General features: G+C 36.4%; 2 protein-coding genes and 1 pseudogene across 9 annotated transcripts; 2 read left to right on the top strand and 1 right to left on the bottom strand.

The window, feature by feature from the left end:
* Window positions 1-63,972: 63,972 nt before the first annotated feature.
* Window positions 63,973-125,633, top strand: G2E3 (G2/M-phase specific E3 ubiquitin protein ligase). 5 transcript variants are annotated; one of them, XM_055361352.2, is made up of 16 exons: window positions 64,259-64,404; window positions 85,932-86,015; window positions 86,144-86,184; window positions 91,794-91,891; window positions 94,453-94,554; window positions 97,395-97,519; window positions 98,551-98,716; window positions 102,502-102,608; window positions 103,559-103,675; window positions 106,980-107,104; window positions 107,209-107,341; window positions 110,693-111,000; window positions 113,092-113,273; window positions 118,320-118,492; window positions 121,458-121,648; window positions 122,381-125,633. In XM_055361352.2, the coding sequence occupies exons 3-16, from the start codon at window positions 86,148-86,150 to the stop codon at window positions 122,635-122,637; spliced, it is 2,121 nt and encodes a 706-aa protein (XP_055217327.1). In that variant the 5' UTR covers window positions 64,259-64,404; window positions 85,932-86,015; window positions 86,144-86,147; the 3' UTR covers window positions 122,638-125,633. The 5 variants fall into 5 exon arrangements, with proteins under 5 accessions (XP_004055092.2, XP_004055093.2, XP_055217327.1 ...); XM_063697718.1 differs by lacking the exon at window positions 64,259-64,404 and adding an exon at window positions 82,735-82,923; XM_004055044.5 differs by lacking the exon at window positions 85,932-86,015 and having other exon boundaries at window positions 63,973-64,404.
* A 2,789-nt stretch (window positions 125,634-128,422) lies between these two features.
* SCFD1 (sec1 family domain containing 1) lies at window positions 128,423-235,551 on the top strand. Of its 4 annotated transcripts, none has more exons than XM_019009843.4 (25): window positions 128,423-128,567; window positions 134,217-134,287; window positions 136,491-136,579; window positions 140,238-140,328; window positions 144,419-144,541; window positions 146,071-146,158; window positions 149,614-149,703; window positions 155,812-155,867; window positions 156,849-156,934; window positions 159,782-159,881; window positions 176,550-176,689; window positions 179,528-179,618; window positions 180,181-180,254; window positions 181,242-181,323; window positions 194,931-195,027; window positions 200,350-200,420; window positions 202,459-202,538; window positions 205,945-206,007; window positions 208,109-208,184; window positions 215,646-215,699; window positions 219,070-219,122; window positions 221,624-221,657; window positions 222,237-222,302; window positions 234,534-234,602; window positions 235,338-235,551. In XM_019009843.4, exons 1-25 carry the CDS (start codon window positions 128,510-128,512, stop codon window positions 235,359-235,361), a joined length of 1,926 nt encoding a protein of 641 aa, XP_018865388.1. In that variant the 5' UTR covers window positions 128,423-128,509; the 3' UTR covers window positions 235,362-235,551. The 4 variants fall into 4 exon arrangements, with proteins under 4 accessions (XP_018865388.1, XP_018865389.1, XP_055217328.1 ...); XM_063697719.1 differs by lacking the exon at window positions 128,423-128,567 and adding an exon at window positions 128,612-128,630; XM_019009844.2 differs by lacking the exon at window positions 134,217-134,287 and having other exon boundaries at window positions 128,424-128,567.
* On the bottom strand, window positions 189,265-189,862 carry LOC101141238 (ubiquitin-conjugating enzyme E2 C-like; annotated as a pseudogene).
* Window positions 235,552-236,687: the final 1,136 nt, after the last annotated feature.

Below are 236,687 nucleotides of genomic sequence, written 5' to 3'. Positions count from 1 at the left end.
TTCCCACCATCCCACTGTTAAGTTGGCATCCCTTTAGCTTAGTTAAATTGGCATGAAGAACTCAACTGTCATATCTTTTTCCCCATCCCTCCAGTGCAGGTAAGACTCTTTCATTACACACCTGCCAATAAAACTTGTGTCTATCCAGGAGGACATTTATCTCAATTTATTTGATTAGTAGGCTTAGTTAATTAATGTCTGTCTCCTCCCCTTGACTAAAAGCTACCTGACAACATGGACCGTATTTCCCTTTGCTCACCATTGTATCTTCGGGAACCTCCTAATGTGCCAAATAGAATAGTGCTCAAGGCCGGGCACAGTGGCTCGCATCTGTAATCCCAGCACTTTGGGAGGCCAAGGCGGGTGGATTACCTGAGGTCAGGAGTTCAAGAACAGCCTGGCCACCATGGTGAAACCCCATCTCTACAAAAATACAAAAATTAGCCAGGCATGATGGCAGGTGCCTAAAATCCCAGCTACTCAGGAGGCTGAGGCAAAGAGAATCACTTGAACCTGGAAGGCAGAGGTTGCAGTGAGCTGAGATTGTGCCACTGCACTCCATCCAGCCTGGGCAACAGAGAGAGACTCTGTCCCAAAAAAAAAAAAAAAAAAAGAATAGTGCTCAAAAAATATTTCTTGAACGAATGGTTGAATGAATAGCCTATGTTTACTAATGGGAGTTTGTGACTATAAAATATTTTTTAAAAAGGGAAATTTTATGAAAGTCTTAGTTTGCTCTGTTTTTCATAAAATTTAATTACAAAGGTATGAAGACATGATCTGTAGGTTTGGTAATATAGAAGAAGCAATGGAGAGAAGAAAAAAAAGACACAGAATCTTCCATTGTTTCCTGAAAGCTGTCATTAACTTGAGATTTTGAGAAGTCATTCTCGGACTATCCCATCAGCTATATTACCCGATGCCATCATTTTAAGTCTTCAGGCTCAGGTTATACTTAAATCCATAGTATGCACATAAATTCTTGGTTTCATTACTTTTTGCTAGTTGATTTCACAACTTTAATATTAATTAAATATAGCCATTTTTGTCCTTGTGCCTTTTGTTTCTAATAGCTTTAGCTTTTCTTTTTAACATGGTAAGCCTGTTCTCCAAAAAGTTTTATGTAAATATATTTTTATTGATTTAGCAATTATCTGATGCAAATGGACTTACAAAAAGGATGCCTGAAGAAACGTAAGGCATTAATAGCACTAAAAGAATTGTAAAATAATTGAAGCTCAAAATACTGTCTGAGTTTATGGAGTATTTCTTTACAATAAGAATTATGAAATTATAGGAGGAAATTAGATTATGTACTTTATTAAGCTATTATCTTCCAGTACTTAAAATCATTATAGTCAGGCACTTTTTAGAAATTGCATTACTATTATACATGACAGATTAAACACAAGTTTATTTCTACTCCCTCCTGAATGACAGTGAAGAAAGCCTGCAAAGACAAACAGAACAGAACACATCACTAGATACGAATTTGGAAGCTGAAAAGCATATATAGATGGATGATGGTACTGATTTGGCAGGCCAGAGAAAGCATAAACTTGAGTCTGGAGAATGAAGCCAATAGAAGTCAAGCCGGTTCATATGCTCTCAAGCCTGGGAATTAGAAGCACCTTGGAATGGTAGAGGGCAAGGCTACAGACTGAAGAATTTGTTGAAAGAAACTGTAAATAGCAATAAGAGTCCCAGACCCCCTCTTCCAACCAGCAAGTGAGTTCACTTTTCCCACCCTGGCAGAAATTATTCTCTGGTGAGATTAAATCTAAAGAACTCTGGTCTTGGGTCATCAGATACAGCTAAGGGCAGAGGTGCTATAATTAAAACAAAAGATGACTAAAAATCCACATATTGGATGGTAAAGCCCAGAGCTCTCTTCTCTCATATGACTCCCAAAACACTGGCAGCCAAGTTTATATCTTCCCTCAAGAGAAGAAATTGGAAGGAAGACCAGCCCAAAAGAAAAATCTATAGTTGCTGGAATTTAAGACACCCTCACAAAAAGGCCAATGCACCCCCTACAATCCTACAGCACTCAGTAAACACCAACTTCAAAAGTTAGAGCATCATATCAGCATTTTAGTGCATCATTCTTAAATGTAGAAAACCAAGGAGCATTTGTCAAAATTCTATCATTCTCTCAAGGCCCTCTCAAATGTCACCTTCTCCATGAGGTTTTTCATGAGTCATCAATTTAGTGTGGCATTAACTATAATCTGTCTTGTTGTGTAGTCATTATAAATATCTTAACATCTGTTAGGCGGGTGGCTCTCTCCTTGACAGCAGGAACATGTTTATATATAACCAGTTACCTTCTGAACAATCACTTGGCTATCATACTTTCCTCAAACATGTCCCAAACTGAACTCATTATCCTGCCTTCCAAACCTGTGTTCTCTGTCTCACCAAATGGCACATCTATCTACCTGGTTGCTCTTGTCAGAAATCTAGCACCTCCTCTATTTCTTCATATACATTCTTTCAACAAGTTCTGCTCATTCTACTTTCTATATGTATCTCAAATACATCTCAGCTCCATTCCCTTGCTGAAAACCCATCAATGGCTTCCCATCCCATTTGAAATAAAATCTGAACTCCTTAAAAAGGCTGATGGTGCCTTACACAATCCAACTTCTGCCTTCCTCTCCAGCTTCAAAGGCTCCACACTCTCTCTAGAAATGGAAACTTTGTAAGACTTCTTCCCTCTACTTGGAATATTTTCTTCCTACTCCTCCTCTAACTCCTACTTACTCCATAGGCCTCAGACAAGACTGCCCCACTTTCATCCCCAAAATATATCAGGTATCTATATTATCTTTCTGCTTGGCACTCTATAGCACCTATGCTTTCCCTTCATAGCATGTATATTCATTTATTAAATGAATACGGTTATTCATTTAATATCTGCCTCATCTATGACCCCACAAACTCTGTGAAAGCAGGATGACGGCAATTTTACTTACTACTATATCCACAGCACAGGACATAGTCTATAATAGGCATTGAAATATTTGTTGAATAAAGAAGCGAATGACCATGTTTAATTTGCTTGAAAGACCAATGCCTGGTGAGTGCAGGAATTGAAAAAAAATAATCAGACAGAAGAGACATTATCAAAATGGAATCTTTAATATGTGGAAAACAAAGGAATGAATGAAAGATGGATCTCAGGTCTGCTGTGACTGGGAAATGGACAGGGCCACTAAAATAAGTGGAAGAGTTAGAAAGACATGCTGTTTTGATAAGGAGATGATGAATTTGGATTTGGATAAGTTGAGTTATAGAAGCCAATTCCATTTAGGTTAAAAATGCAAGCATGTAATTGGGGATATAGGTCTATACCTCCGAAAAGAGGCTGAGATGAGAGATAAAGCTATTTTGGAGTCATCTTAGTAGTGCCAAATATTTCATCAGCAGCGACTTTCAAGTAAACATATACAATTAGTGAATCCTGGACTTCCTTTTATAAGATTTCGCACACTTAAAATGACTTATTCAATGCCTGTCTCCTCCCACTCAACTGTAAGTTTCATGAGGACGGTATTGCTCTGTCCTTAGGAAGGAAGCCACTACAGTGTAGGGAGTCTGGGAACAGGGTGGTATGGAAAGCCAAGTCTTAGGCTGTTAAGTGAAGAATTACTCCTTTTCTCCACTAGCAGTATTAGCAGCCATGCCAAAGAAATTCCCATTATATGGTGAGTCACCGTTGTTCCCCCAGTGGAATGAACAAATGATTTTAAATCACTCAATTGTCTAGTAGCATAGTTGTAATTAAAATGTGTGTTTCGCAGTTCAGTATCCTCTCCCTGGTGTACAACTATTATACAATGCACACTTCTACTAAATATCTACCTCAATTTACCCCACTGCGAAAAGAGATTATCCCACTATCTCAGGTACTTTTAAGATACAATTTGTTATTTAAAAGCCCAGAGAAGTCTAGACTTGGAAAGCGTATACCCAGAGACTCGCTGATATCTTCTCGCTCTACTCTTATACACAGAGATTTGTATCTTGCCAAGTTGGTTAAAATTGATTCTCAAGCTCAAGTTATGGCTATTTGATTATGTTATATAGGTGCAACTCAAAGTACTTCATCAGAAGTTTTGAACATCAGGGGCAACAGACAATCCCTATGATTAATCCGTCTTCTATCTACAGATAATATGGTAACAATGTGACTTATTTTAAAATAATTTTATTTGATAAAAATATATCACCACTCTCTCTCTTTGTTAATGTTTTTGCCCCTTGACTTCAATTAAATTCAACAAAACGTGCTTGAAGCATAAAGGCATTTAACAAATATTTCCTAAAATGAACTGAGAAGTACCGTTGTTACAACATTCCCCATTTCTAGAAGATAAAGTAATATGGAAACTACCTTCAAGCAAAAATCCAAGATTCCTACCATTAACATTAATCCAGTGCTGATCTACTTCTCAGTCTGTTTTACTTTTTGTGAACTGTGCTATATTATGAAACCTAAAATCAGTGTTGAGAAAACTAAATTATATGCCTACATTTATACAAATTATATAATTGTTCACATGGTGGATTATTACAGAATATTACCAATTCATTAGTTACAATAAACTTCTTTTCCAAAGAGTTATATAAGAATATAAGACACACACGGAATTGCTTCATCTTCAGCTTTTCCCCCACAGTACAAGTCATTTTTCTCTGTATAAGATGTCACTATCTCTCCAGCAGGTTAATCCCAGGAGGTTTAGCAACTGCAATTACTACATTTAAATATTCCACATATCTGTCAAGACTTCAAAGAATTCTGTGGTGTCAGTTTAAATATAAATATATATAATTCTAGTTAATCATCACTTAAGGCAGTTTTGAAAACCACATTACTTACTGCTGCAAATTTCAATGTTATATGGTGTATGTTGTATAGTTTTCTATATTGCAACTCTTTCTATTAATTTATTGGTTAAGAAAATGTCCATACTGATTCTGCCAAGCATAAGTAGTCTCTTTATATAGAAAATACATAGTTTCTCACTAAGGTAAACTTGTCAAGATCATTTCGCCTAATCATGGAAGAGAAAAGAACACCAGAAAAAAATCACTTTATGCTTTACATAGAGCTCAAAGTCAGGTTTGAAATCTCATATAAATACAGTATTTCAAGAAAATGCTAGCAAAACATATTACAAGCTTTTCATTTGTTTCCTCTGCTTCTAAAGGAAACCTTTATATTTACCAGTGACTACACTAACGGTCAATAGCTTTCATTCTTCTGCTGCTTTTTAATGTAAGTGTAGATTTTGTGCATTTTGTAAATTCATCTTATAAACAGCTTCTGTGACCCTCAATGAAAATCAAGCATTTTGACGGTGTAGTAACTACAGCTACATAATTTTGCACCAGGATGGTCATAGGGTTGCTATATTTACCTTTAAGTTAGATTTGTTCATGTGTCTGTATTTATTTATCCTACTTGAATAGCCCTTACAGTGAAGATAAAAGTGTAATTATTATTACAACAATGAAACATTCAGGGTGCCAGAACCTAATATCCTAGTGCCCAGCAACCATAACTAACACCAGTGAATAGCACTTCAAGGCTTTTAATCTCCATGACAACCTACCTTGCATTCTTCAATAAAATACCACTTTGCATGCATACAAACATATTCTTTATACACAGCCTACTTGTTAATAAATATCACCTGCACCGAACACCAAAAAAAAAAAAAAAACCCAAAGCCTTCTTTTTAAATAACTCTAAGTTCTCCCTATAAAACTAATTAATTGAACTCAGAAGGAACTTAATTTATATCTTTACATCCATAGCACACCTACACAACACGCCACCAAAAGACTTTCTGAAAGAGATATTGAAACTGATACCTTCTTCAATTTGAAATGCTATTCTACCCCTAAAGCCTTCGTGGGTATTGTATCAAAAACACTTTGTTGTCATGAGTAGGTCATTTCGTTTTAGACCTAGGCATTGCTGATGTTCTGCCATGGGGTGAACTACACTGCTACAGGCTTAAGACTTTGTTTATTCCCTCAACTGTTGAAGACAAGTCTCTCATTTTTAGGGTAAGACTCATAGGTTTGTTGATTGTTCTGGCTCTTGCCTTCTTCTTTGGGACCCAGCTTTTGTTCATTTTGCTCCTTATTAATTCTTACAATCAAGAACAGATCAGAAAGAACTGGGAGAGAAAGCCTGAAACTTTTAGGGGGTGGTTTTTCCCACACACTTTACTTAAAGTTACCAGGGTAGAAGAAAAGGAGTGAAGTAGAAGTAGTATCTAAAGCAAGATTTGAGAGTCTCTGTTGATCTGGTTTATTCGTATACCATTTTTCAAAAGGAATGAAACTGGCTTATTGCATAGAACCTTATCATCTTTTAAAATTGTCCATCTCAGGTGGCTTCTGTATAGATCAGGAAGCCATCAGAAGGAGTTCTTGGACATTCAAGAATCTCACAATGCAGGCCATTGAAGAATCTGATCAAGACAGATCACAATTTACTTTTTAGATGACATTTTGCTTTCTTTTGAAAATTATTTATCCTTTTGTGTCTCTGGTTCCTTTTTAAAATGGTTTCTTTACTCTGTTGCCTACTTAAGAGACTAAGGTTCTATTAATTACTATACTGATCACATAAAACTCCATAGAATTTGAAAAGAATATTTTGAATATAACAACCCATCTAAAGAAAACAGCTAAAAGGCCTTTTTCATAAATATGTCAAAAAATAAATTCATATTGTCTAAACTAGCATTTTCTTCCAGATAACAATTTAGGTGTACAGAAGCGGAATTCTTCTCATTACACCAATAATGTCCTCAATACTATAGTCTCACCTTCCTAAAACTAAAATAATGTGGAAGCAAAGCCTAGCCATGACTCCTCCTGTCTAGATAATTTCAAATTAGTTGTACTCATCACACCCATAAGCCACTATTTTCTTTTACCTGACAGGATGACAAGTCTATTTTGCTGTCTCCTTTTTCGTAGTTTCATAGTGGCAGTGTTTTCAGGACTCAGAGGTTTATTCTATTCATTACATCAAACAGCCGGTACAAAATCAAAAAAGCAATTATGCAAACACTGTAACGAATTATAACAAACATTTTATTAAAATAATTCATTGTTCTCTTTGAATTTTACAAAACAACCAATTTAAGTAATTTTTCTTTTTATTGTATGATATAACTGGATTGTTTTTCCTCAATTGACTGGCTATTTTGTCATGTAAAAATAGTTTTCAGTGTATTAATTATCACATGACTACAGCAGACAACAAGGCAAGGGGCTATTTTAGGGTTCTGAGAGCTTAGGCAACCAGGCATACTTTATAAAATCACATGGATCTAATGTTGTTGGGATTTGGGTCGGTCTAACAATGATGGTTTTTCTGTTTATGTGACAGCCCTTCCAACTATGCTTTGACCACTTTGAGGTCAACACTGAGAGCCAACACTGTGTGTCTTCCCAATATTCTCTAATTTCCAAAGCAGTGGCCACCATATTTTTTTTAAATGCGTCACAAATGTCTGTTTAATTGAGCCCAGTTGAACCCCAACTAAAATCACTTTTGAGCACAATATTCCAATTAGTTTCTAGCACATTTCTTGCTTGGTATTGGTTAGAAGTCTTTTGCATTTAAAAAATTTAAAACTGGCCCACTTAAGCAATTTCCAATTGCTTTGATTTGTGCATTAAAACAGAATATCAACATTTCTATTTTTGTGTCTTTAAATATTGCTGTGAATAGTAATAATGCATCCTCAGCAGTAGTCTCATTCCCTGACACTATCATGGTGAGAAAAGCACTATAGTAAGACCCAGTAACTCTGATTGAAAATAACACTTCCCCCACTATTTTTAGGTGAATGTAATTCTTACAAGAAATTTAAAAGAAATTATGAAAATACCATGTAATTTTCCTTCTGCCTTCAGGAAAAATAAAACCAACCCCCCGCCCCCAACCCCTGCCTCAAAAAAATTCTGGTCTCTGAAAAGTCACCAAAGAAGAAGACTTTATGTGACTAACTTTGTCACACATTCCGGTGATTCACAACACTTATATGTAACCCAAATTTCAAATGCAGCTAAAACATAAACTTAGCATTTCTTGGTTAGCCCTCGGTAAGGCTAGTAAGATGTCTTCCTATGTAAGGAATAAAATAATTCTCAGGCCCTTTGTGGCCTTGTTTACTGCAAGCCAAAGAATTGAGAGCTGCAATTGTTCTTCCCATCCCAGAATTCGCTTCCGACCAGCCAGCAATTTAATGTTTTCATTTTCCACAAGCCGTTCACCAAGCTCTCAAAGGCTGGGTTTTGCCAAAATTAGTGATGTATGAAGGCAGCCATGCCCCACCTTCTGTATTTATGTGTTTATAGTTGCTGTTTATAGAATCAACTGACTACTCTTTCAGGTTATGTAGAGATGCTGCTTGCCTGTAGATTGCTGGTAAGCAGATTCTCTAAAATCAAAACCCTGAATTTTAGCGTTGCCAGTTTCCATGGTGTAAATGTTCCCACCTTTGCTGATGTCATAATACCAACATGAGGTCACTGAACAGGAAGTTAGGAAAAGATGCACATCATCTGCTCTCCTGAACCAATAAGAGCCCGTTCCAAGACACCATAACTGATTGCTATATTTTAGGATTTTTTTCTGATTATAAAGGTAATTGGCATAGAAAATTGGAAATAATTAAAAGTAAAATGAAGTAGAAAACAATACCTAGAATTCTAAAAGCTAGAAATGCCAATGATGTCATTGTTAATGTGGGACATGGTACTACTGCCTACCACAAATAACCCTTATGTGGAATTCTAATAAATCTGGATTTCAGTGTATCTTTCTAGAAACCATAGAAATTTCAATATATGCTCAAACTGAAGCCATTCCTAATGGGAATATCAGAAAAAGAAGAACTTGGAATTCAGAAGGAAAAGTAAAGAAACTGGTGAAGAATTAATAAAGGATTTAGCAATGAAGTTTTAAGATAGCTAAAGCTGGAAGAAAATAAACTCCGAAGTTCGAATTGTGTTCCTGTATTTGTTAGCTCTCAAGGGAACTGAGGGTGAAGAAGGAGCTAAAGGCAGGAGCTTTGGCAAGATATCATCAAGCCAAATATCAGATAATCTCATATGTTTAACTAAGCTGAGTTAATTAAATAATGATTGCCCAAGATTTTTCCACCTCGAACATCCAAATAACGACAGATGTCTGACACCAAAAACACAACCCTAGAAGATGGAGTCAACAGTTCAGTTCCAAGTCCTATCACAAAGGTATTAAGCATGGAAATTATCTGCAATATAGCAAAACAAATTTAAAATTATTTTGTAAAAGAATGTAGAAGGAAGGAGACCTTGAAGCATGAGAATGGTAATAAAAATATTATTGCAAATTCAAGATATATAAAGTGATGTGGGTATCTCCTTATTTATGGTGCTATGCTTATTTTTTTAAATAAACTTCAAAAGCACTTACAAAGTATTCTAAAGAGTTATCATTAATTATGATTCACTATCCATAGCTCCAAACTGTTGAGGTTTTCAAAAACTTAAAATTTTTATAGATGAGTATTTCTTTTACGTATTTCCCTCAAAATATACTCTTTCTTTGCACTATGATTTTATTGGTGAGACAATTCATTAATTGTGTGGTATTTCTCTGGATTTTACATAGCCTAATTCAGCCCATCTTTTAAAACAAACATTCTTATTGAAGTAAAACATGGATAAAGTACACAAATCTTAAGTGTCCAGTTCAATTAATAACAAAGTAAGCACACTGATGTAAACAGTACCCACAGCAAGAAATAAGAACATTATTCAGTACTTTGAAGGTCTCCTTGTATACTTATCCAGCACCTACTGCCCAATCTTCCCCAAAGAAAACCACCACCCTGACAACAAACACCATAGATTAGTTTTGCTTTTTTGAACTTAATATAAATGAAATTATTCAATTGCATTTTTTTATATGTGACTGGGTTTTCATTCAGTATTATTTGTGAGGAGCATCCTTATTGTTGTGCATAGTTATTTATTCATTTTCATTGCTGCGTAATGTTTCATTCAACACTATTTCTGACACTTTTAATCTATTATACATTTTGTGCTTATTGTTTGCCTGGTATATACTTTTTACATCCTTTTCTTGCAACTTATTTGGTCCTTTTTAGAAAAAGCAAAAAAATGTATCTCTTGCAGACAGCATACAATTGGGTCTTATTTATTTTAAACAGTCTGACAATCTCCGCTTCTTACAGTATTCAGCATAATAATGATATTCAATGGTACACCTAAATCGAACTATATTTGGTGTAATCATATCTTTGGATTTAGATCTACCTCATTTTGCTATGTTTTCCATTTTTCTCATCTATTCTTGTGATTTATGGGGTTTTTTTTTTCAGTTTGTTTGTTTTTTGTTTTATTTTTGAGAAAGGGTCTCAGTCTGTCGCTCAGGCTGGAGTGCAGTGGTATGATCTTGGCCAACCACAACCTCTGCTTCCTGGGCCCAAGCAATTCTCCCACCTTAGCCTTCTAAGTAGCTGGGAGTTGTGCGTCCCCACACCTGGCTAATTTTTGCATATTTTTGTAGAGATGGGATTTCACCATGTCACCCAAGCTGGTCTCAAACTCCTGGGCTCAAGCAATCCTCCTGCCTCCGCCTCCCAAAGTGCTGGGATTAACAGGCGTGAGTCACCATTCCTGGACTATTCTTGTCATTTCTATTCCTCTGTTCCTCCTATTCTGACCTCTTTGGGGTTAAATATTTTTAATAATTTTATTTTAATTATTCTATTAGCTTTTCAGCTATACCTCTACTCCTAGTGGTTGATCTAGAGATATGCATCTTTAACTTGTCACAATACACTTAGAGTCAATATTATACCATTTCATTTAAAATGTGAGAATCTTGTAACCAAATAGCTCTGTTAACCCTCTCATTCTTTGTGCTGTTGTTGTTATTAAAGACTCCTAATACAGAAAACAGTACTATAATTTTTGCTTTTAATAATGTCTTTTAAAGAAATTAAGAGAGCCAGGCACAGTGGTGCATGCCTGTAGTCCCAGCTACTTGCAGGCTGAGGTAGGAGAATTGCTTGAACCCAGGAGTTCAAGTCCAGTCTGGGCAACACAGCAAGATCCTGTCTCTATTTAAATGTTTTCTGGAAGAGATAGATTAAGAGAAAATAGAAAAATATATGTAGCCTTTTATATTTACTCAAATATTTATCATTTTTAATGCTCTTTATCTGTTCCTGTATATACAAATTACAATTGTGTCATTTCTCTTCCATCTAAAGAATTTCCTTTAGTATTTCTATATTACAGTCTTGTAGCAACAAATTCTCTTGGTTTTTGTTTATTTTCAAAGGTCTTTGTTTCATCTTCATTTTTGATGGATAGTTTTTCTTGTTTTAGAATTCTTGACTGACTTTTTTTTCTTCTTTCAGTGGTCTAAAAATGTTCCACTGTCAACCGGTCTCAGTGATTTCAGAGGAGTAGGCAGTGGAAGCAGAATGCTTACTGTTATTTCCTTGTTTGTAATATATTGTCTTTCTCTGGCTGCTTTCAAGATTTTCTCTTTCAGATTTATGATTTTGACTATGATGTGCCTAGGTGTGGTGTTCCTTATAATAATTCTCTTTGGAGTTTGTTGTTTCTTGGATCTGTAAGTTTGTTTTTTATAAATTTTCAACCATTATGTTTCAGGATGTTTTATCCTTCCCTATTCTATCCCCTCACCTTTGGGAGATCAGTTTACACATATATGAGACCCCTTGATATTGTCCCATTTGCCTCTGAGACACTATTCATTTTCCTTCATTCTTTTCTTCTTTTTGTCTACTCTTCAGATTAATAACTTGTATTGATCCACCCTCAAGTTTACTGACTGTTGTTTTCTGCCATCTCTAATCTACTTTTAATCTCACCCATTTAATTTTTAAATTTAATTAATGTATTTTTCATTTCTATAATTTTTTGGCTCTTTTTTTAGTTTCTTGTTCTCTGCCAAAATTTTCAGTTAATTTGTTATTTTTCCTTTAAGTTTTTTTAATGCATTTATAATAGCAGCTTTTAAATATTTATGTTTTAATTGTAGCATCTGAATCATCTGGGGACTAGATCTTAATAATTGCATTTTCTCCTATAGATCACATTTTCCCACAAGTTTGCATACCTAGTTTTTTGTCGTATTCTAGACATTACAAAAGCTATATTATAGAGACTCTGGAATTTATATTCTTCTTAAGAGTGCTGATTTTTGTCCTAGGAGGTAGTTAACTTGGCTAATCTCACAATCCGAACTCTTATTTCTCTAGTAGTGGGCAGCAGCTAAAATTTCTGCCCAATTCTTTCATATTCCAGCTGCTGATTTTCACCAGGACACTGGAGTCTCTTGGGCATATATAGTAGTCAAGTGGGGGTTTGGATGGAATTTGTACACAAATTTTGAAGTTCCCTCCTTCCGCAGCTTCCTCCCTTCCAGGAATTTCCTCCTCAATCCTTCCAGCTTCTCTGCCAATCTAGAACTCACTCCTCTTTTACCTCAAGCCAGTAAAACTGCAACTTTCTGTTACCCAGAGCCCATGCAGTTTGGTACTATGGGGGCTCAGAAAACAACACTCCAAAATGAAGGCCACAGAAGCAGACTCACAGGCAAAAGTTTTTATTTGACCCCTCCTGCCCTTGTATCTCTCAGTCCCGTTCTTCCCAGAGGCCAGCCATAGAAACTAGAAACCGCATTCCCCAAGACAGTCATAGAAACCAGAAGAACCCCTTTACCCCAAAGCCAACCATAACACCTAAAATACTCTGTGTGAGAACTAGCCATAAAACCACAATGCCTAAAAATATTCTGTGTAAGAACTAGCCATAAAGAAATTAATCTGACCTACATTGTTTGCCTGTAGGTCATAAGACCCCCCATTCCAAAGAGGGTCCTGCCCCACACCCAGAAGGAAGGAATACTGCTCGGAGAGGCCAAGAATCCAGACAGACAGGCCATGCTGGGCTTCCCCACTCAGTCTATTACTATTATATTTTTGTCCAACCATATTTCTACATGGCTGTTTATAATTTGTTGAACCTAAGCATTGAAATGGACAGTTTCCTCTATATCTTTGGGTTTTCATTCTGAAGGCTCCTGTGTATACTCATTAAATACATTTGTATACCTTTTCTCCAATTAATCTGCCTTTGCCAAGTTGATTTTTCAGTGAACTTTCAGAGGACCAAGCTCTTGGTCCCTACAGGATGTACCCTCAGGCAAAAAGGTGCATACTCACAAATCTCACTGTTGCAATTCCTGTCTTTCAAAGGTAGACTCTCTCTGGTATCTGAGTGTTTTGTTGGTCTCCAGTACTTTCAAATGGGTGGTTAGGGTGTGGAGAGAGGTGTAGATACATCATATATAATAGTTATCTGTGTGAAGGTTATTCTGGTTAAATAACTCAGCCATTTCTAAAAGTCTGAGTAAATACATATTTTCACTTTCTGCTTTTTTTCACTTAACCTTATATCATCTGGCTTTTTGTGTGTTATTTACTGTGTGATATTGCTGTATGTGCTCTGATTAGCTGTATTCATTACATATGTTGTTCATCTGGATTCAGAGCCTTTAATTCTACCTTCACATTTGCTACGTGAAGTCCTAACATTATTTTGTACAGTCAAGTTCAGTCTGTAAAACCTGGCAAAGCAGTTAGAAAATGAAACACCAGTCATTTTACGTTATGAAGCCAAATTGAGCATTTTAATCAATTCAACTTTTAATAATATAATTTGATCCACAAAATAGTATATTTCTAATTACTGTCAACAAAACCATTTCCTTGCTTTTCTCATAGTAAAAAATATTTCATTTCTCTGATTTTAAAAAGTTGATTTTTGTTCTTCCATTATATAACTTTATGGGGAAGTGTTGTTTTTCTCTTTTATTTTTCTCAGCAAATTTTAGCATAAGAGTAATTTGAAGCGTTTTGGAGTTATCATGGCAAAAAGTTTACTTTTCTACAGATCACATGAAAGTTTATTTAAGAAAGACTCAGCTAAAGTTTCTTTATTCATTTATTCAGCAGATGTTTCATAAGGGTTTATTGCATATGAGACAGTGTGGGAGATACAAGGGATATTAGAATAAATAAGACACCATTCAGAGCCTCCAAAGGCTTATAATCTCTAAGGAAAAACAGAGAAGTCATTTAAAATAACAATAAATTTAAATAAGTACTATCAGTGATAAGGATAAGAAGAAGAAATGAAAAAATTCACAGGAAGGAAGTGTTTCCTTCTGCTTGGAGAGATCTAGAGTCTACTTAAGTGTCAACAGTTGTGCATAATCTTGAAAAATGACTGTGTTTGCCAGAAGCAAGAACTTGAGGAAAAATACCACACATCTGGTACACTGCAAGTACTTTGTCATAATAGGATATAGTAAGCAAGCGGAGAAATGGCAGAATATGAGACTAGAAAAGCAGGCAGGGGACAAATGAATAACAGCCCTGTGAATTATATTTGGTATAGAAGTATCTGAATTTTATTCTGTGGATGATAATAAGTTATTGCAAGATTTTAAGTAGGATTAACATAACGAGATTTGAGTTTTTGAAATATTACTCTGACTGCAGAGTGGAGAATGGATTACATCAAAGGCTGATACAGACGGGATTTGGCCCATAAGCCATATTGTTTGCCAACCCCTGGAATAGATTATTCCTCCCAAAGCAACGAGATTAGCTAGAAAGCTATTGCAATAGTCCAAGTGAGTTATAATGAGAGTTTGAATCAGAGCAGTGAAAATGAATGTGCAGAGGAGGAGAAAATTCTAGAAACATTAAGAAAGACTTGGAGACCAATTGGATTTTGTGGCTACTTGGGGAAGAAATTTAGGAGGACCTTCTTGAACAATACTCCACAAGCATAGGCAACAAAAGAAAAATGGACAAATGGGATCACATCAGGTTGAAAAGCTTTTGTGCAGCAAAGGATACAATCCACAAAGTGAAGAGATAACCCACAGAATGGGAGAAAATATTTGCAAACTCTTCATCTGACAAGGGATTAATAACTGGAATGTATAAGGAGCTCAAACAACTCTATAGGAAAAAGTCTAATAATCTGATCAAAAAATGGCCAAAAAAATTGAATAGATATTTCTCCAAAGAAGACATACAAATGGCAAGCAGGCATAGGAAAAGGTGCTCAAGATCATTGATCATCAGAGAAATGCAAATCAAAACTACAATGAGATATCATCTCACCCCAGATAAAATGGCTTATGTCCAAAAGACAGGCAATAACAAATGCTGGCGAAGATGTGGAGAAAAGGCAACACTGAACACTGTTGCAGGGAATGTAAATTAATACAGCCACTACAGAGAACAGTTTGGAGATTCCTCAAGAAACTAAAAATTGAGCTATCATATGATCCAGCAATCCCACTGCTGGGTATACACCCAAAAGAAAGGAAATCAATATATCGAAGAAATATCTGCACTCCTATGTTTGTTGCAGCAATGTTTACAATAGCTAGGGTTTGGAAGCAACCTAAGTGTTCATCAACAGATGAATAGATAAAGAAAATACGATACATATACACAATGGAGCACAATTCAGTCATAAAAAAGAATGAGATCCAGACATTTGCAGCAATATGATGGAACTGGAGATCATGATATTAAGTGAAATAAGCCAGGCATGGAAAGACAAACATTGCATGTTCTCACTTATTTGTAGAATCTAAAAATCAAAATGATTGAACTCATGGACATAGAGAGTAGAAGGGTAGTTATTAGAGGCTGGGAAGGGTAGTGGAGGCCTCGGGGCAGTTAATGGGTTCCAAAAAAAACTAGAAAGAATGAATAAAACCTATTATTTGATAGTGCAGTAGGGTGACTATAGTGAATAATAACTTAGTTGTACATTTTAAAATAAGTTAAAGAGTGTAATATGATTGTTTGCAACTCAAAGAATAAACGCTTGAAGGTCATGGATACCCCATTCCCCAAGATGTGCTTATTTCAGGTTGCATACCTGTATCAAAACATCTTATATACCCCATAAATATATACACATAGTATGTATCCATAAACATTTTTAAAAATAAAAACAAAATAAAATAATAAAAATATTTTAAAGAAATTTAAGAGGACACCAGGTTTGGGTGACTTGAACAATCAGGTTATGATCAATAAGAATGAAAAAAAAAAAGAGGATCAAGAGATCAGTGATCCAAAAACCTGACCAGGTCACAAATTACAGGTTTGTTAATTGAATCATTACAATACATTAAATATTTTAATCACTATATAACGAACATATTTTCAATAGAAAATTGTATTTGTCCACTTAATCCAAAGAATATGTTTGTTATAGAAAACTGAATTTGCTCAAGTAAACTGCAATGAACTAACTCACAAGTCTCATTTAGTTTCCCCTGAGGAACAGAAAATTTCAGATTCCCTTGGTTTAGCTTTTTCCTTGAGGATTTTTGAAATAAAGACTACTTCTAGCTGCTTCAAACCTACTACACCCAGTGTAAAAGCACTTTCTTCCACATCCTGGAAGCCCCATTTAAATACAATGCTGAGCCGATGGACCATAAATGCAACCCAATGTGGTAATTCCTAAATTCCTATTTAACACACTTGATCTCCAACATTTTAGTATGAATAACAATTAGATCCTGTGAGACGGGGTGTTTATAGTATAAAAACAGAAAGGATGAAACTCAGAAAGAAATAAAGCCCCAGAAAATCATCAGTCTATGTAGCTTAGTTATAGTAGCTGTACTTCATTAAATTCAGGTTCATTTTGGTTCATATACGTTAGTATTCTGCAAAGTTTATTGCCATCTTCTCTAGGCATTCATTTTCTCAGATTGGATAGTTTTGCTTTTTTTCTTTCCAAATCTTACATTAGTCCCTGTCTCTATAATTACTATTCTCTAGATTTATAATTGTTCCACTATGTCTTTCTTGAGTTGCAACAACCAGCTATGCACACAACCTTCCAGGTGTGGATTCACTATACTTCTATTAAAAGGTAGGATTTTATTTCCCCTGTTTTCTTTTCTTTTCTTTTTTTTTTTTTTTTTTTTGAGACGGAGTTTCGCTCTGTCGCCCAGGCTGGAGTGCAGTGGTGCGATCTCGACTCACTGCAAGCTCCGCCTCCCGGGTTCACGCCATTCTCCTGCCTCAGCCTCCCGTGTAGCTGGGACTACAGGCGCGCGCCACCATGCCCGGCTAATTTTTGTATTTTTAGTAGAGACGGGGTTTCACCGTGTTAGCCAGGATGGTCTCGATCTCCTGACCTCGTGCTCCACCCGTCTCGGCCTCCCAAAGTGCTGGGATTACAGGCGTGAGCCACCGCGCCCGGCCTATTTCCCCTGTTTTCTATTCTATGCCAGTTATGTGAAGCATTTTTATTGTTTTGGAGGCTCCAAGACAAATTAGATTCTCAAGGAAACTCTATTATTAATGTCATCAGCTAATGTCTTAGTCTGTTTTAGCTGCTACAACAAAATCAGAGGCTGGGTGGCTTATATACAACAGAAACTTATTTCCTGCAGTTCTGGAGGCTGGGAAGTCCAAAATCAAGGTGCTGACAGATTCAGTGTCTCTGAAATGGGCCCATTTCCTGGTTCGTAAGTGGTGCCTTCTCACTCATCCTCACAAGGTGGAAAGAGCAAGGCAGCTCTCTGGAGTCTCCTTTATAAGAGCACTAATCCCATTCTTGGGTGAAGAGCACTCATGATTTATTCACCTCCCAAAGGCTCCACCTCCTAATAGTATCACCTCTGGGTTAGGATTTCAACATATGATTTGGGGAGGGGGAGGAAATATGAACATTCAGACCATAGCAGCATACTGAAATTTTTCCTGTCTATATCCTGTTTCAAGTTATTATAAAAAGTATAAAAGCAGTCTGCTCCCATATACAAAGGACCAAGCAATAAGACCAAAGCAGCTAAAAACATAAAACTTAAACTAAAAAGAAACTCAGGAACCACTGCCCTTATACTTCCCAACCAATTAGTTTCAAATTTGAATTTGTGACCCTAATTATGTATATAAAAGAGACAAAATTGGAAACTAAACATTGTTTTGGCTTGCCAGGTGCCAAGTGAATAATGTTCAAAAAAGGTTTGCCTTGCCTTTTATTAACTACACCTAGGGGAAAAAAACAAAAACAAAAGCAAACTGTGCACTGATTACTAAGAGCTAGTATGAGTTCTTTGAGAAAGTATGCTGCTAGGAAGTGACTGAATAAGAATTACATGAAACTAATCTGATTTTTAATTTTCTCACCCTGCCCCACCCCCAGCTATATAATTACTGGCCTGGAAAAGTCAAAAAGGTGCTGTAAACTGAGTGTATCTATTTTCGGCCACAGACAAAGAAGATTGAATTAACCACACTCCTCCATTCCTAGCATAAGCCTTGTGTCTTGTTTATTGTTGTTTTATTTATTTTCTCTCATCCCCATACCTGTCTCCCAATCTCCTCAACCCCACAGCACCTATTTTAATTATTTGAATATATATCTTTTGTGTCTGTGTTCCTTCCAAATGGATATTTGTTTGCACATAATTATGCACACACAAGCACACACACATATATAAAACTCTGTAACTTTCTTCATTACACAGTATGTCTGTAAGATTCATCCGTGTTGCCATGCAGATAGCATGCACCTAATATGTTACTTTTAGCTGCTGTTAAAGCAGCATCAGAGATTTCCCTAAGATGTTTGGCAAAATATCTCATGTTATCTTTAAGAATAAGATGGATAGACTGAACCTGTGGCAGCAGAGTACAGGAAATTCAAAGTTGGAAAACAGTATTAAAAGTGTGTTGCTTTGACAGATATCCCAATTATGCAAACTATATGAATGTATTGAATTATTACATGCACCTCAAAAATATGTATGTCTATTATGTATCAATAAAAAAAGTAAGTGTGTTACTTAATGTAACAATGTCAACCTCTCTAAAGGAAGTTACCAAACCTGTCCTTCGGCCACATTTCAATACTCAATAGCTACACATCATTAATGGTCACTATATTATACAGCATAGATGTAACATTTCCATCATCATGGAAAATCCTACTGAAACACTGTTCTGGAGCTATGCCCAAATTTGCTCATCCACATTGTTACCAGCTAGTCAGGAAAGGAGTTATTGGTAATTCTGGAAGAAATAACTAATAAGATGAATTTAAATGTCAAGATTCAGAAAGATCACAATAGGTGATAATGTTAGCCATACACTGAAAAGCTTAAATTTAATAACAGTAACTCTAAACCCCTGCACTTAGATTCAAAGTTCAAAACACAGTTGCTCAAGTATAACATTCAAGGAAAAACCTACCCTGTTAGAAGTTCAAATTTAAAAATCCTAGCGGGTAGAAATGGGGTGGTGCTGTTAGATAATCATAAGCTTACTCTGGGCCAACAGTGTGCCAAAGTGGCTAAATTTAATTCAAACATAGCCTACTAAATGGGAGGACAGTGTGAAATAGTGCCTATGTAGGTCCATCTCTATGCAGAGAATCATGTTCATCTCTGACTGTAATGCTTTGAGAAAGAGCTATCCAAGTGTATTAGTCCATTTTCACGCTACCTGAGACTGGGCAATTTACAAAAGAAAGAGGTTTAAGGGGACTTACAGTTCCATGTGGCTGGGGAGGCCTCACAATCATGGTGGAAGGCAAGGAGGAGCAAGTCACGTCTTACATGGATGAGAGCAGGAAAAACAGAGAGTTGTACAAGGGAACTCCTCTTTTTAAAACCATCAGATCTCGTGAGACTTATTCATTATCATGAGAACAGCAGGGGAAAGATTTACCTCCATGATTTAATTACCTCACACTGGGTCCCTCCCACAACAGGTGGGAATTCAAGATGAGATTTGGGTGGGGACACAGCCAAACTATATCACCAAGATTATGCCCAGAGATGGGAAATCATGAGGGTAAAGCATGTCATACCAAGTGGAGGTGAGGTCTTTAAATATTTTAAGATCTGTTTAATTAAAATAGAGTGTTGTTACAAATAACAATACTGAGTACAGCCAGGCACGGTGGCTCATGCCTGTAATCCCAGTACTTTGGGAGGCCAAGGTGGGCAGATCACTTGAGGCCAGGACTTCAAAACCAGCCTGGCTAACATGGTGAAATCCTGTCTCTACCAAAAAATACAAAAATTAGCCAGGCGTAGTGCTACACACCTGTAGTCCAAGTTACTCAGGAGGCTGAGGCACGAGAATCTCTTGAACCTGGGAGGCACAGGTTGCAGTAAGCTGAGATCATGCCACTGCACTCCAGCCTGGGTGACAGGATGAGACTCTGATTCAAAAAACCAAACAAAGAAACAAAAACAAAAAACAATACTAAGTCCAGGGATTTGAAGTTACAGGAAAGTGTATTTCAGACTCAACAAGGAAGATATTTTTCTAACAAGTAGAACTGCCCCAAAATGAAATGGGTGTCTTATATAGAAACAAGCCTATAGTCTTTGCACCTGTTCATGCAAACGTTGAATACATTATTTTTCAGAATATTGTTCTTAAGAATAATTATTGTATGGAATGAAGATTGAGACAATCTCTAAACTTTTCCAAGAGATTATAACATAAACATGTATCTATCTAAACCCCATGTAATCTTGTATAATTTTAGTGATCTGCCTTCAGAAATCTATAGGACCACATTCTTTACCTGAGTTACTATGTTTAACACCTACTTTGGATTCATGGTGGTGAAGCAGCTAGCAGAACACTCTTTAGTTTTGCTGGGTCATTTCTAAAGAAAAGGTAGATATTCGCACCTGTCAATCAGCTTCAGTAAGGAGCCAAAAGTGAAATCAGTTGTCAGTAACCCTTACAAAGCCACCTGGTATTCTTCTCTTGCCTTTCTTTTTTCTGTTTTCTGTTCATTCCCTTATTTATGTTTCCATACTGCCTTATCTTTCTTTTCCTTTTCGAATTTCACTATACCTCTTTTAGTCTTTCCCTTGTCTTTCTGATTTCTAGACTTTTCTTATTTTTTAGCTCCTATTCTTCATCCAAATACATGCCTTTCTGAAGACCCACCACAATTATTTTAAGTTAACTCTCATCAACCAGAGATTTCCCTTTACAGAGAGAATCATTGTTTTCTGTTTTTACCTGAAGCATGCTAGATCAATATAACAGGAACTATACAAAAGAATACTACTTTAATTCATTTTATGACAATATATCAAGAGTAGATACAGGTTTTGTGGTACCTAAATCTTATATAATCTAGAGGTACTATCTTTAATTAAAATAGCAAACAGGTATGAAAGCAAGTATCAGTTTGTAATGAGTGCAATCAAAACAAAGCAAATTGAAAAATTCTTAAAGCTGATAAATGCTATAAATATCTTAATGCCACAAAAATTACTATTTTGTGAATTAACTGTCTGATACACTTCTATTATTTTTTCCCATGTTTTTTGTCTATTGTTTGAATCCCTCCTATGGCAATGATTTTGCAATATTCTCCACAGAAAGAATAACAGTACTGCTACAAATTTGTCCCTGACAAACAGGAATATGAGATGAGTCCTATCTCATGCAATTCCTATCAATAAAGAAAAAACTTAGTGGTGCATTTATTATCAACTCTGCTCTATTATCAAATATATGCCTGACAGGATAGAAATTCTACTTTAACTGGAGTCAGTGAGAATGAAATCCTACAATTTTCCATGTACAATGACTGGAAAAATTTTCCACAGGCTAGCTCTGGTTTAATGCATTTCTAAAGTGTTTTTCTCCTCCGCTACCCACATATTACTGGTGGCAGTTTCATAAGATACACTGATATCATGATAAGACTCTAGCCCTGAAACATTACGCTGTAACATGGAGTGAGTTGGCACAGTAGGTAGTAGAAGTATTCCTGACAGCCATCCCTACACCAGAATGGCTAGAAATGTAACTATACCTGGAGTGGTTGCAGACCATATAAATGAATCTCCTTACCCTAAGCTCAATGAATTCTCAGGCACTCTTACAAATAAAAATGCACCGGCTTCTAAATTAGGATGTTTGCCCTGATACATTGGGTAATTTCCTGGTTGTTCTAGTCTAGGGTATATTTTGAATATCAAATAACATGTTTAGTATATTTTCCCTTTTCAAAATGACAAAAATCACAGAGACTCTTATCAAAAACTTTCCTTTTATTCGCACTCATGTTACTTGCTGCAATTGTGCATCAGGTGGGAAGTAGAACATGGCACGGGTGCCAAAGGGTGCAGTAGTTAGACTCTTCAAGTGACTCCAACACAAATGAGATCATTCTTGAATCTCCTGATCAAATTTTAAATAACAGATCTGTAGCCAGTTAAAGGCATATGAGAACTATCAACACAAAAGCACGTATCCTCAATCTTCACTGCACGGAAAACCCCCTGGGAGACTTCAGCAATCTCAATGCTTTGACTAGTCTCAAATCAATTAAATCTGAATCTGTGAGCATACAACCCAGGCATCAGTGTTTGCATTTTGTTTTGTTTGTTTTTAATATTCCTTTTTGTAGCCAGGGTTGAGAACCACCCCCTGGTTTCAGCTTTGAAAGCTAGTAAGTCAATGCTGTCAGACGACCCAGCACCCAGTTTTACTTTAACTGACCCTTGGGGTGACATTTCTCTTGTACAATTGTATAGCTCCAAATATTTTTTACTCTCTGGCCCGCCAGGACAATCCCAAGCAGATAAAGAACACAACAGGTTTAAAGAGAAAGGGCGCCAAAGGATTTGAATGTGGCAGGAAATTGTACTGCCCCCAAGATTTACTGAGAATAGTTTACCAGGAGCAACACACTACTGAGAATCCACCCAACTTCTCAAAGAGCAAACTATTTTCCATTCTGAGGAAGATTTTATTTTTTAACAGTGTTGTGATGGCAGCAAAATTGTGGAAAAACCATTAGTCTCCAATAACTGTTGGTAACAGATTCTACCTACATTCCCCCTTTCCTTTGAAAATCCTGCTATCAGGTAATAATTAGCAATTAGCGAACACTCAACTCTACATGACTAAGAAGAGCATTTCTCAATCTGTGTTCCTGGGAACACTAGTTTCCTGCAATGTTAATATGTGTTATATAAAATGCTGCATATTCTGCCTTCTTTAAGAGTCAACAGACACATTTGAACATTAAAGGCTCTTCGAATTCCGCATAAATAAATCTGCTTAACATTACTTAACCAAATGTTTCCCAGATTTATGTAACCATGGAATCCCCACCTCAAACACACATAGACACATATACATTTCTAATATGTGGGGGTTTTTAGTGATTTGGGGATTTTGTTTTGGTTTTTAGAAGAACACCTATAAAACTAGTAGTTTTCTGTGAATCATGGTTTGGAAAACAACTTCTCCTGAGGAAATCAAAACCAAAGTTAAACAGTAATGCTTCAGGCCTGGAATTTCAAGCTTGTGGGGACAGTAGGCATTCTCATAGCTGCTAAAATCATATCGGGTAGGCAGTTATTTGTCACCATCCGGCATAAAGACCCTTATCAAGTCTATTGCTATGTCATTAATTCTAAAAAAGATATGTCCAGTAATTCAGTCCCTCTGATTTCTCCGGTTTTGGGAATGTCTGCTTCAATGTGGCACACAAGCTATAGCAGATTGGGCTCATTTTGAGCCACAGGCAAAATATTCTAAGTTCAAGTATTTACCGAATTTTACTTGCCAGTTTTCATGGCATGTGTGATATTTTTAGCTGACTAGTGATAGTCTTTAAATCCAACAACAGTACACATTTTATATGAAAAATGCAGGATATTGACAAAAACTGTCTCCTTGATCAAACTTGAATCAGTATCCTTTGAATCCTCTCCTCGCTAGGCCTCAACCTTTGCACTTCTATGTCCATCTTTGTATCACCCAGTTTCAGCAAAAATGCTGCCAAGTCAGTTTAGTGAGAATCTCTGCCCTCAATATCTGATCACCTGGATATCTGAGCAAATTCCTCATACCCAAACCGTCCCCCAAGTGATATCAGATCACTCTGGCCTGCCTTCAGGTCCATTGGTTTAGCCAGAATCCCCCCTTACCTCTGATGCTTCCTCTTAGTAATTTTCCATCCACTGAGCCCTATCCAACTGTAAGTCCCCACTTGTCCGTGCTGTGTTCAGAATTGAGTCCAGTTCTATACTGAGGTCTCTTTTCTCCTACTGCAATCATTCCCAAATAAAATCTGTTCTTACCACTTTACTGTCTAACTCTGTTTTTTCTTTAACAATATGCAAGCCTGCAATAATAAATTTACAGCAAAAATAAACACTTTCATCTGCTTAAGAGGGCCTTATTAAAAGTACTTCGATATATTGAAAAATTAGACTGACAGCTTTGAAACACAAAGTCCTCTGTTTATCCATAAAACATATATATGATTGCCACCAGCAATTCTAAGCTTCCTTTATGAGTTTACCTCTGTCTGCCCCTCTAGAGAGTGAGAAGAGGGTTCAGAATCCAGGCCCATTCAATTCTTGGCTCCTCTGCAAAGACTGCCAATTAGAGCATTTTGTGATATGGACATCTGTCCACTGGACTGAGACCAGCTCATTTCACAAAGCAGTTGTCAAGTGGTATCAACTTTCTGTGACAACCTGTGTTGGATTCAAACCCGTGCCCTTTGAGGTTACATGGCTTCCTCTTCTATCACTAAATCTTTTAAATGCCCAGAAGTTAGACACACTAATTTTCAAAACTAGCTAATTATAAAATCATAAAGTCATCTTTATTTCCCTTAATTCATGGAAATTTTTCTAATGCTTGCATTTATTGTCAAAAAATGATCCTCTATGTACACTTTTATTCTTGGAAATCTGGGCATTTTTCCAGTCACTTTGAAAGAAACGTATGTATTTAACATTATTTAAATGGGTGCTTTTTGGGCACCTACTACCTATTAGGCAGTGTGAAAATGCTACCAGTTTCCATTATTTTTTTTCTGAATGTATCTGCTGAAGAGCTGAACAAGTTTTCTCTCCACTATACCTAGTTTTTCTTTTTCTTTTTCTGTTTTTAACTCAGTACAGTACAAGGTAAGAAGAGCAAAAAGTTTTATAAGGGGAAAGGTAATGTTTGAAGTTACATTAGTTTGAATGTAGTTTAGTTTCTCAACTATATATAATTACTTTGAAGGGGAAAAATCATAAAAATAGCTTTATTGTTACATTTTTGCCAGTGGGTGTGTGAAGTAATTTAACTTACAGGTAATGATTATGTAATTGTATTGATACAGGGCATACAGCCTACCAAGCTTAGTGAATCATCCAGACTGACAAGAGGAGGTGTAAAAATTCTGCCTGCTTCTTTTCTGTCTCACATCCCTGCCTTTACAAAGGAGAGAAGTCTTTCTCACAAGTTGGGGAGGGTGGTGGTAAGTGAGGCATCAAAGCTCCAAGATCACGGATATAAATGCATCAAGACAATGTGTCAATTCCTTGTGGTATAATTTTAAAAATTAATTGGATGGTGGTGAAGCTACCCAGCCCAAATGATGACTGTGCCATAAGAGATACAATGCAAATGGCTGACAGCAGCTACTTACCATTCAGAAATGAAGCTCTAAACTTTCACAAAGCTCCATTAAGATACAAATTAATTTCACTGAACTGTTCCATGTTGTTTGTCCCTGTTTTACCTCTGTAGGATACATTTGTTGCATAAACCCAACCATTTATTTGGACAGGAAGAAACAACACAAAATATAAAGGTCTAGTTATAGCATGGTATGCTGAGGTAATTAAAATTTCTATTTTTGCAGCCAATGACCTCTGTAGCCATAGCTGATTAAAAGTACAAAAATTTTAGATCTGGAGAATATTTGTGCCAAGGACAATGCTTGACCAAATATAATTAACTGAATTTAGATAAATTCTCAATCTGGCTTTCTTTAACTTGAATAGAAAAATCACACACTTCGTTGAACATGAATGGATTTGAAAATGAACATTTGGATTATATGCGAGGATATTTTCCCAGAATAATAGACCCAAGATTTTTTGATGTGCTGCATAGAAGTTCTTTGTTGACCCAAAGAATATATCAGCCTTCTGTTTTTACTCTCTAGTTCTATTTGCTGATTTTTGTTAATATTTATAATAACAGAAATAGTAGGTGAGGGAAAGCAGGAGAATAACAGATCCATTTAAATCTTTACTCTTTGTTTTTTCAGTGCTTCTTGTTCTTTTTCTTAGGGATAATTAGAGATAAATGGTATGGTATTATATTTGCTTGGATAGCAATACAAAAATGCCTATTTCCATCATTTTCAGTAATAGACTTTCAAGCTATATTTTCCTCAAACTTGATCCTCATTATTCCAGTAATATTTAAGCTATTAATTTCTCCAGAGAGTGCTTTTTGAAAATGGTAAATTATAAGACAAATCCCAAAATTACATTTTCTTTAATTTACAGTATTGTTCAAGCTCTACTGTTAGCATAAATGAATAGTCTGAACTGCAGTCTGAAATAAAGCCTTGAGCATTAAACAGTTGGCTTGGAAACAGAAACATTAAGAATATGATTGAAATTTTTTTACAGGAGATGAAATAACAGCATGCGCAAAAGCTCATTTATGATAATTCTAACATTTCTGCTACAGTTACAGAAAAGTAACAACATTTACCAAAAAAAGAAAGAAAAGAACGAAAGAAAGGTGAAGGGTTTCACTTTCTAATCAACTGCAATGATATCAATTTTGCCCTTACTGAAAAGTGATTTTCACAGTTATAGAAATTTAATTTTTTTTCTGAGTTTCAAATTTGCCTTTTGGAAGGAACACAAAACAGGGCTTTTCAAAACAAAAGTCAATTGAAGCAAAAGTTTTTGTACTTGATGTAGGCATGTTGTAAACACGTAACAATAGCAATAAATACAGTCAAACAGAATGATACTCAGAAAGACAATGAAGTCTATAAAGGTCTACAAACATCATATTTATTTTATTATAAAAAGGCATTAATTATGCTAATATGTGATGAAATCATATGAAATTCAAGGTATATTTAAAATCACTTGTTTAATATGTTTTATTTCATACTAGTTATGTCTGTTCCTTTATTTTTGTTTTGCCTTTTTTGGGGGTGGGATTTGAAAAAGGAAGATAGAGAATACTTTTTATAAAATTATAAAGAAGAGTAATCTTCTTGAAAATATTGATAATCTGATAAATTGCCAACAATAACCATCTGAGGCCTAAGCAAGCGTTTGTGATTCTTCAAACGAAAAGCTTCAAATTCACTCCAACTAAGAAAATCACTTCCTCCATCTAGTGGTGACTGATTGTAATGCTACCGAATTCTAGAACACTTTTCAACTTTTTTAAAATGTCGTTTTGTTTTTATACCTATGCTTGGGTCGGATAATTATATTTATGTGGGAACTTAGGCTAAATTGTGTTAGTTTTCTTAAACATTTTACTACAATCTGAAGAAACATGGCATTACTATCTGCAATATTTTATCTCCGAGCCAAAATGCATAAAACATAGCCCTTACCATTGTAGGGCTTACAATTGAGTTAGGGAGACTTGACATATATGTATGAAAGGATAAACTAAAAAGAACACCCATGAACTCTCAAATGGGTGATAAAGGCAATGTCAGGGCTCAGAACGCAATGCTCTAAAACATGGCATCTTGGCGTACTGAGTATTTTAAGCTGAAGGAAATTGAGAAAACCACAAAGCGGAAGGTCTCTCTCACCTTCTCTCTTGAAGGCCTTCATGTGACAGGTGTCCTGGAGGGGAGAAATGTTTCACAGAGATGCTAAAAAGAATCTGAACAAGCAGGCCTTGCTAAGTTTCCTCCCAACTTCCCCCTCCCCGCCCCAGTTTATTACCAATAGATCATGACTTTTGATGGTCATCATTGCTTGAAAAAGATTTGGCAGAATATATGGAACTGAAATGGCCTTTATTAAAGAGACAGAAGGAATTACATAACCAGGGAAGACTAAGAAAGGCATTTCAGACAAAAGGAACAGTTACAAACTGTTACAAGAGACAAGATAGATGCCTCCAATTCTGAAATCTTTGGAAGACAATGGGTAAGTCGTGTTCTGCAAAAATGGGTCTACGTGTTTGGTCAAGAGGAGTGAGAAGGGAGTAGAAAGTAAAGTCGTTATAGCTATTGTAGATATAATACAGAGATTTTGTAGAGGGTCTTGAATGTCAAGATAAAAATGCTGGACTATATATTATTATTAGAATGAACCTCAGAAGTTCTAATGGTGGCATCAATGGACCATACGTGGTTTATAATGGGCTTTGATGTGTCCAATAATTTCTTGAAATAATAGAGAAAAATATCTTTACATGTGCATGTATGAATTTCTCTAGAAAGAATGTCCATAATTGTCATCAGATTCTCAATGGGGATCATTGCTCTGTTAACAGGTTTTGAATAGCAAACTGACATATTGAGTTTTGGAAAGATTCATCTGACATTGATGTGTAGGATAGTTTGATATGGGCAGATAACTTATTCTTCATATTTAGGCTGATCCATCCCACCAGCACAATATGCTGCCCTGGTTACTTGGTACTTTACTTCTCCCCTCTCTGGGCACTCAGTATTTCTTTATAAAATATTTTAAGTCTTTAACTAATTCTATGATAATCTATAGATCCATATACATGATCTCATCAAAAATAGCCATAAGCATGCGTAAAATTTAGATTTGGTGAGTACCGTGTATTTTTCTCAACACTGAGGTGCTTTCTGTCTGCACTTATATTTGTATTTGGGATTCAGGCCTTTAACGATAGCAGTCATCATAAAAGTTTCCATTTGTTGAAGACTATATGCTAGGCACAAAATTAAGTATATGTGTTCAACAAATACTTACTGAGTGCTTTTTATGTGCCAGGTAGGTCATAAATCTTACAATAATTAATGAGTTATATTCCCAATATATCCAATATGAGTTACAGTCCCCTGACTTTGTACATGAGGAACCTGAAGTTTAGGAGTTAGGCAACATTCACATCATCACCTTTTTCATAGCTAGTACAGCTTTGATTTCAACCTAGATATCTTTGATTCAATAAGCTGCGTCAAAGGTGGAACTAAAAAAGTATTTGGTCAGGATGCAAGATTTCTGAATGCCTGTATCTTGTCCTATCATTGCCTTACCTTTCCTTCCTTTCCCTTTCCTCCATCCAACCAACCTTTATCCTCCCTAGCCCCTTTCCATAACAAAAATGCCCAAGGGATACAAGCACAGGGCCCAAAGCCAGGTAAATGTACTTTTTTACTCTGATGCTTTTGTCCAAAGGTCCAGTGTCTGAACTAATCAGGAATCAGTGGCCAAGGCCCTTTTCACAGCTTGGCAGTCCCCAGACTGCTTTCCTAATAAACTATCTGAAAGATGTTCACTGGTATTGTACTAGAGAAAAAGTAGTATCTTTTCCTCACCCATTGCAAGGCTCATGGCTGAGGCCCCCATAAAAAAACACAGATTAACAAGAGAAAAGTTTACACATTTAAATTCATGTGACATAGGGAGCCTTCAAAAATAAAGACCCAAAGAAACAGAAAACGTGCATGTTTCCATGGTTAGGTTTGATGAAGAGTAGACAATTGTGTAGAAGTATGATTGGAGAAAGAGGGTAAGATCTAATGATGATAAACTCAGGGGAACTTAGCAAGGCCTGCCTGTTCAGATTCTTCTCAGTATCTCTGTATTTTCAAGGCTAAGGATGTTCCTTTTCTCCAGATAGAGGGAAGGTATGATCTGCTTCAGGGGAGAAGGACAAGAGGAAGATGAGAATGGCCTTTCTGCTTGTGCTATTTTTTCAAATGCCAAGGTGTCATATGTTGGGGTAGCATGTCCTAAACTCCACCAGTATGCAAAATTAAAGTATTCCATAACCAAAAACATCAGAGAAGTACTGCACTGCATAGTTCCCTCTTGGGGTTTAAATATGAATATTCACAGATTAAAAACTGAGAAGCCTCACAGGAAGATAAAGATGGGTAAATCTGCTCAAGACTGCTTTTCTCAAGAATTTTCTTATCTTAAAACTCCTAATAGGGAGCAGAATAATGTCCCATGTCTGGGAAACAGTGGCTATCACAACAATAGGCTACAATGCTAAAAACAGGCCTCCTCCAGTGTTCCATTGCAGGAAAGCCTTCAGCACTTACAAAATTGACTTTCTCTGACCCCCAAATATTTCATGTGTTCACTTGTCCTAAATGCCAGACATTCAGCATGAGGCATAAGAATATGAGTACAAGCCTCACACTCATGAAAAATTATAAAACACAAATTAAATGTGATCACTGCTTCAGCACTTTACAATGTAAGCATCAATTACTTGTTAACTATGATTTCCCAAACAAACCCAATGTAATCGAATCAGGAAATACCAATATCCAGACCCACATGATTCTTACTAGCCATAAACTATAACAAAAAAAAAAATCAAAGAGAAAAAGAAAAAAATCCTGGTTTCAGCTTCACTGGGGTGCTTGCCGATCTATGCCAGCTGTCATGAGTGCCCCACCTGTGAACGTAAATTTCACTTGGAAGATAGAGCATGTAAGGAGGTTAACTGTGACCTAGAATTTCAAATCTGAGGGGACGGGGGAGCAGATGTGGACTCCAACGCTTATCCACACTGCCTTTCTCCAGAGAGTACTTGAAACACTCCTGTTTTCTTTGGGATTTTAGAAATTGCATTTCTGGCACCTCCACTAGAAATTCTTTCCTGAAACCCCGTTCTCCACCTCACATCTATCCCATATATTTAAAACCTCAAGTTTTCTCTACCTTTCTTTGGTCTCTGCATTCCTGGCACCAAACTCTGAAGTGACCGAGAGTTCCCTCTGAGAAACTGCGAAACAGCGAAACAGCTCCCATGCCTAACTTTTGTATTTTTAGTAGAGACAGGGTTTCACTATGTTGTTTGGCCAGGCTGGTCTCAAACTCCTGACCTCAGGTGATCCGCCTGTGTCAGCCTCCCAAAGTGCTGGGATTATAGGCGTGAGCCACCACACCTGGACCATGCCTTCTTACGAGCAAGGAAAACCACATTAATATTAGGCAATTTGCATAGCCGTAATCTCATGCACTCTCTCTGTTTCTTCATCCCCAATGGTATTCCTGGTTGTGGGTAGCCTAGGGCTGTCAGAGAGCCCTTGTTCCCACATTGCTTCAGCTGGAAGGAATGACCCAGGCCAGTGAACTGGTCTGCTATTGGTGGTGTGGCTCAAGGGATCTAATGCCATGCATGTGCTAATAATACAACCCGGATCTGCACTGCTGCTTTCAGCTGAAGTCCACAACAGAGGCATCTGGAGAAAGCAGACCCAAAAAATGGGAGAGGAAAACAAGAAAAAGCCTCATGCTTTCAAGCTTGCTAGAGTGTTTGTTAAGTTCACATGGAGAAACAACAATCTTTGCAGTGAAAAACTGTAGAAGGAATTATCATAAGAGTATTTTTATCACCGTTACTTGCTAAGTTAATGGATTGTGCTTTAATTCTTGAATGGTAGAAAGTACTAAAAGAGCTGATGAAGTTCTCGGCCTTAAAAGACACAGTCTCCCAACTTCTCTAATTTTATTTTGATACTTATATGTGTCCCACAGTAAGTATTTGCTGCTAACACTACATAATGAGTGGCAATCTCAAAGTTACAATAAATTATGCATAATTTAGTCTCTTAGAAGGTCTATAAATACAGCATGAAGTGTTCAGCTTGTTATTTGATGCAACATCTGAAATCAGATTGCTCTGATGCAAATGTTTATCTCAATGTTATAATTGTGGCATGAATTCTTCTGAATTTATTTTGTTTGCAAAGAGCATTTTATTAATTAGTTACACCAGTCTCAAGGGTATTAGGTTTTTTAGAGCCATCAGTGTCAAAACTTCTGCAAATATAAAATTATAACTCATTTTTAAAAGAAAATAAGTTTTACGAAATGATTTTTAAAATACCATTTGAAGAGCATAATATATTCCTAGGGGATATATTTTCCAAACATTTTGAAGCATTGAAATATTTATTAATATTACTATTTATTGCTTATTATCATCCCATGTTGGTTTTTTTTGACAAAAATTAGAGTACACGGATCTTTGCATCCAGTTGTGATGAACTAAAATGTAAAACCAAGAAATTTTATCTTATTTTATGAAAAACTTGTCTATGATTCTTGCTTTTTTGTTTCATTTATATGTATTATCAAACTATCAATTGTGTTGAATTTTAATACAGGAATATATTGCCTCCATTTGTTCCTATTTATAGGCACAACCTCCATTATTGGAAAGCCTATTTTGTATGTTGTTAGGTTTTAGCCCAAGCTGAGGTTTGAGGGGAGTTGGTGGACAGGTGGCAGGTAGCTGGAAAAACACTTGAGGAGTTGTAGGCAGTTGCAACATGACTTTATTTTTGGTGGGGCGTTAGCCATATATACAACATTAGCTATATCTTTTACAAACAACAGCGGCTCCAAGCTAAGCACGAGCTATGTGAGTGGTTACCTAATGTGCCTTACATGGAGTGGTTGCATAATGTGTGGGGTTGTGCGCCTGTGCTCCAAACCCACCGAGTTTTTCTTCGCTGGAAGGCCGCCTCAGCCTAATCCTGACTAAAGTGCCGCCATCTCCCTTACACTCCACCACTTAGGCCAAGGGCATTTTTTGGGTAATGATACATGCTCATAGAGCAGAGTCCTGAATTTATAACCTACAACAACAATACAGAGAGCAACAGCTTACTCCTAGGATTTTAGCTATGCTACTTATGACTATTCGGGCCCAGCATAGGCTAGAGCACAGGAATGTTTACCATTTTTGCGGGGGGTTTGCAGTAAGGCTTTTCACCACCTTAATTTTTCATGGGACCCCTTGCAGGGCTGCTGTTATATTTTGCTGATTATTAGGTATAAAAGTACAACATTGTGTTTTTAAGAGGGCACAGGTGCCTTCTTGGGCAGCAGTTACTATGTTTAAGGCCATTTGGTTCCAAAAGGTAACACCACCTTTTGATTTAACTTTATTAACAGGATGAAGGCCACTTGCATGTAATTTAGAGCCTGAGCAGTCTGCTTTGCAAGAGAGGTAATTTGTGCTTTTACACTTATGATGCCTGCTTTAGGAACGATTAATGCCAAGGAGTAGAACCACCAGGGGCTTGTGGCCTTTGCAAAAACCAAGAGCGTAGTGCTTTTCAGTTATGTGGGTGTTTGGGCAATGTGGGGAGAACAGTAGCAGGTACAAAAGGCCACCCCCAGGTACAACGTTTAGTTCAGTTTGCTGTAGGTAAGGCTATCCTGTATTTTTACAAACCCATAAACTCCCAGGGGGCACAAAGTTTAGTGGGGCCTGATTTTGGCGGGGCCACTTGTCTCAACAAAGCTTTGGTGTAGTGACACGTGTTATGTTTGCAGAGGCCATGACGGGTACCCATTCCACAGTGGTGTTACCATAATGTTGCTTTGTGCACTTCGGCACCAGGGCCAGGGGTACTATATGTTCCCCCACTAGCCAGCCCCACCTATTATAAATGCTACGGGCCAGTTAGGGGTTGGGCATGCCGTGGGTTTTGCAGCTTTCTTTGTTTAAAGCTTGCTGTGTTGTGTTCCAGGTGTTAGCTATGGGACCCCAAGTTTTTAGCCATGTTTAGTTTTTGGCAGACACTGAATGTATATGCCAAGGCAAGCCATTTGCAGCTGCTGCAGGAAGGGCAGTGCAGATTTAAGAGTTGGAAACATTGATTATGTTAGCATTAAGTGTGGGCCCAGTTTACAAGGCAATTGGAGCATGGTAACCTATGGTTGAAATGACAGAGCAGGCACAGGTACTAACAGAGGTAAATTACATTTTTTAGGCAAAATACAGGCTAACTTTTTATTCCTGGATAAAAATGCAGCCGCCAAGGGCTTCTGCCCTGGGTGATGGTACTACACCTTTTTAGCAGCCCATGGTTTCCTTGGGTTTTGTATTTGTCCCAAAGTTACGAGGGAGCTTATAATAGGCCACACAGATAGTACATATGTTTACTGGAGAAGAGTTGTTTCCTGTCTGTTTTTCTACAAACAGTTGACCGCAGAGGCCATGTACTGAACACTTAAAGAGTGACATGCAAGTTATGCTGTAGGCCCTCCCCACAGGGAGCTTCAGTGGCCAACCACCCGTAGTTGGGGGCTTGGAGGGTTTATGGCCGTAGCCAGGTTGTTTCCCTGCCTTTGGGGGTGCTGCAGCAAGCAACAACAAATTACTGTTTGTTTTTATACCTGGTTGGAGAAGGTTATTTTTAGTGTGTATTTGCAACTGAATGGGGGGTGGTTGCTTGGTGTAACAATGCCTTTACAGGGGCGAGCTGCCTTTCTGTGGCCATTTATTTAAGGTTTGGAGCAACAGGTTTAGCCTGGAACTTTAGCCCTGCAAAGAAGGGGGTGTGACATGCAAGTGTAACTTATTTTTTAAGAGCCCTTTATGTTTTTAAATTATACCCACAGTTTGCGGGTTGTACGGCACATGGAATTCCCACTTTATGTTTATTTGTTGTGCCCAGTGTTGTACCTGTTGTTTAGTAAAATGTGTTTTCCTATTACTTTTAACAGCCGGGGGAACCATACAGGGCACATAAGTGTTGAAGGGCTGGGATGGTGTGCTGTTGGTCAGCCACCCTACAAGGGTAGGTGAACAACAGGCCTGTGGCCATGTTTACCGCTGTTAGTGCATGCTTATACCTTTGAGACGTTGGCAGTAGCCCTATGTAGTTTGCTTGCCACCTGGTTAAGAGCACTTGCTCTATTGTTACTTGTGTAACACTGGGCAGCTGCCTCCATTTAGGGTATGCCTGAGCACATGCCGGGCATTTTTGGCAAGCCTCCCAAATATTTCGTGTGAACAGGGACAGACCCCAACACTTATTGACTTGTGGTGTTAGTTTACCCCCTGCATGTTCCAGTTTTTGGTGTAGCCACAAGGCCACATTTTGTGTGGATGCCGACTTCAGCCACTGGACCTTAGTCAAGGCATCTGCCTTATTATTGCCAGGGGTGGCCAAAAGCACATGGCTTGACAAATGATAACTAGTTACATTTTTTTGATAACCCATTTTTCAGAGGTTTTGCCACATGGCTTGGCCCCAGATGGATTGGTGGCTGACTAGCCAATTTTGTATTTTTAAAGTCGTTAACCATAAGGTAGATCTTGATAGACTCCCCAGCTATTGGTACAGATTACCATAGGTGGTTTTTGTTTTTTTTGTTTTGTGATTACTATTTACACTGCTTTAAGTTTAGCCCATTGGCTACTTTGTTTACACCTGGCTTCAAACCACATGGTGTTGGTACTAGGTTGGACTGCAACAGCAGTTTAAGCAGCAGTAGCACCTTGGCTGGACCCATTTGTGTATCATGCCCCATTGGGAATCGGCAGATGCCCTTCCTTAAATACTGAAGGCTTGGCGTTTAAGGGTGCTTTAGGCTGACCCGTGGCCTTTTTTGTGTGTTAGAACTACAGGTTTGAAGACTTTTTGCAATGTTGCTGCTACGGGGCTTGTACTTAGAAGTTCAGCTTCTACCTTCATCACTATACTGAGAGCATAGTGGTTAGGACTACCTGGGTTGGAATCACGGTGCAGCCAGCTTACACCTGTAATGCTTTGCACAATGCTGTTAACCTCCGTGTACTCAGCCTCCTCATCGGTAAAGTGGAGATCATAATTATACATGCTTGCTGGGATTACTGTGGAAGTGAAATGAGTCAGCGCATATTCAGTATTTGGAACTTGCCTGGTACATAGTCAGTATATATACAGCATTCGGAACTTTCTCATACATGTCAGATAACATTGTTTCTAAAGTGTCTAGTGACTAATTTTCAGTTCTTACATTACTTAACTTTTCTGAGACATTTGCAACTTTAAATCAGTCCCTTCCTTGGAATTTATTCTCCCCTTTTATGTTTATGAGACCTTTTGTTCCTGATTGCCCCTTCTTCTCTAATCTCACTAACTCTTCTTAGCTGTCTCCTTGATTTCTACTGGCAGTGTTTCCTTGGATACTTTTTTCAGACCTCTTTTATTCTTACTAAATATCTTCTCTCTGAATGACAGCTTCCATTTTCATGACTACTACCTGTATACCAATGACTTTAAACTGCTTTCTTCATCCCTGAACTTTCTTGAGCTCCGGATCTTAAATGTTGACAACCCTAATGTCTTAGCAGTTTGGGGTCTACTCAAAGCCCAGTTATCATTGATGAGGTCTATAAAACATTTATAGAAGAATTAATGCCAATTCTAGAGAAACTCTTACATATAATCAATGAGAAAGGAATATTCCAAAATCACTCTCGAAGAGGCCAATGTAACCCTGATGCGAAAACCTAACAAAAACATTAAAGTGTTAGAGTGTTTGAGAAAAGTAAAAATTACCTTTCTGATAAAGACTATATGAAGATCTCTCGAAACTAAGCAACAGGAAAATTAACAACTCAATAAAAATGAATGAAGGATTTGAACACATATTTCATGCACATGGAAGAGGCCCAACGTCATTAATTATTAGGGAATTGCAATTTAAAACCACCATTAGATGCCACTACATACCTACTAGAGTGGCTGAATTTTAAAAATCATACTGATCATACTAAGTATTGGCAAGGATAAGGAAGAACAGGGACCCTCATACATTGCTAATGGAATGTAAAATGGTTGTACCATTTTGGAAAGCCTTTGAGTAGTACATACTCCTACAAGGTAATCCAGCCATTCCACTTTTAAGTATTTACCCAAAAGAAATCAAATCATATAGTTATACCTGTTACTTGCACTTAAATGTTATAGCAGCTTTATTTGTAGTAGCCCAAAACTGGAAACATCACAAACGCCTATTAATAAATAAACAAATTGTGTATTTATACAATGGAATACACAAAACAATATGGATGATGCATCTCCAAATAATTATGCTGTGTGAAAGAAGCCATACCCACTGATTCCATTCTTATAAAATTCCGGAAAATGTAAACAAATCTATAGTGGCAGGCAGCAGATCTGTGGTTGCCTTGAGACAGAAAAATAGGAAGGAAGGATTACAAAAGGATGTAAGAGGAAACTTTTGGGGATAACAGATGTGTTCATGCTATGTTCGTGTCTTGATTGCGGTGATGGTTTTACAGGTGTATTTATAATATGGGTAGTTTATTGTATGTCAATTATACCTAAGGAAATCTGCTAAAAATAGATTTAACAAGAGAGACAATAGCTTAGAGATTATTTTAAAAAAGATTCTTTTAAAGGGTTTTAAGTGACTGAAGATGAATTTCTGAAATGGAGGTAATTTTGTCGAATAAATATATAAATATAAATGCTTACTCTTTATTATAGAATGTATATAATATATGTATTTTTATTACATTGCCAGCTCATGAACAGCAAACTCAGTTACAATAATTAAATTCTCATCATTGATATATTCCTTTCAGTCATACAAAAATTATAGCTTTACACATTTTTTAAATGTTGTAAATGAAAGTATATTTGTCAAGTAGAAGGTCATAATATATTTTATTTAACAGCCCCAAATCATAAAACATTTCAGTTGGCAATATGCCAGAAAGACTTGCAAAACTGTTTGAGGTCAAGGGTCATGGTGTATTTCAGTTGTGCCTATCAGATAGATCGAGCCATGGCGAGAGTCACACTGTAATCCCATTATGCCATAGCTACACCTTCTTGTCGGATGCTCCCAGGGATTTATATGCATAAAGGACAAGGCCAGGTAAATGTATACTCTTTGTTACCATGAGGGTTTTTCTCCAAACTCAAGTCTTCTAGCAAGATGTGCATCACCCACTGTCTTTTTTTTTTTTTTTTTTTTTTTTTTGGCCTAGGCAAGAAACAGGCTATATTGGACATCCTTTACATCTAATGTTGCATCCTCTTGGCCCACTTCTTGGTCCCAGAACTGTTGTTACAACAAACTGTAGGAAGATGCAGCCTGGGAGCACCCCGTTTTAGACTTAGTAAGACTCTCTTGTTTTGTGCTAGACTTCTATCAGCATGTAGGATGGCTTTAGAAGCTGTCTGATCCATTCTGGTGTACTGAAACAAACCATTAATAAATGGGAGGTGCTATGGTTTTTGTGCCCACAAAGTCCATGTGTTGGAAACATAATCTATTGCAGTAGTGTTGAGAGATAGGACCTCTAAGAAATGATTAGGTCATGAGGGGTCTGCCCTTATGAATGGATTAATGCCATTATCACTGGAGTGGGTTAGTTATCCAGGAGTGGCTTCCTGATAGAAGAGTGAATTTGGCCCACTTTCCTGTTGCGTGCACTCACTCTCTCTTTCTCTTTCTCTTGCCCACTCTTTGCCCTACAGCCATAGGATGATGCAGCAGGAAGGCCCTTATCAGATGCTGGCCCCTCACTCTTGAGATTCTCAGCCTCCAGAACTGTAAGTGAATAAATTTTGTTCACTTTAAATTACCTAGTCTCAGATATTCTGTTATATCAGCACAAAACAGACTAAGACAGGACAGGAATTTGAGAATAAATACTCCCACCTTGTTGATTCAGCAGATAATTCTAAGGCACATTCTACACAGTTCTTATCCCACCTGCCCCATGGTGAAGAGAGAGAAAATCCCATAAGAAACTAGACCTCAAGAAAGAGACACCTAGATAGAGTCAGGAAGTTAGATGAGGGAGAAGAGGAGTCTGGCATTCTCTCTAGGCTGTGCCAGCATTTATGTATCTGTGTAGCCCTCTAATATTTAGCTAGTGTAGCTGTTTAATAAATGTTTTGAAAAAAATTAATATAGGGAGTACAGTAGGGTAAAAATAAAGGAAGTGTATTCCTAGAATATATTTAATTATAAATTATTATAGAACTAGGTGTGATGGCACATGCTTGTACTCCCAGCTACTCAGGAGGCTGAGGCAGGAGGATCGCTTGAGGCCATGAGTTTGGGCTGCAGTTCACTGTGATCATGCCTATGAACCACTGCACTCAAGCCTAGGCAACAAAGCAAAACCCTGTGTCTAGAAAAGAAACAATTATTAATGAACAGCTAATATATTAGCTGTCAAGAAGAATTTGCTAAAAAATTTTTCATTTAAAATTCAGACTAGAGAAACACCATGTGTAGTATTTGGCTTCTGATCAGAATTTTATTGAAATAAGCCTATTATTTCTTCTATAATGAAAATTTTTATTTACATCTTCTCTCTGCAAACAAAATGTTAGCAAGGGTTAGCAAGAGTTGATTGGAAGCAAGAGAAGGATAACAGGAGGGAACTTGAATAAATGCTGGCAAGGACTCCCCTCCTGCTGACTTTACTATTTTCAAAAAGCAAATGAAGAAGTATGGAAGTTATTTAGTGGAATGTTTAATAGTTTTTAAGGAGCTTAGTTTCAGTGTAAAAACATTGACAAGAGCTATTGACATTAATTTATGTGAATAGATGAAAACATAGTGAAACTTCTATTCAGGAATATTATAAACAATAAGTTTTATATATATTTATTGCAAAATCTACCAAATTCTAACTCTTTACAGTGCATTGTTCACTTAAATTTTACTGTCATAAAGTCACAGCACAGTCAGAGTCTGGAGTGCCTGGTATAAATGTTTAGTGAATGAATTATAATCAGAGGAGGTCTCCCCACCATGCTGACTCTCTCTGATACCATCAGGGCTTTCCCTTTGATATTGCCATAGCTAGGGGTAGTCTAGGAGGTCCCTAAAGGAGCACCCTCCCTAGGAAGACCCCATTTTCCCATAGGAGAAGGACCTTACTAGTGTTCTGTTAATAAGAGGAAAGTGTTCACATTTGCATTAAATTGAATGCTCAACAAAGTCTTGGACAGAATAGGTATCCTGAGGAGGCAGGTAGGGGCCTTGGAAGGGATCAGGTACATCTGCATCTATTTTAGTTTCTTATCTTTGTTTTAGTACTAATTATGTTCTTCTTTCTTTTCAGGACCTTAACATTTTATTATTCTTTTTTTTTTTTCCAGAGATAGGGTCTCGCTCTGTCACCCAGGCTGGGGTGTGGTGGTACAATCATAGCTCACGGCAGCCTCAAACTCCTAGGCTCAAGCAATCCTCCCAATTCAGCCTCCCACGTAGCTGGGACTACAAGCATGTGCCACCATGCCTGGCTAATATTTTTTTGTTTTTGTAGAAATGGAGTCTCACTGTGTTGCCCAGGCTGGTCTCAAACTTCTAGGTTCAAGCGATCCTCACGCCTTGGCCTACCAAAGTGCTGGGATTATAGGCATGAGCCACCTCACCCAGCCTATTTTATTCTTAAGAGACTTACCTGAAGTTTAAAAATGGTAAAATTTGTATTTATTTTTGCTATAACAATTTTAGTTTTCCCCGGGATAATGGAGATGACACCGTCAACTAAAGAACAAGTTAGGAAGTTCAGGAAAGAAAGAAAACCACAAAGAAAAAAATGAATAAGTTAGTGTTGGAAGACGCTCTTAAGTAGTTGTTCCCAGTTACTGGTCAGTGGGCCAACATAGAAAAGTGATAAAATTTTCACTTAACCATTGATTGGTGAGAGAGAGAGAGAGAGAAATAAAGGGAGAGCAACAAAAAGAGGAGTCGCATAATTTGCAAGGTTTCTTTTTGAAGTAATCAAAATGTTCTAAAATTATATCCTGGTCATTTTTGCACAAATCTGTAAATATACTAACTACCATTGTATTGCACACCTAACAGGTGAGTTTTACAGTATGCAAATTATAGCTCAAAGATGTTTCTTAAACGTTAAACAACTGGGCGCGGTAGCTCACACCTGTAATCCTAGCACTTTGAGAGGCCGAGGCAGGTGGATCACCTGGAGCTCGAGACCAGCATGGACAACATGGTGAAACCCTGTCTATAGTAAAAATACAAAAAAAAAAAAAAAAAAAGACATAGCTGGGCATGATGGTGGGCACCTGTAATCCCAGCTACTCAGGAGACTGAAGCAGGAGAATCACTTGAACCTGGGAGATGGAGTTTGCAATGAGCCTAGACTGCGCCATTGCACTCCAGCCTGGGCAACAACAGCAAAAACTCTGTCTCAAAAAAAAAAAAAAAAGTTAAAACAAAAAGGAACAAACATAGAATATGGTAAATTGAAGTTTGCTGAGCACTGGCAAAGTACAGAAATGTGTTGTTTTTATGTCTGGAGAAATGAATGGATATTGAAGAGTTAAATAAGAATCTTTGTTGTTGCCTAAGAGTTCCCACTTGTACCAGCTATTTTCTTTGTGGGAATGCTCTTCCCATTCCTCCACCCACTCCCACCCCCATATTAACAAGGCTAGCTTCTCTCTATCAGTCGTAACTCAGGTTCAATATCATCTTTTCATTAAAGTATTTCCTGAACACTTAATCTAGAATAGCCACCCATTTACTCTCTGTAACTTACCATATTTTAATACTTGCATTGCAGTTATCATGATCTGATGTGTTTATGATTAAAAATAAATATATACATATTTATTTTGAAAATTGAAACCATATATAACAAAATAAGTTACTGTCTATGTAAATATGACTTCACTATTCTACTGTCTCTATTAACAAGACTTTATTATTCCTCCATCTTCATCAATATGATTTACTTTTCCTGGAAACTCTTACCCAAATGGACAAAAGATGCAAACAATTTTTCAAAAGAAGTTTTATTGAGATGTAATTAACATACCATAAAACTCACCCATGTTGGATATAGAAGGCAATAATAGTTATTACAATTAAATATTTGTGCAAAAATTGCCACAGTATAATTTTAGAACATTTTGATCACCCCACAAAAAAATTTTGTGCCTATTTGCAGTCAATTCCCATCTCTCTCTAACAACGTGAGGCAACCATCAATCTCTTTTGGTCTCCATAGATTAGCCTATTCTAGACATTTCATATATGCAGAATCAGACAATATGTGATCGTTTGTGTCTTCTTTCACTGAATATACTGTTTTAGAGATTCATCCATGTTGAAGCATGTATCAGCACTTCATGCCTTTTCATTGTTAAATAGTATTCCACTTTATAGATATACTAAATTTTATTTATCCATTCATCAGTCGATGAACATTTGGGTTGTTTTCACTTTGAGATTATTATGACTAATACTGCTATGAACATTTGTGCACAAGTCTCTGTGTGAAGACACACTCTCATTTCTCTTGGGTAGATTCCTTGGATGGTTGGGTCGTGTGGTAACTCTTATGTTTAACACTTGAAGAAACTACCACACTGTTTCCCAACAAGTCTGAACCATTTTTACATTCCCAGTAGTTGATACATGAGGGTCCTCATTTCTCCACATCTTCATCAACGCTTGCTATTTTCTGGATTTAAAAATATACATCTATTGGTTATATGTCTTATGGTATCTCTTGTGGTTCTGATTTGCATTTGCCTACTGCCTAATGACATTGAGCATCCTTTCATGTGCTGACTGACAATCTGTGTATCTTCTTTAGATAAACGCCCATGTAAACCCCTTGTCTATTTTTAAATTGAATCATTTGTCTTTTCTTGTTGAGTTGTGAAGGATAGCAAAATTTGCCACCCCAAATTACACCATTTTGGCATAAGGATTATTTTGAGCTAAAGGCGATTGAGAAGAAACAGATACAAGGAAAGCTCTCTGCTCTTCCCCTAGTTACCGAAAAGCAGGACATAAATTTGTAATTTCCTCTGCCAGGAAATACAGAAGTTAATTGCTAGAACCAACTCTAGACCTTTATCTGCTTAGGGATGTCACCAATGGAATCTGCCTAACAAACCTTGCTAAAACTAGCCCTTATCTACCACTAGTTTCTCCATATATTTGCCTTCCCACAACTTGCCACCCCAGAAGCTGAAAGTCCTTTTGCTTTGTCTTGTCACTTCTCTAAAAATGTATGGTTCTTTCATTAAGATACTATGTAAGCCCAAGTTCTAACCACCCCTTTGAGTTACTCATCTTTAAATACTCCCACGTGTATGTGCAATGCACATATTAATAAACTCCTGTTTGTTTCTGTCTTGTTAATCTCTTTTGTCCATTTAATTTACAGGGCACCGCCAGAGAAGGGCAGAGGGAAAAAGACTTTCTTCCCCTAAAGTTGTAAGCTCTCAATATATTCTGGATACAAGTCCCTTATCAAATTATATGATTTGGAAATATTTTCTTCCAGCCTCTAGGTTTGTCTTTTGCCTTTCCTGATCGTGTCATTTGAAGCATGAATGTTTTTAATATTGATGAAGTCTAATTTACCAAATGTTTCTTTTATCACTATGATTTAGTATTGAATCTAAGAAATCATTACCTAACCCTGGGTCACAATTTACTCCTATGTTTACTTCTAAGAGCATTAAAATTTTAGCTCCTGTATTTAGGTCTATGATCCATTTTGAGTTAACTTTTGTGTGTGGTGTATGATATGAGTCCAAATTTTTGTGTGTAGTGTATGGTAGGCATCCAAATCACTTTAGCAAATGGATAGCCAACTGTTCTAGCACCAATTATTTAAATGACTCTTTTTTCCTCCATTGAATTGTCTTTGCACCTTTGTCAAAAGTCAATTGCCCATAACAGCTAACACAATCTTGTTAAACAAAAATTAAGTTGGAAGACTTATACTTCCTCACATCTAAACTTAACACAAAGCTATAATAATTGAACAGTATAGTGCTGGCATAAGGATAGACATATAGATCAATGGAATAGAACTGAGAGTCTAGAAATAAACCTATATATATGTAGCTAATTGATATTTGACAAGAGTAACAAAACCACTCAATAAAGAAAGAATAGTCTCTCCAACAAAGATATCAGGACAATTAAATAGCCACATGCAAAAGAATGAAGTTGGATCCCCACCTTGTTCCATCTACAAAAATTTACTCAAAATGAATAAACTCAAGACTTAAATGTAGGAGCTAAAACTATAAAACTGTTAAGAAAAAGAAATAGGGATAAATCCTTATCACCTTGAATTTGACAATGGATTCTGAGAAATTACATCAAAAGCACAAGCAATGAAAGAAAAAATAAATTGGACTTCAAAATTTTAAAGTTTTATGCATCAAAGCACATGATAAAGAGAAAAATAAACAATGAATGGGAGAAAACAGTTGCAAATCATATATTTGATATGAGTCTACGAGTATGCAGAATACGTAAAGAATTCTTACAACTCAACAGAAAAAAAATAAAAATGAGCAAAGGACTTTAATAGACATTTTTCTAAAGATATACAAATGGCCAATAAACACATGAAAAGATGCTAAACATGATTAGTCAATTAGGGAAATGCAAATCAAAACCATAATGAAGTACTGCTTCACACAATTAGGATAGCTATAATTGTTTTAAAAAAGAAAAACAAACAAAAACAAGTGTTAGTAAGGATGCAGAGAATATCAGAGCCCTCACACATTGCTGGTGAGAATGTAAAATGGGTCAGCCACTGTTTAAAACAATTTGGTGATTCCTTAATAAGGTAACATATCATTACCATATGATCAAGCAATTCCACTCCTAGGCATATATCCAAAAGAACTAAAAACAGGTATTCAAACAAATGCTTGTACACAAATGTTCACAGAAACACTATTAACAATTGCCAAAAGGTAGAAACCACCCAAGTGTCCATCGACTGAAGAATGGATAAACAAAATGTGATATGTCCATATGATAGAACATTATTCAGAGCTGGGCATGGTGGCACATGCCTGTAATCCCAGCTACTCAAGACGCTGAGGAGAAAGGATCATTCTTTTTTTTTGGGGGGGGGGAGGATTTAAAGATAGTAAACTTTATTTCTTAACATATGATCCGTCAAGTTTGAGACACATTTGCAAGCAATGGTACTAGCCTTTTAGTCCATCCCTAAAGAACAGAGGATCCTGGAAATGTAACCATATCAATGCAGTCCCTTTTACGTTATTAAATGAAGTAAAATGGGTACCCTTGAGTGATTTTTTTTTAATTTTTACAATCTTTCTTTAGAGATGGGGTCTCACTCTGTTGCCCAGACTAGAATGCTGTGGTGCCACCATAGCTCACTGCAGCCTCCAATTCCTTGGCTCAAGCAATCCTCCTGCCTTAGCCCTCAGAGTAGCTAGGACTACAGGTGTGTGGTACCATGCCCAGTTACAAACCTCTTTTTATATAGACATATTATAAGCATCTTTTCATGTCAATATAGATCTGCCTCATTCTATAATTGTATGAATGTATCATCATGTTATAATTTCTCTACTAATAGTACATTGAATATACATACCTTTATTAATATGCATTTCTATTACCATCTTTACTTAACAGTCCATTATTCACTAAATCAGAGCTTCCTTCTAGTATGCCTGACTTTTGCATCTCATTCATCCTAGTCATGCTTTTATTATATAACAGGGCACACAGTAGACACGAAAGATATTCTGTAAACTGGAGGGGATACAGGACATTTTTGAGAAGGTACAAAGTCCTCAGATGGGCTTAGAAAATTCACTGTGTAATCCATACATTATTCTACTCAATTTGCACATCTTTGGGTTCATGTATATACTGCTACGGTGTCCTCACCATCACCTAAATGTGACTCAGTCTGTTCTACTGTAATTATCTTGTGAATTTCCTTGTCCTGTACTTTTATTGTTGGTCTTCTTGCATTGATGATACAACAGCAACAACATTTTTAATTATTGTCAAAAGATTAACTTGCAATGTACAGAGTTTACTCAAAATTTTCTTCTTTAAGGAAAAACACTGCAAAAAGTCAAGAGGATACCAAATTGAAACACACAATGGCGCCTCTGAGTCGATATGAAATCATGATGAAGTAGAAATAAAGCCTTTCCGAGATCGCAAATTTAAAAAAAAAAGATGCAAGTAGAAAATCTCCTTCACTTTTAAGGCGTAGTCCTAACTTCAGGTTTTCTGTCCTATATTTCCCATAATTACTACACATGCCTCATGTTCTAATTTTTTTAGTTACAGTTGAAATAAGGTTTAAACTCCAATTAGGCTTTTTTCCTTGCCAAATTGTATTATATATATTTTAAATACTACTTCTACCAAATGTTTTAACCTACTTTCTTCCAAGGATATTTGCTTTTTGACATTTTACTGAAGGCTATTAGAGGATCAGCCTCCTATTCCCTATGTTTGCCCACATAAATGCACATGGGCTGTGGGGGTAGAGCATGGAACAGGCAAGCACCTGTAATTGTGACTATTTCTGTAGAAGAGGAGGGCCTAGGGTGAATTTCCAATAGCCATTGTTACTCTCCTTTCACCATCTACCATAGCTTGCAAGAAAAAATTAGTATCAGTTTAGCATCATACCCCTGAAGCTGCCAAGTTCAACTCCAGCTCAAATCAGATATATGACAAATTTCAGGACAACAATGACTCATATATTTGTAGCTAAGAATTTTAAGCCCAGGAGGTTTCACACATTAAACACATACTTTAAACACAGAAATAGAAGATAGTCTTTGCTAAAATAAGTGAATAATAAGAATATGTAAGCATGAAAATACATGGACATTCATAGAACATCTCTCTACAACTTATTAAAGGAGAGGTACAGACAGGGTCCTGGTTTACTGGTACAATTTGGCAATCAAAACAGTTCCTGAAGGAGATTAAGATGGCTGTTCCTCTTTCTAGATTTTGTTTAATTTCAGCTTTATACATTTTTCAGCTTTATATATTTTCCATAGAATCCTTCTACCTTTTTGCTGAATTTAGCATTCCTTTCATTAATGTAGTCAATATCTGCATCATTATTATAGGGACATCTTGGGTTATATTTTGTCTCATGCTTCAATTTGCTTTTCCCGGTCTATGAGCATCCTATCGATTTCCTCTGTGGAAGGCACATATTCCGTGAAGAAGGCTGCTGGATATTGGGTAGAACTCCTGTCCATAGTTTTCTCTTAGTTTTAGTTTCTATGTCAGGTTTGATCTGTTTGGTCGACCATGGCACTGGCATACCTGGGCAGCAGCATAATATGAAATTCCCAGATCAGGGTTTTTCCTCTTCTATTTCCTTCCCCATCTCAGAAGGATCACTTGAGCCCAGGGGTTCAAGACCAGCCTTGGCAACATAGTAAGATCCCATTTCAAAAAATAGAACATTATTCAGCAATAAAAAGGAATAAAGTACTGATCCATGCTACAATGCAGATGAGCCTCCAAAACATTATATGAAGTATAAGAAGTTAGGCACAAAAGATCACAGACTATATGACCCCATTTTTATGAAACTTCCAGAATAGGTAAATCTATAAAGACAAGAAGCTGACTAGTGGTTTTCAGTGGATAAGGATAAGTGGATGGAAGTAAATGCTTGATGGTTATGGGGTTTGCTTTGGGGATGATGAAAATATATTGGAAATAGATAGAGGTAATGCTTGCACAACATTATGAATGTACTAAGTGCCATTAAATTGTACACTTTGAAGTAGTTGATTTTTATGTTATGCGAAATTTACCTCAATTCAATTTTTAAAAATCTATTGATCATAAATATAGGGGCATTTCTGGACTCTCAGTTTGATTCTACTATCTATATGTCTATTCTTATGTTACACACAAAAAAATTTATTCTTCTCAAGAATTCCCTGAAAAACTTATTTAAATGAATGTCAAACTCTTCACCTATTTAATAAATAGCATCAAATGACTATTTACTCCCAGACTTCAAAGATTTGCTTCAAAATCCTTGCCTTTCTGGGTTCACAATTCCTAAACTATTGTATCATAATTTTTATCCAATCTTAATCAACCCTTTATATTAAAAGAAGTACCTTAAAACATCCTCCAAAACTTTATAAATATTGTGAATTTGTCTTCTCCACTATCAGGTGTTACTAAAAATATCTATCAAGGTAGTGCTCTCCCTCACCACAGTAAGAATAAACTCAGCCTTGTCTTACTAACAGATTATTTTGGTGAACTTTTCAGGGAGGCCGAATTCGATGATCTTTACCAAGAACCAATGAAGGGCTCCAAGGCTCTTCATGATGGCCCCAAGGCTCTGGACAGTACACTCTTCAGAAATCGTTTAAGCCTCCCATTTGGTGGGCAAAGGGTATCTCTGACCATAACAGGGAGGTAAATATTGCAATGGGCCAAGCTCTGAATACTTTTTGTTGAAAAAATCTCAGCTTTATTTTTGCCTCCCAGTACTTAGGAACTAGTTTTAGGAATCTTTTCATTATCTGATAAAGTAACTTTTCTCTTGGTAGAAATCTGCCTTTCTACTAATAATATTACTTGTCTTTGTCTGTCCTTGTCAAATATGTCTTTGTAACATGCCCTTAAGGAGAATGTTCCTAGGGAAAGAATGGGTACAGGCCCCAATAAATGTCTGTTTTCACAAGCTGGACCTGAGGACTGAAAAGTATATGCATTCTTTAGACAAACTCTTCCTCGTGTCACTTAAAACTTAATGTAAATTTTCCTGAGTCTTTTGTTTTGCTCTTTTGTCTGTAGATGCCTGGTTTGGTGAGAGCTTTTATTAAAACTTGTTATACAGAAGCTGAAAATTAGTGAGATTTACAGATAGAGATGGCATAGCCATTAGGCTGGGGAAATGATTCATGACATATATAAGCAATACTTTCAACTTTAGGGCTTTTTCTCAGTCTAAACCTATATTTGCAACAACTCTGGGTTGGCTCCTGGTTTTTACATGTATTTATGCTGTAACAAATTTGTGTGCTAAATTATCCGTATGGCATAATTTCACCGAGTATAATTTAGAATTAGGGTGGCCATTTGATGCAATTTGACATAAACAAAATTATTCAGTTGAGAGGCGATTTAAGGGCAAAAATGAAACAGAATCCCAAAGACCCAATGTTCTGCTGTTTTTTTGTTTGTTTGTTTTTGTTTTTTTACTGGTTTGAGGAAGGCTTAATTCCAAAAAGAATTAATATTCAAAAATATCTTTCTTAAGAGGAAGGCAGAGGAAGAATTGAAACAGAAGAGGAAAATTCCATGTAATAATGGAAACAGAATTTCGAAGGTGATAATGCTGCTGGCTTTAAAGATGAAAGAAGGGACCATAAGCCAAGGAATGCAGCTCTAGAAGCTGGAGAAGGCAAGGAAACTGATTCTCCCTTAAAGCTTCTAGGAGGAACAAGCCCTGCCAATACTTTGACTTGAGCCTAGGGAAACTGACTGGGGCTGGCCGGGCCTGGTGGTTCACGCCTGTAATCTCAGCACTTTGGGAGGCCGAGGTGGGTGGATCACCTGAGGTCAGGATTTGGAGACCAGCCTGGCCAACATGGTGAAACCCTGTCTCTACTAAAAATACAAAAATTAGCTGGGTGTGGTGGCACCCGCCTGTAGTCCCAGCTACTCGGGAGGCTGAGGCAGGAGAACCACTTGAACCTGGGAGGTGTAGGTTGCAGTGAGCTGAGATTGCGCCCCCTACACTCCAGCCTGGGCGACAGAGCGAGACTCCGTCTCAAACAAACAAACAAAAGAAACAAAGAAATTGATTGCCTTCTAGCCTCCAGACTATAAGAAAATAAATGTGTGGTGTTATGAGCTACCAAGTTTGTAACTAATAAGAGACAAATGTAGCTAGTTACCTAAAAATCTTATACTCTATTTTTTCTAGCAATGTTATTGATGTATAATTGACTTAAAATAAGTCATATATATTTAATAGTACAATTTGATGAGTTTTAACATACATAAGCACCTATGAAACCATCACCATGTATAATCAAGACACTGAATATATACATTACTCCCCCAAATTTCCTTGTGCTCCTTTGTAATTTCTCCCCATTCCCCACCCAATCCCCAGGCAACCACATATCTACTTTCTATCATCATAAATTAGTTTGTATTTTCTAGAATCTTACATAAGTGAAACTATACAGTATGTATTTTTTCTGACTTTCACTAAGCATAATTATTTTAAGATTCATTCTTGAAATATTGTGTATCAATAGTTAATTTATTGTAATATGTATTATATTGTTTATACATTTATCAGTTGTTAGGCATTTTCCATTTTTGGTTATTTACAAAGTTGCTATGAACATATGTATGCAAGTCTTTGTTGGAATGACAGGATTATAAGGTAAACATGTATTTAACAGTTTAAGAAACTAGTGAATTATTTTCAAAAGTGTTCATATCATTTTACATTCCCACACAATGTATGAGAATTCCAGCTCCTCTATATCCTTGCTAACATTTGATATAATCAGTCCGTTTAATTTTAGTCATTCTAATATTAGTTTAGATACTACCATTCTTCTTTTGTTACTATTTGCATAGAACAACCCTTTCCATCCTTTCACTGTTAACCTATTTGTGTCTTTGAATCTAAAGTGAGTCTTTTAGAGACAGTATATAGTTGGATCTTTTTTTTTTTTTTTGGTCCATTCTGCCTATCACTGTCTTTTGATTGGAGAATTTAATCCACTTACGTTTAGAATAATCATTGATAAGGAACGACTTATTCCTTTATTTTGCTATTTGTTTTCTATATGCCTTATAGCTTTTTTGTCCATTTCCTGCATTACTGTCTTTTGTATTGAGTTGATATTTTGTAGTGAAATGTTTAAATTTCTCATATCATTTTGTATACATTCTTCAGTTATTTTCTTGTGGTTACCATGGGATTACATAGCACCCTAAAGTTATAACACTCTAATTTGAATTTATAGCAGATTAACTTTAATAACATACACTACTTCTTTAACAGCTCTATCCCCAACCCTTTTGATTGTCAATGTCATAAACTTATATTTTTATACACTGTCCAAAAACATAAGCTAATAACTTTCTAACACTTTAGTGTCTTAAATTACATAGAGAATAAAGCATGGAGTTGCAAACCATGATTATCGTAACAGCTTTTAGACTAATAATTGTTTATTTTTAAACGTATCAGTCTTTTAAATCATTTAGAAAAAACAAAGTTACACATTATTTTTATAATACTAGGTTTTATAATGCAATTTTGATTTGACAATTTTTTTCTTTTAGTACTTAAAAAACATAAGTGCATTGTCTTCTGGCCTCCAAGGTATCTGACAATAAATCTGCTGTTAATCTTATTGTGTCCAAAATTGGTGGGTTCTTGGTCTCACTGACTTCAAGAATGAAGCCGTGGACCCTCGCAGTGAGTGTTACAGTTCTTAAAGATGGTGTGTCCGGAGTTTGTTCCTTCTGATGTTCGGACGTGTTCGGAGTTTCTTCCTTCTGGTGGGTTCATGGTCTCGCTGGCTTCAGGAGTGAAACTGCAGACCTTCGCAGTGAGTGTTACAGCTTTTAAGGCGGAGCATCTGGAGTTGTTCATTCCTCCCAGTGGCTTCATGATCTCGCTGGCCTCAGGAATGAAGTTGCAGACCTTCTCAGTAAATGTTACAGCCCATAAAGGCAGTGCGGACCCAAAGAGTGAGCATCAGCAAGATTTATTCCAAAGAGTGAAAGAACAAAGCCCCCACGGTGTGGAAGGCGACCCAAGCTGGTTGCCGCTGTTGGCTCAGGCAGCCTGCTTTTATTCCCTTCTCTGGCCCCACTCACATCCTGCTGATTGGTCCATTTTACAGAGAGCTGATTGGTCCATTTTACAGACAGCTTATTAGTCCGTTTTACAGAGAGCTGATTGTTCCGTTTTGACAGGGTGCTGATTGGTGCATTTACAATCCCTGAGCTAGACACAGAGTGCTGATTGGTGCATTTACAATCCTCTAGCTAGACATAAAAGTTCTCCAAGTCCTCACCAGATTAACTTGACACAGAGCACCGACTGGTGAGTTTACAAACCTTGAGCTAGACACAGGGTGCTGATTGGTGCGTTTACAAACCTTGAGCTAGACACAGAGTGCTGACTGGTGTGTTTACAATCGCTTAGCTAGACATAAAGGTTCTCCACGTCTCCACTAGAGTAGCTAGACACAGAGCACTGATTGGTGCATTTACAAACCTTGAGCTAGAGACAGGGTGCTGATGGGTGTGTTTACAAACCTTGAGCTAGACACAGAGTGCTGATTGGTGTATTCACAATCCTTTAGCTAGACACAGGTTCTCCAAGTCCCCACCAGATTAGCTAGATACAGAGTGCTGATTAGTGCATCCATGAGCCCCGAGCTAGACACAGAGTGCCGATTGGTGCATATACAATCCTCCAGCTAGACATAAAAGTTCTCCAAGTCACCACAGGACTCAGGAGCCCAGCTGGCTTCGCCTAGTGGATCCCGCCCCAGGGCTGAAGGCAGAACTGCCTACCAGTCCCGCACTGCACGCCTGCACTCCTCAGCCCTTGGGCGGTCAGTGGGACCGGGTGCGGCAGAGCAAGGGACGGCGCCCCTCTGGGAGGCTCGGGCCCCACGGGAGCCCACTACGGGGTGCGGGTGGCGGGGGGCTTAGGCATGGTGGGCTGCAGGTCTGAGCCCTGCCCTGCGGGGAGGCAGCTGAGACCCAGTGACAATTCGAGTGCAGCGCGGGTGGGCCATTAGTGCTGGGGTACCCGGCACCCCGTCTGCAGCTGCTGGCCCGGGTGCTAAGCCCCTCACTGCTCACGGCTGGCGGTGCCGGCCGGAGGCTCTGAGTGTGGGGCCTGCGGAGCCTACGCCCACCCGGAACTCGCACTGGTCCGCGAGAGCTGTGCGCAGCCCGGGTTCCCGCCCACACCTCTCCCTCCACACCTCCCTGCAAGCAGAGGGAGTCGGCTCCAGCCTCGGCCAGCCCAGAGAGGGGCTCCGACAGTGCAGCGGAGGACTAAAGGGCTCCTCAAGCGTGGCCAGAGCAGACGCGGAGGCTGAGGAGGCGCTGAGAGCGAGCGAGGGCCACCAGCACGTTGTCACCTCTCATTATGACCCCTTGTGACAAGTCACTTCTCTCTTGCAGCTTTCAAAATTCTCTTTGTGTTTGTCTTCCAATATTTTGATGATAATATCTTCGTGTGGGTCTCTGAGTTCATCACACATTGAGCTTGTTGAGCTTCTTGGATGTTTATATTCATATCGTCCATCAAATTTGGGAAGTTTTTAGCCACTACTTTTTCAGATATTCTCTCTTTTTCTTTCTCTTCTTTTTCTAGGAATACCATAATGCCTGTGTTGTTTAGCTTTATGGTGTCACATAGGTCTCTTGGGCTCAGTTCCGTTTTCTTCAATCTTTTTCTTTCTGTTTCTCAAACTCAGTAATTTTCATTGTTCTATTTTCAAGTTCACTGATTCTTTCTCCTGCCTGCCCAAATCTGCCTTTGAATACTTCTAGCGAATTTTTTCATTTCAGTTACTATAATTTTCAGCTCCACGATTTTTTTCTTTTTAGGCTTTTTATTTCTTTAATGATTTTTCCATTTTGTTCAGGCATCATTTTGTTGACTGTCATTTCTTCCTTTAGTTCTTTGAGCATCTTTAAGACAGTTGTTTCAAAGTCTTTGTCTGTCTAGTAGATCTGCCATCCAGTGTTTTTCAAAGATAGTTTATTGTTTTTTTCCCTTTGAAAAGACCAGACTTTCCTGTTTCTTTGTATGCTTTGTGATTTTTTTGTTGTTGAAAACTGTATATTTGCATCTAATAATGTCGTACCTTTGGAAATCAGGTTCTCTCCCTTCCCTAGGTTTTGCTGGTGTTTTGGGTTTTATTATTATTTTTGTTGCTGTTATTGTTATAGGTTGTGTCTGTGCTGAGGATCAGCCTGAGGTTTAAACTTAAGGCCTTCTCTGGTCTTTGCTGAGCCTGCACCTTCACCTGGGCGTGTGTGGTGACTTTCTAGTTTTCCTTACATATGCAGTTGCTTTTGAATGTCCTAGTCTTCAATGTCTCACTTCCATAAGGGGAGACAGAGAAAAATAACAGGAGAGAAAAGGCTCTGCCTCTTTAAATCTCCTGGATATTACTTTAGCCAGAGGAGTGGGAGGGTTTGCAACAATGGGGGTTAGTGCAACTGTAATGACCACCACCTCTTTTTCTATACCTCTGTGATCAGATGCAGCAATCAATGATCACAGCACAGATCCCCCATATTTGTAGGACATGGTCCTTTTTGCCTGTTCTGGTTCCTGCAAGCTGTGTGCAAGCTGCTCCAGAAATATATTCACAGCTGCCCACTATTGGGCTGAAGGGTGGGACTGTTATTTAAAATAACGTTATGAAACTACATGCTAACATAAATATTTGTGTTTTCTAAAACAAAAATAATTTAGTGAGAAGAATGGCATTGTTTTACCTTTATATAAATCTCTCTGGTGGATAATTTAATATAAAATCACTGGATTGGCTGGGCACAGTGGCTCATGCCTGTAATCCCAGCACTTTGAGAGGCCAAGGCAGGCAGATCACAAGGTCAGGAGATCAAGACCATCCTGGCTAACACGGTGAAACCCTGTCTCTACTAAAAATACAAAAAAATTAGTGGGGTGTGGTGGTGGGTACCTGTAGTCCCAACTACCAGGGAGGCTGAGGCAGGAGAATCACTCAAACCCGGGAGGCGGAGGTTGCAGTGAGCTCAGATCACGCCGCTGCACTCCAGCCTGGGTGGCAGAGCGAGACTCCATTTCAAAAAAAAAAAAGAAGAAAAAAAAAAGAAAATCACTGGATTTTCATATCAGTTTCTGCATTCAGTCTGTTGCAATATCACACCCCATGCAGCCTCTGGAAAACTCTATTGTACACTTGTGAGAGAATATAAGTGAAAAAGCAAACGGTCTTAGTATTATTTTGAAGATAGTTTGACCTCATGAACCACATTTTGAAAATTGTTGATCTAATTCATCCTTCAGTCTAGTACTAAAAAGTCATCTCTGTACTAATATTAACAAAGCTTCTACCTGAAACTAGATGATATCTGAGGTTCTTTATTAAACTAACGTCCTACAGTTCTATAGATGAACAAGCAAATTTCTCACAAAAAAAACTTTGCTATTAGCTAATTGTTTTAGATTAATATTAGGTTTCTTATCACTGCTCCTATCTCTGCTGGGTGTGTGAATTGAAATATTGTAATGGAAAATGAACAAGCTTTGTGTCCAACCAAATAAGCTATAGTTAAAATACCAGTTCTGCCTACTGTGGCCTTGGACAAATTATTTAATCTTATTAAGCCCTAGTTTCATCACCTACTTTGTCAAGATTAAGTAAATCAACATTTAGTTTTAGCAGTGTTTTGAATGTAGAAAGCATTAAACAAATGTTAGTTCCTTTTATGTTTTTCCAATCATATACCTTTTATTAGTTAACCTCACCTACAGGAAGACTCATTGCCCCATTATGACCACTGCGGGAAGGCTAAAGTTTAATATCTATTACTGTACAATACCTAAGAAGTGAGTCAACTTGGAGATACTAGACTTGCAAACCCAAACAATTTAAAAAATTGTACAGGGGTTAAATAGCAAACATTACATCAGACTGCCCTGAAATTCTCACTATTTCAACTACAAATATGACCTATTAGAGCTAGTTTATTAGCTCTTTCTATAAACATGGATTAACTCAAATCACTACCAAGGTGGAAAGTAGACAGCAGGTCACTAAGGAATGTATCATATGTTCTGAAGGGCAGAGAAAAGGAATATGAGGCTAAGATCCACCTGGGAGGAGAGTTCCTTTGTGCCTTTCAGTGGCTCACAAGCCTAAGGATACTGGGCATGGAATGCCAGATGCCATTGAAAGGAGAAGGAAGGGGATGTTAACTGTATGTCTTACCCATTTGCCTAATTATAATTACCATTAAATGTCCTCTCACTTAGAGTTCACAAGAAACCTGTCAGGTAGTTATTATTATTTACATCTGATTAATGTGTAGTGAAGCTCAAAGGATTGGGTACTTCATACTTAGCTAGTAAGTAAAACGGCTAGTATTTAAACCTCAGCCTGTTTTGCTTTCAGGTTCGCCTCTTAACATTGCACTACTTACTATCCTTGAAAAATGTTTCCTAAAGAATGGCCCTAAGAGTTGAAGCTAAACTTTGAGCAAGTGCCTGCTTCCTAAGTGATGATTCTGTGCCCTAGACCTTTGTGAGAATTGGAAGTTTTCTTTCACCCCCAACAAAACACTCAGGTAAGAATTGGGCTTATTATAACTGAGTCACTTTATCAATTCAGTTGCGGAGTCATTTTCCGCGAGTATTCTGGGAGGGACTAAAAAATCAAAGTACACAAACTGAAAACAGTTTTGATTGCCAGCAATTGTATCCAAGAATGTTAAAGATTCAGTTCAAGCATGTTGTTCATTACTTGATTTATTCTGGGTGGCATTACCAATGTGTGTTCCTGCATTTGGAGTTACTCTTAACTGTAAAGAGGCTCTGATTTCTATGTAAACACTTCAGGCCAAAAGACAGCAATTTTAAAAAGCAATCCAGACAATCATTTGTTTGAAACACCAACTTAGAGAGGAGTAATGTTAACATAAACATACCACATCTTTGACCTATATTAAAACACATGTCTCACATTGGCTACAAGCAAACTTTGAGTCCTTTGTAAAATCCATACAGTTACCCAACAGGCATGATGTCATTCCAAATCACTGTGGTTATTGTGTAGCTACTTATTATCCAAACAACCCTGAAACAAAAGACCTGAAATTCGCTGTTTTGGATGCTGCTTCCTGCTGCCAGGAGGAGGTGTGTTTAACTTACAAGAGACTGAACAGCAGTTAGATGAACACTTTAGATCAAAAGATCCAAGTAAACAGACAATGAAGGCCGGGCGCGGTGGCTCACGCCTGTAATCCCAGCACTTTGGGAGGCCGAGGCGGGCGGATCACGAGGTCAGGAGATCGAGACCATCCTGGCTAACATGGTGAAACCCCGTCTCTACTAAAAAAAAAAAAATACAAAAAATTAGCCGGGCGTGGTGGCGGGCGCCTGTAGTCCCAGCTACTCGGGAGGCTGAGGCAGGAGAATGGCGTGAATCCGGGAGGCGGAGCTTGCAGTGAGCTGAGATTGCGCCACTGCACTCCAGCCTGGGCGACAGAGCCAGACTCCGTCTCAAAAAAAAAAAAAAAACAGACAATGAAGAAAAGACTTCTGTTTGATAGCAGAGAACCTACTTTCCCAAAACTGTATTTTAATTCAAGTTCAAAAATTGATATAAAAAAGACTGGTCACGCAAATGAATGTAAGAAACATATTAGTAAACACATGAATGAAACTGTGCTCCAAAGAGTTAAAGAAACCAATAACTAACAGACATTCTTGAATTTGAAGGTTAGTCAATAATAAAAGGAAACAACTTGCCGAAAAGCTGAAACTCCCTCTACTTGAGGGATTTTAAAAAACTGGATGAAACAATGAACTGAACTGTTGGAAACAATGTGGCCAACTGGAGTTTGCGCAGAGCAATTTGTTGATGTCACAGCCTGAATTTCTACCACATTTCATATTAAGTCCCCCTAAATTTGCACCTGTGACCCATGAGGAGGCACAAAGGGATAACTGGGCGTGCCTGAGGACTTTCCAGACCTCCCCTTTTCTTCCACCAATCACCTACTAGTCTCAGAATCACCCCCTAAACCTTTTCTAATAAAAGTAAAGCCAACACAGAGAGACGGCTTTGAGCTGGACTCCTGTCTTCTTGTGAGTTGACATATAACAAAAAGCTTTTCTTTTCCCAAAAGCCCAGTGTATATTGGCTTTTAGTGCATCAGGCATCAAGCCCTTTTTGCTTGAGAAAATGAATACAACTCCATTCAGAAACATATTAGCACTGCTGACAGCATAGCAGAAGCTTGGCAAATTATTATTAATCATGGAGTCATACACTAATAATGGTCATGTACTTATTTCATATGATATTATCATTATGTCTTCTACACAAGAGGTGATCAACAATATGGGCTATGGCTGGGGGCAGTGGTTCACACCCGTAATCTCAGCACTTTTGAAGGCTGAGGCAGGAGGATCACTTGAACCCAGGAGTTCAAGACCAGCCTGGGCAAAATAGCGAGATTCCCCCATCTCTACAAAAATTTTTTAAAAAACAATTAGCTGGGCATAGCAGTGCGTGCCTGTGGCCCCAGCTACTTGAAAAGCTGAAATGAGAGGATCACTTGAGCCCAGGTGGTTGAGACTGCAGTGAGCCATGATCATATCCCTGCACTTGCAACCTGAGTGACAGAACATGATCCTGTCTCAACAATTAATAATAATAATAATGATAATATAAGCTAATTTATTTTGGAATCATGGGATGAAAATTTTTTAGCATTAATGCCATAATTAGAAATACTAAGTATATTCCAAAGTATTCAAATATTGCTGAGAATCATAGAGGAAGCCTAAGTAACAGATAAGGACAGTGAGCACAGAGAGGGGAAGAAGAAAAAAAGACCATTAAAGGAGGAAGTAAAAAACAAACCTGAGGTAAATACGGGAGCAGTAACAAGATCATGAGTACAGTAGGAATGATTAAGATATAAAGTCACCTGGAGAGAAGAGAATTACCTCTATTTCATGCTTTTACATTCTTGTTAGAGGTTAGTGAAGTAGAAGTTTGGGAATAGAGTCCTACAGTGGCCTGTATTCTGAGGAGTAGCTGATTGTGACATATTTTATGTGAGCCACATAAAATGCAGGTGTGAGCCACTGCACCCGGCCTCAAAGTACACTTCTTATAGTATGACTCTATTAGGGCTCTGAGTAGCAGAAAACTTAATTAAAAACTTTAATTCTAAGATCTCAGGGATGGTCTCTAATCAAGGCAACAGATAAGTGAGGGGTTATCAGATACCAGGCAGAATATTAATAGGTATTGCTGAGGAGACAGGCTACAGAGAAAGCTAGAAATTTATCCTCAAGGTGGAAGATAAAAGAAAAGTGAACAGACATTCAGGGATGGATCTGCCTTAAGTATGAGTCAAGTATTTGCTTCAAATGTGGGTAGTGGCTGAGGGTAAAAAAAAAATCTGATTCATCTGAAAGGCAGGAAGGGTTACCAGAAGTTAAAAATGGCTAACACAGAGAAGGAATGAGTTCCTGTAAAGGACAATTTAGTCCAAAAGTGTATACTAATTCTAGTGGGCGCTAATTTAAGAATGAGTGCCAGGTTTATTAGCTTTACAGTATAAGACAGCATTGTTATTTCTCTAATTAAAGAATACCATACCTTCTTATTTGCATGTCTTTGGGGGTTCAATAGCCCTAACTCTGGAGGCAATGGTTTAGGGGGCAAAGCAACACAACTTTGGATGGCCTCCTAACAGGATGGATGTACCCTAATTCATTCAATTATCTTCCTCTTTATAGTTGTTTCCAGTTAGCACCCACTGTAAGTAGTGCTTCAAAAAGCACTAGCATGCTTATTTCTATAGGAGAATCCCAAAGTTGAGAAAAGCCTGAGTTACTTTCCAAGAGTTGTAGCAATGTATGCTCCTGTGGATAAGAGTGTACATTTGGCCGGGTGCAGTGGCTCACGCCTGTAATCCTAGCACTTTGGGAGGCCGAGGCGGGCAGATTACGAGGTCAGGAGTTCGAGACCAGCCTGACCAATATGGGGAAACCCCCATCTCTACTAAAAAAATACAAAAATTAGCCGGGCATGGTGGCGCATGCCTGTAATCCCAGCTACTCAGGAGGCTGAGGCAGGAGAATTGCTTAAATCTGGGAGGTGGAGGTTGCAGTGATACGCCACTGCACTCCAGCTATATGGAAGATATAAAGTTAGGCCTGTACCTTTTATCATATACCAAATGCAAGCTCCAAGATCGCGCCACTGCACTCCAGCCTGGGTGACAGAGCAAGACTCTGTCTCAAAAAAAAAAAAAAAAAAAAAGAGTGTACATTTTACCACCACACCCTCCCAGTGTGGGATATTGTGAATTGTTTTAATTTTTGCTAATCCAATAAAGTTGGTATTTGGTTGGTTGATTTGTATTCCCAAAAGTGAGGTAGTACAGTTGAGTATTTTTTGTGTCTTGTCCTCCTCTTTCATTTCCTTTTCAATGAATTACTTGTTCATTTCTTCTGCCCATTTTTATTGCTTTTTGAAAAAAATTATAAAAGTTTTTACATTAGAATTGTTAACCTAGTGTCCTATGTTTTATAAATATTTTATCATTGTCACTCATTTATCTTTCAATGTGTCATGGTGACTTTTACTGTTCAAATATTTTAAACTTTAACATAATGAAACGTACTCATCTTTTATTTTATGGCTTCTAGGATTCCTGTCTTGCTCTGTCACCCAGGCTGGAGTGCAGTGGTGCACAGCTCACTGCAACCTCCAACTCTTGGGCTCAAGGGATCCTCCCACCTCAGCCTCCTGAGTAGCTGGGACTACAGGTGCACAACACCACACCCAGCTAAATTTTTTAAAAAATTGTTTTTCGTAGAGCCAGCAGTCTCACTATGTTGCCCAGGCTGGTCTCAAACTCCTGGCTTGAAGTGCTCTTCCCGCCTTGGCTTTCTCAAAGTGCGAGGATTACAGGCAAGAGCTACTGCACCTGGCCCTGCCTTGTTTAAGAAGTCTCTTCTACCCTAAAGTCACAGTTACCATTCTAAACTTCTCCCCAATATACTTTTATTTTTTAAAATTTCAATCTTTAATGCTTCCAGAATTTATTTTGGTATATGATAAAAGGTACAGGCCTAACTTTATATCTTCCATATAGCTAGCCAGTTATTTCCAGTTCTTGTTCATTTATGAATGAACCCATCCTTTTCCTGAAAAGGAAATATCACCTTTATATTAATATTCTCTATATAGTTTCATTTTTCTGGATTCTCTTTTTCTTTTTTGTGCTAATACTATATTTTTTGTCTGTTTTTTTTTTTTTGGCTACTCTTTGTAGCAGCTTTGTGGTAAGTTTTTACTCTCTAGTAAGACAAATTGTCTACTCCTGACCTCTGTTTTCTTTTTCTAATATGTCTTAACAATTCTTACATATTAATTTTCCTATATGAACATTGAAATCACTTACGTTCTCAAATTATATTTTAAAGTAGCAGGTTCTATATCTTTCTTTAAAGAAAATTTCTTTAAAACTGTATTTAAAATTTAAAAATTATTTTAAATTAAATTGAATTCTAATTTGATTTTGTGAATTTTCTTTAAAATTTATTTCTACGCATTTGATCATTTTTGTTACTCATGTTGGTTGTGGTAAAAACCTTTTAGAGTAGATTATAGGAATTCTTCTGCCAAAGCAGTTTATGTTGTTTCTTCCATGTAAAATTGATGACCCTTGGTCCCAGGAGTGTTTTTGTTTTGTTTTCTGCTGTATGTGGATTGAATAGGAAGAGGAAAGCAGGAAAGAGAGGTTACATTAGCTACAACTAAAATTTTCTAAGAATTCAGTTCTCAGCTAGTTCACATTACTGAGGGATTATCAGAGACTGAATAAAATTCTTAATTTTATTCTTCATTTTTTGCAGCATGTATTAAGTGGAATACTTATATCAATTTCACTCAATTTAAAATGTTTATAAGCTCTCAGAATGCCTGGTCTGATGGCCAGGTTTGTTAGATTTAAGTACGTCCTGCAATGAATATTTTCTTTCAAAAGTCCTTAAATTGTGGCCAGGCGCGGTGGCTCACGCCTGTAATCCCAGCACTTTGGGAGGCTGAGGCAGGAGAATGGCATAAACTCAGGAGGCGGAGCTTGCAGTGAGCGGAGATTGCGCCACTGCATTCCAGCCTGGGCGACAGAGCGAGACTCCGTCTCAAAAAAAGAAGTCCTTAAGTTGTATTTACTCAGGCTCTTTGATTTAGTCAGTGGGTATTTATTGAAGATCTTTTTTGTTCACAAAATGCTGTAACATTACTTGAATATTGTTTGTATTCAAAATCACCTATACTCACTCTGGGTGAAAAAAAAAGAACAACATTTTAATTAGTACAAATAACCAGATAGTCCATTCAGTGAACACCAGCCCTAGACAATTAATACAATTAAGCCTGGCTAATCTTATGGAAAAAAATGTGAATGACTTTACAGGGCTCTCCACCACTGATGAGAACTGAATCTCATTATTCCAAGTGATGGCCAGGCTGCGGGGTGATAATGACTTTGACAACATTTTAGCGGAAGAAATTGAAGAATTAATTAAGGGTTGTAGAGAAGGACTGACCAAGGAGAACTCAGGGGACAAACTGAAAAAAAAAAAAAAAACCTTGCTCATAGAGTTGTATAAAGAAAATCATATATATATAATCTTTTGGGTGGATTTTCCAGGGCATTTTTAACTTTTGTATACAGGTCAACTTGAGAATTTAATTCCTGTGAAGGATAAGAATGGTGGGAAGGTGCCAAGAATTATGAAAGACATAGGAAAATATATAACATAGTTTCTGCCTTCAAGAAACTTCAAGGAGCAATATATTTAACGGGGTCATATTAGATATGTGGAACATAAAATAATACACTATATCATGAATGACAAAATGTGTGGTCAAATCATTATATGTAATTGTAGAAAGAACTGCTGAATGAATGAATGGACATAGACTATCCAAACATTAGAAATTTATACGCTCATTAAACCTGATTTTGTATCTAGAATGTATTCAATTTCTAGCAATCTTCCTTAAAGAACAAAATTGCAAAATTAAAACAAAAAGTTTATTATCTTAAAAATTCAACTGGTGATAAAGTGAAAGGTAAAAGTTCTCCATCTCTTCCTACTCTTATTTACCAGCCCGCTCCCAGAGATGTTTACAGCTTAGGTATCCATCCCAAAACTTTGTATACCATATACACACACATACTTTCAAACAAGGATACTACAGTCCTTCTTAAACTTTTTCAGTATTTCATTTCAGTACCTGCTGATCTACTTCATTACTTTTAGTGCCCGCAGTGTCAGTATATCAGATGCTAAAGTATCATAACTTACATGTATTTAACCCCTTCCTTATTTGTAGACACAGATTATTTTCTATCTTCCACTGTTAAAAACAGTACATCAGTTAATAGCTTTACACACCCCCTGTGTCAGATTACCTGTAGCATAGGTTCCCAGAAATCTAGTAAACCTTTCACACTGTATTTTTTTTTTTTTTTTGAGACGGAGCCTCGCTCTGTCGCCGAGGCTGGAGTGCAGTGGCGCGATTTCTGCTCACTGCAAGCTCCGCCTCCCGGGTTCACACCATTCTCCTGCCTCAGCCTCCCGAGTAGCTGGGACTACAGGCGCCCGCCATCACGCCCAGCTAATTTTTTGTACATTTAGTAGAGACGGGGTTTCACCATGTTAGCCAGGATGGTCTCGATCTCTTGACCTCGTGATCCACCCGCCTGGGCCTACCAAAGTGCTGGGATTACAGGCGTGAGCCACCGCGCCCGGCCCTCAAACTGTATTTTTGACAAAGGCTAAAGGTATGCTGTCATGGTTTGGTATGTACTAATCCGTTTAGGTAATTCAATGTTATTAGATGTGAGGATGATCTGGTGGCAACATCAATCACAGCCATAAAGGTCAGAGTTATTTAGCGCCCCTCACCCCCTAGCATTTCCAGTCCTTCCTTTAGTTTCTGGAAGCTCCCAGATGTCTCTTCAGAAGCTTAAGACGTTTTGGATCAAAGATATACTGTGGTCCTCGATAAAGGAAAAGATACTGTTGTTTCAATAATCTCACGGGACAATACTTAATAATCTCGTAAAGTGAGCCCTTATCTGAGGGGGGAAATAAAATTTATTGCCTTCTAACACCATCAAATAGTGTATTTGAGACCAGGTATTGGTCCGACCACTTATTTTCAACTTTTGGCTGAATACGGGTGAACTTGGCTTTTTGTTTTCCCCAAACCCAGGACGGAAATAAATTAAAAGCCCTGACCGTGCCGGGATAGGACTGAGAGGCCCAGGAAAGGCTGCACTAAGTACTTGGAGGGTTTGTTTTTTTCCTTCTTGCTGCTGCTGCTGTTTCCTCGAGGATGAAGGGAAAGATAAAACCCTCCTGCCTCCGTTTGTGCTTTCATTCGCCCCATTCCTCGAAGGTGACGAAACTTCGGCACATCTCTGTCCATTTTGGAAAAAAGAGGATCCCCTCAAGAGCAAATAGGCGGAAACAATGACCCCGCGCCCGGAGTTTTTCTGAGCTCCTAAATAGGGAGAGAGACCCGACAAAACAAACAAGCGAAGGCAACACAGCCAGGTTAGCACCGAGCAGCAGCGCAGGAGCGCCAGAAGGGCGGGAGCACACGGGCCCTTCCCCACAGCCAGCGCCTCCGCGGGTCCCACCCCTCGAGGGCGGGGCCGACCGCTCTTTCCGGGTTTGCGAGCGGAAGTGGGCGAATTTGAATCCTGTGGGCCGTTGAATGTGGCTGCTCGCGGTCGGCGTGCCCCGACGTACAGCGGGCCGGGAAAAGTGGCACTGAGGCTCTGGAACTTCTGCCCAGCTCTCCTTGGTGAGTAAATGGGGAACGGGAAGACGCAGAGCGTTCCAGAGAGAGAAGCAGGACCGTGGGGTGGGAGAGGGTGTCAGGAGGCCGGACGTCGCAGCCGGGGCCTTGCAGTGCTTTTGGGGACGTCTGGTGCTGGGGCCCGGCCTGGAGACTAAGGAAATTCGGGGCACTGGGGGCGTTTGCTGGACCAGCGCTCTCGACGGTTGCGCACGCCAGCCAGCTCTCAGTGTTGAGGATTCGGAGGCCCTGCCGGTCCCCGGCGAGTAAACCTTGTTTATACGCATCCTCCGTGGCTTTTTTTTAACCCGTAGTTTATTATTTCCACCAATTCGGCTCGAATGCTGAAACTTTAACAGTAGTTAAATCTCATTGTGAAAGCGTTGCCACGTTTAAACAAATCTCTTTTAATGAAAGATGGAAGGTTGGGGCAGGTTTAGAATGAAAAGATGCTCTACGTGGCTCCGCCTTCCTCCTGAGAGAGATACCCGGGCAACCTTGATTAACTCTGGACTGCAGGGAGGTGACAGTCTTTGGAATGCCTGAGTGGGATTTAAACTGAAATTCGAGTGTCCTTTGTATTTAAAACCCGGATATTTTTCTTTCACGGTTGACATTTTTCATGTACCGCAAAAGTCCGAGACTCCTATTTAAACCGGCTGTGGTAACAGCGGTGGTGATTCACTAGGGTCTTAGTTTGCAAACAATAGGAATAAGGTTTAGTTCCACCGCCCTGCCTTTTCGCCTCCCTCATTCATTGGCCAACTGGGTTGTTATGGAGTCTTTTTGGAAGTAATCCACTAATGCTTTGAGCATCTGTTTTCTTTGGGTTTTATTGTTTTGGGCTTTTTAAAAAAAATTTTTAATGATGAACTATCTGAAATATGGAACTCTGTCTAACCCAGTAGTAAAGTCATGCCTTCTGGAATGGTTTAAAAGTGTGCCATAAATGTAAACTATAAATGGGAACTTTAAATGTGTACAAGTTTTACATCTTTATTAAAAATCGTCAGTTTTGTGTAGCCTAATACGAAAAGATATTTTAAGTTCGTTTTAAGGTTTTAACACCAGGATATTGTACCATTTAAATGTATAAATATATTTTTAAAAGTAGGACTTCATAATAATCAGAATAAAAACATTCCTTCATCCAGTGCTGGTTATTCCAGCACCCCCATTCTTCCTGCTATTGAACTTTTAAGTGTTGGCCAGGAAGAATAGACTTAAATACTCGGTGTTTAGGATAGTTAAAATATGAGCATTTTTCATATAGTGTCTTTGTAACAAAGACATTGGCTATACTTCTCTAAGCCTTTCTGCTTATTTCATATGTGCTGTCAACAAATGGTAATTTTTAAAAATTGATCGCTATATCCTAATCTCTTTATTTTTTTCTACCTGAATTATTTTCATTGGATTTTTGCTCTTTCTTAAATCAGTGAGTTTCAGAATTTATTGTGTATACATTAGCTTGAAGGATTTGTTCAACAGTGCTGATTCCTGCACTTCAGATCTCAGATTCTGAATCAGTAGGTCTGGAGGATGGCATTGAACAGTCTGCATATTTAACTGAAAGGTTAGAAAATACTGTGAGTTTTAAAAACACTGATTTGATCTTTCCTAGAGAGGCATTATAATGTGTTGATTAAAGACATGGAACTGGGGCCAGATTGCCTTGGTTTGAAGCCCATCTCCACCACTTGATAGCTAGGTGACCCGGGGCAAGCTGTTTAACCTCTCTGCTTCATTTCCCTCTACCATATGATGAGGTAGATTTTGTAGGATTATTGTGAGGGTTGAATGAGTTAATATATACAAAGACCTTAAAATAGTGTGTGCCACATAGCAAATGATACATAAGTCTCCAATTACATTGAGTTACTAAACTGTAAAAACCGCATCACATACATTCTCTCATTAATCTTTAGAATATCGCTGAGGTAGTTACTATCTTCAAATAAGAAAACAGGCTAAGAGGGGCTCGGTAATTTGTTCTCACACACGTTGGAACTGAAGTCGGAAATTTAACTCAAAAGTTTATGCTTTTTTAAAAAAGTAATATTTCTTGCCTCTCTTCAGTCTCCCTCCAGATGTTGCTCCATAAGTATCTCTGATGGCTTCCCATTATCTACCATATATAATTCAAATTTCTTAGCTTTGCTTTTTATTTACAGAGCCCTTCAGAGTCTGGTACCAACTTCTCTTCCCAAGGACCATCTTCATAATATTACGCCAGTCTCTTCCAACCTGCTGATGTTCTATCAATACTGCTAGAATTCTCCGAATCTATCTTTTATTACATTTTATGCATATTTAGCCATTGGCCTTTTTATTTCCCCTTAAGATTTTACTCAAATGGGTTTAAAGACTTCTCCAGGCCGTGCTTTTTGCTTATAAATATATAGTGCAAGACTGCCCTTGTCCTTTTAATTTTTATGTCTGCAGTGCACAGTGCAGAATAGTGAGTGTCATGATACTCTGAAACTGTGTATGTTCAGTGAGTACTTATTATTTTAACAATTTAACACATTTTGTCTTGGGTTAATGACTCAAAAAGTTGTTGCTTTTTTTTTTAAGGCTTGGCTTTTTTCTGAGATGATAGCATATAATTCTGTGTAGTTTAGTAGAGATTTTAGTGATAGCGTATGGTTTATAAACAATATGGAAGAATAAGTATTGTAATTATAGGCTCAGAGGACATTTCAAGTGGCAAAAAATAAGGAGCAATGTTTGTTAATATTCATGAATTTAAAATGCTTTATACATATTTTCTCACTTAATCCTCACAACCATTTTATTATCTCTATATTAAGATGAAGAAACTGAGGCACCAAAAGATTTAGTAGCTTTTAAAATGTATTTTTAAAATATTTAATTTCCTCTTGTGTGGGCGGCAAGCCACCCAGGTGCCGAGGCAAGAGACTGGGGGCACGAGCTGTTCCAGTATAATAAAATAATAAAATAAGAATAGTTATACTAGATATAGATCTTAGATATGATTATATATGAATATCATTAATCATTAGTTTGTAGCAATTACTCTTTATTCCAATATTATAATAATCCTCGCTCTACAATCATAACCTAGGAAAAACCAGGCCATACAGAGATAGGAGCTGAGAGGACATAGTGAGAAGTGACCAGAAGACAAGTGTGAGCCTTCTGTTATGCCCGGACAGGGCCACCAGAGGGCTCCTTGTTCTAGCGGTAACACCAGCGTCTGGGAAGACGCCCGTTGCCAAGAGGACCATGGTCTAGCGATAGCGTCAGTGTCAAGGAAAAACACCCGCTACTTAGCAGACCGGGAAAGGGAGTCTCCCTTTCCCCGGGGGAGTTTAGAGAAGACTCTACTCCTCCACCTCTTGTGGAGGGCCTGACACCAGTCAGGCCCACCCGCAGTTATCTGGAGGCCTAACCGTCTCCCTGTGGTGCTGTGCTTCAGTGGTCACACTCCTCGTCTGCCTTCATGTTCCATCCTGTACACCTGGCTCTGCCTTTTAGATAGCAGTAGCAAATTAGTGAAAGTACTAAAAGTCTTTGATATGCAGAAATAATGGTGTAAGCTGTCTCTCTCTCTGTCTCGGCTGCCAGGCAGGGAAGGGCCCCCTGTCCAGTGGACACGTGACCCACGTGAACTTACCTATCATTGGAGATGGCTCACTGCCCCTTTGTCTTGTATCCAATAAATATCAGCACAGCCTGGCATTTGGGGCCACTACCAGTCTCCGTGTCTTGGTGATAGTGGTCCCCCGGGCCCAGCTGTCTTTTCTTTTATCTCTTTGTCTTGTGTCTTTATTTCTACAATCTCTCGTCTCCGCACACGGGGAGAAAAACCCACCGATCCTGTGGGGCTGGTCCTTACACTCTTGGTACAGTTTTTTTTTTTTTTTTAATTATAAGAGTGGTATGTTAGATGTAATAAAAAGTATCTTAATTCAGAATGTTAGGGAATTTAAAAACAAAACTTTTCCTTTTCAGTTTGAACACTTAAGACAGTTGCCTAATCTCCTTGTCCACAGCTTTTCTTTAAAAACCTGCCCAACAATGTAGGGACATCATTCTCATGACCAGTAGGTAGGGTTGGTCTAAGGGACATAAAGCCCCATACCACTTAAAGTCACATACCACTTCCCCAACAAAACTGGTACAGGTATTTATATCAGAGCTGCATATCTGATGCAGGCTAGACCATTCATGTGATTTCTTGATTTTGGAGTTGGGATATCATAAGACCATTGGAAGCCAAGCTGGAAAGGTCTTATGTGTTGCTATGACAGTGGAATCATGAAGAAACATGAAAATGGACATATGGAGCCAATGGGTGGTAGGGTGGGGTGGGGTAGGGGAGGATGACATCTGTTTCCTGAGGACTAGTTATATATTGATAACTTAATGTAAACTTGTAACTTTGTTACTTTTGTGTGTGTGTGTGTGTGTGTGTGTGTGATATGGAGTCTCACTCTGTTGCCCAGGCTGAATGCAGTGGTGCGATCTTGACTCACTGCAACCTCCGCCTCCCCAGTTCCAGTGATTCTCCTGCCTCAACCTCCTGAGTAGCTGGATTACAGGCACCTGCCACCACGCCCGGCTAATTTTTGTGATTTTAGTAGAGACAGGGTTTCGCCATGTTGGTCAGGCTTGTCTCAAATTCCTGACCTCAAGGGATCTGCCTGCTTCAGCCTCCCAAAGTCCTGGGATTACAGGCGTGAGCCACCGTGCCCAGCCATTGCTTTTTGTCTTAAACTTATCCTTTTGTTTTAAATAAAAATTGTTAACTTTTAAACAAGTATCTGGTATACAATTTGTATGCAATAAAAGTCACCCATTTTAGGGGTATAGTTCAATGAGTTTTAGTAAATGTATTCTCTTGTATGAATATACCACAGTTTGTTTTATCCATATACATTGTTACAGTTTTTAGTTATCACAAATAAAGTTTCTGTTGACCTTTGTGTACAATGGACATATGCCTTATTTCTCTTGGCTGCATCATATGATAGGTGTACATTTGACCTTTTTTTGAGGTAAAATTCCCATTTATAAAATTAGCCATTTTATTTGAGACAAGATCTCTGTCACCCAAAGCTGTAGCTCTGGCACAATCATAGTTCACTGCAGCCTCCAACTCTTGGACTCCAGCAGTCCTCCCACCTCAGCTTCCCAGGCAGCTAGGACTACAGGCATTTGCCACCAAGACTGGCTAATTAAAAATTTTTTTTGTAGAGACAGGATATCACCATGTTGTCCAGGCTGGTTGCAAACTCCTAGCCTCAAGCGATCCTTCCACCTCAGCCTCCCAAAGTGCTGGAATTACAGGTGTGAGCCACCATGCCCAGTCAAAAATTAGCCATTTTAAAGTAGACATTTCAGTGACAGTACATTCACGATGTTGTGCAACCATCACCTCTACCTAGTTCCAAAACATGTAACCTTTTATGTCTGACTTCCCTCATTTAATATAATGTTTTCAACGTTATCTATGTTGTAGCATGTTTCAGTACTTTATTCCTTTTTATTGCCACATAATCATTCTATGGATATACCACATTTTGTATATCCATTCATCAATTGTTGTATAATTAGGTTGTTTCTTTGTAATGTATTGATTTAGTGATCTCTTTTGTGAATAGTGCTGCTGTGAACATATGTATGCAAGTTTTTGTTTGAATTGAAATATTTCAATTGTTTTGGTTACATAGCTAGTGGAATTGCTGGATGATATGGTAGTCTTGTTTCACGTGTTGTGGAATTGCCAAACTGTTTTCCACCCTTGCTGCATCATTTTACTTTCCCACTAGCAATATGTAAGGGTTCTAATTTCTCCATATCATCATTAACACTTACTATTTTAGTTTGTAAAAATTATTATTATAGCTATTATAGTGGACATGAAGTGGTATCTCATTGTGGCTTTGATTTACTTATCACTAATATAATGAGCATTTTTTCATGTGCTGTTGGCCATTTGAATATTTTCTTTGGAGAAATGTCTTCAGATATTTTGTTCATTTTTAAGTTGGATTACTTGTCTTTTTGTTGTTGCATTGTAAGAGTTTCTAATGTATTCTAGATACTAGACCCTTTTCAGGTTATATGATTTCTTAATATTTTTTCCCATTCTGTAGATTGTCATTAGATGCACAAGTTTTATACTTTGGTAAAGTTCAATTTATTTTTTTCTTGTTGCTTGTGCTTTTGGTGTCATATCTCAGAAACCATTGCCAAATACAAGGTCATGAAAATTTACCCCTAGATTTTCATTTAAGAGATTTATAGTTCTGTCTTTTACATTTAGGTCTTGATCCATTTCGAGTTGATTTTTTTTAATGCGTGTGAGGTAGGGGTTCAACTTCATTCCTTTTTTTTTTTTTTTTTTTTTTTTTGAGATGGAGTCTCGCTTTGTTGCCGAGGCTGGAGTGCAGTGGCACAATCTCGGCTCACTGCAAGCTCCACTTCCTGGGTTCATGCCATTCTCCTGCCTCAGCCTCCCAAGTAGCTGGGACTATAGGCACCCACCACCACACCCGGCTAATTTTTTTGTATTTTTAGTAGAGACTGGGTTTCACCATGTTATCCAGGATGGTCTTGATCTCCTGACCTCGTGATCTGTCGCCTCGGCCTCCCAAAGTGCTGGATTACAGACGTGAGCCACCACACCTGGCCAACTTCATTCTTATTTACATGGCTGTCTGGTCGTCCCAGGACCATTTGTCGAAGAGACTGTTTTCTTCCCATTTAATGGTCTTGGCACCCTTATTGAAAATTAGTTTACTATAAAACATGTGAGTTTATTTATTGACTCTTTCTTCTTTTCCATTGATGTGTATGTCTGTCCTTGTGCCAGTACCACATTGTCTTGATTACAGTGGATTTGTAGTAAGTTTGGAATTGGAAAATTTGAATCCTCCAACTTTTTCTTCTTGGGGATCCTTTTGACTATTCAGGATCCCTTGCAGTTTAGGCTTAGCTTTTCCATTCCTGCAAAAAAAAAAGGCCATCGGGATTTTGACAGGAATTGTATCAAATCTATAAATTGCTTTGGGGAGTATAACCATCTTGATATAGTTTTTCAACCTATGGATGCAAAATGTCTTTTCATTTATTTACAGTTCTTTAATTTCTTTCAGCACTGTTTTGTAGTTTTCAGTGCAAAAATCTTGCACCACCATGGTTAAATTTATTACTAAGTAGTTTTTATGCTATTGTAAATGGAATTGTTTACTTAATTTCCTTTTTGGATTGTTCATTGTTATATAGAAATACAACTGATATTTGTGTGTTGATCTTGCATCCTGTAACTTAGCTGAATTCGTTTAGTAGCTCTAACAGTTTTTTGTGAATTCTCTAGGAAATTCTACATATAAGATCATGCCTTCTTTGAATAGAGTTACTTCTTGCTTTCTTGCTTTATTATTCTGAGTAGACCTTCTGGTTCAGTGTTGACTACAAGTGGTGGAAGTCTGTATCTTTGTTTTGTTCCAGATCTTAGGTGGAAAGTGTGCAGTCTTTCACTGATAGTTATGTTAATTACAGGTTTTTCCATAGATGCTGAGGAAGTTCCCTTATATTCCTAAATGTTTGAGTGTTTTTATCATCAATGAGTATTGTATTTTGTCAAATGCTTTTTCTGCATCTATTGAGATGAGCATGTGACCTTTTCCTTTTTCTCTATTAGTATGGTATATTATATTGGTTGATTTCCATAAGCTGAACCACCTTTGCATTTCTGGGATAAATCCCACTTGGTTATGGTACAAAATTTTCTTTATCAGAATTCAGTTTGCTGGTAGTTTGTTAAGGATATTTGCATCTATGTTCATAAGAGATAATTGGCTTGCAGTTTTATTTTCTGTGATGTCTTTTTCTGGCTTTGGTATCGGGGTATTGGTGGCTTCATAAAATGAGTTAGGAAGTGTCATCATATCTTTTGGAGGGGTTTGAGAAAGATTGGTGCCAATTTTTCTTCAAAGGTTTAATAGGGTTCACCAGTGAACCCATCTGGGCTAGGACTTTATTCGTTGGGAGGTTCTTCATTAGTGATTCAATCTCTTGTTTGTAGATTTGTTGAAATTTTCTATTTCTTCTTGTCACTTTTGTTATTTGTTTAACCTATTGTTTAATTTGTTAACTTTTAACTTCTTAGAGTATAATTGTTCATAATAGTCTCATTTAATTCTTTTTATTTCTATTAGGTCTGTAGCAGTGTCCCACTTTCATTTCTTCTGATTTAGTAATTTGAGTCTTCTCTTTTTTTTCTCTGGGTCATCTAACTAAACGTTTTCAATTTTGTCGATCTTCTCAAGCAATTTTTATTTTATTGATTCTCAATTTAAAAATTTTTTAATTACATTATCTGGACTCTAAATTATTTCCTTCCTTCTGCTAGCTTTGGGTTTAGTTTGGTCTTTTTCTAGTTTCTTTGGGCATATAGTTGGGTCATTGTTTTGGGGGCTTGATTTTATTTGTCTCTAAGTATTTTCTAATTTCCCTTGTGATTTCTTTTTTGACTTTTTGTCTATTTAAAGTTGTTATTTAATCTCCATATGTTTCTCAGTTTTCCAGTTTTCCTTTTATTGATTTCTAGTTTCATTCCATAGTCATTGGAGAGGATATTTTGTGTGATTTCAGTCTTGTAAAATGTATTATTTTGTGGTCTAACACGGTATATCCATGGATATTGTTCCACGTGCATTTGAGAAGAATGTTTCATTCTGTTGTTGTAGGGTGGAGTGTTCTGTATATGTTAAGTCTAAACTATTTCTCCTTTCATTTCTGTCAAATTTTGCCTCGTATATTTTGGGGCTCTTATTAGGTGGGTTTGTGTATAATTGTCATGTCTTCTTGATGGATTGAACTTTTTAGTCAGTCTTTAATGTCCTTTGAGTCCTGTAACAATCTTCAACTTAAAGCCTGTTTTGTCTGACATTAGTATAAACACCCAAGCTTACTTTCGATTACTGTTTGTATGAAGTATCTTATTCTGTCCTTTTACTTTCCATCTATTTGTGTTTTGATATCTATAGCTTGACCCTAGTAGATAGTGTATGTATGGATTTTAAAAAAATTCATTCTGTCAACCTTTGCCTTTTAATTGGAGAGTGTAATTCATTTACATTTAATTACTGTTAAGGAAGGATTTCTGACATTTTAGTATTTGTTTTCTAAATACTATCTTTCTGTTCCTCATTTCCTTCATTATTTCCTTTTGTTTAATTGATTTGTATAGTGTACCATTTTGATTCCCTTCTCATTACCTTTTCTGCACATATTTTTTAGTTATATTCTTAGTGGCTATCTTGGGGATTACAATTAATATCTTAAACTTATAACAACCTAGTTTGAATTAATACCCACTGAGCTTTCATAGTATACAAAAATTACACTTCTGTATATCTCATCCTTCTTCCTAAATGTTGTGTCAAATTACATTTTATATTTTTTGCTTATTTTACATTTATACATAATGTGCCCAATAACATTGATTTATATTTATTTTACATGTTTTTCTTTTAAATCATAAAGGAAAAAGAGAATTACCAAAAGTGCAATAATACTACTGGCTTTTATATTTACTTCTGTAATTACCTTTACTGGTGTTTTTATTTCCTTGTATGGCTTTGAGTTACTGTCTGGTGTCCCATTAGCATCTCTAGTAGGACAGATCTACTAAAAGTTTCCCTTTCACCCTAGACCCCAGGTCTACCAGACCTTCTGAGAAACAGCCATTCTTATCTGTCTCCTGGATGATTTTCCAGAGAATATAGGCTTTTAAGAAACTTTTTATTGAGGTATAATATATATGCCAAATATATTTTAAGTACATAATTATGTTCATTGTAAAAAGTCAAACAATGCCAAAATTTATAAGAAATTAAAAGAAAAAGCCCCTACCCCTTCTCTCTCCCCAGGGATAACCACCATTAACAGTTAGGGACCTAGAAACTTTGTGGTCTTTCTTGATCTCAGAAACTTCTGATCTTTCTGAATTCCTTTCACCCTTCCTTCTCTTCATCGAATTACTTCTCCTACTTTGCATATAAGAACCCTAATAGGTAGGTATTATCATCTCCATTGGACACAAGGCAGAGCAAGGAGTTCAAACACAGAAAATGTATAATTCAAGTGTAATGTTCTTTCTGCCATGTTCCTCTGCCTGGGTCCTGCCTGGAATCTTAAAAGTTTAATTGCTCTGTCACATAAGGTAGCAGATACATTGTCCTGTTAAAATATAATTAAGGCCTTATTTTTTAGACAGGAGAAGACCTGGTTCTGTGGGAGTTGTGACAGAATAGCCTTTATTGCCTGAACTGTAGTAAAAAAGATGCCACCTGCTTTAAGAAGGGTAGTTTGGATTGGGCTGGTTATTTAGAGCCTGACTTGGTCAGTGGAAGGGGCTAGGACTGGAATAAGACCTGCCCACGAAGTCAGGGTTAGGACCAGCTGGTGAAGGGGGGGGATTATATTACTTACTATCTGATAATCCAATCCAAGGAGATTTATATAATCCAACCAAATGGCAGAATTGGCAACAGCAACTTCCAGAAGAAATTCCTGACATTCCCCAAACATCCCAGGCTTTCACACACTGTTGTACCTTTACACACACTCTACTTAGAATGCTTTTTCTGCCTTGTCTGCTCAGAATATTTATTTTTCACAATTACGTTATAATATCACCACCTCTGTAAGGCTACACTGCATGTGTGAAATATTTGTTTACTTGCCTGCCTCCCATGTGAGTATGTGTACTCATCTTCACTTTTGAAACATAGTTTTGCTGCAGATAGGATTCTTTGCTGACAGGTTTGGGTTTTTTTCCTGTCTTTCAGCACTTTAAATATGTCATCTCACTGCCTTCTGGAACTCTATGGTTTCTAATGAGAATTTGGCTCTTAATCTTATTGGGGATATTTTGTATGTGTTAATCACTTCTCTCTTGCTGCTTTCAAGATTCTTTGTCTTTGTTTTTGTCAGTTTGACTATACTGTGTCTCAATGTGGATCTCCTAGAATTTGTCCTGATTAAAGATCTTGAGCTTCTTAAAAATGTGTAGATTGAAGTCTTACATGTATAGATTTCAGTCTTACATGAAATTTGGGAAGTTTTTGGCTATTATTTCTTCAAACATTCTTTCTGTTCCACTTTCTCCGGTCCCTCTTGGACTCCTATTAAGCATATATTGGTATACTTGATGGTGTCTCATAGTCTCTTGGGCTCTGTTTATTTTTCATTTTTTTTCTTTCTGCTCTTCAGACCGGATAATTTCAACTAACCTGTCTTCAAGTTCGCTGATTCTTTCTCCTGCCTGCTCAAACGTGCTGTTAAACCTCTGTAATGAATTTATTATTTCAGTTATTGTACTTTTCAGCTGCAGAATTTCTATTTCCTTTTTATCATTTCTACTTCTTTATTGGTATTCTCTATTTGTTGAGACATTGTTGATTGTGAGTTTTTTGCCAGGTTTTTCTGTGTTTCTAGGGAGGTACAGGCCTGCAGAGCCCCTTGCTCCACCATTTTCGTGGATGTGTTCTGTATTACTAAGTTTGAAGAGTTTTTTCAGAAAATATATTGTGGATCTAACTAAGTCCTTTATTAGATTATGATTTGCAAATACTTTCTCAGTCTGAGGCTTGTCTTATTCTCTTAACAGTGTCTTTTGATGAGCAGAAGATACTAACTTTAAGTACAGTTTATCTTTTTTTGTCTTGTGCTTTCAGTATTGTATCTAAGAAATCTTACATAACATAAGGTCACAGAAATTTTCTCCTCTGTGTTTTTTCTAGAAATTTTATAGTTTTACATTTTGTATTTAGAGCTGTAATTCATTTTGAGTTCATTTTTTGTGAGACAAGTATTCTTGTGGGTGCTGTAGTGGGTTTGCTTTTTTTTTTTTTGCTATTTTAATGTGCATTTCCTTTATGACCAGTGATGTTCATATTTTCTTTTGCTTGTTGGCTATGTTGTGTTTTTTTTAAATGTCTGGTCAAATCTTTTCTCCATTTTGTTCATTTTATTTTGATGTCTATTTGAGTTGTAAGCATTCTTTATGCATTGTGGATATAAATCCTTTGTCAGGTATATGTTTTGCCAGTGTTTATTCCCAATCTGTGTTTTGCCTTTTTCTTTGCTTAACTATGTTTTTTTGATTAGAAAGTTCTTAATTTTGATGTTTAATTCATCAGTGTTTTTTATGATTCAGTTTCCTAAGAAATCTTTGCCAAACCCCAAGATCATGAAGATTCTTCACTATGTTTTCTTCTAGAAGTTTTTTTTTCTTGTGATCCAATTTGAATTAAGTTTTAATATATGAGGTCAATGTTCTTCCCCCCACCCTCTGCCCAAAACATTCAGTTATTTCAATACTATTTATTGAATAGACTACCATTTGAATACAGTGAATTACCTTGGTATCTTTGTTGAAAAGCAATTGTCTGGGTCTGTTTCTGGCCTTTCCCTTGTGTTCTATTGAGCTATATATCTGACTTTTCCCTTATGTTCTATTGAGCTACACATCTGTCTTGATTAACATAGCTCTATAAGAAGTCATGAAATCACATAGTTGGAGACCACTGACTTTTTCTTTTTAAAAATGTTTTTGCTATTACAAGGCTTTTGCATTTTTATATAGGTTTTAGAATCAGCATGCCAGTATCTTAAAAAAAAAAAACCTGCTGGGGATTTTGGTTGGGATTGTGTTAAATTGACATCTTAACAATATTACGCCCACGAGCATTGTCTATCTCTTCATTTATTTAGGTCTTTCATTTCTCTCAGCAGTGTTTTGTAGCTTTTCAGAGTGTAGTCTTTTTCCACATCTTTTACTAAGTTTTTACCTATTGTGAATAGAATTGTTCTCTAATTTTCTGATTAATTCTTGCTGTTATACAGATTTGCCTTGTTTCATTAGAACTTGTTAAAGTCACTTATTCTTATAAATATGTTGGTAGGATTTTCTATGTAGATGATCGTATGTGAAAACAGTTTTACTTCATCCTTCACAGTTTTGTCTTCTTTTCCCTTGGAGTACACTGTTGAATCAGAGACTAAGGTGAACATTTGTAGAGTCCCTTCGCTAGGTTGAAAAAATTTATTTTACCCACAGTTTGCTTTACAGTTTTGTTATGATTGGATATTGACATTTGTCAGATGCCCTTTTGTATCTGTTGAGATTGCGTCACAGTACAGTGTGGAAATTAATGCACATTTGTAGATGCCTTTTATTAGGTTGAGAAAATTCCCGTCTGTTTCTGGTTTGTCCTACAGTTTTATCATGATTGGTTGTTGAATTTTATCAAATGCTGTTTCTGCATCTATTGAGATGGTCATACTTTTTTCACCCCTTATTGTATTAACATGGTGTATTACTTTACTTTTCAGATGATATCTAATCTTATATTTCTAAGATAAATCCAGTTAAGATATATTATCCTTTTTTTTTTAATTAAAAGAAAAACTACCAATGATTGACTAAATTTGCCAGGTACTCTCGTGGCATTTATGTGTTGTTTCTAATTCTTACAATAACCTGTAATTAGCTTCTAGTTTGAGGGATGATAAAATTGAGGCTGAGGTCTCAGGAAAAAACATATAGAACATGAAGGAAAGTCTAAACTTCATACCTTCAATGCCCCTAGTACTCTTTCTACTATACGATGCTACTTTTTGTAATAATTTATGGTTAAAAAATATTGAAGATCATATTGATGTTTTATGTACTTTTTTTTTGGATGGAGGTCTCACTATGTTGCTCAAGGTGGACTCAAATTCCTGGGCTCAAGCAATCCTCCTGCTTCAGCCTTTCAAGTAGCTGGGACTACAGGTGCATAACACTGTGCCTGCCTTTTATGTACATTTTTTAGATATGTTTATTATTTCCTAGAATGTAAATAATTGATTAATGAAAAAAAAATTCTAATAGCTTTTGACCTCTGCCATTGAATGTCTTTCTTCTAATTTTATCTTCGCTGTTACTGTGAACCAAAGTAACTAACAAGTCTTTAAGAATATTTCTTTCTGTCTCCAAATTTGTAGGAGCACATAAAGTGTATTAACTATCTATCCCGAGGTAACAGGGGTGTATTAGTCACAGTTCTCCAGAGAAACAGAAACAACAGGATATATGTGTGTGTGTCTGTGTGTGTAGAGAAGGAGAGGGAAGGATTGATTAATTTATTATAAGGTATTGACTCACATGATTATGTAGTGTGAACAGTCCTATTATCTGTTTGCAAACTGGAGACTCAGGAAAGTCCCGCAGTGTAGTTTGAATGTCTGGAGCCAAACAGCTGATGGTATAGGTTCCAGTCCCGATCTGAAGGCCTGAGAACCAGGAACACCAAGGACAGAAGATTGGTGTCCTACCTCAAGCAGTCAGACAGCAAATTTAACCTTTTTCTGCCTTCTGGTTTTATTCAGGCCCTCAGTGGACTAGCTAACGTCTACCCACACTGGGGATGGCCATCTGCTTTGCTCAGTTCACCAGTAAACTGAGTAAAGTTTACTAATCTTTTCCAGAAACACTCTCACAGACACATCCAGACATAAGTTTAACCAGGTATCTGGGCATCCTGTGGCCTGGTAAAGGTAGCACATAAAATTAACCATCACACTGTATTAGTCTTGATCTTGAATTTTTTGGGAATGTTTTATATTACTTTTAATTCAATTATTTTTAAACCTTTTTTTATTTTGAAATTATTCTAAAGTTACAGGAAAGTTGCAAGAAAAGTACAAAGAACTACATATGCCCTTACCTAGATTAACCACTCTTTATTATTTTCCACATTCACTTTATCATCCTGCAGTATTGTACATTTGCATGTAACTTCCCTTTTCTGAACCGTTGGAGAGTGGGTTGCATATATCTGGTCCCCCTACCCCTTAATGCTTCAGTATTTCCTAAGAACAGTGATAGTCTACTAAATAACCTAAATATGGATACCAATTTCAGGAAACTTAGCATAAATACAATACTTTCAACTAAATATTGTTTTGGTCAATTGCCTCAGTGATGTCCTTTGGAGCAGTTTTTTTCCCCAGTGCAGGATACAGTCCAGGATCCTTCATGCATTTGTAGTAAATAAAATACAGTTCATCTTTTTTTTTTTTTTAACTTTTTTTTTTTTAGGTTTGGGGGTACATGTGAAGGTTTGTTACATAGGTAAACAACATGTCATGGGGGTTTGTTGCACATATTATTTCATCACCCAGGTATTAAGCCCAATAGCCAATAGTTATCTTTTCTGCTCCTCTCCCTCCTCCCACCCTCCTGCGTCAGGTAGACCCCAGTGTCTCTTGTTTCCTTCTTTGTGTTCATGAGTTCTTATCATTTAGCTCCCACTTACAAGTGAGAACATGCGGTATTTGGTTTTTTGTTCCTGTATTACTGTGCTAAGGATAATAGCCTCCGGCTCCATCCATGTTCCTGCAAAAGACATGATCTTACTCTTTTTTATGGCTGCACAATATTTTATGGTGTATTTGTACCCTGTTTTCTTTATCCATTCTGTCACTGATGGGCATTTAGGCTGATTCCATGTCTTTGCTATTGTGAATAGTGCTGCAGTGAACATTCGTGTGCATGTGTCTTTATGGTAGAATGATTATAGTCCTCTGGCTATATACCCAGTAATGAGATTGCTGGGTAAAATGGTAGTTCTGCTTTTTGCTCTTTGTGGATTGCCATACTGCTTTCCACAGTGGTTGGACTAATTTACACTACCACCAATAGGGTATAAGTGTTTCCTTTTCTCCACAACCTTACCTGCATCTGTTATTTTTTGACTTTGTGATAATAGCCATTCTGACTGGTGTGAGATGGTATCTCATTGTAGTTTTGATTTGCATTTCTCTGATGATTAGTGATGCTGAGCTTTTTTTCATATGCCTGTTGGTCGCGTATATGTCTTCTTTTGAGAAGTATCTGCTTATGTCCTTTGGCCACTTTTTAATGGGGTTGTTTTTTTCTTGTAAATTAAAGTTCCTTATAAATGCTTTTGATAAAATTCAGCAGCCCTTCATGTTAAAAACTCTCAATAAACTAGATATTGAGGGAACATACCTCAAAATAATAAGAGCCATCTATGACAAACCCACAGCCAACATTATACTGAATGGGCAAAAGCTAGAAGCATTCCTCTTGAGAACCGACACAAGACAAGGATACTCTCTCACCACTTCAACCATAGTTTTGGGAGTCCTTGCCAGAGCAGTCAGGCAACAGAAGGAAATAAAGGGCATCCAAACAGGAAGAGAGGAAGTCAAACTGTCTCTTTGCAGATTACATGATTCTGTATCTAGAAAACCCCTTAGTCTTGGCCCAAAAGCTTCTCCAGCTGATCAACAACTTCAGCAAAGTTGCAGGATGCAAAATCAACATACAAAATTCACTAGCATTCCTATACACCAAAAACAGCCAAACCTAGAGCCAAATCAGAAAGGCAATCCCATTCACAGTGGCTACAAAAAGAATGAAATACCTAGGAATACAGCTAACAAGGGAGGTGAAAGATCTCTACAATGAGAATTACAAAGGACTGCTCAAAGAAATCAGAGAAAATACGAACAAATGGAAAAACATCCCATGCTCATGGATAGGAAGAATCAATATCATTAAAATGGCTATACTGCCCAAAACAATTTACAGATTGACTGCTATTCCTATCAAACTACCAACAACATTCTTCACAAAACTAGAAAAAGCTATTTTAAAATTCATGTGGAACAAAAAAAGAGCACAAATAGCCAAGGCAATCCTAAGCAAAAAGAACAAAGCTGGAGGCATCACATTACCCATCTTCAAACTATACTACAAGGCTACAGTAACCAAAACAGCATAGTACTGGTACAAAAACAGGCACATAGACCAGTGGAACAGAATACAGAGCCCAGAAATGAGGCCACACATCTACAACCATCTGATCTTTGACAAAGATGACAAAAAACAAGCAATAGGGAAAAGACTCTCTGTTTATTAAATGGTGCTGGGATATCTGGCTAGCCATATGCAGAAGATTGAAGCTGGACCCCTTCCTAACACCATACACAAAAACCACCTCAAGATGGATTAAAGAGTTAAATGTAAAACCCAAAACTATAAAAACCCTGGAAGACAACCTAGGCAGTATCATCCTGGACATAAGAATGGGCAAAGATTTCATGACAAGGACTCCAAAACCAATCGCAACAAAAGCAAAAATTGACAAGTGGGATCTAGTTAAACTTAAGGGTTTCCGCACAGCAAAAGAAACTACCAACAGAGTAGACAGACAACCTACAGAATAGGAGAAAATATTTGCAAACTATGCATCTGACAAACATCATGTTTTATTATGCAGTGCTGAATCAGAGAAATTAATTCTTTGCTATGTATAGGACATCCAAAGACAACACTTCTGAGTTGTAAAAAGAATTTAGAGTACATCGAATAATGCAATGCATAGACTAAGTTGAACCTTTCTGATTAGTGATTTAAATCAAGTCATTTCTATAGCAAGAATGTTCATTTCTTAAAAATGCTAGATTAAAAAAATCAATTTCTCTTTCAAGTGCCTGATTCCAGCATGTTTTCTGTATGTTCAATGTCACCTTTTTCGGTAAGATTAGGCACTTTAGAAAATGTTGGATGGGGCCAGGCACGATGGCTCACACCTGTAATCCAGCACTTTGGGAGGCAGAGGCAGGCGGATCATGAGGTCAAGAGATTGAGACCATCCTGGCCAACATGGTGAAACCCCGTCTCTACTAAAAATACAAAAATTAGCTAGGCATGGTGGCGTATGCCTGTAGTCCCAGCTACTCGGGAGGCTGAGGCAGGAGAATCACTTGAACCCAGGAGGCAGAGGTTGCAGTGAGCCGAGATCGCGTCACTGCAATCCAGCCTAGCAACAGAGCAAGACTCTGTCTCAAAAAAAAAAAAAAGAAAAAGAAAAAGAAAATGTTGGGTGGTTAGGATCTGTTTATTTATTCAGATGTTAGCCATCAGCTGGAATGAGAAGGAATTTGACTTCCTTTTTTTGTGTTAGTTATCTGTTGTCGTGTAACAGATAACTCCAGAACTTGCTGGTTTTAAACAATAAACATTTAATTACTGATAGTTTCTGTTGATCAGGGATTTGGGAGCTGCTTAGCTATGTGGTTCTGGCTTGGGGTCTTGTATGAAGTTGCTCTCAGGCTGTTAGCCAAATTGCAGTCGTATGAAGGCTTGATTGGGGCTGGAGGATTCACTTCTAACATGGCTTATTCACATAACAGAAGGTAGAATGGCCTCCATTCCTTACCAACTGGGTGTCTCCATGGTGTATGTTGAAAATTTTTATGACATGGCAGCTGGCTTCCTCCATAGCATGTGATCCATGATAGTGAGGAGGAAGTCACAATGCCTTTTATGACATTGTCATTTCTGCCACAGTCTTTTTTGTTGAAGCGAGTTAGCAAGCACTAAGCACATCTACAATCAAGGAGGGGGCAGGCTTTACCTTTTGAAGGAAGAAGTATGAAAGTGTATCACTGACTGATCAAGTAGAGGTAAGCAGTGGAGGACACTCAGAATACCTTTTGACAGAAGGTATTAATTAAATTGTTTATTTTCCAGGGAAGGGAATGGTTTTATTTTGTTTCTAAAGTCCAGTCTGTTATTAAGACTTGGACTGTTATTGAACTATACACTTAGATATTATTTTTTTTAATTCTACTTGGGAAGTCTTAAAATTCATATTCTTGAAGGAAAACATCTAAAAGAAATTATGAAATTCAACTGAAATATGTGAATAGTACTTATTTTTTTACTAAGGTTTTGTTTTGGAGACTTGTTTGAAATAAAGTGATCCTCATTCAGGATTTAGAAACAAAAGTTATACTCCACATGCTAGGGATTAGGAAGAAGGCTAATGTGAACTGATCAAAAGTATGAATTATGGAATGCCTTTAGAATATTCAACTTTTAGGTAATTTGATACTGTTATAATTTCAAGCTTAGAGAAAAGTTGTAAGAATGGCATAAGGAACTCCTATATATCCTTTATCTAGATTCACTAAATGTTCATTTTGTGCCATTTGTGTTATTCTTTGTCTCATCCTAGCCCAGTCAGCCTAACACCACCAGGGATAAACCAGTAGTCTGATAAAATTAAGTTTATTGACCCACGCCAGTGAGAGAGTATGCAAACAAAAGGGACCACAGGGCTTCTTACCAAATGGAGTTACAGTAGATTTTATACAGGATTTTGGAGAAGGATAGCATTTAGGTAAAATTTAAATGCACTACATTTTGTGGTGTCTAGGTTGGATGACAGTGTAGATGTAAATCTGTGTTGTCGAATGACTAAAACATCCTTTATAAATTAAACTTTTTATGTTTAAGCGAAGTACTATTTATCATGTGTTTATGGAATTTTCTGCAATAAATTCATGTGTATGGATGGATTTATGATATGTTGAATTCATCACCAGAGGTTGAACTGTAGAGAAGTCCTTTAAGAGGAGGCATTTTATCTTCCTATTATATTTTATCAATTTTAAGATGGACTCAACCCTTGTACACACATGCTTCTTTCCATGTGGATATTCAGTTTTTCTAGTACCATTTGTTTAAAAGATTTTATTTTCCCTCGTTGAATTGCTTTGGTGTCTTTGTTGAAAATGACTGGAAAAATATGGATCTGTTTCTGAGTTTTACTGAGAACTGGTCTTAGATGTATCAGCATGTTTAAAATGATGTTCTATAGATTGTGATCCTCAATCAATTTGTTCACTTAAGGCAGTTCTGTAGTTATTGTTTGAGAATGTATAAACATCAAAAGCGCCATCGTATACCTGTAGAGAATTACTAGTGCCTCTAAAAGAAAGAAAAGAAAGAAAAAAATCCAAGAGACAATAAAGGAGTGCTCCTTTAACCCTACATTAATAGTTGTGGAGAGGAGCTAGGAAAAATAGTACTCTAGACCTACTTAACTCTAAAGCCCCCTTAAAACTGGGCTCTTAGTTGTTTTATACATTCTTTTAAGAATACCAATCTTGATGGCATAGAATATTATTTTGTAAGGAATAAACAAAATATTGAAAGCTTAGAGTCAAAGCCATTTAAGAGATTTGGACTATGACTTTTTAGGAAAGCACAGAAATGTATATGAGCAAAACTATGTTTAAATCCAAAACACTTTTTACAGTCAGTATGAAATATAAATTCTAATTGTAAGGAAGCATTGTATAAGTTTAATTTGGTTAATCAGTCTTCATAAAATAATCTGTGTCCTACATTTTGTGGTGTCTTAGATTTGATGAAATCTGATAGCAATTTGTATTTGTGGTTTTCACTCTTTGATATATAATATTCTGTATTATTTTTTGTTCTCTTTCATTATTTTCACATGAAGTGCCATGGTGTAACCTGCAGTCACTCAGTTATGGGTTAGTGTATTCCCACTAACTAACTCCTTGACCTTGGACAGGTGTTTAACCTTTCTGAGAACTGGTTTTTGCAACTATAAATGAGATTATATTTACCTAGTGGCATTATTATGTTTTATTCTTTTCCACTTAAATACCAAGAGATTGCACATACATTGTACTTTAAATCTCATTAACATTTCTAGTAGGCTGTTCATATACCCTTGGTGAAGTGAAACTTTAATGTTATTAAGATGTTGGTCTTCCTTTCTTTGATCTTTTAGAGAAAAGTTATATTTCAGTAATGATTGTAAGTATTTTTATTTGTTTAACTAGTGGAGAGTGAGGAGATAGGGACAGACCAATGTCTTTCAGTATGTAAATGGTTGAGCACTACTGTACTAGAAGAGGTAACAAGACAGTCAGGTGCCTGCAGCCCTGTATAGAATCCTGGCAAATGCAACAGCCACAAATACGGTATAGACTAATAAAGGATTGTTTTTGGGTTTTTTTGTTGTTGTTTTTGGGATGGAGTTTCGCTGTTGTTGCCCAAGCTAGAGTGCAATGGTGCGATCTTGGCTCACTGCAACCTCCACCTCCCGAGTTCAAGCAATTCTCTTGCCTCAGCCTCCCGAGTAGCTGGGATTACAGGCGTGCACCACCACGCCCTGCTAACTTTGTATTTTTGGTAGAAACAGGGTTTCACCATTGAACTCCTGACCTCAGGTGATCCACCCACCTCAGCCTCCCAAAGCGCTGGGATTACAGGTGTGAGCCACCAAGCCCAGCCAAAGGATTGTTTTATAGGCTGCACAAATATGAATGGCATGGCTATTGATGATGTGATTTTTCTTTTTTCCTAAATGATGAACAATTCTGGGTAAAGCTTTGAAGAAAAATTAAATAGAAATTTCCTTGATTGACATAGGAGTTGTAGTTCTGCAAATATAATTTGTTAATATGTAAAATGGGCTTAGGTTCTAGGTTAATTACAAGTAGATTTTTTTAACCTACTTGAATGTCCAGATGGAAATTTGAAAGTCTAGACTATTGTTTGTTGTGTAGGACTGTTTGGAGCATTGCAAGATGTCCTATAATCCTGGCCTCTTTCCACTAAATACCAGTGGTCATCTTAATTGTTTTGACAGCTAAAAAACATTCCCTTCAATTTAAAAAGTGTTCCCGACTCTTAACACCCCAGTTGAGAACTACTGATCTTAGATGTATTAAAGGTAAGAAAAATTTAAATACTAGAGTATTAGATGACTTATTTGTCATTATGCATTGACTGCATTTAATAAAAGTTGTTAATTTGAGACTTTTACAATTAAGATGACTGTATTAATGTTATTTTTCCTAGTAAAATGAATGAAAGTAAACCTGGTGACTCACAGAACCTTGGTAAGTAACTGTATTTAAAATAATTTTATTACAATGAGTGTTTTAAATATGTTACTTAAACATTAGGACTGAAGAGGAATGAATTCTCTGGCACAAGCTTAGTTTGTATGTCCACGTACTAAAGTATAATATTGCATATATTTATTTCAACAAAAACCTATCAGAAGGCAATTTATTTGCCAAATTTTATATTTATTTTATGTATATAAGATATGGTTCGTATCTCAATAAAACAGTTATTTAAAGGAAAAAAATGCAGATGAGAACAATTTAAACAGTGTGTAAAAGTTTAACATGAAAAGGAAAACTGGCCAAGTGCAGTGGCTCACGCCTGCAATTCCAGCACTTTAGGAGGCCGAAGCGGGCAAATCACTTGAGGTCAAGAGTTCAAGACCAGCCTGGCCAACATGACAAAACCTCATCTCTGCTAAAAATACAAAAATTAGCCAGGAGGCGCATGCCTGTAATCCCAGCTACTCGCTAGGCCGAGGCAGGAGAATCGCTTGAACCCGGGAGGCAGAAGTTGCAGTGAGCAGAGATCGCACCACTACACTTCAGCCTAAGTGACAGAGCGAGACCCTGTCTCAAAAAAAAGAAGAAAAGTTAAAGAAAATAAAAGGAAAACTTACCTCTACGTGCTCACAGCAATCTTCCCAAATAGATGCGGTCCGTTTTGACCTTTGCTTTTAATTGTTGTTTTCTTCATTTATTATAAACAGTATCTGTTGTCTTGCTACAATGAAATATGAGGAATTTAAATGATTACACTCTTCTGCCACTTCTACCTCATCCACTGTATTTTAGATCCTTTTAAATTCCCTCTAAAATTAAAATATTATTCTTACAACTCTATATCTTGATCATTACTTTTAAAGTATCTTTTGACACCACATTATGTTGGATAAGGAAATTTATGCTCCTAAACCTCTACTACTTTCTTTCCCTGCTTCTACCTCCAGCCTTCTGTCAGTTATGCTAATAGTTCTGAAACTTTTAGTACTTCATGGACTACCGCTATGCATTTGCCAAATGCAAATACACATCTACTATTGATACTTTTTCCTAAGATGGACTGTTTCTTTATTTACATGAATGTATTTAAGGTAGAAACTTTACTTCATTATTGTAATAGAAACCAGTATCATTTACTACACTAGACACCAATCTTAATAATAAATACAATGAAATCAGGACAATTTTACCAAATTTTAAACATTAAAAGCAGGAAGGTACAAATGAATATAAAAATAATCTACTTATAAAAATACATGCCTGAAACCTAGTCTGTTCTGCATTCAAGGCCCTCCATACTGGGTAGAGGGAGACAGGGGGAGAGAGGAACAAATGGAAAACCACAGGTCCACAGCATACAGCAGATGTACCTCCATCCAGGGTTCATGGCAAGAATTTCCCCTCTTCTATAGTTTCAGCCAGTTCACAAGGACTCCTCTTTTGTAGACTCAGCTAATTCTACATAATCCTCTTTCTCTTGAGCTTTATGCACACTTGCGGGTAAAAGTGTAGGTATTGGGGATGGAGTTAAGGTGGAGCTTACTGGTGTAGAATGTCCAATATGAACAAATGGCAGTTTGCTGGAGTTAATGTGAACAGCTCCCTTGTATGGAAGGGAAGGAAGAGGAGCTGAAATCTTTTAAAGGGTTAGGAGAGATACTTTGAGTTATGACTTATCCCTTTAAACCAGAGTGAGGGAGGGCAGAGTAGTTAGGCTATTTCACTATATTAAATACGAGCTCATCTTATTTCTTTTCAGTTCTAGAATCTATTTGGTGAGCAGCCTATTAACAAATATAATACCTTTTAACATGTGACATCTATTCTTGATTACATGTATTATTCAAGGTAAATAATACTAGTTTCCATAACTGGTAAACCCTGACATCTTACTGGTTTAAAACAAGAGAAGTTTATTGCTTGGTCAGGTTACAGTCCAGTGTGCATGGTTTAAGGAAGATGGAGCAGTTAGGGAGTTTCTGCGGTATGCAATCATTTAGAGATGCAAACACCCTTCATCTTGTAGGGATCTACTTCTTAGGGATCCTGTCTTTTCAGCTAGTGATTTTCAACTTGTTTCATTAGCATCTTAATAAAATTTTCTGTATAAATATGTAACAGAAAAGATTAGTTATTATACTAACATTCGGTTCTATGTATATGTCATATCCTGTTAATTATTTTAATATACACTGTCTTACTTAGTCCTCACTAAGGCATAGTTTGAGGTAGGTACTATTATCCTCATTTTTATGATGAGGAAATGGAGTCATAAAGCACTAGTGAAATAAGCTAGTCATGGAAAGACAATACTGCATAATCTCCCTTATGTGTGGAATATAAAAAAGTCAAACTCATAGAAACAGTGTAGTGCTGGTTACCAGTGGTTGGGAGGATTGGGAGATGTTGGTGAAGGGATACAAAATTTTATAATAGACTGGTGGAATAAGTTCAAGAGATCTATTGTACAACATGGTGACTATAGTTGATAACAATGTATTGTATACTTGAAAATTAGTAAATTTTAAGTATTCTCACCACAAGTGGTAAATATGTGAAGTAATGCATATGATAATTAGCTCCATTTACCTGTTCCACAATATGTACATATATCAAAACATCGTGCTAAACATTGTAAGTATATACAGTTTTCTAAAAAAGCATTAGTTGAGTCTTAACTCAGGTCTCTCTGACTCTTCAAGTTGTATTTTTGTGTGTGTTGGGAGGGGTGGATAAAATAGGCATAAAATTCATACTTTAACTATTTTGAGATATACAATTTGGTGGCATTTAGTACATTTACAATGTTGTGAAACCATCACCACTATCTAGTTCTAAAACATTTTAATCGCCCTCAAAGGAAACCCTGTACCTATTAAGTAGTCATCCCTCATTTTCCGTGTCCCCAGCCCCTGGTAACCACTAATCTGCTTTTTGTGTGTCCCTGTGGATTTACTTATGTTGGATAAAGTAATCCATAAGTAAATTGAGTAATATTGTGACCCTTTGTGTGTGTTTGACTTCTTTCACTTAGCATAATATTTCTAGGTTTATTCATGCTGTAGCATGTATTACTACTTTCATCCTTTTTATTGCTGAATAATATTCCATCATATGGGCATACCATATTTTGTTTATCCACTTATCCATCCTTTGATGGACATTTGGCTTGTTTCTACTTAGCTTTTGTGAACAGTGCTGCTATGAACATTAGTTTACAAGTATTTGTGTGAGCATCTGTTTTCAGTTCTTTGGTATGTATATCCAGGAATAGAATTACTGTGTCATATGGTAACTCTTTGTTTAAATTTTGAAGAACTCCTGGACTATTTCCCAAAGCTCTACATCATTTTATAGTTCTACCAGCAGTGTGTGATGGTTTTGATTTTTCCAGTCCTTTGTCAATACTTGTTATTGTCAGACATTTTGATTATAGCTATCCTTGTGAGTGTGAAGTGGTATCTCACTGTGGTTATTATTTATATTTCTCTGTTGACTGCTGACCAGTGATATTAAGCATCTTTTAATGTGTTTAATGGCTCTTTGTATATCTTCTTTGGAGAAATGTCTATTCAAATCTAGTGCCTATTTTTAAATTGGATTGTTGGTGATTTTGTTGTTATCAGAGTTTTTTTAATGCATTCTGGCTACTAGACCTTTAGATGTGTAGAGTGTCTTTCACTCTCTTGATAGTGTCCTTTTTTTTTTTTTTTTTTTTTGAGACGGAGTCTTGCTCTGTCGCCCAGGCTGGAGTGCAGTCACGCAATCTTGGCTCACCACTGCAGCCTCCACCTCCCAGGTTCAAGCAATTCTTCTTCCTCAGCCTCCCGAGTAGCTGGGATTACAGGCACACACCACCATGCCCAGCTAATTTTTGTATTTTTTTTAGTAGAGATGGGGTTTCACCATGTTGGCCAGGCTGGTCTCGAACTCCTGACCTTGTGATCTGCCCGCCTGGGCCTCCCAAAGTGCTAGGATTATAGGCATGAGCCACTGTACCCAGATAATAGTGTCCTTTGAGTCACAAAAGTTTTACATTTTAATGAAGTCCAATTATCATTTTTTTTCTTTTGTTACCTGTGCTTTTAGTATCATGTGAACTCTGAGAAGCCATTGCCAAATCCAAAGTCGCACAGATTTACCCTTATTCTTTCTGCTAAGAATTTTATTGTTAGATCCTTGGCTGGTTTTTAATTAATTTGTATATATGGTGTGAGGTAGGGGTTCATCTATGTTCTTTTGCATGTAAGGAACTAATTGTCCCAGCACTATTTGTTGAAGAGACTATTCTTTCACCATTGAATGGTCTTGGCACTCTTGTTGAAAATCATTTGACCATAGATGTATATATTTATTTCTGGACTCTTCTTTTTCATTGATCTATATGTTTATCCTTATGTCACTACCACACTGTTTTGCTTACTATAGTTTTGTTGTAAGTTTTTAATCTTCTCCCCCCCTTTTTTTTTTTTTGGTTAGTCTAGTTAAAGGTTTATCAGTTTTGTTGATCTTTAAAAAGAATTAACTTTTTTTTTTTTACTCCCTCTATTGTTTTTCCATTCTCTATTTTGATTATATCTACTCTAATCTTTATTTTTTTGTTTCTTCTGCTAGCTTTGGGTTTAGTTTCTTCTTTTTTCTAGTTCTTTAAATTGTAAAAGTAGGTTATTGATTTGGGATTTTCTTTTTTAACATAGGCTTGCATGAGCCTAAACATCAGCCAGAGGTGAGAGCTTAGGATTTCTTGGGTCATTTCTGAGTATGTGTACATCTCTGGGCATGCATGTGGGCTTCTAGATTCTCCAGTTATTATGCAGAAGGTTTTCCAAATTTTTATTCCCTCATGTACCCTCTTTTCCCAGTTTCTTCTTTCCTATGCCTTTCAGTCTATCTGCTGCTTTCCCTATCTGTTATCCCTTGTCCTAGGCTGCTACAGCTAGTATATTTGTTTCAAATGTTTTTTGACAAACAGCAGAGTCTCCAGCCCTGAGAAAGTTCTGAGGCAGGTGAAAGAAAGGCAAGCATCTGAGCTCATCCCTCAGGGAGCCATCATACAGGTCAAAACAATCACATTTTTTAAAGAACAAGGTCCATTTTACCCCCTCTTGGACCAGTAATCTGCACCAGGAACATGGGCCACCCCAAGACCACTGCCCAGCTGGGCAGTGGGGAATGGTAGGTGGGTAAGTTAAGATGTTCTCATCAAAATTAGTAGTTTGTTTCTTCATTAAGCATTCTCCTAATTTTTGTAAGTTTTTATTTAGATTGTACAGCTTCTAAAAAGTTAATTCTAACAGTTTTTGGCAGTTTAATCAGAGTTTTGTAGTTCCCCAGTGTGTCATTTTCAGTGATGTTACTTCATAAATTGCCATTTTAACTACACACTGAAATTCAACATTAAAGACTGGTGAAGAACATAAAGTTACATTAATGTTTCAGAAGTTGGTATTGGAAATTTTAAGTTACTGATATCAATATTATATGATTTGCTCTCTCAGAAAGAATTTAACACAGAAATTTAGAGAAGCACCAATTCCATAGGGTTTTTTTGAAATATTTAAATATATTTTTATATCTATTTACTTTTTCACTGTTAGCTTGTGTTTTCTGTCGAAAAAATGATGACTGTCCTAATAAATACGGAGAAAAGAAAACTAAGGAGAAATGGAATCTCACTGTACATTACTACTGTTTGGTGAGTATAATTTATAATTAAATTCTAGAAATTTGGTGTTCTAAAGAAGATAGTAAGATTCTGACACTGATTTCTGAGAATTGGATAAGTCATTTAACTTCTCCAGATCTCATTTTGTCTATCTCTAAAAATAGACATTTTGTTTTTTGATATTGAATTCTAAGATTCTGAAGTTACTTAGTACATATAAAGACCTATCATTATTTCTTGTTTGTTTGTTTGTTTGTTTTTCTTTCTTTCTGTTTAAGGCCTAAGTGAAAAAAGGAAAAAATGATTAGGTCTATAAAGGAGGTATTTCTTTTACCACTTTCTTATTTCATTTGTTGCTAGTGATAAATCTGAGAAAAGACTTGTTTGAGGGTTCAGGGAGTAGAATAAAAGTATTTTATTTCACACAGAACCTGAAAAGAAACGTTTTGGCTAAAGGTAATAAATATTTTTGGAAAAGGAAACCAGTTACTTTATGTATCACTCAGAAGAAAGCAAACGAGTGATTTCATACTCAGAATTAGTCTCCCTTTGTTCCCCCTCCCCGCTACCAATTTCTCACCTCACTGAATTCGTGCCTTAAGTTATTAGTGGCACATTACTACCTTAGCATGCCAGGCTTGCATTAGTACATACAGTGTTTCTTGATACTATATAGTTATCTGCTGCTTAAAAAATTATTCTGAAATTTAGCAGATAAAAGGTTTGTCATCTCACATAGTATCTGAGGGTCAGGAATTTGGCTGAGCTGGATAGTTCAGGCTCAGAGTCTCATGAGATTATCGTTGAGATGTCAGATTACAGCTGAAGACTTTACTAGGTTGCAGGATCCATTCACCTCTGATGGCTCTGTCATGTGGCTTTTGGCCTTAATTTCTCCTAGCTAGCGTCAGGAAACCTCAGCTCCTTACCTCCTGGGCCTCTTAGTAATTAAGGCTACTCGTGGCATGGCATCTGGCTTCTCCCAAAGCAAGTGATGAGAGAGAGAGACAGAGAGAGAGAAATCAAGATGGAACCATATGACCTAGTCATCACAGCCACACACTAATGTCACTTTTGCTTTATTCTATTAGAAACAAATCATTAAGTCTAGTAGCCCACACTCAAGAGGAATTAAGCCCCACTTCTTGAAGTATCAACAAATTGTGGACATATTTTCAAATCTACCACCATCCATGTTAAAATTATTTCAGTGCTTCTTTGAGAAACCACCTGAAGTATTCCTTGGTCCTCTAAGACTACAGTCTTGTGCCTCAGTACCTCATAGGTTAAATAGAGTAGTAGACTGGCCTGGGAGCTTATTTATAAGAGAACATGAAGTTGTCATTCCAAATATGTTTATAAGTTACAGACGATTATGTTTTGCAGTAAAAAGAAAATCTTTTCATTTTTGTAAGTTTATTTTACTTTTTTTTCAGTCAGGAAAGGATTATTTTACTTTTCTGTAAAGTAAAAGGATTATTTTATTTTTTTCTATAAAAAGTATTATTTTACTTTTTATGCAGTAGAATTAGGAGAGCCATTTTATCTGTCTGCAGGTTATGTTTTCATAACAAATTCTTAGTGTGTATCACTTGTTATCACTTGTTTTTCTTTACGATATACTGGTTAAAATTCTAATCACAAATTTGCTCTACATGGTGTTTTCGAATTATGTAATACATTTAAGTTGATCAGATCAAAATTTCTCTTATGTTCTGTCTTATTCAATGAATATAATACTTTAAAAAAAAAAGTACTGACCCCAGACTTAACCCTTTTAATATTCTATTTCATTATGAACAGAAAAGTATAGTGATGTTACAAATGGTAATAGAATGCTAGAGCGGAAAGAGACTTAGATATAGTCTAATCCAATGTTTTTATTTTCATGTTTAAGGTTTGAGACATTAATACTTGCCTAGGGTTCCAGAAGTTTCAGCAGAGCCTGGCTTGCAAGCCAGGATTTCTTATTCACATTCTACACTTTTTCTGATTCAGGCTTTCTTAACATGTATAAACAATGAAGCTTAAGTCAAATTTTTAAAAAGTCAAACATTTATTACTGTCACATTGGGGGTTAAGGAAACTTTTTAAAATCAAACATTTATGTTAACTAGGGTTCAATAGGTTTTCTTGTAAATAATGCCTTAATGATTCAGAATTCAGCTAGATTTAGAGTTAGCCTGAAATGTCAGTGAATTAATCTGAATTGTCTCCATCTGTATTCACCACTCCTTTTTGTTAAGCTTAATTGTAGGTGTTCTTTCTTTCTTTTTTTTCTTCCTCTAACCCACCTAACCACTCACTGCCTTCTTTCCTATCTTTTCTTTTTCTTTCTTTTTCTGTTACTTCCTGGAATACTTTTAGAAACTAATTAGGATATACAAACTGATAATATACAGTGCCTTCTAAATCAAACAATGTAAGTAGCCTCTTACTTTGACCATGAAAAATAACTACTATAGATAACTACTTGAAATTTGAGCCATTTTATGTCTGTTTTTTATTAGACTGAATAGTATGGATATATATTTTTTTAATGCCCAACTAGTTTCTTAGAGTTTATTTTCTAATTGAGAATATATTCATAGTTGATGTCAAGTGGAATTTGGCAGAGAGGCAAAGAAGAAGAAGGAGTTTATGGTTTTCTAATAGAAGATATCAGGAAGGAAGTGAATAGAGCTTCTAAACTGGTAAGTAAATTATTTTACTAGTAAGTAATGTCATAAATATTGTCAATACTTGGGAAGTCTTTTCTATCGGTTTCTGTACTAGAAATTTATGACTTTGATTATAGGTTTCAATGCATATTTTGTCATTTAAATATGGTAAGTTTTAGGAGGACAGTTTATATTTTTGCCCATTAAAGAAAGCTTAATTGACCCTGGATAATACATGTGGCAATACTGACTTCACTTCCTTATCTTATTCCAACATGTCCATCAGAATTGACCATCAGAATTATGATCTGATGGTCAGTCTTCTCTGACCATCAGAATTATGATCATAACTCCACTCTGCTGTTCTCTAAACCTTTGATCCTGAGTCAACCCAACCATTTACTTTTTTATTCTTATACCTCAGTTTCTGAGATTGGAATGTTGGGTTGAGTTAGAAATTACACAGCTTTCCAGACTGGCAATTCATGATCTCCATATCTCCTGACCCTTCTCTAACATTGTGTGATTATATTCAGTACCCTTTTCTATTCTCTAGGATAGGCATTCTAAACTTTAACTCCTTGCTCATTCAGTTATCATTTGTGCATCTTCTATATAACAGCCACTATGCTGTATGCAGGGAAACGTCTCCATATTGTCTAAGTAAAAATAATGAGAAAGAATGAGAAGATTTGAAGTACAGGAAGTTCTGTTTAGAGAATGTGATACTGGCATTAATGATTTTCACGGGGGAGCATTTTGGGTGATGAAGGGATTCATCATTACGCTGGAGGGGAAATGAAGGACACTGACACATTATAGTTGAAGAAGTCAAAGAAAGATTATCCCATAAATGCTGAAGTTGTTTAGACTTTGTTTTGACAGATGCCAAAGTCTTGAGGTGGAGGAGTGACTAGGAAGTTAGCAGATAACAGAAGGGTAAATGTCATTAGGCTCAAAGGTCCAAATTTTTCAAAGTGTGAAAATCAAGTAGTGGCCTATAATATTCAACAGAGAACTAAAATAATGTTCTCTTTGTCCCCTTTCCTGCCCCTGTCCATGTCCCACCCCATGTCAAGTCTGGAAATTAAGGAGGATGGAAAAATAAGCAGCTTTATTCAAGAAGGTCTACAAGGGAAGCACATAGAAACATTTATTATTTTAGTTGAGGCAAAGAAGTGGAGGCAATTATTTTTGAAGATATCAAGAAGGTAGGAGAGTTAATGGTAAAAACAGAGGTTCTAGGGCACAAGGAAAAACCTTGGGAGAAAGGTGAGCATGAATCTAAGGACTACGTGAGATGTTAAACGTGAGATATTAGTATCATAATTCCTAAACTTCCTGGTGATAGTGAGCTTGTGGTAAAAGGTGGTCTCTAAAGGTCCCCTTATGGTTTGGAACTACAGATTGAATATCCCTTATCCAAAATGCTTAGAACCAGAATTTTAGATTTGAAATTTTTTTCAGATTTAGGAATATTTGCTTACAAGTTGAGCACCTCTAATCTGAAAATCCAAAACCCAAAATGTTCCAATGAGCATTTCCTTTGAGCATCATGTTGGCACTCAAAAAGTTTCCTATTTTGAAGCATTTTGGATTTTAGATTTTTGGATTAGGGATATTCAACCTGTACTTATTTTCTTGAAACATCTGAATCCTCTCCAAGTATATTGTGAACCCTTGAAAAGAAGAGTCTCATTTGTGAACTCAAACTAGAATTCCTTGTTGTCAGTTCATTTTGGGAGAGTTTCAGGTTGGCAGGTATTCTCCAGTGACCTAGGTGGTGCTCAAAGGGGTCAGCAGTAACTCTGTAATCCCTGAATCAGTGACCATTTTAATTGCCGTCTTAAGGGTTCCAAGGTGTTTTAGGTACTGTTCTGTATTTTGCTAATGATTGATTCATTTAATAATTTTTCTATTTATGTACCACTGTTACATTTCAGTTAGCGGCACTGGTAGTATATTCATTTCCTAGGGCTGCCGTAGCAAATTGGCTGCTTAAAACAAATTTATTCTCTCACCATTCTGGAGGCCAGAATTGTAAATCAAAGTGTCAAAAGGGTTCCTTCTAGAGGCACTAAGGGAGAATTGATTCCATGCTTCTCCCCTAGCTTCACATGGCTGCTGGCAACCTTTGGAGTACCTTGGCTTGTGGCAGCATAACTCCAATCTGTTTCTATCTTCACAGGCCTTTCTCTGTATATGCCTGTGTCTTAAATCTCCCTCTCCTTTCTCTTGTAAAGACATCAGTTATTTGATTTAAGGACTACCCTAAATCCAGGATGATCTCAAGATCCTTAGCTTAATTACATCTGCAAAGACCGTATTTCCAAGTAAGTTCACATTCACAGGTACTGGGAGTCGGGACCTGAGCATAACTTTTTGGAGACCACTCTAAATCCACTGTAGGTGTCTCAACACTTTTTCGTTTGGTCAGAATAGAGTGATCTTAGCCATTTTTTTACAAATTGGTTTATAGTATTTTCCTATTCTTCTTGGTGAGTATTGCCTAATTTATGTGCTTTCTCTTGAGATTTCAATGAGGTGTTTATGTATATAGCTTTTATGTTTATAAACCCTTCAGTTTAAAATATTTTAGTAGGAAGGAAAAGGGGCTTCTCTGTCTTATCCACATGTTAGGCTAGAGATGTTTTCTTTATCGAAATTGTTATAGGAGTGAATCTTTGGTGTCTTTAGATTGTTTCTGGGTAGAACAGTTTTTTCAGGAAATTTATTTAATATACCCTTACCACAGCTGTTACATGATGAAATAATTTTCAGATTCCTGACCAGGAGTATTTATTTATGTCTTGATCATATTATAATACTCAGATTTTTTATGTTGTGACCCCTATTTTCACATACTCTTCTAGAAATGCTGTGTTTGCAAGAAAAATGGTGCTTCAATTGGATGTGTTGCACCCCGATGTAAACGAAGTTATCATTTCCCATGTGGACTTCAGAGAGAATGTATTTTCCAGTTTACTGGCAATTTTGCGTGAGTTATTTAACTGTTAAATATGAAAGTTCAATGTTAAAGAATAGTGGAAAATACATATCCCAATGATATAATACTACAATAAATTTTCTGTTTAGAGCATCAGAGTTTAGATATAACATTATATATATTACCCTCCCGCCCACCCTTATGGGGTCATTTCTATGTGCCAAGTCTTGAGAATTACCATGTCTAGGATGGACCTAATGATTAGCTTTCATTTTCAATTTTCAGCTTTTGGATATAACATGAAATTGTTAATTTATCCATAATTCAGTGAAAATCTCCACCTTTACATAATTCTAGATTTCTGTGTCACTCTTTAGAATTATTGTCGACTTATTCTTCACAGGGCTGTATGCATTTCTCACTGAGTAAATCAAAGGCATGTAAATTTGATTGAGTACACAAAGTAAATATTATGCACTAGGATACCCCTGAAAATATTTGCTTCCTGAGTACAACTTTAAACATCAAGGTTTTATGAATTTTGACTTTTGGTATCATAAGTATTCTATTTCTTTTAGTAGTTGTGTTTTTGACCTATTGAATGGATTGTTATCATGTAAGAAAACTACAGTTTAGAAAATACAAATGGAAATAAAGTGAATTGGGAATAGGTTATTAATTGCATTTTATGTGTTATATGACTAAACTATTTTTTAGGCGTAAGTTCCTGCCTCCCTTAATTTTATACGATTTTGAGCACAACGTATGCACCCATTTGTTGAATACAATAATGTATATACTGTATTGCTGACAATATTACACAGGATTCTCAACATAATTATTAGTTTCTGAAATTCTGTATAAGTAAGTCTCACTACCAGAAAAGTTCAGATTTCGAAGGTCCAGCTCTCTCCTTAGTCATAGATTGTGAGACTTAATTTTTAGTGCCAAGGCTCCAGTCTGTTGTAGGTGAATTATGAGACAGACACAAATGAATTTCATTTTATATATGTGAATTACAGTGTTTTCCAAGTTTTGCTTTGCAGTTCATGAGATTTTTTAAAAATAACTTACATTTTTAGGTCATTTTGTTGGGACCATCGACCTGTTCAAATAATTACATCTAATAATTATAGAGAGTCCTTACCATGCACCATTTGCTTGGAATTTATTGAGCCTATTCCAAGTTATAACGTATTACGAAGTCCTTGTTGTAAGAACGCTTGGTTTCATAGAGACTGTTTACAGGTAAGATACATATTTTGTAAGCTTTCTCTGATTGATATAAAATTATGGCTTGCTGATTTAAATTTTAAATTAGAAAGAATTGACGTGTATATTACCTCTTACTACTTGTTACTTTTAAAACAGCTTTAAAGCACTTAATTTGAAGCACATTTTACATACAAAATTCACCCTATTTAAGTATACAATTAACATTCAATAAATACTTCAGATGAAACTTTTTAATGTATATTTATACTTAAAGAATTTTGTTGTTTTTACCTAAGGATTTTGTTTGATTTCACAATGAATAAACTAGATTTTAATTCCTAAGTTTCATTTACATATTTATGCTGGAAAACCAGGATATTTGAAATAAGAAGCTTGATAGCAAGTTAAGATATTTAAACATTAGTAGGCTTTTCTTCCCTATGGTAAACACTTTATCATAACTTCTTAACAGGGAGCTGATTACTGTCAATTAATTAAAAATATTGGTTCTTTGAGAGTCATCTTATGTATCAAACCTTATTACTACTTTTCAAGTAAATAGAATATGATAAGACACAACATTAGACAATTTAATAATTCTTTGATTCTGAAAATACTTGAAAACTTGAAAAAGATTCCAGTTATTAGTAACATCAAATATGTAATATGTACATGTGAAAGTGCCAGCTGATGAACTTAAGTTTAATACTGTTTTTTAAAGTTTATTATTGTTTGTTAAAATGAAAGGTTATTATTACTAATTGTCCACAGACATATTTTTAAAAGTTAAAAGATGTAGGCCGGGCGTGGTGGCTCACGCCTGTAATCCCAGCACTTTGGGAGGCCGAGGAGGGTGGATCACGAGGTCAGGAGATCAAGACCATCCTGGCTAACACGGTGAAACCCCGTCTCTACTAAAAATACAAAAAAAAAATTAGCCGGGCATGGTGGTGGGTGCCCGTAGTCCCAGCTACTAGGGAGGCTGAGGCAGGAGAATGGCATGAACCCGGAAGACGGAGCTTGCACTGAGCCAAGATGGCACCACTGCATTCCAGCCTGGGCCACAGAGCGAGACTCCATCTCAAAAAAAAAAAAATGTAAATTCTCTTATTTCAATAAAGTCTTAAAAATACTAACAGTACTAAAAGTAGTAAAGTTTGACTGTTACCTTTTTTTTTTTTTTGTATGGACCTTGAACTTTTATACTTAGGATTATTCAGTTAAAAGTGCAGGATGAAGGCAGGGCACAGTGGCTGATGCCTGTAATCCCAGCATTCTGGGAGGCCGAGGAGGGCGGATCACCTGAGGTCAGGAGTTCGAGACCAGCATGGCCAACATGGTGAAACCCTTTCTCTACTAAAAATACAAAAAAAAAAATTAGCTGGGCGTGGTGGTGCACACCTGTGATCCCAGCTACTCAGGAGGCTGAGGCAGGAGAATCGCTTGAACCCAGGAGGTAGAGGTTGCGGTGTGCTGAGATAGCACCACTGCACTCCTGTCTGGGCAACAGAGCAAGATTGTGTCTTAAAAAAAAAAATGCAGGATGAAGCCTGTTTTGTTGGGGAAATATTAGAAATTCGGTTAATACTTGTAAAGAGGTGTTTATAAAAGGATCCTAGAGAGTGCAGTTAATAAACAACATTGTGAAGTGTTATCCTTACCTGTTCATATTATATGAGAATCTTTAAAAAGTAATTTGTTTTAATTAAGGGTTTGTATTTGGATGGATATAATTGCTGCCAAATGTGTCATCTTGTTAATTTTGTAGCAGTATGTTATTTTTCATAAGATTTTTCTCATTTATTTGTTAATAATTAAGCAAAGAAAGGTTCTCATACTTGACCTAGTATCATTAAGGCCTTTTGTGAACACTCTGAAAATACTGAGTTTTAATTTTGTCGTTAAAAAAGTAGAAATAATATTACTAACAAAAAAGACTAGGTCTACTTTATGCAAATATGACTGAAGATCACAGCCACATGGACACCTGTCTATGATGTAAGAAATATCACTAAGCAATTATTATTATACTCGATTAGAGCATACTAAGGATGGGGCTAATTCTTGATTCACTCTCTCTAAAGGAGTTCCAATAACTTTTGTACTCTGGTATCGGTCTTAACTGAAATAACATATGGAGTCTTATCCAATCTAGATAGCTGTATGTGGTTAAACAAATGTCATTATTTGTAACCACTACAAATAATATACATTGGGATTTTGGGAGAAGAGACTAGAGATAGATTGCTATCAAAGAAACTGGTAAAAACTTTCCAGTCTGTGTCTACAGAATTGTCACTATTTTTGTTCAGCTTGGATTTTTCCATCATTGCACTAGTCTTGTTGGTGTCTTCCATGTGTCTTATCCTGTTTTTTCTCCTCTATACCAGATACTTCCTTTTATCGTATACCATATTTAGTTAAAGATCTTGGCATCTGTCTGCAATTGCTCAAATATCCTTTAGGTTCAGAGATTTCAATAACCTGTTGTTTCCCTCCCTTATATGGGTGGGTGGGTGGGTGTGTGTGTGTGTGTGTGTGTGTGTGTGTGTGTGTGTGTCACTTGCTAATTGTCTGAACCTGGAATCCTCTTTATTAGCTTCTCTCTTCACCATCCGTAAATCATTCCCCAAGTGTAATCAAGTCTACTTAGTATATTCTGTGTATCCTTTTTATTGTAATCCTACTCTCACTGCTTTAATTTCAGACACTCTTTTTGGTAGGAGACCACTAGTTGGTCTTTCTCTGGGGCCTTAGTCCCTATCAGTTTATTCTTCATACTACTGGCTTTAACTTACCTACCTAGCCTCTACTTAGTTCAGTTTGGCAAGAATGTAATCCTTAACTATATTATTAATTGTATTTTCCTAATTACACATTCTCTCTCTTGCCAGGGAAACTTCATATATATTATTCCCCATCCTTGGAATGTCTTTTGTCCTATTTTCCTGGCAAACCTCTATTTCTTCTTCTAAACTTAGCTTTTGCTTTACTAACCCTCTGACATAATTATCAGTATAGACTTAGGTACTCCTTCTTGTTTCTTTCATGTGTATACTTAAAATACTCACATACTTTTACACAGTATTGTAGTTTTATACCTGTATACCTACTCACTAGAATTCCTTGAAGTCGAATCTGTCATGTTTTTTGGTACATAATACCAAATATTGTTTGTATTTTTGGTACATAGCATGGTGTTTGGCATCTATAAAGCAGGAGTTAACTATCTGTTAAATAAATGCATGCTACTAGTTTTTACTGGGGACTGGCTCCTCTTTCCAGTAGGCTTACAGTTTCCTGTTTCCTTCTGAGTACCCTCTGTCTGGTGCTTCTGTATCTGTATTTGCTATAGCAATGAGGATAGGTTTTATACTTCTCCCGTTTTGGGAAGAAAGCTATCTTAGAGATTGAGTTAAAAACAGAACCAGTGATGATTTTTATGTAACATTTAAACCCCATTTCTAGATGAGGTAACTCAGGAGTTTCATTTTTTTCTCACATTTTAAAGGGCAACACAACATTTAGTAACATTACACAGTAAGTAAAATGACATTGCACAATAAGATTGAAAAAAATATATGGGTGATGTAAAGCTAAGTATTAATTAGCTTTTTTTTTTAACCATTGGGGGAAAAAAGAATTATAGATTTTAGCAGTGGGATAACTTAGTTTATAAGGACAAAGTTTGAGAACCCACTAGCATAGAAAATGTTTTCATAATATATTGTTAAAAATAGCACATGTTCTGTTACATAATACATCACCTGATAACAGACTTAAATCATTAACAGTAGACTTTTTATTTTCCACTGTAGGTTCAAGCAATAAATGCGGGAGTGTTTTTCTTTAGGTGTACAATATGCAATAATAGTGACATCTTTCAGAAAGAGATGTTGAGAATGGGAATTCATATTCCTGAAAAGTGAGTAACATTTAGCCTTATGATAAAAAAAAGATATTTTAAATGTAGGATTTAATAGCAATGGAAATGATCACTTATGTCTGATTCAGTGAGCATGGACAGGTAGCCATTTCAAATGGTGAAATGCAAAACCTCCTCCTCCCCCAGATGGCCAGTTCTTGGAAAGCAGGGACTGTGTCATAAATGTCTCATTCATTGATTTATAATCTCTTTATAAGTAGCTCAGCTATGTCCAATTTTAATTGATTGTACACTTATAATAGGCTTCAAAATGTATAAATTAAGAGAATCAAGATGTGATTTAAAATATGTAAGAATTTTTTTAATACTTAAACATGAAGAATCCAGAAATAATGATAGTGAACTTAAAATTAAAAATCGAAAGTGAAATATTTGGAAAAATGTGTTATAAAAAATTTCTTGTTAACTTTTCATTTAGCATGTGAAAATTCATTGAGACTAATTAACTGTATGATAAAATAACACTAATGGATTTATATCTTAAAGAGAATCCTGAAAAGGACAAGTTTTATTATTCTCCTAAGTATATAAAAGTTTTTATTTTAGGCCAGGCATGGTGGCTCACGCCTGTAATCCCTCCCCTCACTTTGGGAGGCCGAGGCGGGCGGATCACCCAAGGTCAGGAGTTCAAGACCAGCCTGGCCAACATGGCGAAACCCTGTCTCTACTAAAAAATACAAAAACTAGCCGGGCATGGTGGCAGGCCCCTGTAATCCCAGCTACTTGGGAGGCTGAGGCAGGGAGAATTGCTTGAACCCAGCAGGCGGAGGTTGCAGTGACCTGAGATTGCACCACTGTACTCCAGCCTGGGCGAAAGAGCAAGACTGCGTCTCAAGAAAAAAAAAAGGTTTTTATTTTTAGATTCATTCCTGATCCTCTTATGTAACATTATTTATAGGTCAAAGCATATTTTATATCTTCTTTTATAGAGATGCTTCCTGGGAATTAGAGGAAAACGCTTATCAAGAGCTTCTGCAGCACTATGAGCGTTGTGATGTTCGAAGATGTCGTTGCAAAGAAGGGCGAGACTATAATGCACCTGATAGGTATTTCTGAAAGTTCAGTTGTGCTTAGTGGTTCCTTGTTTAAACCTTCTGCTGAGAAAGTAGGTTTTATAGTTAGTGAAACGTTTTTCTCTTAGGATGTTAGAAGTTTAAATTGAGATGAGGGATATTTTCTAATGCACATTTACATCTGTTTACAGAGCAATTTTTGCAGTTAGTATAGTTGTAACCTATTTCTCTGTTGTCTTATCACGAGACTCTATTTTCTAGAGCCACACTGTCCTATCTGGTGGCCACTAGCCACATGTGGCTGTTGAGCACTTGAAATTTCCCTTTTCCAAATTGCAAGGGTGCTATAAATACATACCAAAGACTTAGTTCACTAGGGCTGCCATTAACAAAATGCCACAGACTGGGTGGCTTAAATAAATTTATTTTCTCATAATTTTAGAGGCTGGAAGTTTAAGATCGAGGTATTGACAGGTTTGGTTTTTTCTGAGGCCTCCCTCCTTGGCTTGCAGATGGCTGTGTTCTAGCTATGTCCTCACACGAGTTGTCCCTCTGTCAGTGTGTTGTCTATGTCCTAATCTCTTTTATTTTTATAAGAACACCAGTCATTTGGTTTAGGGCCCACCTATCTGACCTTATTTTACTGTAATTACCTCTTTTTTTTGTTTGTTTGTTTTGAGATGGAGTCTTGCTCTGTTGCCCAGACTGGAGTACAGTGGCATGATCTCAGCTCACTGCAAACTCCACCTCCCGGGTTCAAGCAGTTCTCCTGCCTCAGCCTCCCGAGTAGCTGGGATTACAGGGGCCTGCCACCATGCCCGGCTAGTTTTTGTATTTTTTAGTAGAGACAGGGCTTCGCCATGTTGGCCAGGCTGGTCTTGAACTCCTGACCTTGGGTGATCCGCCCGCCTCGGCCTCCCAAAGTGAGGGGAGGGATTACAGGCGCATGCCACCATGCCTGGCTTATTTTTGTATTTTTTAGTAGAGATCGGGTTTCACCATGTTGGTCAGCCTGGTCTGAGCCTGACCTCGTGATCTGCCCGCCTCGGCCTCCCAAAGTGCTGGGATTACAGGCATGAGCCACTGCGCTCGGCCATAATTACCTCTTAAAAGGCCTTATCTCCATATATAGTCACCTTCTGATGTACTAGGACTTAGGATTTACTTCAACATATGAAGTGGGGAGAGACACATTTCAGCCCGTAGTCATATTATTTTAATATGACTTAAAGAACTTACATGACCAAATAACTTAAAATTTGTTGTTAATAATTTTTATGTAGATTACATATTGAACAAAATTATAACATTTTGGAAATAAAAATATATGTTATTTAACTTTTTTATATTTTTTAATGTGGCTACTGGAAAATTTTAAATTACATATATGGTTTACATTGTATTTCTGTTGGACAGCACTGTTCTAGAGGGTAATTTAACTAGATTCATCTAGCACTGTTCCTTTTGGACCACCATAAAAAGGGTTTGGCATTTGAAATTTATTGATTACTCTTTTGTAATGTCAGTGGATACGGCTCTTTTCTACAACAGTCATTTTGTGCATTTTAGGTACAGTGTACTGTGTTGCATAGTAGGAACCAAGAATATCTTCAGTTTTTAAGATGTAGGATAAGTAACAAATCCAGTTTACAAAATTCATATAGGAAATTTCAATAATTTGTTATCACTGTTATGTAGTCTTACTTAACATAGTAAGCTCAGTGTATAGAGCAGAATACTGGGAGCCTTGTTTCATGAAACAAGGTTGAGTCAGCTACTACTTAATTGTGAAGATCAGCTGAGGTCTAGCCTGCTCTGGAAAGTTTCCTGTAAGCAGCTCTCCTCATTCCTGATTCCCTACTCTGGGCTGGGGGTTCCCTTCATTGTGCTTGTTACAATATAGTTGGCGTTATTTAAATTTAATGCTATTAAACCAAAAATTCTTAGAAGGCAGAGATCTCATTGAAGGTGTCAAGTAACATGTATTCTTGCCTGTGTTACTTGATCTAGTGACCCTGATTATTCATTCGTTAACACCAATAATATCTCCCTCAAGAGTTTTGCTGAGGCACAGATGAGATAATGTATATAGAATTTTAAGAAGCAATACATTCATAATATTGATATTTTTCAAATATATTTTAGGCTGTTCTTAACCTATATGTATTTCTTGTATACCACTGGTCTCTCAATCAGTAGCTACAACTCTTCTTTCCAGGACAAAGATATTGTCTATCTGAATGACTGCTTTATAATCTCACTCCCTCTCATCCTAGTGAGAAGAAGGCAGTTTTAGTGAAAGGCAGCATGGTTAGTGCTTAAGAGCATGTCTGAAGCTAGATAAACTGAAATGGAATCCTCACTCTGAGACTTGGCTAGTGTGAACTTGAGTGGACAAGTTATTGACCCCTCTGTGCCTTGATTTCCTCTTTAAAATGGAAGTGACAGTGGTTCTCTCTACCTTCTACAATTGTGAAGATTAAACTTTTCATGTGAACACAGCAAGAACTGGACCTGGAGCATAATAAGCACTTAGGTTAGCTGTTTCTTCCTCCTCACTGTTGTCACTGGGCAGAGACACACACATACACAGGACAGAAATTAACATATGCACACCCACACAGAGGGATGATATGCCCCCACCTCTGGGGTAGGGATGATATCTAGTTACCTCTCTTGCCACTCACACACACGGGGAGCTAAACCTGTTTCTAAACAGAGAAGGCGTAGTCATACCCAACAAAAAGGCTGGAGCCCTATACTACAGCCCACACTTGTAGTCATGGAGAAAATATGAATATGGACTGGCATACACCACATAACATAGTGGGGAAACATGGAGCTGGGAACAGATGACAGAGAATATAAATATGAGCCAGGTAGATCTGGATTCTGTTGAACTGCACAATACCTGAGGTGTTTGAGCAAGCTTATTTTAGGAAATATTCCTCACCTTGAAATTTACTGAATGTTTCTTCCATATCAGACACACTGACACAGCAATCTCCCTATAAGCATAGTCATCTCTAAGTAGAAAGGAAATTTTATTTTCTCCCTCTTAATCATATTATGTCTGATGTTTATTTTCTTTGTATGTGCATATACATACAAAATATTTGTTTATATTCTTTGTATGTGCATATGAGTGTGATAAGTTAGTTTTGGTTTTTACATTAGAGATATTTAGAGAAGCAGATAATCTTTTTCCTCCTTTAATAAATCGATTGGATGGGTGGGTGCGTGTTTGTGTGTAAGAAGGCAGGCCCTGTGGACATTGCTAGTGGTTGAAACTAGAATAATAACAAAATGTAAGTTCTGCTTTTCTTTGTGTCCTCAGCAAATGGGAAATAAAGCGCTGTCAGTGTTGTGGTTCCAGTGGCACACATTTAGCCTGCTCCTCATTACGGTCATGTGAGCAAAATTGGGAGTGTTTGGAATGTAGGGGTATTATCTACAATTCAGGTAATTTTTTTGTAATTTTGAATAAAGTTTTTATTCAAATGTATATGATTTAAAAGTTTTTACCTATATCTCTATTATGCTAACATGGAAATTTAAATCTGTAGGAGAGTTCCAAAAAGCCAAAAAACATGTACTACCCAACTCTAATAATGTGGGGATTACAGATTGTTTGTTGGAAGAGTCATCACCTAAATTACCCAGACAGTCACCTGGATCCCAGAGTAAAGATCTACTGAGGTATGTATTTTGAATTGGAGAAATACATAAAAATCTATTTGGAGAAAATTATGATAGGAAATGCCATATACATTTAGAATATTAGGTGATCATACAGTAGTCTAGAAGAATGTTTTTCAACCTTCAGGACCCAACATTTGATCATGAAATCAATGCAACCAGCATTTTAAAGAAAATGAAATGGGATAGAATAGAATACAAAATACCAAAATGCATCATATGTGGGAAAAGTGTATCTATCCTAATTATTTTTTTGTGTACTGAGTAATGATGTAAAATATATTTTTTATTATAGATCACTTTCAAGATAGTTTGAAAAACACTGATCTGGAAAATGTACTTAAAATGTTATTTGATTATAGAGTAAGACAGGAAAGTAAAATATCAAGCATACCGTGTCACCTTATTAAAAGGAAAGAATCCTATTTAATATAGAAATTTTTTTTTCTTTTTTCTTTTTTTTTAGAAATAAAGTCTCGCTCTGTTACCCAGGCTGCAGTACAGTGGCATGATCATGGCTCACTGCAGCCCCGACCTCCTGGGCACAAGTGATCTTCCCACCTGAGCCTACCAAGTGGCTGGAACTACAGATGCACGCCACCATGCTTGGCTAATTTTTAAATTTTTGTAGAGATGGACATCTTGCTATGTTGCCCAGGCTGGTCTTGAACTCCTGGTCTCAAGTAGTCCTCCCACCTTTGCCTCCCAAAATGTTGGGATTACAGGTGTGAGCCACTATGCCCTGCCATTTTTTGATGTTATAATCATTGTTTGCCTGTTTACTGTCAATGTCAGGAGTCTAAATGTCAGCTCTTCCCTTTAGAAAGTTTAAGGCATACATACTATTCTCAAATTAATTTCTGTTCCCATAAGACAAAATAGGCCGGGCATCGTGGCTCACGCCTGTAATCCCAGCACTTTGGGAAACCTAGGCGGGCGGATCCCGAGGTCAAGAGATCGAGAACATCCTGGCCAACATGGTGAAACCCCGTCTCTATTAAAAATACAAAAATTAGCTGGGCATAGTGTTGTGCATCTGTAGTCCCAGCTACTTGGGAGGCTGAGGCAGGAGAATTGCTTGAACCCAGGAGGCGGAGGTTGCAGTGAACCAAGGTCGCGCCACTGTACTCCAGCCTGGTGACAGAGCCGAGACTCTGTCTCAAAAAAAAAAAAAAAAAAGGTAGCAAAATAATAAGTTACTTTCAAAATCTTAAACATTTAAATAAGACTGGAATTACATCTTTATAATGTTGGGTATTTGTTCAGCTGTAGTTAAGATTTTTAAGTTTATATAGATTTGCAAAAGAGTTTTTAGAGCCTTGCTTTACCCGATAGGAAAGAAGTAGAAAATTAGTCGCTAAGCATGATGAAATACTTTCTTGTTAAAAATAATTTCAGGCTGGGCATGCTGACTCATACCTGTAATCCCAACAGTTTGGGAGGCTCAGGTGGGAGGATCATTTGAACCCTGGAGTTCGAAACCAGTCTGGGCAATATTACGAAACTCTGTCTCAACAAAAATATTTTAAGAAAATAGCCAGGTATGGTGGTGTGCACCTGTAGTCCTAGCTAGGCAAGAGGCTGTGGTGGGAGGATCATTTGAGCCCAGGAGTTCAAGCTGCAATGAGCTATGATCATATCACTATACTCTCACCTGAGTGACACAGCAAGACCTTGTCTCTAAAAAGTTTCAAGTTTAAAACCTTAGAAGATAGTAAAGAGAATTTTTGTGAAAACATTTGATAACTGGATTTGCAGACAGGTAGAATATTAAGTACTCTTCAAAATGTGAAGAATATCTGTTTTACTATGCCACTTGTGTTAGCTCTACTGAAAAATCTGTTACAAATATTGTTATAATACTTTTAGTATCAAAATAGATGTTCACATTATTTTAAAATAATTTTAATATTTAGATTTCCAAAGATGTTACACCAGGGAAGCTTGACTCCTTGCTCCTGCTTTAACATGCAGTCATATTTAGAAGAATAGCATCAGCATTCCCCTGATCCAGGCAGGAGCAAGGAATCAACCTGCTATAAAAAAGGTATGTTTCTGAAGAATTATCTTACTTCCAAAGGACTTTGGCTTTTATTCAACATGAGTTAATGAAGAGAGGATCATAAGAAAAAAGAAAAAGCAAAACCTGGCCCACACTAGGGCACTGTAACGTCTTGGGGTGGGACAGATTCATACTTGGTATGGAAAATGATCCATGGGCATTGCCCAAAACAAGATTATTTTTGAGAACATTAATTCCAGTTACAGATGGAGAAACTGAGGGAAGGAGTGATTGAGCTGGTTTATATCGTCACTTGGATTGTTAAAACAGATTGCTGGGCTTCATGCCGACAGGTTCTGATTCTATAGATAGGCTGTAGGGCTCAGTAATTTGCATTTCTAACAAGTTCTGGGGTAATGCTGCTGCTGCTGCTGCTGCTGGTCTGGGAGCACACTTTGTGACTTACTGATCTAGACTAAAAGGTACTATTTTAGGAATTGTGAATTCTGTTTATAATATTAATATTAGCTCTACTGTTAATTATGACTTTATGATTTAAAATATATTGTGTAATCTCTCAAAGACATTTTCTTATATAGTAAGGAGAGATTACATTTGCTTTTTTTTAAAAAGGACATAGTAAATGTGAAGTAAACTACAATTAAAAAAGTTAATTATAGCCATTAGCCAGGAAGGTGAGAGTTTGAGCTTGCTTCATTCATTCATTCTATTCATTCATTCATTCATTCATTCATTCATTTATGAGACGGAGTTTCGCTCTTGTTGCCCAGGCTGGAGTGCAATGGCGCGATCTTGGCTCAACACAACCTCCGCTTCCTGGGTTCAAGTGATTCTCCTGCCTCAGCCTCCTGAGTAGCTGGGATTATAGGCATACGCCACCACGCCCAGCTTATTTTATATTTTTAGTAGAGACAGGGTTTCTCCCTGTGGGTCACGCTGGTCTCGAACTCATGACCTCAGGTGATCCGCCTGCCTCTGCCTCCCAAAGTGCTGGGATTACAGGTGTGAGCCACTGCGCCCGGCCTGAGATTCTGATTCTTAAACTGGAATTCACTGGTTGGTCAAATTTGAGATAATTATCTATCAACTTTCTTGTACATGATTCTAATTTGGTAAAAGATTGGGGTGAGGAATCAAGAATTTAAAACTAAGATTATCTAACTTTTTGGTTCTAGTAGCAGCCGTTGTTACAATTTTGGGTGGGAATTGGGGAAGAATATCCTATTAATCTTTTTTTCCCCTCGTCTTGTTTTATTGGCTATATAACTGCTGTTTCACATAAAGTACTTTAAAGTACTTATCTCTATGTTTAAATTCATGTTTTATAGGCAAGGCAGCAAATTTAGAAGAAATGTATCAACACTATTAATAGAGTTAGGATTCCAAATTAAAAAAAAAACTAAAAGATTATATATCAACAAAGCCAATATCTGGAATAGTGCCTTAGATGCATTCAGAAATCGAAACTTTAATCCTTCATATGCAATTGAAGTAGCATATGTTATTGAAAATGATAATTTTGGAAGTGAGCATCCTGGATCAAAGCAAGAATTTCTGAGTCTCTTAATGCAACATCTTGAGAACTCATCATTGTTTGAAGGGTCCTTGTCAAAGAACTTGTCTCTAAATTCTCAAGGTAATTATTTTATTTATTGTTGTATATACCAAATATCACATGTATAGAAAAAGAGATAGATAGCTGGTTAGAATTGATATTTAATACCTGTGCTCTAAATATACTGTTCACTTTGTTAATAAACTACTGATAGAATCACAGGAAAGTGAGAAGGGGGAGTGATAGTTTAAAAAGTAAATTTTGTGGTGAAACATTTTTTATTTAAGAATATACATTCTTTATAGCAATATTCTCCTTAAAATAATCCATAATTAAGTGTAACTTCATCTTAACTCTAATTTCATTTTAATAGAGTGGCCAAATGGGGATGATTATTTGAATTCTTCCTGTTTGTATATTTGGAATTTGCGGTTAACATAGAGTTTTTATAACATAGTTTCCTGGTCCACATGTAACCAATTTTTCAGTATACTTTTGTTTGCAATATTTTTTTTTTGCACAATTATGTATATGATAGTTTTCTGTCTTTACTATTGGTGAGAACTTAAGGTAATTATAACAGGCATCTCAAAACAGTGGGTAATTCTGGCATTCTCTTTTAGGGGCTTTTATACTACTTTTGCTGCAATAGGAAATTCGAAAGAAAATGAGAAGGCATTTCATTTCATTTGAATTTCCTACTATATTTTCTGTAAACATCCTAACCATTGCCTAAAGCATCATTTTTACTCTGTATAGTTCACACAGTTTAATTATAAACTCCCTTTAAAATAAAATATAAAAATAAAGAAAAAACTTTCCAAATAGTAATGTTAACTCAAGGCAGCTTTGGTATGGTGGAGAGTACGTGAATTTAAATCACAGAATCTGAATTCAAGTTTGTACACATCTAGTTCTTTACATCCTTAATTACTTACTCTCTCTGGATCTCAGTTTCTTCATCTGTAAAATGTGACTATGAATATGTAGCTTGTAAGGTTATTACACAGGTATTGTTAATGTCACTTATTAATAAGTTGCTTTCAACAATTTAAAAATTAAGGAAAAATTTACTTGTTTTGGCACATCAAAGTTGCTAATACATTTGAAATGACAATTTTAATTCAAGCTCTGACAGTAAGGTAAGACAGCATATACTGTTGGGAAGCATAACATAACAAGCATAAACTTGTGCCTTTGGGAAAGATTATTTAGTGATACAGATCAAGAACCTTAAAAATGTTCCTATCCTTTGATCTACTAATACCATCTGTAGGAATCCTAATCAAATAAATATAAACAAGAATATGCGAGTATGTTGACTGTAACATTATGTCTCATAAAGTTAGAAATATCACTTAGCCAGGATAGCCAGGGGGATGGTTTGCATTATAGTACATCTCTAAGTTAGTCTAAATGCATTTATTAACTGTAGATTTGAGTAATTTTGAGTAGTATGATAAAAAGTTAACAATATAATAAGTGGATAAAGCATAAGTCAAACTTTTTATATTTATATACACAAAGAGGTACAAATACAGTCATTTGTCACTTAGTAACAGGGATATGTTCTGAGAAATGTGTCAGTAGGCAATTTCATTGTGCAAAGATCATGAAGTGTACTTACGCAAACCTAGTTGGTGTACCCTACTACACACCGAGGCTCTATGGTAAAGCCTATTGGTTCTAGACTGCAAACCTGTATAACATGTTACTGTACTGAATACTGTAGACAATTGTAACACAATGGTAAGTATATGTATATCTAAATATACAAAAGGTAATGCATTGTGCTATGACAGTATAACATCACTAGGTCATAGGAGTTTTTCAGCTTCATTATAATCTTAGGGACCACCTTAGTGTATTTGGTCATTCTTGACCACAACATCCTTATATGGTGCATGACTGTACACCAAAGTGTTTACAGTGGTTATTATGGTGGTAGGTTTATTGTGTTTTATGTTTTCTACAATAGATTTTTACTTTATATTCAGAAAAATGTGTCTTTTTTTATATTTTAGGTGAGATCTATATTTTCTACATAATGATAGCTTCTAAGAATTATATTTATCTAATGCTTAGATTTTTGGACTAATTTTTAATATAAAAAATGATGGTTATCTTATAATAATAGAAGTGTATTTGATATATTTTCATCTGTATTTACAGCTCTGAAAGAGAATCTTTACTATGAAGCTGGCAAAATGCTTGCCATTTCTTTAGTTCACGGTGGTCCTTCACCTGGTTTCTTTTCTAAAACCTTGTTTAACTGCCTTGTTTATGGACCAGAAAATACCCAGCCAATTTTAGATGATGTTTCAGACTTTGATGTGGCACAGATTATAATCAGGGTAAGCAATGTATCTGTTTATTAAAATGCACACTACATTCTAGGTGTCTTTTAATGTAAATGACTGATCTGCAATAAAATAATAGTATCATCTATGAAGGAGTTAGGGATTGTAAACATATATTTCTGTTTACCAGTGGAGTTCTGAACCAGTTAAAAGATAGTTTTAAAAGTCAGATGGCTGGAGATTAAAGTGCCAGGTTTAATGTTGGTAAAACCAGTTGGATAATGTGATTTTGGTCTGTGTTCACCATGGCTTGTGAATACTTCTCAGAAATACATGGATTTGCCTGCCTTGCTAGAGACAACGTGAGGCAGATTCCCTATTGCAAGCTAGAAAGCAGATGAAAGTGCACTTTGATGCAGGCTGATGGATCTGAAGAGAGGAAGGATTTGGCTTACCAGTTAGAATGCTTTTCCTTCCTTCTATAGGGAGGTATGAATGATAGATGGAGAGAAAGACTAGGCTGAATTTCTTCCAAAGGGAAACAAGTGGTAGGGATCGGGGAGGACTTAATGCGTCCACCTAAAAATAGTTCATTTATTCAGCACTTATAATGGGTCCTGTACTAAACATGTCGCATATACAAACACTCATTTAACATAATGCCATATAAGTGTCATTGCCAACATGTTACTGCTTTAAAAACTGAGACAATGCAAGCCATTTAACTTTTCTTCTTAACCTCGCTCCTACTTAAGCATACTCTATCCATTGTCTCAATTAACAGGCAGTGTTGTTTAATGATTAAAAGCATAGGCCTTAGCCAGGCGTGGTGGCATGTGCCTGTAATCCCAGCTACTCTGGAGGCTGAGTCACAAGAATAATTTGAACCCAGCAGATGGAGGTTACAGTGAGCTGAGCTCACACCACTGCACTCCAACCTGGGCAACAGAGGGAGACACTGTCTCAAAAAAAAAAAAAAAAAAAGCACAGGCTCGGAAGTCAGATTTTACTTTGAATGCCAGCTCTTATAACTACTATATGCTGTGTCACTTTGGGCATATTAATCTTACTAAACCTCAGTTTCTAAATCACAGAGTAAGCACTATTGAAGTGTGAGTTGCTACAGTGTATTACAACAATTCTGTTTATTTGCCCTAAGACTGCTTATCCTAACATCATGTTTTAAATTGACCCTTTAATTCTTCGTTTTTCTTTTTGTGCCCTCTTTACTAAAAAAAAGTATATTTAAGCTTCATTGTCTCTACTTCGTATTTCCTATTTATTTCTTGTAATCAGGCTTCTGTCCCTACCACCAGTCTCAAGTTAGCTAGTTCATAGTTTATATCCAGGGATCTAAATATCCATGTCCAAAGGCCTTTTCTAATTTTTCATCTGCTGTGACTTCTGCAATTACCACTTAGAATTTCTCTGCAATATTTTATCTAATATTGTACTTCCTCCTACTTCTGATGATTCTCTCTTCTTTAATGCTTCTTACTTCTTCTTACCCCTGAAACTTAGCATTTTTCAGTGTTGTCTTAACAGTCCTCATTCTTTATTATTTGGAGAGCTTCTTCTCTCCTGTAATCTTTCTGAATGATTTACAGACCTGTATTTTTGAGCCCCCGGACTTTTATATACAGATAAGACCTGGGTCTTGCTAGCACATTGAGTCCAACATGTTTAAGATAAAAATAGTATTTTTCCCAGAATTTTTTGTTTGATTGTTTTTTGTGGGGCTTTTTTGTGTTTTTACCTGTTTGCCTTTTCTTTCCAAGAGATTTCTTACTTCCAAGCTGTCTTGGAGAGTCATTTTCATACTCCTCCATTTTCCAGTTATATGTCAAGTCACCTGCCTCTAAGACTGACTTATCGTCAACCTTTCCTTCCTGTTTCTAGTGTGCCTATTTTACCAAACTCAAATTTTCCCTAGGCTTAGACAATTAGAATGTTGTCCTAATATTCTTATTTGGGATGATTCTTCCAAAAGTACAGTTTTGACCATATTGCTTTCTTCCTCAGGAATCCCCCAATGGCTTCTCATTGCCTGTTGAACGAAGTTGAAGCTCTTCATTAGGGCATTTAAGACCTTCACCTCTCTTCATGGCTTTATCTACTCCAGTTTCTGTACTTTTTATCCAGTGTTTGTTCATTTATTTAAGAAATACTATGTATTCTGTCCTGTTTTGTTACTAAAGATAGAGTAGTGAAGCAAAGTATCTACCTTCTTGGAATTTACATTAAGAGAGAACACAGAAGATAAACAACAAATGTAATATGCCATCACGTAGTAAAATGTATTATAATGCTAAATAAAACAGAATATGGCCGGGCGCAGTGGGTCACACCTGTAATCCCAACACTTTGGGAGAACAGGCGGGCGGATCACCGGGGTCAGGAGTTCGAGACCAGCCTGGCCAACATGGTGAAACCCCATCTTTACTAAAAATACAAAAAAATTAGCCGGGTGTGGTGGCGTGTGCCTGTAGTCCCAGCTGCTTGAAAGGCTCGCTTGAGCCTGGGAGGCGGAGGTTGCAGTGAGCCGGGATCATGCCACTGCACTCCAGCATGGGCAACAGAGTGAGACTCCATCCCAAATAAATAAATATATACATAAATACATACATACAACAGAATAAAAGGAGATAGATAAGGGTTGGAGTATATATAAGTTAGGTTTTAGGCTAAACTTCTGTATCTCATAGACCCAGAAAGACAGTGGCTCAAACAAGGCAGATGTTTACTGTTCTGTAAAATCCATTGTCTAGATTTTAGGGTAAGAGTTGGCAAAAAATGGCCTGTAAGTCACGTTCTGGCCTGTTGCCTGTTTGGTAAATAGTTACATTGGAATGCAGCCATGCCTATTTGCTACTGATCTGACTGCTTTCACACTATAGTGGCAGAGTTGAGTAGCTGCAACAGATACCATATAGTTTGAAAAGCATAAAATGCTATCTGGCCCTTTATACAGATGGCCCTCTATTTTCGAGATAGAGTTGTGATTTACAAAACCGTCTAAGGACTTGAGTTCCTTCCTCTCATTATCGTGTAACACTTAGCATTATTGTTTTCATCCACGTGGTTGAAGCTTGCTCTTAAAGGAGAAAAGTGGAAGTTGAGAGCAGGGAAGTTTGACATGTTGTTTTTACTTACATCCCATTGAACAGTCATGTAGCCCCACCTAGCTGCAGCAAAAGTTTGGCTATGTGCCCAGCTGAAACTCAGGGTTGAGGGTTTGCAGGGATGAGGCAACATATACCCAATTATTACTCCGACAGGGTGTAAAGATAGTATTTTGAGCAGAATAGTCATGAGAAACTTAGGAGATTTCAGCAGAGATTTTGAATGAATGAGAAGAAGTCATGTAAATCTCTAAGAATGTTTTAGGAAAAGGAAATTGCAAGTAAATTTTCTGTTAATGGATTGTTTCCTATTTTTAACTGTTTCCATCTGTACCTTTAAGAGCTAACCTGTATGAAAGTGTCTTGCACATAAATGGCCAAGTATTTCTTTGTTTATGCTGTTCACTAAAATATTCTTGATAAAATTCTGTCCATCTTTTAATTCTCAGCTGATATTCTTTTTCATAAATTCTCAGGTCATCTTTCTTGCCTATCTAGTGCTAGGTAACTTTTCTCTTTTTTTTTCTTTTCTTTTTAAGAGATAAGGTCTCAGTCTGTCACCCAGGCTGGAGTACATTGGTGTGATAATAGCTCACTGAACCTCCAACTCCTAGGCTCAAAATCCTTCTACCTCATCTTTCCGAGTAGCTAGGACTACAGGTGTATACCACCCACACCAGGCCTTTTTTTTTTTTTCTTTAGAGAGGGGGACTAGCTGTGTTGCCCAGGATGTTCTTGAACTTCTGGCCTCAAGCAAGCCTCCCACCTCAGCCTCCCTAGTAGCTAGTCTTACCTAGTGCTATATAATTTTTCAATGTCAGTTATTTCCTTTTTTATAAATAGTTTCACGTAGTAAAGTGGCATTATGCTCTGGATTTCTTGAAGGCAGAAATAGACAAATTTGTTGAACTGGATGATCAGACATTTATTCTAGAAGAATATTTCTTGGTTTACTTTCTTTTTTTATTTTATTTTTTTGTTGATCATTCTTGGGTGTTTCTCACAGAGGGGGATTTGGCAGGGTCATAGGACAATAGTGGCGGGAAGGTCAGCAAATAAACAAGTGAACAAAGGTCTCTGGTTTTCCTAGGCAGAGGACCCTGCGGCCTTCGGCAGTGTTTGTGTCCCTGGGTACTTGCGATTAGGGAGTGGTGATGACTCTTAACGAGCATGCTGCCTTCAAGCATCTGTTTAACAAAGCACATCTTGCACCGCCCTTAATCCATTTAACCCTGAGTGGACACAGCACATGTTTCAGAGAGCACAGGGTTGGGGGTAAGGTCACAGATCAACAGCATCCCAAGGCAGAAGAATTTTTCTTAGTACAGAACAAAATGAAAAGTCTCCCATGTCTGCTTCTTTCTACACAGACACGGCAACCATCTGATTTCTCAATCTTTTCCCCACCTTTCCCCCCCTCTCTATTCCACAAAACCGCCATTGTCATCCTGGCCCGTTCTCAATGAGCTGTTGGGTACACCTCCCAGACGGGGTGGTGGCCGGGCAGAGGGGCTCCTCACCTCCCAGTAGGGGCGGCCAGGCAGAGGTGCCCCTCACCTCCCGGACGGGGCGGCTGGCCGGGCGGGGGGCTGACCCCCCCACGTCCCTCCCGGACGGGGCGGCTGGCTGGGCGTGGGGCTGACCCCCCCACCTCCCTCCCGGACGGGGCGGCTGGCCGGGCGGGGGGCTGACCCCCCAACCTCCCTCCCAGACGGGGCAGCTGGCCGGGCAGAGGGGCTCCTCACTTCCCAGTAGGGGCGGCTGGGCAGAGGCGTCCCCCACCTCCCGGACGGGGCGGATGGTCGGGCGGGGGGCTGATCCCCCCACCTCCCTCCCGGACGGGGCGGCTTCTTGGTTTACTTTCACTGCACCCATATGTACTAAGAAATTTGAGTATAAATTAACAAGTATCATTTGAAATGTGCATGTCACTCAAAAGTAAATGGGTAAAGTGGCAGTATTTTCTCCTTCATTACAGTTAAATACTGCAACAACTGTAGCTGACTTAAAGTCAATAATAAATGAATGCTATAACTACCTTGAGTTAATTGGATGTCTCAGACTTATAACGACATTAAGTGATAAATATATGTTAGTAAAAGATATACTTGGCTACCATGTAATTCAGAGAGTCCACACACCCTTTGAAAGGTAAGTTGTTTCTATTAATATATGGCTCTTTCAAATTACATGTTTAAAGTGGTTAATTATCTTGTAATGTGAGATATATTTGGTAATAAGTGAGATGTTTTTCTCAGAAAAAAATTTAAATGCTATTTTTAAATAATAACTTAAGCCTTTTTAGGATGATTACTGTTCTGATCATTTAATAAGCATTGTGTAGGTCGGGCATGGTGGCTCATTCACACCTGTAATCCCAGCACTTCAGGAGGCTGGGGCAGGCAGATCATTTGAGGTCGGGAGTTTGAGACCAGCCTGACCAACATGGTGAAACCCCGTCTTTACTAAAATACAAAAATTAGCCGGGTGTGGTGGTGGGTGCCTGTAATCTCAGCTACTTGGAAGGCTGAGGCAGGAGAATTGCTTGAACCCAAGAGGCAGAGGTTGCAGTGAGCTAAGATCATGCCACTGCACTCCAGCCTGGGTGACAGAGCAAGATTACCTCTCAAAAAAATGAAAAAATAATTGTGTAAATGTATGATGCTTTCATAGAAATAACCACTGCTTCAGATTATAATTTTTTTCTAAAAAATATTCTTTTTAAAACTCTTACCACATGAGCAACTATTCTGTCTCTGTGCATTCATTTAATAACTATGTATTGAGTACCTTTTATCTGCTGGGTAATACATATATTGACCATTCTTTGATTAACAAGGTATGTATGATTCCTGCTATCCTTTAGTTTAGAACACTGGTCTAAGTTAGACAACTTATGTATCTACTTACACTCTTACAATTTTTTTAAACAATGGAAATACACATATGAAAGTCTGTAATCACCATCCAGATCTAACACTTATTAACTTGTGCCTGTCTTGTTCATCTTTATCCTACCCTTGTTATTGACTCCAGTATTATTTTAAAGCCAATACCAGATATCATCTCAAACCTGATAAATTCATTTAAAAAAAAGTAGAATCATTAATCCATAGATTTAAATATATTTGATGTGTTTAAAATCTTTATAGTTACTATTATTACTGAAGTTTATATGTCTTGGACCAGTATAAGTCTCTTTATATTATTGTTCTTTTTAATTCTTTCGATGTGAGCCTTAATGGTCTTTGTAAGCTTTTTTGCTATATGGTATCACAAGGTGTTTCAGGCTCATTTTGTACATTTTAGCCTAAGGAACCTTTGTTATTTTTAATGGGAAATGGGTAATTCACAACCACAGTCTGGATGCTAGAGATTCTTACTTTTGGTGGGTTGGTCATGGTATCTAGACTTTTTCATTGAACCCAAATTAGAAAATCAAGGGTTTTTAAATCTATTTTAATCTATTTTGTTTTTTTTTAAAAATCAAACTTTTTTTCAAAGATACATTATGAGCGTGTCCTGATAATTCTAATTCAGATTCTCTATTGCATGATTTTTACTTAATATTTTCTTCGTCCTGTGTTGAGAATTCCAGTTCTTAATGACACTGGAGAATTTAAGTATGAAGCAACTATTTCATGTGATTTATTCCACATTTCATAACCAATAGTCTCAGAATAACAATACTACCATTATCAAATTGTTGTGCTTATAAGTCATTGGAATATTTTCTGTGTGGCTAAAAATTGAGCATAAATTGCATTTTCATTTTTTATTTTTAGTGATTAATTTTTATTAACATTTCATTTTATTTTAAAATTATATAAAATGTTTTGTATAGTTCCAAAGTCAAATATAATAAGAATATATTGAAAGTATATTCAAAGAAGTATAGGTTTCATCCTTACTATGTCCACCATTCAACCCTTTATGAAGTAACCATTTTGGCAACTTTTTTGTGGTTTATTCTTTTATTATTTGTTTTTCTTTTTAATGATAACAGATAAACATATGTGTGTTCTTAGCTCATTTTATGCTGCTATAACAATACCTGAGACTTGGTAATTTATAAAGAAAAGAAATTTATTTCTCACAGTTCTGGAGGCTGGGAAGTCCAAAGGCATAGTGCCAGTATCTGCTCAGCATCTGGTGAGAGCTGTCTTGCTGTGTCATAGCATTGTGGAAGAGCAAGTGAGCACTCAACCCATAGATGTGCCCTCGAAATCAGGCTGAACTTACCCTTTTTATCAGGAGCTCACTCCCACAATAATGATATTAATCCATTTATGAGGGTGGAGCCCTTGTGACCTAATCACCTCTTAAGGACCCTATCTCCCATTGCTGTTATACTGGCCATTAAATTTCAACATGAGTTTCGAAGGAACTCATTTGAAACCATAACATTCTGCTCCTGGCACTCTAAAACTCATGTCCCACTCACATACAAAAGAGTATCTGAGGAGGTGAATAGGAAATTTAGAAAGTCAGGCAAAAATGATATGTTTGTTCTTTGCTTATTAATGAAAATGTGCATTTTAAAATATTCAGTTGTTACTTGCATTTCTTTTGTTAATCATATATTTTTGTTCATTTTCCCTATTGATCTTTCAGAAGAATTTGTATTCTTTGCATAAAATTAATTTTCTGTCATATAAAATATCTGTCATTTGCTTTATCTTAATTTCTTTTTAGCAATACATGGGTTTTAAATTTTTATGTAATGAAGATTTATCACTCGGTAATATCTGGGAAACTTTATTTTTATAATAATTAGCTTTGAAGTGTAAAACACTTCAGATTTTGATGTCTTTCTTACTAATAAAAACTTGTTAGTTTTGAAACTATAAAGCCAAATAATGTAGGTACATAAAATATTCATTTGATATTAATGTACTTGCTTGTTATGGATTTGAAAGTATCATGTGTAGTATATCCATATCTTCTCTTTTTCCTCACATATGAAAATATGATTGTCTTGTGGGGGTTTTTTGGTTGTTTTTTAAAAATCATTAGCTGTTTTGAAAAAATGCCAGATAAAATGCTGGAAATATTCCCTAATATAATACCAAACACATATGTATGAATGTTGGCTCATTATTTTTCTTCTCTTAAGTTTTAAGCAGGGTCTGAAAACCCTTGGTGTTTTGGAGAAAATTCAGGCTTATCCAGAAGCATTTTGTAGCATCCTGTGTCATAAACCTGAGAGTCTTTCTGCAAAAATCCTTAGTGAGCTTTTTACAGTACACACATTACCTGATGTAAAAGCTTTGGGGTTTTGGAACAGTTACTTACAGGCTGTTGAAGGTATGTGGATATTTTATTTTACTTTTAACGATCTCAGAATATTTGTTTCAGCATATTTGTTGGGGGTTTTATTTGTGTATGTTTTGCCTTTGGGTATTAAGATGCTAACTCCGTATTTACAAAAGAAAGTTATTTCAAAGCAAGTTTATATGACTGAGTTAAAAATAATGAGAAAAGATTACGGAGTAAATTTATGTTTTGTAATTTTTTTCTCTAGATAAGTTCAGGTGAAAGGCATTCTTTCTAGAAAACATTATTGTCACCGCATAGAACAGTTTTAATCCTAATAATCTGTTTCATCATTTTCAATTTGAAGTTAAACTAAATTATTCTTCATCCACTGGTCAGGGCTATAACAATGATATTTATCATTGAGCATTAGCAGTGTAAAATCATTCTGCCTGATAGAGTGGAGAAGAATTTAACTTATAGTTGAAATTTTGTTTAGCTAGATTTTTGGTTTTTTACCGTTTAGTTTTTCTGTCTGTATTTGTTATATACAATAAGTAGTTGTACTAAATGATTGTATTAGTCCTTCTACTTTGAGATTCATTTATGTACTGTTTGCCTGTTACTACATCTGACTTTGTGATTTAGTTTGCCCAAAACAAATGTGGGAGTCTGTGCCTTTCAGTATTCCAAGTCTATTTGGAGAAGAATCTATGATGATAGCAATATATAACATGGATATACTTTTGTTTCTTTTACTCTTTTATTGGTAAATTTTTTCAGATGGTAAATCTACAACAACAATGGAAGACATTCTTATTTTTGCAACTGGTTGCAGTTCCATTCCTCCAGCTGGATTTAAACCCACTCCTTCAATTGAGTGTCTGCATGTGGATTTTCCTGTTGGAAACAAGTGTAATAACTGTTTAGCAATTCCCATCACCAATACATATAAAGAGTTTCAAGAAAATATGGACTTCACCATAAGAAACACTCTAAGACTAGAAAAGGAAGAAAGTTCTCATTACATTGGACATTAAAATGTTTCCTTGAACAAAGAGAAGCTTCTTTAAAAGCTGCTATTGATAACTCTTTTATTTCACTAACCTTTTCATCATCACTTTGAACAAACTAGTTAGCTTCTTGACCTAATAAAATGTATGATATGAATATAAAGGAATATTATAGCCACTTAGGCTAAAAAAAGGTTTTTTTTGTTAAAGCATACTAGTCAAAATTGGTGATAATTTCTCATTTTCTTGATATACATACTTCATAAACCTCAATATAAATACTCTCAAAATGGTTGTATGGATTTTATTTAGGTATGGTAGCATGGTTAATAAAAGTAAAAACTGTTTTACTCACATTTTTTGTAAATTAGGATTACATATAGAATGCCACAATTTTTCTAGGTTTATTCAATTTTCAAATTATTCCTCATTTTATTTTAAAGCATTAAATAGAAAAGCTAATTGGTTAAATTTTGTTATATAAATCAGAGTCATATATTCTGGGATTTGTGTTACTATGCATACTTTTCTAGGATGTCACCAAATTAGTTGTTTAAAATGTTTTTAGATTACTGATTTATATTAAGATGACCCACACTGCAATTAGATTATGCCTAGTGGGAAGTATTATATAAAAAGCAGAATTAAGCTGGGCACATGTGCCTGTAATCTCAGTTATAAGGGAGGCTGAGGTGGGAGAATCGAGATACTCAGCCAGCCTGGCAGTGTAGCAAAGACTCCATCTCAAAAAAAAAAAAAACAGAATTGCACAAATTTTCTGGAATCTATGGACATTCCATGAGCTTAAACACTTTTGAGGTGGATAACATTTAGTTGAAAATACCTAAGAAAGTGTGTCTTCTTTAAAGCCTTGGCTTTAATCGTGGGAAATTTTTGTTGTTGTTGTTGTTGTTTGTATCCTATGTTTGGTATTCTGTATGTCTGATCCATAATCATTTTAGATATTTGAATGATCTCTGTGGATTGGTAGGTTTGGCCTTTTGACCATTATTTATTATCAAGTTGGTTGTATGCTAAGGTAAGTTGACGCCATAGCATTATACAGTTATCTTCATTGCTCTTGAATGATATCTGTTATATAAGCAATGTATAAATAAAGTAAAAAGGATAGAATGAAAAACCCATTCTAATGTCACCACTCAGAGATAAGTACCGTATTTCTGTGTATCCTTCTATAAACTCTTTACTTCTGTTTCCTTTATTTTTTAACTTTAATAATGCTACTAAAAGACAATACCTAAAAGTAACTGTACTAACAAAGTGCTAACAATGTGAAAATATATAGTTCCATAGTCATGTCCCCATATTTATACTCCCACAAAAGAAAAAATTGGAAAACAAAGTCTGATGTCCTTAATCTATTATCATATTTAAATGATATAATGGTTCAGTTTTCCATGAAAGTAAATCATTATGATAGGTAAATCATTATGGGAAGTAAAATGTTTTAACCATATTTTTCTTAATACACAAAACAGGTGTCAGCTGTTGTATTCTCACCCTTCTTAAGAAAAATCATTAAATTATTGATATTTTTTAAGTAACAGAATAGATTTGAAAGAGATAATATATCTCTTAATACCAAAGGAAAACTAAAACATAATTCTAGTGTACTTTTCTTTGTTCCCTCATGTCTTTTTCAATCTGTACACTAACATACCTAGCAAATTTGTTTTACTTTAACTTGAAATATTTAAGAACATTAAACAAGACGTTTCTTTGGCTTTGGTTGAATTTTTTTGTCTTACCAATAGTAATTGAAAGATCAATTATCAAAGAGTTTGAATAGCTAATATAAACCCCAGAGTCACCATACAGTTTTTATTCCAAATATGTTGATAAAAAGATATTTGTTTCTTTATCCACCTTATTTTTATTACAGCTAAAAACCAATACAAACCAATAAAACCTAGTTAAAGCTATTTTCTGGTTTTTAGTTGCAATTAATTTCCCCTAGGGTAGAAATTAAAGCTGATTAAGTCACACACACATACTTTGTTGGGGTGGGGGTGGCAGGTGGAGAGGCAGTGTACTTGGGTTAGCTACAATTAAAAACAGTATTTCAATTCCTCATTTGACTTATTTTATATATAGACGGGGCCTTAGTGATAAGATGGTGTAAATAATTTAGGATATTCATGTTTTAAAGTGAAGCATAAATATTTATTTTGCAAAATGTTTTCTAGTTTGAAGGATGTTCCATTATTAGCATTTTTAGATTAATCTGTATGGTCAAGGAATATCAGAGAAACCTGTAGGTTATTTATTTTCTGCAGTGTCATTTTGTCAAATGGTTGGTATTATAATTGTTCTTTTCTTATTAATTTTATAACCAGTGCATAATTCTTACATTAGATTTTTAAAAAGAATTATGCTATAAATCTTTATAAATGTGTATATATATTTCTTAAATATTGCAATTGCCTAAATGTTGTATATTTTAAGGCTGTTTTCTCTTGCTCTTAATGTTGAGGAAAACTATAAATTGATCTATAATGCATCTACTGTTAATGGTTTTGGTTAGTTTGATATTCATTGTTTTTAAACACTTTCCAATATGGAAACTTTAACACCTTTTATACAATTCTCTACTATTCAAGATATTCTTTAAAATATCTCACCAGAAACTTACAATTTTATACTTTGTAATTTTTAGTTTCTGTAATTTGAGGAAGTGACTTTTTTTGTTTGGGTTAAGTAAAAAGCCTTTGATTGATTACCAGCATGAGAATTCACCTTGGTTTCTATTTTATGCATTTGTAAATTTTTCCCCTAATTATATGGAAGCTATTGGAACTTTTGTATTCAGTGCTAAATACTAAGTCAAGGGGAGTATATTAGGTAAGTTTTTTCAGTGACTGTGCCTTTAGCATTCAGTCATTATAAGAAAATGATCAGAACAAAATCATTACATTATAAACATGTAATTCTTTTATATAGTGATTATCATGTACTGCATTGTTACTTTAAAATAAGCTATTAAACTAGTTTTTATGGTTCAAGTAATGCAATACAAAGTTTCATGCTTCAAGTAATGCAATACAAAACATAACACATTTAATGATGAATTACTTGAATGTATATTATCTGTGGTTTAGGAAAATTTGGATTGTCTTGAAGAGACTCAGTTTTCAAGTTCTGATTTTGACCGTTATCTCTTCTAATTCATAAACATATCCCAGTACCTACACTATGCCAGGTATTATGCTAGGTGATCGTTTATATGTCAGCCTATTTCCCCCCCTTTTTAAATACTGCCAGATTAACCAAAAAGCGTGACATTTATAACAATGTTTTATAAATAAATAAATGTGTTTATGCCACTAAAGGTAAACTGCCTATTTAAACTAAGTAATTTTTTGGGATTTAACAAGATTAAGATTCTGACGAAACTGAAAGATACAAGATTCCTTTACTCTCCACATTTGAGAGATCCTATAAGCAAGCAGTGTCTGACACCCAGGAACCTATAGAAATGAGGGAATCTGTGTTAAAACTATGTATCCTCTAACGTAAAATAGCTTACCAGAATAAATTATTTAAGCCAAAAATCCGGACTCAGATAAATGGCTATAGTAAATTAGGTTAATGAACAATCTGTAGCCATAGATTATTTTCAGTCTTTCTGATTCTAATAAAACAAATACCTTATTCAGTCTCAGCCTTACAAGGGCTATTTGTCTATGGTTGCTGTTCTTCTGTGAGGTGTATTTTTCTATAAATTTATTGCCCACATTCTGTGCACTCAGGAGTTTTTATCATTTCATATATATGCAGCGTACATCAATTTTAAAATTGTCTTAGTGGTTTTAACACGACTCATAGTCTTGGGAGGGAATCTGTGATGGAACTGAAGTGGCTCAATGATGGATTTGCATTTGAAAATGGAAGTACCCAAATGAGCAAAATTGGGCTCTCAGACATTTTATATTTCATAGAGACTGCAGAATGCAGTAGAACTTTCCCATAGGGCAGAAATAATTTGTTTAGTTGGAACACACCTAGATCATTGAAGATTCCTTCAAAATATTAGTAATAGTACTGAAGAAACACATGTATTCCAGTTAATTTCTTAATGAATGTGCCAATTAGCTATAAAAATGAGATTACATAATTTTTATTTTCTTTTTTGAGACAGAATCTCAGACACCCAGGCTGGAGTGCAGTGGCGTGATCTCTGCTCACTGCATCCTCTGCCTCCCAGGTTCAAGCAGTTCTCCCTGCCTCAGCCTCCCCAGTAGCTGGGATTAAAGGCGCCCACCACCACACCCGGCTAATTTTGTATTTTCAGTAGAGACCGGGTTTCACCATGTTGGCCAGGCTGGTCTCGAACTCTTGACGTCAGGTGATCTGCCCACCTCTACCTCCCAAAGTGCTGGGATTACAGGCGTGAGCCACCGCACCCGGCAGAGATTATGTAATTCTTAAAAGGTGAAGACTGTAGGTTCAATGCTAGGATGTTTCCTAATAGAATTAAAAATAAGATAACCTGTTTTAAATGTCACAAAAGTAAAGTTTTTATTAATGAAAAAAGCCAGTGTTTCACACTATAAAACAATATATAATCGTTAGGCTAACCATTTCATTTATATAATTTTGAAAGTTAAGCTTTTGAGGCACAGAGTGATTTCATTTCAGAATTTGGTGCAACTTCATAATGAAGCGTCATCAATGAACTCGGGAAATGAGCTGCCATTGTGTATCCATTTTGGTCATACAGTAAAATCTATGGATTAAGTTAGAAATCATCTATCCCATATATTTTGCGGTCACGTGGCTTCAAGTGTACATTAAACCGCCAGCACAAGACCAGCCTGGCCAACATGGTGAATCCCCGTCTCTACAAAAAAAAAAAAAAAAAAAAAAATTAGCCGGGCGTGGTGACCCCTGCCTATAGTCCCAACTAGTGGGCAGTCTGAGGTGGAAGGATAGTTTGGGAGGATCGCTTGAGTCCGGGAGGTCGAGACTACAGTGAGCCGAGATTCTGCCACTGCACTCCAGCCTGAGCGACAGACAGTGAGATACTATCTCAAAAACAAAACAACAAAAAACCAGCACATCAGCCTGGCCTGATGGTTTGCCCCTGTAGTCCCTAGCTACTTGGGAGACTGAAGCAGGAGGATCGTTTGACCGTCAGAATTTGAGGCTGCAGTGATCCCTGATTGCGCGCTCCAGCCTAGGCAACACCCCCCCCACTGCTTGACTTCCTTCCCACGGCAAGGTGATTTTGCAATTACTACAAGGAAAGAGGAGAAATGCTAATTTCTCATTTTGTACCTCCCTGGATCCCGTGTCCATGCCGGCAGAACGCCACCATAAAGCTAGACCTTTTTTTTAAAGAGATGAGACTGAGAAATATGCCAGATCAGAGTAATGCTCCAATGCTTTCCGTTTCTCTGGAGAAAGGAGCAAAGGGAAGACTCCTGCTGCACTGAGAAACGAAAGCTAACGTTAAAATGTTGCCTGTGTTTCAGGAGCTTCATTTACTTCAGTCCTGTGGTCCTTATCCTCCTAGAGTATTATCACCCTTTAAGTGCCCTGTAAGTCACCAAACCAACAGTTCAGTAATTAAGTTCTTAGCACTACACGCTCCTACCCTAACAGCTCCATTTAATGTTGCTACCATTTGAGAGAGTGTGGCTTGATTCGGTAGGATAAAAACTCTTAGTATTCGCCTAACATTACGGGCCACTGAGTTAACCTGCACCGGGTCTCCCAGTTCTACCGAGAGTGGAGGTCTTCCTGGAGGAGGTGGGGTCCGGCCCTCAGGCACACCCTTTGGCCCCGCCCTTCCGGGCTTTGCTTCCGGGGCGGTAAGGGCAGCCACGTCATCCCCCCGCTCCGCTCCCCAGCCGGGCAGTGGCTCGTGGGAGCCAAGATGGCGGCGGCAGCGACAGCAGCAGCAGCAGCAGCCAGTATTCGGGAAAGGCAGACAGGTACTGACTTATTCTCTTCTCCTTGAAGCTTCGTGACTGCCCCGACGACATCCTTCTCGTCTGGTGCGTGCAGCTCAGAGACCGATCTCCGGGAGTTTAATCCAGTCCCTAGAACATCAAGAGCCCCTCCCCTTTGAGTTTTTGGGGAGAAGATGCCATTAGCTTGAGGACTCGGTTCCTCCTGTGGTGCAGGAGAAGGAGCTTCAGCGGTGGGCGGATTGCTACGGCCCTGCTCTTGTCTCCTTCCTAGTGGGCATCAGAAGGCCATCACAACAAGATCTAGCAGCTGATAGCTTCTTATCTATGTTGCCACCTATGAGGTCTCCGAGTTTCTGTGCGCGGTTCATTTCTCCTGGTTTTGATTTTTAAGAGAACTTCCATTTTCTGACACTCAGAATTAGAGAATTTAGGTATTTTCACAGCGGCTTGCTTTGCGCCACTTCTCTACTTCGGACCAGTCTTTTGCGGGTACCTGCAGAAAAATGCCTGGTGATAAACATTTTCTCCTTCAGCTTGCTGGAAGGCATTGAAGAATGGCAAAACAAATGAATTAATAGCTTTCTCATTTTAATTGTTTGACACATTGTTTTAAAATAATATTTTATCTTCAATAGAGCATGTTTATATAGCTTCTATTTATGCAGAGAAATGTAAAAAGGCACATATTCTTCTCTTGAGTTTTGGGTTTTTTTCCGTCTTAGAAATTAGTTTTGCCTTATTTGAAAACTTCTCATGACAACTTGGTTTATACCTGTTAGCTACAAACTAAAGGTTTATACTTGTTAACTAGTTGTCTTAAAAGTTTTCAAGCAGTTTATTCTGAGGAGCTAATAGAAATAAGGCATCAAGAATGTGCGTACTTGGAATTCTGTTTCCTGAAATTATGCTCTGTTGGATATAAATATGAATAGGAAAATAAATTTATAATTTATATGACCTACAGAAGGGATTTGGGCTGTACTTGATTCCTTCCTTTGGCATTTAAAGAAAAAGTGATAGACTTCAATTTAGTAATGACACACAAAAGATACTGAGTTGCGTTCTGCTTTTCCCAGTAAATAATTTAGTATAACCTATCAGGTGAAGTCAGGCATAACTAAATATAGGGAAGTTCAAATAAGATTTGGGGCATACCTGCCATTCATTGTATATGTTTAAACAAATGGAAGCTCCATTTGTTTTAATACTGTGTTTCTGATGACTATACTACATATTAAAATAACGTGTCAGTAAAACTGTACCAGTACAAGAGAGCTTTTTGAAAAATAAATTTGCACGGCCGTAAACTTGTATGCAGAAATTTTGTAGATCATTAAAATCTAATCGTTTGTATTTCTGCAGAAATAAACATAGTAAGATTTTACAGAATTACTAGGTAGTGCTAGATCTATTTTTTATCAAATTTTTACTGTCATTGAATTCTGCCTTATTTTCAGAGGAAGGTAAATCCTTGTATATATATTATAATGCAGAATTAGCTATTTCCCTCATGCCTATGGAAAATGTTTTGGGAGATAACTCACAATCCTTAAATATTCTAGATACTAGAATATTTGGGTGGATGAGATAATAGTTGGCATTTATTGAGCATTTACTATTGTTAGGCATTGCATTAGGTGATTATGTATTATCTCCATTTTACAGGTGAGGAAAGTAAGATAGAGGTAAACTAACATGCCTGTTTCTTGCTTTGCCTGCCTGAAAAATCTTTATTGGTCTCCTGAAAAATCTTTATTGATCTTTTGAAGGTCATCCCACAAGCCATCTCCTTTCTTCCTGGTTCACTGTCCCCTCTATCCATACCTTCAGTTCAATAGGTAGAATCAGTTGCCTCCTGCTCCATGTTACTGTTGTTCTTCATTGAATGCGTCTTCGTTACAGGTTCTCGCACATCTTCCCTGCTTCTCAACATTGCAGGGTCCCATTAGTGTTAGCATCTAGCGCCTTAGCTTTCAGTATTATCTGTATGTTGATGATTCCCAGGTTTATATCCCTAGTCTGGCCCTCCCATCTGAACTCAGTCTGCTCCATATCAGTTAATGGCAGTTCCGTCCTTTTAGTTGTTCAGGTCAAAAACCTTGAAGTTTTCTTGACTTGTCTCTTTCATGTCTCATGTGAGATCTTTCAGTAAATCTTGTCAGTTCTACTCTGAAAATACATCCAGAATCTGACTGTTGTCATTGCTATTCCGAGGTCCTATCCACCATGAATTTCTGCAGTAACCTATTTGGTCTCCTTGCTTTTACAATCCTGTTCTCCTTCATTATTTTTCACACAGTACCCAAACTGATCATGCCATATGTTTGCTCAAAATCTTCCAGCATCTTCCCATTTCAACCATGATAAAAGCCAAAGTGATCTTACAGTGTTCTACAAGGCCTTATACGATCTGGTTTCCATGTAGCTTTTGGACCTCACTCCCTATTTGTCTTCCCTCTCCTTGAACCCACCAGGAATGCTCCCACCTTCGAGCCTTTGTATTTGTTTCTTCTTTGTGGAGTACTGTTTCAGAGATAATCTCCATGGCTCACTCCCTCACTTCCTTTAGGTCTTTACTCAAATGTTACCTTCTCAGGAGGCTTTCCCCAATTACTCTGTTTAAAATTACACCTCAACTCCATCTTCCCCTTTCCCAATCTTACCTTTCTTCAAAGCACTTACCATGATCTACATACCATATGTTTTACTTTTTTTTAATTTTATTTTATTTATCCCTCAATTAGAATGAAAGCTACTTGAGGACAGGCGATTTTATTCACTGTTTTGTTCAGTTGCTAGATCCCCAATAACTACAGTGCCTGTGGTGAGCACTCATTAAACGTGTTGAATGAATGAATAGTAAGTGTGTATGTAAGTAACGACATTAACCAAGTCTAGGAATATGGATACAGGTTGAGTATCCCTTATCCAAAATGCTTGGGACCAGGAGTGTTTTGGATTTTGGAATATTTGCATTATTACTGGTTGAGCATCCCAAATTTCAAAATCCGAGCACCAGCTTAAAAAATTTTGATTTTGGAGCATTTCAGGTTTCAGATATTAAGAGTTGGGATGCTCAACCTGTAGTATGTTTAGAGCCAATAAGAAAAATGGTTTGTCATTTCAGATAAAGTCATGGTTTAAGCCTTGGGTAAACTCTGATAAAAGTAAAATTACGTTCTTGTAAACTCTGAACACAGGCCGTGTACTCCATTAACAAATCCACTCTATCAAAATGCCTTTTAATAAGTTAGCCAAGGCTCAAAGTTGGAGAAAATCTCAGACTGGGCTGAGAAGGCGAATGTAGGATTATCTTATTTGCTGCTGCTGGCCTCTTTCAGTTAGCTAAGGTCCAACTGTGCAGCATACTAAACACCTGAGGCTCACATGGCAGCTCAGGCTTTCGTTCTTCCAAGTTGTCAGGCTTCAAGAGTGTGAACAGCTGTTCCCAGAAACAGGGTTTCCTCCCTCTTGGGCGTGATTGCCAGGGTGGTGGTGTCTTTATTGCCTGGAGGTGGAGGAAGAGCTCTGCAAATGCACAGTGGGAGAGTTAATCCTGAACCCCCCTCCGTGCCTCCTGTGTTATTTCAGTTTTAAATGTTAAACTGTTTTTTTGTTTATATTAAATATATTTAATATTATAAATACATTAAATAAAATACATTTTTATTTAATATAAAACCTGTGGGCCTCTGAAGTAGGTAATATTGGTAATGTGTATTATTGGCTGGACATTAGGTAATAACATTTTACCAAAAATTATATCTGTAGGTGTATGGTAAATACACCTGATAGCAATAACTTAAGCGTGCCCTGAGAATGACCCTGTATTGCAGACACACCTGGATATGTGTTTCAAGCTAGGGAATCAAAATGGCCCACCTGGAGATTGATTCCTTGTCTGTGAGGAACATCTGAGCCCCCAGCCCATCCAGTGAAACATAGGCCATGCAGTGGATCAAGGCCCCGAGTTTTGGGTTGAATGAAGGTTGCCAGGTGGAGGTTGTTAGGGAAATGTTAAGTGAAAATGCTGTATAAACCACATTTTTGCTATATAAACCACTTTTTGCTGCGGTTATGGTTCTCCTGCCCAGCGCATTGCCACTGAGTATACAGTTCTCCTGTCCAGCCCACTGTCACTGGACTCTCCTATGTGTGTTGCCCCCAATAAAACCCTGTGTCTCATTTCCTGGCTCCGGGTCTCTTCTTAGGCCTCTCAAACATGGGTATCTTCCCCACTGGAGGCAATAAGGGTTTGGGCACAACAGTATGTACACACACATAAGTATGCAAATGTATCACTGAAGTACAATCTGTTCAGTAATAGCAGTTTTAACAGCATTATACCTACCTCAGCAAGCAAGCATTTAATAGAAGTTTTTCTTGTGAGTGAATGAATATGCTGTAAGTTGATATTCAGGTGATTTTAGTATTACATAGTTCTCTCGTAGGACTTTGGAGTATAGGTTATTCTGTATTACTTAAAGCCTGATGCAAATGTTTTTAACAATCAACCAAGTGGATTTTAAGGCTGTCAATTTTATAAAAATTAAATCAAGAAATTACAATTAGTATACTCTCTTGAATATTTGGCCATCTCAGTTTCACGAAGAAGTATATTAAGGGATTTTCATTTTCTGTAACACTGTTACAGATGAGTGATAAATAACACAAAATACTGTAACAGACCATAACTGTGATTTTTGATGTTGTATATTTGCTTAGCTGGAATTATCAGTTATCTACTATATGGGAAAGTCTGTTTTCCCAAGGGACATAGAATTTTAAGCAACTTTTCGGTGAATCTGACAGGATAAATTGGTTGTAAAATATACTCTTACATAACTATAGACAGATCTGTATGAAGGTTTTGTATATGAACCAATTGAATATGCCATGGATAATTTTGTTTTTAGAAAGACTGATCCAGGCCGGGCGTGGTGGCTTACGCCTGTAATCCCAGCACTTTGGGAGGCCAAGGCGGGTGGATAACCTGAGGTCGGGAGTTCTAGACCAGCCTGACCAACACGGAGAAACGTCATCTCTACTAAAAATACAAAATTAGCCGGGCATGGCAGCGCATGCCTGTAATCCCAGCTACTCAGGAGGCTGAAGCAGAACTGCTTGAACCTGGGAGGCAGAGGTTGTGGTGAGCCGAGATCACGCCATTGCACTCCAGCCTGGGCAACAAGAGCAAAACTCTGTCTCAGAAAAAAAAAAAAAAAAAGAATGATCCTTCTCACTGGACCACTCACACTTAAAAAAAAAAAAAAAGACAGACAGACAGACTGATCCTTCTCACTAGACCACTCAGACTTAAAAAAAAAAAAAAAAAAGACTTACCTTAATCTATGCTTTCAGCCAGACAGTACACAGGCAACAGCATCAGTATATTGAGGCCATTGCAAGTTCTTCCTGAACATTTCCCATGATTTCATCTGTGGACAGATGCTTATTGTGTTTTGGGAAATCTCCCAAATACATGTCAATTAGCTGTCGATGGAATAGTCTTACAAGATCTGACCCCTAGTTCTACACATATAGTCATTTGGTTAATCAGTTTTACTAGAGTTGATTAGTATATTTTGCTTTGGGGTAGTAAATAATGATGGAGGAAAAATAAAATCCTAAAAAACAATGACAATATTTGATAAAACTTTTTATTTTCAGTGGCTTTGAAGCGTATGTTGAATTTCAATGTGCCTCATATTAAAAACAGCACAGGAGAACCAGTATGGAAGGTAAGAGTTTATCTTAATGGGAACTGATTTCTGTTTTTCTCAGCCCTTATTAGTGGTAATTGGAGGGAATTTATTGTAATATGGAAGAAGTAACACATATTAGTTATCATGAATGTTTTATCCTTATTTAACATGATCTCTTAATATGAATTGTTTTGACAGACATTCTATGGAGTGAGACAGGTGATAAAATAGTAATTTTCATCTAGGGAGTCCAGTTGATCTCTTTGGTAGGATGTTACTGATAGGTCTTTTTCCTGGTTGATATTTTGTTCCTTAGCTTTTCAAGTCCAGACTTTGGATTTTATAAGCTTGCTCGGAGTTAGTCACATTCAGAGGGCCTGGATTATTTTAACAAACTCATGAGAAAATGATCTGTAAACTGTAATACCACTTTATTAATTTATGAGATATAAAACTTAATTGAACCAGAAAGCAATCTACAACCTTTTCCTTTGAGAAATACTGGAGAGCCTTTAAAAATTCCAATTCTTTAGGCTTCTTCATTTTAAACTTCATGCAGACTCTCTTTCTTCAGATGTTATAATACAGTTGATTGGGTTTAAACTTACTGGTTAACAGTCTCTTTATATTTCTCTCTTGCTAAAAATTAAGAACAAATCAACATGTTTAGAATTTAGGGTGTTTTGAAAACTCTCTTGAGTCTTTATAAGTCCTTTGGGTTAACTCTAAAAGTAGTTAAAGTTGTCTGTATTGATTTCATAGTTTAAGCTCCAGAGTATCCCCTAATTTTCTCCTTCTTGTTCCTTTGTGGGCATCTTCCTATTGCCTCTTGCATAAACTATACTTGTTTGTTTCTAATACCAATATTGAGCTTTTGGTTGAAATAGTTTGAGAATTTCTTGGGTACAAATTTTTGTCAGATACTTTTCCTACCCATCACTTTTTATATCATTAAAATTAATAATACACATGTATTGAGATTAAAAGAGGGAAGATTTTTGAAAGATGCAACGTGAACCTTTTATAACTAGAGCAGAAAGATTTTTAGCCTCTCTAAAGGAAATCCTGGCATTTAAGAAAATGTGTTTTCATAACAACATGTTTCATTCTCTCAGCAATTTCTTACTCCATAAATAATTATTGAGGTAGTTGTGAAAAATGCTTACCAGTTGAGGATCTCTTTTATTTGTCTTAACCATGAAACTAATTTTGAGTTAAAAAGCCCATTTGGAGTTCTTACCACACCTCAAAGCTGTCTGTTTTAATACTTTGAGAATGTGAGATTTGATATTTGATATTTGATAGACTAAGTCTATCAAATACTCTTTAGGGACTTAATTTTTTTTTTTTTTTTTTTGAGATGGAATCTCGCTCTGTCACCAGGCTGGAATATAGTGGCGCAATCTCAGCTCACTGCAGCCTCCGCCTCCCAGGTTCGAGTGATTCTCCTTCCTCAGCCTTCAGAGTGGCTGGGATTACAGGCACGTGCCACCATGCCCAGCTAATTTTTGTATTTTTAGTAGAGAAAGGGTTTCACCATGTTGGCCAGGATGGTCTCTATCTCTTGACCTAGTGATCCGCCCACCTCGGCCTCCAAAAGTGCTGAGATTACAGGCGTGAGCCACTGTGCCACAGCCAGGGACTTAATTTTTTTAAATGAGTATCTTTTTAACCTGAGATGCTTAAAATACTAAATTTTTTATTGTAGTCCTGGAACTTGTTATATATTAGTTTTGAAAATGGCTAATTTTTACATATCTGTTTTTAGAAAAGATATATGTGAACTGGAAAAAAATAAGGGTATGAACATGAATTGGCTTTAAGTTCAGAGTTGTTTATGATAGCTTAAGGATTTTATAGTCTCTATTTTTTTAAAACCTAGAAAAAAGAATTTCATAAGAAGAAATTGATATAATTATTTATTTTAGCCTGAGTAGTAATGCTTTAAGAACGTATTACTGCCTGGATGAACATTTGGGTAAATAATGATGGAAAATATTAAATTGAGGCAAGGATAACAATTCAGTATATATGATGTATTAAAATTTACTTCAACATTTTCTTAATATAGGTTCACTATTGGTTGTTCACTGATAATGATGGAAAATGTTAAATTGAGGCAAGGATAACAATTCAGTATATATGATGTATTAAAATAAAATTTACTTCAACATTGTCTTAATATAGGTTCACTATTGGTTGTTCACTGATAATGATGACACATGGTTTTTTTTGATAGGTACTCATTTATGACAGATTTGGCCAAGATATAATCTCTCCTCTGCTATCTGTGAAGGAGCTAAGAGACATGGGAATCACTCTGCATCTGTGAGTTTTTACATATTTCTAACAGTGGTATTCATTTAAAGAACATTTATAGAGAAAAATAGTGTTAGGTTACAGTATTTATGTAGTATTGAACATTTTTTCCCTATATCTTCTTTATTCAACCCCTTATTTCTGGGATTTAAAAAAATCCTCAGTCTGAGGCTTTATAATTTCAGAATTTAAATTTTCTGCCTTGTGGCTTTTCCTTAGATTTGGTTTACCCTCTGTGTAAAGGAAAAGAACTAGTAATCTTAAGGTCTCTTCCAGCTCTAAAAGTGTTTTGTTCCTTTAATTTAAATACACAGATTCTCCTTGACCTACAATGGGGTTACATACTTATAAACCCATCATAAGTTGGAATTTTGTAAGTCAAAAAAATGCATTTAATACACCTAACCTACCAAACATCATAGCTTAGCCTCTCCTACCCTCAGCATGTTCAGAATACTTACATTGGCCTACAGTTGGGCAGAGTCAGATCTAACACATAGCCTCCTTTATAATAAAACTGGGCACGGTGGCTCATGCCTGTAATCCCAGCACTTTGGGAGGCCAAGGCGGGCAAATCACAAGGTCAGGAGTTCGAGACCAGCCTGGTCACGTGGTGAAACACCGTCTTCACTAAAAAAAATACAGAAAATTAGCCGGGCATGGTGGCAGGCACCTGTAATCCCAGCTACTCAGGAGGCTGAGGCAGGAGAATCACTTGAACCCGGGAGGCAGAGGTTGCAGTGAGCCGAGACTGCGCCACTGCACTCCAGCCTGGGCAAAAGAGCAAGACTCTGTCTCAAAATTTAAAAAAAATTAATTAATTAAAATAAAAATAAACTGTTGAATATCTCATGTAATTTATTGACTGCAGTGCTGAAAGTTGAAAACAGAATGTTTTTATAGGTGCTTAAAGTATGATTTCTACTGAATATGCACTGCTTTTGCACCATCATAAAGTCAAAAAATCCTAAGTTGAAGCATTGTAAGTCAGGGAGTGTCTATATTTTTTTTAAAAAAAGGAATATCTAATTAATCATTAATATGAAAAATTTAAGTGACTATGAAGTAATGACTGTTAATCACCATAGTGGGCTGTCTGTGTTGTCTTAACTGTTAAGTTTGTGTGATTATATTGCTTCTGATATGTTTAATAAAAATAAAACAAATGTAGTACTTTATGGGCTTGCCTAGTAGAACATTTGGAGGAGGGGCCAGGCACAGTGGCTCATGCCAGTAATCCCAGCACTTCTGGAGGCCCGGGTGGGCGGATCACTTGAGGTCAGGAGTTCGAGACCAGCCTGGCCAACATGGTGAAACCCCGTCTCTACTAAAAATACAAAAATTAGCTAGGCATGGTGGCGTACCCACCTGTAATCCTAGCTACTTGGGAGGCTGAGGAAGGACAATTGCTTGAACCCAGGAGGCAGAGGTTGTAGTGAACCGAGATCGTGACCCTACACTCTGGCCTGGGCAGCAGAGCAAGATTCTGTAAAAAAAAAAAAAAAGAACGTTTGGAGAAGGACTGTGTTCATGGATAGATACTAATACTTCTGTATACTAAAAGAGTCCAATTTTATGGTGTTCTAAGCTATTTGCATTTCGTTCTATTTATGATGTTTTAACCAATTTTTTTTTTTTTTTTTTTTTTTTTGAGATGGAGTCTTGCTTTGTCGCCCAGGCTGGAGTGCAGTGGCGTGATCTCTGCTCACTGCAAGTTCCACCTCCCGGGTTCACGCCATTCTCCTGCCTCAGCCTCCCGAGTAGCTGGGACTACAGGCGCCCACTACCACGCCCGACTAATTTTTTTTTGTATTTTTAGTAGAGACGGGGTTTCACCGTGTTAGCCAGGATGGTCTCGATCTCCTGACCTCGTGATCCGCCCGCCTCGGCCTCCCAAATGTTTTAACCAATTTTTATGATATCATATATTGAATTGAAATGTACTCTTACTGGGAATATAGTTTTAGATTTTCGATAAGTAACTTGACAGAATCTGGTTTAATCAGCTCAAATTCTTCAGTTGTATAATGAGCATTTGTTAATAGACTGTTATAGTTTGTCAATTCCAAATGTCCTTTTTTACATTTCTGAAATTAGGATCTATCTTATCACTGATGATATGTCATAACTGGCAGCATTTTTATTTCTCAGTAGTATATAAAATATATTTTAAAAATTATGTTTTAAAATTGTTACCATCTTGGGTTTCATGAAATACGGTATTTGATGAGTTTTCCTTTCATTTTTATGTCAGACTGAAATAAGCAGATTTGCTTTGATAATGTGTTAATTCTTATGGACTGAAGTAAAGTTTAACTTCATGCTATCCTTGGAAATTGTGGTTTATTAATAAACATTGAGTGCCATTGTCTCTGTACTAAGTGTTTAACTCCTTTATTTACTAATGGAAGGACTGAAGTTTAGAAGGTTTAAGTGATTGTCTCACATTTGTACAACCAGTTAATAACAGAGCCATGGCCACATTGCTTGACCACTAATTCTGTGCTGTTTATCTACTGAACTGTAATGACTCAGTAACAGTAACTAACAGAAGTGAGGCCTTACTCAGTACTTCATTCAGGGGTAATAGGATAGTCTACCAGTTTGAGAGTCTCGTAATCTCTGCCTAACTTGCTACTTGCCACCAGAGCATGGAAATATTACACAGCTACCATGGTGAACTCTTGTGTACTTTGCCTCCAACCATTCTCCTCTATTTGCTGGAGAATACTGTATCAGTTACTTTATACCCTGCAAGCTGGTTTAGGCTAATTTGTAGGAAACAGTAATTACAAGTTTCCACAGTATGAAATGGTGGTTGTAGCCCGTTAGACAGTTGGACAAGCAGTGTGAAAAAGACCACAACCTATGGCAGCCATCACATTATCATTCTTGATATCAGTGGCAACAGTTATTAAACACAGACTCACTGGCAGCATGTGCCTCTTTCCTCTCTCTCCTTGATTATAGAAGGATGACTAGAGAGAGGTGAATATTCCTCATATAAGCGTGGTTTGATGTTGGGATATTTGTATGGAAATTGTTCCTAAATTGTAAAAGGAGAAAACTGTAAAATGACTTAATCTATAAGATGCTTACATTCTCTTATGAAACAATAAATAGACAAAAATAGATTGTCTTTAATTTTTAAGGAAACATTTATATACCTTTCATTTAAAAAATATATTTGATTTCATGTTTGGTTAAATTTTTTTATAGCTTCTAAAGAATTGCTTCTAAAATTTTTTTCATTGCATCCCCTGGCTTTCTGATTTTCCCCTCAGAGAGCCACACTTTCCTCACATTCACCCTTCCCCTCTGACCACCACATTTCTATGAAAAGTGGGAATAAGATTGATTTTGAATATGTTTTAGTTCTCATTCAAGGAGAGTGTTGGTAGAAAAGAATGTCTGACCATAAGCAGTGCTAAAAGTGTGAGCAGAATAGAACAAATGAAGACTAACAAGAAATTAGGGTCTTACTAATGCTAATAAATAATAACAACACTGACATGGGAGAAAGCTAGGTTAACTCACTGATTAATTGCAACAAGAGCTTTTAGAGCACTGGTTACTGTCCTTGAGCTAGTGAACTCCCGTTTTGAGGAATATTGTGTTTTAAATAAGTGAATAAAAAAAATAAGTTTTAGTTCCTTATGTCTTCTAGGCTTTTACACTCTGATCGAGATCCTATTCCAGATGTTCCTGCAGTATACTTTGTAATGCCAACTGAAGAAAATATTGACAGAATGTGCCAGGTAATATGGGTTCTTATTTTCTGGACTCCTGAATTTGGAAATGGATTTTTTTTCAAGAAAAATTCCTAGATGTCCAGGGTGAAAAATCAGAAATTCCTATGCCTACTTTCTCACTCTGATTTTTGAGACTATCTTTGAATTCCAAATAGCCTGAAAGACTTAAAACTTTTGGCTGAAGAAGTATTATACAGTAGTCCTCTCATGTCCACAGTTTCACTTTCCACAGTTTCAGTTATCCACAGTTAACCAGGTACTGAATATATTACAGTATTTTGAGAGACCACATTCATATAACTTTCATTACAGAATATATTTTCTGTAATATATTTCATTACAGAATATATTTTATAATTGCTCTATTTTATTTCTAGCTATTGTTGCTAATCATTTACTGTGCCCAATTTATAAATTATAAATTAAGTTTTATCATAAATATGTATGTATAGGAAAAAACATATACGGTTCAGTACTACCTGGTTTCAGGCATCCACTGGAGTCTTGGAAAATATCCCCTGCAAATAAGGGGGACCACTGTACTGGTAAAGTCTGAGTCTGGCTTTAACAAACAGAAAGCCTAGGTATATTGCCTTTCTAACTTATATAGGGTTTTCGTTTTCTAAAATAAGGGTGAGATTAGGAAGTCCGCGCTGGTGCAGAAGTACTATAAGGTAATCAAAGACCCAGGCTCCTTCTGTCGCTGATCATTCATCTTTAGTTTGTTGGTTTTCCTTGTCTTGCTTGTTGCTGCACCTGTAGGCATCAAATCTATGTTCACATCAAGAAGAAGAGGGACATGGACTGTGCCAGCCCTGACTGTTGATTTTGATCAGGAATTTAAGCCTTTCCAGAAACTCCCAGAAGACCTTTATTTATTTCTCACTAGGTAGAATCAGTTACAAGGGTGGCTGCAAAAGTCAATATTTAGATGAGTATAGTCACCCCAAAGAAAATCTAGCAAGATTCTTTTAGCAAGGAAAAGGAGAAAAGTAGATATTGGATAGGTAAGTAACAGTGTCTTCCACAAGTCACAGCATCTTTGTTATTGACTGTTGAATCAAATTGCTATTTAAATTGTTAGTGAAGTTTGCAAATTTTGTGTCCTGTGTAGCTTTATGATGCCCAGCTTTCTCTTTTACCCTGCGTAAACTCAAGTATGCTATTCATGAAAGAGGTACCACTTGCAATCTCTTCTTCTTTCATTTTTTAAATAACACCTTTATTGAAATTATAATTTACATACCATACAATTCACCTATTTAAGGAGCACAAGTGTATGGTTCATTGGTTTTTAATATAGTCACAGAGTTTTGCAACCATCACCACAGTCAATTTTAGAACATTGTCATTACCTCAGAAAGAAACCTGGTACCATTTATCACATCCTCAACCCTCCCCCATCCTCTTCCATCCCTAAGCTACCTTCTGTTTCTGTATATTTGCCTACTCTGACCATTACATATGAATGAAATCCTATAATATGTGGTCTTTTTGTATATGGCTGATTTCTCTTAGCATAATGTTTCCAAGGTTCATCCATATTGTAGCATGAATTGGTACCTTATTCCTTTTCGTGGCTGAATATATTCCATTGTATGGATGTACCAAATTTTATTCATCCATTTACCACTTGGTGGACATTTGGATTGTTTCTACCTTTTGGCTATTAATAATGGTGCCATAAATATTCATGTGCAGGTTTCTCTGTGGACATGTTTTCAATTCTCTTGTGGCCATAAACACATAGGAATAAAATTGCATGGTCAAGTGATAACTCTATGTTTACCTTTTTAGTAATAGACTGTTTTGCAAAGTGTGGTTGCACCATTTTATAGTCCCACCAGTAGTGTGTGAGGGTTCTGATTTCTCCAGATCCTTGCTGAACACTTACTATCCGATATTTTTATTGTAGCCATCCTAATAGGTTTGAAGTGGCATCTCATTATAGTTTTGATTTGCATTTCTATAATTAATGATATTAAGCATCTTTTAACATGCTTATTGGCCATTTGTATGTCTTTCTAGAAATATCTATTCAGATCATTCACCCAGTTTTTAATTGGGTTGTCTTTTTATTGTTGAGTTGATAGAATTCTTTTTCTGTTTTGGATACTAGACACTCACAAGTTTATGACTTGTAAATATTTTCTCCCAGTCTATGGGTTATCTTTTCATTCTCTGGATAATGTCCTTTGAAGCACAAACATTTTTGATTTTGATGAAGCCCAGTTTATCGGTTTTTTTTTTCTTGAGTTGCTTATGCTTTTGGTGTCATATTTAGGAAACCATTCCAGATTCTTGTGTTTTCTTCTAAGAATTTTATAGTTTCGGCTCTTACCTGTAGGTCTTGATTCCCCTTTGCATTATTTTTGTATATGGTGGGATGTAGGTGTCCAACTTTATTCTTTTGCATGTGGCTATCCAGTTGTCCCAGCATAATTTATTAAAGAGACTATTCTTTCCCTAGTGAATGGTCTTGGCAGCCTTGTCAAAAATCAGCTGACCACAGATATCTTGTTTGATTTCTGAACTCTCAGTTCTATTGCATTGATATCTATGTCTTTCTTTATGCCTGTACCACACAGTGTTGATATCTCTTGCTTGATAGCAAGTTTTGAAATTGAGAAGTTGTGTCCTCCAACTTTGTACTTTTTTTCAGACTGTTTTGGCTTTTCTTGAATTTCCAAATTACAATTAGCTTGTCATAAGTTTTGTGCTTCTTTTGTTAAATTTATTCTTTCATGTGTTTAATGCTTATTATGAATGGAATTCTTAATTCCATTTTTAGGATTCTTCATTGCAATTGTATAAAAATTCAATTGATTTTTATGTATTTATCTTGTATCCTGCAATCTTGCTGAACTTATATGTCCTTTTGAAATGTATGCATCATTCTTTGACCACTTCCTTACTGTCTGGCACAATAAGATGTTCCAATATAGCCTAGGATTTTACTTTCTCTGTCTCAGCCCAGGATTCAGACATTTTTCTAAGGAGCTCTGGTTGCTTTCTATAAAGAATGGTATTTAGGAATCAGGATCTAGGCATTAGGTATATTCATTGTGACTAGAGTGTCACTGTTCTTAGGTCCTCTCAATGGAAAAAGTTAGGAAATTATGTATTTATACATACACTTTTATATCTATATTTATTTCTACAATTCTCCCTCTCTTCTCCTCACGTATCCAGATAAACAGATAACCTCCAAAACTGTTTCAGCTCAGCAACACAGGATTCACTCTAGCGTTTCCCTTTTCTCTTTACAAATTTGTAACTCCTTTCTCAGAGTGAAAAACATGGTTCCCAGTATCGTGAACATATTACGTATTTCTCAATCCTCATACATAAATAATCTCTTGACCTTGATTGAACCACTACCCTGATCACCTTCCTCACAAAGCTCCAACCCCTCAATGTTTCACATTTTAACATCGCTGAAATCAGGTGCATCTTAAAATTGATCATGTCACAAAATTTTATTGGCATCATTAATTCTTAGTGTTACATAAAATGATGGTTCTTGTTACAGTCAGTGACATCTTAGATTTGAGGAAGTATGGTTATTTCGATATCTATTTGCTAAAAGTATAAGAAGATAAGTAAATTTGACTTAAGAATTTGCATAACTTAAATTGCACTACTTTTGAGCAGTTGAAAAGAAATACCTCTAGAATTGGTAATTGGATTTACAACTTGTCTGTGTGCAATGAAGGATTTGTTGTGTCATCACATGTCCAGAACAGTTGAAGATCGTGTCTGCCAAATATAACAAGCATTTTACTATATTAGTGGACCATATCTGGATATTTTAAGAAGAATGCAGATAGGCTGTGTGAAAGCAGTTTGTACTGTATTGTAATTAATAAGATTTTGTTGATAATATAATTTTATTACTTTATTAAGAAACATTTTAGTTACATCTGATAACCAGATAACCAGTACTACTTCAAAGGTTTTTTCTCTTGGGATACTTTTTTTGATTGTCATTTAAATATCCTGTCTTTTAGATATAACTTTGCCTTATAGTAGTTGAAACATATGTATTCATGGTCTTCTTTATCCTATAAGAATAAAGTTTTCATTGTATTGATAGGATCTTCGAAATCAACTATATGAATCATATTATTTAAATTTTATTTCTGCTATTTCAAGAAGTAAACTGGAAGATATTGCAAATGCAGCGTTAGCAGCTAGTGCAGTAACACAAGTAGCCAAGGTAAGAGAGTTTGGTGGGTTGATGACATTTTGTCAATGTAAAATTTAACACTGTTCTGAAACCCGTAGTTGGCGTAGATATCTATTTGACAGATGACCAGAACGACAGAAGTGTTTAGGCTCAATACTCTTATAAAGAGTTCTGATAATATAAATTATCTTCAAGTTGAACTAGGCAAAATAAGCCAAACTAAAGGAACCTATTATTTAATGAATTTGAAAGACAGAAATAAAAAGCAGAATGAGTTTTGCTTTAGTCTGTGATTTGTATAATATTTTTAGGTCAACCCAGAAATCATTTGACAGTTGTATTGTCATAAACTGTATTGAAAGTATGTTGACATTGTTTTATCTGTAATCATTATAATCATCATACTATTTCCAGATCTTTTTTTTACTTAGGAAAGAGGATCCAAAGTGCCCGTGTTGCATATTGAGATCCAAAGTGCCTCTGTTGCATATTAAGAGAAAAAGAACCCATGACAGGCCCACAATTCTACATCATAGTGACTTTTTAGTCAGGTTCAGCTTCAGTTATAAATCAATTTGTAAAATATATTTCAGGTTATAATCCTGTAATGCTCTGTGTTTCTTGAATTTGGACAAGATATGCATTGAAGTTCCAGACAACTATCTAGGACAAATAAAAGACTAAACAACCATGCATATACTTTCTATTCTTTTTCTACTGATAGATTTTTCATTCTTAGATTTAAATAGACCACTAATATTTCTGATTAGTTTTTGAGGCTTATGCCTTTAATCTTTGTGCTCAAAATTTATTAACTTCACATTAAATAATGGGAACAACTTTTGTTTTCTTTCTTGTTTTGTTTTGGGACAGTGTCTCGCTCGCCCAGGCTGGAATGCAGTGGTGCAATCACTGCTTGCTGCAGTCTTCAGCTCCTGGGCTCGTACCACCCCACCCAGCTAATTTTTTTAATATGTTGCCCAGGTCTCAAACTTCTGGCCTCAAACAGTCCTCCCACCTCAGCCTCCCAAAGCTCTGGGATTACAGGTGCAAGCCACCTCGCTCAGCCTTAATTTGGTTAACTAAATTCAGTGTATTTCAAATAGTTCTCTTAATTTTTCTCCTACTCTGCACTTCCAAAGAACTGGCATAATTTTTTCCCACTTTATTAGAAAAGTTCTTGGTGTAAAACAATTACTGTGACTTTTTTAGGAAAATGTGATGAAAATGATTGTTAAAATTGTATGTTTTCTTCAAAATTGATATCCATTCCCATCACAACCACAATTTAAGTTCTTGTATCTGCTTAAATTTTGTTTTCTGAAAATGTTACTCTCCTCCTTCATATTTATTGCCCAAAGGCTTGTTTTTATTGCCTTAACTTACTCTTTACTCCTCATTCTTGTTCAATTAGGCTGTTACACAGTACAATTTTTAGTTATTGAATGTAATTAGGATTTTTTTTCATTTCTACCATTGGTAGGTTAGAGCAAACTAAATTTACTTTCAATATGGCTATATTGTAAGATTGATTTGTAAACCTTTTCTTTTGTTTCTAGGTTTTTGACCAATATCTCAATTTTATTACTTTGGAAGATGATATGTTTGTATTATGTAATCAAAATAAGGAGCTTGTTTCATATCGTGGTATGTAAAAATAGAAATGTTGCAATTCTTTGTTAACAAAATGAATGGTATACTGTAAGAAAAAAAGTGAATATGTTTAATGGACTTCAAAACCAGCTGGTTTACAGCAGTAGAGCTATAGAAGCTTTTTAAAAGCACACAGAGAAAACAAGGCTCAGACTGAATTTTATTACATTTAAACGTTTAATAAACCTGTTTTGTAAACTCAAAGAAGTACCAGTTCTCTGACCTTTTCTATACCCCCACAGCAACTTGCATGAATGGTTCACTCATGGCAAGTAAGACAATATTTTAGTAGCAGATTTCAAATTTATCATCTAGTGCTTTGATCTTGGACAAGAACAAGTTAGCTTGCTTCTCTGTGCTTATAAAACACTGGAACCAGATGATAAGCTCCCTGAGAGAAAAGAATGAATCTTTTGGTTTCATTGAGCTCTAGAGCATCTGTTCTTGTGGAAATTCCTAAAAGGATATAAGTATTTGCTCAATTGTTCATGTGAGAGATTTTTGACAATGGTTATTATTCACAGAAATCTATTTACAGTTGCATTTTAAATGAATTAGCAACTTATTTAGGTTACATATTTTAAAACCTAGTTTTCCTTAAGCCTTTAAATTGAATATGAATTGTGTTATATTGTTTATAAATCTGGTAAAGTAAAAACAAGCATCTTTACTTTATTCTTGATGGATTAACTCATATTGAACAGATTAAATTCTCCTAATCAGTCCCCTTTAACAAGTTTAATCAGAAAAATTGGTGTGTTGAATTCGCTTAAACATTTTAAATTTTATTAATAAATTCAGAATATTAAGTGGTTTTTTTTTAGGTACTGTACTTCATATACCAGACCAGACAAGTTTATAATTCTAACAAGCAAAATCTGCCCAAGTGTTTAAATAATTCTGTAAAAATAATTAAATTTGTAATGAGTGTAAAATTTGCTAAATATTCGTATACTTATAAGTTTAATTACATTTTTTGTACCTGCCAGCTTTTTTGAAAGATCACATGTTTGAGATTAATTACAAATTTCAAAGTGTAATCACATGGCTAATCACCCAGATTCTCAATAATGATAATAGTAATAGCTTGCTCTATGCCAATCAGTGTTTTAAGCATGTTACAATATGAGCTAATTTACTCCTTAGAGTAACTTTATGAAGTAGAAATTATTTCCATTTTCAAGATGAGAAAACAGACATAGCTGTAAGTAACTTGATGAGGAAATGGTAGAGCCAGCTTACTAAACACAGGCAGTCTCACTCCAGAGATAACATTCCTTATCATTATGTAATCATATACCTAATTGTCTCAAATGGTACAATGCTTTAAAAAATTTTAAACAAATATTCCTAAATATGACTATATTAATAGCATGGTATTGATTTGCAAATATTTTTCATTCTAAACTTTCCATGGATTGGGAGCAAGGAGATTTATTATCTCAGTCAAACTAAGGCTGCTATCTTAGACAAAGCAACTGTTATCTCAAGTTGAGGTTATTGATTAGCAGTTTATGACTGTTAGGTCATAAACATAAAAGTTAGGGTTACTTTTCATTCAGAGATGTGGAACTAGGATATAGGACCCAAGGGCTGGATGCTTCCATGTAGATTTTTCTAGTGCCAGTAATTAACAAAAATGTACAAGTGATTTAACTAAAAGGTTTGAAGTGTCTACAGATCACTTGTGCCACTGATTAATAAAATGAATTGGGTATGTTTCCTTGAATTGATATTCCCTGAATTCACATAATGCAAATTGTATTCTTTATGATATTGATTTCATCTGATTGAAATAGATGGTATTTGCAACACCTGAGTAATGGCCCATTTCCTTCTTTTAGATTCTGTGTTGCCTGATTGAATTCTTTTATTATGTGTTCTCTGGGTGGGCCACGCTTTCTGTAGATACTTGGAGATATCCAGTTGAATTCTGCTTTCCTCTTATAGTAACCACAAGTGGTATTAAATTTTATATGTGTTTTCACTTTCAGGATATTGGGACATTAAAAATACTTTGTAGATAATAGTTTAGACACTGATCTTTCAACATATAGTTATTGATCTACTTCATCAGACACTGGGCCTTGATATTGTGAGAGGAAGATAAGTAAGTCAAGGTCTTTGTCAAAGACAGTCTACTCAACAATGTTTCTTAAAGTGTAGCCCCAAGGCCTATTTGCATTAGAATTGCCTGAGGTGCTTGTCAAAATTATAGGTTGTTCCCCGCCGCCCCGAGACAGAGTCTCTCTCTGTCGCCCAGGCTGGAGTGCAGTGGTATGATCTCAGCTCACTGCAACCTCTGTCTCCCAGTTTCAAGCAATCCTCCTGCCTCAGCCTCCCAAGTAGCTGGGATTACAGGTGTGTGCCACCACACCTGGCTAGTTTTTGTATTTTTAGTAGAGATGGGGTTTCACCGTGTTAGCCAGGCTAGTCTCAAACTCCTAACCTTAGGTGATCTGCCCCCTCAGCCTCCCAGAGTGCTGAGATTACAGGTGTGAGCCACTACACCCAGCCTCAAAATTATAGGTTTTTTAGAATTATTCATATCCATACAGAATCCCTAAAGGAAAGGGATAAGAATCTTTAATTTTTAAAAACGTCCAGAGAATTTTTCCCCATATTCCCTGGGTGATTCTTATACTCAGTAAAGTTTGGGAACTACTTATATACACTCTTGTAGATTAGAAGAGAAATTTATATAACTTAATATAAAGAAAATGATATGCAATGTTGGTTGTGCTGTAATTTATTTGCATTTCCTTTTCTGGCTGTAGCTGGGTAACAGAATCAGTAGTTTCTTGAGGCCATCTAGTGTTTATGAATAAAACTATGGAATATGATATTTATTTTCCTTCTTGGCAAAAATTTTGTAAGTTTACATCGTGGGGTTGTTTTTCTTAGTAGTAGTCTCCTAATGTCTGATATTAAGGTAGTTTGTTGTGGTTATTTATTTATTTTTCTCTTTGAGGTGGTATAATTTTTAACAGATATTTATTCATTTAAAAGAAGTTTAAAGCAGGCAGGGTGTGGTGGCTCATGCCTATAATTCCAGCCCTTTGGGAGGCCAAGGTAGGAGGATCGCTTGAGCCCAGGAGTTCAAGACCAGCCTGGGCAACATAGGGAGACCCATCTCTACAAAAAAAATTGTTTAATTAGCAGGGCGTGGTGGCATGTGCCTGTGGTCCCAGCTATTCTGAAGGCTGAGATGGGAGGATCACTTGAGCCCAGGAGGTTGAGGCTGCAGTAAGCCGTGATCATGTCTCTGCACTTCCTCCTGGGTGACAGAGCAAGATCCTGTCTGAAAAAAAAAAAAATTAAAACCAAAAAATTTCACTTGCTGAGTTTTATTATATGTCAATTAAGAATTTAGTAATAATTTTAGGAGTTTTAGAAAGATGAGGCATAAGTTTGGGTCAACTTTTTCTCCTTTTCCTATGTCATTTTAGCCATTAACAGGCCAGATATCACAGACACGGAAATGGAAACTGTTATGGACACTATAGTTGACAGCCTCTTTTGCTTTTTTGTTACTCTGGGTAAGTTTTCCAGTCTTTCAGGTTATTCTTCAAAGTAAATTATTTAACAAGTAATTTTAATGTATTACACTGTAATGTGATTCGTTCTCACTTACCTGGATCTCTAGAGGTTCTCGAGTGGAGTAAAATATATATTCAATAGTATATAAAAACAATTCTTCCAATAACTTGATGTGGTTCTCTTAACATTTAACAGATCTATTGAGTTGTCATTTTAGATGTCTTTGGTAGTTATAATTTTCTACCATATTATTTGAATGGCTTGGTGGTGACTTCACCTATGTGCCTGTTAATTTTCTTTTAATATTTCATTATGAAAAATTTCAAACACATTTCTAAATAGAGAAATAAATGTTTGGTAACTATTAAGTTCAGATGCCCAAGGCTCCAGAAAACATTATGTATGTAATACTAATCTACCTATACCTTCAAATTTTATTTTTAATTTTTTTTTATTTTCAACTTTTATTTTAGGTTTGGGGGATACATGTGCAAGTTTGTTACATGGGTAAATTGCGTGTCACTGGGGTTTGGTGTACAAATGAATTCGTCACCCAGGCCATGGGCATGGTACCTGATAGGGAGTTTTTTGACCCTCATCCTCTATGCTCAGGTAGACCCCAATATCTATTATTCTCATCTTTGTGTCTTTTCTTTTTGTTTAGCTCCCACTTACAAGTGAGAACATAGGGTGTTTTGTTTTGTTTCTGTTAATTCCCTTAGAATAATGACCTCCAGCTATATCTATGTTGCTGCAAAGCATATGATTTCACTCTTTTTTTATGGCTCTATAAGTATTCCATGATGTATGTGTATCACAAATTGTTTATCCAGTCCACCCTTGATAGGCATCTAGGTTGATTCCATGTCTTTGCTATTGTGAATATTACAGCAATGAACATATGGGTAGATGTGTCTTTTTCGTAGAATGAGTTATATTCTTTTGGCTGTATACCCAGTAATGGGATTGCTGAGTCGAATGGTAGTTCTGTTTTAAGTTCTTTGAGAAGCCTCCAAATTGCTTTCCATAGTGGCTGGACTAATTTACATTCCCACCAACAGCACAGCGTATAAGTGTTCCCTTTCCTCTGCAACCTCACCAACATCTGTTATTTTTTGACTTTTTAATAATAGACATTCTGACTGGTGTGAGATGGTATCTCATTGTGGTTTTGATTTGCATTTCTCTAATGATTAGTGATGTTGAGCATTTTTTCATATGCTTGCTGGCCACGTATGTCCTTTTGTTTTTCTTGAGAAGTGTCTCTTCATGTCCTTTGCCCATTTTTAATGGGGTTGTTTTTGCTTGTCAATTTGTTTAAGTTCCTTATAAATTCTGTTGGATGCATAGTTCGCAAATATTTTTTCCCATTCTGTAGGTTGTCCATTCACTTTGCTGATTGTTTTGCTGTGCAGAAGCTCTTTAGTTTAATTAGGTCCAATTTGTCTGTTTTTGTTTTTCTGGTGGTTGTTTTTGGAGACTTCAGCATGAAATCTTTGCCAAGGCCTGTGTTCAGAATGTTGTCTAGGTTTTCTTCTAGGATTTTTATAGTTTGAGGTCTTACATTTAAGTCTTTAATCCATTTTGAGTTTATTTTTGTATATGGTGAAAGAAAGGGGTTCAGTTTTAATCTCCTGCATATAGCTAGCCAGTTATCCCAGCACCACTTACTGAATAGGGAGTTCTTTCCCTATTGCTTGTTATTATCAACATTGTCGAAGATCAGATGGTTGTAGGTATGTGGCTTTATTTCTGGGTTCTCTAACCTGTTCCATTGGTCCATGTGTCTGTTTTTGTACCATGCTGTTTTGGTTACTACAGTAAAAGCCGTGTAGTAGTATACTTCGAAGTCAGGTTGTGTAATGCTCCCAGCTTTGTTATTTTTGCTTAGATTTGCTTTGGCTATTCAGGCTCTTTTTTGGTTCTGTATGACTTTTAGAAAAGTTTTTTCTAATTCTGTGAAAACTGGCATTGGTAGTTTGGTAGGAATAGCACTGAATTTGTAAATTGCTTTGGCAGTGTGGCCATTTTAATATTGAGTCTTCTTATCCATGAACGTGGAACGTTTTTCCATTTGTTTGTGTCATCTCTGATTTCTTTTTGTTTCGTAATTCTTGTTGTAGAGCTCTCTCACCTCCCTAATTAGCTGTATTCCTAGGTATTTTCTTCTTTTTGTGGCTATTGTGAATGGGATTGCATTTTTGATTTGGCTCTCAGCTTGGATATTATTGGTGTATAGAAATGCTCCTGGTTTTTGTACATTGACTTTTGCATCCTGAAACTTTACTGAAGCTGCTTATTAGTTCTGGGAGCCTTTGGGCAGAGAGTATGGAATTTGTGAGGTATAAGATCATATAACCTGCAAAGAGATAGTATGACTTCCTCTCTTCCTATTAGGATGCCTTTTATTTCTTTCTCTTGCCTGATTGCTTTGGCTACGACTTCCAGTACTATGTTAAATGGGAATGGGTGTCCGTGTCTTATTCAAGTTCTCAGGGGGAATGCATACAGCTTTTGCCCATTTATTATGACATTGGCTGTGTGTTTGTCATAGATTACTCTTATTATTTTGAGGTATGTTTCTTCATTGCCTAATTTGTTGAGGGTTTTTTTTTGTTTTTGTTTTAGATGAAGTCTTGCTCTGTCGCTAGGCTGGAGTGCAGTGGCACAACCTCAGCTCACTGCAACCTCCACCTCCTGGATTCAAGCAATTCTGCCTCAGCCTCCCGAGTAGCTGGGACTACAGGCACATGCCACCATGCCCAGCTAATTTTTCTATTTTTACTAGAGATGGGGTTTCACCATGTTGGTCAGGATGGTCTCAATCTCTTGACCTCGTGATCCACCTGCCTCGGCCTCCCAAAGTGCTGGAATTACAGGCGTGAGCCACCACGCCCAGCTGAGGGTTTTTTAAATGAAGTGATGGTGAATTTTTTCAAAAGCCTTTTCTGTGTCTGTTGAGATGATCATATGGTTTTTGTTTTTAGTTCTTTTTATGTAATGAATCACATTTTCTGATTTACATGTGTTGAATCAACCTTGCATCCTGGGAATAAAGCATACTGGATCGTGGTGGATTCATTTTTTTGGATTCAGTTTGCTAATATTCTGTTGAAGATTTTTGCACCTGTATTCATCAGGGGTATCAGACTGAAGTTTTATTTTTTTGTTGTGTCTCTGCTAGGTTTTGGCATGAGAATGATACTGGCCTCATTGAATGAGTTAGGGAAGAGTCCCTCCTCCTCAATTTTTTGGAATAATATTAGTAGTATTGGTGCCAGCTCTTCTTTGTATATCTGTTAGAATTTGGCTGTGAATCCATCTGGTCCAGGGCTTTTTTTGGTTCATAGGTTTTTTATTACTGATTCAGTTTTGGAATTTGTTATTCCAGAACTTCAGTTTCTTCCTTGTTAAACCTTGGCAGGTTCTATGTTTCCAGAAATTTACTCATTTCTGTTAGGTTTTCTAGTTTGTGTTCATAGGGGTGTTTGTAATAGTCTCTGAGGGTTTTTTATATTTCTGTGAGGTCGATAATAATGTTACCCTTGTCATTTCTCATTGTGTTTATTTGGATCGTCTCTTTTTTTCTTTGTTGACCTAACTAGTGGTCTACCTATCTTGTTTATTCTTTCAAAGAAACAACTTCTGGTTTCCTTGATTCAAAATGTAAAGCACTGATGTAGATTGTCTAAAATTGTGTTTAGTATCTAATATGTGACTTTGTGCTGTACTATCACTAATGGATCAGTTTAAAAGCCTAATTGCAATTTTAATTTTTTAGACACTTAAAACCTTTTTGTTAAAATGATTCTCACACTAGATTAATAAAATATGTCACACAAAAAAAGAGCTACCATGTATAGTCTTAAGATTTAGACAAATGTTTAGACATGTAGAGAATTTATATGCAAATTGTATGGCTCCCTCCTTTCAGGGATTTTTTTTTTCCCTTAATTTCCAGCCCTGAGCTCCAATGTTTGATTCTTCAGCTTAGTAATTTTCCTGTTTTCTGCTTGAGTTCTTTCTCCTGTGTGCCATGTAATGTGTCAGGTACCCTCAGGAGAAAAGCTGGTTAAAAATATATATTACCTTATGTGATTCTCTTCTTTCAAGAGTTAACCCCTCCAGTTTCTGCCTGCCTTGAACTGCTTTCATTGCCCTCATATGGTTCGTTGTTGTTGTTGTTGTTGTTTTATATATAAAGAAAGTACACGTATACAACTTTTAGTGTTAAACAGACATAATTTTCTTTCTATTTTGTCACCCCACACGGTCTGTAAAATTTTGCCAAATGCTAGGGAGGTTGCACTGCAACCTCTGCCTCCCAGGTTCAAGCGATTCTCCTGCCTCAGCCTCCTGAGTAGCTGGGATTATAGGCATGCTCTACCACGCCTGGCTAATTTTTGTATTTTTAGCAGAGACGGGGTTTCACCATGTTGGCCAGGCTGGTCTCGAACTCCTGACCTCAGGTGATCCGCCCGCCTCAGCCTCCCAAAGTGCTGGGATTACAGGCATGAGCCACCATGCCCGGCCAGTGATTTATTTTTCAAAGGAGAAATTGAAATTATTGCCAATCTGACATAGAAGGATGTCAACACTAAATTGTTACATGGGGAAAAACAAGTTTTAGAACAGTATATATACTATCGTATTTTTGTTTTTTTACATATACACACAGACTTAGTAGATTATATGTAGAAAACAACATGGAAGCATCCATTTCTAATTCTAATGGGGGTTGTGAGGGCTGGAATCAAGAGGGTTAAGTTTATCCATTTCTAATGTTAATTTAAATTTTTTATTACAAACATTTATAACTTTTGCCATCAAAAGAAAACACAGGTTTGAAAAATTTGCTATTTTGTGTTTTTACTTTTGCAATTGATTGAGTATATTCATATTTCCTATAGAATCTAAAAAGTGACAATTTGAGCATATAAATATTACAGTGTTCTCAGTTTGTCTTATGAGACTTTCAGTGCAGTTGGACTTTTTTTCTATTTAGGATTTCAACCTATATGAATAATGTGTTTTCTATTATTTAAATTGGTATTTTAAAAAAACTACAATTTTTTATTGTCAATTTGTAAAATAAACAAAAACTAGCAGTCCCCAAACTGCTAAATTAGCTAAGCTCTTTTCGTTCTTTTCTTTTAAGTCAAATTAATGTGAATCCTGTGAGTAGAGTAAGCTTATGTATTGAAACTGCCTAGACCAGGTGCAGAGGCTCACACTTGTTATCCCAGCACTTTAGGTGGTTGAGGTAGCAGGATCACTTGAGCTCAGACCAGCCTGGACAGCATAGTGAAACTTTGTCTACAACCTTTCGAGTAGCTGGGAGCACAGGCACACACCACCATGCCCAGCAAATTTTTTGCAATTTTTGTAGAGACAGAGTTTTGCCAAATTAGCCAGGCTTGGTGGCCTGTGCCTGCAGTCCCAGCTACTCAGGAGGCTGAGGTGGGAGGATGGTTTGAGCCCAGCAGGTCAAGGCTAGCCATGACTGCACCACTACACTCCAGCCTCCTAGCCTGGGTGACAGAGTGACACCCCGTCTCAAAAAAAAAAAAAGGAAAGAAAAACTGCCCATAGGGGATCAAAATACTGATTTAGTCAATCCTTTGGAAAAAATGCAGTCACACTGATTGGTCAGCTCCATATAAAAATAGTTTTCTTCTGACTCCCTGTTGTTTTCTTTATTAATGGGAAGGTTCATTTCTGAAACTTGTTTTTACCCTTGAAATTATAAATCCTTTCATGTGAGCTTGTGAGGGAAATTATAAATCCTTTTATGTGTGCTTGTCGGGCGAGGGTTGAAAAATTACCTTTTGAGTACAGTGTTCACTGTTCGGGTGATGGGTGCACTAAAAGCCCAGACGTCACCACTATGCAATATATGCATGTAAGAAGGCTGTACTTGTACCCCCTAAATATATTTTTTAATTTTTTAAAAATTAAAAAAATATGGAAAAATAAATACGTAAAATCGTGTATAACGTGAAATTGTATGTATCTATCACATGTGTTATTTTTGATGCTGATGTATTTTATAAGTATCTATTTTAATTAAGAGCCAAGATCATTTCTAACATTTATTGTTAAAATAGGTGCTGTTCCTATAATCAGATGTTCAAGAGGAACAGCAGCAGAAATGGTAGCAGTGGTAAGTTCATGCGGATATCACGTGGAGATAAATAACATTGTGTGAATTGTTTTCCCACAAGTAACGCAACTGTTTTGTTAATATTTAAATATATGATTGCTTGGTTGTAGGTACCAATAGCAAATATTTTTATTTTATTACATTGAGATTGCACCAAAGATAAAAAGTAATCATTTACTTCCACACGAGAAAGTAAAATTATTTACTCCAGTGTGCTATTCCAGTCCTATTTCTTTTTTTAAAACTAAAATGTACATTCCTCATTCAACCTTGTCTCTCCAAGCAGTATTTTACACTTATTTGATCCCCCAGATTACTTAATATTTAACTTCATTTAGCAAATATTACTAATCATAACCATTTTTAAAATGAAGTGCTTTTTGCTATCCCACTATATTGAAGTAAAATATTAAGTATAAAGTAGGTGTTCATAAATTTGCTTTAAAGATTAAGAAATGAGTAAGGGATTAGAGAAATTATAGAATTACTGAAAAAGAAGGAGGTATTTTGGAACTTTATTAGCCCAAGTGAATTACTGACTGGTGGAAGACTGCCTTCTTTCATATATTCCATTTCTCTTCTGAGGCTTCTTGTACCCACCACTACTTTGTTCACTCCTACCCACCCAAGTCAACGTTTTCTCCATATAGACACCTTCCTTGATAAAACAGTCATGCTTAGGAAAAGAGTGTGCATCATTACTGCAAAGCGTTTCCCATAGCCAAAGTAAAATTAGTCAATGAAAGGTTCTTCTTAGTGACATCAGGCCCGACTCACAGTGGAAAAGGCACTGATCTTTGTTAAGTCCAAGTTATGATGATATGGAAGTGGTAAGACGGAGCTAAAATATTTAGGTATTAGATTTGCTATTTGTAAAGAAATTCCAGGTTTCTTGGTTATGAAACTAAAAACACATTTTGAATTAACCTCCATAAAGTTATATGAAACTGTTAAGAGTTAATCTAAAATTTTATTTTTCAGAAACTTGACAAGAAACTTCGAGAAAATCTAAGAGATGCAAGAAACAGTCTTTTTACAGGTGATACACTTGGAGCTGGCCAATTCAGGTATTACTGTTATTAAATACACTTGTAAGACTTTAAAATATTTGTAGAGTTTTTTTGTTACTTTTCTTGGCTGATAGAATATCCTTGTAATTGAAATTTGTTTCTTTTTAATGAGCTAATCAGGATCAAGGTTTTGACTCATATTGTTCTTAAAATACAAGTGGAATATTTTATTCAATTTACCTTTTGGTAAAAATTTCTAAGCATTTTATCATCTATAAGAAAAATTTTTCTGTGTATAAGGCTTTGAAGGTCAGAAGCCATTTTCTTTCAATTATCATTAAACCGCTTGGTTATTTTTCAGAGTGAAAAACTTGTGATACTTATATCTGTTTCTACCTTTATTAATCTGATTTCCATTTTATACTTAAATATTAATAGCCTAAACTTGAAAAACATTTTATTATTGTTAGCATTTCTAGCATAAATAATGCCAATGTTTTTGGCTGCTTATTATTGAATAGAAATACTAAAAAACCCTATACATTATAGTATATTTAACTTTTGATTGTTAATAGTAATGGAGTAAAGAAGTAAAGAAACCCACTCAAATGGCTGAGAATTGTTTAAAGAAGAGATTATATTCTGGAAAATTAATTCTTAACCGCAGTTTAGATGAATTAATAAATAAAGCCCAAAATAAACAGATGCCCAGAGAAATAACTGCCCACTAGAAATAATAGTTTCATAATAACTTTCTATAGACTTCATCTCAAGTCAATTTGGTGTCTCCTACAGCCTTATAAACTGCCTGTATAATTGGGAGTTCACACTAACACTGTGTTTCAATTGTTTGGTTAACTGTCTCAGTTTCCACATTATTTTAAATGGTTCTATGATTTCATTTCTGGTCTTAAGTATTCTTCAAAATGTTTCTCATTAGGTAGAAGAAAAACATCAAATTCTCACCTGATCTTTTTTTTTGTTTTTTAACAGAACCAACCACTGTGTCATATCTTACTTAATAGTTCCCTTTTTATAGCTCTCTGGGATAGGCCTTAGAAACCAGTATAAAGGCACTGTTTTATTTGGATAATTTTTTTAAATTTATTCACATTATCATAATATGGGCGTCTTGTTTCTCAACTTGTTGGATGTATTTCTTAATCATTTTCCTTAGTGGTCACAACCTTGCTGGACTATTGTTAAATAAATTTGAATCCAACCATAGGCTGGTGATTTTCAACTAAGGGCAGTTTTTGCCTCCCATAGCCATTTGGTAATGTCTGGAGACGTGTTTGGTTGTCATAACTGGTAGGTGTTACTAGAATCTTGTAGTATACATTGTAGGATGCTGCTAAACATCCTATAATGCACACCACAACCCCCTATAACAAGAAATTATCCAGCCCCAAATGTCAGTAGTTCTAGGGTTAAGAAACCCTGCGGTAGGCCATCCTCCCTTACCTTCCATCTAGCTCTGGTATAATAAATCATAGTAGATCACAAGGGTGCCACTCTGACTTTTTATCCCAGAGTCAATGCAGTTAGGAAATCCACTGTCCTATACCCAGAAGAGTGTAATGAGTTAATTCTATTGCGAAAGGAAATATGTAAACAGATAGTGATGCCTTTTGAAAAGTGGTGCGTACTCCTGATATGATAGTGCCTCTAAAGCAGATCTCTAAAACTTCTGTAGACACATGATAACCAAATGACTGTGCCTCAATTTGCTTTCGGTGGTACTTTATTTCACATCTAAATTGTAATAATGGAGCAACAGTACATGAGGTATCATATGCCTTCTCTGTTAAGGGGATAATAATATAATTAGGTACCATTATGGCATTATGTTTTCATTTTGTATATTATAGTGGTATAGCGTTTTTTGAGGCTCTTCTCCAGAGTCTGCTTTTTTGAGTTTGTGTTTATAGGAAAAAAATTATAATTTATGAAACTGTCAAACATTTGTGTAAATTTATAAGCTCCTACTCTTTGTTTTCCCTGAAGCTGACAATAACTATTCCTTATTGCCTTTTTTTACAGAAACATCAAAAACTTCTGAGTAGAAGCAGCTTATTATTTTGCTAACCACAAAAAGTATTCTATAGAAATATTTATATAGATTTTTTTCCTAAAAGTTTCCTGGCAGGGCATGATAGTTCACACCTGTAATCCTAGTACTTTGGGAGGCCAAGGTGGGAGGATCACTTGAGCCTAGGAGTTCAAGACCAGCCTGGGCAATGTGGTTAGTCGCCCCCGTCTCTAAAAAAAATTTAAAAGTTAGCCAAGAGTGGTGGTGGACACCTGGAGTCTCAGCTAATTGGGAGACTGAGGTGGGAGGATTACTTGAGCCTGGGAAGTCAAGGCTGCAGTGACCTGTGATTGTGCCACTACACTCCAACCTGGGTGACAGAGTCTCAAAAAAAAAAAATTTCCTAAGTAAAATTTATAATCTGGCATCATACACAAGCTCTAACTAGTCCAAAGCATTACTGTAATTTTGTGACCATGTTAAATTTGTTTTTTAAAAGCCAGCCTCCCCCATCTCTATAAAAATGTTTAAAAATTAGCCAGGTGTGTGATGGTGCATGCCTGTAGTCCCAGCTACTCCAGAAACCAAGGCAGAAGGATTGCTTGAGCCCAGGAGTTCAAGGCTGCAGTTAGCTATGATCGCGCCACTGCACTCCAGCCTGGGTGACAGAGCAAGACCCTGTCTCAACAAAAAGCAAAGTATTGTGGTGCTTGCTTCAGCAGCACATATACTAAAAAACAAAGTATTAGGAATTGTCAATACTAGCATACTATTATTCATATCAAAATGGCATATACTGGAAAGTAGTAGAATGTTTTAGATGTATACACTGGTATCAAGAGTTATGTAATTTTTTATATGTATATTTACAGCTTCCAGAGGCCCTTATTAGTCCTTGTTGACAGAAACATAGATTTGGCAACTCCTTTACATCATACTTGGACATATCAAGCATTGGTGCATGATGTACTGGTAAGAGACTAAATACAGCACTTATTACTGAAATATAGTAACATGCAGTGTTCCCTTTAATTTAAAATTAACATCATGGCTACAGAAACAAAAATGAGAAGGATGGAACTGAGACCTATGAACAAAACAAGTGATGGGATTTGGTATTACTGGGTGTGGATGCTGGAAAATGTGAAGCATTGAAGTTTAGTTTCAAATTTATGATCTTTATAGGGTAAAGTAGTGGTTTTGTTGGCCATGGAAAAGAAGGAAAAGAAAACAATTGAAGAAAATGGATTATCTTGTTTTATTTTTAATTTTCCAACTGAATAAGTAAATAAATGTGTTCTCCCTTAGGAGAAAAGCTGTAATTTCTCTCTTTTCTCTGGGAATCAGTTAAACCTCATTTTACATTAAAAAAAAATAGTATTTTTTATGTTACACCATATGTTTTCTGAAGTAATTCCACATATCTGATTTTATGCTTATAGCAAAAATTTGTATTTATGCATATGTAAATTTAGCTGCTAAGTGTTGTGTTTAGCATGTGACATACACAGGTGATAAAACACGGCTTGTCTTCAAAGACAATGGAAAGAAAATAGGTACACAAATAATTTCTCTATGAGACACTATGTAATCAGGCCAGAATAGTCTCTATTTGATAGACAGACATTAAAGAATTTGAACTCAAATCATTGGCTTTGTTAAAACTAACACTGTAGTTTACTAACTCCTAGCTCAGGACTCTAGGGATTACACTATATAATCGTATCATGATAGTAAAGATTGCCCAACATGTCATATAAACAGGAAATGAAAGCTGAGTGTAGTGGCTCATGCCTATAATCCCAGCACTTTGGGAGGCCAAGGCAGGCGGATCACATGAGGCCAGGAGCTAAAGACCAGCCTGGCCAACGTGGCAAAATCCTGTCTCTATTGAAAATACAAAAATTAGCCAAGCGTGGTGGCACACGCCTGTAATCCTAACTATTTGGGTGGCTGAGGCTTGAGAATTGCTTGAACCCAGGAGGCGGAGGTTGCAGTGGGCCAAGATTGTGCCACTGCACTCCAGCCTGGGTGACAGAGCTAGACCTAGTCTCAAAAAAAAAAAAAAAAGGAAATGAAAGACATGCAATAGATGATTTGGTTTATTTCTTTAAAACCTGGATATTGGCTCTAAAGTATTTATTTAAATAAATCAGATTTAGAATTACTGATGGAAATTGGTCATTCTTCTATGCCATGACTCTAGGATGAGTGTCGAAGAAATAGCAGTCAACTTTAATTCAGTAGAGAGGGCAAGAAGAATCAAAGGGACTCTTAAATTAAACCCTAAGTAGTAGAACATGGAATCAGGCTTTAGGAGGTCAAGTAAGAGGTGGGAGAGGAGGAATTCAGTTCTACCAATATTTGAGTGCCTACTCTTTAACACACTTTCTAAACCCTGGCTTCAATAGTAACAAAAACAATAGCTTTCCTGTCTTTCTAGAGCTTACATTCTAGTAGGGGAAACAGGCAATAAAGAAAATAAAACTTGCAGCATTTCAGAAGGTGGAAGGTACCCTGAAAGACAGTAAAGTAGATAATGGTGAACAGGAGTGAAATTTTAAAACAGGGAAGACCTCACTGATAAAGTGACATTTGAGTAAAGATCTAAAGGAGGTAAGGTAGTGAATTATATAGCTATGTGGGAAAAGAACATAAGCAGAAGGATGACTAATATGTTTGGAAAATGGCAGGGCAGCCAGATGGCTACAATGAAGAGAGGCAGGGGAAGAGAAGCAGGAGAAAAGGTTAAATAAATAGGACCCAGGAAGCAATATAATACAGGACTCTAGGGATTATAGTATATGATCGTATTGTGATTGTAAAGGCCATTGACTTTAACTTGATGGAAATGGGGAACCACATGGGATTCTAGTATACATTTGAAGACTGTCACTCTAGCTGTTATACTGAAAATGGACTCCTTGGGGGCACAGGAAGAGCAAGATCGGTTAGGAGGCTGTTGCAGTTATCTTAGCTGAGATGATAGCAGCTTATAGCAGGACAGAAATGGTAAGGGCTGTGTTTTTTATACTGACTGTAGAGTATAGGATTTGCTGATAAGTTAGATGTGGGAGTTAGATGTAGAGAGAGAGAGAACTCAAAGATGACTCCAAGGTTTTAGCCTTTGCAAATGGCAAGACGTTGTTGTTTAGTGGGATGGAAAAGGCAGTTTCCCCAGGGAAGATCAGATGTTTAGTTTTGGGTATGTTAAATGTGAGATGCCAGCCAGGCATGGTGGCTCATACCTATAATCTCAGCACTTTGGGAGGCCAAGGCAGGAGGATCACTTGGGCCCAGGAGTTCAAGACCAGCCTGGCAACATAAGGAAGCACCATCTTTACAAAAAATAAAAATTAGAGACTTGTGGTGGCACACCTACTCAGGAGGCTTAGGTGGGAGGATCAGTTGATCCCCAACAGGTTGTGGCTACTACAGTGAACTGTGATCACATCACTGTCCTCCAGCCTGGGTAACAGAGTAAAGACCCTGTCTCAAAAAAAAAAAAATGAGATGCCCATTAAGATATCAAAATGTAAATGTTGAGTAGGTAGTTACATGAGTCTGGAGTTCAGGAAAAAAGTCTGGTCCTCAGCCTCCCAAAGTGCTGAGATTACAAGCATGAGCCACTGCACCCGAACAGAAAATATTTTTAAATGGCGGAAATTACAACATGTTTGTGTACTAATGGGAATGATCCAAACAGCGAAGTTAATGATGCAGGAGATAAGAGCGTCCTGCAGGTGGCATTAGTGAGCACTGTAGACCAGGATTTCTCAACCTTGGCATTATTGACGTTTTGGACCTGATCATTCTTTGTTGGGGGGCAGGGGGAGCTGTCCTGTGCATTGTAGGATGTTTAGCATCATTCCTGGCCTTGACTCTCTAGGTGCCAGTGGAACTCCCTCAGTTGTGACAACCAAAACATCTTACACATGCCAATTATACCCCAGGTGGCAGAAAGGGGCAAAATTGCCCAATTGAGAACCATGGTTACAGGCTGACAACATGAGTTTCAAAGCTAGTTTTAGGAAAGAGGGCAAGTAAAGAGTCTGGGAGTAGCAAGGAAGACACCTAATTCCAGTCTCAGATCCAGTGGTATGAGCTGTGAGAGGTTAAAGAAAAAAAAAAATCAGGTTCCCATTTGAGAAGGCTGCAGGGGTTAGCCAGTTGGAGTTCAATTACAGCAAGAAAGAACAGGGAAAGTTTAGAGAGGATGTTCAGAATAGGAGATTTTGCTGATGACTGAGTATGGGTTCCAGAAGTGATGACAGGATTTCTAGAGTAGGGTAAGAATAGGAGATGGGGTCTCAGTGGGATTGGAGGTTAAAGAGTTGTACAGGGATTAATGGGCATAATAAGATAGTATTGGTAGTCTCAAATCATATTTGGTTGGTGGGGCCCTTACTGTTGGGTAGGAGCAAGGGGCAAGTGTCTTAATAAGAGCATAGCATACCGATCACAGGTGCCTCATCACACCTGCCAGTGGTGGTGTTAAGGCAGTCTAAAACACCGAGATGTCTAGGGATCCTTTCCAATTCTTGAACTTTAAGAGTCCCTGGGCTCCCTCTTCATTCCCCTGGATGGAGGAAATTAAAGTACAGGGTGCTTTGAGTACAGGAGATAAGACACATGTACAAATAATTGCAACATAAAAAGGGTAGACTCAGTCTCCATTGTCAGAAGAGGAAATTGGGAAATATAACTTAGGGCAGAGATTCCCTAAAACCAAACAAGGATAATACTGGTCCTTGATGAGGTTTTCACTGTTTCAGAATGAGATGAGAATAAAAAGGACTATGAAATGTGCTTTTATACTGGCCTTTATACTAATTTTTATTTCCTACTATTTGAAGTGAAAATATCCTTTTAAAAATAAAAGATGGTGAAAGTAGATGGTAGAGTTTTTTTGTTTAATCTTCACATAAAAAGTTGGGAATCTTTGAAGAGGTTGGTTATAATTAACTATGCAACTTAAAATGACTTAATTCTGTTTATTAATCTTAATGCAGTTTCTGGATGTGAACAAACTATAACTGAGATGTCATAAATTATAATCACAAAAATTTTTGTTGATTGCTAAACCTGCTACTTTTGAAGGTCTTCAGAGCTTTTAAAACACTTAATAATTATACCCTTTGCCTCCACAAGATGGAGTAAGTAAATAGTAAATGTTAACTTAAAATTGCAGTTTACTTTTTATATTAAATGTCTTTGCCTGAAAATCTGCACCATTGATAATTGTTTATATATTAGAACTTACAAACAACTATGGAAATTCACACAGCTTCCCTCTGTGTCAGAAAGATGATTTTTCTCATTTTAAACGGGAAATACACTCTTCTGGTTAAAAAAAAAAAAAAAAAGCAACTTTGCAGTGCCCATCTCCTTTTATTGGGATTTAAGAAGCAAAATTAGTAATTAGAAGCCCTGATTCTTTTTTATTATATCTTGGTTGCAGGAGAGGTGGATTTGATTGTTCAGCTGCAGAGCTGTTGACTTCAGTCAAAGGGATGGACATTATTTTATCTCTGTTTTTTTACTTGGCCTTTATTTTTTCAAATCTTAGGTTCTCTTTTTGTACCTTGCACCCTCTGCTACTGACTCCTATTATTTGAAACATTAAATCGGAAGTTATACTAATAGACATAGGGACTTTAATTAAAGTTTACCTTTTTTTCCAGTCAAGAATAAAAAAAAAAGTGGTTTCCAAATAAATATGTATTTTTTAAAAGGTTGTAAGAGAAGCATTTTTTTTATTTTTTATTTTATTTATTTATTTTTTTTTTTGAGATGGAGTCTTGCCCTGTCGCCCCGGCTGGAGTGCAGGAGTGCGATCTCGGCTCACTGCAACCTCTGCCTACCAGGTTCGAGCGATTCTCCTGCCTCAACCTCCTGAGTAGCTGGGACTACAGGCATGTGCAACCATGCCTGGCTAATTTTTGTATGTTTAATAGAGATGGGGTTTCGCCATGTTAGCCAGACTGCTCTAGAATTCCTGACCTCAGGTGATCCACCTGCCTCAGCCTCCCAAAGTGCTGGGATTACAGGCGTGAGCTAATGCACCTAGCTAAGATGATAGCTAATGCACCTAGCTAAGGTTATAAGAGAAGCACTTCAGGAACACCTATTTCCTTAAAGACATGTGATTGCAATGTAACAGGTGCCTAGATATAGTTCAAGATTGATGCTTTGGGTCCAAGGTTGACATTCTTTGATCCTCTAATCTTTATTAACACAAAACCTCTTGGTCAGCACTATGTAGCCTAATTTCAAGCATTTGCCTAAAAGTCAAAAGTGTAATGTAAACTTTTACTCATTTAATCCAAGCAAATACATATTTTACTGTACTTGATAGGAAGTGTCTACTGAAGGTCTGTAGGCTATGTAAAAGCCCAAAAGATATCCCTAATTTCATTCACTTTTTAAAAATAGCAGTGTTTCAGTATATCTCCATATTTGTTGTTGTGTCTGAACTTGGATTGAATTTTTATTTAATCTAAGGGAGAAAAAGAGTATGTACTATTTACTGATCTAACTGTAGCTGCTATAGTTTTTTTTTTTTTTTGCCTTATACTCTAGTTGTATAACATTTGTCTATATTTATGATGGAACATTTTACAAAGTTTTAATAATATATTTTATAATCAAATATATTCAAAATATTTGCATTTCAACATAATATAGGATCATGTAATCAATTAATAATTTAAGATATTAGATGTTTTTTCTTTTCATATTTAAGACATATATTTTACATTTACATCACATCTCAATTTGGACTAATCACATTGAAGGTACTCAGTAGCCACCTGTGACTATTGGCAACTGTATTGGACATTGCAATTCTAAATCATAAGACCCAAATTCTTTACTACTTTTAGAGATTGAATGAATTACTTATGAGTTGAAATTATCACATGAAGACTGGTAGAAATGTTTGCATATTGCCGGCAGTGTATCTGGTGGGTGGGAGGGTTCCAGCTCATGAGTCCTAGGGTTGTAAACAGCTCTGCTTTAATAAAAATGAACAAGCTTCCCAAATATATTGCTGATGCTGTAAAGAATACCTTGGCTTCTGAATTAAGATAGGTTAGGTTGTGCTACTTAGTCTAACCCTCTAACCTCAGTGGCATAAAATAATAAAGATTTTTTTTTCTTGGTCATAGTATTTATTGTTCCTTGTCCAGTATGGATGAGCAAAACAATTGTGGGTTGTACTTCATTTTTTTAGGTTCTGTTATGAATAAAATTTTTTAAACTTTTACTAGGGAATATTTCAAATAACACAAATACAGAGAATACTGTAATGAACTCATATTTACATTGTTCAGCTTCCCTGGTATTATATGATCTAAGCATGAATACTTCAGCATGTATCTATTTTTTAAAGTTATAATTTTACGCAACAAAATTAATGTTAATTTCCTGGTGATATACCCGCTCTGTATTGATTGTTTCAAAGATGCTTCTTTACAGTTGGCTTGTTCAAATAAGGATCCAGAAATACATCTGTACATGGCATTAGTTGATATAGCTCTTAAATCTCTCAGTTCCTCCCTCCTCACTTCTTTTTAATTGCCATTTTTTGATTGAAAGAATTAGGTTATTTTTCTATAGAATTTCCTACATTTTGGCATTTGGCTGATTGTATCCTTTTGTATTCCCGATACTTTGTGTAAACTCATTGATTGTGGAAATTGATTAGATCTCATTCAATTCTTTGTCAAGGCCACTTTAACTAGCAGTGTTCTTTAGTTTCTGTTTTATTATATCAGGAGGTACATAATGTCTGTTTGTCCTAATGTTAGTGAACAGATTGATCAGTAGTTTCAGGTATTGTCAGCATGATCCATCCATTAAGGGTTCTCCATAAATCTTTTACCTAAAGGTTTAAATGTCACTGATAATTATTCCCTCTTTATTTTAATTACTGATGGCAAATGGTGATTTTCTGATACTGTTATCCCTCCTTCATCTTTTTAGCCAATATGCTTATATAAATAACTTTTTTTATCACCTACTTAGGACAAATGCTTGTCTTCCTTTGTCAATTTTCAGAATTAGTGAGTACCCTAGTAATTTGCAGAGACAATCAATAAAGTCATTTGTTTAAGTATCATTTTATGAACTAACAGATTTTTATATTTGAGATGTTTTTACAGTATTACAGTTGTTCATTTTGATGCTTGAATTATCTCATTTTTGGCCTGTCATGTTGGCCTTGATAGCTTCTTGACATAACCCCATCAGTCTTTGATAGTTTCTTTGCTTCCTGGTATGAAAAATATCCTAAGCTAATCATATTCATTTTCTGCCTCAGACCTGGCTGCATCCATTTCTCAAAAAGCCTCTGGTTCCTTTGAGTAGCAAATAGTGGATACCACAGTCTGGACTATTAGCGCTGTTTATTTCTACTGGGATACTTTTGCTTCCAGACATTTTCCGTGGCGAAAAAGACAGCATCTTCCAGTTTTCTCATTCTCTGAGATTAAAGAACCCATTTTTTTTTTATAACAAGTAGTATTGTGAAATTGTAAAATTACATTAGTGACTGTTGACTTTGCACACAATTTGAAAGCATCAATGGAAGGCTGAGTCTTCCTGTTTCTTCCTAACAAACATGTTTTAATCCTTGCTCTACTCGAGTTTCGTTTGAGAGACTGATTTGTGTGAACCAAAGAAACCAGATGACTGTTATGTAAAGCAGAAAATATTTGGATTTAAATTGTTAGATGGATTAAAACCACATATCATCACCATGACTGGGAGTTTTGTTTCTTCAGCCACTCAGGACAGTTGTGCCATTATAAATATACATTTATATCATTTTAGCTAGAAGCCCATCTTAATATATATGTATCTGTTGTAGAGTGATGGATGTCAAATAACATCTGATGTGTAACTCGTTCTCTAGAGTAAAGCTTCTGATCTCTTCTCATTGAGTTCCATAGTTATCCATGCTCTTTGAGGGTAGGAAATTGTTTATTGGTTGTGTATAGTTGATGTCTCGGTAAGAAATATAATTACAGTCTCTAGGGGCTTCTGTAAATTCTGTCGTTAGAGGCATTATCACCACTTTATCAAATGTTGAACAGAAACTGGTTTTGAAGCATTTAGGAAGAGTAGAAATAAGTTTTAAACTCCCTTTTGCTTAGGTGTCTAGTCTTTAACATTTTCTCTTATGGAAATTAGTTTTAGGGATGAGCTTTGAAAAATAAATTTTTCACATAATGCTTTAATTTTCCCTAAATCCAATTGAAACTGTTATAGGTATCGAAACCCTGATATATTAGTCTGTTGATTTATCTTATGAAGACAATGATCCTTATTCCTGTCTTAAAATTCTATCTTCTGTTTAATATATTAAAGATCATATTTTGTCTTTTACCGACCTTTGGCAAAAAGTGATGAAACTCACAGCTTTTATTTTACAATTAAAATCTTAAGTATGAAAGAAATAATTGTGATTTACAGGAGGATTATTTGCCTGCTTTAGAGAAAATACACACAAATGTATTTGTGTGCATTAAACATTTTCTTTATCATTTCTTCTCTCATTGGTGTCAACCCTATTCCCCAAACTATTTAACTCCTAAGATGAAGATTTTCTCCAGAGAAAATGCTTCTTTTTGGAGATGAGAATTCTCCCTAGGTTTGTGTGCAAGGATGAGACAATATAGATGTGCTCATCTTCAAATGACTGATGGGACATTTCTTTAATGTAGGCGAGGATGGAAGCCAAAGCTGTGGAAGATGTTGGTGGAGCCAATGGGTAGTTTCCTTTCCTCTTCCTCACATCCCTTAGTTCTGTTCACTTCCATCGTTATCAAGAAGTATTTATATGTGTTCCCTAGTTTTAAATAGATTCTCCCTTGTATTTTATTTCTCTTGTTGGTTAATTTGATAGTAGAAGTTGAGGACTCACCTTAGTGTGTCACCTCAATATGAAAATTCTGGCGTTGTGTTTATGACTCCAAAGTACATCTGTTGAAACAATAGATGTTTAATGATTGCTGTAATAGCATTTAGAGTTGAGATAGTAAATTCTTGCCAAAATAAAAGATATTTTTATTTTACTTTCCTTTTCTTTGCCTGTGAACTGCAAGTCTGCATAAATAGGTATTGCCTATATTATCCAGAGATTATTTTGTTAACATTAACTCTCTCTGGCTCTACTGATTGCTCTAACTTGGGAAAAGAAAACAAGACTGCTGAAGGCTTCTACATGTTTTTAGCATTTCCTGATGGGATTTATTTATAGGTAGTGATTTGGGGCACCTTTGTCCTATCTTCTAAGTTAGGAAAATGTGACTGTCAATGGAAACAGATTAGACTCTATCATGTTAAAACTAATTCTGTTGTCTTTTATTTGTGTATAAACGTTCAGTTGCTTTAACATGATTGAGTACAGCACAGGATGTTTTAATTTCCTAACTTGGAAGATTGAAATTACCTTTATTTGCCTTACTGTTATGCAAACAATGGAAATATCCTTGCTATTAAATTATTTCTCAGAATTCTTAACATCTTTTATTCCTTTATTATTTTGTGTTTTAAGGATTCCATCAATACTTCAGTAATAACATGCTTTCCTACTTTTAGAGCAGTAATTTTGCTAGCAAGTTAACTTTATTTTGAATGAGCTGTGTCATCACCATGGAAATAGTACTTCACTAGAAATTCTACTTAATAAAACTTAACTGTTTAAAGATGTTTCTCTTCAATATCTTTTATTTTGTTAGATAGTTTTTTAAATCTAGGGTTCTTTCCAGATGTAGCTGTTACTGTTTAAAATAGTTTTCCACAATTGTGCTATTTTTACTTTCTCTCTATATGGATGATTTTTGTGCTAAGTGAAGTTTAGATACGAGGATGGGAAACTGAGAGGATTAAGTAAAGTCACTTTCTTGCCCTATGATAATATGAGGGGTCTATAGGAAAAACAGTAATAGAGTGAAATATACTAAACTTTTGTCATTCCAACCATTTATTGTGACTCTCTAGTCTTTAAATTGCCTATTTATCACCTGAGGCTACCCATGTTCTGCACTACAGGGAATTTCAAGTGATAGAATCTAATTCCACTCACTCTGTTCACACTGTGATACAACTAAAACATAATGCTTAAAAGCACTGCCTCTGAAGTCAGACTGCCTAATCTTGACTCTGCCACATATTTATGTATAACTTTGGACAGTTAACTTCTTTATGCCTCAGTTTTTTCATCTTGAATGGGAATTTTATTACTGCTTCTACAGGTTATTGTAAGGATCAAATGACTTAATATAAGGTGCTAAGAATAGTGCCTTGCAAATGAAAGATAGCCATGCTTCTGAACAAAAGGCAGCAGAAACTTCTGCAGACTTAAACGTCCCTGTCTGACAGCTCTGAAGAGAGCAGTGGTTCTCCTAGCATGGTGTTTGAGCTCTGAGAATGGACAGACTGCCTCCTCAAGTGGATCCCTGACCCCTGTGTAGCCTAACATGGAGACATCTCCCAGTAGGGGCTGACTGACACCTCATACACCCGGGCGCCCCTCTGAGATGAAGCTTCCAGAGGAAGGATCAGGCAGCAATATTTGTTGTTCTGCAACATTTGCTGTTCTGCAGCCTCCGCTGGTGATTACCCAGGCAAACAGGGTCTGGAGTGGACCTCCAGCAAACTCCAACAGACCTGCAGCTGAAGGACCTGTTAGAAGGAAAACTAACAAGCAGAAAGGAATAGCATCAACCTCAACAAAAAGGACATCCACACCAAAACTGCATCTGTAGGTCACCATCATCAAAGACCAAAGGTAGATAAAACCACAAAGATTGGGAGAAAACAGAGCAGAAAAGCTGAAAATTCTAAAAACCAGAGCGCCCTTTCTTCTCCAAAGGATTGCAGCTCCTCGCCAGCAACGGAACAAAGCTGGACGGAGAATGACGAGTTGACAGAAGTAGGCTTCAGAAAGTCGATAATAACAAGTTTCTCCAAGCTGAAGGAGGATGTTTGAACCCGTCACAAGGAAGCTAAAAACCTTGAAAAAAGATTAAAAGAATGGCTAACTAGAATAAACAGTGTAAAGAAGACCTTAAATGACCTGATGGAGCTGAAAACCATGGCACGAGAACTACATGATGCATGCACAAGCTTCAGTAGCCAATTCGATCAAGTGGAAGAAAGGGTATCAATGATTGAAGATCAAATTAACGAAATGAAACAAGAAGAGAAGTTTAGAGAAAAAAAGAGTAAAAAGAAATGAACAAAGCCTCCAAGAAATATGGGACTATGTGAAAAGACCAAATCTGCATTTGATTGGTGTACCTGAAAGTGACAGGGAGAATGGAACCAAGTTGGAAAACACTCTTCAGGATATTATCCAGGAGAACTTCCCCAACCTAGCAAGACGGGCCAACATTCAAATTCAGGAAATACAGAGAACACCACAAAGATACTCGAGAAGAGCAACCCCAAGACACATAATTGTCGGATTCACCAAGATGAAATGAAGGAAAAAATGTTAAGGGCAGCCAGAGAGAAAGGTCGGGTTACCCACAGAGGGAAGCCCATCAGACTAACAGTGGATCTCTCAGCAGAAACTACAAGCAGGAAGAGAGTGGGGGCCAATATTCAACATTCTTAAAGAAAAGAATTTTCAACTCAGAATTTCATATACAGCCAAACTAAGCTTCAGAAGTGAAGGAGAAATAAAATCCTTTACAGACAAGCAAATGCTGAGAGATTTTGTCACTACCAGGCCTGCCTTACAAGAGCTCCTAAAGGAAGCACTAAACATGGAAAGGAACAACCAGTACCAGCCACTGCAAAAACATGCCAAATTGTAAAGACCATAGATGCTAGGAAGAAACTGCATCAGCTAATGGGCAGAATAACCAGCAAACATCATAATGACAGGATCAAATTCACACATAATAATATTAACCTTAAACATAAATGGGCTAAATGCCCCAATTAAAAGACACAGACTGGCAAATTGGATAAAGAGTCAAGACCCATCAGTGTGCTGTATTCAGGAGACCCATCTCATGTGCAGAGACACACAAAGGCTCAAAATCAAGGGATGGAGGAAGATCTACCAAGCAAATGGAAAGCAAAAAAAAGCAGGGGTTGCAATCCTAGTCTATGATAAAAGAGACTTTAAACCAACAAAGATCAAAAGAGACAAAGAAGGCCATTACATAATGGTAAAGGGATCAATTCAACAAGAAGAGCTAACTATCGTAAATATATATGCACCTAATACAGGAGCAAAACAAGATTCATAAAACAAATCCCAGATTCACAAAACAAGTCCTTAGAGACCTACAAAGAGACTTAGACTCCCACACAATAATAATGGGAGACTTTAACACCCCACTGTCAATATTAGACAGATCAACGAGACAGAAGGTTAACAAGGATATCCAGGACTTGAACTCAGCTCTGCACTAATAGACATCTACATAACTCTCCACCCCAAATCAACAGAATATACATTCTTCTCAACACCACATCACACTTATTCCAAAACTGACCACATAGTTGGTAGTAAAGCACTCCTCAGCAAATGTAAAAGAACAGAAATCACAACAAACTGTCTCTCAGACCACAGTGCAATCAAACTAGAACTCAGGATTAAGAAACTTACTCAAAACCACACAACTACATGGAAACTGAACAACCTGCTTCTGAATGACTAATGGGTAAATAACGAAATGAAGGCAGAAATAAAGATGTTCTTTGAAACCAATGAGAACAAAGACACAACATACCAGAATCTCTGGGACACATTTAAAGCAGTGTGTAGAGGGAAATTTATAGCACTAAATGCCCACAAGAGAAAGCAGGAAAGACCTAAAACTGACACCCTGACATCACAGTTAAAAGAACTAGAGAAGCAAGAGCAAACACATTCAAAAGCTAGCGGAAGGCAAGAAATAACTAAGATCAGAGCAGAAATGAAGGAGATAGAGACACAAAAAACCCTTCAAAAAAATCAATGAATCCAGGAGCTGGTTTTTTGAAAAGATCAACAAAATTGATAGACTGCTAGCAAGACTAATGAAGAAAAGAGAGAAGAATCAAATAGACGCAATAAAAAATGATAAAGGGGATATCATCACTGATCCCACAGAAATACAAACTACCATCAGAGAATACTATAAACACCTCTATGCAAATAAACTAGAAAATCTAGAAGAAATGGATAAATTCCTGGACACATACAACCTCCCAAGACTAAACTGGGAAGAATTTGAATTGCTGAATAGACCAATAACAGGCTCTGAAATTGAGGCAGTAATCAATAGCCTACCAACCCAAACAAAAAGTCCAGGACCAGGCGAATTCACAGCTGAATTCTACCAGAGATACAAAGAGAAGCTGGTACCATTCCTTCTGAAACTATTCCAATCAATAGAAGAAGAGGGAATCCTCCCTAACTCATTTTATGAGGCCAGCATCATCCTGATACCAAAGCCTGGCAGAGACACAACAAAAAACGAGAATTTTAGACCAATATCCCTGATGAACATCAATGCGAAAATCCTCAATAAAATACTGGCAAAGCAAATCCAACAGTACATCAAAAAGCTTATCCACCACAAACAAGTTGGCTTCATCCCTGGGATGCAAGGCTGGTTCAACATATGCAAATCAATAAACATAATCTATCATATAAACAGAACCAAAGACAAAAACCACATGATTATCTCAATAGATGCAGAAAAACCCTTCGACAAAATTCAACAGCCCTTCATGCTAAAACCTCTCAATAAATTAGGTATTGATGGAACGTATCTCAAAATAATAAGACCTATTTATGACAAACCTACAGCCATATCATACTGAATGGGCAAAAACTGGAAGCATTCCATTTGAAAACTGGTACAAGACAGGGATGCCCTCTCTCACCACTCTTATTCAACATAGTGTTGGAAGTTCTGGCCAGGGCAATCAGGCAAGAGAAAGAAATAAAGGGTATTCAATTAGGAAAAGAGGAAGTCAAATTGTCCCTGTTGGTAGATGACATGATTGTATATTTAGAAAACCCCATTGTCTCAGCCCAGAATCTCCTTAAGCTGATAAGCAACTTTAGCAAAGTCTCAGGATACAAAATCAATGTGCAAAAATCACAAGCATTCTTATACGCAAATAACAGACGAACAGCCAAATCCTGAGTGAATTCCCATTCACAATTGCTACAAAGAGAATAAAATACCTAGGAATTCAACTTACAAGGGATGTGAAGGACCTCTTCAAGGAGAACTACAAACCACTGCTCAACAAAATAAAAGAGGACACAAACAAATGGAAGAACATTCCATGCTCATGGATAGGAAGAATCAATATCATGAAAACGGCCATACTGCCCAAGGTAATTTATAGATTCAATGCCATCCCCATCAAGCTACCAATGACTTTCTTCACAGAATTGGAAAAAAACTACTTTAAAGTTCATATGGAACCAAAAAAGAGCCCGCATCGCCAAGTCAATCCTAAGCAAAAAGAACAAAGCTGGAGGCATCACACTACCTGACTTCAAACTATACTACAAGGCTACAGTAACCAAAACAGCATGGTACTGGTACCAAAACAGAGATATAGACCAGTGGAACAGAACAGAGGCCTCAGAAATAACACCACACATCTGCAACCATCTGATCTTTGACAAACCTGACAAAAACAAGAAATGGGGAATGGGTTCCCTATTTAATAAGTGGTGCTGGGAAAACTGGCTAGCCATATGTAGAAAGCTGAAACTGGATCCCTTCCTTGAACCTGATACAAAAATTAATTCAAGGTGGATTAAAGACTTAAATGTTAGACCTAAAACCATAAAAACCCTAGAAGAAAACCTAGGCAATTCCATTCAGGACATAGGCATGGGCAAGGACTTCATGACTAAAACACCAAAAGCAATGGCAACAAAAGCCAAAATAGACAAATGGGATCTAATTAAACTAAAGAGCTTCTGCACAGCAAAAGAAACTACCATCGGAGTGAACAGGCAGCCTACAGAATGGGAGAAAATTTTTACAATCTACCCATCTGACAAAGGGCTAATAACCAGAATCTACAAAGAACGTAAACAAATTTACAAGAAAAAAATCAAACAACCCCATCAAAAAGTGAGCAAAGGATATGAACAGACACTTTTCAAAAGAAGACATTTATGCAGCCAAAAGACACATGAAAAAATGCTCATCGTCACTGGTCATCAGAGAAATGCAAATGAAAACCACAATGAGATACCATCTCACACCAGTTAGAATGGTGATCAGTAAAAATTCAGGAAACAACAGGTGCTGGAGAGTCTGTGGAGAAATAGGAACGCTTTTACACTGTTGGTGGGAGTGTAGACTAGTTCAACCATTGTGGAAGACAGTGTGGTGATTCCTTAAGGATCTAGAACTAGAAATACCATTTGACCCAGCAATCCCATTACTGGGTATGTAGACATCTGTAATTTTTCAAATCCTGCTTTTTATGTCAAAGAGAAAAATGGCAAGGAAATAAACTATTATAAAAGATTTATTTGAGAAAGTTACAAGGTTTATGTTAAGGACCTAGAGTCAGTATTGATAACCTTGTTTTATCTAAAGGAGATTGAATTGCATTCAGTGTATTTAATTTGCTAAGACCTAGAATAATCATTAATTCAAAATATAAGCAGATACCTTAGAACTAAGATAATTATATTTCAGTCATGCTGGATAATTTCTCCATACTGTGTCTTCCTTCTTCATCAATCATTTACTTGTTGATAGCCATGTTTTATCTTTCACTATTCTTTAGTTGGCATTGAACCATAAAATGCGGCTATTTGTGAGGGAACCCATAGATGTAATGCAAGAAGTTGGGGGAAAGAAAAAAGATACTTACTTTTATTTTTGCCTAATGGTTTTTGTGGGTTTTGTTTGGTTTGGTTTTGGGTTTTGGGGGGTTTTTTGTTTTTTTTTACAGAAAAGGTACAAAAATCAAGCCTCATGTGAATAAAATTAGTCCTAGGCAAGAAAGTTTAGCCACTACTGGCCTGACTCTTAAAGTTTGTGTGAAAGAGGGGCATCGCTTATTATTATAGCATCTATTGTAATTTTTAAAATTGCAGTTCATCACTCAAGTGACACTTCAGAATGTTGACTCTGTAAGAGTTTAAAAATATTTAAGATAACATTTGTTACTGGAAATGACCAAGCATCAGGAGGCCTGGTTGCATAAGTTGATTTAGCCAAACATTGGACTACTGTGTAGTTATGATAAAGATGAAGTAAATGTATGTATACAGATACAGAAAGAGCTGTAAAATGTATTATTAGATGAAAAAAGATATAACATGTACACTGTAATCCCATTTTAAAAAATAAAATTAAGAGGATGTGTATGTGCTATTATATGCATCAGTGTTTTTCTAGAAGGATATACAAGCATATTGACATGTGTTTCTCTTTTTCTTGTTTGAAATTTTAATATACATTTAATACTTTCATTAAAATACAGAAACAAAATTACATTTGTATGTAACAAAAGATTGGGAGGAGATCTTTTAAATTTCAAATCTATATTTTGTCCTTGGAAACATTAGAAAGGGCAACAAGATTCTATTTTTATTAGACTTAGAAAACAGTTGTTCAACACAAGATTACTTTTTCCTAGGATTTCCATTTAAACAGGGTTAATTTGGAAGAATCTTCAGGAGTGGAAAACTCTCCAGCTGGTGCTAGACCAAAGAGAAAAAACAAGAAGTCTTATGATTTAACTCCGGTTGATAAATTTTGGCAAAAACATAAAGGAAGGTAAGCAAAATATCAATAAGTAAAAGATTCATTTTTTTAAAGAGAAATTAAGGTGTCATCCACCTTAATGAATTTGAGAAAAAAAGGGTCATGTAGGTTCATTCACCCAATGAGTGGGGGCTGTAATTAGATAGTCCGTAGATATTTGTCTTTATTTCTCCATTTCTCACTGATTCCTAAGTTGTTTTTTGTTCATTGTTGTTTTATAGGGACTGCTTCTCCTTTCAATGAGATCATCCTATACAGATAGTCTTTTTCAATTTTGTTGCTGTCTCCACTGACTCTATAAGACCATCTCTGCCTTTCATTTAAATTGGCTTTTGTGATTTTGGGGGTGATTTTTTCCTTTTTGTTACATGTTGCCCTCATGTAAACCTTGTTTTAGATACTTGTGGAGAGAGTACCTAAGCCTAAAAGCCTAGAAATTTATTCAAAGTACATTAGAAATAATGAGTGATAAAACTGCATTTATTTGGCATGTGATTTACTGTGGGCAGATGATATACATATCCCATGTGATGCTATGCCCCCTTAAAGTTTAGGGTACTTCATGGGCTCAGTTACTGCTATAAAAGTTATCTAGTGATCATTATGGCTAGAGCAATCATTCTAAACAAACAAAAATATTATTCCTCAGAGAAAAAGAATACTGTTCATCAACAATTATGAAAATATGATTTTTTAAAAATATTTCAAAATGTATGTGTGTCCTTGATATAGCTGTTCTTTTTGGGCTTATATTTATTGTTTAAAGAGAAGTAGAATATAGACTTGGTTCAACATGCTGGGTTTTTAATATGTTTTATCTTTTTTTTACTTACAACTTTTTTTTAAGCTGGAAAATCAAATTGCCATAACAAAGATTTGACTTTCTCTGCAGAGAAAAGTCACTGTCTTTCTCTTTCTCACTATGGCAGTTTTAGGTACTATTTTAATTAATTTTAATAAATTTGATTTTAAATAATACTCCTCCCTTTGGAATTCCATAATCTACATTTCCCTCCAGAATGGTGAAGTACAAGAAATTACTTTTATTAGAGAGGCATTATTTATAGAGAATACAGAATATTTTGAAGTTGGCATTCCCTAATAGAGAAAAGCTTAAGAAAAAAATCTCAGTATTCAAATATGGAAATTTTGAATTTTTTTTAGAACATATGTTTAAGAACAATTTAAGAGGTCAGTTGAATAGTAAGAATTTTAACCTCATATTCATTAAGTAGGAATAGCTCTTTTGCTCTGCATCTTACATACAATAGTAACATGGGCACAAAGACACTTGGAGATAGCATAAACAAGTGACTTAAACCTCTCTGAGCTTCAGTTTCCTCATCAGTAAAATAGGGAGATAATAATTCTACCTATTGCCCTATTTCAGAAGGTTGTTAAGAAGATTGAGATAATGAATTTAAAGGAGTAATTTGCCCAAGTCATCCAGCTTTCGTTGGCAAAGCCAGGGATGAAACCCAGGTCTTGCAGACCATAAAGCACCCAGTCTTAACCTTGAATAGTTAAGTTATGATAGTTACCTCAACAGATTCATCAGGATTAAATGAGGTTGCAGTGAGCCGAGATCACGCCATTGCATTCCAGCCTGGGCAACAAGAGCAAAACTCCATCTTAAAAAAAAAAAAAAGAAAAGATAAATTCTTAGCATGGTGTTTGATGTATAGTAAAATCACTTAATAAATGTGAGCAATTATTCTCTGTTAACTCTGAGACCTAAAGATATCAGAGATTTTGAGGATTATCCAGTTCAACCCACACATTTTACATATAAAGCTAGGGCCCTGAGAGGGTAAGAGCTTGCCTGTAAACGAAGTTTCCATTATAATTAGATGGAACAAGGGTTTCTGACTCCCCAGTGCAATGCTGAGGCCTCAGTGCTATTTTTTGCCAACATAGACTCAACTGGAGCTGGTGTAAATGCCTGTGCTTGTGAGTTAAAATTGGACTGTGTTCCTCAGAATCCTTTCTGAGCTCCTGTCTTTTCTGCTAGTCTCCATTGGATAAAATGTGCTCGTTATTAGAGAGGTATTTTCAGATGTCAGAGCTGAGGAAGGGGGGAAAGGTTTTTGTTCACTCTTTCTTAAAGGAGAAAAGGCTTCTGGCCTCCCCCTAGGCTGTAGATGAAAAATACTCATTTTAAGAAACATTTCATGATCAACATGTATTCATCTAGAGTTTGTCAAGATTAGTACAGTGTTTTCTACCTGAGCGCTCATGATTGCAGATCACTTCTGCCTAAAGTCTATGTAAGTTACTGCTAAGCCACAATGTCCTGGTAGAAGACATCAGGTATTAGGCCACCAAAACTGTGGCCCAAGTGCTATTTTTACCGGTAGTGTTCTGGGATATTATGAGTTCTGAGTTACAAGAATTTTTTCACAGTTACTTGCAGGTGATATTTTTAAATGCTGTCTTTGTAGTTGCATGGACCCTTTGACATGACGTGTTAATTTGGATAGGAATATTTAATTGATATTTGATATGACTTGTCTTCCATTGATTTTCAGTCATGTAAATATTTTACCTTTTCTTCTAAAAACATATAAGTGAAGAGAATGTATGATACTGTTAATGAAAAATAGAAATGAAATTTAAATTTTAGATGTATAAGTATTATATGCATTTTAAAGAAATAGTATTATATAGATATCAGAAAGATATGTAGTTGTATTTGTGCTGAATCTTTTCTGCCTTTGTTATATATAACATATATTCAAATCCAAATAAGTATATTTAAAATAATAAATGTTCATTGTATATATTTTAGAATTTACACAAAAATCGGTCTTTTAATGTCATCCTCATAGTTCTTGTGCAATACTGTTTTAGTCCATTCCCAGAAGTTGCAGAATCAGTTCAGCAAGAACTAGAATCTTACAGAGCACAGGAAGATGAGGTCAAACGACTTAAAAGCATTATGGTAAGATTCTATTTGCTTTCTAAGAATTATAGGAAAGAGAAGGATTATCTGTTAGATAAAGAGATTTGGGTTTTTTTCCTTATAAAAATTGAAGGCCATTTAATGCTTTTATAACAAAAATATTTTCAACTTGCGTAAGTGATCAAAAAGAAATCTAAATATTGAGAAGAGAAAAAATAATATGAATATGATTTGAAAAAATATATAATGTAGCATCATTTTAGAGATGTATGTTCCAATGCTGCTCATTCTACCATACTTCGATGTAACTTCAGATTTCAGCTCTACTATTTATTGCTATGTGACCTATGGCACGTCTCTGGGCCTGTCTCCTTATCCAAAAATGCCAGCTGATCATTTAGACATCTAACCATTAGACTGGCGATTACTAGAACTTTTACGTAACTGTTAAAATATATATGCTTGCACCTCAGAGGAGGAGAATTACTATTCTAGGTGACTTAAAAATCTTACGGTATATCAATAATCTTAGGGATGTGTTGATTTTTATGCTTGTGCCTGGGATTTTTGAGTAGCTATTGAGACCTTTTTTCTTTACAAGGGACTAGAAGGGGAGGATGAAGGAGCCATAAGTATGCTTTCTGACAATACCGCTAAGCTAACATCAGCTGTTAGGTAAGTGAGCAGTATATCCTCTTTGAAGTCTTTCTGTTGATAGGATTTTTTTTTTTATTTAACTAAAAAATTGTTAATGTTTTTAACTAGTAGGAAACTGTAGGCAATAGCAAATATAACTTTGAATTTAAAGAACTAAATTGTATTTAACTAAATGTTTAAGCTGATTTTAGTTCCCTCTTAGATATAGGAGATTATTCATTCTTTCACCAGTTAGAACTGTGTAATAGGGGTAATTTTATGAGGAAAATACTATTAATGATAAAGTAAGGCAAGCGATTATTAATTTTATTATAGATACTGTTTTCTTAACTAAAAGTTAAACAGTTTTTTCTGTACTTTGAATGCCATTAAGGAGGGAGGAGGCTGGGCGCGGTAGCTCACGCCTGTAATCCCAACACTTTGGGAGGCTGAGGCGGGCAGATCACAAGGTCAAGAGATTGAGACCATCCTGGCCAACATGGTGAAACTCCATCTCTACTTTAAAAAATAAATAAATAAATTAGCTGAGAGTGGTGATGCACGCCTGTAGTCCCAGCTACTTGGGAGGCTAAGGCAGGAGAATCACTTGAACCTGGGTGGCAGAGGTTGCAGTGAGCCGAGGTAGCACCATTGCACTCCAGCCCAGGCGACAGAGACTCTGTCTCAAAAAAAAGAAGGAGGGAGGAAATGTGTTTTAGAAATACAGATAAAGCATGTTTCCATTAATTTGATTTTATTTAAACCTCCAAAATTTGGAATCAGAAAGTAAAATGATCGAAATAATGATATTTGGGAGCCAGATTATTTTAAAATAAGCATTTCACCTGTATTAATAAATACTGTAGGTGTTCAAGTCTAGAGATTAAATTAGTTGATAGTTTAATTTGTCATCTTGTTACTGTTTCACTGTTCTGAGTTTCCACAGGGGAAACACCAGGCATGAGATAAAGTCTATATCATTTTAGAAAATTTATTGGTTAATATTTAATTTTTTGATACTTGCAGTTCTTTGCCAGAACTCCTTGAGAAAAAAAGACTTATTGATCTCCATACAAATGTTGCCACTGCTGTTTTAGAACATATAAAGGTAAATTTAACTTTTTCCCCCCCACAATATGACTTGCATTTACATAGGGTTTTATACTTTGTAAGATGCTTTAGTATTCATTATCTTATTGAGTCCCCACTGTAACATGAAGTATAATTATGGAAGACAGCAGTATTATAGTTATTTTTTTGCAAATAAAGAAACCTAGGAATCCAGAAAGATAAGTGATTTCCAAGGTCACATGTTTAGTAAATAGAAGTGGGAATCTATGATATTTCTATTATATTGCACTGCCTCAATATCACTGCTGTACATACTACTGTATTAATAGTAGACTTGTATCTCAGCATCAGTAATAGATTTGGAAATCTCTTTTACCAGAGTTCTATCTAAAATATCCATTAATAACATCACTTTTATTTATGTGACTTTGTTCTGAACTTTTTAAATTTAGAGAATCTGTTAACATTGAGGCTTCTTACTGTGTATCATTGAACTGTGATTTTGAAACAAGTATGTTGGGAGTTCTATATATTGTTATAGTTCTTTTTCTCATTACCGTGTTCATGATTGCCCCATTGTCAGCTTACTTAATCAGTCCTTCAGTATTCTGCTGTTATTTGTTCTCCACACTTGGAGCTGAATTTCTGTGGCAGATTGACCATAAGCTAAAACTTGGCTAATATTGACCCCTCCTTTCCATTTTATATGATGCATTTGAAACTGTTTAAAAAGCTGAATATAATTGCTGGCTGTCAGAGAAGTTGATAACACCTGGGATTTATTGAGAAGGTACTTAAAGGTATTATTTAAATAATTTTAAAAGCCACAAAAGCATTAGAAAGGCACTAACATAGATAATGGGCAGCATGCAGTTTAAACCTGCATAATTACTATTACGCCAACAACCTAATTTTTTTTCTTTGTTTCACCTCTTGGTACTTGATATTTTTCAGGTTCATAGAGGAATAGAAACAGAACTGCAGTCTGTAGGTGATTCTGCTGATGTTTTCACTTCTATATGTAGTGTCTCTGTGAAATGGCAAAAGGCTGTTCAGATCTGTTTACCTGAGGTCATTGTCTCTTGTGGAGGTGATACAGATACAGATATAGATGTATAGATATATCACCAGGAGAAATACAACAGAGAGCTATATTGAGAATTTCGTTCAGGTCGGAGACTAGAACTTATAGTTTGAGAAAATTTTGGTTAATTTACTTATTCAATCATGTTTATTGAGTGGCTCTATGTATATTGTACTAGGCCCTGAAGATACTGTAGTAAACAAGACAGACAAGTTCTCTGTTCTCTTGAAGCTTATATTGTAGTGACGGTAAACAGAGTAAGCAAATTAGAAAACAAGTTAACTTCAGGCATTTTAGTGACATGAGAACAACAGAAACAGCAGGGTGATGTGAGGCAATGGGATATGAGAATGGCTGAGAGGCCTACTCTGGAGTAAGTCTGCGAGTGAAATCACCTTTGATGAGGTGATGTTTGAGTTGAGACAGAAATCACAGGAAGGAGCCAATTAGTGAAGATCTCAGGGCCAACCATGCCAGGCAGAGGGAATAAGAAGTGCAAAGGCCCTACGACAAACAAATTTGGTATGTTTGAGAACCTAGAGAAAGACAAATGTGCTTTATTGAGGAGGGAAAGAGTGATGGTAGGATATGGAATCAAAAAAAGTAGAAATTTAAGTATGATAACTCATTAGAGGTTAATGACATGATCTGATTTATGTTTTAAAATAAAGAGGACTGTGGAGGATAAGGGGCGATGAGTTCTGGAAATAAAAGTGGAACTGGAAGACAACTATTATAGATGTCTAGGTGAAAAATGATTTATAAGACGTAATTTACTTATGAAATTTCTATGGTGCTTATTATAATTTTACACTAATGATTTTAGGTGAGTTTTTCAGATCAGTTTTTGCTAACAGAGGCCATCTGTCTGAGATAGTTTAATATGCTACCATGCCCAACCTAAACAATTCTACTTGAAGACCTCTTGGTCTTATAAAAGAAAGTGTTCCCTTTAGGGTTGCTAATTCTCTGGCAGAGCATCTTATGCCAAGAAACTAATCTGTCATTCAAGATATTGAGTGATTTTATGTAAAAGATAGATTTTATTTATTCACTTATTTATTTATTTTGACAGGGTCTCTCCCTGTCACCCAGGCTGAAGTACAGTGGCACAATCATAGCTCAATACAGCCTTAACCTCCTGGGCTCAAGGATCCTCCTGCCTTACCTCCCTAGTAACTAAGACTATTGGTGCGTTCCACCACACCCAGCCAAAAAAATAGATATTATTGAATCATTATCTTGCTAATGATCCTTTTTCATCATAAGATCTGATTTAAACAAAGTGTGCTATTGAGGACATTCACTTTACAGAGGGAAAATAATGTCATCTGTAGAACACACTACTCCTAGTTGGGTCATTCTAAGAAGCCCAATTAAAAATCAGAAGTTTTTTTATATCCTAGATAAAGAAGCATATTTATTTTAAATATTTTAAGTTCTTCCTTGTCAAAAGTAGCAGATAAACTGTATTGTTCTCATTATTTCTCATTATTCCTAGTTACAGAATTTCTTCTTATAACTTTTCATAACTCTTAAATTTCCATCCTTATAATATTTACTTTTAAGCGGCATGTTTATTTATACCATTACTATGTTAAACCACCTACTGCTGGCTATGTTAATGTTAATTAAAGAAATATTTTGCTCCGTAATCTCTTCTCTTTTCACCAGAATTTCTTGACCATCTGAGCTTTACTTATTTGTGAACATATATTCACCTAAGCACCATTTTTTTTTTTTTTTTTTGAGACAGTCTCACTCTGTCACCAGGCCAGAGTGCAGTGGCACACTCTCAGCTCACTGCAACCTCCACCTCCTGGGTTCAAGCGATTCTTCTGCCTTAGCCTCCTGAGTAGCTGAGACTACAGGCACGGACCACCATGCCCAGCTAATTTTTGTATTTTTAGTAGAGACAGGATTTCACCATGTTGGGCAGGATGGTCGCCACCTCTTGACCTCATGATCCACCCGCCTCGGCCCCGCGAAGTGCTGGGATTACAGGCGTGAGCCACTGCGCCTGGCTGTAAATATTTTTTACTAGTTAGAAGATTGTGTCATGTAGAGGTCTCAGCATTTCTCTTAGTATTTGACTGTATTAGTTTTACATATTTCTTCTTTTGTTTAGAGTATAACCGCTTCTTACATTTCCTTCAATCGTTTTCTAAAGAAGAAATTAATCTTTTTAGAAGTCCTGGCAGTTACCCCGCAATTGATGTTTTGGTGGAAAATTAGAGCACACCAGTTTGTCATAACTTTAAGAAACATTTTCACTTTATTGATATTCTGAGGATTTTAGTGATTTGGGTAATTTGGGTGTAATAAAGAGTAAATTGTTGAATACTCATTTGTTTTGAGTCATCTATATTTTTAAACCCTTTCTTTAGTTGTTTTTTCATCCCTAATACATAGAATGCAACTTTTCCACTTGCTGGTTGTTAGAGAATGGCTTCTGGGATTACTTACATAATTTGTAGACAGCCTGTTTTAATTATTCTTAGCTCACCTATGTAGCAAACCTGAATAAAGTACTCTTTAGCTCCAGATACCTAAAGAAAAGAAGCCTACTTGTAAAGCATAGTTGATGAGATGAGAGAGAGAAATGGTATCATGTGTTCTTTCCCCCAGTGTTCCCACCTTAGAGGAAAAGCACCCACATCTGAATGCTCCAACCAACCAGATATAGCTGGTAAAAAATAAGCTATCAATAAACTTTGTGAGGCAAGGCTTAATTGTTACTGGATCCTCATTTTTGTTTTACTTGTTCTTATAGACAGTCTTATAGGGACTGAATTAGATCTAAAGACATCATCTGATTAGGTGATGATGTCTGTACTCTAAAGAAGGCTTAACCCTTGTTGGTAATGCTAGCTTTTTACTAGTGTTCCTTCTGAGGACTGACTTTTTATTTTTATTTTTTGGTTCAACTGCCTTATATTTTTATGGGGAAGATAAGCTTTCAAAATAAAGTGGAAACTCTCTTAACTGATCTCCACTTAGTTAACACACCAAATTAACTGATGCCCTCTGTAAACCATAGTGGCCAGTAGCCACATTATTAACATGTCATAACAGTTTCCTTATTATCTTGTGCCTTTTTCTGCTCTCTCGATTGGCTTTTTTTTTTTTTTTTGCTTACTAATGAGTTATTTGTGTTTTATTGCATTTATGTCAATTGTATGAGTATGAAAAGATTGTTTCTATAAAACTAAGTTGCACATCTTAGAAAGACTCAGTGAACATGATGGTTTAAATAAATATTGTTTGAATTAGGTGTAGGTAAAAAATCTTAACCATAAAAGATTGGAAAGCCTCAGAAAATACTGTATTTTACGGAAATTGCTTTGCAATGTCTCTAAAATTTTTTATTCCACTCCCAAAGAACTGAACCTGGAAATCATAGGTGATTTCTGATAGGTGGGCTTTATGCAAGAAAGAAAAAAAATGTCAGTCACTGAATCTCTGTACTCAAAGAAGTCTTGGACATAGATCAGTGATTGACAGACTGCGTATTTTAGGTCTTAAGTTAAACATACAACATAGATCCTGTTTTATTCTTCACATAAACTGACTTTTTTTTTTTTAACATTAACTGACTTTGATTAACTGATCACTATTGCTCCTGATCACATTAGAGGTCTTTTACTGAACTAGAAGTCAGAACATTTCTCTGGCTGGATTTTGTGCTGATTTGTTTAAAATGATCTCTTGTCCAGTATGCATATCAAGTGAAAGTTCTTATTACCTTGGTGTCTTTTCTTTAAGACAGAGGAAAAATATATTCTGTATCAGAAAGTTCACAGTGGATGAGCTATCACTTGTCTTTTATCTCTTCTCATCTCAAAATAAGATTAGTTACTATGAGAATCTGAAGTATTTTGTTTTGTTTTGTTTTGTTTTTTATTGCAAGTATGACAAAAGATAGCTCTTCAGTGAGTGGAATATCCTTCAACTCCTTACTGTGAATTTCTGGAACTACTTCTACATCTCAAAAAAAAATATGTATGAAATCAACTTTCTCTTGCTCTTGGCTCTCACTTCCCTAATACCTACTTTTATGAGGATGAAGCATTGTCATTTAGCAAGACCCAGTTTAATAGATTCATAAAGATTAAATTCAAAGGAATAAAGACATCTCAAAACTCAATAATGAGAAAGCAAACAACCTGTGTTAGCCAGGGTTCCCCAGAGAAACAGAACTAATCCTTGGCTGAAAATACAAACATAGGATGTGGGGATTTTTTTTCTTTTAAAGGGAGAATGAACTTTTTTTTTCACTGTTACATAAGATATTTAACATAGTAGGTATATTCCCACATTCTACAGAGGAGTTGAATCTCAGAAATACTGAATACTTGCCTTAAGACCATCTACCAAAGCCTGAATTTTAACTTGGGTTTTTAAGTCCCATGTTCTCTCTACCATGCTGTAGTTCCGTAAAACATATCTACTAAAATTCAGTGAGAATGGTTTGCTCTTTTGTAATCCCTTTGGAGTAACCATAGGATTAGGAATAATTTAAACTGAAAAATAACAACTAAGCAAGGTTTGGTGGCATGCACCTATAATCCTGGCCACTCGGAGGCTGAGGTGGGAGGATCTCTTGAGCCTAGGAGTTCAAGTCCAGTTGACCAACATAGCAAGACCCCCATCTCATAAAAAATAAAAATAACAAAAAATAGAGAGTAGAAGGGAACCTCTATAGTCTGTGATTTTTCTTTGTTGATTTCCTGTTTTTAATTTCACTGGTTCTGCTCTAATTTTTATTATTTATTTTCTTCTGCCTATTTTGGATTTAACTTGCTGTTCTTTTTCTAAGTATATCTTTTAAGAGTTCAACATTCAGCTGGGCGCAGTGGCTCACACCTGTCATCCCAGCACTTTGGGAGGCCAAGGCAGGCAGATCACTTCAGGCCAGGAGACCGGCCTGGCCAACATGGCAAAACCTCATCTCTACTAAAAATACAAAACTTAGCTGAACATGGTGGCGCACACCTGTAGTCACTCTGGAGGCTGAGGCATGAGAATTGCTTGAACCTAGGAGGCAAAGGTTGCAGTGAGCCGAGATCGTGCTATTGCACTCCAGCCTGACAGAGTGAGACTCTGTCTCAAAAAAAAAAAAAAAGCGCTCAACATACTGGTTGAATAAATTAAAACTAAGTGATTTCTGAGAGCCATAAAAAACAAGACAACAGTTTACAAATACCGCAGAAATATCATAAAGCAGTTTTCAGTATTTCGTGATAATAAGGTCACTTCTGTTTATATTTTTTATACTTGCCATCTATAAAGATCACTTTGTGTACATTTTAAATTTTTTATATAGATCATTTTAGTCTGAATTTAAATATTTTTAGCACAAGTCAATACATAGGATAAATTTACAGATTAAATATTGTGTTCATATTCTAAAACAGATTTAAGGCAGCTCCCTCAAATAGCACATAGAATGAAAACAATCTGATAAAAGCTCACAAATAATTCAGTAAAAGCTCAATAGTTATAATGTTAATTCTCAAATTTGGCTTTGAATTTTCTCGCAACCAAGATAAAAAAGAGAGAGATGATTAAGATAAAAAAACCTCTGTCAGAAAGATTTTCTGTTTTTTATTCTAAGCAAACCATTTCTTAGCATCACATTACAAAAGACATTGCTCATATTGGGCATTATCTAGAATAAATTAAGTGATGTAATGAGGTAGTATTTAATATCAGTTACCCTTATAGATTTCATGTGACTGTTTTGTATAGCAACTTTCATGAAAGCCAGGGATATAATATTAAATACAGTTCAATGAGAGCAGTTCTATGAGTTACCAAGGTAGCCAAGTCTATCGCCCTCTAATGGTTCTCTGTATATGTCCTGTTCTTAAACTAAGAATAGAATTTTTATCATCTAGAGTGGAAAGATTGCATATTCTTTGAATAATCTATAATATCATTTTTTCATTTTGGCTTTGATAGGATTTAGATAACAAGTTGAGGTTATACATTCTGATTTGGGCCTGGAATGCTAGAAATTCAATGTTTTTGGTTGAGAGAAAAAATGCATATGTTTGGAAATGAGATAACCAACTAGTAAGATTGATAATCTGTTGTAGAAATTGAAGAAATAACCTGGTCTCTCACCTTGATAGTATACTGTCCCATCTGTGTACAGAAGAGAGGTAGAAGTAAAATGAATTTTGTTCAAGATTCCTAAGTCACTATAGCACATGAGCTAAGTTCATTGTAGCTTGGAAACCCAACAAGTAAATATTTTCTGTCACTTGTATCATAGAACACCTTTAAATACAATTTTATGGTTCATCTTGATTTTTTGTAACATAATTTTTCACACTGACAAACCCATGCATATAGTGGGAAACCCACCAGTATGAATTGCAACAAAATGCACACCTGAATAACTGAAAATAAATTAACCAGCTATTTTGTTATATTATACAAAGCAATTGAGTTTTGGAGAATTCCAGTTATCTTGCAGGGCACTATACATACAATAATGAACAAGCAGTCTCAAGGAGTTTTTACTGTAGTGACATATACCAACCATAGATGATTATAATGCAGCATTACTGGTGCTACCCACCTGGATATCCAAATACAGCCCTGAAAGATGCCAGGAATTAAACATGTGAAGAAGTAAGAAAAAACAGGAATGGCTAGAATATAAACAGTCTTCAGCTTAGGTGTAGGTGATATTCTAAAAGTCTGATTCTAAGTTCGTTGTAGCTTGAGATATACTTTTTTTTTTAATGACCAGAATGTATTTATTTAATATACATCACAAGGGCTCAACTGAGGCTTAATTTAAAAGACAAAAACAAAAATAATACCACAGTTCATGATACAGAGTCTATACAGAAATCACAAAAAAAGACAGACCATCTAAGGAAAAGTTAAAAAGACGACACAAGGACGGGCTGGGCAGCCTGGGTCAGGGCTCCTGACTGGTGACCTGTTTTGAGTAGGTTTCTTGCAGATACTTCTTAAAAGCTGTGGGGTTTTTCCAGGGTTTGGCAGCATGCATGTTCAAGGGGCTATCAATGTTGGGTTCTCCTAGTAGGCTGGAGATGGAGAGTGTTCTGGATGGAGAGCAGAATGGTCCTGATGTCATACAGGGCAGACCACTTGTCCTTCAGGATGTCCAGGCATATGTTACCCTGGGTGTCCACACTGGGATAGTAGCAGGGTGTGAGGAATTTCACCATGGGTGCATTGTAAGGGTAGTCACTGGGGAACTCTAATGAGAGCTTATGCTTATACCTCAGGTCTTCATATACTGTGGCAGCTGCTCCATGGATGGCCCCTACCCATGTGAAAAGGTGGTCTGATTCAGGGAAGGCAGAAATGCCCTTGTTGCCACACATTATGAGTCATGAGCTCCTGTTGTTTTGCCCATGGGACCCCCAGCGGCACTCCAGCTTGGCTCTGCTCCTTTGTGGGAGGCTGCGATGCTAGTGGTGGCTGGGTCGCAATTTTGGGAGGCCATCCAGGCGGTGCTGGCAGAGAGACGGGAACTCGGAGAGCTCACGACTGCAACTGTGGGGGTATACTTTCCTATAGATATTACGTCGTAGGTAGGTTTCTGTCTCACAAACCCTATCTAATTCATAATCTGGAATATTCCTAACATAGCATTGCAACATAGAAAGGTTTATCATTCCCTGTACCTTCTGAGAAGTAGGGAGAAAGGAATATTGAGTTCTTACTGGTAGAAAGGAGGTATAACTCTTTATTCCCTTCTTGTCTTTCTTTTCACTGCTGAATGGTTATTGGGGATAGAATTGGGGTCTGAAGCAGAGGGAAAGCCAAGAAGTATCACTCTAGACTTGGTCATCAACCCAGTCATTAGACTGAGGTAAGAAATGGGAATTATCGCTAGCAGCGAATGGAGTTCTGGAACAGTAGTGTCTATAGCTAGACTGGGGAGAGAAACAGTAAAAAGAAGGAAAAATCCCTGCAATTACTTATAGGAAGGAAAAGGGAATTTCTTTTGTGTCCTTTCTTGGTCGTCTGGCAAATGTCCCAGGTTATGGATTTTCAAAAAGCAAACGATATGTACTTACCTGTACTTCTCAGATAAGTCTTTTTTAGAGACAAGTCTATGTTACCCAGGCTGCTGTTGAACTCCTGGGCTCAAGTGATCCTCATGCCTCAATTTCCTGAATAGCTGGGATTACAGGTGCATGCCACAGTGTCCAACTTTAGCGCCAGATAGGTTTTAAGATTATTCCCTTTTGGTGACAGAAGGGACAAACTAGTTTTAGAAAGTGCTCCCTTTGTTCTTTCCAAACCCTGTTGGCTGTAGCCAGTCAAATGTCTTACACAATCTGTATATGTGTGTATGTGCGCACAGCATGTTAATGTTAATTTGATATAATATAAATTGAGGCAGTGTACTGAAAAATGAATGTAAAATCAGTCTGATTGTTTACCTGATGACTGAAATTTGGAGAAAAGCACTAGAATTTTTTTTAATGAGATTCCTCCCATAGAATGTCCTTCTAAAACGATTTTTGAGAAATGCATGGCTCTCAGAGTTTATGTTCATTATATATAATCTATATTCCACGCATAGCGCTTTTGATTGTCTAGAATGTTCCCCTTCTACTCACTTATTCTTAATATTTATTGAAGCTACTGAAGAATCTCAGTTTATTATCTTGACCTTGTTATTTTGTTATATATTTTTAATTTGTTCATTTTTTATGTCACTCTTATTACCCAAACTGTATTCTCTTTTGAGCCCATGTTGTAGAAGAAGATTAATCTTTGGAATTACAGAAGTTGCTTCTCTTAGTGTTTTCTCTCATTTCAAGAATTTGAGAAAAGGCCTATAGAAGGAAGCCATAAAATCGTTCTTGAGGGTAGTGTAATTTTCCCTATTTTCTGTGGTATACATTAGAGTATGACCAGCATTTGAATCTCAACTCTGTACTACTTCTACTCTGGTAGTCTTGAACAAAAATATGTTTCTGTATGTCTGTTTCTTCATCTTTAAAATGAGATTAATAATTCCTAGCTCATAGTGTTATTTGGAGAATTAAATGAGATGATGTAAGTTAGTAATTTTTGAACACTGTTCTCTGGTACCCTAGAGCTGTATGGAGACATTTAATGGATCACTTGTATCTATTTTATGTTGAGGGTTCTGTAGAAGATTTGGTTTGAGAAAGAGGGTCCTGAGGCTCTCTCTTTAAAAACTCTTGAAAGCCATAGTTGTAAGTAAAGTGCCTTACACATGATAGGTGCCTTGAAGAGATACTAGTTCTCTTATGCAGGTTAGAAAATCTGTATAGCACTTCACTCCTTTTCCTCTTGGATGATGCTCCCTCATAATCAGTATATTAAAGGGCTGTTACTTTTAACAACTTTGTTGAGATGTAACTCATGTACTTTGCAATTCATCAATTTAAAACATATCATTCAGTGGACTTTAGGATATTTACAGAGTTGTTGCAACCACAATCTAATTTTAAAGCATTTTTGTCACCTCAAAAAGAAACCCCCTACCTAGTACCAATCACATTAAGTTGTTTTTGGACCCTATTTCCATTGTTCATTAGAAGTTGATGTTAATAAGTAAATTACTACATCAAAAAGAGCAAAATGAACCAAATGCCTGTACTTACATAAATCAGTGAGCCATGTTTTTTTACTGATTTATATAGTTCCAGAAATTAGATTCTGCTATGGCATTTAGCATACTTAAATTATTTATTTATTTATTTATTTATTTATTTATTTATTTATTTATAGACAGGGTCTCACTATGTTTCCCAGGCTAGTCTCAAACTCCCAAGGCTCAAGCGATCCTCTCACCTCAGCCTCCCAAGTACCTGGGACTACAGGAATGTGCCACTGCACCTTAGCATACTGAGTTTTACATATGCAGTCACAAAAGACTAGATTCTTTACGTTTTCCACTTCTAGAAGTTCGTTCATCTATTTTTATGACTTTTAAAAATGATTACTTGGTCTGTATACGCCCCGTTCTTGGTTTCGAAATTCAGCAAATGCAAGTGCTTGTTATAAGCCAGGTGGTGTTAGACTCCTAGGGTTAAACAATTAATTAAACATGCTCTAAGGAGTTTACAGTTTTAGAAAGACACATAAACAAAGGACAGTAATATACTGTGATCTTTGTTATCATGATGAGGTGTATAAAGTGCTGTTGATACACAGATAAGGGAGTAATGAGTTATTTTGGCCAAGGAGGAGACTGGGAGAGGGTCAGAAAGGGGAGAGAGTAGGGATTGAAGGAAGAGTTGTAGAAAAGCTACAGAGAGGGTAGACGTTGAATGAGTAGAATTCACTGAGTAGATGGTAGAGGAGGAATATATTCTGCAAAAGCTGAGAGAATAACTTGAGCCTAAGACTAGAGAATTAAAAGCAAACACAGTATTTAATGACAAGTTAAAGTTTAATGAAATAACTATTTGATGTGACTAGCGGAAACTGAATTTAGTGAATAGTGATAAAACAGAAAAGGTTAGCTGGATCAGAGGGCCTGAAAGTTAGTTTAACAGCTTATTTTAGCACCTTTCCCCTTCCATTCCTGACTTCATTCTGCAGATAACAGCTTTTCCCAAGCTAATATTCACATTAACAGTTCCTAGTATCATCATTGTCATTCCCCAAAGTTTTCTTTTTCTTCTTTCACTACTTTGTATCCCATATCCTTTCTCATGTAAATTATAAAATACCCATCTTGTCCTTTCCGTTCCCACAGCCACTACTGTGGCCTTTTTCCTAGAATCTCATATTTCTTTTGTTCATTTTTAGTATTATTGGTAGGACTTTCTCATTTCTAGGACTTTACTTTGTATCAATTTTAGTATTCAAACTAGCTTTATAGAGTAGCTAAAATAGTTCCTATATCAGAGAGTCTGAAGAATATGAAGGGCTGGAGATTTCATAGATAAGAGCTCACTGACAGGGAATCCTCTACATGCTGATGTAGAATATATTGTTCAGTGAAAGGAAAGGGCAGAAAAGAACAGTATCATACTTCTTGTGTCAGAAAGGAGGCGGATATTAGAATACAGACTCTGCTGATATTTGCACAAAGAAACTAAAAAAAACTAGAATAAATAATAAAAGAAAATACCTATAGAAGCAGGTAGAAATGGGGTGGAAGAGGACAGGGGTGAAAAATAAGGCTTCTCAGTATATGTCTTTTTATGTTGTATTCATTTTTGAACTATCTAGATATTTCATCTATAAAACTTTGGCCTTGCGTGCCACTGCAAGGGAGTAGCAGTGAAATGACTGATTTCTTGTTGCTCCATGTATCAAATTCACTCCTTAGTCTACTGTTTAGATGTTTCTACCTTGTGCCTTGGCATGATCTGTTTAACTGAAATGAACTATATCTGTGTCCCTAAATCACTTTCAAACTTCAACTCAAAATATATCACTTCCTCCTCAATTGGCTATTTATTTCATTCTGCCTTTTAGCATAATGTATTTATGTTGTATATTTGTATGTTGGTTCTACGTTGGTATTACTATAAATCCTAATATATTTCATGAATGATTTCCACTCCCACTTTGATTGTTTACACCCTTAATTATAAAAATTGTTTTTATAATTTCATGAATGGTTTCTACTCCCACTTGATTATTAACACCCTCAATAGTATCTGAATTATCTGAAGCATAACTTAAGAGATATTTGATAATTTTTATTTGCTTTTGAGGATCTTAATATGTTAACTTTATTTGGATAATTTTAATCAGCAAAATTTTCAATTAGGAAAGGTCTCACACAGCAAAGTTTTACTACGTTTCCGTTATCTTAAACTTCAAGATATTAAATAGGAAAACTAATAAGGAAAAAGTTTTTTAAAAAAAACAAAAAGGACAAGAATTTAGTTTAAGGTAACTTTCCATCCAGTTAAGGTGAATATATGTGGATTTGCACACTAAAATAGTAAACATAACTTGACCACCTGACATGAATTTTGCATGGAGTATAATATGATTTGTATGCCAGTAACTAATTAATACAATAAGTAAGAATTGTGTTTTTATCTTTGCTAATATATGTACGGTATGCAGAATTACTGCTGAATTTATCCATCAAATATGGTAAACAAAATAATCTGTTGGTTTTTTTCTATATTAAATATATATTCAAAAGTAAGACACTTTAAATTCTTTTAAGAAATGAAGGCCAGGCACAGTAGCTCACACCTGTAATCCCGCACTTTGGGAGGCTGAGACGGGCAGATTGCTTGAGCTCAGGAGTTTAAGACCAGCCTGCACAACATAGCAAAACCCCATCTCTATAAAAAAAAATACGGAAAAATTAGCCAGGTGTGGTGACACATACCTGTGGTCTCAGCTACTCGGGAGACTGGGTTGGGAATGAGCCTGGGAAGTTAAGATTGCACCACTGTACTTCAGCCTGGTACTTCTGAACTGTACTTTTGACCTGTCTGAAAGAACATATCTTAAAATTGATCATAGAAAATAGAAACTTACAAGGTGAGTAGACCATTATGTATTTTAATGACTTAATATATTCTCATCTAATGTTTATTTTGAAACAGGCAAGAAAATTGGATGTATATTTTGAATATGAAGAAAAAATAATGAGCAAAACTACTCTGGATAAATCTCTTCTAGATATAATATCAGACCCTGATGGTACGTACCAAAAATTTGAGGTTAATGTAAGTTTCATATCTGACAAAAGCAGCATTTTCAATTGAGTAAACTTTGAATAGAATTGTTGTTTTTTTGACAGTCAGTGCTATTATCAAGATAATTAAATGAGCTATTTTCTGGGAAAATTTTATAACTTAGCAGTTCCTACAGTGGAAAAATAATTTGCATTTCATTTCATTGAACTTTTATTTGATAGTATTTAAGCACTTTTTATATTCACTTGTTTAAGGTGATATATGCAAAGCTTAATATCTGCTGGTTCCAGGAAGATTTGAAGGTATAACATTCAAAGCAAGTGTCTCTAAGTGATTCGCTTCCTAATTACTTTGGTCTACCCTCAGTTTCCTGAAAAGATGTATCTAAAACTAAATTCTGTTTTACATGTTTAGGGAGTTTACTTTTAAAGGAACTCTATGGCCAATCACTTTAAATATTTGTATGTTAGATTTTCTTAAAATATAACTATTTGTACTTAGAAAATATGATCTATGGAGGCCAATATGTTAAGCGAAAGAAGCCAGGCGCAGAAAGACAAATATCACATGTTCTCACTCATGTGGAAGCTTAAAAAGTAGATCTTATGAAGATAGAGTTACCAGAGGCCAGGAAAGGGAGAGAGGTGGAGGGATGAAGGGAACAAAAAAATATAAACGTATTTTTTACCACTGAACTGTGCACTTAACAATGGTAAAGACTGGCCAGGCACAGTGGCTCATGCCTGTAATCCCAGTACTTTGGGAGCTTGAGGCAGGAGGATTGCTTAAGCCCAGGAGTTTGAGACCAGCCTAGGCAATAAAGCAAGACCCCATATACACACAAAAAATGAAGAAAGTTAGCCAGGCAGAGTGGCATGCATCTGTAGTCCCAGCTACTTGGGACACTGAGGTGGGAGGATCCCTTGAGCCTAGGAGTACGATGTTGCAGTAAGCTATGATCGCACAACTGCACTCCAGCCTGGGTGGCAGAGCAAGACCTTGTCTCAAAAACAAACAAACAAAAAAAACCACAGGCAAAAATAGTAAAAAAAAAAATTTAATGTAATCCAATTGTAGTTTTTAATTATAAAGATTGTGGGATCTACATAGAGTCTTAGTCTCTGAAATTCCCTAAACTTTAGAGACCTGTAGATCATTTCAGAATAGTTTTGAATTCAAATCTCAGCTTTTTCCAAAACAAATGGAAAGCCTAGGACCCATTTTGCATATAAGCTATTTAAGCTGCATAATTATGGTTTTTGAGTTATAGTTTTGGTATGAATTTTAGACTATAATCCAAATTAGAAAATAATTTAAAAGTCCAAACTGTTTTATAATTAACAATTCTATTTATACAAACATCTGAGAAGCCATAAGTATTGCTCACACTTTTAGAAAGCTAGATTTGTGGTGAGAACATAGCATTTTAAAGGTATATGCATTTTACAGTGAAAGAAATTCAAAAAGTTATATAAGTCTATCATTTCTGAGCTATTCCTTGTTATTTACAGTAACTTTCGAGTAAAGTTGAAACAAAAAAAACATGTTGACAGAAGGGCAATCAGTCCTGCTTTTTCCTTTCCCCTTTCTCAAACAATTTATCCTTAAAGATATTAAGTAGGATAGAGCAAGGTAGGCATTCTTGCAAAGTAGCAGTCTAGTGCCACTTTGGTCCAGAATAAGATGTTGGAACCTGAGCAAGATGACTAAGGGCATCCACTCATGGAATAGAGGGAGGATTAGTAATCTGGCATTAGATGTCAAAGTTCAGGAAAGGGAAGCAGAGTGTCCACATGTGGGAGTAGTCTAGCAAGGTGTGTGAGAACCATAACAGATTGAGGAGGGTGACCTCTGCACAGGAACAAACCAGCTTGGGCCTAGGTGAGGTGAGACATACGTCTAGGTATGTGGATGGGTCCACTGCAGGAAATCGGAGCTCAAGTGAAGTAAGAAGGGCATCCATGCAGCAAGCCCGTGGAAGCAGAGATGGGATATTTGTTATATACAGGGGACTGGCTAAATAAATATATTGGATAATATAAAGAAAGCCCAATTTCCCATTGTCAGAGGAGGAATTTATAAATATAGAAAGGGAAAAAATTAGAATGAACCCTGTAGTGTTGGATTGGAATTAGAGGTGTTGGTGTGAACTTAGTGTTTTCGCTATATATCTGTTCAGATACAGAAATAAATATAGATTGTATGTTGGGGAGGGGGGGCGGTGTACACTCATGTATTCCGTAACTCTGCCAACTGAAAGGGCCTGGGAGCAGCAATGCCCAACTAGTAAAGATGCTGCCTTATAAATACAGTTTCCACTAGGACTCCTTGGAGAGGTAGCTGATTCCAGAGGTGGGGCAGGGAGCAAAAGTACAAAATGAGTCTGGAACATTTTTGTTGTGTCAGAAGGCAAGGAAGCTACTCCAAAAATGATGGAACTTGTCAAAAGAACCCAGAAGTCAGCTTGAATAGGCTCCAGATAATGACAATTTGAGCATCAAAATAAATAATAACAGATTATAACCCACTGATAAAAGAGGATGCCAAGAGTCCATGTGGACATAATAAATGAATAAATTGAAATTTCATAGGATATTTATGCAGTTTCAGAATACCTCCCCACAAAATACTTATTAACTGTAAGAAAAAGTAACGGTGCAGTGGAGAAGCCTGATAAATACCTTATTAGGTAACCACAGTGAACCTCGTCAGTAGAGAGACATAAAATAGTGGGAAAGTACTAAGCAGATTGTGGAGAGGAAGGAGCTCAGGAAAGGCTGAGAGGTAAAGGGCTAGTAGGTTTCAGTGCAAAGAACACAGCATCACTGTTGTGATATTCTTGCCTCGGTATAACCTAAATCTAATCATGAGGAAATATTAGACAAAACTTAATTGTGTGATATTCTAGGAAGAAACCAGCCTATAGTCTTAAAAAGTAACCAAGGCCATGCAAGTCAAGGAAAAATGGAGGAACTGTTTCATACAGAAGAAGACTAAAGAGGCATGACAACTGTATGTGGCACATGATTCTGAAATTGATCCTTTTTCCATAAAATATACTGTAGACATAATTGGTAAAACTTGAAATAGGATCTGAGAATTAAATGATAGTGAATGTGTCATGTAGTATATCACATCACTGCAATGTGCCAGTGTTAATATCACATTTTGCTAATTGTTTTACTGAGGCTGTGTTAGAGAATGTCTTTGACATTTGGGGGTAATGGGACAGCAGGTCAACATCTTACTCTCAAAATTTCAGGGAGAACAAAAGCTCTCCAAACTGTACTTAAAATTTTTCTCTAAAATACATCAGATTACTCAGTAAGGGAATTCTGACTTTAAAGCAGCAGTCAGAGAGGTACGTGTGACAAGAGGTTCCAAGCTGTAGCTACAGGCTTTAGAATAATCATAGTTGTAAAGGACACATGCTAACAATTTCAGTTTGGTTTCCCTGTGGTTATGTCCTTATAACCATCAGTATGCTCCCCAGCCCTTAGCATCAGATTGGTCTTTAAAACCTTAGCAGATGTTCTAAGGCAGTTATTAACACTGTAGCAGTTTTAAAGTATGTTTCCTCTTGAAGAAGAGTGGGAGCTGTTCTTTCTTTAAGCAAAGCAAGTATCTACTATTAGAAAAGGCTGTGCTAGATGCTGAAGATACTGGAAGCAAACTCGGGGACCCACAGGCCCTAAAACTCTGAGGGAGGGGAACCTTCCTCTTGTATATTAGGATCTGTGGTCCCAAGCGGGTAGGACAAGCCTCATTACTCTTTTGCCCTTTGTCCTCTAGCTGGTTGATCATAGTTGCGGCAGTTACGGCAGGAAGTGCTCAGTGAAGCAGGGTGACCAAAGCCAAAGCTTTCTAGCTGGGGCACCAAAAAGGGAAGGCCAAGGAATTGGGAAAGTACCAGGGAGATTGTGGAGAGGAAGGAGCTCAGGAAAGTAACCTCGTAAAGTTGTTCATGAATTCCTGGGTTCACCCCTGAACTGCACATCTATGAAGCTGATCCGAAACAGCATTTCAAAGACTGAGAGGGGAAGAGCTAGAAGACGACCTCCCAGTCCCCAGACTGACCACTGGTTCATGGGACAGATCCCAATAGCACTTCAAGAGGTTTTGAAAATAGAATCGATGATGGAAAAATAACCTATGGAAGGCTGGTAGGAACATTAGCCTGTACTGAATCAGGCTAATTACCTGTTAAAACAAAAATATCAGTATTGTCCTAGGATTTAACAGGACCTGGAGTCTCATAACCTAATATTCCAAATGCCCCAAATACAATATTTATTTGTAAACATGAGAACTTTAGAGAACTTACCATTATCTTTATTTTACCATTCTTTGTCATATTCAGGGAGTACAGATAATTAGAGAATGAGCGTTAGTGTTCCAAATCATATAAAAAATAAGTGTCTTATCAGTCATTATGTTTTGAAGAAAATCAGCTAGTTTTTATTCTATCATAAAATACAACAATTCTGAGTTCTTGCATCTTAGGATACACTTTAAAGTGAGACTGAATATTGTTATTTGTCGAGAACAATGCTTTATCACCTTTCCACCAAAGTGCACATACATGATAGAAGAACAGACAATAAATGAGTTTCTCTGGACAGTCTTGGGCTTTGGGTACTAAGAGTAGTAACTCAGAGCACTGCAAGCAAGACATTACTCTGAAGTCTTATGTTTTGTCTTAAAATTTGAGGCAAATATATTCTATGTGATATAACAATTTTTTTAATAAAAATATATGGTTTTCCCATTCTTATAGTAATATAAAAGCCTTCAGAAACATGTGTATTTAGGGGCCCCCCAATTTGAGAAGTATGGCTTTAGGCTCAGCTAGATGATTTTGTTTAGCCAGCAAAGTCTCATAACCCAATTCCTAGGGTGACCATACATCTGGTTTCCCAGGATAGTCCCACTTTCATACCAGTTGTCCTTATGTAATTGTTACTGGCACCCCTTTTGCCACCTCAAAAGTATCCTGTTTCAGAATTGTATGGTTACCCTGCTTATATCCTTTCCTTTCATTGTGAGTTTATATCTAAAAGGGAAATCTCAACATTATACACAATTTGGAAGATACAATAGAGATGCTCTCATAATCACAGCCCTCTAATCCCACCTCATTTAATCTTCTCCATATTTGTATTTTACATGGTTATAATTATATGCCTGTTACCTTAGTTAAATCAAGAGCCATGTTTTGTTTTGTCACATTTATATATGCCTTGAAACGTAACATACTTGTGTTGACTATAATACGTAATAACCACAATTATGAAAATATTTTTTTAACCTCTTTTCCCCTATGCAGCAGGAACTCCAGAAGATAAAATGAGGTTGTTTCTTATCTATTATATAAGCACACAGCAAGCACCTTCTGAGGTATGTCCTTTATTCAGTTATTGGGAAGAAGGGGAATGCTTGTTTGTAGACTACTACAATTCAGATTTTAAAACAGAAGTAAAAATCACTATGGCTAAATATCTGCTTCATTCCTTTCTTTAAAAGAAAAATGGCCAGGCGTGGTGACTCACACCTGTAATCCCAACACTTTGGGAGGCCGAGGCAGGCAGATCACTTTGAGCGCAGGAGTTTGAGACCAGTCTGGGCAACATGACAAAACCCCGTCTCTACTAAAAATACAAAAATTAGCCAAGTGTGGTGGCGTGCGCCTGTAATCCCAGCTACTGGGGAGGCTGAGGCAGGAGAATCGCTTGAACCTGGGAGGCAGAGGTTGCAGTGAGCCAAGATCATGCCACTGCACTCTAGCCTGGGTGACAGAGCAATACTCCATCTCAAATAAAATAAAAGAAAAAAAAGAAAAACAATTTGTTAAGGCTGCTTCTATGTACTGCTGTGTTTTATAGCAACTTTTATTGTTACCAGGGGAAACTACCCGTGAAACATCTGACTACTTTTAAGTTGTTGGAATGTAAACTGAATTTCAGTGGCCAACATTCTTATTTTTGGAAAATAACTATTCTAAACTAAGTTAATCAGATTTGCTATGCTTTTTGAAAGGTTGACCTTATTTTAAGATTGTTTTAAAACTAATGTCCAATGTAGAAAATACATTGTCTATTCTGTAAAAGAAAGTGGTGATTTTGGTATCAGACTTCTTCTGGGTTAGAGACTGTTGACTTTAATGTTAACTGTATACTTTTACTGGATGAGCAAGAAGCATAAGAACCTCAAGATGACATTTAGAATGTGGCTGTTCTAAGCTCCATTCCTTTGCTGGTAGCAATTTTTTGTTGTTGCTGTTGTTAGTATCTGGTAAATTGATAGGGTTTCTGTTGGTCAAAAATCTTTGGCATATTAAGACAGCAAAACTAAACCTGATATTTGCTCTCAGCCATTCTGCTTTACCCTGGGAACACAAAGCTTCACTTCTAATTTTTTAAGAAAGTGTGGTTTTCTTTTTGTAAGTATCTCTTTCAGGCCAAGGTGGGAAGATCACCTGAGGTCAGGAGTTTGAGACCAGCCTGGCCAACATGGTGAAACCCCATCTCTACTAAAAATACAAAAATTAGCTGTGTGTGGTGGTGCACATCTGTAATCTCAGCTACTCGGGAGGCTGAGGCAGGAGAATGCCTTGAACCTGGGAGGCAGAGGTCGCAGTGAGCCAAGATTGCTCCACTGCACTCCAGCCTGGACAAGAGTGGAACTCCATCTCAAAAAAAAAAAAGTATCTCTCTCATCAACAGGGGTTTACCTATATATCTCAGGGGATTCTAATAGCCTAATTAAAATATTTTTCTTAAGAATATGTGATTTTAAAACTTAATTCAGTGTTCCCTTAATTTAATCACATTATTTTTATTTACTTTTGGTAAGGATTATGTCTTTTCATAAATTTAAGTGATCGTTAAGATAGGCTCCTTTAAGTTACACAAATTCAGCCAGACTTATCAGAAAATGAGTAAGGAAGAGTGAAAAAAAAAAAATGTAAAAGTGCAGGACACCTGTTGTCAAGTTAATGAATCTGGACCCCTAGATTGAAAATGAGATGAGAAACCGAAATCTGCAGCTCCCCTCAGTTGGTGTCATTCCTCTTGTGTTTCTGGTTTAGAAATATTCTTGGTCAAACCAAATCATTCATTTAGTGTGTGTCCTGAAGAAAAGCAGTCTATCCCAGCAGTAAAGGAAAAAATAGCTTTGTTGGACTTGCTGAGAAATTTAAAAATACTGTACTTTTATAGGTGATTTGGGAGCCTCTTAAAGGTAATTTTCATTACATGTGATTTTCTTGTCTTGGGTGCTCACTTGGGTACTCACTTAAGATGTGACTCCACTCTACTTGGGTGCCAAGAATTTAAACTCATGCCTTTGGTCTTACTTTTTAATTAATCAAATAGCAACAAATAACATCTTTCTTGAAAGTAAAATTTTTTGTCATATAGTTCTTTTCTTATTTCAGGCTGATTTGGAGCAATATAAAAAAGCTTTAACTGATGCAGGATGCAACCTTAATCCTTTACAATATATCAAACAGTGGAAGTAAGTTTTATTTTCTTCTTTAATTCCTGTCATTTAAAAGAGTACAATTGAGGCTTCATTCCCAAGAAAATGGGAATGCTAATAAGAAAACTGAACAATGCCTTGGTGGTTTTATATATCCAGTGGCATAAATATTTCCTTATCTGGCCCACCCTGTTTACAACTTAAAATTACATAAAACAGTGATGCCTTTCTTTCCTGGGCAAGCTTTATAGTTTCTTTACTGATAAGGTGAGAAAGTCAAAGACTGAAATGTCTGGAGTCAAATGTCTCCAAGGCATTAAGAGGAAATTTTAATTTGACTAGTAATCAAAGAAATGCAAATTAACATAATGCAAATGTTTAGAAAATACCATGCCAAGGATACAGGAAAATTCACTTGTGCATTTTATACTCTATTAGGAATATAAATTGTCAAAATTTTTCTGGATGGTATAAAGAGTTCTTTAAAAATAGCTCTGACCTAGTACTTCTCTTAAGGATTTATCCCAAAGAAGTAATTGGAGCTAAGACTTTAGACACAATTGTAATAATGAAAATTTTAAAAGCAACCTAAATGTCTAGCAGTAGTGTTAGTAAGTGAATTGTGGTATTTCTGCAAGATAAATACAGTCAAGTCATTAAAAATCAGAAGGCTTACTTAATGACATTGAGAAATGCTCACGTTATATTGCAAAGTAAAAAAAAAAAAAAATTATAACACTCTTCATTGATTTGTTTAATAAATATTTCCTAATAGCGAGCATGATAAACAAGGCCCCAACTGTCAGTGAATTCACATTTGTGTTGAGGAAACAATTAACAAATAAGCAAATAAATGAACAGAATAATGTTAAACCATGTTAAATGACATAAGAAATAAAACTAAGTGGTAAGATTTTAACCTGCTGGGGGTGATAGCTAAATTTGCTTAGGAGATCAGGGAAAGCATCTAGTAGGTAGTCACATTTGAGCCAAAACTTAAATGACATTTTTTACAGTTATGATCCCTGTTTATCCATTTTTTCATCCATATGTATGTGTTCATATAAGCATACACATAAAAACATGTAATTACAGAGTTGAAATGGCATACAACTAAATGTTAATAGTAGATAATTCCAAATAGTAGAATTTTTTTTCCTTTTGGGTGCTTTTCTTTATTTTTCAAATTTTCTACAAAAACTATTACCTTCAAAATAGTTTTTAAAATAATTAATTTTTTTAAGACTAAAGGATTAAATAGGCTTTCTGATCACAATTATATTTAAAAAAAGCATAACAAGAGAATTACACCAAGTTGTTAACATTAGTTATCTCTTGAGTGCTGAGATTATGAGTGCTTTTTATTATCTATACTTTTGACTTTTGAAACTTACTTTTGTCTGTGTTCTTGTAATAAGAAAAAAAAATACACAACAAACCTTTGTTTAAAAGGAAAACTGAAAACTGTCTTTCCCAATTTTTATAATACAGGTTGAATCCCCCTTATCCAAAATGCTTGGAACCAGAAGTGTTTTGGATTTTTGATTTTTTCAGATTTGGGAATATTTGCATATATATATATATATAATGAGATATCTTGGGGATGGGACCGAAGTCTAAACAAAAAATCAATTATTGTCTCATATGCATAGCCTAAAGGTAATTTTATCAATATTCTTAAGTTGTGCATTTGGACTGCAACCTGACAAGAGGTCAGTGTGGAATTTTCTCATTGTGGCATCATGTCTGCACTACAAGTAAACATTAGTGTATATTCTTTCATTGTTTATACATATGACAGATTTTTTTTCTAGAGACAAGGTCTTGCTCTGCCACTCAGGCTGGAGTGCAGTGATACAATCATAGCTCACTGTAACCTCACACTCCTGGGCTCATGATCCTTCCATTTCAGCCTCCTTAGTAGCTAGGACTACAGGTGTGCACCACTGCACCCAGCCAGATATTTTTTAAAACTGGGAAATCATTTTTAGAGATACAGTTTTGTATTCTAGTTCTTAATAACTTTCATCATGCCAGTTCATGGAAGTATTTACTGTTTGCCTAATATTAAATCATATAAATATACTGTTATTTAACCCTTCTTTGTTGTTTAGATATTGTTTCTAGTGAAAAACTATTTTTTTGTTGTTGTTGTTAATGCAGAAATTCTAATCCACTGCTGATTCACATCATCCTTTCTGAACAGGACTGAAATTTTTGTTTGGGATTTCTCTAAGGGTATTTATTGTTGGCACATTTTGTCAAGATTGAAATTGAATATTTTTAGCATTTCTACTACCACATCTTAGTGATTTACATTTTTTTACCTTATAAAATTTTCTTTAGGTACTCTTTTTTTCCCAGTTACAAAGCATTTAAAATAAGAATCATTATGAAAGAATACTGATTGGCATAAAATGTTTATGGTGTGCCACTAAAATGTGTTATAAAACAGTGTATACAATATGATGCTAATTTTGGTTTTTAAATCATATATGTTAAATAGGCATATGTCGTAAGATTAGAAGACTATACACCAACATCTTAACAGGGGTTACCTCAAAGTGGTAGGATTCTTCTGGGAGCGTTTTATATTTTCTGGATTCTCTACAGTGAAAATACTCTCAGAATAAAAATATTTTTTAAGGCACATCTAAATGCCATCTTTCTGCCCATCCTTCATCAATCGTATTGTTTAGTTACAGAGATTCTGGACATTTAGAAAGAGTTGAAAATAAACAACTGTATGCAATTAAGTGTAAAAGTCTGTGGTATATAATGTAACTAAAGGGAAAAATCATTGAGTGGTAGAGTTAGAAGTGTTAACAAAGAAAGTGGTTTTGAACTTAGTCTTAAAAGGAAATGTACAGTTTCTATTGAAGAAGGTAGTGAATTTATACTCCCTAAAGGACAGCATGAGCAAAGGCATGTACCTGGAAACAAGGGAGCATAGAATGTAGGAAACAATAAAAAGACTAAATTATTACATGGTTGTTCTTTTAAGCCATCAAGTCTCTACATCAGTTCTTTTTATTTAAATGATCAGATAGAAATGAAGAAAAATAGGAAGTTTGGAAAACTAATGCATTTGTACTTCTTTAAGAATTTCAGGCTGGGCGCAGTGGCTCACACCTGTAATCCCAGCACTTTGGGAGGCCAAGTTGGGAGGATCACTTGGGCCTGGGAGGTCAGGGCTGCAGTGAGCCATGATGGCACCACTGCATTCCAGCCTGGATGACAGAGTGAGATCTTGTCTCAAAAAATAATAATAATAATTCAGTGTTTTAGTACTAATTGTAGTGTAGTTATATTAGTTGAAAAATTCTCTTTTCAGAAAATGTCTGCATCATAGAAGTTAGTTAGTCAGTAGATGTTTTAATACCGTGACACCCAGAGTTAGTTCTAATAATTAGCTTTTAAGTACAACTTCCTTCTTTCACAGGGCTTTTACCAAGATGGCCTCAGCTCCGGCCAGTTATGGCAGCACTACCACTAAACCAATGGGGTAAGTATTTTTAATAATTCTTTTGCATCTTTGTACTCAAAACCTTACTTAGACTTTCATGCCTTAAAAACACAATGTCTGATACTTTGAATGCGGAAAATGTCACCATGCCTTTGGTGACATTTAGATGGCTGAAGTTCTCCTGGTTTTTTTTTCTATTTTTTAACTTATTTTTCATTGACATTTAATAATTGTACATATTTATGGGGTACAGTGTGCTAATACATACCATGTGTAATTATCCAATCAGAGTAATTAGCATATCACCTCAAACATTTATCATTTTTTAGTGTTGGGCACATTCAGATTCTCACTTTAAAATGTAAGTTAATGTCTTTTACATGGTATGAGCTGAAACTTAGATAACATTTTTTATAGTATCATCCCTATTTATCCATTTATCCATCTGTGTGTATCTGTGTGGATGAGTATACACATACATACATTTAATTGCATAGCTGAAATGATATACACCTAAATGTTAATAGTGGGTAATTCCAAGGGGTATAGTTTTTTTCTTTGGGGTACTTTTCTTTATTTTCCAAATTTTCTACAACAAATATTGTCTTCTAAATGGTTTTTATTCATATGCTTGTTTGTTATTATAACATAGTTTTCATTTTCAGAAAACATTTGAAGGTTAAAACTGTTTTAGTACCAATGTTGATAACTAATATAGACTTGAAGCTAGGCCTGGCTTCAGGATAGATTCAAGCAGTGCTAAATGATAGGAAGTCCTCAGGGCTAGGTATGACATCTTACTCCAGAGACCCCAGTGGAGTATGTGTGATTTTCAGAGAAACTGAACAAGGTAATTCTGACTACTCTTTTTGGTACCATACAGTTTCCAATTCCTAGCTTACTTTTTAGAGCTAAAACAAAAGCAGGAAGCCAGAGGAGAACAGGTTTATCCTAGCCCCACACTGAGTAACTGGTTTTAATGAAATAATTTCCAAAAACAAAAGCACTCAGCCTTATAAGTACTTAGCAAAAGGAATCCAGCTGGCCTCACCTTCAGACAGTGCTGCACAGGTTAGCACACCCCCCAGAGTTGCCTGGTGACAGGAATCGCCCCAGGGCCATTCATTCCAACAAGGATTACTTTCTCTTGCTTCTGTTAATGAAAAGATTTCCATCCTGTCCATCTCTTCATTTCAGAGGGGAGTAAGGCAAGATGAGGAAAAGGAAAATATTTTTGGAAAATTACTTCCATGTGTTTAATAAAATAGACTTTTCAGTTTCATCCCTTAAAAATCTTATTGAACATTAGCCTATTAGAGTTCTTATGATTTTACAATTGGGATTTTGATAAATATGTTATAAGAAACTCTTGGGTGATCTGAAAGCTGTCCCTAGCCTTCTTAGATTTTAATGCAGGATTACTAATCTGTCCCACAAAACATCTTTTAATTCCATGTGAGAGACTGTTTGAACCACAGATATAAACCCAGTATGGCAAGTCACTTATTGGTGTTTTGTTGTTGTTGTTTAAAATGTAGACAACATTCTCAGAGTTGAGGCAAAATTCGCTAAGTCTGTTCTGTTTCACATTTTTTTATGATAGATTTTATGTATAGAGAGGACAGACAATATACAATGTAGAATTGGATCCAGCTGCTGATAAAAGAGAACACAGTAATGTTTGACTTACTCATAATACTTGCATATATATTTTCAATATGTTCATATGGTTTGAACTCCTAAAGCAAATTGTCCAAGTTACTAGCTTTAAATTGGTTTTTTTTAGCATTAGACAATCAGGAAGGCAAGGAATTCTCTTCAAATTATAACTCGCAAAAAAAAATATAGCTAAGAGTAGGAAATTAAGATGTTTATTTTGAGGGCAGCTCTTTATTTTTGTATTTTTTAATAATTATTGACTAATCAGAGTATTTTAATTACTATTTTATTGTTAAATAAAATTGCAGCTGTGATACCCATGGCAGCAGAAATTCTCAAGACCCTTCTGTTTAGTGAAAACAAAGGTGGTAGGTACAGCGAGCATCAGCATGTGGTGTGTAATCAGGTAAATATTTTATTGATAACAGATTGGAGAGGCACTTTGTACTTAGAATGGTCCTTCTCTTTTGCCCCCACCTAGTCTTTTATCACGAGTCATGAATACAGGATCACAGTTTGTGATGGAAGGAGTGAAGAACCTGGTTTTGAAACAGCAAGTAAGTACGCTTGTTAGAAAACATACTGGTAACTTTTAAACATAAATGTTGACAGGCTAACTGCTCAGGTAAAGCAACTCCTGGATTTATTCAAGTAATAAATAGGAATCATAAAATCAAGGAGTTCCTTTTTTTTTAAGTTCTGGGGTACATGTGCAGGGTGTGCTGGTTTGTTACATAGGTAAATGTGTGCCTTGGTGGTTTGCTGCACAGATCAACCCATCACCTAGGTATTAAGCCCAGCATCCATTAGCTCACTTCCCTATTGCTCTCCTGGCCTCCCACAGGCCCCGATGTGTGTTGTTCCTCTCCCTGTGTCCATGTGTTCTCATTGTTGAGCTCCCATGCGGTATTTGGTTTTCTGTTCCTGAGTTAGAAATCAAGGAGTTATTAGTGTATTTAAGACTCTGAGGGTATTTTTTACATGTGTAGCTCAGAGCTCTGTAATTTTATACTTTTTTTAAAAAAATTGTTCATTTGGATTTGGACTTTACTTACATTTTGATTTGTATTTACCATCAGGTTGTTGAAAGTACGTTAATTGAAAGAATGAACCTAACCTATTTAGAATAGTGAACTGTTACATAATGAATATCATTTCTTTTAACATATAATCAGAGAATATTAATAAGCTAATGAACTTCATATCTAAGGTCCTTTGTAAATTGGACTAAACAAAATATTTTAAATAGAATTTATATTTGGGGTTAATAAAATTGTACCTCGATTTCGCATTTTCTTTCTTTTAGTCCTTCATTTTGTATATAGGACCCTTTTAAATGACTTGTTTCTGTGATTTTTCTATTCTAATATATAGATATTCTGCTTCAGTCATTATTAATTTGGTATCTTTTCAAAAGATTTGTTTTTTACTTTTAATTTTGGAAATTTTCAAATATGCATTATCAAACTCTCCTGAATCCTTCAATTAAGTCAATATCCATTCTTGTTTCATCTATCCCATTTGTGTTTTTTATTTACTTTTACTGGAATATTTTAAGGCAAAACTGAGATAATATTTTACACAGAAACTCAGTTTGCAATGAGAAGGGTTTTAAAGGCCAAATCAAAAGAATCAGTTATTCAGACCTGAATATTGTTTATTTACCTGTATTCAGAAAAAAACAAGATCTTTTCTTTCCTCCACACTTTTCTTTCTTATAATGTTTACTTGTGGTATTTTATATACTTAATCTTTATTTGTGGTTTAATAAGTTATTTTTTTCTTTTTCTTTTTTTCTGAGACAAGGTCAGGCTCTCTTGCCCAGGCTGGAGTGCAGTGATGCTAGCTGGGACTACAGGCACGCACCGCCACACCTGGCTAATCTTTGTATATTTTGTAGAGATGGGGTTTCACTATGTCGCCCAGGCAGGTCTTGAACTCCTGGGCTCAAGTGATCTTCCCACCTCAGCCTCTCAAGTGCTGGGATTACAGGTATGAGCCACTGTGCCTGGCCTCATTATCCCTTTTAGAAATTATTGTCAATCCCTCTCATTCTACCTCCTGGTAAGGAGCTACTACCAAATACTTAAGCTACTTTTTCTTACTCTTTCATAGTACTGTCGAGAATCAGCTTATCTTCACCCTCTTAGACTATATGTGAAAAGGCACAATAGGAAGTTTGGGCACATTAGAGACAAATGTGCTATACTTTACGGCTTAGCCTGCGCCCGGTTCTTATTTATCGTCAACTGTGGACAAAATGATTTTGTTTCATGAGACAAAGGGGACCACCAACTTCTACGGTAATGTCTGCCTTTTGCTAGATAGACTGGCTATTACATAACCATATGTAGTTTATTTTTAAGGAGAATTACATATTTTTCTTCACATGTCACTGTTAGAAGTAAATCCCAATAGTAAGATTTCCCTAAACAAAGTATTTCTTGTAACATATAACTCATAATATTTAGAAATTACAGACTTTAACCTTTAGAATAATCATGGTTTGTTTTGTTTTTGAACTTACTACCTCAGAGTCACATGGTATATATCCCCTATGATACCTGTAAAAGACATCTAAATTGGTCAATTCTTAAATATTTTATTGTGCTAACACAAAAGTTTTATTTTATTTGGAGTGCATAAGATATAGAAACAATTCTTTATGATCTTACATCTCTGTTTTTTTAATATTGCAAATAACATACCACTTTGACATAGGCAGTTTCTCACTTACAAAAGTAAAATTTGAAATGATCAGTGGTCACCCCATCTGTATATTTTTGCCACCACTACCAGAAGAGCCATGCCATTAAAAAAAAAAAAAAAAAAAAAAGTTCAGAATTAGAGAAATAGGTATTGACAGGGGGTAGGAATGGTTCATTTTATATTATCATCAAGTAAAAGTAATAGTCATACAGTATAGTTCAATGTAGTCTTTTTTTTTGTTGCTCTTTAAAAAGAGAAAAAATAGATGGTACTGAAAGACAAATACTCAGGCTTACCTGAGCTTTAAATGTTAGTTTTTTCTGGGTACATCTTCATCTCTGGTTACTACTGTCCATGACAGATTGCTAGGATTGAAATCTAGAATCAAGAGTGTAGACATTTCTAATTGTTCTTAATAAATATTACCAAATTATCCTCGAGTAAAGAGTCTCTAGAAATAGGTAAACTCAGAGAAATCCACGTTAAAGCTCTATTACCCTTATATTCTAAAATTTAGAGGTACTGTGGTGGGAGGTGCTGGGCAGTTTGGGAACTGAGAGGTAAGAGGTATCAAAGAAGACACTGCTGAAGATCAGTTCTGTTTCACTCTTGGAATATTATGAGTAATGTATGCCTCTTAAATCTCTAAATATTGTTTTGGATCTTTTTATCTGAATAAACAGTTTAAACTATAAATAAATTAGAATAGGATTAGCTACATCCAGTTTTCTAGGTCACTTATAAGAGCTTTTTATACCTTGTTTTATGGGCAGCATAAGTTTTGTGCATCACAAGTATCAACTATCACATAAAACCAGTTGAATGTTATTCTCAGATTTGGAATCTATTTGTGTGAGGATAATTGTACAAGAATGTGAAGATGAATAATGTAGCATACAGTTGCATAATTTTAGATTTCTGTTTTACTTTCTTTGGCCTGTTTACAAAAATAATCCCTCCTTTAAAAATGAATTAACAACACATAAATTACAAGCAGTGAAAATCCATAGATTAAAAAAAGACTTAAAATACACAGTTGCAATGTCTGGCCCTTAAGATTATGATATGAACAAGAAAACTATAAAACATGATTTTATATGTCTGGTGCAGTGGCTCACGCCTGTAACCCCAGTACTTGGGGAGGCCAAGGCAGGCAGATTGCTTGAGCCCAGGCATTCAAGACCAGCCTGGGCAACATGGCAAAAGTCCATCTATCTCTACAAAAAATACAAAAAAATTAGCTGGGCATGGTGGCACATGCTTGGGAGGCTGAGGTGGGAGGATCACGTGAGCCTGGGAGATGGATGATAATTTATACAACAGTGACTGGATATCAAGTTGTGTAGTAATTGTTTCATAACAAATACATATATCAAAACATCATGTTGTACACCCAAAATATATACAACTTATTTGTCAGTCATACCTCAGTGAATCTGCAGAAGAGAATAAATCACTGTTAATTATGTAATATTATAACTTAGAAATTATTTAATAATTATTAAATTATTATTTTAGGAGTGGTAATAGTGTTTCGGGGTTTTTAAGAGTTTTTATATTTTGGATATGTGTACTGAAATATTTATGGCTAAAATGATTGTATATTGGAGACTTTCTTTAAAACAACTTAGGGGAATGGGTAGTAGGTGATAGTACAGGTGAAATAAGATTTGCCACGAGTTAATACTTGTGGAAGCTGGGTGAGAGAGGGATAGATGTGTCTTGGTGAGTTCACATAATCTCATTTTCTTTATTGCCATGAACACGAGATGATTTTTAAACTCATCTGTAAGATAAGGGTATTAGATACACTCTGTAGATCGCAGTCTGGTTTATAATTTTAAATTTTGGAAAGAGACAGCCCATCTTGTTCCCTCTCCTCGTAGCTTCACTTCACTGGCAACTTTCCACCCTTCTATCATTGATACATCTCTCATCTCCAGTATTTCCAGTGTCCACACATGCCATCTAATTCTTTACTTGGCTGATAACTGCCTTCAAGATAAGCGTCCTCTTACAGGAGGTCCACATAGGGCTTTTTCATTCTCCAGGGCTCTGATAATCAAGACAGTAGCAATTCTTGTCCCAACCCCACTGCCAGCTTTGACATCAGAGTATCATCTGAAGCCCAGGGCTGCAAGGGAAAAGTTACAAATAGTCACCATAGATCAGTTGTCAATATAGGCAACAAGTGGCTAATTCTAAGAGAACTCAAAGGAAAAAAAAAAACTTCCCTATTTTGGTTATAGAACTATATTATATTTCTTAGTTGTCTTTTTTTTAAGTTTTTGTGCATATTTTATTTTGTTTTGTAATACACCATCAGAAATAAAGTTAACATTGTTTTTACCTAAGCTTTTCCGGTGACTAAAATCATAAAACACAACTAAAGTCATAAAATGAGTTAGGATTTTTGGAAATAGATTTCTCACTATATTTTTTTCAGATAAAGTTTCTAGTTCATGTATTTGAAATTTGAAGAACTTTAATTTAGGATATTCCTGTGTATAGGACTCTTGTCTCTCAAATCTATATCTATAATGACTTTCTAATAAAAATTTGGTTGCTAACTATACAATAATGTTTTCCATTTTATTTCTAAACAACAATTTCTAAGAACAAAAAATATGCTTGAGAATTCTTACAACAATGGAGTTTTTCATTTGATAAAATTTTATTTATACCCCTTTTACTGAAGCACACAGACTTTTTATGTTTCTAAAGACACATAAGTAACACACAATTTGTTGAGCAAAGAATATTGTATGGTTTTGTTCTGATGTTTTCCATGTGCTAATATGTTAGCTGCTAAAATCCGGTTTTTTTAACCAGTAAGACTTGATTAACCTGGTATGTAAATTATTCTAAATATATAATTGATTTTTTTAAATGATTAAGTCAATTCAGGCCTTTAGGCAAAGAATGAAGGCTAGCTAGAGCATTAGCTGGTGACAGATCTCAAGAGTTGTTTCCTGAAGTACTCTTTCCTACGTTTTAAAGACATTATGTATTTTTTAAAATCATTCTCTGTACTTGAAGCTTCCATTAATGTATGGGAGTATGTGAATATTGTATTGTATGGGAGTGGTAGATGTGTAGATGATTTTGGTGTGTTATTTGGTTGTAAAAACCAGACAAAAACATACGAAAGAGTTGTCTCTGGGCTCTTTAATTTTTGAACAATTTTGCTGGAAAGAAATTTTTCTCATGTTACTTAATGACCTATTTGGCAGACTTGTCTTCAGATATAGCAGAACTATAAAACACAAAGTAAAATTTAATTGTATCCTTAGGAAAATCTCATTTTAGACTAAATAAAGATTTATCATGGAATATTGGTATGAATATTCAAACTTCCAATTATTTTCACAAATATAATAAAAAATAATATGACCCTTATGGTTTATCATTATATATAACCTTTTCTAAATTTTCCTCCATTGTATAGATCTAAGAGTACAATGCAGGAAGATAAACACAGAATTCAGTGTAAATAGAGAAATTGATATAAAGCTGTCAATTTTAGTAAAATTTTACAAAACAATTTACAATGTTCTTTTGTTCCAGAATTTTTTAATTATTTATTCTTGTTATGTTGCAAAGTACTTCATTGTCTTTTGTTGGTATTACTTGGAATTCCTAACTATAGTTTTCTCCTTTGGATAAAGCATTTTAAAATCTTTATTTAAAGCACATTTAAATCTGCACCCAGTTACTCTTTAGAGAAACTGGTTTAGACTCACTCTTAAGTGAACAGACTCAATTTTATTTGAAACAAAACTTAAAAGGTAAAATTTTGAGCCACATTTAAAAAAAAAAAAAAATCTGAATAGTATTCAGAAGTATACTCAGACAGCTTGAACATTTGATGCTTGTATTTATATTTGAAAATACCTAGCCAACACAAATGAAATAGCTTTAATTTTAATTTTACTTGCCTGAGACAATCTTAAAAGGTTTTTACTTTACTAGTCTAGGGAAGGCAGCAGTATCCTTAGTGACAGTCCATTTTAATAACAATAAAATGTTTTATGATCTAAGAAAATGGAAAATCCTTATATAATAGTAATGTGTTATTTATAGATTTTTATCTGATCTATAAACAATCAGATTGAATGTTTTTGTTGTATGAAGTCTCTGAAATACATAAAGTACAATAGATACAAGACTGTTCTCTTCAGAACATCCTGTACAATTCACAAAGGAAATACCAGTTGAAAATGAACAGAATAACACTTCATTAGGAATGCACTTTGAATAGGCATAATTTTCTAAATTTTCTAAATTTGACTTATGTTCAAAATAATAAAACTTGTCAGACTGAAATGTAACAGTACTTCTTATGCCACAGCCTGTAAACAAGTCAGGAGACAACCTTTTGCCAGCACCTGTGTTGTACATTTCATGTTCAAAGTGGAATCTGTTCTGTAAGATGATGCAGTGCAACATTGAAAACTTGGAACTTATCCCAGGCAAAATAAAAATGGTCAATAAAGTTGTTTGTGTATCCATATACCCATTTTCCTAAGTACAAAAAATACCTTTTTATTAGAAATGAACGAACTCTTACATCATTTAATCTCATACATTTTCACGAACTTTAAAAGTTACTTTATTTTTAAAGAGAACTTTTATAATCCACAGAGAGGAAATGAAAAAAATACAGTGGGATTCTGGCCAGGCATGGTGGCTCACGCCTGTAATCCCAGCAGTTTGGGAAGCTGATCACCTAAGGTCAGGAGTTTGAGACCAGCCTGGCCAACATGGCGAAACCCTGTCTCTACTAAAAATATAAAAATTAGCCGGGCATGGTGGCAAGAGCCTGTATTCCCAGCTACTTGGGAGGCTGAGGCAGGAGGATCACTTGAACCCAGGAGGCAGAGGCTGCAGTGAGCTGAGATTGCGCCACTGCACTCCAGCCTAGGCGACAGCGAGTCTCCATCTCAAAAAAAAAAAAAAAAAAAAAAAAACGGGATTCTTGTTTGATCAAAACAAAAGCTTGCAGTTACTAGTATTAAAAGCAAACACCCAACAAAGTAAAAAGCCCAAACATGTATTTGTACTAAAACCTGAATACACCTACACATTTAAAGAAGCATTTTACTTAGAATTATATTTTCCTGTGGAAACTTGAGTAGTGCCAAGAGTATTTACATCTTTGACATCACCTTTACCATTCACAGACTACTTAATCTTAGAATGTGTTTAATTGAAAGGTAAGCATACTTAACTGTAGAATGATCAGGTTGTTTTAATAGAGAAGAACTTTGGTTTAATATTCTAATATTTAACAAAATACTTTTCCACAGAATCTACCTGTTACTCGTATTTTGGACAATCTTATGGAGATGAAGTCAAACCCCGTGAGTACCATATAACATATTTTGTGTAAATTCCCGAATGTGTCAAACTGACTAGTGTGAAAGAGGATAAAATCAGATTGAGTTCCTTGTGAGCTTAATCACAGCAGAATACATGAGGAAAAGGAAGAGTCCATGTTCTCAAGAAGCCTTTTTTAGCCATTATCACAGATTCTGGGAATTGGTTTTCTCAGCTGCCATACCCATTCTGGCCAGCTCTCATTCAAATGTCATGTAGATTATATCCTATATGTATAATTAAATGTAAAATATATCCTAAGGAACAAATTTCTATAAATGAAAAAAGAACCAGTGAGCATCTGTTGATATAGTATAAAGAGTACCAAACCAATTTAATTTTATAAAAGTTAAATTAGGAAAGAAGTGCATAGTAAAAATGTTAAGTACATATGTTTACAGGGCACTAAATTCTTTTGGGCTGAAGAAGTAAATTGACAATGAAATCATTGGGTGAAGAGACAAATGGGTCAATACCGTTAGCATTGACTTAAAGAATGGGTTTCTAAGCTATCTGTTTGTAATTCAAGAAAGGAATGTAAAAATCATCACAATCTGTTTCATAAAATATCCCATCCTGTTACTGTCGCAACCAAAAGGTGGTTATTACCACAAGAATCTGGAATCAAAAACAGGCAGCATGAGCCTACCGACATCAAAACCCTGGTTTGAGTTTATCTAAAACCCTATAGATTTGGCAGTGAGGCTTTAGATTTGGCAGTGAGGCTTAGGATTCCAATTCTAAGAAAGAGTGAGAACAGTGTCTTCAGATGAGTGTGACCTTTTTTGTAATTGTCAGAACATGACTGTAATAACAAGAAACTAACAAATTTTAAAATTCACTGGTGTGAAAACAAAGATACAGTGTAATAAAACATCTTAAAAGGGCAGTTAATATTAGGAATGGGAGAATCATTTATAATGATAAACTAAAAAGGATTGGATTCTTCCATCTGGGAATCAATACAGATAAAGTGGTATACAATGAAGTAATAATAGACTTTGTCACTACATCCTAGAATACATGAAGAAGGGGTTCTTCCTGAAAAGCCTAAGAGAGGTATACATTTATGACTAATTGACTTAGAGAATACTGCTTCCTAATAGGCAATAAACTTCCAGAAGATACTATGCCAAGCAACTATAAAGATTAAAAATATAAGTAAATGCAAAACTTTAGACAGGTGCCAAATACACAGGGGGTTAAGAAATTTTGATATTTTCCAGGCATGTTTGCCTGTGCCTGTAATCCCAGCACTTTAGGTGGCCGAGGCTGGCAGATCACTTGAGCTCAGGAGTTTGAGACCAGCCTAGGCCACGTGGTGAAACCCTGTCTCTACAAAAAATACAAAAAATTAGCCTGGTGTGGTGATACACACCTGTAGTCCCAGCTATTCAGGAGGCTGAGGTGGGGTGGGAGGATCACTTGAGCTCAGGAGGTTGAGGCTACATTGAGCCAAGATTGTGCCACTGCACTCCATCCTGGGTGACAGAGTGAGACCCTGTCTCAAAAAAAGAAAGAAAAAATTCTGTGATATTTTGTTACTCTCCCTAATCTTGAAGTTGAGATGAAAAATAATGACAGTAATAATGATAATAGCTAACATTTATTGAGTACTTATCATGTTCCAGAAATCATTCAAAGCATTTTGCGGTGGCTCAAGCCTGTAATCCTAGCACTTTGGGAGGCCGAAGCAGGCGGATCACTTGAGGTCAGGAGTTCAAAACCAGCCTGGCCAACATGGTGAAACCCCGTCTCTACAAAAAATTAGTGGGGCATGGTGGCACGCACCTGTAATCCAAGTAACTCTGGAGGCTGAGGCAGGAGAATTGCTTGAACCTGGGAGGTAGAGTTTGCAGTAAGCCGAGATCATGCCACTGCACTCCAGCCTGGGTGACAGAGCAAGACTCTGCCTCAAAAAAAGAAAAAAAAAAAAGCATTTTTCACCTATTATCTCACTTAATCCTCATTAGAACTTTCTGAGAAAAGTACTAGTATTATTATTTTCATTTTATAGGTGAGGACACTGTAGTGCAATGTAACTTAACCCAAGGACACACAGCTAATAAATGTCAAACTGAAGATTTTAACTAAAGGCCAAGTTTTTTACCATTACGCTGTATTGATTAGGGCAAGAATCATTCCCTCCATGGAATCCCAGAACTAGAGAGTTAAAGAAACATAAGTCATCTTAACAGTGGAGGAGAGGCAACCAAGAAATGTTGTGACTTCCCACGTCACACTACTTCTAGTAGCAGAATTGGAACCAGAAACCTACTACTGCTATATTCCTGCTTGGTGCTCATTCCAGCATACACATTCCTTCCACATTTCTCTGTCATAAACACATGGATTGCTACCTTGTGGATCTTACTGAAATGTTTTCCAAGCTGTGAAAGTTCATTGATCAGTTCCCTTGACTTTCACTTTATAACTCAAGGCATATTATTGCAGACAGATATTTTTTTACTTAACTAGGAAAAAGTAACTTTCTGTTTTGAAAGTGTTTCTTCATCTGCTAGGTGAGGCAGCTGCCTGCATTCTCATCCTTCTCCTGTTCCCAGATGGACAAATTGATTTGGAGGCAATGAAGAGATTAGCAAAATGCTAAAGAGATTAGCAAAGTATACTAAGTTAGACCTGATAAATAATCTTGATTGTATCCATTTGAAATGCTGTAATCTAATTCTAGATGCATTTTTATCAGTTCATTTATTAAATGTTTTCCTTTCATTTCTTAATTGAATAAATTAAAACTAAGGCAGGATATCAGATAGGTTATCTTGCCTTGTAAGTCTGGCTGGTAGTGGTTTCTTGGAGCAAAGTGTTGAAGGATCCTTACACTATGTTTGGGTTTACTGAGAGTGCTATGATTGATTAGCAGTGTCCACCCCATTGGGTACAGGACTAAATAGTAGCAACATGTGTAGCATATTTGTCAAGAATCAGGTTTTGATAGTCCTGTCAACACTCCAGAAGAGAATTAGTTTCTCTGGCATGGTAATTAAGAACTTGGGCATTGAAAATAGACTGCCTGGGTTCAAATCCTGTAGTTCCCATACTTACTAATCATGTGACTTTAGAAAAGTTACATAACTTTTCTCTACCCCAGACTGCCAATCTGAAAAATGAGGGTAACAGTAACAACCTGATAGACCATTATTGGGATTGAGTAATTTCATCTAAAGCACTTAGAATAAAGGTTAGCACATAGTAAGTGCTCATTAAGTATTAGGGGTGGTTGTTATACATTCTACAAAATTGATAGATTCATTAAAATAGGATACTCTAAGCCAAACTGACCTTCTGAAGAGAAATTCCACAGTCATGGTAAAGTTCTATTTTTTTTAATAGGAAACTGATGACTATAGATATTTTGATCCCAAAATGCTGCGGGGCAATGACAGGTAAGCAGCTTTTGTCTTGTTTAACTTGTGGATTTTTTCCCCTCGAGAATGGAAATAATTTTTTTATTATATAGTACTGCTTATTAAAAATCCAAACTATATGGAAAACTCGTAAGGAAACAAGGATGTATAATCTCATTATCCAGAGATATCTCTAGTAATGATACTTGGCATTTAGATGTTTTTCCTTCCACATATACACACACACAAATCCATTTAGACGTTTACTGGTGTTTTTATGAAATGGTGGAGGTATTAGAAACTAATTGTGGGTGAGGGAAATTTCGATAACGTGTTTTTAAATGAATATTCTTATTGGACCAATTGAAAAAAATAGGAGCTTTATATTGGATACCAGTTGTTTGGTTGTTTTTTATTTAACTGGTCCATAAAATTAAAGTCACTGGGAACCACTGCTATATAACACCTTGTGTCAATGAAACATTCTATAAATAAATTCTGCATTTTATCACAGACATTGGATGGTAAGATATCCTTATGGATATTATTTTTCATGATTTAATTAGCAGTGGTATGACAAATAGCCTACAAGATACAGAAAAAGAATAGGCAGAATTGGGGGCAGGGGGGTGGGGGGCGGGAATAACTGCCTTGGACTGATTTGTCTGTAGCACTGAAACTTAGATGAAGCTAGTGAAGCTAGTTTGTTGCCTGTTCCTTATGTTTGGGATCTTCAGAACTTTACATTTGCTGTATCCCAAGCTTTCGTATCTTTGTAGATGGTGTGAAAATAATCTAGTCATTAGATTAAATTGTTTGATAACTTGAAACGTTATTCCCTTTTCTGAATTTACCAGAAATATCACCAAAATTGCGTTAAGAACTGCCAATAGCAGCTGCTGTTGGCAAGAGAGAATTTGACAAAGAATGGATTGTGGAAAGGGGGATGAGGATTGACTGCTAATGGGTACAGGACTTCTTCTAGGGGTGATAAAAATGTTCTGAAATTAGACAGTGATGGTTGTACAACTCTGTAAATATACTAAGAACCACTGATTGTACACTTTACAACAATGGATTAGCAACTTTTTCCTATATTAATGATTCTCCAGCTTACATTTTTTCCTTCCTTGCATTTAGCTAACAAGTAGATATACAGTTAGCCCTCAATATGTGTGGGTTCCTCATCCATGGGTTCAACCAACCAGGGTTCGAAAATATTTGGGGGGAAAAACGGATGGTTGAATCTATACAGAGCATGTACACACTATTTTTTTCTTGTGTTTATTCTCTAAGCAATACCTAATACAGTGTAAACTATATAGTTTGTAATACTGTTTACATAGCATTTACATTATATTAGGTATCGTAAGTAATCTAGAGATTATTTAAAGTATATAGGAAGATGTGAGTAGGTTATATGCAAACACTACACCTTTTACATAAGGTACTTGAGCATCTGTGGACTTTGGTGTCTATGGAGGTTCCTGGAACCAGTCCTTCATGGATATCAAGGGAGACTATACTTGGCTTCTTGGAAATTTACTGAGAAATGTTTAATCCTTAATGTAGTTTATGCATGGTAATGAGGAAGAATATTAGCATTGATAAGACAGATAAGCTTAGAGTTTCATTTTTAACAGAGACTTCTCCTGAGCTATCCCATCACAGTTAAATCTTGGTGATTAATAACTAGTAATACTATTCTATAAGTCTTACCTCTCCTCATCCATGTCTACTGTTTAAGGAACTGGAACACTGAAGAGGCATTTCAGTCAGGTGGACTTGTAGCTTCTTCTGTGGAATATTCAGACAGGCCATAGAAATGAGGAAAAGATGATAGAACTGTGTCATCAGCCTCTGAACAATTAAGGAAAGTTATGATAGCCCTCTTTTCTCAGTTGATATTTTCGAAAATTACTTAGGGGAAAATCTAAGTTGTCCTTTAAAGTCATACTCTACAGCCTGTTTTAGCACTCAAATACGTAAGTCTAGACTCGCAAAAGCTTTGAAAAATGTCTTTATAATACTTTGGTGTCTAAGAGATCTTTAATAAATAAGCTACAGCAAAATTCAGATCCCTCCCTCCCTTCCCCGTTTGCTTCCTGAGTTGTTATTCTTTCCATACATGTATTTATATAGTTTTTCCACAAATGTAGATACCCACAAACTATATATAATATTGAGTTTGGTAAAAATTTACCACATAAAATATATGCCTTATCCATTCACCACAAACCCAGACTTACGCTCCTCCTCATGGGAGTTGCTGCTCAGTCATCTAGAATTTTATTTTAAAGTAATAGGGTTGACCCATTTCCTTTTAGACTCTGAGATATCTCCCTTTTCTAGCTGCTTCTTGTGAAACCCAGTTCACTACCTGGCTCAGCAAAATTAAAGGACCCACCCCTCTAAGAAGGTGAAGGAGGTGGAATTGTAAATACTTACCTAATAGTGCATGTGTGTGTATTTCCCATACCTATTTTATTCATAATAAAAGCCATGGGTGAAATTTTCAGTACGGTTTTTCTTTATTACAGCTCAGTTCCCAGAAATAAAAATCCATTCCAAGAGGTAAGTTTCATATAAAAATTCTCTGTTCCTAGAAAGGGAAGATGAAAGGTGACCAATCTTGAAGACTGTCTGTCCCAAACATGGCTTTATGATGATTAGTGTATGGTAATTTGGCCTAGCAATTATATTTTTCTAATTTATAAAGCTGCTTATATTTATAATATTTTAAGCTTAAAAATAACTGACAATTCACAGGAAATGAAGTATTTCAAATTGCAGTGAGAGTTTTACATGTGTGGAACCTTTTTCTGAAATTGGATTCCAAACATTTGTGAAGATACTATGACTGTTTTCATTTGAAATACAAAGAAGCTTCTCCGTAAAAAATACAGTAAATAACATATATTGGAAATTATAGTTATTTTCCTCTAAATTGTTTCTGAAAAATCTCTTCTTCATACTACTCAAGAGACATTAGAAATTTATGAATTGACTTTTTAGAAACATTTCTTAATAATTAAAATAGCATCAGGGGCTTAGAATATGACTTTTGGCTAGCATTTTTTAACCTTAATTTTAGAATAGGTTTCAGAGTAAAAACCGTGTTTTTTTTTTTTTTTTAATCTGTTTGCATTTTAGGCCATTGTTTTTGTGGTGGGAGGAGGCAACTACATTGAATATCAGAATCTTGTTGACTACATAAAGGTACATTTTATTTAGCCTTTTTATTCTGTTGTTAGATGGTTTCATAGGTAGAACACTAGCATTCTCTGATGGCTCTCCTGATCCTTCTGTAACTTCTTTTCTAAAAGGTAGTTTTAAAATCATGCATATATGATTTTTAAATGTTTATTGTTTTCCTATTCCTGTCACATTCATTTCTGGCCTAAAATTGTACTTAATCTAGAAAACAATGTATCTTATTGATATAATGCACTTTGCAGCTACCTGTCTTAATATAACCTCAAATGCTTAGAGACCTCTTCCCAAAAAAAAAAAAACTCTCGTGGTGAAATGATTTACAAAACTCATTTATCTGAATAATATGCACTTTACTCCTATCCTATTAGCTTAAATCAGCAACATACTTCTAACAAACTTGGATTTTTTTGTTTTGTTTTTTCAGCAAACAGGAGCTATAGAGGTAGCAAATGAAAGGGAGTGGAGGGAGTGGCAGACAGCTAAGCAAAAAGGAAGGAAGGAAGGGGTATACTTTGAAGAGGAGAAACACTATTTAAAATTCAGGGGCAACAGAATTAGCTATTTTTAGGATGTCATTTTGTAATCTTCACTTATTCACTTAACATTAAATAAAGATCATTCTTTATGTCCTTATGTCATGTATGGCCCTAATAATGGTAGAGGGTTATGGTACAATGAAGACAAAAACACACAGGCAGATGCCACAGAGCTCCAAAACAAATAACTACTCTTGGGATTCTATCTGTTTCATAGGACACACTTCATCTTTGCATCGTGAACCACCAAGATATATGTGAGATACCTTAGTTTCAGGAGAGCCCTGGTCTTGTACAAAGGTTTTTTATTTTTATTTTTTTAACTTTTAAGTTCAGGGGTACAAGTGCAGTTTTGCTACATAGGTAAACTTGTGTCATGGGGTTTGTTGTACAGATTATTTCATCACTCAGGTATTAAGCCTAGTACCCATTTGTTATTTTTCCTGATCCTCTCTCTTCCCACCCTCCACCAGGCCCCAGTCTGTGTTGTTCCCCTCTGATGTGTCCATGTGTTCTCATCATTTAGCTCCCGCTTATAAATGAGAACATGAAGTATTTGGTTTTCTGTTCCTGAGTTAGTTTGCTAATGATAATGGCCTGCAGCTCCATCCATGTCCCTGCAAAGAACATGATCTTATTCTTTTTTTATGCCTGCATGGTATTCCATGGTATATATGTACCACATTTTCTTTGTCTAGTCTAACATCAGTGGACATTTAGGTTGATTCCATGTCTTTGCTATCTTGAACAGTGCTGCAAGTGAACATACCTGTGCATGCATCTTTATAATAGAATGATTTATATTATTTGGGGTATATACCCAGTAATGGGATTGCAGGGTTGAATGGTATTTCTGTCTTTAGGTCTTTGAGGAATCACCACACTGTCTTCCACAATGGCTGAACTAATTTACACTCCCATCAATGTTCCAAAAAGGGATGTGTATAAGTGTTCCTTTTTCTCCAAAACCTCACCAGTGTCTTAAAAAAAAAAAAAAAAATGCTGACCGGTGTAAGATGGTATCTCATTGTGGTTTCGATTTGCATTTCTCTAATGATCAGTGATGTTGAGCTTTTTTTCATATGATTTTTGGCCACATGTATGTCTTCTTTTGAAAATGTTCATGTCCTTTGCCCACTTTTTTATGGGTTTTTTTTTTTTTTTTTTTGGTTTTTGGTTTTTTTTTTTTTGAGACAGTCTTACTCCATCGCCCAGGTTGGAGTGCAGTGGTGCCATCTCGGCTCACAGCGACGTCTGCCTCCCAGATTCGAGCAATTCTCCTGCCTCAGCCTCTCAAGTAGCTGAGATTACAGGCGCACCCTTCCACAACCAGCTAATTTTTGTATTTTTAGTAGACACGGAGTTACACCATGTTGGCCAGATTGGTCTTGAACTCCTGACCTCAAGTGATCTGCCCACCTCAGCTTCCTAAAGTGCTGAGATTACAGGTGTGAGCCACCGTATCTGGGCTGGGGTAGTTTTTTGTTGTAAAGTTCCTTATAGATGCTGGATATTAGACCTTTGCTGGATGCATAGTTTGCACAAACTTTCTACCATCCTATAGGTTTTCTGTTGATAATTTCTTTTGCTATGTAGAAGCTCTTTAGTTTGATCCCATTTGTCAATTTTTGCTTTTGTTGTAGTTACTTTTGGTATCTTTGTCATGAAATCTTTGCCCATTCCTATGTCCAGAATGATATTGCCTAGGTTGTCTTCCAGGGTTTTTATAGTTTTGGGTTTAACATTTAAGTCTTTAATCCATCTTGAGTTGATTTTTGTATGTGGTGTAAGGAAGAGGTCCGGTTTGAGTTTTCTGCATATGGCTAGCCAGTTATCCTAGCACCATTTATTGAATAGGGAGTCGTTTCTCCATTGCTTTTGTCAGGTTTGTCGAAGATCAGATGGTTGTAGGTATGCAGTCTTATTTCTTGGTTCTCTGTTCTGTTTGATTGGTCTGTAGGTCTGTTTTTGTACCAGTACCGTGCTGTTTTGGCTACTGTATAGCCCTGTAGTATAGTTTGAAGTCTGGTAGCATGAGGCCTCCAGCTTTGTTCTTTTTCCTTACGATTGTCCTGGCTATTTTGGCTCTTTTTTGATTCCATATGAATTTTAAAATAGTTTTCTCTAGTTCTGTGAAGAATGTCAGTGGTAATTTAATAGGAATAGCATTGAATCTATCAATTGCTTTGGGCAGTATGGCCATTTTAATGATATTTCTTCTTCCTATCCATGAGCATGGAATGTTTTTCCATTTGTTTGTGTCATCTCTGATTTATTTGAGCAGTGGTTTGTAGTTCTGCTTGTAGAGATCTTTCACCTCCCTAGTTAGCTGTATTCTTGGGTATTTTATTCTTTTTGTGGCAATTGTGAATGGGAGCTTCTTCCTGATTTGGCTCTCTGCTTGACTGTTACTGTTGTATAGGCATGCTAGTGATTTTTGCACATTGATTTTGTATCCTGAGACCTTGCTGAAGTTGTTTATCAGCTTAAGAAGCTTTTGGGCTGAGACTGTGTGGGCTTTTCTAAATATAGGATCATGTCATCTGCATACAGAGACAGTTTGACTTCCTGTCTTCTATTTGGATATCTTTTTTCTTTCTCTTGCCTGATTGCCCTGGCCAGAACTTCCAATACTATGTTGAATAGCAGTGGTCAGAGAGGGCATCCTTGTCTTGTGCCAGTTTTCAAGTGGGAATGGTTAATACTCCTCTAGTTTCATAGCAAAAATTAAGTTGCATGACCAGGCTCAAAAGCAGAAACCAAGGGAATATGACAGAAACCAGAGGCAAACCGTCTCTATAAACGGTGCTGACAAGCTAGTACAAGTTGCCCCCTAGTCTTGACTCTAGCACAGGACTATATTCATCACTAGTTAGAACATTTCATTCAGGTTTGGCCAACAGTTAGCAACATGACTGGTTCCAGGTGTTCCCGGGGATAAACACATGGTTGCAATAGACACTTACGCATTCCACACGCTCTTACCCTTGGTTAAGCTTTTTTAATCACTTGTCATCATTCTTCTTTTGGCATCTTTTACATTATATAACAGAAAAACAAGAAGATAAACACCAAAATACTAATCATTTGTAGTTACTGAAGTAGATTATAACTTTTAAAAAAATTGCAGTTTACCAGATAATCCAGTGAAAACTTGTTCTTAATCATGTACAAGCTTGACAGTTTTACCTCTTTCTACCACAGAAAGTTGAGTTTTGTGAAATTTTATAACAATTATTAATCTAGTTCTTTCTCTGATAATCTAGTCTTTTACCAGAAGACCATCTTGGAGGGGTTTTAATTCAGTTTCCTTATATATTTGCTCATTCATTTGGTCATAGGATGTGTTCATATGAACCTCACCAATGATACCATTTGCACCAAGTAGCAATTACATTATGATTTAGATTGCTTACTAAATGTTTTCTCATCTTTCTCAACAAAATCAGCTCTTGCTTATATACCAAAATGTTGTAATTGACTGAGGCACCGTAAGTTTCCCATAAATTCATTCTTTTTGCTCACTCTGCCAAGATACCAGGCCATTTTCCTTGCACTACCTTGGCTTTTAATTGAGGAGCGTACTTAATCCTTCTTGAGTCTGGGTACATGTGTCTTCCCATCTTTATGTAGCTGTTGAGTTTGTTTTATCATTTTTTCCAGGCTGCTTGCCACCATTTCCCTTCCTCCTGAAATAACATTTCTTGTCAACAACCAGTAGGTCATTAAGTCGTCTTGCTCAGTATGTCTCTTTTCATTAAAGGCAAATCGGGCTTACCATAGGACTCATAGAACTGTGCCAGTGTTTCTGCCCAAATTGGTTTAACCACCAAATAAGTTGTTGCCATTGAGTTTTTATTGCTTGAATATAGTTTTAATATACCTTTTGGATCCAAAATCTTTCAGGAACCTTTTGAGAGATGGCGGGCGAGGGAAGACAAAAGTTTTCAGTTCCCCGAGACAGTGTCTTATGAGTAGTAATTATTCTCCGCAAAAGATCAGGGCTATAAGTGTGTAAGCCCACCTAGTTATCCTTTACTTGGTTTCAGTACTAAGAATTTTTTTAACCTTAGTGCCTTCCGCCCGCAGAAACAAGGTACATAGGCATTAGAGCACATGTTACCATGAGTAGTTGGAAATGCAGCAGTTATTTTATGTGTGTGTTTCTGGACACCTTTCTTAACAAATCATAATTGTGTTTAATAGTTACGTGGTGGTCTGTGACTTTGTTGTTCAACAAAATCGTTTGTGTGCATTTCAGAGACAACGTGTCCTAATTTTGCCTCCCAAAAGTGGTTCTCTACAATAGATAAAACCAATGGGAGCCAAAAGGCAAGCATTAGAATTATTCTGTGTTTATCCTCAAGATGTTATTAGCATCATCAAGATTCAGACAAAATTCTGCAGATTAAATTATTAAATCTCCTGCAACCCATCTTAGACAGCTTCAAATAAAGGAGACAATTTCATCAGGTCTTATGGGCATCTGTAAATATAGCTAAGAGCATTCTCTTGCTCCCAGGCTCTTACGAGACACCAAAATAATGTTACCTTTCTCTTTTGCATTATTCACTTATTGGCTCCCTTTCTGAGAGTAAAGACTTTTCCTGCTTTCTCCTGTTGTTAGTTTTTTACCCAGACCTTGATCCCTGAGTTAGGAGACCATCAGATTCAGCAAGAGGACTTATCCGTGGAGCTGACAGCAATGTGAGACTGGCCAGTGCTTTTCACCTTCGTCCATTCCCAGTCACATGATGTTGAGGTGGATAACTACAAGTTTATAGGACTGTCTTGTCCACGTGAGGCAAGATGAAAAAAAAAAACATTAATTCCAAACTTAGATAGGTGAAAATAAAAACAGTCCATTCCATCATTCGTCAGACAGTTATATTTAGAGGTATTATCTTCATGTCATGTTTGCAACTGATCCTTCTTCCTGAGCTTGTAAATGTAATCCATATCCATGTTCTACATGATCAGTCAGAGAAAAAGAAAAATGTTCAGAAATATGGAGGAAATTGTTATCACTTCCTGTGTTATTACTCCACCCCTCCCTTATTTTTCCTGAAGTATCTCTATAATCTGTTTAGTGTTGAGTCGCCCTTTAATTTCATGCCTTTTATGTTTTGACACACATTCCATCATGCAACTCTGTCTCTCATTACCAAGTTGAAAAGTGTTTCAAACATTTGCTCCAATACTTTGTGTTTGGTGAGGTATATAAGTTAGTCTGTGGTAGATAATGGTTGTTAGCACATTGTTGAACTGCACCTGCAGTAAAGTGAGTTTCTTTATCAAATGATATATAAGTAGGAGGTCTAAATTGAAATTGTTTCTGCTGCGGCCTCTAATAATGTTAAAGGTGATTCCTGCAGCTACCAGGTATACACATCCAAATGAGTGTGTATTCCAGACAAGACCTGTTGCTGTCCACGTGGAACCATAGATAATGGCCACCATAATTCTGTGTGAATGTATGTTTTCACTTCTTTTAGGTATATACCCAAGAGTGGAATTGTTGCATCACTTAATCATTTGAAGAACTACAGACTGTTTTCCAAAGCAGCTGCACCATTTTACATTCCCCCCAGCAGTGCATGAGGGTTCTCACTTCTCCACTTCATTACTAACACTTGCTTTGTTATCTATATTTTCCTGATGACTTATGAAGTCAAGAATCTTTTCACATGTGTATTGGCCATTTGTATCTTTGGAGAAATGTCTGTTTAGATCCTTTGTCCTTTTTTTTTTTTTTTTTTTTGAGACGGAGTCTCGTTCTGTCACCCAGGCTGGAGTGCAGTGGCGCAATTTTGGCTCACTGCAGCCTCTGCCTCTGGGGTTCAAGCGATTCTCCTGCCTCAGCCTCCCGAGTAACTGGGATTACAGGCGCCCACCACCATCATCCACCTTGGCCTCCCAGAGTGTTGGGATTACAGGCTTGAACCACCACGCCTGGCCCCTTTGTCCATTTGTCCATTTTTAATTGGGTTATTTTGCCTTTTTATGATTGAGTTGTAAGAATTCTTTATGTAATATTGATACAAATCCCGTATCAGATACATGATTTCCAGATTTTTTTCCCCCATTCTCTGGGTTGTCTTTTCTCTTTTTGTGATGGTGTCTTTTAAAGTGCAAAAGCTTATTTCGGCGAAGTCCAGTGTATCTCTTTTTTTCTTTTGTTGCCTGGGCTTTTCGTGGCATATCTAAGAATCCTTTGCCAAATCTAAGGTCATAAAGATTTGACCCTGAGTTTTCCTCTAAGAATTGTATAATTTTTAAATATGGTATGAAGATCCAGTTTCATCTTTTTGCATATCCAGTTGTTCCACTGCCATCTGTTGAAAAGACTATTCTTTCCCCCGTGTAATGGTTTTTTGGCAACCTTGTTGAAAATCACTTGATGTGTATGGGTTTATTTCTGAACTCTCAATTCCGTTATTTGGATCTATAGGTCTGTTCTTGCGCCAGTATTACACTGTGTTGATCATCATGGCTTTCTTAGTATGTTTTTGAAATCAGGACACATGTGAGTCCTACTTTATTGTTTAGGCTTTTCTGGGTCTTTTGCAATTTTTTATGAATTTTAGAATTTGCGAATGTCTACAAAGACTGTGTTAAATCTCTGGATCAGTTTGGGGAGTATTTTCATCTTAATGTTAATTAAGGCTTCTGGTCCATGAATAGGGGATGTTTTCCTTTTATATCTTTAATTTCTTTCCATAATATTTTGTAGTCTTCAGAGTATATTTTTATGCTGTTACGAAAGGCATTTTTTTTTTAAATTTAAGTTCTAGGGTGCATGTGCACAACGTGCAGGTTTGTTACATGTGTATAAATGTGCCATGTTGGTGTGCTGCACCCATTAACTCGTCATTTACATTAGGTATATCTCCTAATGCTTTCCCTCCCCGCTTCCCTTACCCCACTACAGGTCCCGGTGTGTGATGTTCCCCTTCCTGTGTCCAAGTATTCTCATTGTTCATTTCCCACCTATGAGTGAGAACATGCGGTGTTTGGTTTTTTGTTCTTGCTATAGTTTGCTGAGAATGATGGTTTCCAGCTTCATCTATGTCCCTACAAACGACGTGAACTCATCCTTTTTTATGGCTGCATAGTATTCCATGGTGTATATGTGCCACATTTTCTTAATCCAGTCTATCATTGATGGACATATGGGTTAGTTCCAAGTCTTTGCTATTGTGAATAGTGCTGCAATAAACATACCTGTGCATGTGTCTTTATAGCAGCATGATTTATAATCCTTTGGGTATATACCCAGTAATGGGATGCCTGGGTCAAATGGTATTTCTAGTTCTACATCCTTGAGGAATCGCCACACTGTCTTCCCCAATGGTTGAACTAGTTTACAGTCCCACCAACAGTGTAAAAGTGTTCCTATTTCTCCACATCCTCTCCAGCACCTGTTGTTTCCTGACTTTTTAATGATTGCCATTCTAACTGGTGTGAGCTGGTATCTGATTGTGGTTTTGATTTGCATTTCTCTGATGGCCAGTGATTATGAGCATTTTTTCATGTGTCTGTTGGCTGCATAAATGTCTTCTTTTTAGAAGTATCTGTTCATATCCTTCACCCACTTTTTGATGGGGTTGTTTTTTTCTTGTGAAGTTGAGTTCTTTGTAGATTCTGGATATTAGCCCTTTGTCAGATGAGTAGATTGCAAAAATTTTCTCCCATTCTGTAGGTTGCCTGTTCACTCTGATGGTAGTTTCTTTTGCTGTGCAGAAGCTCCTTAGTTTAGTTAGATCCCATTTGTCAATTTTGGCTTTTGTTGCCTTTGCTTTTGGTGTTTTAGACATGAAGTCCTTGCCCATGCCTATGTCCTGAATGGTATTGCCTAGGTTTTCTTCTAGGGTTTTTGTGGTTTTAGGTCTAACATTTAAGTCTTTAATCCATCTTGAATTAGTTTTTGTATAAGGTGTAAGGAAGGGATCCAGTTTCAGCTTTCTACATATGGCTAGCCAGTTTTCCCAGCACCATTTATTAAATAGGGAACCCATTCCCCATTTCTTGTTTTTGTCAGGTTTGTCAAAGATCAGATGGTTGTAGATGTGTGGTATTATTTCTGAGGGCTCTGTTCTGTTCAATTGGTCTATATCTCTGTTTTGGTACCAGTACCATGCTCTTTTGGTTACTGTAGCCTTGTAGTATAGTTTGAAGTCAGGTAGTGTGATGCCTCCAGCTTTGTTCTTTTTGCTTAGGATTGACTTGGCAATGCTGGCTCTTTTTTGGTTCCATATGAACTTTAAAGTAGTTTTTTCCAATTCTGTGAAGAAAGTCATTGGTAGCTTGATGGGGATGGCATTGAATCTATAAATTATCTTGGGCAGTATGGCCATTTTCAGGATATTGATTCTTCCTATCCATGGGCATGAATGTTCTTCCATTTGTTTGTGTCCTCTTTTACTTCGTTGAGCAGTGGTTTGTAGTTCTCCTTGAAGAGGTCCTTCACATCCCTTGTAAGTTGGATTCCTAGGTATTTTATTCTCTTTGAAGCAATTGTGAATGGGAGTTCACTCATGATTTGGCTCTCTGTTTGTCTGTTATTGATGTATGGGAATGCTTGTGATTTTTGCACATTGATTTTGTATCCTGAGACTTTGCTGAAGTTGCTTATCTGCTTAAGGAGATTTTGGGCTGAGATAATGGGGTTTTCTAGATATACAATCATGTCATCTGCAAACAGGGACAATTTGACTTCCTCTTTTCCTAATTGAATACCCTTTATTTCTTTCTCCTGCCTGATTGCCCTGGCCAGAACTTCCAACACTATGTTGAATAGGAGAGGTGAGAGAGGGCATCCCTGTCTTGTGCCAGTTTTCAAAGGGAATGCTTCCAGTTTTTGCCCATTCAGTATGATATTGGCTGTGGGTTTGTCATAAATAGCTCTTATTATTTTGAGATACGTCCCATCAATACCTAATTCATTGAGAGTTTTTAGCATGAAGGGCTGTTGAATTTTGTCAAAGACGAAAGGCATTTTCTTAAGTTCATTTTTGGATTCCTCATTCCAAGTGCATAAAAATCCAACTGATTTTTATATGTTGATCTTATGTTTCACAGCCTTGCTGAGTTTATTAGTTCTAATTGTTTTTAATGGATTTTTAGAAGTTTCTATATACAAGATCATGTTATCTATAAATAGAGATAGTTTTGCTTCTTTTCTATCTTCTGCAACTGCCCTGGCTAGAACCTTCAATACATTGTTGAATAGAAGAGGCAAGAGCAGACATCCTTGTCTTCTTTCTCATCATACGGGCAAAGCATCTAGTCTTTGACCATTATATATTTTATTATATTATTCATAGATGCCCTTTAGATCCATTAAATTTTTAGTAGCTACTAAGCCCCCCAGTTTATTGTCCTGAGAGGATTTTTAAATCCCTTTTAGTTTTTTTGTCCTGAATAATCCTAATCTTTTCCCTACCGTTCAGCCCTATTACGAAGGAACTGAGCTAGGTCTATGACAGCCTTCCTCACATCATTAGAAACCTGTGTCAGTACAGTCTCGTAGTATGAAACTAAACATGCGACTATGCCTACATGAGATTTGCAATACAGAATTAACTAACATGGCCCTTGGTTTATACTAGTCCACAACATAAGGGGCAAGTGCCAGAAAATACTGCTGTAATTCTGATTTATTTAGTAATGTTGTTAATCTAACTCACAATGTAAATGCTATTTGGTATAACTTTGGTATAATTGGTAAAAAATAATTCGACTGATTTTATCAAAACATTTGATAATACTAATATTGATGAATTGGGAACTTGACTTAAAACCACAAGGTATTCTCTTGATGGAAGGAGATTGGTTAGAGAAAGAACTACATTGAGTTAATTTTACATTGAATCAATATACTGGTACATTTTATAAAGTTCGATTTTTTTTTTCTTTTTTTTTTTTTTTTTTGAGACAGAGTCTCGTTCTCTCACCCAGGCTGGAGTGCAGTGGCGCCGTCTTGGCTCACTGCAACCTCTGCCTCCCGAGTTCAATCAGTTCTCCTGCCTTAGCCTCATGGGTAGCTGGGATTACAGGCACGCGCCACCACACCTGGCTAATTTTTGTATTTTTAGTAGAGACGGGGTTTCACCATGCTGGCCAGGCTGGTCTCGAACTCCTGACCTTGTGATCCACTTGCCTCGGCCTCCCAAAGTGCTGAGATTACAGGCATGAGCCACCACGCCCAGCCCATAAAGTTCAATTTTTAACTGACAGAGTAAGTAAAGGGATTATCAAGCTTGTACATGATTAAGAACAAGTTTGCACTGGAATGTTTGGTAAACTACAGTGTTTCTTTAAAATTACACCTACACTTCATTGGATGGCTAAAAACGATTAGAAAAGAATGATGATGAGTAATTTGGTTAAGAAAGCTTGGTCCAGGATGGGGACTGTACAAGTCAGGATTAATCTCAACTGGGCTACTGTACCCCTGTGCTTATCTCCAAGAATACCAGGATCCATGGTGCTGATGTTTAGCCAAACCTGGATGAAGTATTAACTAGTGATGAATTCTGGGCCTGGGCTAGAGACTACGATAAACCAGGGGGCAACCTTGGGCTGGCTTGCCAGCATTGTTTAATAGAAAATGTAAAGATTGATTTTACATTTTTCACCTGGTTTGTCATGTTCCCTTGGTTTCTGTAGTTGAGTCTGGTCATGCTGGTCATGCAGCCCAATTTTGCCTAACTGACCAGAGAGGCATAAAAAACCTCTCCTTGAACAAGAATCAGGTTCTCCTGGGAGCTATGCCTAGAAGTTCTGGACCCCTGTAATGTTTCCCTGTGCCTGCTTTCTCCTTGCATACTGTGACCTCTACCTTTAATTAATGCCTATTAGCCACAAGAATCCCAATTATATGACCCATATACCATCTCATTTTAAAAAAAATATGAGTTGTGGCTTTTGTTTTATTTATTCTCAGAGATGGCCATCTAGGACATATATTCAGCCAACAATATTTGCTCAGCTTATACATCACAGAGTTGTGTTACAAAGCCATCATTCCTCTGTTCTTTGATGAACCCTCAAATTACTTTGTTCTAGAATAAACTTTTTTTATATTACAAAAGAAATCTCATGAATTTACCTTCAGGTTCACAATACATACAAGAAATTAGCAAATCGCTAATAGAGAAGTTTTGGCTGTTGTGATTGGGTTCCAACATTGTAACTATGACTTTTATTCCTGATTTTGACAATGTGGAATGAGATGTATTAACTTATAAATACTGTGTTGCTCAAGTGAGACTAAAAGCACAATCCATGCCACCTGCACCATAGCCCACTTTCAGCATAAAGAAACTCGAATGTATTCTTCAAGTAGTACACATCCTACATTGGAAGAATGTTGTTCTAAGATGTTATAGGTAACTGTTGCTCCTGTGAAATTTGACAGTGAGATTCCTTCTATTTTTAGTGTAATAGGAAATGGCACCAATAGTATGCCATAGTATATATTTTGGGGGACAAAAATACTATGCTCATTTCACCACTTTATTCCTCTTTCTTTCATGCAATTTTAGGTAGATGTGTATACTAAAATCCAACACTATCCCAAAGAAAGACTGTTAAGAATAACAAAAAAACTAGCATATTAATCTCTTTTCTTGGGAATATTGAATATATTTCTTGTTACTTGTATGTAAGTAAGTTCTGACTCTGATTTTTACAGGGGAAACAAGGCAAACACATTTTATATGGCTGCAGTGAGCTTTTTAATGCTACACAGTTCATAAAACAGGTAAAGTATACCTTTGTTGTTTGTTTCTGTTAACATACCCCTAGTTGCTATTGGTATTTTTCAAAAGAGAGAAAGAAAACCACTTACTCACCTGAACCAGCTGAAACCAAAGCCATCCAGCTATACCAAGATAAGGTGTTTTCATGGACGACTAAGAAAACCTTGATAAGTAATAATGTTTCCAGTAGGCGTTTGCCCATCCTTCCAGAACTGAAAGCCTTTTCTTTGGCTTTTAATGATCCTTTAGAAATACAAAAATATATGAGAACTGTCAGTAGTGTGTCACTCATGACATTTCTCTTTATATTGTCACAAAGTTAGCACTAATTTTTTTAATTCCCAGGGTTTTTCTTTTCCATCAATGGAACGTTACCTAATAATGTTTACATTTCTTTACTATGACGATGTTTATTGCAATTCCATTTTCTTTTCTTTTTCTTGGTAGAGACAGTCTCTCGCTATGTTGCCAAGGCTGGTCTCAAGCTCCTGGCCTCAAGTGATCCTCCCACCTCAGCCTCCCAAATAGCTAGGATTAGAGGCGTGAGCCACCATGACCAGCCTTCAGTTTTGTTTAACATTTGAGTTAGTTAGTGGTGAACATTAAGATTTATTATTCTAGGAATGCAGTGAATAAAATAGGAAGTGTAATTTATTAAGGGGTTTACAAATATGTTTGAATGTTTCTTTTATGATCTTTTTTAAAAGTTTTATGTATGATTTTGTGTTTTGTTTCAGTTGTCACAACTTGGACAAAAGTAACACAGAAGAACCTTACTATGATAATCTACTTGGAATGTGGATAAATGTAAAAAGAAGAAAAGTTAGAAGAGCAATATGTTTCCTTCTCTGTAACAGTGTCCTAACAGTGAAAATCAGAGTTATTTGTTAATTTTTAAGGAAATTATATACTTAATATGTATTGATTAAAAGAAACATTTCAGAAATAAAATTTCAACATTGTTCATTTTCTCTGATAAATCAGAAAGTACTAATATAATAATAACTAATAGGTTATGATTGAAGCTGGTGACATTTTAAGGTTATCATATTCAAATTTTATTTGATTGGTTCATGAGTCCCCTACTTGTATGCATTTTAATTATACAACTACTTTCTCATAGTTTGTTGGGTATCCATGTTGCCTCTAGATTTTAGATGGAGCTTTTAAGCCAGTTTAAGTTCTCTTCTTCTGGCACACCTATGTATATTTTATCACATAAAGTCCCTCCTTCATATAATGGTGATCAAGGCAACACTAACATGATTTGGAATGGACAAATACAAAACAGTCATCTCATAAAGTTGTAAATAATACGTAAAAGTTAGTGTTAAACTTGATTCCAAGCTTCTTTTTGGTATGCAGTACTGACAAGAAGTATTGATCAGTCATACCGTTCAGCACGTCCATAAGATAAAAAGCAAGCCAATTGCTTGAAAGGGAAGAAAAATAAACACTTCCTATTATAAAGGCCAGGGAGCTTTCCCTCCTAATGAGCCTCATATCAACAGGAATCTGTAATGTTACAGACAGACAATACACTGACAATACATACAAGATTCACAGGTCAAGAAAAATAATTCTAGATAGGTAAGGGTCTGTTAATCTGACTGACTTATTCCTGAGACAAAAGTGTGTGGTGGAATGGAAGGACTGAGAATACATCAAGCAGTTTTTGTAAGTAACATAAGTAACGTTTAGCCTATGCAGCCAGCTAGTTAAAGTCATATCCCTAAAAAAAGGATCCTAGAAAGAACACAATCCCCAAACAGTAAGCCTCTCTAGACCTCACTGGGGTATGAGCTGAAAGAAGGAATCTCTAGTCAGGGTCCAGATTATATTTTTTTAACTTAATACAGACACAAGTAATCAGGGTACTAAAGTTTGATGACACCAGTAATTATAGCCTAGAAAAAAATGTTATAGCAAATGTAATCAAATACTAACCTTGGCTGTTAAAAAAAAGCACTGTGGAAATGTGTTCAGGACAAACACAAAATGGCAGAGAATAGCTCACACCAAATACGATATTTCCTCTCTTAGTGCCAGCAATGTGCATCACCCATTTACTTTATTCAGTGTTCATC

This window comes from Gorilla gorilla, chromosome 15, assembly GCF_029281585.2.
Source record: "Gorilla gorilla gorilla isolate KB3781 chromosome 15, NHGRI_mGorGor1-v2.1_pri, whole genome shotgun sequence".
Classification (NCBI taxonomy): domain Eukaryota; kingdom Metazoa; phylum Chordata; class Mammalia; order Primates; family Hominidae; genus Gorilla; species Gorilla gorilla.
Note: the sequence above shows the minus strand (reverse complement) of the source record. Positions and strands in the feature narration are given on the sequence as shown.

Bases quoted from the DNA above. Each gene is read 5' to 3' on its own strand.
- G2E3 (XM_004055044.5), top strand. From the start codon at position 86,148: ATGAATGAAAGTAAACCTGGTGACTCACAGAACCTTG. The intron at 98,717-102,501 runs GTAAGATACATA...TTTCCACTGTAG, and splicing joins TTCATAGAGACTGTTTACAG to GTTCAAGCAATAAATGCGGG. The intron at 113,274-118,319 runs GTAAGCAATGTA...CCTTCATTACAG, and splicing joins TGGCACAGATTATAATCAGG to TTAAATACTGCAACAACTGT.
- SCFD1 (XM_019009843.4), top strand. From the start codon at position 128,510: ATGGCGGCGGCAGCGACAGCAGCAGCAGCAGCAGCCAGTATTCGGGAA. The intron at 181,324-194,930 runs GTAAATTTAACT...ATTTTGAAACAG, and splicing joins CTGTTTTAGAACATATAAAG to GCAAGAAAATTGGATGTATA. The intron at 202,539-205,944 runs GTAAGTTTTATT...CTTCTTTCACAG, and splicing joins CAATATATCAAACAGTGGAA to GGCTTTTACCAAGATGGCCT.